The 288,358-nt window shown below is 44.1% G+C and overlaps 2 long non-coding RNA genes across 9 annotated transcripts; both read right to left on the bottom strand.

The window, feature by feature from the left end:
* Window positions 1–68,712: 68,712 nt before the first annotated feature.
* On the bottom strand, window positions 68,713–213,440 carry LOC128348802 (uncharacterized). Of its 8 annotated transcripts, none has more exons than XR_008318341.1 (5): window positions 213,261–213,440; window positions 207,360–207,406; window positions 184,677–184,814; window positions 135,763–135,814; window positions 126,341–126,446 (listed from the first exon to the last, which is right to left on the bottom strand). It is a non-coding gene; the product is annotated as an uncharacterized LOC128348802 (long non-coding RNA). The 8 variants fall into 8 exon arrangements; XR_008318340.1 differs by lacking the exons at window positions 126,341–126,446; window positions 135,763–135,814 and adding exons at window positions 130,054–130,187; window positions 154,957–155,053; XR_008318338.1 differs by lacking the exons at window positions 126,341–126,446; window positions 135,763–135,814 and adding exons at window positions 147,669–147,975; window positions 154,957–155,053.
* Window positions 213,441–224,617: 11,177 nt separating this feature from the next.
* Window positions 224,618–225,868, bottom strand: LOC128348803 (uncharacterized). The gene is made up of 2 exons (XR_008318344.1): window positions 225,743–225,868; window positions 224,618–224,707 (listed from the first exon to the last, which is right to left on the bottom strand). It is a non-coding gene; the product is annotated as an uncharacterized LOC128348803 (long non-coding RNA).
* Window positions 225,869–288,358: the final 62,490 nt, after the last annotated feature.

Genomic DNA, 288,358 nt, shown 5'->3' with positions numbered 1-288,358 from the left:
TTAGGGTGCGAGACATTTCATTTGCATTTTCCAAATCTGACAAAAACTCACTAGAACAGCTTTACCCATGCCTTTTGCTCTGCAAAGCTATGATTTCTACAGAGATAAAATGTAATGCATTTTCTATAAATGGATTCTAAATCACAAACAACTTTTTCACCTGAACAAGTGCTGCAGTACATAGGAGACAGACTCCAAGAGTCCCATCAATTCTGGGAGCTGAGGGATTGATGCTTGTCACCTTCAATGCCTCCTTAATTTTTACTACCTCCATAAATGGTTGCAAACTCCTATGTTCCTTTTAGTAGCACTATTCAAAAATGATGTACACCTCATTATTTGTCTTGGCTCCTGGAGAATAATTTGTTTTCATTCACTAGCAAGGTGAAGTCTCCATCCAGTTTTCAGGTCTACAAATGTTATCTCTTCATAGTCTGGGCCATAGCAGACATTCTACGTCAACGTTTGTTACTGATTTAAGATGGTCAAGGGAAGCCACCTTCCAAACTTCTTTCCTTTTCACATTCTACAGTACTAAGTATTTTACTGGAGTACTTTTGTGCTACATTTATACATTTAAAATATTTAATTCCCACTTCTCCAAAGCTAATCATCACTTCCAATTGAATAAAGCAATAGAAGTATGTACATCCATCATATGTGTGGTGCCTGGGCCCGTAGGAGAGCTGCCTCTGTGGCCACCCCTCTTCTTTGGAACACTCCCCCCCCAGATTTGTTCAGCCCCCTCCCTGGCTGCTTTTAAGGCCCTTCTAAAGACCCACCTGTTTCACCAGGCATTTGCCCTTTAATAATAATAATAATAATAATAATAATTATTATTATTATTATTAATGATAATGTGGCAGAAAAATACCAAAATAATCCCAGTGGTAATTGGCGCCCTGGGTGCAGTTCCAAAAGACCTTGAAGAGCACCTCAACACCATAGGGGCCACAGAAATCACCATCAGCCAATTACATAAGGCAACTTTACTGGGAACAGCCTATATTCTGTGACGATATCTATAACAATAGGAACAACATTGATAATAATATTCAGCCATCCCAGGTCCTTGAGAAGGACTCGATGTCTGGATAAAACAAACCAGTCAATAATACCTATCCTGTGTAAACAACAACAACAATAATATAATATAATAACTATTGTTGTTGTTCACTGCCTAGGGTCTTTGGAGGAGGCTGTATTTAAGAACATTTTAATAAATAAATAAATAAATATTCGTATTCACATAGGACAAATAAAAAAACCATGGATCAATCAGTCAATACAATAAGGTCATCAGAAAAAGCAACACAGGACCAAAATGCCTACCCAGCAGCCATGCTCTTCTGGAAGAAGAAGTTTTTATGAACTCCTCCCAAAACCACAATAACAGGCACCTCCAAGCTTTATGAGGACCAGGGATGCATTTCTGCTGTTCTTCTGGAGTGCAGGGAGAACTCCAAAAATAGTCACACTCTTGCACTATAGTCACACTTAAGAAGCATGGGGACTAGTGCGAGGGCTAGCACTGCATGCATACTGTTGTTAGAAGCACACACACAGTGTTAAGTCATTGCATTTTAATTTCAATTTTGTAAGTTGCCTTAAGACTTTGTGTGAAAGTTAGGGTAGGTGTTTCAATAAATAAATAAATAAATAAATACATGTTGCCACCTCCCTGCCTCTTCAAAGAGGCAGGTATCTGCTCTTTGCTCTAGCTGAAGCTTCTCAATCATCTTCAGGGACAACCCTGCATTAAGGATACTAAAGCTGTTAATCCTAGAAGTTACAAAGGTGTGGATCAGCATGACAAGACCCCTCTTCTACAGAAAGAGGATTCACATATCCAGCAGATGATGTTGATAAAAGGGACTCCTGATGACTGCCAGCATCAGGAGTAGTAAAGCAAAGTCCAGAAGCACACTCAGGTTCCTAACCTGCTCAGAAAGAGAAATTTCTGGCCCATGTATCACGAGGAGGACCAACCCCCCTCACAGAGCGTTAGGGTTGCCCACCAGATTGCCTATCTTCGCCAGTCTGTAGATTTCAATGCTATATACTTAGGTATACTGATTCATTCATTCATTCATTCATTCATTCATTCATTCATTTATCTATTTATTTGATTTCTATACCGACCTTCCAAAAATGGCTAAGAGAGGTTTACACAGAGAAATTATAAATAAATAAGATGGATCCCTGTCCTCTAAGGGCTCACAATCTAAAAAGAAGCATAAGATAGACACCAGCATCAGTCACTGGAAGTATTGTGCTGGGGCTGGATAGGGCCAGTTACTCTCCCCCTGCTAAATAAAGAGAATATTGGATTATTGGATTATTCAGTAGGCCAATGAATAATCCAAGGGGAAACATGTACATAACTCGACCTGTATCAATAGCAGTACAAATCTGTAAATAATATTTTAGCATCTGCAGGATTCCCTCGTTCCTCTGGTTACTATCATACAAAAACATCTCTGGGTCATTATTCATTTCTGTTTTGCTTCTGTGCTTTCCCCAGATTATGCCACCCTCACATTAACTTGATAAGCAAATGAACTCTTACTAGAGGCAGCTCAGCAGCCCACTATTTGCATGGCTGTTTCTGAGTTAAGCCACACAGCATGAATTTGCACCAAAGAGAATGTGCTATGTGCAAAGCACATCACATGAGACCACATTTTCTATTAGCATGTCCTTTTGCACACCTTACCTAAGATTTAGGACTAAGCTAACTTTTTTCATAGCGAAAGGGGGGAAGGGGTGGCAGGGAGGTATCCTGCTGCCCCAATTACTACTACAATTACTACTACAGAAGCAAAGTAAGTTTTTGTATCAGACATTTCTGTAAGGTAGAACTTTTTATTATAAGGAAGCAGGCAATCTATGTAAACCAACAAACATTTAGATTATTTTCAAGTCTTTTTCAAGGGGACCAGCTGTCTAGTGCTGGAACAATTCGGTTCCCAGTCAAACCCTAAAGGGATGAGCTTCACTATGGCTGCATTTGCATGTCCCCCCCGGTCCGAATTTGGACATTCAGGAGAGCTGCCTCTCTGTAGTCAGCGAGACTGCAGAGAGGTGGGGAATAGGGGTGTGCACGGAACCGCAAAACTGCGGTCCGGCACTGGGGTGGGGGGTTGCTTTAAGAGCGGGGGGAGGGTTTATTTACCCCTCCCGCCGCTTTCCCACTCTGGCGCCCATAATTTTAGTAGTAATTGGGGCAGCAGGATACCTCCCTGCTGCCCCTTCCCCCCTTTCACTATGAAAAGCTCCCAGGATTCCTCTGTGCGCGCGCACATTGTGCACGCACTTCACGTTTCTGTGACGTGTACGTGCAGAGGACTCCTGGGAGCTTTTCATAGTGAAAGGGGGGAAGGGGCAGCAGGGAGGTATCCTGCCGCCACAATTACTACCAAAATTACAGGTGCCAGAGCAGGAAAGCGATGGGAGGGGTAAGTAAACGCTCCCCCTGCTCTTTAAGCACCCCCCCCCGCAAACTGAACCACCCAGGTCCGGACCGGTCCGGAGGCCTTTAGAATGGTCCTTTGGTCCTTCCCCTAGTGGGGAAGCTGGCTGTGCAGGCTGCCCTTCTTGATAGGACTGCCCACACAGCCAATCAGGTTGTGGAACCCTCAACTCTGGTTCTAAGGCCAGAAGCCTGCAGTTTTGAATTTGGACGTGCCACAGGCTGCTGGGCACCTCAGCTCAATGTGACAAAATTTTATCTGACCCAAGTGTTCAGATTGGAGTCCCAGTCTTGAACCCTTGGTTTCGTTGCCTCACCTGACTGCGGTTCCCCGCATTCTGACATAACCTCTGCAGAACCACAGGTCTTTTCAACTGTGGTTCCACATTACATATGAATGTGGCCTACCTCTGTTGAAAGAGTTTTAGGAAGGGGCTTGACTGGAACTATGCTGGATTAATGTAGTAGAAAATGTAGCATTTACTATGGGCCTTGCGTTTTTGAGGCCTCCGCACACCTGGCTTGAACTGCCCTTCTTCTTTCTGCTCTCTACTACTTGTGCAGCCTCTCTCCTCACCGCCTGGTGCTGCCACCCATTCTCTCTTGAGTCTCGAGTTGGCCACTGCCCAGTTCCAGTTGGCTGCCTGCCTGCCCGCCTGTCGCCTATGTGCTTCTTCTTGTGGGGCTGAAAGGTACAGGCAACCCGCCCCGTGCACACTCCCTCCCTCCTATATTATTCAGTGACAATGACCGACACACACTTGCTTGTTGCCCATAGCCGCTCCGCGGGCCTTCTCTCTCTCACGCGTGGTGCCACGCTTCTGTGTATGCTTACGAAGTGTATCACTGACTGTCTACCCGCCACCACCCCCTGCCGCCACCATTTCCTGCAGGGTGTGCTGCCGCCTGTGTGCTGAACCGAACCCACTAACCAGCCCCCAAAACGAATCTGAAGAGCCGGGGCTGCCGCCGGGCGCGCCAAATATGCGTGGGGAGACTTAAAAAGCGTGCACTGCTGAGAAGTAGGCTCAGCCCTCCGACTCCTGCCACGGTGACTCCTGTCTGCTTGCAGATTATTGAACACAAAAGAGGGATGGGGGATGTTTTGCAAAGTTGTTTGCAAAGCAAAGGTCAATTTTGGGTTGTTATTATTAGTTGCCAACTTTTTTCTGCCCATTAGATGAGTGCTCTGCTTACCATGGGTCAAACCAGGATGCCTCACCCACTGTTTTACCTGCTCTCCCCCTGCCACTGTCTTATGTTTGCCAGGATTGTTTCATGGCACAAAAAGCATTGGCCTCAAGGCTGATACAACATTGTTGGTTTTGTTTGCTTGCAATGTCAAGGCATAAATAATGCTAACAATTTTATTCAATGATGGGGAAGTGTCTAAAAATGATATACTTTCAACCATAAACCATACAACCATAATTTATGTTTCAATATTAATGTGCATTTTTTAAAATTTGGGGCCCCTTCATAACATATGCTACAGTGCCCCCACTAGCTTAATCCGGCCCTGGACTGGAAGAGATCCTAACATAACCCCCAAAATAACACACCTATGGAAACTCTATAGCTTTGGCTCAGCCTGCAAGATGCAGCAATCTGTCTCCCACCTTCTTGCTGCACCTCAAATCAACATAATTTTTGTCCCTGTTGGGGGAAAAAAAACCCCTTAGATATAGATAAATGTGGCCATTTTCCTACCAGTCAGTGTGAGGTTTATTTTCAATGAGATTTTTCAATTGGGTTGAAATGCTTTTTCATTGTAAAGATGATCCAAAGCATTGAAACACAGTAGTGTTTGCTAGTACTGATGTGTCTCCCTCCATGTGTGAGGCCTGGGGCAACTGTACCCATTGTTCCCCATCCTGCAAAGGACCTTTTTCCTGCCTTGGCTGGAAAAACAGGAAAAACAGTTTTTAAAAAACAGATAAAAACTCTCCAGTCAATAAGACATGCTGCAAACCATGACCCAGGCTTTGAAAAGGGGTTGAGTAGTCCCTGACAAGGTTCAATAGAACCAGGCAGAGAGAACCTCCTTAGTTGTAGGCCTCAGGTAGCTGAGCAGTCTCTGAACAAGAGTCCAACTTGCCCCAGTAAACTGAAACTGTAAACTGAAACAGCTTTCTCCCTCTCCTCTGCCCTTCTCTTTCATGTGTGTACGTGTGTCTGTGTGTCCCCAGAATCTGGATTGCTGCAGCCCAACTCCTTCTGTCCAGAGGAACATTTGAAACTGACTTTTCTATCTGCCTAGGAGGAAGGGTCAGTGGCTACCTCATCATTTATCTGTTAAATAGGCACAGTTGGTGGGCATGATTTAAGCTCTCCAGAATCTCCTCTAACAAAAGTCAATACTCCATTATTTTTATTTACATCCGTATTCTCCTAGTAAAATTGCATTATTTTTATCATGCAATTATTTCTTGGTACTGACGATTTTAAAAACTAGTTGAGGAATGTCTCTAGGCCCCATAGAGAGGGTATTTACTGCATACTTAAGCCCCCTAATGAATGCAGATCCAACTGCTTTAAAATCTCAAACCCAGGAAAAGGACGACAATTTATATTTCACTATATAGTAAACCATAATCTCTCTTAATAACATAAAGTTCCTTTAAAATTATATAGTTTTATAGCTTGTTTTAATCTAGCTGTATAATACATTTTGAACTATTAAAACCCTTTATGCAGAGATTCATGGTATAAAAATGATTATATGCTTATATTCTGTTCTCAATTGGTAATGCCAACCAATCAGATCTAACCATATATCAAAAAGGAGGCCTCTCTGACATTTCAAATAAGATCCACAATAAGCACTACTTACAGCCATAAAGCAAGTTGTAAACCTATTGATAAAGGGATTATGTTGCGGGGAGGGCAGCTTTACAAGCATTCAACCTGCACACGACTTGCCTGTGGATGAAAGAATAGTTTGGTGAATTGTGATCACTGTAATCTGACCTCAGAATGCTATTTCAAGGGCTTGGAGCAAGGAATTGAACTAAAGTGGTGAAGTAAAGCAATCAACATAGTTCTCTAAAACAAGAACTGCCTCACTGGGCCAAACCAGCCCATTCCATTTATTTTATTTATTTATTGGTCAGTTTTTATATTGGCTTTCATAAGGCACCCCAAGGCGTTTTACAAAACTTTAAATATATTAAAACTCCATAAGGAACACATTTAAAACCTTAAAATCAGTTTTAAGGTTTTAAAAATCATTCTATCCAATACAGTATTCCTGCCTGCTAGGTGCAGTGCAGCTTTATTTATTTATTTAAAATATTTCTATACCGCCCAAAACTTGTCTCTCTGGGTGGTTTACAATTAAAATCATTTAAAACATTAAACCAATTAACAATTAAAATCATTTAAAAGATTAAAAACATTTAAAACCCAGTAATAAATTTATTTAAAACTATAAATCTAATTAAAAGCCTGGGTGAATAAATGTGTCTTCAGTGCCTTTTTAAAAGTTGCCAGAGATGGGGAGGCTCTTATTTCAGCAGGGAGTGCATTGCAAAGTCCAGGGGCTGAAACAGAGAAGTCTTGTTCCTGAGTAGCCACCAGATGAGTTGGCGGCAGCCGTAGGTGAACCTCTCCAGATGATCTTAGCAGGTGGTTGGGCTCATGGGGAAGAAAACATTCTCTTAAATACCCAGGGCCCAAACCATTTATTATTTATTTATTTGTTTGTTTACACAGTCAGACAGGTTTTATTGACTGGTTTGTTTTATCCAGACATCGAGTCCTTCCCAAGGACCTGGGATGCTAGAATTTTATTGTCAGTTGTTATAGATATCGTCGCAGAATATAGGCTGTTCCCAGTAAAGTTGCTTTTTGTAATTGGCTGATGGTGATTTCTGTGGCCCCTATGGTGTTGAGGTGCTCTTCAAGGTCTTTTGGAACTCCACCCAGGGCACCAATTACCACTGGGATTATTTTGGTCTTTTCCTGCCACAGCCTTTCAATTTTAATTTGTAGATCTTTATATTTTGTGTTTTTTTTCTATTTCTTTTTCTTCTATTCTGCTATCCCCTGGTATTGCTATGTCGATTAGTTTAACTTGTTTTTCGTTCTTCTCGACTACAGTTAGATCTGGTGTATTGTGTGGCAGATGTTTGTCTGTTTGTAGTCGGAAGTCCCATAATATTTTTGCATCTTCATTTTCTACAACTTTTTCAATTTTATGGTCCCACCAATTTTGGGCTACAGGTAGCATGTATTTTTTGCAGCTGTTCCAGTGTATCATCCCTGCTAGCTTGTCATGCCTTTGTTTGTAGTCGGTCTGTGCGATCTTTTTACAACAGCTGATTAGGTGGTCCACGGTTTCATCTGCTTCTTTACAAAGGCGGCACTTACTGTTTGTTGATGACTTTTCAACTTTTGCTCTTATTGCGTTTGTTCTTAGTGCCTGTTCTTGTGCAGCCAGTATTAAACCCTCTGTTTCTTTCTTCAAGTTGCCATTTTTAAACCATTGCCAGGTCTTGGTGATGTCTGATTTTCCACTTATATTGTGCAAATATTGACCATGCAGTGGCTTATTTTTCCATTGTTCTTCTCGGTTCTTGACTTGTTCTTTCTTGTAGGCCTGCTTTGTTTCATTGGTGTTGAACAGTTTCTTGTTATTGACCATTTGAAGTGCATCTTCTTCACTGTCCTTTATATATTCTTCAAGGCCTCCTTTCTCCTCCTCTACTGTTTGATGGACTTACTGCATTCCTCTTCCACCTGAGCTGCGAGGGAGGTATAGCCTATTCACTTCTCTCTCAGCCTAACCTACTTCACAGGGTTGTTGTGAAAGAGAAACTCAAGTACGTAGTATACCGCTCAGGGCTCTTGGAGGAAGAGCATGGCCCAGAGTCACCCAGCTAGTTTCATGGATGAATGGGGATTTGAACTCGGGTCTCCCCTGTCCTAGTCCAGCACTCTAACCACTACACCATGCTGGCCAGCACCTTGTTTTTTGCCTGGAAACTTATCAGCAGCCAGTGCAATTCCTTTAACACAGGAGTAATATGGTCTCTCCTAGATGACCCAGAGACCAACCTGGCTGCCACGTTCTGAACCAATTGCAGTTTCCGGACTACATACAAAGGCAGCCCCACATAGAGCGCATTGCAGTAATCCAGCCTAGAGGTTACCAGCAGATGTACCACTGTTTTGAGGTCGTTCATCTCAAGAAATGGACACAGCTGACGTATCAGCCAAAGCTGATAAAAAGCACCTCTGGCCACCAGCTCAACTTGGGATACCCGGGAGAGGTTTGGCTCCAGAAGCACCCCCAGACTGTGTACTTGTTCCTTCCAGGGAAGTGTGACCCCATCCAGAACCAGCAGATCAAAATAGTATCCCAAGTTTCAACCCCGCATAATAAGTACCTCCGTTTTATCTGGATTTAGCCTCAATTTATTATCCCTCATCCAGCCCATTACTGCCTCCAGGCAGGCATTTAGGAAAGTTATGCCTTCTCCTGATGAAGCTGACATGGATAAAAAGATTTGGGTGTCATCAGCATATTGATAACACCCTGCACCAAATCCCCTGATGATCTCTCCCAGCAGTTTCATGTAAATGTTAAACAACATTGGTGACAATATGGAGCTCTGAGGGACACCATACAAAAGTTCAGATTTGGAAGAACAACAGTCTCCAAGGGGCACCATCTGGAATCTGCCTGTGAAGTAGGAGCGGAACCACTGCAAAGCAGTGCCTCGCACCCCCAATCCCCTCAGACATTCCTGAAGGAAGCCACCGAGAGATCCAAAAGGACCAACAAAGTCACACTCCTTCTGTCAATTCCCAGTTGGAGATCATCCATCAGGCTGACCAAGGTGAGACCAGCTAGCTTAGTTAGTGACCAGATAAGTGGGTTTTGTAAGCCCCATAGCCATCCTCTCTTTTTCCTGACCTATACAAGGATAGCACATGCTCAACTCATGACCCACTGAGTTGACCACAGCCCACAAAACACATATGGCAGCTTGCCAGAAGCTTAACAACTCCCACCCATCTCCTATTTTGGAATTTGAAATTTCTTCAGGTTGGAAAAGTATGAACATGTCTGTCTCTGTATATGTTCAGTTTATAGGTCAGACAGTCCTCAATATGTTGGATGCCCTAAGGCTTCTCAAAAGAGGTGGTTACTCTCTCTCCTTTGATACATTATACCTTGAAGGTTACCTCTTACAGAAGTTCTTTGCTTCCCCAAGATTTTTAAAAATTATTTTTCTTCCGCAAGGTTCTTGTTCATCCTGTCTGTACCCTGTTGAATCAAAGGGCTTTGCAAGTTGCTTCCAGATAAGCTGTTTTATGTAAAATGTTGAGCAGGATAGCAGCCAGTGTGTTTGGCGACTGGCAGTAAAGACATTTAATCCAATTTACAAGAAACACCTGGGAGTAGCATGATAAGGAAAATAGGACTCTCAAAAGGGCTCCTTGATACAACCAATTTGGTTATCAGAGGCATAGAGAGATTTCATCCTTCAGCTATTATGTCTAATAAATTTATAGGCCTATCCTTGATTAATGTGCCTAATCCTTTTAAAAGTGTTCTAAGGAAGTGGACATCACTCATACATAAGGATTATGAATTTCATAACTTAATTATGTATTGTACAAAGTACTTATATCCGAGCTACTGTCACTCTGTTTCATTGGATGATGCTGTGTTTTGAAAAGTCTCTACTCTCCACATTTTTCATAATACTATGTGCCCTTCAGTTTATTTCCCCCCATACACTAAAATCAATAAGATCCATCTCCTCCACCTTCACAAAAGTTCTCAGGGTGGCTTGTCAGCTGAGACATCAACTTAAGATTTTTAGAATGTTTGTGAACAAAACAATAGGCATGCACACATGATCACAGTGTCATTCCAGTTGCTTCCCAGTCCACTCCGGTAACATTTGTATTGCATAACGCATTGGGGAAATCGAATAGTTCCTATTCCATAGAAATGTCTTCTGATGTTTAGGGAGAGCAATGTTCACGGCCACCCTGTCCACATATTTCTTTCATCTAACTATTACTAGAATGATGTTAAAAGTACTGTAGCTACAATGAAGCAATTGCTGTATCACTGTGGTGATGTGTGAATTGTGTCTTGGCCATGACCATTAGTTTCCTAAGCCTCTACCACTTAAAACATTTTGCAAATGTGTGGGCCATATTTTAAAATGGCTGAGAAACTGGTGGCAGTGCCACAGTGAAATCTAAGGAAACACTGCCTCACATGGTCACTCCATTGCCATCTCTCCATGCCACTAGCATTTAAAACTCGCTGAACAATCACAACTGTATTGTGGCATGGTAAAGCCTAAGCATTATGAGGGAGGTTGTGCAGGCAACATCAAGAGCTTTATAAAAATAAATAAATAAATAAAATCATTCAAGGTAGCAAGATATTGTCCACAAGTAGAATTGGAACCAACAACACTAGCCCAATTCAGACATTAAGTTGTACAAGTGTACAGGTGTCTGTACACTCATAAAAATGTTTGTGTGAATGACTGTATCTCTGTTCATTTCAAAAGTGAATCTGGATGCAGGCCCTTCAAATGCAAAAGAAGCGTACTTTTGTATCTGCATTCAGCATAGCATGTGAACTACCGTGCCCGTGTACAGATCTGTACCTGTGTAAACTGTGCACTTGTTGTACGAGTGTTGAACATAACATGTGAATTTGGCTATTATAGTACAACAGTTCCCAACCTGGGTACTCCAGATGTTGCTGAACTACAACTCCCATCATCATAGGCGGAACTGGGGGGGCAGCCAGGGCACCTGCCCTAGGCACCACTGAGGAGGGGGCGCCATGCCAGTTCCTGCCACCCCCACCCCATTGCCCACCTGCCCAGCCCCAGGGCCCCTCAGCCACCTGCCATCCTGCTTGCCATGCCTCACCTCTTGCTCCGGCCTAGAATCGGCGAGGCCTAGGATCTAAGCGGCCTGCAAACTGCAGAGTTCTTCTCTCCCCGCCTCTCAGCTGATCGGTGGGTGGGCAGGGCTTCCAGAGAGGCCTCCGAGTAGGCCTCCCTGAAGCCTGAACTCCGTAGGTTGCTCCCCAAGCAAGCCAGGAAGGAGGCAGTCAGAGTTCTCTCCAGCAGACCCTCTGCCCAGACCATCCAGCACAGCTTTTGCCAGGTAGACTGAATTCCTTTTTGTGGTTACCCCCACCCCACCCTGGGTATATAGGGATCTGTTTGCCATAGGGCTTTGATATGTGGGGGGAGACTGAGAAGTCTCTGAATATTTAATTTAAAACAGGTTGAAAAATTTGCTGGCTTTAAAAACAAAAACTATCTAAAAAGGCCTATAAGTGGCTTGTTTCATGGCAGAAAATTACCAAAACTTCTAGAACAAATATTTATTCATTCATTCATTCATTTATAAATGCACTTATGTTCAAGTTGTTTTGCAACCCAGAAGTTCTGAGTGAGAACTGTGAAGCATGTGTTATGCTTTTATTTTATTTTATTTTATTTTATTTTGTTTTGTTTTGTTTTATTTTTCTTGTGTGTGAACTGCTCCCCAATAACTCGCAGGGAATTCAGGGTCAATCTGGCCAACATGTGAATGTAGTACCTCCATTCCTGAGGAGATGTGTGTTAAAGGGCTTTAAAAGCCTTGTGTGAAAAACCTCCTGGAATCAAACTTGACTGAATTCTTCAGAATTCTGAGAAAACAAACAGGCTCGCCCTGCATGGTTGAAAGTCTCCTTTGCTAATCTGCAGCGAGGGTCCTGTTTTAATAATTAGCATTGCTAGTGTGTTTTAGGCATTAAAAAGTAGCACAAATATATAGTACTCATTGTATATCACTATATATTGTGAAGTGTGCATGTGTGTATTCAGTGAAATGTATTTCCAGGCAGCATACTTATTTCAAAATATCAGACTTAAATCCTTAGGGGCCTGGGGTGTGTGAGGCCCTGGACTTTGAGGGGCTGGGGGCCCATTTTAAAATCTCATCTTGGCCCATTCCAACCTTGCTATGCCCCTGGCGGTCACCACACATGGGTTTCTGCACAACACCTGCACAGAAGAAACTTCCATGTAGAAAATGTGTCTCTTGTAAATTGACCCTGAATTTTCCATCCATGACTGGGATATCTGAGAGAGAGTCAATAATAAAAGAACAGCACACTGCTTGTGACAGGAAGGGGCAAATTACAATGGTTTCTTAGTCTGGCAGGGGCTGGTTTTGGCCCTGGCAGAACTTGGCTGTCTGCTCCTGTTGCAAATTCCTCTGTTTACAGTGGCAAACTAATGTATCCTCCTCCCTCCTGGTGCCAAAGTAAGCACTAGTGTGGTGAATGCTCGTATACCCCATCATGAGCCAACAGTCATTACAAGACAAAGGATGGCAGGAATCATTCACTGGTTTATAGACGCCCCCCCCCCCCCGCCACCTTCTTCTTTCCCTATTTTGCTAGTGGCTATTTGGGCAGGTGATCCTCTAGGACAAAGTCATGTTTTTTTTAAAAAAAGCATGAGATGAGACAGAGAAAATGACACTTGGAATCCTCACATAACTCCTGACTGTTGTTCTAAGTCTTTTTACAGAGATGGCTCCTGTTTTCAGGTTTTGATCAACAACCATGTCTAGCTGGTACAGTGTTCCTTTCAACAGGGATTTCCAGATATTGTTGACTACAAGTCCCATCATTCCTGTTTGGACAGGGGCGCAATTTCAGTGCTTGCCCTAGGCGCTATTTTCCCTAGATATGCCTCTGCCCATCATCCCAGCTACAATCTGTTGTGACTGGGGATGATGGGAGCTGCAGTTCAGCAACATCTGGAGTACCACAGGTTGGGATCCCCTGTTATAGTGTTATGGAGTAACACTAGCACAAACCTTCCTTCTCCCTGAAGTCCTGACTCTGAATCTCACCCCTGCTTCTCTGTGTTACAAGCATATTCAATAAGAAGCCGGCTGCACTTTCATTCAGGCATACCACTATTATACATTCTGTGCTTAAATTATATCTGTGGTTCTTCATCATCACCATGGACCAGGAGTGCAGATCACCCCTAAGCATTTGAAGAGTTTCTCCCTCATTTTACCAAACTCCTCTATCAAACCTAATAATTCATATTTTCAATCTCTAAAACATATTCTCTCCCCCAGTAAAGTGTCTTTTCTTCTCCCCCTCTCCTTCAGAATTAAGAGTTGCTCTTCAAACTTTCCCTCTATTCATAAAAGACAGCACAATGAAGGGTGGAAGTTTCCTATTTGTGAATGTACTACTGTAGTAACTTAAGGTGTGTGTCGGGGTGTACCTCAAGTTTCCCACACATTCATTTGTACTAGCTGAAAATAAAACCATTGGTCTGAGTCACTGATTCCCTTAGAGGTGCAGGACTCAGGAACCAATGTAACAATTTTAGTGCAGACATTTATAAAGGACATTTTAGTATATGAATTAAGCAAAAGCAAAAGTAATAGATATCCCTACATTTTCTTACAAAATCTGCTGATAAGATTTTGTTAGATTCAGTGTATTGAGTGAATTGACATCATTATAACCCCAGCAAAAGTCAGAAAGATTTTGTAAAATGTACCCATTGACTTCTCTCGCAAAAGGCTACTTAGTAATAATTGATTTGTATCCAGTCTGCTTTGAAATTAATCTCTCATGACACATCATGAGTAAAACACTGATCTGTCACCGAGGTGAAAAGAAAATCTATTTAAAACAAGACATTGAATTCCTGATCAAGTGTCATCTTATTACTGGCTCATAACAATAGTATAATAGATTAAAAAATTCAAACATCCTGCAAACCTAATCTGAATATGTTAGAGAGAGTTCCAGTTCCAAAGTGACGAAGATGGGACCAAAGAGACAGAGGAATTATTCATATTGTTTAAAATGTGGTCAAAGGCAAAGGAAGATGAGCCATGAATGACCTTAACTGCCTCTCTCCCACCCATCTAGAGTAGAAATCACCTAAATTGTTAGTGTTGCAGGTAAGAGAATTATAACTTTAAAATAATGAAGAAGTGACGGCCTAGTCCTCACAAACTTCAGAAGAGATAAGCCTCTTTGGTGTTTTCCAGACTATGAGATTTGCAATGGGTGTGATGGAATTGCAAAGTGTGATGGAATAGTGCAACGGTTTAAAACTGAGAGTAAAGCATTAGTCAATGGTTTGTTGTAGGCTGGTGCCCATTAATATTTTCCATCCATTGCAATGTGTTTTCAAGGCAGGACTGTCTATATTCACCTTGAAACACATTTATCTGCCCTTTCTCCTGCTCCATTTTGACCAATGGAGTTGCAGTGTGTGTGTGTGTGTGTGTGTGTGTGTGTGTGTGTGTGTGATGTGATTTATTTATTTTTTGGTAACTTCTTGGCTGCCTTGTGCAAATCTGCCAGCAGGGGGAAGTGCTGTTCCAAAACAAAAATCTAACTTGTCTTGCATCATTCCAGTTTTGTGCAAGAAAACCCGAGGGGAAATTTTAAAAAGAAAAGAGAGGGAGTGGGGTTTATGAGGAGATCCTTTGGAGTGACAAAACAAGGGAACTATTTATTGGGAAGGGAGCAAAAGGGAATCCTGTGCTGAGCAAGGAAGAGAGAAAGACAGGAACTGGCATGCCTCCAGATAAATAAATAAATAAATGGGAGGGAGGAGGTGGAGGGGAGATGAACGCTCCTCCAGTGAGGGCTGTGGGGTTGTACAGAAGTAAATGAATCATGATTCAGTTCAATGAGCTTCCTTCTAAGTAAGTGACTGTTCTCGCTCCCTGCCCTTTGCCTTGTGGTTAGCAAGTGGGATTGTACAGAAGTAAATGATTTAGTTCAGTGGGCTTCCTCTTCATTAAAAAGTGCACGGGAAAGGGTTGGATTCAGAAACCTGCTCAGCTGCACTCCCCTCCCCTTCTGTGCTGACAAGCTCAAGTTATATTGGAAGCAAGCGGAGGATGAGGGAGGTGTAGGGTTGGGATCTGTGGGGAGGAAAGGAGGGGAAAGCCAAGATTTCTCCCTGCTTGTTTCTCTCCCCATTGTGAGGGGGCAGAAGAATCAAGCACAGGTGGGCATGGGGGACCCAAGAACTGTCCATACTGCAACACGCTGCAACGCATATACTCTGTTGCAAGCCTCCCTACCACGGAAAAATACAGCTACTTTCCTGCAACACGATTATCACATTATAGGGCCATAATGCATCATTAAAATTTGAAACAAGGCATCAGAAATATGAACAGCACCCTGCTGAAAACACAGTGCACGCGATGTCAAACCACTGGCAATATGAAGTGGCACTTATGGGACATGTGCCAGTGTGTAATCTAGAAAATGCCTTAATGGACTATACCACACTTTTAACTGTAGGTGGGGACTTCTAATTGTAGGTGAAGACTCCATCAGAAAAGCAACAATCCCTACAAAATATTCAAAATTTGGCAAGCTCAAAATCTGGCAAGATGCTAGGCAGATAAGGAGAGTTTACTAATGTAGTGTTGCATACAACCAGTATCCTCAGCCACAAAATGTGCATTGTTATTGTATGAGCATTAGGGGTGTGCAATTCAGATTTTTGGTGTTTCAATTCAGATCTGAATCGAAACACCCTTGATTTGCATTTGGATCCAAATCTGACCCATCCGAATGACCCCAGTTTCAATTCGGATACGAATTAATCCTAATCCGAATCTGAATTGATTCGGATTAAAAAACTGGGTCCTGGGGCCAAAAAAGTGGGGTGAGGTGGTAGTTCCTAATGGGTGGAGGCTACCACCCCAATTGCAGTGGTGTTGGGCAGAGGGCTGATTTTTGGTAAATTTTTGAAGTTTTAGTGTCTTTGGGGCAGATTTGGGGCATAAAGCGGGAGCTGGGGAAGAAGAGTGGGGTGAGGTGGTAGTGCCTAATGGGTAGAGGCTACCACCCCAATTGCAGAGGGATTGGGCAGAGGGCTGATATTTGGTGAATTGTTGAAGTTTACGCATCTTTAAGGTTTTTCCTCATAAGGTATAATGGAGGGTGTATCACTTCACGTTCGGGGGAAAGGGGTGGCCTAGAGTGGTGTGGTGTTGGTGGTAGTGCAAGGTAGGGGCAAGGAAGCTACCTGAATTTTTTCAAAGGATTTGGGCAGAGGGATGATTTTTGGTGAATTGTTGAAGTTTACGCGTCTTTTAAGGTTTTTCCTCACAATGTATAATGGAGGTTTCAGCAGCCCCATAAGTGCACTTGGGGGGTGCTGGGGTGGCCCAGAGTGAGTGGTGGTGTAGTGCACATAGGGTGCCAACCACCCCCATGGGTTTCTAACCCATGGGGTACAGGGTTCTGTTGTTTCTGAGGTGTTCTGAGTATGGATTCTATGATAGCAAATGAGATTTTCAATGAGACTCCATGAATCCACTCCCATTTGCTATCCAAGAATGCCACCAACACCACACCGCTCTAGGCCACCCCTTTCCCCCCGAACATGAAGCGATACACCCTCCATTATACCTTATGAGGAAAAACCTTAAAGACGCGTAAACTTCAAAAATTCACCAAAAATCAGCCCTCTGCCCAATCCCTCTGCAATTGGGGTGGTAGCCTACACCCATTAGGAACTACCACCCCACCCCACTTTTTTGGCCCTGGGACCTGAAATTAAAGTACATGTCAGATCAGACCTTTTTGCATTGAAGTCAATGGGAGGCAAAAAGGTGGGAAATTCAAATAGACGTCATTCTTCAAAAGGGAGGGGGAAGAAGAAGGAACTTATCGGCCACAAAATGGAGGGCCGAAACAACAGATAATTTGGAGCTGAAACGGGAGTGATTCGTTTCGCCTCCGAAACATTTCAGGGGGCTAGGAGGGTGATCCGTTTTGGGGCCGAATCACCCAAAATAGGCCCTAATGAGCATACAGTTAGCCCAGGCTATGGATCCCTAATGTGCTAACACCACCATGAGCAGGTAAAACAACCCAGTTTACTTCAGATATGCAATGTGTAATGCTGCATAGAGTAAATCTTTTGGCCTGCCCAGAAACACGTTTAATTCAGGCCTTTCAAGGAAACGAAAATGGTTTCAATAAGATGAGTGGGATTACACAGGAGTACTCCACACATCCCTTCTTGGAGCCTCTTCATTCCTGTTCAGCCCATTTGTTCTGCATTTTAAACTCCTGCTGCAGTGCAGAGAGTAGTCCACTCCTATGGATGTGAAGAAACAACATGAGGAAACTCTTTGATGCTTCTCCTTGGGAGGAATCCTGAAATTGTCTTTTGAGTTTCACGTTGGAAGAAATTTCAGTTCCAACCTTATGCTCATGATGGCCAAGCTATTAATGTTCTCAAGTTTTTCAATAGCTGCGAAGTAGGGCTTTGCAAATATTTGACTTGGAAGTGTTGAAAGTACTTCATTGCCCCTGGCCCCATGGGGAGGCGGCACTCCACAGCACTTAAAGGTAAAGATAAAGAGTGCTGTCGAGTCTGTATCAACTCCTGGTGACCACAGGGCTCTGTGATTCTCTTTGGTAGAATACAGGAGGGATTTACCATTGCCATCCCACATCCAGTATGAGATGATGCCTTTCAGCATCTTCCTATATCACAGCTGCCCGATATAGATGTTTCCCATAGTTTGGTTAACATACCAGTGGAGATTCGAACTGGCAACCTCTGGCTTGCTAATCAAGTCGTAAGTGCTTCTCTGTGCAGCACCAAGTAGGGCCCTTAAAGATTCAGAGCCATCAGTGAGTTCCAGGGACATCTAAGATGACATGTGGTAAGGTGCAGAGGGCATGCTGAGAAATTTAGTCCTTCTCAGCATTTTCCCCACAGAGCTCTACTAACTGCTCCCACAACTTGTGATGTAGCCATTACATTCAGCTGCTTTTTACAAAGCTGTTTCGGCCTGTAGTAACTGCCTTCTACAAACAGACTGTGATGACTTACAGCTGTGTCAGCCTATGGCAAAATAGTTTGTGTGGCTGCTGCTCCCTCACAGAATAAATTTGGTTTTTGGCATATCAGTGCAGACTGTCCTAGGTAATGGTGATCTGGCAGAAGCTGAATCTAATCCAATGCAGGTGTAATTATTTGTAATGTTTATTAATATTTATTTCACATTTTTAACAATGGAAAACATATACATCTCTGAAAAATGGTAAATGGTTCAGTCAAAACTCTATCATATATTCCTTCCCTCCATAATTCAGTTTCTCTCGGTTGCTACATTTATATGCACCTAAACCTCTATTATCAGTACATATAAATTGTTTTCTGTTCAGCCAGTTTGCCTGAGCTGTGTGTGCATTACATGCAGAGAAAGTTAACAAAGGCATCCACACTAACAAAAACATTTCTGGTTTGCTTTGCCTCCTGACAACTTTTAGTTTATGAGACAATTTCTCCGTGACCACAAGTTCCACACTTTCTCAATCCACAGCTCATAAGTGCGTAAAATGCCACCTTTTCAGAACTTTGATATAACAAGTTTGGCAGCTAAGAACAGACATGCCAGAAGATGCTCAGGCAATGTTTCTGTAGGAATTTTAAATTAAAAGAACTTTGATAAAGACAGCAACATTTCTCTGGGGCCCAATTCAGACATCACCACAAACTTCAGGTAAATGTAGCTGAGGTAGGTTTTTCTTATTGGTCCCATGTGCATGTAACAGGAAATCAGAGTTAAAGGAGCCTGAGGTTGACTTTCCTGTACGTCCAAATTCATGAAACTGCGTTCCTGTCAGAAAAGCAACCCAAGATTTCCCTTCCCAAACTCTAATTAGAAACCTCAGTTTGTAGTGAGTTTTGTTGCTCCTGCCTGAGGTTTGCACCCACCAGCATTACATCCAAAGGCTGGACAGCAGGCTGCACTGGCTGTAACCGGAGTTGAAGAAGGAAGCTAGTCCCTTTCTCCAGCTGTGATTGGCTGTTGGGGCTATCCTTCATGCCAGAAAGAAGCCCACACAGCCAGTTTCCCCTCCTCTCTGCAGTCTCCCTGACTGCAGTTCAGTTCCTGTCCATTTCATCTGAACATGGACAAGTAAGCACATGTGGGGGGGTGACCCTTGGTTCCGTGTTATGTGTTAATGGGGGTGGCAGTCTGAATGCATGAAGCTGCAGTTCCGTCACCCAACTGCAGCTCAATTTTTGCCTCCAAACCTGAATTTGAACCTTCAGTTTGTAGTGAGTTTTGCTGCTGAAACTGGAGGTTCCAAAGCACCATTGTGTTTACTGAATTCTGTGACCAATGTAACCTGGGATTTGTGAGAAAGCTCCTCCCACTATCATAAAGAGCTCAGAGGAGCTCAGTTACATCAATCCTAGAGCAGCTGCGTTTTTTGCTGGCTGTCTCTCAGAGCGAACACTCAATTTCTGCCATCACCTCACTCCTCCTCCTGCTGCTTGGCAACAGGGATGCTGCATCCCTAAAGTTCCTGCATTTAAAGGGACAACGCCAGATTGGAATAAGTCTGCTTTTTCCTGCTTTTTTTTGACCTGATATGTTCCTGAGCAAGAAAGGGCTGGGAGGAAAAGACAGAGACAGCAGCCAAGAGTTCTCAAACTTTTCAGTATTTATGTTAAGGAAACATTAGAACTGTCACTGGCATGCTGTCGGACTCCGAGGATGAGAAGGAGGCGGGCAGTGTGACAGTGGAGGAGGGAGTGCAGCTACCTCAAAGGTAAGAAGTTGCAGAGGCAAGGGGGGCCAAATCACCGGACGCTGAAAAGGAAACAGAGCCTGGTATGACAGCTCCTGTGGAGGAGGCGAAGCCGATCTCAGCTGTAGAGAGGCATCAGTCGAAGAGACAGGAGGAGATAAGGAGAAAAATGCACAGAATGGCTCAACTAACAAGGAGAGCTGCTGAGTCAGGGGCCATGATTGAGAGCTCATAGCTTCAGCCTATTTAAGACAACTTCACCTCAGCTGCATTGCTGGTAGCAACGTCGTGCTTTGGTGAGCTACCCAGCTGTGTCCCTGCTTGCTTTGACTCCGGACCGTTTGGACTCTGTGGAATTCGACTTGGACTTGGTTTGACTGACTGGATATTGTAATGACTCATACTGGCTGTGGTTTGGACATTGCTTACTGTTTGGCTCTGACAGCTCCTTTTGACCCTTTGCCTGCTGCACACTCTGTCTGCTGATATATAGCTCTTGATTCGCCTGACAGGTTTACGACAAGAATCTCCACACAAGCATACATACATTTCTGTACACACACAGTGGCTGCTCCTGTGCAAGCACAGAGGAGTTAGAGCAACAGCAGAGAAGCACAGGCAATAAGATGAGTTTTCTGCAGATCTCCTGGGAGCATTTGCTCCCACTCGAACAGCAGGAAAGACAGCTGTGGGGTGATGAATGAGTGCTCCACTTTTAAAATGCAAAAGACTCAGATGCTACACCTGGGCACAGTTTGAGTTCTATTGGAGCTAATGCAGGAACACAACCACATTAACCCCGCTTGTGGTCCCCTTGTTCTTTTTCAATTAATTAAAGACAGAAATCTTCCTTTGTGCGCATGATGTGTGTTTCTGTTAATGGCACTGATAAATTCACATTGGGGTGGGTGGGCATCGGGGGGTGCCTAGAAACTCAGGGGTTCTGTGGTTGTGGTCCTGGGCTGCCATTGGAAAAGCAAGGGTTCAGAGAGGTTTTGAGGACAAAGCCTGTCTTGCCTGCTCTCCTCGCTGCTATCGCCTCCACTCACCGCAGAAGCAGCAGATGTTGCCAAGGACATCATCGCCTGCTCACCTCCTCTTCACCACCACCAAGCAGCAGGTGGAGGCAGCAGCGAGGAGGGCAGGCATGTGCCCCACATCACCCACTTGGTGCCCAGCCTCTTGCCTGCTACCTGCAACCTACCTATCTTTTGCAACACGCCTATTGACAAGACAGTTCCAAACATTCTACCACACTTCAACATAATCAAGAAACAAAACCAGGGTGGTACTAAGCAGATAGAGACCAGCTATAAATGGGCTGGTAAATGGGATCAGAGTAGGAAATTCTCTGACCTCTATATAAGGCTTGCTCATGGACTGAAGAACTAAAGAACTCTGTTCCTCTAGCTATCTGCTACAAATAAGAAAAAATACTTATATGCTGCTTTTCAACAAAAGCACTCAAAACAAATTACACATAAAAATAAATGATAAACAAGACAGTTCCTTCTCCCTAAAGGGTTCACAATCTGGAGGACTGCTGTGCCAGGATTGGATAGAGACAGTTGCTATCCCTTTGCTAAATAAGAGAATCAACCCTTTGAAAGGTGCCTCCTTGCTCAGTTAGTGGGGATATCTATAGACCAACTTTGCCTTAACTTGACAGATGCTATGTGAAGTAAACGTCTGTTTTTCTGGATGTTTTAGATGTTGCCAAGGACACATGCATAAATGTTGTATTTTGAATACAGACAGCAGCCTTGAAGAGGGTTTTTATTTTCCCTTGTATCTTGTAAAGTAACTTGAATAGCTATTAATGGTAAAAGAATGTCGCCTATGCAACTTTCCCTTCTCTCCTCATTGCATTTCAGCTCATGCACACTGAGGGTTTCAGGACCACAGGAGAGGAGGGCTTTGAAACTCTCTTCATTCCCAATGGGGCGTACATGTTGCAAGACTCAACCAATTTCTTTTTGCTCCCCTGCTAGGAGCAGCTACAGAGGGACTGGGAACTAGGGACTTCTCTTTAGCCTTTCCTTGACTGAGCAGCTATAGTTTCAATGGCTCAGTGACAGCTCAGGAAAAGATAATAACTCTCTTGGGATGTCGTACCTAGTACCTAAATAGTAAGGCAATTACTGCATTCCAAGGGGGATTAGCAAAATAGAACTCACTTACAGTCAAGTGAAAATTCAGTCCAAGTGGACTGAGGTTTCACTGTGAAAGGAGTAGCTGTCCCAGAAATCACTCCTCCACAATGAAATTGAGCAAGAGTCTCATTTCATTAGGTTGCACTAATCTTCTGTGACAACTTAGACCTGCATTTTAAAAAGGTTTTGGGTTAAAAATGGCAATTCCAGTAGAATAAATTGCCTCCTTTGAATGTTTAAGAGCAAAAATTGCAATCTTAATGGATTTTGTGATTATACGCAAAAAAACACAGAAATCACAGTGCATCCCATTATTGGTGACCAAATCATACAGCTGCTTTCTTCACTTGTATCTGAGAGCTGGGATATATGCGTCGCATGGAGATTAAGTCAATTAATTCAAGTTCCTTCACTAGGGATACAAACTAAGCAATGCACATTAGTGATTTTCACATTTGGGAGCAAAAAGCACATGTTCACAGTTTTGAACAAGTGTCTCCCATGAAGCTGTACATTTCTGAATTGTGGAACTGCAGAAACAAAAGACAGTGATTCGTACTACTATTCTTAATAGTGATTTATTGAGCAATTTGTGCATTAAACAAATCACTCAGAATTGGGAAGGAGCGCAAAGCCCAGTCTTCTGAGAAAGTACTTCGTGAGATAGCAAACAAATTAGCATTCTGATGGTAAGCAACAATGTCATGTGGATTGTTCACCACTTTGAATGGGGAACTACAGTATGTGCATTTATGTGAAAATAAGAGCTAGGACTATAGGGACATAAGAAGCTGACGCATACTGAGTCTGTTTAGCATAGGTTCATCTGGCTCAGTATTATCTATATTGACTGGTTTTCAAATAACTATATTAAAATATGGAATACAGTGAGAACTGATTTGCAAAGATGGAGTAGAATGAATTTATCTTTAATGGAAAGAATTTCGGTTGTGAAGATGAATGTCTTACCTAAGATGTTATTTCTTTTCCAGACTATTCCTGTAATTAATATGTTAACTTGTTTCAAGCAATGGCAAAAGGATATACAGTAACTAAATTTGTTTGGCAAGGGAAAAGACCAAGAATTAAATTTAAGAATTTAACAGAAGCAAAAGAAAGAGGTGGTCCTACCCTGCCAGATCTAAGGTTGTATTTTGATGCTGTTTGTTTGACATGGTTGAAGGAATGGATAACATTAAGAAATCCTAGAATACTTGACCTGGAAGGATTTGACAGAAGGTCTGGCTGGCATTCATATTTGTGGTATGATAAAGTCAAAGTACATAAAGACTTTCTTAATCATTATGTAAGAAGGAGTCTGATGGGCGTATGGGTAAAATATCAAGAATGGTTGGAGTGTAAAACTCCATTTTGAGTATCCCCAATCGAGGCTTTGGCACGTAAAGAGATAAACATGCAATCTAAATGGGGTACTTATAGGGATCTGTTATGTTTTCAAGAGAAGGGCTGTAAATTAAAAAATGTGAGTGAAGTACAAAGTATGGTTAGTAATTGGTTTCAGTATCATCAGCTAAATGAAATTTATAAAAAAAGATCTTAAGGTTGGGTTTGTAGATCAGATTTTGAGATTTGAGAAGGAGCTGTGTGAAAACAATGAAAGATTAGTCTCTAAGATGTATAAGTTGTTGTTTTGGAGGAGACAAAAGATGAAGTGGTCAAAACAACAATGATAAAATGGGCTCAAGATGTAGGTCACAATATAGATATGGCTGCTTGGGGAAAATTATGGAAAACGGATTTAAGATTTACTGCATGTTATACCATAAAAGAAAATTATTATAAGACTAGTAACTTTAAGCCCGTTAAATTAACGGGCGCTAGTAGACCGTTATTGCTCCCCACATAGTCCCTGCTTTGCTCCCTCGTCGGACTGTCGTTTCGGGCCAGGGCGCTGGACGCATCTAAGCCGCTTTCCGTTTTCTGCTGTGAGGACTTGCCCGGCCAGTCTCTGCGGCCGGCCTCTTTAGGGCCGGTCATCTTTCCCCCCCACCCGCACCTTCCGCCCCAGTATCCAGGGCCGTCACCGCCTCACTGGCTGGGCCTCGGCCCCCGCCACCGCCGGCCTCCCCTTTCCGGGCCGGGCCGGGCCTGCCGCCACCGCCTGTGGCCTCCGCGGCCGGGCCAGGCCCTTCGCTGCCTCTGTCCTCCTGCCCCAGTCTCCGGCCGGGCTGCCGCCGGCCTCCGCGGCCGGGCCAGGCCCTTCGCTGCCGGCCTCCACAGCTGGGCCAGGACCTTCGCCGTCGGCCTCCGCGCCGCCGCCGGCCTCCGCTCCACCGCCGGCCTCCCCTTTCCGGGCTGGGCCGGCTGCCACCGCCTGTGGCCTCCGCGGCCGGGCCGGGCCCTTCGCTGCCTCTGTCCTCCTGCCCCAGTCTCTGGCCGGGCTGCCGCTGGCCTCCGCAGCCAGGCCGGGCCCTTCGCCGCTGGCCTCCGCACCGCCGGCGGCCTCCGCTCCGCCACTGGTCTCCCCGGCTGGGCCAGGGCCCCCCGCCACCACCGGCCTCCCCTTTTCGGCTTCTCCCTCTGCCTCGTCCCCTCGCCCGGCTTCTTCCGCTGCCTCCTCCCCCCGTCTGGTGGCGGCTCTGCCGCCGTCTCACCCGGCTTCTTCTGCTGCCTCCTCCTCCTGTCCGGTGGCCGCCGCCGCCTCAGCCAGCTTCCCCCGCCACCTCCGCCTTCTCCGGCCTTCCTCGCCGCCGCCTCCCGGCTGGGCCCACCGCCTCACCTGGCTTCCCCCGCCGCCTCCGCCTTCTCCAGCCTCCAACCAATCAGGCTCCAAGCCCAGCCGTGCGTGCCCAGATCACCGTTCTAAGACACGGACGTAGACACCAACTATTTTATTATATAGGATGATGTATAGGTGGGATTTGACACCGAAAAAAATTGCATTGATGTATAAAAATGTTTCAAACAAATGTTGGAAATGTGGATGAAGGAAGGGAAGGAAGATGAAGGAAATGAAGGAAATTTTCTCCATATGTGGTGGTCATGCAGGAGGGCAAAGGCCTTTGGGAATATGATATATAATGAACTGAAAAAAATTCTCACAATGACATTTTTCAAAAGGCCAGCGTCCTTTCTGCTGGGAATAATACAAGAAGAGCATCTACATGCAACCACAGTGGCTAGGACAGTTTATGTGCAAAAGTGGAAAGATGCTAAAATGCCCTAGAAAGAAGGCTGGTTGATAATTTTGGAATATGCTGAGATGGCAAAGCTTACAACATTTATAAGAGATGATAATTTCGAATGCTTTAAAGAAGATTGGGAACTTTTTTTGCTTTATTTAAAGAATTATTTTCCCAATATGGACTTTTCAGTAGGGTTTGAAATATAGTAATAGAAGCAGGTTGGGGTAGGTAAAAATTGAACAATATTAGCAATAGCACTTACTTTTATATGCCGCTCTATAGCCGGAGCTCTCTAAGCGGTTTACAATGATTTTAGCATATTGCCCCCAACATTCTGGGTATATTGAATGCAGTTTGAATATTTTGAATTATTATAGCAGTGGTCTATATGTATAGTTATTGTGAACCATGAAGATAGGTGAGCTGGAAGTCAACATTTATTTACATGTAGAGTTAGGAAATGAATGTAATTGAATGTAAAAGTTATTGTAAAATCTAATAAAAAATTTAAATACCAAAAAAAAAAAAAGAGTATTGTCTATATTGACTGCAATGGCTCTCCAGGGTTTCAGGCAGGGGTCTTTCCAAAAGATTTGCAAGCAAACCTAAAACATAAAATTTCATTTCCGTTCCTGCAAATATTATATATCCATCACTGCACATAACTATCCCAAACATGCAATTTCACTTTTCTGCAATTAAAAAAAATTGGTAGGGAAGGCTTTGCACATTTCTGTTGTCCACCTAGCAACTTATTCACATACAGCAACTCACCACCCTAATCAGCTATTTTCTCCATACTGGTGAAGTTTTCTTTTTTGTTATTTGAAGTGGATCAAGAAAGAAATTACCTGATTTGCATGGTGAGACGGTGAACATAAATAGCTGATTGTCCACACACCCAAAGCCACAAGGACAAGACACAGACAGAGTATTGGGTGAAAGGGCCACAACTTTATTAACCTGTCAATGAATTTAGAACTGGATTGATGTGGTGGAAAACTCCATCCTCTGCAGTGTGGTCCTAACTTAGGTCAGATTGTGTATGTTCTTCCCCAAGCGACACACACTGGCTCAAAGAAGGAATCAATGCAAGACTGTTTCCTCCTCATCTTTGCCAAACAAGGAAGGTCATGGCTACTTCTAGGGCTTCATCCCCCCGCCAAGCCATTGAAATTTGTGAAGCCCTGATATAGGTGAAATGGAAATCATAGCCCCTGAGATGCGAAGCCTCTAAGGACCAATTAACTACAGTATTCCAACATTTAAGTCCACTCAAGGGTGCTCACTGATACCAACCCATCTACTCTTGTGTTGCTGACCACACCACAAATGGCTTCCATGCATGCACAGAGGCCATATATTGCTGCCATCATTTCTGCAAGGATGGAGGGTTGCCTATGCTGGTCTTGTGGTATCAAGCATGACTTGTCCCCTTAGCTAAGCAGGATCAGCCCTGGTTGCATCTGAATGGGAGACTAGAAGTATGAGCACTATAAGATATTCCCCTCAGGGGATGGAGCCACTCTGGGAAGAGCAGAAGGTTCCAAGTTCCCTCCCTGGCATCTTCAAGATAGGGCTGAGATTCCTGCCTGCAACCTTGGAGAAGCCGCTGCCAATCTGTGAAAACAATACTGAGCTAGAGAGACCAACTCAGTATATGGCAGCTTCCTATGTTCCTTCCTTTGAGGGAGGAGCGCTGCAGACCTGCCAGGAAGCACCTTCCATTTGACTTTTAAAAGTGCCTCTCAGTCACTGTTCCTCCACCACCCTTTACAAAACCCTTTTTAAAAAACTTAAGAAGCACCAGATTCCCATTTGCCAGTGGCACCCTTTGGACTGGACTTCAGGTCTGAAGTCTGGTCCTCCACCACCCTGGGGCTCCCCAAATGGCCCAGTAGTGGCTGCGCTGCCAGCCTATGCTGTGCCACCACCGCTGGGCTCCCCTCAGCAGCCCGCTCACCCACCAATCATGCAGGCTTGCAGTCTGCCCAAGCAGCCTGCCCACCTGCCAGATCTCCTGTTGCGTGGTGGGAGGGCACTGAGGTCTGAGTGTGGCTGGCCCTGTGCCGCCTGCTCATACCTGCTGGGTCTGTGAAGTCCTGCATGAGCCACGCTAGGCAGCATGAGCAGAGGCTACTGCATGGGAGCTCCTCTGACTCTGAGCAACAGCACTAGCAGCTGCCTCTGAGAGACACACACATGCACACACACAGAGAAAGACTGAGAGAGAGAGAGAGAGAGAGAGAGAGAGAGAGAGAGCACGCTCCGCCAAGTGGTGACTACAGGCTTGAGTGGAGAGACAGATGCTAACAGTAATGCTAGGCAAGTGCCTGCAGTGAGCCAGCCAGCATGTGCCTCCCTTGCTTGTCACCGTGCGTGCGTGCGCGCGCACACACACACACACACACACACACTCTCTCTCAGACCAACGGAGAATCATCACCAGAGCAGTCTAGTCCAATCCAGTCCAGAGAACAGCAACAGGTAACAGTGAGTGAGTGAGAGTAGGGGGTAGTGCATCCAGCTATTTGAAGTGGCAGGATTTTCCATGCAAAATGTGGTATCTGTGGGTCAGTGGGAAGTATCCTATTCACAATTTCTTTTAAAAACACACAAAAAGGGGTGGGGTCCCCCCAAAAGTCTTTGGATACAAGACTTAAAATTACCTAGGTGCACCTCTGCCCTTTACAGATGCTCAAACCAGTGAACTGGTCTGAGGGAGAAGTGGATTTGGTCTGGTTTGATTGCAGACTAGACTCCTTTCTCAGGGGCTGTTCCGTTCCACAATCAAACTGGTCAAACTGACCCAGTCCAATCACGGACTGGTTCGGCACACTTCTACTGCCAAAATTACACACCATTACAATCCTGCAGGAATGTATTCCATATCATGAGGTCAGCTCTCATGTGCTCACTTTCCCACTGTCTGTGATGTGACTCCCGAATGCCAACCATGGTATCACAGAAGTGCTGCAAAAAGGCCTGACCTGGCGCTACTACCCTGCAGGCAAAATTAAGGTTCCCCAAAATTACTTGCAGGTCCCTAAGGGTGGTCTTCGCAGCAACCCCCATGGTCCTGATCCTGTCCTAGAGAGCACTCAGTTTCTCCTCTGGAAGATGGCTGAACTTAGTGACTGAATCTAATTCTGTGCCTAAGCATCTAAGACAAGTTGAAGGGCCCCTTGGCTAATAGGACCCCTAACTCCTGCATAAGCTGGATAAATTGGTCTAACCAGAAACAATGGTAACTGGACTGAGGACCAACAAAGAGGAAGTCATTAATAGAGTGTGCAGTGGAATTGTAACCTGCCTTACATCTCAGTGCCCATTCTAGAAACATGCGAAATGCTTCAAATGCAGCAGAGGAGATGTAACACCCCATGGACAGTGCTTTGTCCACATACAATTTCCCCTCAAGTGCAAAACCTAAAAGGTCGAAATCATTTGGGTGGACAGGTAGGATGTGGAAGGTGGATTCAATGTCACATTTAGCTCTCATTCCTGACTCTGCGTCCTCAGATGATACACACAGCATCATCAACAGAAATATAGTGCACAGTGCAAAGCTCTTCAGGAATCCCATTGTTTCCCACCCATTGTCCCATGGCTGCGAACAATCCTTGGGTTGTCTCCCACTGTCTTTATGTGAGGGTCCAGGCGTCGGCACAGATTCCCAAAGGGGGAGGAATCTCTGGATCAGATGGTGGTGGTGGCTCAGAAGCAGATGAAGCTGGCAAGCCCATCCTTCCTCATGGGGTCTACCACTCCAGAGTAACATCAGCCTTCTCCAGCCCTGCCACCCTGTCAGACAAAGGGGCTATTCTCACGATCGGGGAAAACCAGGCTACGAAAGCCTAGCCCGATTTTTCCTGATCGTGGGAACCACTGGGCTCGGCTGCCTGAAGCCTGCCACATTCTCCTGCTTCTACCAGTAAGAGCAGCCTGCTGTCCAGATAGAGTGGGAAGCGTCACTCCCAGCGAACAGCTCTAAGCTCACCCTCTGTTGTTGCTGCCACTACACAGGCAGGAAAGGATGCCCCCAGCAAGCCCCTGGAAGCTCACCCAGTGCTGTCACCATCTCCACATGAGCACTGGGTCACTGCTACCAGGCTAAATGGCCACTCTGGCTGGCATGGGAAGATGTGAGAGCACTCCCTTCCTGAAGCCAGAACGCAGTGACCTGAGCTAGGAGGTAGGCAGTGGACCAGCGGTTTAGGACCTCCCAGCCTGAGTAACCAATAGGGGCCCCTGCCTTGTGGTTTCAAGTGCGGAGGTGAAGCAAACAGCCACCCCTGAGTACAAAGCAGTGGGCTGGCAGAGACAGTTGTTGCAGAGATAGATGCTAATTAGAAATATTTAAAGTGGCTTCCATGTAGAGACCACAACATATCCACTGAACTCTAAAAGAACGACAGTATGGATTTATTTTTTTTAAATGCCTGTGCTGTCTTTCAGTATAAATACTCTCAGGGAGTTTATACAATACAAACAAATATAACAAAAGAGGGAGGGGGAGGCAACAGCAAAGGTAGTCGGTACTCCCAGGTTCTTAGGGCAGGGATCTGCTACCTATGGCTCTTTGAGTACACATATGTGGCTCTTTGTTAATATGACCCATAGGATGGTTTCAGATGATTGCCCAGAAATCTAGGTTCCTGTGAGTGTGTACTCCCAGCAGACCTGTCGTCAGAACCTGTCAAAGCTTGGTTCCTGAGCAGGGGTGTAGCACGCTAGTAGGTGGCCCAGGGACAGGCTGTTGCCATCATTGCCACCACATTTCTCTCCCCCTCCCACACTGCTGGCTTTTCTCGCCACCACCAGTGGTGGCATTTCTCCCACTTGCTGACGCCTTGTCCCTTCCTCCTGCCACTGCGAAGGCCGGGTACACAGGCATGCACTCAGAGGTGCTCTTTTTCCTGGTCTAAGGGGTGCTGGTCTGTGGCCTCACAGCCCACCGCTGTCTGTGGGAGCCTCCAAATGGTCTTGGGAGGGCCTCACCCAATCAGCCCCAGCGCCCGGATTCCCTGCCCATGCAGCATGTCTGCAAGAGCAAGAGCGAGAGGGAGCAGTGAGGCGATGGAAGGAGGAAGAGAAGCAAACCTCCCCTCTGCAGAAAAACAAACGTTTACAGTGCTGTGTACCAAGGAAGCTGCTTCCTCCCCGAAAGGCAGCTGAGACTGTTGGATCACTGCCAAGCTCTGTCCTGCTTGAGCTTGGGGGAGAAGGACAGTTTTCTCTGCCTGCTATTGCCCCGAGGCTGAACCAGGAGGTGGATGGGGATAGGAGACACCACAAGGAAGACAAGAAAAAGTAAAACAAAACAAAACAACAACCCCCCCCCCCGTTTTTCTTTTTTGCAAATTGTGGAGAGCTTAAGCACTTGGTCTTGGATTGCAATCTGCAAACTGTCTCTCACCTGTAGGCAAAGGAGGAAGGGGAAGAGTTTTGTGTGTGTGTGTGTGGGCATGGAGAATGAAACACGCTCGTGGAGGTCAGGTCTGTCTGTGTACGTTTCGTTTTTTGACCCAGTGTCTTCTCTCTGTGCTTGCAAAAGTCCTGCATTCTGCAAAAGTCCTGAAAAAGCAAAAGCAGGAGGGAAGCTGGGGTGTGGGGGTGGGGATGCCTTCCTTCCAAGCACTCATCTACTTTGAGGGAAAGAGTGCAAGGAGCGGGAAGTGTGAGGGAGCAAGCTAAGCAGGGCGCTTTCCAGGCTAGCTGCGGGAACAGCAGCAAAATTCCTCCGGGCAAGCCTCATTTGGGAAGGGGAAGCAGTCTCGCAGCAACTAACAACCCCCCAAAACAGCAACTTTTTCACGCCGGATGTACAATGCCCTTGCTCTACATCGCAGCTATTAAATTTGAAACAAGGTATTGGAAATGTGAATGACACCCTGCTGTCCCCATAAGGACTGGGGTGTCATGACGCAGGAAGTGTGGAAGCACACTTCCGAGATATGTCCTGACCCTTTTGTAGAGTCTAGTCTGGAAAGCGCCCAGCTCCAACTTCTTGCCTGCTTTTCTGAATGGTTGGTTGGAGGGTCTTCAAGTTGCATTAAAAAGCAACAAAAATTCCAAGCTCTCTGCCTCTTGAAAAAAACCCATTACCTTGGGGTTTTGTTTTGTTTTGTTACATCTTTATATTCTTGCAGATTCAGTTTAAAATTGGATCCTTTAGACACAGAGGGGGGAGTGGGTAAAGAATTGTGTGGGATGGGAATATGTTGTGTGTTGAAATGTTTCTGCAAATGCATATTTGCATGAATATACTTGTTTTATATTATTATATTCTTGTGAGTGCAATTGCTGTCTGTGTCCTCAAAAACGCACATGTGCCAAGTGTTGTGTGTGTGTGTGTGTGTGTGTGTGTTAGGGATGTGTGTGTTAGGGATGTGCACAGAACTGATGGGGGCCGGTTCGACAGCAGGCGGGGGGGGGGATAACTTTAAGAGTGGTGCTGGGTTTTCTAAAAGTCCATCAGGGCAGCAGTGTACCTGATGCACCTGCAAGTGCACAAATGAGTGCGTCAGGTGCATCAGCTACTTCTGGGTACATGCAGACAACGGGGCAAACAGGGTGGCAGTGGGGGAAATTCAGTGGAGGAGGGGTAAGTGCACCCTCCCCCACCCTTAAAGTTACCCCCCTGTCATCGAACCGGTTCGGAGGGCCATAAAGGGCCTTCGAACTCGCTCCATGCACATCCCTTGTGTGTGTAGGGGGATGATGCTTAGCTTGCAGCGGGGGGGGGGCTTCCAGCAGAGGGGGGCCCCTCCAAAGGCCTTTAGGTCCAGGCTCCAAAATTACCTAGATGCACTGCTGCATGCACTGGGAAGGAAAGCATGGCAGCCCCCTCACCCACCTCAGCGCACAAAAGCTTGCTTTGTGTCAGCTGGATGAAACATCCAGCCATTACAAAAGAAGCACTTTGTGAGCTGGAGAGGGCAAGGGGGCTGCAGCACTTCCCTTCCCAGTTTGTGGCTGCACACCCTGCCTCTGTGGTGGAGGAGGGGAAGGATTGAGAGAGGGGAGGAACAAGGTGATGAGTTGACAGGCCGGCAGTGTGGAGAGGGGAGAACTGCTGCCCTGGTTGCAGTCGCATCTGCGGCGGGGGGAAAGAAATACAGGCAATGCAGTGGGGTGTTGAGGGGCACCCTGGTGGATGAGAGGGCACCTTGGGGGCAAGAGGACACCTTGGTGGGCATCCCAGACCCCACAGCCCAGGGACATTTGGCCATTGTTCCTACACACCTGTTCCTGAAACTTCTACCCAAACTTTGCCCAACGTTCTCCACCCATTTGTAACCTATATTTGAAACTGAACAGAGAATGTCATGCAGAAGGCTTGGGAACCTTGGCAGGTTCAAGGACTTGGGACTTGGGACTTTGGCAGGTTCAGATGCCCCCCGGCCAGGAGCACATACTCCCCAGGAACAAAACTTGCCAGCAATCATTTGAACCCACCCGTAGTCAACAAAAACTCACCTTGACTTCTCCATAATTACATCAAGTCTTTTTACTTTATTTCCTATACATTTTAAATGCACTACTTTATATATACAGGGTGACAGTCAGGTTTCTCCACAGCTAGAAGCCAATCAGAGCTGCAGAAAGCACTGTGGAGGAAACACCAGGGGAGAAAACAAAAGAGAAGGAGGAAATAAGATTGCTTTAAGAAAGAGGCAGCTGGGAAATTTGCTGATAGCAAGGCCCTAGGCCTGGTTCTGTAATATCAGAAGTTTTAGAAATAAAATAGAGAAAATAAATAGGTTCAAGCATGGAAAGATAGAAAATAAACATTGAACATTTCAAAATGGTTGGAACTAAGAATGGAAGGACCTTGTCGCTGAACTTAAGAATTTGGGGAAGCAGAAAACTATTGTGGTGCTACAACACAAAGATTCTGAAACTAATGATCCAAACAACAAGACCGTTATATTTGACATTTGGAATTATCTACCAGACACATACAGTCAACTGAAGAAACATGCATTTGTGCTTAAAATTGACCTTTGTGAATATGACCTCTAGGGGTGGCAGTATTTTCTAAATAGCCTCTGGATGTGAACATAGTCTGCAAATGTTTGATCTTCAGCATTTGAAATCTAAAGGTTTTGCAGCAGTAGTTAGCATTTGACGCTATCAGATATGCAAGGAATATTTGGACAATATCTGACAGCAGACAGGAAGTAGCAATCAAATTTGACAATTGATTTGCAACAGAGTTTAGTCAGTGTTATATTAATTCAATGCAGCCAAATTTCAGTCTGATCTTCATTCTGGAATTTGAATGGCAGATTTTCAACTCAAAGGTATGCCTTAACACATTCACCTTTTGAAATTCTGTATGGGCAATTAAGCTTGGGGCTGTATTTTTGAAGGCAGTTCCATGTTTCTTTGTAATGTGTAGCTCTGCCCTAAGCTTCCTCACCTCCCAAATCTACTTTATTTGAACTGAAAAAGTCCAGTATTTATCAACTTGCAGGTTACCTTAATAGCAATCTGTGGGCCTTGAAAGGTTTCCAAATGCATGCTATGCACACTAAAATTACAAAATGCTGAACATCATAGATACAGACATCTGACTTTCAATAACCAGAGGCCCACTCACACATTATGTTCAACAATCGTTCAATGAGTGAACAGTGTACACAGGTATAGATTTACACACAGGTATAGTCATTCACATGTTATGTTGAATGGAGATACAGAAGTACACTTCCTATCTGGACCATGCATTTGAAGGACCTGTAACCAGGTTCATTTTTTTAAATGAACATAGGTACAGTCATTCACACAAACACATATATGAGTGTACCGACATCTGTACACTCATTTACAACATTAAAACAATTAAAAGCATTTAAAAACAACATAGAGTTGTCTGTCTGGCCCATAGCGGTGGAGCATTCAATGCCTTATTGTGTGGCGCTCCACGCTAGTAGATTGGCCCCCTGTTCAATTGTGGGATAGCTCTAAGCCCTTGCTTTTGAGGCGTAAGGGGGAGGGTTTGTAGATTACACCAGTGTTATTAGGATTTGGCGTATGGTTGAGGGCTGGGTTAGGGGCCAGCTGCAGATCCGGGATAGCAGGTCCCCTATTTCCCTTGGGATTTAAGCGCAACTTGTAGGCACTTTTCGGATGCTCTTTGGCTTACCGAGCTATGTTCAGCTCTTCAAAGGGTCTAAGAGATAGTTCATCCATTTAACTCTCATTTCTTTTTCAGATGTGGCCGGCTGCCTGGGATTGGTCCGTGTTTTGATCTGCGGGCACAGTTTTGTATTTGGTTTGCAGTGCCTCTGCTCAGGTTGAGTGGCTTGTACATTGTGGCATGGTGTGGTCCCGGCTGCAGCCTTTGCTGTTGCAGCACTTCAGATCTTGCCCATGCACGCAAGTATTGGTCATTCACCTGGGCGGTATTGACCTAGGATTGCTGAAGGGCAAGGCCCTTCTTTTGTTGGCAACTGCTGACTTTAGAGTCTTGTTCTCCTGTTGGTCCTGTTTAATCATCATATGGTCCTGTGTTATTCCTAAGCAGTGCTGGCATGGGACTGGTGACCCTCGTGCCATATACAGGGTGCATAGGGGAGTGGGAAGTGTGATGCATGGTGAGGGCGCTTGGTGGGTTGGCTGTCCCTCATGGTGACATTAGACATAGCGAGTTGCACTTATATAGGGTGGAGATTGTTCACCTTTTGGATAAGGGCAATGACATCTTTCTACAGGATCTGCAACAAGGTATTTGTGAGGTGGTTGGTAGGTTGTGGGGGAAAGGGGGATAAATTGAGATTTGCCCCCCTTTTGTGACAGGTGACTGTGGGTTTTGGAGGTTAAGATCTGAACTACTGTTCAGCTGGAGGCACCTTTAACATGATTCGTGGTCTCATGGAACAGCCCCCCAGGGCTTTTGTAGAATGCAGGACTTTTGCAAGCCCAGCTGCTTCGCCCAACAGTAAGGGAATGCTTGCCCTCTTAGGAGGCTGGCCTTACCCTTGAGGGGGTGGAGTTGCCCGCACTCTGGGTTATGTTATATTGTTATGCTTGTTGCAGATCCTAAGAAGTATTATTAATAAAGTAGCCCTAGTTTCATCCATACATGCTTGCCCTGTCTTCATTGGGGATCCGGATGCAAATGGCTTATGCATATATTAGCTGACAGTCAATACGATCATATGTACACATTCTTGTTGAGGATAGTGCCTGCTGAGCTTTGCTGAAGATCAGCAGTAAGCTGTATTCATACTGGGGGATTGCAGGTTTTTGCAGGAGTCTCCTGCCATCCTTCTGGTGCGAAAAGTCAAGCACCAGCTTTCTCATAACATCAGAGCTTTTGATTAATAATGCATGTAGTGTTCACCGACTGAGTAAATACTATATATGCAGGTGTGGTGTTTGCCCTTGTTTTATGCAGCATCGTTTCTGAATGATTGAGCTGGAACTTAAAATGAAAAATATTTTTGGAACTGATGATAGGACTCAAAGGAGAATGAGCTTTCACAGTGCAAATAGTGGGTGCCATCCAACCAAAGTGAACTACTTGCAAGGTCAATATTCAGTACTGTAGAAAAGTTTTAAGCATGAGTTCAACTGGACTTGGGGAGAATATGCCCCACAAATTCTCCAAAATTCCCCAGGGAGAGAATATTGGGGGTGGGGGCTGAGGAATTTCTACTGAGCTTTAGATATTCTCAAAAATTATCGTGAGTGTCTTTTTCTTCAACATGACAGCTGACTTTCCAAAAACAACATCTCCCTCCACACCCACCAGCATGATCCTCATGCTGGGGAAGGAAATGAAGAGAAAACAGTAGCAGTAAGGGGGTCAGAAACAATTGAGACCTTTTGCATTGTTGCTTGCTTTCTACAAAAGGGCAAGAGAATCACTCCACAAAACCAAGTTTATGGCTTTGTACATGCCCAGGAACTGTGGACATACTTCGATTCATATAAAGCAGATTGAGGTTTTACACTCAGCACATGTTCAGAGTGAACAGTATACATAGTCAGGGGTGTAACTATGATAGGGCAAGGGGAGACAGTTGTCTGGGGGCCCACTGCCTTGGGGGGGGGCCCGGAGGCAAGTCACATGACTGACTCCCCCAGCCGCGCACCCGCCTGAGCTTCCTTCAGTTGTATTCATCCTCCGAAATTGATGTGAGTGTTAAGACCTGGAGCTACCAGAACAGCATGTCTTTCTCTAGTACCATTAAATGACTTGCATCGTCCACAATTTACAAAACTTTTGAGCTGAACTTCAGTGGGGTGGGGGGGCCATTTTAAAATCTTGTCTCTGGGCCCACTCCAACCTTGCTACGCCCCTGTACATAGTTCAATAACAGGCCTCAATGAATGAAGGGAGAGATACAAGAGGGGCTGTTGGTGTACTGAATACCTGACTCTTCCCTTTGTATTGCAAAATAGCTTTCAGCTGATCAGGTGCCTTTAGAATCACAAATTAAAATTTTCTAGCCTACAAAAAGAAATTGTCAAGAGAATGGGGGCTTTCTTTCTGTGATTTTGAAAAAAATATGATTTTGTTCATTATTTATTTACTTATTTATTTAAACACATTTTTATAAACACAATTCCCTGGGTGGTTCACAATCCAAAAACATAATTAAAACATTAACACAATTAAAACAGTTTAACATAAGGATTAAAAACTATAAAATTTAAAATGTTATAATGATAAACTGAAAGCCTGACTAAACAGGTATGTTTTCAGGTCCTTCCTTAAAACATCCAGAGAAGGGGAGGCTCTGATTTTGTTAGGAAGTGTGTTCCAAAGTCCTGGGGCAACCCTAGAAAAAGCCCAGTTTCAAGTCGCCACCAATCGAGTTGGTGGCAACCACAACCGAACCTCCCCTGATGATCTTAATAAGTAGTGGGGTTCATGAAGAAGAAGGTGTTCTCTTAAAAACCTTGGACCCAAGATATTCAGGGCTTTATAGGTAATAACCAGCACTTTGCATTTCGCCTGTAAACTTATTTGCAGCCAGTGTTGTTCTTTTAAAATTGGTGTAATATGATCTCTTTGGGTAACTCTGGAAACCAACCTGGCTATGGCATTGTGTGCCAACCGCAGTTTCCAGACTACGTACAATGACAGCCCAATTTAGAGCTCATTTCAGTAAAGTGTTACCATCATATGCATCACTGTTTTAAGTTCATTTATCTCCAGACATGGTCATAGCTGGTGTATCAGCTCAGCTGAAGCTCATAGAAAGGCCTCCTGGCCACTGCCTCAGCCTGAGAGACTAGGGAGAGATTTGGGTCAAGTATCCCCAGACAATGAGACTGCTCTTTCTGGGACAGTGTAACTCCATCCAGAACAGGCAGATCTCTAAGCCACTTCCTAAGTTCCATCTTCCCACAATGAGTACTTCAGTCTTGCTTGGATTCAGCCTCAGTTTGTTCTCCCTCATCCAACACATTACCTCCCTCAGGCAAGCATTTAGGGAAGTTAAACTTGAGTTTGAAATTAAATACTGTAGATTCCATCAGCTTCTTATCCACCCTTTTTAAAAAATGGAAGTCTCAATTCATTGTGTTTCCCCCCTCCCCTTCGTATGTGCCTTAAGGTATTCTGGAGGTATGCTTGCTCTGTTAGCCATGCCCCCAAGGAGCCATCTATAGATATGTGAATTATTCTTGTGTGAAGAAACCTGTGAGGTGATAATAGCACTTAGCACTTACATTTTATATACCGCTTTATAGCCGGAGCTCTCTAAGCGGTTTACAATGATTTAGCATATTGCCCCCAACATTCTGGGTACTCATTTTACCGACCTCGGAAGGATGGAAGGCTGAGTCAACCTTGAGCCCCTGGTCAGGATCGAACTTGTAACCTTCTGGTTACAGGGCGGCAGTTTTACCACTGCGCCACCAGGGGTTCTTCTGTGATAACCTGTGAATTGGAGATTAATTCTCTTAAGCAACCTCCCCCAACCACCCAGTAAAGAATATTCAAAGAAACATTGGCTGGAGAATATTCTTGTCCATATCTAGGTTCAACTCTCTCCACTGGCACTGAATGGACTTCAAGCTCAGCTTTGACCAAGGTTCTGCCCTACACCATGTCAGGAAGTCTGAACCCTAGATGCGAAATTAAAGCTGTACTTCCCGTTTTTAACTTACTATAAAATGTAAGACCTTACTTTGATTGAGAATTTTGATATTCTAGAAAGACACTTTATGAAGCACTGTGACAGTGAGAACTTGTGCTTGACTGATGTATGTGAACTCCTATAAAAATTAGAAAGGTAACAATTGAAATGGAAAGGAATATATAGATATTGAAAGACAGCAAAACATTATGGGCTTCCAGCTAAACATTTAATCACATTCACCACTGAATTTGGACTGCTGAAAAGATGACATCAGAGGAGTCTGGCACAACAAGTAATCCTCTGTGTAGTGATGAGAGTAGACAACAGCAGCTTCAGATATTTAGTAGATCAAAATAAAATGTTAAGACCAACACCAGGAGGCGCTTCACACAACACACGTGAAGCACCAGGAGGGTTTGTGCGGGTATTCTTAGCCCACTCTCCCTGCACACGTGCAGCCTCCAAACCCTGGGCAGCTGGATTGGCCGCCCTCATGACTAGCGGCTCCATCACAGAGCCGGTGGGGGCTGCGGGCATCGGGGCCACGCGGCCCGCAGAAGTCCCAGGATGCCCTGTGCGAGCATGTGGGGCATTCTGGGGGGACCCCCAAGACCGGGAGGCTGCTTGTAGCCTCCCGGTCGGGGGTCTACTCATGTGTTGCTGCGCGCCGCAGTGGCACATGAGCAAAAAACCAAAGTTAATAGACTCTCGCTCTGTTAACCTTGTTTAAGGGGAGGGGGGATTAGGTGGGCTAGCTGCCTTGGTGGAACCACCGTGAGCCCGGTGGTTCCCACAATCAGTAGAAAGTGGGTTTAGGGAGCTTAAGTCCCTAAGCCCACTTTCTACTGATTGTGGGAATAGCTTCATATTCTTATTTGAGCATTTTGGAATGGGACTGTAGCTTATTGGTAGAGCAGTGGCTTTGCATGCAAAAGGCCCCGTGGTCAAACTCCAGCATTTTCAGGAAAGGCTGGCAAATGCTCCTATTGTCAAAATCTGGACAACCATGGCCAGAATCTTTATATATAATTCACTAAGACATACCCATGGCTAATACCATGTGTGACAGCTCTTGCAAGGTTTTGCGAGTTAGGGGAGGGGGAGAGGAAGGTGAGCAGCCAGCGAAAGGAAGCAGTGGTGCCGGGCGTTGAGAGAAAGTGCCGCCCGCCAAGAGGAAGCGAAGCAGAGGCCAGGCCCTGCAGCGAGGGGAAGTCCTGCCTGGCGAGAGGAAGCAGAGGCCAGACCTGCCGGCTGCCAAGAGGAAGTAGCGGCTGGGGCTGAGGGGGCGGGAGAACGGCTGAAGGGATGAGGGGGAGAGACAGGGAGAACTAGGGGTGCAGATGCTCTGCTCCAGGTCAGCTAGTGTTATCATAATCCTGCAAAGCATTCTACTTTATTCTCAAAAGTTTGCAAATAGGTGCTTAGAGTGTATTAAAAGTGGAAAAGTGACACAAGAGCAGTGGTGGAAGAAGAGCACTCTACTTGCATCACTGCAATGGCTTACATGAAGTGCAGCAAATTTCCGGAGACATAACACTGCACTCTGAGGCTGCTGCAGACTCCTAAGACAGCCCTAACGCTGTTCAGAAACAGCAGTTGCAAAGGCAGTGCTACCATAGTTCCCCCCTTTGCAATTAATGAGGGAAAATGTGGTAATGCTGCTTGCTTCTGAAGAGTGCTGGGGCTGTTTTAGGAGTCCTCACCAGTCCTGGGGTACAGCATTATATCCATGTGTCTCATGTGAGCCAGTAATTTTTGCAATAGCCCTGCAATGCTGTTCCTAATAATCAGCCAAGTTTCTGCTCCATTCAAACTGAAAATGTACTTCATATACTGTATTCCCCTCTCCAGAAGGAAAATAAATTAGCAATTCAAAGGATATAAATTGGGTTCAGTGTGCCAGGTGCACTGCAGATAACAATTAATGCCAACATGAACTAGTAACCTTTAAGAAGGCATTGTATCTTCCTCTTCCAGGTGGCTAAGTTATTTTTTTCAGTCTCATTTCGTGATATACCATCCCTTGCCCCACCATTTTCTTAATGAAGGTAAAGTAGAGATTTCAATCTAGACACAATTAATTATTAATATTTTATTGTCAGCTAGGATATTAATAATCAACAATAGATCGCCCAGTAACAACTTCTGAAGTTACAGATTCCCCTACAAGATTACCTGCCCCTCCAGACTATATGGCCAAATCAATGGCATCTATGGGAATGCTGCCATTATCTGCACACTATCCTTCCCATTCTGTTCTATGAAGGAGATTACTCCATTAACGTAATAGTGAATTCCCACATTCCCATGAAGTATTTTCATGACAGAAGAGTCTAAAGAAACTCTCACTTTCTACAGGCCTTGAAGAATATATACAAAACCAGATGATCCAATCTTAAGTAACGGTTTGTTGCTTGAGCAGAGACTTGTTTTTAAAATTTTGGCTTTAAAACACCATGGTTGACATCTCAATTAATGCTGCACGCAAGCTTCTAATAACAGCGCACACACAGCACTAGCCCCCACACTAGTCCCTGCATTTCTGAAACATGGTTGCTCTTGCTTAAGAGTGCAACTGTTTTCAGGGCTCTCTCCATGCTCTGGAAGCACTATGTTACAATGGAAACACATCCTTGACCCTCATTGTGCCTCTAGAGCATGGGTGCAAGAACATCTGTGCTTCAGAAGCATAGGAAACAACACTACTTGCACAATATTGTGTTAGCAGTATGTGCATCCATATTTAGGATGCCAGTCACTTTATTTTGTATAGGGCTACAACTTTTGATGGTTTAATCAGCAGAAAGATTTGTTAAGACACTCTTTGATGATAGGTCAATTTTAATGTGTGGGTCTGAGAGTGAAGGGCAAAGGTATTTATTTTTGAGGCTGTTCTTGGTGCTGAGAACTATTAGAGGTGATCTTTTCTTTCAACAAAGACTGATGGCTTTTGTGTAGTGCCTTTTATAGTGTATAATGCATGAAGTGCATTTTTAATCACATTATTTCTCAAAAAGGTTGTATAACATGATTTAATTGATTAATAGGGCTAAAAGGCAGGACAATCAATTAAAATGATTTGATTTTGGTGCTTGTATTTGTAGAATTCTTCTTTTTGGGGTTTATTTTTAATCTGGCCTTGTTTTCCTGAGCACTTGGTTCAATAAGCCACACAATCAATCAATCAGTCTTTATTACAATCAAAGACCAGCACAGGTATGAAACAGGAATAGAATAAAATAGATTATATAAAATAGTGTTACATGTATTACTGAGATTGAGATTGGTAAAACAATTAAAACTAAGATGAGAGGGATCTAAAAATACAAAATATTTAAGATATGCTACAAAGCGCAAACAGAGTAGCTAAAATACACATAGACTAAAAGAATGCATAAAACCCCTAATTAAAATAGTAAGGCGGGTAATTAAAACAGATAATAGGATTATAAAATCTGCTACATAAAATGAATAAAAAGTATAGGAAGGTCATCAAAGGTCTGATATTAAAAGTGATTGCATTATACGAGTAGTTAAAGTGCATATCTACTAAAAGAGCTAGAAAATACTGAAAATAAAGAAGGTAAAGTAATACTATTTCCGTTATAGTACCAGTGCAATATTATAGTTATAGTACCAGTATTATAAGTACATATATAACTATAAGATAAAAACAACTAAGGTAGTAGAATTAGTAAAAATATTTAAAAGGACATGTTAAAATAAATTGGTTAATAATTAACATCATGAGTTATGGATTGGCTGTCAGGGTCCGTTGGATCTTGCATGCTGCCGCACCGAATCTAGCAACATTATACGTGAAAGTTCGCTTTTCATCCGAGAGCAGCATCTTACTGTAGACATGAGTGGAGCGGCCAGAGTAGTTTCGAAGTAGAGGAAGTATGAGCCTCTTCTGACTATCTTTGTAAAACTGACAGCTCAAGAGAACGTGTTCAGTAGTTTCCGCCTCCCCAGGAGCACAGGGGCATAGCCTTTCTGTCAGAGGGATCTTCCTGTATTTTTCTTCCAAGACAATAGATGGAAGGGCATGACAGCGGGCGAGGGTGAAGGCCCTTCTGCGACTTGGTATCTCCAGCTGAGTCAGATATGTAGAGGGGGATACCGTGAACCTAGAGCTGTCCGGGGCCTGGTAGGCAGGAACCATACTTAGATCAACCTGACGTTCCATATCCAGGATCCTCTGTTTGATGGCTAATTTTGTTTTGTCACTGCCCATAGCAAGGAGGAGGGACGGAGAGAAGCCCAATAGTGCTATTTTATTATTGATTGCCCACTTCCATGAAGATTGAAAATTGTCCTGCAGTGTTAATGGAGCCAGACTCTGTGGACAGAGAGCTAGTTTAAGCCAGTGATTGAGAACAGTCAGCCAAACTTTAGCCTCAACTTTTATCATGGCAGTTTCCAGGTGCAGAGTGGCATTGGAGATACAGCTAGGCACCTGTAAGGCTGCTCTTAGGAATTTAGATTGGACACGTTCCAATATACTAAAGTTAGAGGGGGGACCTGGGTGGGTACCATAGAGTAATTGTGCCAGCAGCTTGGCTTCATACAGTCTGAGTGCTGCAGGGACATAATGGCCACCTCTAGTTCGAAGGAACCTCAAGATGGCAGCGGTGCTCCTCTGCACCGCCAAGGCAACATGTTCACAGTGGGCCTTTTGTGCACCGGAAGCCTGGAGGACCACCCCCAGGTATTTAAAACAGGTGATCTGTTCAATTCTGTGGCCATCAATACTCCAACAGTAGATCTTTGGTCTTCCGGTGAAGGCCATGATCTTAGATTTTTGGTAATTTATTTCAAGTTGTTCATCTTTGCAAAACGGTGACAAAACCACCAGTGCCCTTATGAGGCCTATAGGAGTCCTTGAGAGGATTGCAGCAGCATCTGCATAGAGTAAAATGGAAATGGATCTTTCAGCCAGCTTGGGAGGGTGGAAGTCAGAGTTGTTGAGATACCTCACCATATCATTGATGTAAAAATTAACAGAAATAGGGATACAGCCTTGTTTGACTCCCTTCTGAGTAGGTACAGGGTTCGTGAGGTGTCCTTGCGGGTTACATCTCACTCTGAGAGTTGTATCAGTGTGGAGGGCACGAATCAGAAAAAGCAGACATTGAGCTATTGTAGTGGATTCAAGCTTTCCCCATAGCTTAACTCGAGGAATGGAGTCAAAAGTGGCCTTGAAGTCTATGACGGCAGCATACAGGGAGGAAGAGCTATTAGAGGAATATGTTTTGATGAGATGTTGGAGCACCAGGCACTGGTCAGTTGTAGATCTGCTTTCCCTAAAGCCAGCTTGTTCGTCCGCCAGCACATTTTCTTGTTCTAGCCAGTCCTTAAATTTCCCAAGTAAGTGTCTGGCATACAGCTCGCTGATTGTGTTTAACTCTAACCCAACAGGAGTCACGCTATATATGCACAGATAAATGAATAACACACCATGACTGAATATATTGAAAGAGGAATGCTCAAGACATAAACTAATCACTCCCAATTCATTCATATATATATATATATATATATATATATATATATATATATATATATATATATAAAAATATAAAAGCTAAAGTAACATTCCCACTTGATGTAACAAAGTGCATAAAAATATAATTGAGAATGCTCAAACAGATGTATAGTTCAATTAGGCACTTGGGTGTAAACAGTTCTTATCTTGTAGTCCTGATAGTCAACGGATGGAGTTCAATGCCAGTAGAATACAATAGGGAGAAAACTTCTCATCATGATGTAATAGTGTATTCTCATTCTCTGTAAAGCATTCTCATTCTCAGTTTGTTCGAGGTGGAGATAATATAAGTAATCCAGCCATGCGCTTTAGGGACCAAACAATGTACAATATCCCAAACAATGTACAATATAAATAATGTACAGTATAACAAACAAGGTACCATATTATTACAGATTTTCCTCTAGACAGGGGGTAGAACTTACCCCTTGCGCTGCTCTTCCCCCTCCGGCGCTGTAGCGTTAAGCAAAGTTTTTGGGGCGGCAGCATTCCTCGCTGCCGCCCCTGCCCCCATCGTTGTTTGTAAAGCCGTCGTAAGAGCACTCTTAGAGCAGCACGCATGCCTGTTGCCGCTGTGCGCACGCGCTGCCTACGTCACACGCAGCCCCCCGCCCTTAAAGGGAGACACCCCCCTCGGTGCCGGTCCAGACCGGTCTGGACCATGCACATCACTAGTCTGAAGCTGAAATATTTCAGGGTTTTTTTGGGAGGAGTAAAAAAAATTCAACAAGTCTTAAAGGCCTGCTTTTAATCTTAAGGCGAAATAATGTATTTTGAGAGCATTTGTTGTGAATGATAACAGACAGCATGCCATTTGTTACCTCCTACAGATCCCTGAATCTAAAATTGATAATGAAGTCTGAAAAGGCTATCCAATCATAACTTTTCAAGTTATCATATGCCTATATAATATGCCAAAATCAATCTTGCCATCTATATTTTCATTGGTGCAGAACAGTAGACCAGTCCTCTAAAGCGAGCCATTGTGCTGAGTCCAGGGCAGAGACCTGGTTTGCCTGCCTCACGCAGTGGGTAGACCAATCCTCCAAGATGGGCTGATGCACTAAGTTTGGGGCAGGGGCTTGGTCTACCCACCAACCTCAAGCAGCAGACTAGCTCTCCTGGTAAAAGAACCCTCCAAAATGGCACTCAAAACACTTGAAATGTTTCAACCTGAACAAAAACCCATTTTGTTTCAAACTCGAAACAGGCTCTTTATTTTAAGGTAATTTTGTTTCAAGCTCAGAATACACAAATGGCCCATTTCAAACCTGAAACATTTTGCACATTCCTACTAAGGATGTGATCTGTGAGGCTGGATACATGACACCTGCTTGGGTAGAATTGTAACAAGAGGGAAGGTGGGAATTAAGGAGGCTTAAAACAGGAGTTTCCAGCCTTAGATCTCCAGAGGTCGTTGGACTACAACTCCTATCATCCCCAGCCACAATGGCCTGGCCATTCTAGGGACCCAAGGTTAAATACCCCTGTATTAAGAAGTGTTATCTGTTATGAATTTGTTCATAAAGTACATTCTACAGGCAAGAACTGAGCCCGTTCATTATAACAATGTCTTAAAACTTGAAGTTATGCAACCCAGTTAATAAATGTGCCACATTTAATGAGTGATTTAAGAATGATATAAGCAAAGAATGAAAGGAGAAAGTAAAAAAAGGAAAACTCATCCCACATATAGGCAACGCTCATGAGGTATTTTATGGATTAACAAGACGCAAAACATTTCTGATCAATACCAACTGAGACTGCATGCAATGAATAATGTATATTTCAGAGCAAAGGGGTTTTCAAAAAACTGAACTCTGGTAGAAATAGTCTGCTGGTGATCATGAGTTATTTACAAGCAATGCAATTCAAGAATAATGCGGGGTGGGGGGTGGGGAACAAGTCGGATGCATGCCCAAATCATAATAATTCTGTGGCAGAACAAATGAGCAAATTTGCTACTATAAAAACTTGCTTTTAAAAAATGGGATTTTCATAGCTAGAATGACAAAGAACCCAAACAAAACCCCAGCCTTACTGCTATATATGGAAAGCTTAAAAGTAGAGATAGTATAAGGGAAGTTGGTTTCATACTGAACCTAAATACGTATGCTCTGAGAGAGGAATGAAATCAAAGAGAAAAAAGAATATGGCATGTACATGAGGTTAAATGCCAACTACAGAACTGATAACTATCTGAAAGACAGCCCTGAATTTGCCATCAACTATTACCAACCTGCTAAGAGTAGCATAGCCTTCCCCTTCCATGGTCAAAAACCATCCGTTTGTTACTAAGTGAATGTTGTTAATTTGATATTTCTGTTATTACAGATTATACTAATATCCACATGGATTTTTCTGGCAATTGCGTTAAGGTTATCTGGTTTGAGGACACTGCAAGGTATTCCAGTCTATGCCTAGAACTATATGACCAGAGTGATCCATCCTCCGATAGATGTGCACTGCAAATACAATACAGGATCTTGAACATCAACCTAACCCTCAGGTATTACGAAGAAGTTCACCTTTCTTTATCGGAAGGTAGTCTGGACCTGTCCTATTTTAGAAATACAGAATAAGTCAATTATAAACAAAACACACTGGGAAAGATCCAGCCATAGTTAAGAATTCTGAATCACATCCATTTCAACAGGGTAGGATAGCATGCACACACCTCTGCCACTAAAGCCAATGGACCTAAAAAATGCATAACTTTGGCAGGCTCTTGTACATTGTATTTTAATTAGGGATGTGCGAACCGGTTCGAATTCAAACCAGCCCGGTTTGATGGTTTGAATTCGAACCAGACTGGGCTCTTTTCAAGCCCTCCTGGTCCGAATTCGAACCGAATCCAGACCGGTTCAATCTGAACTGGTTCGAACCAATTCGAACCGGTTCAGATGTGCCATAGGGCTCTATAGGGTCTCTATTGATTGAATTGTGTGTCCTCCATTTTGTAGCTCCTATTTTTCAACTTTTGCTCCTGGCCTCCATTGTGTGAGGCTATTTTTCAGGCATTGCATTGGCTGGGCTATTGGTCCTTTGATTGGCCAGAATGAGTCTTGTGCTCTGGTAGGCTGTTGGCTGTGCCACTGTTTGAGAGCTGGCATCCTGTTGGCCGGGGGGGGGGAGTGCAAAAGTGGAGGCTCCCAAAGGAGGGAGTTTCAAACCTATTTAAGCCAAGCCTCTTGCCTGGAAAATTCTCTTTGGCTGCAGTTGTGAGATTATCATCTCTGGACCTTGCTTCACTGGTGTCTGTTTGTGAGTCCCTTGACTGTGTGTCCTACCTCCTGCTCTTTCTTTTGTCCATTCTCTCTGCCCTGTGTCTGTCTCTGTTACTTACTTTGTTCTTTTCCCATAGTCTTGTTGTTCTGTTGTCCTCCTTTCCTCATCCATTTATTCTTTCATTCCTCCTTTATCATTTGGCCACTAGTTGGCCCTTCCCCCCACCCCCATCCATCTGCATTGGTTTCATTTAGTGCTGTTTTATTTGTGGTTTTTGTTCCTTGTTCAGCTTTTTTAAAAAAATATTGTTGTTCTTTCTTGCCTCTTGCCTCTAGTCTCTCCCTGTCCCTGCTGCCATCCCATCTCCTTGATCCATCCCATCCCTCCCAGGCCAGGCCAGTCCCTGGCTCGGGGCCTAGGCCCTGCAGCCCAGCCTGGTCTCCCTGCCCTGTGACCCTCACCCTCCTCCTCCTGTGTGCCACACATTTGCCCCTCTCTGCAACCCCCCCTCTGTTTTTCTTCTGCTCCCTGTGCCTGAGTTTTATTTCATTGACTTGATTATATATTATTTGGATTGATTCCTGATTATTGCTTTTTGTTGTTGCTGCTGCTGTTAATTTATATATTTATTGCTGTGTGGTTTAATTATTGATTTGTGTGCCCCTTCTGGACTGGGCTTGCTCTTGCTGCCCGCTTGCTCCCGCCCTCCCCCCTCCCCTCCAGATTCCCCACCCTCACTTTACCACCACCCACCTTCTGCTGCTTCTGCCTGCCCGAGCTTGGTTTTCTTTAGGATTTTGGGTTGCTGCTGTGCTGTTAACTTTTTTCAATTTTTGGTTTGCAAGAGTTCTTGGTGTGTTCTGTTGCTGTTGTTTGTGTGGTCCCCCCCATTGATTCTTGAACCCCACTTGATTTCTTTTGCTAGTTTGCACTGCTCAGTTATTTTCTTGGTTTTTTCTGGTTGTTGTGTTGCTTGCCTGCTTGCTTGTGCCCCTTTGGTCCTGATCCCCCACACCACACCACTCCTGCTCCTGCCCTCCCCCCTCGCCTCCAGATTCCCCACCCTCACTCAACCACCATCCACCCTCTGCTACTGCTGCCTGCCCGAGCTTGGTTTTCTTTAGGATTTGGGGTTGCTGCTGTGCTGTTAACATTTTTTCAATTTTTGGTTTGCAAGAGTTCTTGGTGTGTTCTGTTGCTGTTGTTTGTGTGGTCCCCCCCCCCATTGATTCTTGAACCCCACTTGTTTTTCTTTTGCTAGTTTGCACTGCTCAGTTATTTTCTTGTTTTTTTCTGGTTGTTGTCTTGTGTTGCTTCTTGCCTGCTTGTTGCTTGTGCTGATCCCCACCCCACCCCACACCACTCCTGATCCCCCCTCCACTTCCTCCCAACACCCCCCGCTGCATCACTACCCCCCACTCACCCCCTCTGTTTTCTTGGGCCTGCTGCCCCCTTCCTCCCAACACACTCCCATCCCCTTTACAGTAATACCACCAACACCCCCCCTGCTCTCGGTTCTTGGGCCTGCTGCTGCTGTCCCCCCCCTGAATCCCCCCTCCCTGCTGCATCACCCCCCCGTGCTGCTCTTTCTCTGTCTCTCTCTCTCCTTTCTCTCTTTCTCTGTTTCTCTGATTCTCTCTCTCTCTCTCTGAGTCTCCACTTCTTCACTCTCTCTGACTTTGCTCTCTCTCTTTCTCTGCTTCTCTCTCTCTGTCCTTTTTTCATTCATCCCTTCTTCCCCCAGCTGCAGCCACACAGTACCACCGATCTCAGCTGGTCCCTGCCATCGGTTTTTGGTTTTTCCCAAAGTATTTTATTTTATTTGTCTCTGCTTGGGGGTGAGTTGAGTCACACAAATAGTGTTGGCTCCTCATTTCTACCCCTCCAAACGTCCTTGACCCACCCTGGCTGCCTGTGCCCCGTGGCCGCCCTGTCTGTGTCCCAGCCCAGGGGTCACTGGTTGGCGCATCTGTGACCAGCAGTGTGCGGCAGGAGAAGGATCGGAAGAAGAGGGGTGAGTGTGCGTGTGCATGTGTGTGCACCTCTTGTTGTCCCCTTTCCCTAGTTGGCAGTTTTAAATAGGGACACCTGTATTTTGAAATGCATTTGGGTGTGGGGAGGGACACTTTGAGATGTACTCTACTGTTGTGTTGCTGAAGCAATTGTTGTTGCTGCTTTTCTTGCAGGTTGTTTCTTGTTTTAACAGGTTCCCCACCCCACCCCCCCAGGTCATTGTTGTTATGATATATATGATGTTTTATGTGTTTTGCTTGCTTGCTTTGGGTGGAGTGGGTGGGTTTTGTTAAAGTGCTATTTTAAAATAGGCAAGGTTGCTTGGTATGGTACCGCAGTATTACTTAAAATCCACCACCCCCTAACCCAATCCACACACTGTTCACTAAAGAAGGGTTTCATTTGATTTTCAGGTTCCACCCCAAGCTTTGACTGAGACCCTCCCCAGTAGGTGCTGTGTCCTCCCCCCATCTTCCATTTTCCCCATACTAAAAAGACTTGTGACCCCACAACTACTCCACCTAGTAACTGCCCATACCACCCACCCACCCAGGGGTCCACCCTTTTTCCAAATTTAAACACCCATCCCCATCCCCAGTTGGCTTCACACCTGACCCCAAGTTCAAAAGGTTCCCCTCCCCCTCACCTCAATTGGCTTCCCCCCCAGCAAAAAGTCTTCCCTTCCCCCCAATTGGCTTTTTTCCATCAAATTTCCCTCCCGCCTCCTAATTAATTGGCTTTTTTTGCCCCTTCCCCCCACTTCCAAATTATTTTTTTGCCCCTTTCCGGCCTTCCTCGTACAGTCTCCCACCTTTAGAAAAACTTTACCATGTCTGACCAACGCGAGCGGCGTGTTGTGGCCAGGCCTCACAGAAGGTTGGCAGGCAGAGGTGGGAGAGGCCGGGTGCGGGCTGTGCCTGCGGCAGCTGTGGCACAGAGAGGAGGGAGAGGACACGGGGAGCCTGAGGATACCCCGGTCCTCCCCATTGCACAATTCTTTGCCCCAGCTGAGGGGTTTGTCTGCAGACTCGATTTCCCCCAGCCTGCTGCCGGCAATCGCAGAGGCAGAGGCACTAGGGCTGTGGTGGGTCCCTCGGTGGCTCCAGGTGCTGCTGGGGCACCACCAGTGGTGGTAGAGGAGACTGCTGGTGCGGGAGAACAGGCAGAGGGCAGTGAGAATCTTACGGCTGGTAGCCATGCAGCCAGGTTCTCCCTCCCTCTTGGGGCCCTTCCCCCTATAGTTTCGCCGCTCAGTGGGCCCCCCCCCATGAAGCCCACCACTGTAGCTCAGAGTCTGAGGAAGGGTCTGCCGAAGTAGTGGGGGAGTGGCCTGCCTCTCCTCTGCCAGTGGAGCCAGGCCCTTCCTCTCGCACGGAGGGCGGAAGGGGTGGGTTGGGTGGCAGCAGTGGGCAGGCAGCGGCAGCTGCCCCCCAGGACTGCAGCCACCTAGCAAAAAGAGGCCTAAGACAGCGCCCAGGGTGCGGGAGGCCAAGGGCAGCGGTGTCTGGGAGCATTTCGAGATCCCTGAAAATGCCCCAAACCATGCCCTCTGTGTCCACTGCACGGTGCAGGTCAGCCGTGGCCATGGAATCGGCTGTCCACATGATGGAGCTGGCAATCATGTGGGCAGCCGATCCGGCCACCCAGGGCTCCCGCTTGCTTGTGTGCGGGGAGAGTGGGCTTAGCCCGCTCAACTTCACAAACCAGGTCTCACTGATCGTGAGACCCGGCTCCTTATGGGCCAAGTTGAAGACAGATCATCCTGGAGAGAATCTATCTATGTGGTCGCTAACAGTCAACACCGACTTGACGACACTTAATCAATCAATCAATCAAACAAACCATGAGGAGAGTCTCACAATCAGCAAAAAGCGGGCTAAGGGAGCCTAGCTTTTCACCTCCCCTCCGGGGGTCTCCTTGTGAGTAAGTGCAGCGTGGAGCTGCGCCACGGCTACTCACGATCTTGAAAACCAGGTTTGTGGAGCGCTTGTTCCGCAAACCTGGTTTTAGGGCAGGGGTACTTGAGCAGGTTACCCACTCTAGAACCACTGGGCTCACAGCCGAGCCCAGTGGTTCTCACGATTACAGAAAATCAAGCTAGCATAGGCTAGCCCGATTTTCTGCAATTGTGAGAATAGTCCCAAGGTCTCTTAGTGGTGCATTCATTGCTGATGTAATAGAGTTCATCTACGTAGCTGCTGGTTGTCCTCTTCTTCTCTTTACTTCAATTTTTTTCCAGCATTATGGACTTCTCAAGGGTTACGGCTGGAAAAATGGGGAGGAAGTCCCACCCCAGAGCTATCACTCAACCTTTCCTGTTGGGTGCTCTCATTTTTGTGAAGAGTTGGTTGGTTCTGAAACTGTGATGTCTGGCACTTTCATGAGCAGCAATTTGGATTGCCCGAGGCTGTTGCTCACAGTTATGGCGCTTTCCTCTTCACACAAACAGGTCCATAACTGTAAAAGCCTGGAAGGAGGGGGTGAGTGACAGCTCCAGGAAGGGACTTCCTCCTCACTTTCCCAGCTGTAACTGTGAGTTCCACTGTACTCTTTAGTGTGTGAATAGGGCTCAAGGTTTTGTCATATGCTGGGGATCACAGCCCTGATGGAACAGAAACAGTCCCTATGATGATCTGAGTGACTCAGATAGTCTTAACCTATTGTGACAGGCAGAAAAGAGTGCATCCAGAGCATGGCCCACCAGACAGGGCAAAGATGGGCTCCTGGATGCCACTGTTAAATGATGCTGGGACTGGGCTGGAAGACCCAATGAGATCTCACCAAGCACAACCAACCTTTCACGAGAGTACAGAGAACTCTTGCAAGACTGTCAACACTGCACAGAGCTGCTTAAAATGGACACAGGCAGCACTGAGGAGGAGAGGCTGAAGCTGCCGCTAAGGAAGCAGATGCGGGTGGCTGCAAACTCCCCCCTCATATCAAAGATATTTGGAGGAGCAGAAGAGTCGGCTAGATGGCAGAATCTGGCAAGTGGAGCCCTAGCATCTTGACATCAGCTTATAGTTGGGATAGATAAAAAGAGGTGAAAGCTTAGAGTGCATTATTCTACTCATTCAAAGCAGAACTATTCCATTACAAATATCTTCCCATAATATTTAGAGCAAGTGATTTGGTGGATATGATACCTGAAGTGGATATTGCTCCAGGAGCCTCCTGAAGCAAACTGCAGGTTTGTATGGCTGGTGTCCAGGAAGAAGGAACTGGCTCCACCCCTTACTTAGGGAAGCTTCTGCGTCTTAAAGGGGCCTTCTTGATGTCTTAGGTGCTGGCTTTGGTGGTGCTGGGAAACTTCTACTAAGTTTGGTAGGTCCTGATATGTTCTAAGGGGACTCCTCCAAGTTGGATGATGAAGGCAAGGCTATGGTCCTGAGTTGTAGGGGAGGTGCTGGCTTGAATCCCCCTGGTCCTCCTGGTGTGCAGGATACCAGTGGAATAGGGTTATCTGAGGCTTGGGTCATCAGTTCCTCCCACACTGTATTATCTATCCCATTCCCTGCAACTCTCCACTTCATCTTTCAGTGTGTGTGGGGGTGGGGGGAGGAGTGTCCAGGATCTGGGGTCATGATCCTGCAGTATCTCCTGCACTCTGCTATTCCACTGCTTCCCCTGCCCTCTCTCCTTCTTACTTCAGGGCTTCCGGGCAAAAAAGGAGGATGGGTGAAGGGGCTGACAGAGAAACATGGCAGAAGGAACGGTTCCATCCTCTCTGGGTGTCTCGGTGCTTTTAAAAGGAGCAGGAACCCACCTGCAGGTGAAGACCTGGCAGCTGTCACCACAGGAACCTGTCACCCTGTGAAGCCTCATGTACAAATGTCAGTGCAGAAGATGTCTCAGGAGCACAGATGAGTCACAGAACAGCTATTCACTTGTATAAAACCAAGGCGAAGCAGAGCCAACTTGGCTTGGATACACTGAATTTGCTAAGAAAGCTGCATGGCACAGTGCAGCACAACAGGGAACTCTTCCTCCTCTGGTTCTTAAGCTGCTCGCTGCAGGAATGTGCACAACGGCTGCTTTCGACAAATGTTCAGTCAAACGTAGCTTTACATGTTCCTTCCTAGAGGCACACTTTACTCCGATGGCCTTGCTGTGGGGCTTTTTGCCATAAATTCCTGCTGGTAATACAGTGTTTACTCCCAATTACATGAAATGGCCCTCTTGCAACATCTGTTATTCATCTTGCCCCACTGCAGTGTGACATGATAGCAGGGAACAAAATGAGTCTTAGCTAGCAACAATACTCATGTGGACCACAGGTTTGCATCCTGACCTCTCAAAGGGAGGGATGGGACTCCACTTAAATCGCTGAAGAAAGGAATATTTGCATTAACCAGCAGTCTGAGAGGAATACCATTCATTCATATTTTACATGTCATCTGACATTAAGCAGTCTCTGTGCAAGCCTGTACTGCGGTGACATGTCAGACTACAGCATGCTGACTTTTTCCATTACTTTTATTTCTTTTCCATTTATTTTATTTATTTTTCATTTATTCAGTATATTTATTCATTCATAAATATAGATGATGCTTTCCAGGATAGCATGAGCAAAGGGGGCGGGGGGGACATGTCCTTTCCCCTAAGGAGTTTACAATTTAAAATTTAACTATGGGGAAAGAACAGTGGGAAGGGAGAAAAAAGAAGAAAAAGGTATTAATATGAGCAAAATGCATATACTTAGTATTAAAATAGATGCTACTCTCGTACATGTTTGGAGCTAGCGTGCTTGTTTTTTTAATTCAGGAAACAGTAGCTGGATCAAGTCCCCTGGAAGATAGGTATCATTGTGTGATGGAGGGGAGGCTCTGTCCCCACTATGGTTCCCATCTAGACCCCTCCTGTGGTTGCTATTTGTTCTTGGGGGGAAAGCTCCTATGTACCCCAGTGGGAGCTCCCACTGGGCGAATCTCAGCTGCCCAGTGGGAGCCCCCAGGCAAATCTCAGCTGTGGAGAAGATTGGGGCCATAATGGGGGCAGAGGGTTTACCTCGCCCCCATGCTACTGTCCTGATTCATGGGGGAGCAATTCAGCTACTATTTGCTAAATTAAAAACAAGCACACTTGAAGCATGTGATTCAACCGAACAATATCTAATTTGGCCATCTGTGTTGGTTTTAAATAGCCTTCATCCCTCCCCCCACCAGACTGGAACTTAGCATGTGGGAGAGGGAGGGTTAACCCTTCCCCCACTGTCGTCTTGATTGACAAGCCCCTCTGCAATGACTATTTGCTCCAGGAAAGAAGCTGCCATTGACACCACTGATGGATTTCCTCCTAGGAATAACTGCACCCACAGAATCCCCAACCTAACTCAGGATCACAGGAGAGAGAATGGTTAACTCTCCTCCTCCATGCCATGGTCCAAATCAGGGAGCCCATGAGGTCATTCACATAATCAAAAACTGTGTTCTACCCGAGTTTGGGAACTGTGTGTGCTCCCAATTTTTGGTTGTGTGGAAGCAAGGTAGGAGGAAAACCTGAGAAGAAGTGATTGTGTGGAAGCAAGGTAGGAGGAAAAGCGACAAAGGTTGCACTTGTATATTTATGATATATATATATATATAGTATTTATCACTTACATATCTACAGCTCGCTATTTCGATCAGTGGTAGTAAAGAGTTTCCCTTTTCACTGAAAACTGAAGATAAAACAGCTTGAATACAGCCTTCAGCCAAATGAAAAGCAGTTCACATAGTTGAAAACTGGGTAGGACAACATCCTACACAGCTTTGGGAGTCATGCATGCTCCCAATTTTCAATCGTGTGTGAGCAAAACCCTCAGAAGTGTTGTTAAGAGAGCAGCTGGTTTGGGGGATTCCCAACAGTATCCCTATATGTGATTTGCAGGCTCACCATTTGCCTAACATGGGCTAACTCCCAAGCATAAGTCACTTAGCAGGCTGCATGGGAAGGTCAAGCCTAACACATGACTGAAAGAGGTACTATTCCCAATGCTCTCCTCTCTGTTCAAGCACAAATGAGCATGCTAAGTCGATCCGAGTTAAAAGAGAAGTTTTCCCCCTAAAGAAGTTGTTTTCACTCAGAAAACACCTCTTACATGAAACAAAGGATTAGCATTCTTGCTAACCACCACAGGAAGAACCAATAAGATTGCAGCAGGCTCATCCCTCTAACACAAGCCTTAACGGTTGGCATGAAGCACAGGAAAGTGCCCTCATTATTCCAAATTGGAACTTCTTTTCCAATCTTCTATCAGCAGGTCTTCTTGACACGAGATAATTTTTGAGTCTGCCTATTCAGTGTTTTTACATACAGGTTGCCTAGGCCCTTTCATTTCATTGTACCTTAAGATCTGCACACATTAGTCATATGTTCAGCAACTCGTATTCTTTTGTCCACCATGGATGTCACCCATATCAGGAAAGAGATGTGGTGGTCTACAGATAGCCCGAGGGCAGACCTCTTCCTATTTGTATCCCATCATACAGGATGTCTTTTCACCAGATTCACCTGCTGCATGTACTTGTGTCTTGACATCAGCTATTCCATCTGGCTGTGCCTGGGCCCTTGTGCCCATTCCACTTTCAGACTCTAGTCTGGACCTGACCCAGGCCCAATCTGGGCACCATGCTTGGCTGCATCAGATAACTGGTCTCCTGAGATCAGGCCACCTTTAGACTTTTACTGGTTTCCTTGCTCTCAAGTGGCATGCTTGCCTCCAGTCTTGCATCCCGTTTTCCTGCTTGTCCCTGGTCCCTTAGAACCTGCTGAGCAACAAGTATCTGACACACCATCAGAAGGAACCAGCCTATGCTCCAGACTCTTGTTCTCCCCTCCCTCCTTGCTCTCTTTAAAGTCTAAAGCTGTTTTCTAAAGGCCCATTTCTCTGGCCAGGCTGGAATTGATTTTAATTTGAATCTCAAGCTCAAATGCCTCTTGATGAGCCTCCATTTAGTCTTATTAGTCTTATTCATCTTACCAGCTAATATTGTATTGCTTATTAATCAGTTTTCCTTTCTGTAACCCTTATTAAAGGTGAAGTGTGCTGTTAAGTTGATTTCAACTCCTGGCACCCACAGAGCCCTGTGGTTTTCCTTGGTAGAATACAGGAAGGGTTTGCCATTGCCTCCCCCCGCACAGTATGAGATGATGCCTTTCAGCATCTTCCCATATCGCTGCTGCTCAATATAATACCAGCAGGGATTTGAACCAGCAACCTCCTGCTTGTTAGTCAAGCATTTCCCCGCTGCGAGCGAGCAAAACTGGGCTAAGGGAGCCCAGTTTTGCTTGCCCTTGAAAACCACTAGGCTTGCAGGCAAGGCTGGTGGCTCCATGGTGGCAAGCCCGCCTAAATATCCTCCCCCTTAAATGAGATGAAATGCAAATGAAATGAAATGCAAGTGCTCCATTTCTGCAATCGTGTGTCAGCCGTGGCTGCTCTCAACTGCAGTGGGCACACTCAGGGAGGGGATCGTAGGTATGCACCGTGCACTCATGTGGTGCATTTCTGGGGCTCCAGGGGGGTGCCACACAGGGGGGCTTCTCTTTGCCCAACCCCCGGAGCTGCCAAGCAAGCCGCGGCCAGGTGCAGGTGCACCAGAGCCAAGATGCTTCTTGTCTGGGCAGGCGATCCGCCCACCCAAGGAGGGGTAAGTGATTGTCTGCGGGAAGAGCAGGTCACACCTGCTCTCCCCACTGAACCCCTTTTGGCTCTTCACACTGATCATATGAAGAGCCTTTAAGTCTATTTTGACTCCAACTCTCTGTCATTGATTTCCAAAACCAAAGTTTTGCACAAATTTATTATTTAATGAACTGTTCACTCTAGATTTTCTGATTTCCCACATCAGTCCAAAAATTGGTCAGAAGTGCATAGCCAACACTCCAGAGCAGTTTCATTAACAATGTAAGACATTATTATTACCTCGGTATATTCACTTTCCTCTATTGGGGTATGGCCCGTATACCCAGTTGAAACAGTGAACTTATATCTAGGCCCTCCAGAAATATTTGTCTTATTAACCCACAGAAAAATGTCTAGACAGTTAATGATATAAAATCATTATATCATCATTATATCATTATCATGCTTGCCACTGTTCAAGATAAAAACAATCATTTCAGCTAGCGGAGGTAACCAGGCCTTGGAGAATTAGAGCAGAGCTATCTCTGTGTAACTGGCTACAACCCCCAATCTTGCTCAGGTATTCTTACATCCAATTTCCCACGACTAAAACCTTAGAACACATTACCCTTAACCTTTACTTGTTTTCTGGAACATTGATTAGTTATTCCCCAACCTTTTTTGATCACCTGCTATCATAAGTCAGCTAAGGAGCTAAGTACATCAATGTGTTTTTTGTTCTCTTTACCCACAGAAAACATTATTTCATGTAGATGAAATACCACTTTTGCAGTGGGTTATAGGCAGGCCTGTAACCAGCCTCAAAAATTTTTTTGTGGGGGATTGCACAAGTCAGGGGAGGCAGGTTATAAAATGTTCAGTGAAAACAGTCAGTGAGGCTGGGGAGAAAAGAGAAGTTGTTGGTGTGGCAGGTACACACCATGCCACCAGCTGGCTACGGGCCTGGTTATAAGTTTCCTGAACCCACCTAGTTCGACACTATCTATGGGACAACAGAAAGCCAAAGATTAAGCTAGAAGTTATGAACTTAGAATTTTTGTTAGAATATAAGCTTAACCAGAACCATGGAACTTGACCTTATGTGGCAAATGGAACTATAGATGGAGAAAAAAAGGACTCTGACCTTTTGCAGAGATCTGAAGTTATAGTTCAGAGGTTATACTGCTCTTTTAAAGTTCAATAGCTATGCTCAAGCCAAGCTAGTCTCTCCCCTTTGTGCTATTACTGATCTATTAATACTAATAATAATATGTTCAATGGATACTAAACATTTCCTCTGCTAATAGGTAGTACAGTAGGAGGAGGGGGAATGATCATGTGTGAGAGAGGGTAGTATGGTTTCATCTTACTCAGCTTTTGTACCCAGCATTTTTAAAAGGTAGGAGGAAAAGTTATCCTACTCAGCAACTCTCTAACACATGACCACTTGCCTCTCCTCCCACCTAGCTTCTTGCTCACATGAAAATTAGGAGTGTGCACAGCTCTTGAAACTGGGTAGGATGCTTGTCCTACCCATTTTTGATTGTGGGAACTGCTGAATTTTCAACCAGCGTTTGCTCTGAAATATTTTCAACTTTTTAATGCATTATCACTAGATCTTATATATCCACAAAAAGTCTTTACAGGAGAGGAGAGCTGGTCTTGTGGTAGCAAGCATGACTTGTCCCCTTAGCTAAGCAGGGTTGTCCTGGTTGCATATGAATGGGAGACTTGATGTGTGAGCACTGCAAGATATTCCCCTTAGGGGATGAAGTCGCTCTGGGAAGAGCAGAAGGTTTCAAGTTCCCTCCCTGGCTTCTCCAAGATAGGGCCGAGAGAGATTCCTGCCTGCAACCTTGGAGAAGCCGCTGCCAGTCTGTGAAGACAATACTGAGCTAGATAGACCACTGGTCTGACTCAGTATATGGCAGTTTCCTATGTTTCCTATGTTCCTATCAACATCCCCACATACTGGCTGACATGCAGACCAAGGCAGCACTAGCATTTCTCATGAAGTGCTGCTACAACTACACCAGAAACTACTGCAGCTCCATGCAGGGTAAGTGTTGTTCAACAATCTTCCCTGCCCTCAGACTTGCTCGTGCTCCCTGCGAGTCAGAAGTAGGTCCCTGAGGCCTGCACAGCCCTCAGGGACTCCTTTCCAGGACACAGGGAGAGCTTCTGTGAGCAGAGGAGATTGGGGAAAATCTCTCCTGCCACAGGTGACCATGCTGCATGGAATACAGCAGCAGCATCTGCATAGCCCCAGCACTTTGTTGGGAGTACTGGTGCTGCTTTAGTATGGATTTTAGCCATTATGCAGGAAAATAATTACCACATTCTGACAATATGTTGTGATTCTAACCTTATTGTGTTATATATATATATAGGCAGTTTGGGATTAGAGAATAGGGCTGGAGGCTTGTGTTAAATCTGTTACCTTAGTTGGGTAAAATAACTCACATCACTGAGGAAATGATGTGAATGTGTTTTCATCTACAATCAGGTTGTTCCCTTTCTTTTTCTAAAGGCATTATAAGAAGTTTACTCATTTTTAATGCCAAAGTGCAAAAGGAGCCTGTGAACTCTGGTGCTTCAAGCCATATGATTTAATCTAGCTTTTTAAAAAGGAAGATTAAAAATTCTCTTTTGATATAGGATGATATTTTATCTGGTAGATACCATTTCAATATAGCAAGAATGTCTGTATGTTTCTTTAGAGATTTGGCTTGAAATACAATACATCTATCCTCTTGATTGAAATGATTTAATAGCCGAATCAAACATTCACAGCACCAATCTGGTGCTGCAGTTCAATAATTCTTTTATATGGAAACTGTAATGTCTTCCCACTCAAATCCACTACTGTACTCAAAGCAGATTCAGATGATTTATGCACACATTATACATTGGTGTATAGAATGTGTCCTTTCCAAGTTGATTCCTGCTGGGTAAAAACCATACTCTCCTTTTAAATATTTAGATTTTTGGAACATGTTAGCTGGCTGAATAGAAATCTAGCCATGCTTTCACTGTACTCATTAGGGATGTGTGAGCCTGCTTGAAATTGAGCCAGTCTGGTTCAGAGGCTTGCCCTCGAGCTGAACCAGACCCGGTTCAGTTCAATCTTGAGCCGGGCAGGCTGGTTCAGAACTAGCTCAAAGCCCTACTGCCAAATGGGGATCTGGTGAGGCTCCCCTTTTACCTGTAAAGGGGTGGGGGGTTTCCCTAACCCTTCAGTAAAGTTAAAACTGAGTGCCCCTACTAACTTGGCAAAGAGGCACCTTTTAATGTTGTCGTCCTCTTTGTTTAGCGGGGGAGAGTAACTGGTCCTCTCCACCCCCAGCAAAGTGCCTCCAGTGACTGTTGCTGGGCTCTATCTTATGTTTCTTTTTAGATTGTGAACCCTTTGGGGACAGGGAGCCATCTTATTTATTTATTATTTCTCTGTGTAAACTACCCTGAGCCATTTTTGGAAGGGCAGTATAGAAATTGAATGAATGAATGAATGAATTATTATTATTATTTCTTGTTTACACATTCAGACAGGTGTTATTGACTGGTTTGTTTTATCCAGACATCGAGTCCTTCCCAAGGACCTGGGATGGCTGAATTTTATTGTCAATTGTTATAGATATCGTCGCAGAATATAGGCTGTTCCCAGTAAACCTATATTCTGCGATGATATCTATAACAATTGAAAATAAAATTATTATTATTATTATTATTAACAGCAACAACATTGATAATAAAATCCAGCCATCCCAGGTCCTTGGGAAGGACTCGGTGTCTGAATAAAACAAACCAGTCAATAACACCTGTCTGACTGTGTAAATAACAAACACAACAACAACAACAACAACAACAATACTTGCACGTTGGTCCAGTGGCAGTGTCTGTGTGTGGAGGCAGATCCCCTGACCCCACTGGCCTCTCCCAGGCCAGCAGTGGCCCATTTAAGGCCCATTTTGGGCCTTTTCACTGGCACGGAGGCCATTTTTTGTCTCCATGTATGCGGACAGTCAACTTCTGTTACCTGGGAGACTCTGAGGAAGACTAGTGGGTGACGGGGGAGCTGCCGCCCCTCCCCCCAGCAACCACCACTGGACTAATTTGTAAGTACTCAGTTCGAACTTTATGGAAGGGTTAGGGACCCCCCCCTTTACAGGTAAGGGGGGTTCCTTGCTGGATCCCTTTTTTGCTGGTAGGGCTTTGAGCCGGTTCTGAACCAGTTCAAACTCGAACCAAACTGGGGACCTGTCTTAAAGGTGCCAAAGCTGAGACAGCTGCTCCAGTTTGAATCCAGTTCAGATTCAAACCGGACCAAGCAAACCAGTTTTGTGCACACCCCTGCTCCTCATATTCCTTGCTTGGACACGATTGTACTCATTTATTTGAGAAACAGTGGTGGAACACAATTTTACCTGAAAAATATATTGCTAAAGAATGTACCATTTTGCATCAAACCATTTACTGGTGAGCCAACCACAGACACTTCTTACTGGGTTGCTGTATCTCAACTCTGCCAGTTTTTACATTCAGCCAATCAGGACTGTGTTGCTTTAGAAGGCAGATAGAGGGTGGCCTGTTTGAGTACTGCAACACATAAAATTCTGTCTGCACGCATAATGCTGGAATGTCAGGGGAAAGGGAAGAGTCTAGCCAGAGCCAAAGCATGGTGAGAGATGGGTATAATTTACTGGTATTGGTATCCAGCTGGGCTGCATGCTCATTACCTGAAGGGGGGAAAATGAGGCTCAGTTATAAAGCACTGTTTGAGAATATTTTGCAAACTTTTCCTGAATCTGTACAGGATACCAAATTTTGTGAGATTTCCTGGAGCTAATTGGAAGCAGTGAGAGCAGAACAAATAATGATCAAAACAGTGAACTGAGGTCGAAACTCTCCTCCAGAACACAGAGAGAGCACACTTGTACAGAAAACACTAGGACTTCAAAAACAATGCAGTGTTCTACTGTCTCATTTACTGCAAACAAGACAGGAAGAGAAGCAATTGTGCTTGTGCTGATTTCTGTCTGAAATTATTTCCTCTCACCTTGATGGCAATGACATGGATGCAATATTGCAGTTTGCTCTCACTCATGCCCTAAACTCTTGGACTTTGCTCCTCTCTTTTGTGGATTCCCCCCTCAGAGGGGAAACATTTGTGTGAAGACAAACTAATGCTGCATTCATTTCATTGCCATCAAAGTGAGAGGAAGTGACTTCTGACAGACATCAACATGAGCACAATTGCATCTCCATCTGTGTTCTTTGTAGTAGATGATGCTGTAGAACATATTCTCTCTTTGCAATTTTAAAGTGTCTAAATGCAATAGGTTTGTCCAACTTCCAGTTGTTGCTCTTTTCACACACAGATGGCTCATTCGAACAAAAGGTTATCAGATATTAGGGCTATGCACATGATTATCAAAATGAAGGCAAGAGACATGCAGCCCAGGTTTCCAGGCTTGTGAGAACCCATGCAAATCCCTCCAACTCGGCTTGCTCAAATGTGAGTAGCCAAGATCCTGCACCTTGTTCTGAACCGAGGTAGGATGAAATAGGAAACTAAGAAGCTGTACTCACAAGCAGCCTAACCCAGGCTAGGGTAGCCCAGATCCAGATCCTGGCACTCCCAATCCCGCCTAACCCTCCTTTTTGCCCCAGTCTTTAGCCAGGGCTAGGTTAGCCAGGGTTAAGGGTGCAAGTGTGCCCTTTACCCCAGTGCTGGGGTCATGTTTATGCTCAGGCTGCAAGCAGTACAAGCATACATTGAGCCGGGTGGCAAGAGCACTTGGCTGGGGGGAGGATGCACGGCACTCCTACATGGAGGGATTCTGGAGGACTTCCTCTTCTGGCTTCTTGTTCTGCCACTCATTGTGATGCACTCATGTGCCACGGCAAGCAGCAGAGTGAACTGGCAGGGAGGCAGGCAGGAGCCTGTCTCCCTGCCAGACCTCTCCACTCCAGCTTATTTGGTTGTGTGCATGACCTTTACGTGTGCTGACGGTACGGGTGCATTTGCTGTTTCTAGGAGTCCCTGGGAGTGAGTGGCTATGTTTATAATAGAAAGCGGTGGCTACGGGACTGCCATCTGTGAATGTGCCACTCTGCACAGCACACTCTATGAACCTTGCTACGGTTTGCATTTTAAAATATTTGTTAAAGTGTTATTTATATGTGTTTAAATGTTAATGTATAGAACGGGGTGTAAATGGTTATTGTAAGTCTGTGCAGGAGGTTGATTGATACTGGCAGCAGTAGTGAGACCCCTGCAGGAGGGACAAGGACATCCTGTTTGGAATGCTGGAGCAAGCAGAGCGTGAGAGAGGTGACAGTTAGCAATTGTTTGGTTGACTGGAGGACAGTTGGTCAGATGGTGAAGAGAGGAGAAGGTGTACTGGAGGCTTGGAGAAAACAGTTCTGAACATGGGAAATATCTCTGATGAAGAGAGAAGTGGGGCTTAGATGGAGGCCGTGATGAATCTGTTCTTCACTGGAAAGCCTACAGGGATCCTCAGTGTTGGGCCCCCAGATGTTCTTGGACTTCAACTCCCATAATCCCCAGGCCCAGTGGCCTATGGCTGGGGATTATGGGAGTTGAAGTCCAAGAACATCTGGGGGCCCAACGTTGAGGATCACTGCTGTAGAAGACCCGAAAGTCCCCTGGAGGGAAACAGAGCAGAAACTCTATAACCAAGCAAGACACCTGAACTCCAGAGTGTAGACTGACTGTTAACATATCTGCAAGCTATGACAACGCTTTGAAACCACTATGCTTTAACACCTCCTGCCCCTTCATGGCCAGAGCACAGCTGATGATGCAATGAGGCCTGCCAGTCTCCTGGCAGCACAAAGCATGATTGGAAGGTTTTGCCGATCCTCGGAGGACCTCCCTCCCCCCCCACCCGGTTTGTAGTTATGGAGACTGCAGCTGCCATGATCATCTGGATGTTGAGTTTGCAGACCCAAATCAACGGTCTGCTCCATTGTAGAAGACAGAGTATGAGTTCTTTATCCCCACCCCAATCACACCCATATGATTGTGTGAAAGGCCCTAGTATTTGATAGCTGAATGAAATTGTCTTATAAGATATGAGGACCATAGATTTAATATGACGGGAATAATTACCTGTCTTTGCTGACAGGAGAAACAGTAGTGCACTGAGCTAATGAAAACACAGATCATAGCTGCAGACAAGAATGTACCTGTAGCTTGTCATGCCCTACAAGGTCTTTCATCCTTTTCTTCCCCCAGTTCTGTTTCAGTGTAACAGAGCCAGTTTAGACTTGTATTTCCCCAACATCAGTCCCTCACCCCACCCCCAACATAGCATGATATACCACTTTTTAAAACAATGTAACTTTCAAATGCAGTTTGATAATGGCATGGGGCACAGTAGTATTTTATTTTATTTTATTTTATTTTATTTTATTTTATTTTATTTAAGAGTTGTATTTCCATTGGTCATGCCCAGGCCCTTGGACACACCTAAACTTCTTGGGTACAGGTTCTAGCCTGTGCACAGTCCAAGCCTATAACCCTATCTTCTTTCTGCTGATGTTGAGGCAATTACTAAACAGCATTAAAGAGTGAAAACAAAGAATTAGTGTTATTAAGGAAGTTACTTTTAACTCCTGTAAAGCATAACATATGGAGGGTAGAACTGCTCATTACAAGGAAAATGGGCTCCCAACCCTGTGTTTTTCTCATAAGAAATGTGTGGGTGTGGGGAGTCACAAGAAAGAATGAGAATATGGGAGGCAGAGATGCTTAAATTATTGTCATGCCCACCAATTATTTCCTGTAGAGTATCCCCAGCCCACTATTGGTTCCCCCCACCCCAGGGCTTTGAAACTGGAAGTAAATCCAACCAAAAGGAAAATCGCCAGAGACGGCATTTGCAGAGGGGGAAAGGGCAGCTGTGGGCAGGGTGCTAGGTCTCCCCTTCAGATATTCCTTCTGCTTCCACATTAATGTTGCCTCAGCAAATGTGGGTCTGAGAAACACAGTTTTGCTGAAATACTAGGGCAGTTCACTTGATCATAAGCAGAGTAGGAGAAGCAGTACCCAGCTGCTGAATGAGGGAGGAGGAAAAGTCCTCTGATTCAGCTGCTGTTTAGCACACAAGCACAGACAATGCCTCTGGCTTTGGCTTTAACTGATAGATGAATGGCAAATGAGAGTGCACACAGCTCCTGAATCAGGGTAGGAGCTTTCTCCCACCCTAATTATGATTGTGTGAACTGTCCTGCTGTGTAAATCCTCGCTGATAGCATCAGAAACCAGCATTTGAAGGCCAGCTGATAAAAATCATCAGAAACAAGAGCTAAAGTGTTTTCTACCATGGAAGACTGTGGTGGCAAGTTGCATGTTTGATTGTTCCCCTATCAACAATTCATGGAAAACTGTTATGTAAGGGAGTGCCTAAGAACCATTTCACTGAGCCCTGGAATGTGGAGAAACAGAGAAAATTCCCCAATATTTCTTCCTGTGAGGAACCCTGAAGTTATCTCTGAATTTTGGTTTTGCCTTAGGAAGAACCCTGACATCCTCTTTTGAATTTCACTTTAGAGAAATTTTGGGTACAGATTTTTAACATGGCCCTGCTCACCAATTCCGTCCTATATGTACAATCACATAAATAATGAAAGAAAATGTTCTGTTACAGAAATGATATAACTTTACAGCTTGCAGGCTTTGTTCATCTAGTTCCCCATTTGTATTTATAGCCAGCTGTGTTAGTATTGAATGTATGTATATTAATTATACACTAGCTTAACCCACACAGAGCATCTGCGTGCTAATACTTGATTGCTCTCTTCACCCACTGCCACAGCCCCCCTCACCTCAGAGTTTTCTCCACCATCACCTGAGCTGCACTCCTGCTCTTCCTCCTCCATCCCGGTGCCTCACCACTCCTGGTCACTCCTCCATCCCTTTACTCCATCCCCCTCACCCACTTGGTCATGGCTGCAGCGTTGCTGGCACCTATTGGCCAAGCTGCAGCCCCCTATCCCCAGAGAACTCCCCACCCTCAACCTCACTCTGCTCCTCCCCACAGGAGTGGCAGCAGCAGTGGTTGGCCAGGCCCTTCTTCACTGCTGCCACTGCCATGGCTGCTCATTCCCCTCAGGTCACTGACAGACTGAGGCCCATCCCTTGCCTGCCTGCCTCTCTCTGCCAATGGCCTCTGTAGCCCCAAACAGAAGCAGTGGTTGACTGGGCCCTTCCTTGCTGCCAGTAAGCGCCGCCATGGTCGCTCATTCCCCCAGCCCACTGACAGGCTCAGGCACACCCCTCACCCTTCCTTCTTTCTCTCTTCCCCTCCCTTCTTTTTCTCTCTTTCTCTTTCTCCTCCACTCACCCTTCCCCTCTGTATTTCTTCCCCTCCCCCGCTCTCTCTCAGACCCCTGCCTACTATCCTTTTATATAGATAGATTCCTCTCCTCTACAATCAAGAGCATCTTCCGACCAGTAACAGTTGCATTCCAACTGACCTTAACCATCCTCCCTATCAGGTGCTTCTGCTTGCAAACTTTTGCAAGAGCTGCCATGCACAGAATTAGCCATGGGTATGCCTTAGATAATTATATATATAGATGTTCACTGAGAAAAACCCTTTAGACATTCCTTCCTGTTCCCGGACTCTAGTGTCAGTCTTCTGTGCACCCTGGAGATCAGGGTGCACATCTACTCTACTCATCTACTCACATGTGTTCTGGGGTCTGTAAATCTTCAGAAGTGTTGGCTCTTCCCACTGGGCCTGGGATCTGATTATTATGATGCATGTCTCTGTCTCCTCCTGGCAGTCAGCTACTATACTCCTCCTGGCAATCAGCTACTGGTTAGCTCCTCCTGCCTGTCCATAGGAAATACCAAGAGGTTTTGTGTATACACTTTAGCTGTCATTTTATCAGAGCTTCAGTCTTCATTAAAGTAGTAAGAGTAGGAGTGAGAGCTTCACAGTGGTCTATCTCCCGGAACATATTTTTTCCTTTTCCTTTACAAGCAAAAGAGTGAGCAGTCCTTCAGCTTGGCCACTTGTTAGTCCTCCTAGAGACAGGATAATGTAGCTTTGGAGGGCAAATTTGTATTCAGGTTAAATTCAGTTGATGTAGTCAGGTTGGTGTGCACTAGGGATGTGCATGGAACCAGTCTGGCACTCCTTTTCTGGAGTGCTGAACCGGCTCCATGGACTGGTGTCTGAGCCGGCTTGAACATGGGGTGGGGAAGTTCCCTTAAGAGGCCCACCTGGCAGCCCCTGCCCCACCGCTCTTCCCTCGCCAGTGCTTTCCCCAAAAGCAGATGCACAGGACAGCAGCATCCCTTTCTGCGCCCCATTCTGCATTGCCATGCAAATGGCCCATATGCAGGTGCATTCCATGCACATGTGCATCGGCCACCTGCATGGCAATGCAGAACGGGGAACAAAGAGGGACGCTGCTTTCCCATACGCCCGCTTTTGGAGAGAGTACCAGCGGGGGAAGAGCAGCAGGGTGGAGGCTGGCAGGTGGACAGCACCTTCCCTGCCTCTTAAGGGAAACCCCCACCCTTCCAGGAGTGCATAGTTCCGTGCTCATTCCTAATGTGTATGAGATTTCAGTCTTTGGTTCCAACTGAAAAGAAATTAGGACTTTCCATTATTCTTCTTTCTTGATTGTAATGTAGACTATTTACTTAACATTCTGAGACATTTTAAAAAGTCATTCCCCCAGATTTGGCACCACCCCTTTCCCCAGTTTTCTCTGGGCCCCCAGAAAATTGGACAGCAGTGTACATCTTCCACCCCTGCCTCATTCTCCACCCTATGTGGAAGTAGTCTGATGTCAGAAAGTGACAGAAGGCATTCTTAGTAGAAATGGAAATTCTGTAGCAAGCAATTTGAGGCCTGTTCCTTTTTCCTGTAGCAAGCAATCGAGACCTGTTCCTTTTTCCGGCCCTTCTCCCAACCCTCTGACCCCAGGGAGCTCTGAGAACACTCCCTCGTGGATTAGGGTGCTGCTGCTGAATGCCAGGTCAGTCAATGCAAAAACCTCTCTCATCCACGATTTGATTGTGGATGAGTGTGCTGACCTGGTATGCGTGACGGAGACCTGGTTGGATGCGCTGGGCGGGGTCGGTCTCTCTCAGCTCTGCCCTCCAGGTTTCCAGATCGTGCAGCAGCCCCACCTCGAGGGTTGGGGAGGAGGCGTTGCAGTCATCTTTCGAGAGACCCTCCCCATTTCCAGGTGCCCGGTCAGGCAATCTCAGAATTTCGAGTGTTTGTCCTTGAGGGTGGGCCTCCGAGATAGGCTGGGGATTCTGCTGGTGTACCGACCACCCCGCTGCACTTCAGTCTCCCTACCTGAGCTGGCGGGGGTGGAATGTAGTAGAATGTTGCAAACTTCATCAACATCACTATACTTTGATTACAAATCAATCATTCCTGATGTGGCAAGTACTACACAGAATGCCACTTTTTATAGACATGAACCACTGAATGTATAAATTAAGTTTTAGTAATATTTTAAAAGTAAGCTAATGGCAAAAAAAAAGAAAAGAAAAGAAAAGAAAAAGAAAATAATGCTCCAAAGAACAATAATGAGAATTCTGATTAATTTGCCACAAAAGTATAGTGGTATGCATTTCTTTCTTACCAAGATGAAATTGAGCATATAAATTATTCAAGTTATTTTAGTTGACCCAGAATATGTCACTTGTAATGAATAGCAATGGGTAAGCAAGCTAGAGAAGCCACAGACCTCCATACAAAAGGGGCTGCAACAAGCAGATGATCATGTTTTGTGAAACATAGTTTAATCACAGATGTGCCAGAAAATAATCTGGCAATAGAAGCTACAATTTATAAAAGTCAGCCTATACATCTATTAGACATTCATACATAGAAATTGAGTTCATTTCAAGTTGTGAACTGACAAATGCAGATGGTGTTACAACTGCAGGCAAAAGAAAGATAAGGTGACAGAATCAGCAAACAGTTTAAAGTACAACCAAAATGACCCCACTTCACATTCGATAGGCTGCCTTCAGTTTCCCATTTTCTGATCCCATGCTTCTCTGCACCTCATTGCTTTGCCCCAGTATTGAGACCCAGTCCTTCACTTCATAACAGAGCAGAAGTACCCTTCCTTGGCTGACATTCTGCACAGCTTCCAGAAGGCATTGTTAGCAAGAGCTGTTGCGTGCTCTCTTAAAGTGTCCACTACTTAAGACAAAAAAGTCTGATAAAAAGTGTCCACCATAATGCAGCTGATAGCTTCAAACAACTCCAAAAAAAATGGGCCAAGAAGACACAGACTGTGAAAGAAATCATATTAAGGAATTTGCACCCATCCTTTGCAATCGTAATAATCTGTGCCATTCTTTTGATAAAACATCTTCAGTTCACTAATTGTTCTCTAGCCATTTTCAATCCACTGTGCTTCCTAAGAGCGTGTGCCATTTTTCTTGCCCTCTTGGCAATGCTCTGTTGCAACCATGCACTTGCTTTACAAATGGCCATCATTTGTATAATATTCTACAGTGCCACATGGCAACTGGAAATACTGTTCCACATTTTGCACAGCATTATGCAGGCAGGGCCAATCTGCCCATGCTATGGTGGGTTCCTAATGAAGCACCAGTGGTCTTGCACTTTTGTGTTAAATAAGATATGGACAAGAGCATAAATAATTAAAGTGGCACACCTACACTCTAGAAGGGCTACTTAGATCAGAAACACATTGCTTGACCATCAGGCATGCTACTTCAGGTATTCACACTCTTCCACAAAAGTGCAAGACTGCCAGTGCTTCGTTAGGAGCCTGCAGCAGCACAGGCAGATTCGTGCTGCCAGTACTATGCTATGCAACATGGGGGACATTGTTTGGCAAATTAAAGTCAACACGTATAAGGCTAAGATATGTTCACTCACAAAAGGAGAGGTCATATTGTTGCTTTTTGTGAAATGAGTCAGACCACAAACTGATTTGTGAGCTGTGTTTTCCATTTGATTGGCTGGCAAAGCCACCTCAGGATTCCGCTCTGCAGATGATAGAGATTGAAACTTGGTGGTTTCTAGCTTCTTCTATCTCAAATAGGGAAATAATTACAACACATTGATTAGCTATCCTAACTAAACAAAAAGTATCAAGTAGAATACCATGAGCTGATTCCCTATTTAAAGTACCTAATGAGGTCTTTGTGGCAAATTATTATTGAACTAGTTGTCCATGGACTATTTGAATGACACTATAAAAAGTAAATGCTGCTAATCTTGCTCTCATAAATTAAATACTGGGCACAATCTAGAGAAAGTTTGGTGTGCCTTGGTCTCATTCAGAGCAATGGGACTTGTGTGCCCGAGTCTAGATTCACACATAAACAAAGAGGCAGCATGTACTGCATCATTACCACTACAGTTTACAGGTGGAAGGGGCTACTTTTGAATGCTCCCCACAAAAAAGAAAAACTCCATATAAAAGAAAGGGGGGGGGGACTATCAGGAAGAATGGTTCTCGCTCAGCCTTTCCCAGTTTCACTGGTTTTCAGTTTGCAAGGCGTGTTTAGCAATGTGACCCCGCCCCCTCCTGCTTTTTGAAGTAGTGCAGTCAGTTTCCCACCTCATTCTGCTGCATGTATAGACCTGGCCTCACTGTATTTAAATCCTCTTGGAGTTTAAATTGACAAATCATTTTGTCAATCAGCAGCTGGTCTTTTGTGCCTCTGGTGTTCGGGCAATTTCCTTCTGTTCAACTGGAAGCTGCTTATTGGTTAATAGATGTTGCATTACTTCATCTGCTATTATTCCAGTTAATAATTTGAACATGGTTGGCAGGCAGGGTATCGGTCTATAATTACTTGGAACTGCACCTCTTGCTGGGTCTTTCATTACGAGGTAAGTTTTGCCAGTTATTAACCATTGTTCAATATCACCTCCTTGCAAAATGTTATTGAACTGTTTTGATAGTTGTTTATGAAGGCTTGTTAGATGTTTAAGACAGAAGCCATGCAGTTTATCATCGCCTGGTGCAGTCCAGTTTTTAATTTTCTTTGCTCTTTCACTTATTAATTCTGGTGTTATTATTAGATCTTGCATTTGTTGGTTACATTTTTTCGACCTCTTTTATCCAACCTGCTTTTTTATTATACTCTATTGGATTGTCCCATAATTTTTCCCAGAATTGCACTGTTTCTTCTTTATTTGGTGTTTCTAGGTTTCTTGCAGTTTCTCCTTCTATGCTTTGGTAGAAACGTCTCTGATTCGACTGGAATTGGAGATTCTGCCTGTATTGTGCAATTCTGGCTTCGTATCTGCTAATCTTCTTTGACACTGCTGTTATTTGCTGCTTTATTATTTCCAGGACTTCTCCAATTCTCCTTGAATCTAGGTGGTATTTTTGGATCAGATACTGTTTGGTGTTTTCATTCTTCAGCTTCTTGTCTTTCATATCTTTCAATTAACTAGCATCTGATCTAAGCCTGGAGATTTTATTTTCTAATCTAATCTTCCATTTAAGTGGTATACTACTTTCTTTTTTAGCTGGTCCACTGATCTTATATTCGAGCTCTTGTGTTGTTATTGTTGCTGTGCTGTACATTAGTTGGTTTGTTTCTTGCAAATTCTTGGTTGTTATTTCTGCAATTGCAGCATTTGTATCAACTGTTTTTAGAGCTGGAAGTCAAACTCTGATGTTTGTTTGGTTCATGTGCTCAGTTATTTTTTGCTTTGTTCTTGTTGCTTTTCTGTTAAATGGCATTCAGGTTTTTGAGATGAAAGCAAAGGGGAGGTTGCCTGGTTTTGAATTTGAAACCGTTTTGAATTTGGTTTTGAATTTTAATCCTCCACCTGCACCTGAGCAACTTCTTCAGTTGGTGGTGATTCTTCTTCCATATCTTGAGCCTGTGTTGCTCTTTGCAGTTCTTCCAGTTCAACTTCTGTGAATACTTTATTTCTTATTATGAATCTTCTCTGGTCTGCTAGCCTTTGTTCTGTTATTTCTGTATCTGGATTTTTCTCTTTCCAAATTTGGTGCATTCTTTTAAAATAACCTCTTCTGGTGGGACTAGACTTGTAATAGCAAATCATTATTTCCTTGTTAATGTTTTTTGTGTATTTTTTTTTCTGGTTAAGTGACGTTTCTTCCAATAGCCCTGCAGTCTCCAGCCCTGGTTGCTCAACTGAAGATCCTGAGTCCTGTAGCCCACTTGTCACCAGATGTCCAGGGACTCCAGCACCTGGCACAGTCCTTGTTGACCCGGGCAATGACTGATCCAGTAAAGATTCATTAAATTTATGTCTCACCATTTTGTTTATGGAGGAGGCACTCTGATGAGACCTGTCCAGTATGGTTGAACCTCTGGCATAGCTCTCATCTTCCTCAGAGCACACAAGCCCCACAACCATGCCAAAGTAGTGCCTCATTAGTAGATTATTATTATTTATTCAGTTTCTATACTGCCCTTCCAAAAATGAGAAATAATAAAAATAAGATGAATTTGTGTCATATGTGCATGTTGAGTGGCCTCTGATAGCAATCTGGCCACTGCATTCAGCACCATCTGTAGTTTCTGAATACTTTTCATGGGCAACCCCACATAGTGTGCATTGCAGTAAGCCAACTGTGACTTGACTAAGGCATGGGTAACAATGGCCAGATCTGCCACCTCAAGGAAGGGTCTGAACTGGTGCACTAGCCAAAGCTTTTCAAAATCACTTCTGTCCAAGTTGCCAGCTGGCCATCCAGGAGCAGTGCCAAGTCCAGAAGTCCAATATTATTTGAGTAATGGTTACTTAGAATAAAAATAATCCAGTTATAAAGATGATATTTCCTGGAACAGTTGCAGGAGAAACCTCTAAAATTGCACTCTGTAATGATAATTGAGTCATGATTCAGTACTGTCATCCTTGTCCAAAGAGAGTAGGTCTCTAAGTGGAGATCATCTATAATTCTTGTTTTACCCCACTAACCAGATTTAACTAGTTATCTAAGCATAAATGTGCAGTTATGTGAGGCTAGTCTCTGAAGTGCTTTTCTTTAGGATCAGATCGTTCTCTTTGTCTATACAGACACTTCCCATAATCCCACTTCAGCTTTTAAAAGTAGAAGCAAGCAGTGGAAGCCACAAAAGAAGATTCATATTTTCTTTACAAGGACAGCCCTATTTCAATAGAGGGAGCACATCTGTGCATACCAAGGAATAATTAAGCCATTGCAGATAGAATAATGTACCTGCATATTGAAGGTTCCATCCTAGAAGAGATGGTGTGGTCAGTATCCGTAAATGTTGGAACAATACAGTATACAAGAATCCTGAGCTAATGTCCCATTAGCAAGTACACACCATTCCTGCTAAACTGGAGCTGTGGTGTCTAACATCTGCAACACAGATGAGTTGTTGGAAGAATAATATTAAAAACTTGATTAGTGTCCAACAGAGAGCTTCCCAAAATTACAATTCTGATGGTATTTGACATTTATGAGGTTAAAAACGTATCTAGAAACGGATAACAATTCTTGCTGGAAATGTGGAGCTATTGATAAAAATATCTATGGTATATTTTGGGAGTGTTCAATAGTGAGCAGGGGTACAGATTCCCCCTTAAGCACCCCCCCCATTTTACCAAACTTATTCCCACCAAACCTTAGAACCCACATCTTCAGTCCCCAAAACATTATTTTTCCTGTCAAAATTGTCCTCTGCCCCCTCCAACTTTTAAGTGAGAAGTTGCTCCTCAAACCTACCCTTTGGCTGCAGCTCTGGTGGTGAGATACATGGCCTGTGGACTGTGTTTAGACTGTATTTGGATTTTACAGAAGATTGAGGAAATAGGTTTTCCTAGGGAACCCTTATTGGTACTGTTGAGATAGATTAAGGAAGTTGTTCTAGCAGATTGGAATGATCATTTTCAAGATGACAAAAATTAATCTGTATTATTGTTTAATGCAAGAAGGAATGTAAGGTGATGAACAGAACAGAGACATTTATTTATTTTCTCTTTTTCATGTAAACATTTTTTAGAAATCTAGACAGAGGGAATGTAGGAGCTGATTAACTTATATGGAACAATAGGAGCCAGGAAGGGAATGCAAGTTGATAGTTTGAGTGGAGTGGTGAAGCACCTTGAAATTAGGCTTACACAGCCTGTGGTCCACCAACCTGAACAGAGCCTATCAGCAGTAGCCAAACAAATACTTGACAATTCCCCACCCCATTTTTGCAGTCCCATGCAGGCAGCAAAACCAGAAGATTTCTTGATAACCTGGTAGGCTGCCATACCTGGCTTGTGGACTTTGTCTGGCTTGGTGGGCCACACACACTGTGCACACCTGCTCTAAGTACGAAGAAGAGGAATCAGAAGCCAAAGCAGAAGGGGATGTGCAAAGGCTTCTGGAGAGGAGTAAATGATCTGCTTCTACTTCTGTAGTTTTGGTACCCTGATATAATAAACTGTACCAATCTTTCATCATAGCCAGGAACCTTTGTTTTAAATTAGTCACTAGTATGAACCTGTATAGCCCCACATTTGTAGAAACATATTGACACAGGGGGAAATGCCAGAAACCAAACTATTTAATTATAGCCCAAAATACAGCCAATAACCTCCCACGTACATACTGTCCTGTCAAGTGTGCCCAGCAAGCTCTGACGTTAAGCTCTGACATTGCGAAAATGGCTGTTTGGAAAAGTGATGTCAAAATGCGAAGAGCAACCGAGCAGTCATTGACCCTCTAAATGCACCAAACTTAACAGGCATATGGAACTTCTCATTCACTTTTACTATTTCAGCAACAGTGAAATCCATTTGGAATGTGCCTTAGATGCAGCCAGGGTGATAAAGTAAGTGATAAAACCTTGGTCATCCTATTGAGAGGAAAATGAATATAGTTAAAGTAACCATATCATGGCTTTCACAGATGGCAAATGCACAACCTTCTGAACTGTAGAGAATAATACTTCCAGAAACTGAACAACAAGTGCTTGGTTAATAGTTTTGAAATGCCTCTAAGTGCCCAAGTCTCTACTGATGGTGAAATATCACACACTCATCGATTCAAGTTTGTACAAGTGGATGACCAACAAATGAGCCTCTCTCCCATATTGCTATAATCCTTACATACCTCCTGATGTTCCTGAATTTGTAGCATGTCAACATTGTTGCCACACAATCTATTTTCTAAACAGCAGTGATGGAATGCCAGAAAATCCCAGAAGTGACCTTTGTCCTAAGATATATGATGATATATACCTATTAAAACCCATTGAATGTATCAGTGGTGAGGGCTGCAATTAATGGGCAGTTCGTACAATACTTTTCTGGCTCATGTGATTAAAAGGCAGATATGCCAAGAGTAAGCCTTTCATGAAATCCTTCATGAATGTCCAGACATCCTCCCACAATGTTCCTTTACATAGACTTCAAGGGATGTGGAAAAATCATCTGAGAAAATTCTCCAATGCTTCCCGCTGGAAGGAATCCTGGAATTTTCTTTTCAATTGCACTTTGAGGACATTTTTGTTCCAACCCTAAGCTCCTAGCTGAGAGTAGATTTCAAACCAGGTCTCAAGTCCTGGCCCAACATTCTGTCCACTAAAAACCACACAAGCTAGGATTGACACAGGGGTTTTACCTATGACAAAATCTGCAACAATTTGGAAGAGGTCTCTTCAAATGACACACCTGAGGAATTTTAAGTAAGGCTAATGCTTTTGATAAGATTAGGTAAATTCCTCAAAAGTGTTTCACACATCTCCAACACTGACCATTCAAAATGCTAGATTCTTAAGATGTAAACAATTGTTTAACATAAAACATGACATAAATCTCAAGTGTGCTGGCTAATGTAGTATCACAGTCAAAAGTGCACCTTTCCCTCTTAAATCATGCAAATTTCATGAAACTCTTTTCTCAATGTGTATTTTATGTGCCTAAATTATGTGCATAATTTGCTTTCTTCAGTATGTGCATTCGCAGTGGATTTCCAAAGTGTTTCTTTGTACAAGCAATCATCATATTCCTGTTGCAGTGAGTATTGTCTCTTGAAAGCTTTGGCCCACATTTTTTTCTGTATGTGCGTATTTCCTCTCAGTGATGTGGTTCAGCACTGGGGTAATTTTTGGTCGTAGAAGTGTTTTCTAAAATAATTGCTAGAAAGTTGGAAGATTCAGCACAGATTTCTAAGGATGCCCTTCATCTGTGCATTAAAGCACCCTTGTATCAGTTCTGCCAGATCCTGCAGAGACAGAAGGAAGAGAAAGAAAATGAGACAAAATTCATGTTATCAGGAGAATCAAGCAGATGTCCCTGGACCTCCAAGGCACTTAGCTAGAACCTAGAGAGAGAAAGATAGATAGTGTCACAACCATTCAAATATTCCCAAAGCAGCAAGACATTTACTGCAAGCTTCACTGAAAGTTAAATAAATAAATCACAGTGAAATAGTACTGAAATGCCTCCTCAAGCTAGGAAAAAACATCTAGTACAATAAGAGATATATTTTTCCTGGACCTACCATGACAATTACCTTTGGAAAGCCTAGATGAGGTATTCATTTCCTAATCTCTCTCTCTTTAATTGCTATTGACTCGGGTTGACCTAAATACAGTGTATCTGATCCAGAAAGTAGGGATGTGCACAATACTGGTTTTCTCGGTTTGGTTTTGGCTCTTCTGGACTGGCCCCTGACTCAGTTTGGGTTTGGACCAGTTCAGACCGGCTCAAAGCCCTACCAGCAAAGGTGAATGCAGTGAGGATTCCTCTTTACTTTCTAATTCCTCTTTAATATCTAATTAAAAGCCTGGGTGAACAAATGCGTCTTGACTGCCCTTTTAAGAGTTGTAAGAGATGGGGAGGCTACTTGTAGAATCTACTACTTGTAGATTCTCAACATTATGAACGTCCTTTACATTTTATTTTTAAAATATATTTTATCTAACAGCACAATTCCAAGCATGTTTACTTCCAAGAAATTCCCATTATTCTCAAGGGACTTACTTCCTAGCAAATATGCATAGGATTGTGCTGTAAGTCAAGCGACTAAGGCATTCATTAAGAACTTGAATTTAGAATATAAGCATCTTGGGGCAGGAACTCATACTAACAGTATCAATCAGGCAACAGTCACTGCACAGAAATCTGTATGAACTATTGTAGCATAACTTGAGGACACAGGACAGAAAACAAGCACCTGTGGATATATACAAAGCTATAATTTTGCACACTCTTTGAAGCAAAAAATAGCAATTTTTTTCTTTGTAATCGTTGGTCCTACAGGATTCTTTTCAGAGCCAATGGTCAGCATGCTTGCTTGGATTTTACTGGTTTAGTGCAGAATGTAACATATTTTCCAAGGACAAGCATTCTGTGCTGAACAGTATTTCAATTATGTTCACTCTATAACGGCAATTGCTTCTTCTCAGGATGCTCAGAAAAGTGCAGGCCAGAAACGTCAAGTCAAAGAGAAATTGCAAAAGGGAATAATTTGATGGGGGAATAATTTGATACCCTACAGGATATCTGTCTCTGCAAATGCTGATGAGGGAACACAGCTAACTGTTACTGAAAGGAAGGTCACCTTCTTAGACCCTGCCGTGAATGACCATCGAAAGACATGATAGAATTGGTAAGAAAAAAAATCTTTTTGTCTAAAGAAGCCAAGTCAGAGCTGCCAAACATTTGGTGACTTTGGGAAATATTAACACAGCAACAGCCAAAGATACAAACTACAGTCTCCTTTACCATTATTTACTATAAAATCCTTCCCAAGTTTCAAGTGTCACACAATATCCCATTGACATTTTAAAAGCATATAGAGGCTGTTCACACAAGTAGACCTGCCTGGACTTGCACAGCCCTACCCAGGTAGGGTTACTCATGTGGAGTGCCGAGATCAGGACTGATCCCAGCGCTGTCTCGGTGGGTTGCCCAGAATTTTTCCCTGGGTGAGTGCACCCTTCTACCCAGGTACCTGCTTATATATCTGCTTGGGCCGCAGGCAGCCGGAGAAAAAACCAAGTGTCTAGAGCACCTGGCTTGCAGAGGAATACCCCACCACACTCTTTGCACAGTGCGTTGTGGGATTTCTAGAGGTCAGATGCATTTCCACAGCCTCCAGACCACCACACTTCTCCTAGCAGCACCACTCATGTGGGCGTATGAACAGCAATAGCAGGAAGCCTCCATGGATCATCTGGGAGGAAGATAAGATCATTCATGATCTCTCCCCCCACCCCCCGCATCCTCCCCGCCCCACACACAGTTCATGAGAATGACCTTAATGGCTGACTTCAAGCCTTCTGTTAGTGTGTCAGGAAGACATGCTGGCATGAAGGAGGGCATTCCTAGCTATGCTGGGGCTGCGCAGCCTCAGAAGTGCAGTAGGAGAGAGCAAATTTTGCTGATCCACTCTGGCTCCCTGAATGCCCCGTGTCCCCTGAAAACATGTCCCTGAGGGTTGTGTAGCCCTTAGGGACATATTTTTGGGTGACACAGGGCACTAACAGAGCCAGAGTGGATCATCAAAATTTACTTCCTGCTCCTGCATGCCTGAGGCTGTATGGTCAGAGTCATAGTGGAGAAGCTTTCCCTTGCACTAGCAAGTCTTCCTGATGCACTACTGGAAGGTTACTCTGGATGACAACTAGTATTTTTTATGCCACCTTTGTATGAGAAAAGGGAATTAAAGGTGTGAAAAGCAATTGGGAGGTTTGCTTACCTCTCTGAATGCTGGCACTTCTGCATGAAATGGGGGTGGAATCAATCCCTAAGAAGGTACACCATCAACTCTAAGAGAGGTCTCTCATGCCTGGAAGTTTTATCTGATTCTAACCTACAATAATATTTTTAGATGATTTTCCATTATTTCCTATGGACCACTATATTCTATTTCAACCCAACAATGGTACATTAAACAACTCACTCCAGGCCAGTACAATTATTAGATGCGTGATTCAGTAATCTCTTACATCAGATCAGAAACTTATCAAATCCAAAAAAATTGTGCACAGCCCTACTAATTACAGAGTCAGTGTACATGTCTCCAAATGTACATTTTGTCTCCACATGAGACAAAATTATTCCAAATTTCCTGGGATACATCATCACTTTCTCTTTTAAAACACATAATGTTTATGTGTTGCCAAAATCAGCAAATAATTTATCCACTGCTCCTTCTCATGAGATGTTTTTTGTTTTCCAATTTTGAAATATTTTACACTTTGCCAATATGCAACTCTACAAAGGCAATATGATAAAGTTTCTCCCCAAACTTTCCCCAAACATAATAATACTTTGCACTTCACATCCCATTATCTCAATAATTCTTAGAACATCCACTGAACTGCCAATTAGCATATCACATTTGCTCATTTGACCAGTGAAAGCAAAAGTCCTTTGCAGTTTTGGTGATAGCAACAGCTGATTTTCTAAAATGATGAACTCATGTTTCACTAAGAGCTTACTTTATTGCTCTTTGGGAAACTACAAAATAATGAACGCAGGCAGAACAATTGGCTGAGATGCCCCAGAATTCTGTTTTGCACAGCACTGAAGAGGTGGCTATAGGTGGTATCAATGAAAGCAAGGAGGCAGGAAATGGAAATGTGGGTGATGAGTGGATAATGGAATGGTAAATTTGTTTTCTCTGGAGAGAATATATAAATTGGATCAATTAAACCAAAAACAACAGATGTCAAATCAGGAGTAGGTAAGAGCTGCAATACATCATGTCTAATAGTGCTGCTTTATTACCTGTATCCCACCTGAGTTCTTTCATAAACCAGGAAAAACGGGGAGAGAATGGAGTTATCTGTGTTCCTGAGCACCGAGAATGAACAAAAAGCTATTATACATGGAGGGAAGGGGAGATAAGAAATACAGCAACCTTTACAAGGAATATTCTGGACAAAGTCTGACCCAAAACTCACATGGGATATATCTGTTTTTCACAGCAATTTAAATTTCCACTATATTCTGGTTTTTAACAACCACATTCTAAAAATGATAAAGGTAAAGTGTGCCGTCGAGTCGGTGTCGACTCATGGCACCCACAGAGCCCTGTGGTTTTCTTTGGTAGAATACAGGAGGGGTTTACCATTGCCTCCTCCCACGCAGTATGAGATGATGCCTTTCAGCATCTTCCCATATTGCTGCTGCCTGATATAAGGTGTTTCCCATAGTCTGAGAAGTCTATGGGAAACATACCAGTGGGGATTCAAACCAGCAGCCTCTGGCTTGCTAGTCAAGTCATTTCCCCGCTGTGCCATTAGGCATGTTTCTGTAGCACATTTCAGTTATTCAAAGAATGCAGAGCACATTCACTCAGTCATCCTCACAAGAGCCCTTAAAAGTGGGTGTAAGGGTCACCTTTGTATTCTCACCTTGCATGGTGACTTCAATAAGGGTCAGAGGTGAGTGGGTTCTGTAAGCACTCCTTCTCCAGTCTGGCTTGCTTCAGCAGCTTCTCCTTTTCCCAAGACAACTGTCTGCTGCACTTTTTCCTCAGGCTCTGCTTCCTTCTCTTCAAATACTCACCTGCCATCCTTGTAATCTTGCAAGAGCTCGCCCAGCTCTAGCTCTCCTGAGAGTTCTTCTGAGAAATTCCTCCCTACAGGCTGGGCTGTTGCCTTGGCAGCCTGTCCTGCCCAGTCAGGTATGCGCTGCCATGCTGTTGCAGCTCCTGGCTCCAGTGAAGCTGCATCTTGTTGGGGCTTGATGTGGATGGCAGGCACCTTTTCTTCTGAGAGGGCTGTAAAATGACTGGGCCCCATGCAGCACTGGAGATGGGCAAGCAAAGGGTTTCAGATCGTGGGCCAGGATCGTTATCTCCATATTGCAGATGGGGAGCTGAGGACAAAACTAATGGCTTCACCTAAGACCTCCTAGCAAATTCACACCTGAGGTGAAATTTGAACCACAGACTCATAATCTCAGGGTCAAACTAGACATGAGCCTAAAAGTCAGTCAGTCAGTCAGTCAGTCTCTCTCTCTCTCTCCACAAACAGTATTTGCAGGTGGCCCAATCTGCATTGGGATTATGGCATTGGGTGGGGTTTAACCCTTTTTTCCTGGACCACAGTCCTCATGAAAATGATCCCCCTCCCAATGCCATTTGCCCTGGCATGCTTCCTTCCCAGGGCAAATAGTGACATTGTAGGGGTATTCTCATCAGAACTCTGGCACAGGGGAAATGATTACCCCCCCCCCGCTTCACCCATGCTGTGGTCCCAATGCAAGTCAGTCCCCTCACAGCTGCTTAAAAAAAAATTGAAGTACAATCTTGTTTTTGCATGAAGCACGACAACACTAAGCTATTTACCAGCCCTCACCCCAGCATATCCTCTTTTTGTATGCCTAATTGTTGTAGGCAGAAACATCCTTCAAGCCAATTTGATGATCTAGTGCAATTTTTACAGTTGCCTGATTGCATTAGAGAACATACTAAATAATTATCTTAAATGCTCCAGGTGTGTGCATGATAAGGTCAGCTGAAACCACATAATGTTGTAAATGACAATATTTTTTCTAGATTACTGGTTGCTCTTCAGGCCAGTTCAGATTCTAAACCTGTGAAAGCAGATTTAACAATAACAATACTTTGGACAATGACCTTTGAATCCAATATAGAATTGCCCTTTACCTGTTGAGTTTTGGTTTGCTACTTTTTTATTATTTTTTATTAAACCTGCACTGACAAAGTTTCCCTCAGGTTTCTTCTTCAGTTATAAGGGCAAGAAAAAGGCTGAAACAACTAAAATTCCTGCAGGCAGTACATTATTTCCTCTAGTAAACTGCATCAACCTTTTTTTTCTTTTAAAAAAGCATCCAGCAGTAGAGCAACAAAAGATCCAATCCATTACGAATCAAGGCACAAGGTCCTTTTGTAAGCTCAAAAAATCGTAACACTCACATAACTGATAGAAGGTATTCATTCATCCAAAGATTAGATATGTGACTGGAGTGGGAAAACCTCTTTCAACTTGTACTAGTAAAGAGATCTGTTTGATTATAGATCTTGTTTTTGATCCATTCCATTGGTAAGCTGTAATTGGATGCTATAGATTTCTTATTTTTGCATCATAAATGTCTACATAGTGGCTGCCATGATGCACAGGGTTAAGAAACCATAATGTTGCATCTTGGGGCTGCTGTGGAATCCTAAGCAGCCCCAATGCTGCTAAGAACATGAAGTTGCACTAGCAGGGCTTCCACAGTTTCCCCCATTTGTGACAATAAAGAAAAGAGTGGAAGCCCTGCTAGAGCAACCACCTATTCTTAACAGCATTGCGGCTGCCTTAGAACTTCAGATGAAAAAAACCACGAAGCACCCAACCAGACAAGCAAAAGAAAAAAGAAAAAGAAAAAAGGAGACAAGGAGGTCATTCACACAATCAAAAACTGTGTTCTACCCAGGTTTGGGAGCTGGGTGTACTCCCAATTTTTGATTGTGTGGAAGCAAGGTTAGAGGAAAACATGGGTAGAAGTGATTGTGTGGAAGCAAGGTTAGAGGAAAACCTGGGTAGCTTTTTCTCCTACCTTGCTTCCACACAATCAAAAATTGGAAGTACACACAGCTCCCCAACCTGGGTAGAACACAGTTTTCGATTGTGTGAATGACCTCATAGTCTCATAGTGCGGTGAAGCATTTATTGAAGCCCAGCACATTTCAGCCTCAGAGGCCTTCCTCAGGGGCAATAATAAAGGCTACTTGCTCAAGGTCTCTTAGAAAGATTACAAAATTTTGCCCCTGAAGAAGGCCTCTGAAACTGAAACGTGTTGGGCTTCAGTACATGCTTCACAGTACCATGAGACACGAAGGCTCTCCACAGGAGCAGTGTGGAGAGCCTGCAGGGGGTTTGCATGGAAAATGGGCTTAACCCGCTCTCCTCGCACACAAGCAGGCAGCTGCCCTGGGTGGCCAGATCAGCCACCCACACGATTACTGGCTCCGTCATGGAGCCAGTTGGGGTGGTGGCGATTGGGAGCCTTCTGGACCCCAGAAGTCACAGTATGCCCAGTGTGAGTGTACGGGGCATGCTGGGGAGTCCCCCAACACTGGGAGGCTTGTTGTGGCCTCGTTGTTGGGGAACTACTCATGAATTGCCACAGTGTGGAGCCGCACCGTGGTGGCACACGATCTGGGAAATGTGGTTAGCGGAGCACACACTCCACTACCCTTGTATTAGAGTGGGGTGTATTTAAGGTGGCTTGCTGCTGGGAGCCGTGTGACTCCCGGAGGTACACATGCGCAGTGGAAACCTGGCTGGGCTCCCTTAGCTCAGTTTCCACCACGTGTGAGAATAGCTTCGTAGAGCCAGGTCTCACGATCGGTGAGACCCAGTTTGGTGAGCTGAGCGGGGAGAGCTAAGCCCACTCTCCCCGCTCACGATCAGGGAGGGAGCCCTGGGCATCTGGATTGGCCACCCACACGATTGCCTCTCCTCTGGGGGTCTCCTCATGAGTAGCCACGCTGTGGAGGCACGCCGCGGCTACTCATGATAAAAAACCGGGTTTGTGGAGCGCTCGCTCTGCAAACCCGGTTTTAGGGGAGGGGTATTTAGGCAGCTTAACCGCCTGGGAGCCACCGGGCTCACTTATGAGCCCAGTGGCTCCCACAATCAGCCAAAATCGGGCTAGGTTCCCCTAGCCTGATTTCGGCTGATCGTGGGAATAGCCCCTTTGTCTTCTTTTTTTGCTTACCTTAGAACTTCTCAGCAGACCTGGGGCTCAACATTAGGAACATAGGAAGCTGCCATATACTGGGGCTATTCTTACGATCACAAAAATCGGGCTAGGAAAATCCTAGCCCGATTTTTGTGATCGTAAGAACCACCGGGTTCACATCCGAGCCCGGTTTTTTCTGGAGCAGCTAACCTGCTCCTGTAGCCTGCCCCTTAGCCCAGGTTTGCGGAGCGAGCGCTCCGCAAACCTGGGCTATCTGTGCGAGAGTAGTTGCGGTGCGGCTCCATGCCGTGGCTACTCACGAGTAGACCCCTGGCCAGGAGGCTTAAAAGCAGTCTCCCGGCTCGGGGGTCTCCCCAGTATGCCCTGCGCACTTGTGCAGGGCATACTGGGGCTTCCGGGGGCTGCGCAGCCTCTGAGCTCCCCAGCCCTTGCCGGCTCCGTCTCGGAGTCGGGCATCATGTGCGTGGCCGATTTGGCCGCCCAGGGCTCTCTCCCCACTCACTTCCCAAAACCGGGTCTCACGGATCGTGAGACCCGGTCCACTGAGTCAGACCAATCTAGCTCAGTATTGTCTTCACAGAATGGCAGTGGCTTTTCCAGGTTTGCAGTCAGGAATCTCTCTCAGCCCTATCTTGGAGATGCCAGGGAGGGAACTTGAAACCTTCTGCTCTTCCCAGAGTGGCTCCATCTCCTGAGGGGAATATCTTACAGTGCTCACACTTCTAGTCTCCCATTCATATGCAACCATGGTGGACCCTGCTTAGCTACGTGGACAAGTCATGCTTGCTACCACAAGACCAGCTCTCCATACTTATGTCTCCATACTGCTGCACATTGTGTCAACTCTTGAGTTCAAAATAATTTATCTTTAGACCTTTTGCTGTTACTATTCACTACATCTGCCTTTTGCTCGTCTGTGGCTAAACTGATCGTGTGAAGAGCCTCAATGTCATAGTTCCTTCCAAGACAAAACATTCCAGAATTTTCAAGAGATGAAGTGAGCAAATTTTATCAGTGGAGTTCTGCATATCCTGAGTTTTCAGACACATGTTCAATTCATGCAAGAAATTGTGCCCAAGAGGGCCAGCTGGCACCCTGAATGTACTAAGCCAAATCTAGGGCTGAGCCAAAATGTCCTCCCATTTTTGTTGTCCTATTCCCAGACTCACCTCTCCCTCAAAACATTATGTCATGATACCTTGGAGTGAATTCTGGGAAATAAATGACAGACATCAGCCCAGTCACAGGAGGAGCACAATTACCAACACATGTGGCAAAAGAGGTCAAGGCAGTAAGCCAATTTGCATCCAGACCTTCCCTCCCTAACCTGCCCCTCAAATTTGAGCTGTAGCATGTAACCCCTGTAGTACGTAGAGTTTGCATGGTAGTTATACAGGGGTTTCTTGAGAGACAGGTTAATATGGAAAGGTCTCTTTGAAGGTAGAACACTTTAGAGTCACTACTGGGTGATGCTAATTTGGTAGTAAAAGAGGATAGGATGTCAGGCATTTGGGAAAAAAGGGATAGGATGTCAGGCTTATTCAATCACTCTATCACAAGCCAAGAAAAATACTTTCACCATCGATATATACATGGCATTTTACTTAAGAGTTGCCAACTTTTTATTTCAAAACTAGTGGTCACCTGGGTGGGGTCAGGAGAGATGGATCCATGGCAGAGCCTGGTGAATCCTGTTGGGAATTCTGTCTGGTAGGAGAATCCCTTTCTCATTATAGCAGAGTGCACAGAGGCACAACACAGCCGAATTTGGTTAGGCATGCATGTATGCTATGAGTAAAGTAACTTGGAGCCAGTTTATAGTTTCAAATCAATATATATGATATTTATTAGAGAACTCCATTCTAGACAGGAAAGTGAGGAGTTAGGATCTCTAATCTAGCTAGCTAGCTGGATGCAGATGGATTCTGCATCTCTGCACACATGGTGCAGGGGAGAGGAGCTTGCATGTTGCAAGGTAGAAGGAACAGGAAGAGAAAAGGGGAAGAGAGGAAGGAAGTGGCTGGAAGGAAGGAAGTGTCTCTAAGAGTAGTAATCTACACTCCAAAGGGATAGTGTCAGAGCAGCAGAGAGGGGATGACCAATGTCTTGACCCTCTAGCCCTCTGACTCACTAGTCTGTCCTCCACTGTCATTGAGACAAGAGACAGCGTATAGTCCTTCACTTCCAACAAATCCAAGGCAGAACATTAGGATTCTCATACCAGGGAGCTTGGCAGCAAGGCTCAGTTGCTGTACAGCGGTGAAGCTGGGGGAAATCTTCTAGATTAGGCTGAAGTAAGGGGGCATTGTATCATATCAGAAGTGGAGCCAGGGAGGAACCTCATGGATTATTGAGTCAGTGGGAAGAGCCTGGTACAACTGAATTTTATTGGTTTTTGAAACACCAGTAGTTATCTGACAGAACCAACTCTAAATCTCTGGACAATCAAGTACTTATAAATGGAACATTTTGGTTAGATTTCAGGGCTTTACTGTTCATACTTATGCCCTCTGAGATGCTTCAGGTTAAGAAGAGACAAAAAAAACCCAGCAACCCTGGAACTGCATTGCCTTTGACGACAACAAATTTCACTAGCAGCAGTTGCCTATTCAAGCAGAAGTCTCTCTAGGACAATTAATATCCTTTCTATTACCCGTGCAGTTGTATGAATATGTTTCGATGCTATTTTCTTTCCTCTGCCAGATTGTAAATTCTGAATACTTTGATGGATATCTCGTTCATTCATATATTATGATTAATCTACTGAGTGAATTAAAAATATTCCTTTTGCTTACAGGGGAATATCATTGTTTTTGAGAGCAATGAGGTGGAACTTCAAACTAAATTTAGAAAAGCCATCATCAACAGCTTCAACAATTTCATAATGAACACTTTGATAATCCAAATTCTATGATTAGCAGGTTTCCAAATCTAGTCTCCTGATCCACAGCACAATTGTTGTGGCCTCAGCACTAAGGCTGTGGCCTTAGTTGCAGAAGCCTTGTAGGGAGGAGGAGGCTTTAACATTTGCTTCCCAGAGACAGTGGCTGCCCAGTGGTGAGAGCCTGTGTGGTTGCTGTCTGCTGTTGTCAGCTTGTCAGCCTGTGTGCCCCCTAACATGTGGGGCTGTGGCTGCTGCCCTGTGGGTGAGTCTGTGCAGGATTGGGGCCAGAGGGAATGAGTCAGCAGTTCTTGAGGGTCAGCTGCCCAGATTAGCCATCTTTTGGGGTTTATAAAAGGGCTGCTGCCCTGTAGCGGTGGGCCTGCCACTGGCAGGGTCACCACCGAAGGAGTGATACCAAAGGGGGTCACCCCCCTGGGGGAGCCACCTCGGGAGGCAATGAGGGTGAGGGCCTGGTGGTATTTTTTGGCTTCTGTTGTTTTTGGATCCTGGGTGTTTCAGATGTGTCTCGGTTTGTCTGTGGAAGGGGAGACAGGGGGGTGTCCACTGACTCTAGGGTGGCTATTCCAATGGTGGCGGGGAATAGAAGAAGTAAAGTTGGCAGGTCAGCACGTCATTACAGGGGAAGGGAAGTCAGAAATCTATGAGCTGTTTCCCCTTCTGGCTGCCCTGCCAGCTCTTTGACCTTGGGGAGCAGTGCCAACCTCCCACAGACTCTCACCTTGCTCCTCTGTAATGCCAGGTCTGTCCAGAATAAGTTGGAAACCATCCATGATCTGATTCTGGGTGAAGGGCTAGACCTGGTATGTATCACAGAGACTTGGTTGGGAGAGGCTGGTGGCCCAGTCTGGTCCCACCTTCTTCCTCCAGGGTGCTCTGTTGAGGAGCAGGTGCAGGGATGTGGGTGGGGAGGTGGAGTGGCTGTGGTCTATAAGAATAACCTCTCCCTGACCTGTGGAAGTGTCTGACCATATTGAATGCGTGTACCTAAGTTTGGGGACCAGGGATAGACTGAGACTTCTGTTGGTGTACTGATCGCCCTGCTGCCCATTGGAGTCCCTACCTGAGCTGACGGACTTGGTCTCAGGTTTGGTGTTGGAGTCTCCCAGGCTTGTGGTGTTGGGGGACTTCAATGTACACTTTGGGGCCAATTTGTCTGAGGCGGCTCAGGAGTTCATAGTGGCCATGGCAACTATGGGCCTATCCCAAAGAGTCTTGGGACTGTTTGGGTCTTGGGACACATTGCAGGTCACGGTTGATCCTGTCTTTCACTCTGATCAGGTTGGTGTTCCGTGGTTGGGGACTCCTGTGATTTCCCCATTATCATGGATGGACCACCATCTGGTTAAGACTGGACTCAGTCACACCCCACCTTTGCAGGGGTGAGGGGCCCATTAGAATGGTCTGCCCAAAAAGGTTATTGGATCCAATAGGGTTCCAAGAAGCCTTGGAGGGATTTAGTGTTGGCTCTGCCAGTGATCCTATTGATGCCCTGGTGGAGAACTGGAACAGCAAGCTCACCAGGGCAGCAGACATGATTGCACCTAAGCATCCTCTTCGAACCACTTCAAAATTGGCCCCTTGGTATACGGAAGAACTAAAGGGGCTGAAGCAGCGAGGTAGATGACTGGAGCACAAGTGGAGGACGACTCAACTCAAATCCGACAGATTACAACATAGAGCACATTTGAAGATCTATGCTCTGGCAATATGGGCAGCAAAGAAGCAATTTTTTTCAGCCCGTATTGCATCCTCAAGTTCACATCTGGCGGAGTAGTTCAGGGTTGTGAGAGGGCTAGTGAGTGCCCCTCCTCCCTTGAATCAGCATTTGGGACCATCTATTACCCACTGTGACACGTTTAATGATTCTTCTGTGGATAAAATCTCTCATATTCGGGCCGACTTGGATTTAGACCCCACAATTACTGCAGTGTTTGAATTGGAGGTGTCCAGTGACTCCTCTTATGTGGTTAGGCTGGATCAGTTTCAGTTTGTGACTCATGAGGATGTGGACAAACTGCTTGGAATGATGCGGCCTACCACCTGTTCTCTTGACCCTTGTCCAACATGGCTAATACTATCTGGCAGGGAGGTTGTTGTAGAAGGCCTAGTAGGGAACATAAATGCTTCTCTGAGGGAGGGCAGGATGCCTCCTTGCCTTAAGGAGGCAATTATTAGACCACTTCTGAAGAAGCCCGCCCTGGATTCCTCGGAGTTGAACAACTAGGCTTGTCTCCAACCTTCCGTGGCTAGGCAGGGTAATTGAGAGAGTGGTGGCCTTCCAACTCCAGGCAGTCTTGGATGAAACTGATTATCTAGATCCATTTCAGACTGGCTTTCAGGTGGGCTATGGGTTGGAGACTGCCTTTGTAAGCCTGATGGATGATCTCCAATTGGGAATTGACAGAGGAAGTGGGACTCTGTTGGTTCTTTTGGACATCTCGGTGGCTTTCGATACTATCGGCCATAGTATCCTTCTGGAGCGTCTGAAGGGATTGGGGGTGGGAGGCACTGCTTTGCAGTGGTTCCATTCATACCTCTCGGGCAGATTCGAGATGGTGTCCCTTGGCCTAGAAAATCCATTAGAGAAGATCGGAAGACTCTTGGAAAAAATACAACAATTTGGCCAATTGGCTGGTTTTTATATAAATAAGACTAAAACGAAGGTGTTGACAAAAAATATGGATCAGAAATCTAAGGATAGATTTTTTGAAATAAGTGAACTGAAAGTGGAGAAGAAAATTAAATACTTGGGCGTCTGGTTGACAAACAAAAACGCTTTGTTGTTTTAAAATAATTATATTAAAATATGGAATACAGTAAAAACTGACTTACAAAGATGGTCTAGAATGAACTTACCTTTAATGGGAAGAATTTCAGTTGTGAAAATGAATGTTTTACCTAAAATGCTGTTTCCTTTCCAGACTATTCCTATAATTAATATGTTAACTTGTTTTAAGCAGTGGCAAAAGGACATAACCAAATTTGTTTGGCAAGGGAAAAGACCAAAAATTAATTTTAAAAATTTAACAGATGCTAAAGAAAGAGGTGGTCTTATCCTGCCAGATTTAAGGTTGTATTTTGATGCTGTTTGTTTGACGTGGTTAAAAGAATGGATAGCATTAAGAAATCCTAGAATACTTGATCTGGAAGGATTTGATAGAAGTTTCGGATGGCATTCATATTTGTGGTATGATAAAAGTAAAGTACATAAAGATTTCCTTAATCACTATGTAAGAAGAAGTCTAATGAAAGTGTGGGTAAAATATAAAAAATGGTTGGAACCTAAAACTCCGTTATGGCTATTCCCGATTGAAGCTTCAGCACGTAAAGAGATACATATGCAACCAGAATGGGGTACCATAGGGATTTGTTATGTTTCCAAGAAAAAGGCTGTAAATTAAAAAACCTAATTGAAGTACAAAATTTGGTTAGTAATTGGTTTCAGTATCATCAGTTAAATGAAGTTTATAAGAAGGATCTTAAAGTTGGATTTGAGGATCAAATGTCGAGATTTGAGAAGGAGCTGTGTGAAAATGATGAAAAATTAGTTTCTAAGATGTATAGGCTGTTGCTTTTGGAGGAGACAAGAGATCAAGTGGTTAAAACGACTATGATAAAATGGTCTCAAGATGTGGGTCATAATATAGATATGGCAGCTTGGGAAAAATTATGGAAAATGGATTTAAAGTTCACTGCATGTTATACTTTAAAAGAAAATTATTATAAGATGATGTACAAGTGGTATTTGACACCTAAAAAATTAGCACTAATGTATAAAAAATGTTTCAAACAAATGTTGGAAATGTGGACACTGTGAAGGAACTTTTTTCCATATGTGGTGGTCCTGTAGGAAGGCAAAGGCCTTTTGGGACATGATATATAATGAGTTAAAGAAAATTTTTAAAATGACATTTCCTAAGAGACCAGAATCCTTCCTGCTGGGAATAACGCAAGGAGAGCTTTCCACAAGAAATTTAACATTCTTTATGTATGCAACCACGGCGGCCAGAATAGTCTATGCGCAGAAATGGAAGGATAATGAATTGCCCTCAAAAGAACATTGGTTGATAAATTTTTTTGAATATGCTGAGATGGCAAAACTTACAGTACTGATAAGAGATTAAAACTTGGAATGTTTTAAAGAAGATTGGAAACCATTCTTATTATACCTAAAGAACTATTTTTCTAATATTGATTTTTCAACAGGGTTTGAAATTTAGTAATATTAGCAGGTTGAGTAGAGTAAAATCGAGTTTGTAAGATATAGGATATAGGTTTTGAATTACTATAGCAATGGTTGAATTGTATAGTTAGTGATTCGCGTGGATTGGTGAGCGGGAAGTCAACATTTGTTTAATTGGATGTAATGAGATTGTTAAGATATTGTAAAAATCAATAAAAATTTTAAAAGAAAAAAAAGAGATGGTGTCCCTTGGGGACTGTTGTTCTTCAAAAACTGAAATCAGTATGGTGTCCCTCAGGGCTCCCTATTGTCTCAGATGTTGTTTAACATCTACATGAAACTGCTGGGAGAGATCATCAGGAGATTTGATGCAGGGTGTTATCAGTATGCTAATGACACCCAAAACTTTTTCTCCATGTCAGCTTCATCAGGAGAAGGCATAACCTCCCTAAATGCCTGCCTGGGGGCAGTGATGGGCTGGATCAGAGGTAACAGGCTGAATCCAGATAAGACGGAGGTATTGTGCAGGGTCGGAACTTGAGAGGAACTCGATTTTGCTCTGCCTGTTCTGGATGGGGTCACACTTCCCCAGAAGGAACAGGTACACAGTCTGGGGATGCTTCTGGACACAAAACTGTCCGTGGTGTCCCAGGTTGAGGCAGTGGCCAGAGGTGCCTTTTATCAGCTTTGGCTGATACGCCAGCTGCATCCATTTCTTGAGATAAATTACCTCAGAACAGTAGTACGTCTGCTGGTCACCTCCAGACTTGACTACTGCAATGCACTCTGTGTGGGGCTGCATTTGTACTTAGTCCAGAAACTGCAGTTAGTCCAGAATGTGGCAGCCAGGTTGGTCTCTGGGTCATCTCAGAGAGAACATATCACTCCTATCTTAAAAGCTCTACACTGGCTGCCGATAAGTTTCCGGGCAAAGTACAAGGTTTTGGTTATAACGTATAAAGCTCTAAAGAGTTTGGGCCCTGGGTATTTAAGAGAATGGGGCTATTCTCACGATTGGGAAAAATCAGGCTAGGAAAGCCTAGCCCGATTTTCCCCAATTGTAAGAACCACCGGGCTCAGCTGCGAGCCCAGTGGTTCTCCAGCGGGTAACCCGCTTTGGTAGCCTGTCCCCTAGCCCGGGTTTGTGGAGCAAGCACTCCGCAAACCTGGGCTATCGGATCGTGAGTAGCTGTGGTGCAGCTCCGTGCCACGGCTACTCATGAGAAGACCCCCGGAGGGGAGGCGAAAAGACGCCTCCCGGCTCCGGGGGTCTCGCCAGCATGCCCTGCGCGCTCGCGATCGGCCCCCGCTCCCCCCAGCCTCCGCCAGCGCTGTCACGGTACCGGCAATCGTGTGGGCAGCCGATATGGCTGCCCAGGGCTCCTGCAGAGACCATTTGCAGAGAGAGTGGGTTTAGCCCACTCTCTCCGCAGTTTCGCCAAAAGAGGGTCTCATGGATCGTGAGACCCGCCTCAATGTCTTCTTTGCTATGAACCACACCACCCATTGAGATCATCTGGTGAGGTTCATCTGCACTTGCCACCGGCTTGTATGGTGGCTACTCAGGGATGGGCCTTCTCCATTGCTGCCCCAAGGCTTTGGAACACACTTCCTGCTGAAATAAGAGCCTTCCCATCTCATACAACTTTTTAAAAGGCAGTCAAGACACATTTGTTTACCCAGGCTTTTAATTAGATATTGTTTTAATTGTGTTTTAATAGTTTCAACTTTTTAAATTTTAATTGTTGAAATGCTTTAAACTTTTTATTGGTTGTTTGTACTGTCTTGTAAACTGCCCAGAGAACTTGCATTTTGGGCAGTATAAAAATGTGTTAAATAAATAAATAGCCACATTTGTTTAAGCCCCTTAAAGTAAAGCTGTAAAATTGTGCTTTTGAGTCAGTGTTGACTCTTGGTTGGCACAGTGTCGACTCTTGGTCGACAATGGCAATGGTAAACTTTGTGGTCACAAAGCCCTGTGGTTCTCTTTGGTAGAATACAGGAGGGGTTTACCATTGCCATCTCCCACGCAGTATGAGATGATGCCTTTCAGCATCTTCCTATATGTCTGCTGCCCAATATAGGTGTTTCCCATAGTCTGGAAAACATACCAGTGGGAATTCAAACCAGCAACCTCTTGCTCCCTAGGCAAGTTACTTCCCCTCTGCGCATAAACCCACTGAAATAAATGAAAATACATTCACTTAAATTTCAGCACTTTAATTTAGCTTGACTGTGAATCATGCCATTAGAACAGCAAACACTTCTTACAGAATTATGATGTACAAATTACTTGAAACATGACCTCCCTGGTGCAGAAGAACCTGCTTTTAAAATAGTATACTCTTGAGTCTGTGTTTTTGATAGAGATAAATAGGACCAATGCTGCATCTGATCCAGTTATTATGGATATCTTCCAAATCATCCTGCCCAAGGATGTGGAAAGCTACTTGGAAGTTTGAGACCAACCAATTGCATACTTGACCCCCACCCAACCTGAGTTATTAAGGTGGCCAGAGGTGAGCTAGATTCCTGAATCTCAGAGGTTCTTGGTGCATCTCTGAGGCAAGATGTGCCCCCCTTTATAGGATCCACCTTGGATCTGGCCATCTTGAATAGTAAAATATCATCCAGTTTCTAACTTATCTTCCTTGGGCCTGGTATTGCAGCACATAGTGAAGTCTAAACTCCATGTGGTTTCAGAAGATACTGATGATTTGGATCCTTTCTAGTTCAGCTTCTGGCCTGGTTTCAAGACTGAAACAGCCTTGGTCATCCTAGTGGATGACGTTTGCCAGGAGATCCAAGGGAAATTCAACCCTGTTGATTCTTCTACACCTTTGGAGAAGACTCCATAACAATTTACAGTGAAGTGGCTAGCTGAATTGGCATCAAGTGGATGTAAATTCACAATGGATTATGTGAATTTAAATCATATCAAATAATCATGACACAAGATAAAACATTTTAGAATTAAAATATTTGGTAGTTGACTAAGTTAGTAAAGTTAGCTGGACTAACTATAATTTCTCACCAATGTTTTATACACAAGAGAGTATTCACAGTGATTGTAATTCAGTGAAAGCTGTTCCTTTTGCAACACAGGTTGTTACTGGGTATTTTCTTTCATATCTGCCAGTAAGTGCTCTATTGCTGTACTTCAGGGCTCAATAAGTGGAGAAAAAAATCCCATCATGGACATTTGTTTAGTGTCTTCTGACAGCATATGGTGAAAACAAATATGATATACTGAGTGCTCTAGCAATATTAAACATTAGAGAAAATGCAAGGTCAACAAAATAATAACTGAATAACACGTTTCAAACTACAGATCAATTCAAACTACAGATCAGGGCTGGGCAAAAACTATACTTCTACATCCATGTTTATTTCTATGACTGTCAAGAAGTGCTACCCTTTTGGGGCATTTTTAAAAATACTTACTGTGAAAATATTTGTGTTGTTTTATCACTGTTCAGGGTCCTGCTGTTCCCCAGGTTGCTGAAGCTTCTTGATTCTATTTTTCTTCTTCTTTGACCTCACTGTTCTTGACCAGATTTGCCCTCATCACAGACTGTTTGGTTGTAGTGAGCCACATTTTTCTCTGTGACATCATAATGTTATGTCTGATGTGATGATGTCATATATATAACATCTATATGTTATAGATGTTAACATCTATAACATCAAAAAGAATGTATGTCCTGTGCAGCCCTACCATATAGTCATGTTAGAAATATGCAGACAGTTGTGTATACTGAAGATGGGTGCCTGTAATCACATTATTTGGCTAGTCAAACAGAATTATTAAGAGAAATTTAGCCTTGCAATTTATCAACATGCAATTCCAAATCAGTTTTGTACCTTTTATTCACCAGAACAAAGGGAAATTAAGCAGCTGCCTAGATGTATTGTTGTAGTACAGACCGATATAGAAAAATGGAAATAATGTTGACATAGAACTGAATTTTTCAGAAACCAAAATGCCAAAATAAGGAGTGCAGATTATTACTAAAAAAAAATTGTCCTTTTTTTGAAATTTAATGACATCATTTGAATTAGAGCACAGTGTTTCAGAAAGATGACTAGGTGTTATATAATCCACATAAACCAATAAAGCTAGCTGTCATGTAACAACAAATTCTGCTGGAAATTCACAAAAGAAATTGTTCCCTCTTCTCAACTTTGGTAGACCTATTTGTACGCACAAAAATATTGGATGGATATAAGATCACTGGCATTCGTATAGATCAGGCCTGCTCAATTTAGGCCCCCCCCAGCTGTTTTTGGACTACAACTCCCATAATCCCCAGCCATAGTGTCCAATAGACAGGGATTATGGGAACTGTAGGCCAACAGCTGCAGGAGGGCTGAAGTTGAGCAGCTCTGGTATAGATCTTGACCCATAGATTTGTTTATTTTTTGTAAGCCACTTCCAATGATCTTTATTTTCCCGCAACATTTTTTTTTTTGTGGGAGCGGAAAATGCATCTTCATGTCTTACACATTAGACTCACCAGACACGAGTGTGCATAGGGTTTATGTGCATACCCAAATAATGTGGTCAGTTCCTGTAGGAAGGCCCAGTGCACATGATTGCATGGGTATCCAGCGGACCTAGAGGACCTGCACAACTTCGGCCTTCCAGCCATTATTGGAGAGCAACTCCCATAATTCCTGACTACTGGCCACTGTGGCTGGAGATGATGAGAGTTGTAATCAACAACAGCTTATGGGCCAAAGTTGTACAGCCCTGATTCCTAGAGGCAGAACATGCATGCCTGATGGATAGGGTAGGAATGTGTAATCTTGCTCCCTTACTGTGTACAGGGGAAAAATGGTCCAAATCTGCTGTCCACTGTGAAGTTCTTCATTGTTTCTGACATTTCTTACATTTTCTGATTAGTCGATACAAAGTAACCCATTGGTTTGTTTATTTGTTTAAGATAGCTTTATACTGCTTTTCAAGTACAACTTCACAACCCGTTTTTTCATGACCAGTTTTCTCAGAATCATAACCTACAGAGAACTTGGTGAAAGAGGATGTGTTTGCTGAGCAATCCAACTACACTGCTTTGATGGACGTTTGATATTGGATTTCCAAAGAAAAAGCAGCCAAAACTATTTTATCTAACAATAGTACTGGGACACATCCATTTATTTAAAATGTATCATTAAACATGTCTCTTTTAGGAGTTGCTCGAAATGTGATTTTCTACTACAGTGCACTCCAAGTGTGTAATATGTGGTAGTGTAAACTTTATAAATGATTCAGAGACAAAACTGGAAAATGAACTTTCCGTGCTACTGTAGCATAGTGGCTATGGCTGCCACCCTATATACACTTACCTGGGACTAAGTCCAGTTGAATTCAATAGGTCTTGGCTCTTCAGATCTCACCTCTGTCATGAATACATTAAGGTGGCCTTAATCAAGCTACTGGCTGACATCAGAACGAAGTTATTCATGAGTCATCCAACTGAAATTAATGGGACAAGATAGTCATCATGACTAACTTGTCCCATTAATTTCAGTGGAACTACTTAAGTGTAATTTAGTGTGGCTATTGGCCACTTCAGCATCCTCAGATCTTCTGCAAAATGGGGATAATACTGTACTATTTTCAAGGTTGATGCAAGGACACATCGTCTCAGACATCACTGTATCAGCCCTGAAGTATTTGGGATACTCTAAAACACTATATAAATATCAATTTAATGATGGGCTATCAGTTAATGTCCTTGCAGAAAGAGAAGAGGGGGGCAAGGTTGGAGTTTTGGAGGGGAAGCAAACTACTCCTTCACCACCACAGCCAGCAGCAGAAGGGAGAATTCCATGAAAAGAAGAGGGTCTGTGGCTTGGATCATATTGACTGGAGCTACTGCTGTTCTGTTTGCAGGTCTGTAAGTGCCAATGAATACATCAGAGTGCCCCAGTAAAGGAGCCACATTCAGCACAGAAGGAAGAAGCAGCAAAAGCATGGTGGCCAAGGGTGTGCTCTGAAGCTTCTGTACTAGACATAGCCATGTACACTGCTTTGGGCTCTTTGGAGGAAGAAAGGAATAAAAATGCATAAATAAATAAATAGAATTTATTTGCTAAGATTACCTGTGTGCAATAGGCCCCATCCAGACATCATGCCAAATCAGAGGAAACATGCCAGAGGTTTGAGTTTGTGATCATCCAAAAGCGTGAAGCTGCCATTTTGACACCCAACGGTGGCTCCATTTTCACTACTAAAACTGAATTTGAACCCTTGGTTTGTGGTGATATTTCTGCTGAAACCTGAGCTTAGAAAGTGCCATTGTGTCATCTGAATTCTGCCGCTGCTATAACCTGGGTTTTGTGCACAAGTACATCCTGCTACTATGAAGAGGTCAGCTCAGAGCAGCCCAGAAATGTGTCAATTCTAGGAGACCACGTTTCTTGCTGGCTGCCTCTCACAGCTGCTGACCCACCCTCTGCTATCTCCTTTCTCCTTTTGCCGCTGCTTGACAACAGGGATGCCACATCCCTGGAGTTCATGCATTCAAAGGGACAGAACCACATTGGAGAAAGCCCTCTTTCCCCTGCATGTTTTGGACCTCGGGTATTCCTCAGCAAGAAAAGGATGGTAGAACAAGATGGAGACAGGGAGAGCCCCCCACCCCATCATTCCTCACTGTAGTGTTCTGTTATGTGCTCTGGGGTCTGGGTTAAAGATACTTCACAAATGTGCCAGTGTACCAAAGTTTCAGTGTGCTGTTCAACTGTGGTCAACGATATCAGCATGATATGCTGATGCATCCCTGTGTGGCTGAAATCTGGGGGGCAGGGCGACAAGTAGATATGTGAGGGGGCAGACAGAGACAGACCAGGAATGTCCTTTGGTGTTTCTTTAAAATAAAAGAAATAGGTTTAAAGAATCACAAGGACTGCCAAATCCCACCAAGCAAGTACTATTCCTTCAAACATTACTAAAAAGTGAGTCTATCTGCCAACGAAGAGTTGAGAAGGGAAGATAGTTTAAAGGAAACTTTGGTGGACAGCACCATATGTTGTGCCTGGCATGGCTGGACATTGTCTGCATTGTTACAGTGGATCTGGACAGCCATGTTCCCCACAAATGCTTACACCTATGTATGGCATGAGTGCTTTTCCGGGTGACAGTGCAGGATATGGGCTCATGCAACCAGAGTGCAGCCCTCCTGGATAAACCTCTAGAAGGTATAAGATTGACTGTGTGCACATCAAAAAACTAGAGGGTGTGAGCAATGCCCTCAGAAGGAACATTGCTGGACTAGTAGCAACTTGACACTGTAGCCCACACAGGGTGGAAGTGGCAATCTAAGGTTTCTAATTGTACAGTGGGATGTGTTTCCATCAAGAAAAATCAACCATGAATTGGATAACCCCAATGTGGAATGGTGTACACAATATGCCTCTTTCCCCTTCTGTTTCCATGGTTGAATGGGTGTTTGTGTGGAAAAAGCCAGTCCCCAAAAGGCAGAGTGCCTTTTGGTATCGCCAGGTGCAGTGTGGTGTCCATGTCAAGATTTGCCAATGTGCATGTGCAACAGCTCTTTTCAATGCCTCCCCCATTGAATTTCAATCTTGCTGGGGAATCCATTCTGGGGGAATGTGTGGACACACTGCCATTGTACTGACACCCAGGGCAAAAGTCATATTGGGCACACCTGGGAACATGTAGAGGGAAAGCTTTTGCAGTCTATCATTAACCTGTTAAAGGGGGGGGGGAGAGGGGCCCAAATCTCTTTTCCCAGGGGAGGCAGGAAGGGGTGCCCAATTGCGGAAGGCAGTCTATCTTTCCCCAGGGAGATTAAAAGAGGAACCCCACAAGGAGAGTGCAGGGATCCTCGTAGCCAGAAGTGAAATGCCATTCTTGCCAATGTAACAAGTGGCTTCCCCCTAGGGAGAGTCCACTTGCTGGCTGTAGCCTCACATCCAATGGCGGGGTATGGATTAGCACTGGAATCGCTACCAGGGGAGTTCCCACAACAACCTTTCAAAATGCAGTGATTGCAGACTACAAGCAGAACACACACACACACACACACACACACACACACACACACACACACCCTTGTCTCCAAGCTCGGATGCATAGAATGCAGGTAACTCCTGCTCAAAGGTGGCAGTTACAATGTCTTTGTCATGTGCCACTTTTCTGGGCAGGGAGCAGTTCCCAGAAACACCAACAGCAATTAATTTGCATCAGATCCTCCCTTGGGTCCTGAAGCAGCTGCATGGACACCACAAGGCATCAATTCTCAGGGGGCACTTCTTGCACACACACCCCAAAGTCAACAGCCCACCACCCACTCACCCCGATTCCTCAAGTACTGTTCAGCATCCCTCCCCCAAGGCCCCATAACAATTTGAATGTGTCCCTTGCCATCCTGTGGTCATCAATTATTGTGCTTGTGCTTGACCATCTGGTTTCATAGTTCTTGCAAGGGAAGTGTGAGTGGTGCGAGGAAAGGGTTAAAATGTCTTTGCCTGGACAAGGATGGGCGATCAATGTCAAGAAGGCACAACTGAACTGGCATGCCCCCTTTACCATTGTAGCCAATAGCTGCAGCTTCATTAGCGTGCTGCTGATGCCTTGGCAAAGTGTGGTGACACAGCCCCACGGAGCTTGCAGGGATCCAGACTAGGAAGAGGGAAGGATCCTTCTGTCCAGAAGCTGCAGGTTGCGAAAATGCAGTTAAACTATCATTTGTGGCATGATTCCCTGCTTCAAAGATTAACCATAGTTTCATCTACCCAAGGTTTGATGCTAAGTCCAAATGGGGCCATAGTCTGGAGGGGTACGGAACAAATTTCTCAAGTTTGCCTTACTCATAGTAAAACCAACCATGTTTGTACACCTGATGACTTTCTACATTTCTTGAAGCAACTCCATGGTTTAATTGCTATCAGTGGGGATGATATCAGGGCAAGCGGATGTGCCACAAGACCAACCAACCCCGCATGGAACACTTTGATTCCTACTTTGAGTCACTATCATTAGATGATGCATTTATCTTTTGTATGTATGTATGTACAGTATGTATATATCTATGTATCTATGTATTTGTTTATTTATAGAAACTGCTTTGGAAACTTTTGTTGAAGAGTGGTACATAAATATTTGTTGTTGCTGCGTTGCTGAACACTCACTTCATACAGTATAAAAGGCTGGTCTTATAAAGCAGAGGAGGCCAACCTGAGGCTCTCCAGCTGTTATACTGCAACTCCCATCATCCCCAGCCACAGATTGGCCACCCCGATGTAAGCCATAGCAATAACTGGAAATATGAGAGACAGTTCTGGAAAATGGAACCTCAAATTATCTATACAAAATATTACAATACAATCTCTAATTGAAATCACCATGGAAAAGCATGGTAAACCCACCCACTCCTGACCCATAAGGGGTTTAATTTCCTTTTGTTTTGGGAGGTTACCTATACAGATGCTTTAAAGTAGTTAGCAATTAAAATGATTAGTACAAGTTTCATGACCAGCTATCTTGAATGCTATTGATCTGAAAATTCATTTAGAACATTTACTAAAGTAATGCTATAACATTCAGAACTAAGAGAAGTGCAGCCCAATTCTAGATCTGATTACTGCATCCAAGGGACCTTCTCTTAGGTAAGCACACAAAGAACTGCGGACTTTGTATAGATTCCATTTCCCCCCTCCTACATATCAAATTGTCACTGTATATGGATACTGTAAAATGGAATCTCTTCTCTACTGAGATATAATTACATGGTTGCAAATATAATAGAGAATTCTGAGACAATGAGCCTTTGCTTTAAAGATGCTGTAGTGATCAGCCACCCCTCCAGCTAAAGAGTTAACTGGAAGTGAACCCTGTCTTGACTGACAGACTGGTGAACTCCAGGGCTCAGCCCAATCAGCACACCAGGTGGGTAGACCTAGAGAGCCATTGGGAGGAAGAAGGAGTTCTTTGTTAGAAGAAACTGGCTGGGGGTGCAGAGGAGGACATGTAGCCTCGAAGGCTGGCTGCAAATGGCTCTGCTGGTCCTTGAAAGCCAGGAGGACAGAAGGCTTGAATTCTCAACCAGAGTTTGGTGATTTCAAGACAAGGAAGTCAAGGCTTTGGCTTCAGGAAGTTAGTCTAGGGAAAAGTTTGTTTAGTCAGACTTTGCATTAGACTTTTGGTTTCTTTTGTGTGCTTTGTATATCTCTGATACTGTTCTATGATTGCTTACCTGTACTGTAAGTTTTTAAGTGTGTGTTTGCATTTTTCCTACATACCTGTTCTTTGCAAATGGGTAAACACAATTTTTATAGTGTGCTGCCCCAACATCATCCGGGGTGCTTCTAACTTGCTGAGCATTTTTACCTGTGACTAAAAGCTGAGAAAGCCTCAGATGGAAGCAGTCTGTAGCATTTGAATAAAACTGTTTTTCTTTTTGTTATTTTCTTTTACAAGCCTCTCAGAGTGGATTTTAACTCAGGAAAATGGGGGCTAAAAGGGGCTCTTACTCTGGTGCACACACACCTAAGGTGGTCCACAGCTATCTGTTTTCTCACCATGTGTAGGCTTGCACGTGGAAGGTGTTTATACTTTTCCAATAGCAAAAGAAAGAGAGTTTTCCCTGGCATTCCACCCCAAGCCCAGGGGAAGGTTCAAACTCTGTCTATAAGTGGGTGGCGGCAGCAGCCTTTAGAATCTACCAAAAATTACAGGAATGTTTTGGCAGAAGCCTTGCCAGAAAGCTCAGCAGGGATGATTCAGTATTTTTTTCCCCTTATGTGAGCTTGTTCTGAGACAAAGGCTTTAATGTGCTACAAATGCATGCCTCTCTAAATGTATATATTTGCACACATCTTTCTCTAGATAAAAAGGCACACTAAATTTGAACTATATTATTCATTATAATTCAAGCAATTTATCATTGCTCTGCAACTGTTGACTTGTGTGGGAAAGCACAAGTCATCTTATATTTATTCCTAGAAATGAAGTGTTGTTAAGTGATCCATACATGGGGGAGATTTCTCAACTGTGTGAGTGGTGATATTAAGATCAGAATTGTTTTTACCAATAAATAAATCCATGGCTGTTTTCCCTCTTGATGGTCTTGTCAACTTGTTCTGTTGGGCAGACTGATTAAAATATTGTATCAATTTTGGGAGTCTAGCTTGTGCCTTTGATTCTTGATACAGTCTTGTAGTTTGTTACAATATATAATGTTGTGAAAAAAATAGAATATGGATTGAGAGTGGTTCCTCTTTAAAAAAAAGGTTTTATGTTACCAAATTATTCTGTGTCTAGGAAGATTGTGAAGTTCATTGCTAAATAATGAAATAATTGCCTGAGGTGGGGCAGTATTTATTTTCTGTAACTGTAGTGATCAACCTCCCCGCCTTCTAAAGAGTTAATCGGACGTGAAAACCAAGGCTCAGCCAATCAGTACACCAGGCAGGTGGGACCTAGAGAGCTGTTGCCAGGAAGAAGGGAGTTCTTAGAGAAGTTAGGCTGGAGGTACACAGGAGGACATGTGGCCATGGAGGCTGGCTGCAGGAGAATAACTCTGCAGATCCTTCAAAGACAGGAGAGCAGGAAGCCTGAATTCTCATCAAGTGTTTGGTGAGTTCAAAACAAGGAGCCATGGCTTATGGCTTAGGGAAGTTTAGCATAGGGAAAAGTTTGTTTAGTCAGACTTTGTGTTAAGGACTGTTATATTTCTTTGTGTGTGCTTTTGTATATTCCTGATACAGTTCTATTATTGTTCACCTGTAACATAATTAAAAGGAGAAACACTAGCCTACACCCACCCTACCTAGAGTGTTGCAAAAAACTCCATAAACATTTAAGTGTGCCTAAGTCAACCTATTTTTGTAATCTACTAAGTATTCTCAACTGAAAGCTAGAAAGCCTCAGACGTAAGCAGTCTGCACTAATGGAATAAAACTGATTTTTTAGTTTTTTTCTTTTTACAAGCTCCGTCGATAGGTGGGGTGGTGGCGGCGGCAGAATTCTGAACCTAGTGATAATACAGGATATTTTTAGGAGATGCCTAGCCAGGCAGCTCAGCAGGGATGATTCAATATTTCTTTCCCTCATGTGATCTTGCTCTGAGACAAAGGCTTTAATCCACTACAATAACACTTGAGAGAAATGACAAAATGTGGATCTAGATTAACATGGACTTTAAATCACTTTACCTTCATGTTTTAACTCTCTCTAAAATACAGAAGAGCCTAGAAGCGCACAAATCTTATGTTCCTAGGGAGTAAAACAGGAATGTGTATTTTATTTTCGTTAATACAGTAACTTAGAACACATTACTGGAAAAAAAATATTTTTTGCATTAACTAAGATCAAATAGAAAACAAACAAAATTTAGCTTGTGTTTTGTTATGACTGGCTTCATGGCTCCCTGCCATGAATTTGGAATGCAGAATTCTTTAGCAATTTAAGCCAAAAGGGAAGGAGAGGAGAGAATCAGGAAAGCAAGAATTATGATGACTGGCATCTCTGCTGGCCAATTAGCATTGCAATGCAAACACATGAAGCAACACCTAAGAGTGTGCATGAACCGAGGTTTGAGCACTGGTTCAGTGCTGAACCAGTTCAGATGTGGTCTAAACCGGCTTGGCACCATGGGGAGGGGAGTGGGGAGTGGGAGCTTTAAGAAATAGGAAAGCAGGTCCTTACCTGCCCTTTGCTGCCCCATGCAGCTTCCTGCTGGTGTGGCGCTCATCCGAAGTACCCCTGCATGGTGCCAGCATACACATGGCATTCACGCAGGTGCCATTTGCATGTCTAGCATGGTGTTGCTGACCATGCAGATGGCACCTGTGCATATCCAGATGCCATGTGTGTGCTGTTGCTACTTGGGGGTATTTGGGTTGAGCGTCGCAAAAGCTAAAAGCTGCATGGGGCAGTGGAGAGCAGATAAGGACCTGCTCTCCTCTTTCTTAAAGCTCCTACTCCTCTCCCAATGGCTCCAAACCGCTGCTTGAACCTTGATTTGTGTATACCCTTAGCAACACTGTGACACACAGAGATAAAACCTGTCATAGGGCTGCCTTCAGTGCTGCGACAGCTTTGCAATACCCAGTCAGGCATTGTGAAAAGTATAAATACATGGGGTGTTCCTTTGAGCTCCTGTCTGCTGCTGATCCTGTGTGGAAAGTGCCTGGCACACACGCGTCCCCCCCCCCCCCCCCGGCAGTATCTGCTTCCCAAATAATATCCCCATTCCAAAGTAACTTGTAAAAATGTTTCTATCTGTATTTCAGAGACAAAGGTTTACCAACAGTTTCTACCTTCATTTTCAATTTCCCCCCATTGTGTGTGTATTCCGCTATCCTTTGGTGTTCCTAATTCTTTCACTTTCTTAGCAGTTTATGCTCCTGGTTAAATTTTCATTGCTAGGGGTTCCTGAGCTGCTTTGTGACTTGGGATGAGTGGCACACGACTAGTCTAGGGTGCACATTGCTACTCCTGCCCACACAACCTCTCTCTGTTACAATTTCTGTGCCCAAATGTTGTCTGAGCCCTGCCAGTCTCCCTATTTCTTTCTTCGCCTCTGCTCTTCTACTGCTTCTATAATCACCAGCCATGACCTGGTCTCTTTTTGCCCTAATATGTCTCCTCTAGAGCAGACACACAGAATGGAAGCCCTTCTGTATCATGTTGGGTTGCTGGACCTGTTGCTGAATCATAACCTGGACATTAAAAGGTGGCTGCAATCCTATGCATATTTACTGGAAAACTCCATTTAAAAATGACTTCAGAAAAAAATATGCATTGGATATGAACATTAAAGCAAAATATACTGTCATTTCTCTTTCAGAAACCCACACATGTAGGACAAAGTTTGCCCTCCCCAAAATGTACTTTGCCCCTTCTGTGCACCCCCATTTTTTCCAGTGCCATCCCTATTGTCAACTTGTCTGTCAATCTGTGTCCAGTTCTAACAGACTCTGCCAGTTGTCATCCTGTTATATTTGGGGGGTTGCTGCTCACATTCCTGTGTCTGCATCCATGATCCCTATCTTTTTTTGATAACAGACCACCCTGATGTATTTGCTAAAAATAGAAGACTTGGAATAGCTGGGTGCTTGCCTGCCAGCCAGCAACCCCCTTCTCCTTCTGAACTGCTTCTGTGTCCATATGTTTCTGTCTCATTTAGGCAGAAGAAACTGGTAGCAAATTGACCCCCACACAACATACTGCCTGTTTTAATATGAGAATATGCCCATATGCTCCTGTCAGTCTTGGTGAAAGAGAGAGAAACCAGCTAGTCATTGTGACCTCATCCTGATGCCTGCCTGAAAGAGAGAGGCTAGCCATTATGACCTCATGCTGATGTTGAAGGGGGTGGGGTGGAGAGAGGGGGAGAGAGAGAGAGAGAGAAACTGGCTTTCATGTGCACTTGTTGCTGATCAGTTTCACAAGAAAAAATGTGCTCTTTGTACCTCAGAGCAGATAGAATTTTCTAATTTTTCCTTACTCATCTTCTTAACTATGTTTCACTTTTCCTTAGACAGCACCTACTGTCCATCAGTACTTAGTAGGGCACTTTTATGACTGTCTTCTAACTTCTGGAGGCTGCCAGTGATAGAGTTTCCCTGTGCTTTGTCTGCCTGCCACTAATGCCCCTAATGAATGGGACATTACTGAAGTGTTAGCAGTCATCATTTGGGGATGATCAAGTATCAGAAAGCCAACTCGAAGAGGTTCATAGCCTCATTGCTTAGGTCTTATACTCTGCAGTTATAGATTTCATATCTCTGCATGTTTTATTAGCTACAGTTCTATAGATTGCTATTGCTTTTATGTTATTGTCAGTCTCCCAGGGGACGAGGTGGGCTCCTAGCCCTTCTTGAACTCCAGAATGACTGAGCAACCCCCAAAAGGTCACCTTCAGGAACAGCCAAGGGAGGAGGTTAGCTTGTCACCTGAGTCCTCCTCCTGGCTTGCTGCATTCAGCCAGTTCCCTCTCCTGAAGAACTCCTGGCTCCCATACGCAGAAGCAGCTCCTCCTCATCAGCTGCCTTGTCTTTAAATACCCCAGTGCAGAGCTGACAGGGCTCAAAGCCTACTTCCAGCCCCGCTTCCTTCCTGACCTTGCTTCCTGTTTCCTGCCACACCCAACCTAGCGGTCTCCCTAGAGCTGTTTCCTGCAGCTCTCCCTGCCTTGCCCTCCCAACCCCACCAAGATCCAACCAGCCTGGGCCCCTCTCATCCCTACTGCCCCCGAAAGGGAACAAAAGCCTAAGAGGAGGGATGCCACACCCCTCTCCAGACTCCACAGGGCCACCCAAGTGACCAGGTAACATGGCATCCTGACAGTTATTATGTCATATACCCATTTGTCTTGTTTTATGCTGGGCTAGGACCGTAATAAAGATGATTGATTGATTGATTGATGTGTAGTTATTCTCATAGAGAATTATTATTATTATTATTATTATTACATTTATATCCCGCTCTTCCTCCAAGGAACCCAGAGCGGTGTACTACATACTTGAGTTTCTCTTTCACAACAACCCTGTGAAGTAGGCTAGGCTGAGAGAGAAGTGACTGGCCCAGAGTCACCCAGCTAGTCTCATGGCTGAATGGGGATTTGAACTCGGGTCTCCCCGGTCCTAGTCCAGCACTCTAACCACTACACCATGCTGGCTCACCACATGCCTAGTGTGAGTGAGAGTCATCTGGTGAGGGGTTCCCCCCCCTAACCTTTGGCCCTTAAAAAGGAGAAGAACACCAGGGGCACACTAGAAGGCAACTTGAAAGAGATGCTGGAAGATAAGCTTTTATTCCACCTGTTCCTTTTATTCCATCAGAAATTTAATAGCTGTTTCCCCTTCCAACTGGCCTATCAACCCTTTGACCTTGGGGAGCAGTGCCAATCTCACACAGAGCCTCACCTTTGTAATGCCAGGTTGGTCCAAAACAAATCGGAGATCATCCATGATTTGATTTTGGATGAAGGAGCAGACCTGCTATGCATTCAGCTACAGTGTAGATCTGGTCAGGGGAGGCTAGTGGTCAGGGCCGGCTCTAGGGGATCTGGCGCCCAGATGCAACACTCTGTTGAGCGCCCTTAGTTATTGTGAAAAATAAAAATTCAAAATATAATTAGTGTGTATTCAAAATTTAATACACAAGGATTTAATGTAATTATGTAAATAACATTGTATATAATATAATTGTGTATTATTATTATTATTATTATTATTATTATTATTTTATTTTGCATTTATATCCCGCTCTTCCTCCAAGGAGCCCAGAGTGGTGTACTACATACTTAGGTTTCTCCTCACAACAACCCTGTGAAGTAGGTTAGGCTGAGAGAGAAGTGACTGGCCCAGAGTTACCCAGCAAGTATCATGGCTGAATGGGGATTTGAACTCAGATCTCCCCGGTCCTAGTCCAGCACTCTAACCACTACACCACGCTGGCTCTCATCTCAGTTTTTCACAATGAAAAACTATTTTTAAAACCCCCTCAAAAATCTAAACTAAAACATCACTTCCTGAAAGCCCCTGGAGAGCAATATTGTCCAGACTGATAAATAGGTTCTAGTGCACTGAATAAAGCTGTTGATAAAGCAAAGAGGCTGTAGGCTTGATAGGGACAATTCAGAAATATGACCCTCTCTAAACGCACTATGAAATAATGTTTGCCAGTGCCACCACCTACAATGTGTTCATCGGTCTCCAGGCTATAAAAGGGCAGTTGCTTAGCATTGGTCCAGCTAGAGTCGGTGGCTGCATTTGCACGTAATGCAGAACCATGAGTCCAATGGACCCACAATTCCGCTCCCCTCCATTCTCCTGTCCAAATTCGTATGTCACAGAGAACTCCCTCTCTGCAGTCAGTGCGACTGCAGAGACAAGGGGGAATTGGCTGCCTGGGCTTCATTCTTTACTGAAAGACAGCCTCAGCAGCCAATAGCAGCTAGAGGGAGGGAGGAGTTTCTTACCTCAACTATTCTATCTATCTATCTATCTATCTATCTATCTATCTATCTATCTATCTATCTATTTATTGTTACATTTATATACTGCCTTTCATTAAAAGACAACCCCAAGGCGGTTTACAAAAGTTAAAACATACAATAAAAAGACAATAAAAATATTAAGCTAAAAAATATAAAAACAAACCAAATTTAAAATCTATAAAAGACAAGCATAAAAACAATACAACAGACAACTATGGTTGGGAAACAGGCAGACTGTAGTGTTGCATTCAGATGAAAGGCTGGCACTGCAAAACTGGAGGTCCAGGTGGCAAAACTCACTACAAACTGAAGGTATAAAACAGATTCTGGGGAGGGAAACCTTGGGTCTCTTTTCTGTTGGAACTACAGTTGCCCACATTCTGATGTACACAAATTGAAACCAGAGGCCCTTTCACCTCCAGTTTAGTGTTACATGCGAATATGGCCAGTGGGCATTGACCAGTGCTGAGACAAATGTCTCCATGTCCATACTGTCTCCAATGTTTTTTAAAATATCTACATAAAACCATTGGGAGAGATCATCAGGAGATTTGGTGCAGGGTATTATCCATTTGCTGATCACACTCAGATCTGTGTCTTTATGTTAGCTTCATCAGGAACAGGCCTAAATGCCTATGTGGAAGCAGTGATGGGCTGGATGCAGGATAACAAACAGAGACTGAATCCAAATAAGATGGAAGTACTTATTTTGGAGGAGACAGTTTGATCTGCTGATTCTGGATGGGGTTACACTCCCTTCAGAAGGAACAGGTAAATAGCCTGGGAGTACTGCTGGATCCAAACCTCTCTCTGGTGTCTCAAGCTGAGGCAGTGGCCAGAATTGCTTTCTATCAGCTTCAGCTGATATGCCAGCTGCATCTATTTCATAAGATAAACTACCTTAAAACAGTAGTGCATATGTTTTAATGCCTCCGCACAACTATTGCAATGTGCTCTGCGTGGGGCTACCTTTGCATGTCGTCTGGAAACTGTAACTAGTGCAAAATGTGGCAGCCAAGTTGTTCTCTGGGTCATACTTCTTCTATGTTAAAAGAACGACACTGTCTAACAATAGATTTCCATGCAAAATACCAAGTGCTGGTCATAACCTATAAAGCCCTAAACAGCTTGGGCCCAGGGTATTTAAGAGAATATCTTCACTATGAGTCCTGTCACCCATTGAGATCATCTGAAAAGGTACATCTGTAGTTGCCACCAGCTCATTTGAAGCCTACTCAAGGATGGGCCTTCTCTTTTGCCACCCTGAGGCTTTGGAATGTGCTCCCAGATGAAATAAGAGCCTCCCAATCTCCAACGCTTTTGAAATGCCTCTCAAGATACATTTATTTACTCAAACATTTTGACTTGAATTGTGGTGTGAAACTATTTTAACATTTTAATTTATGTTTTAATTTGTATTATGTCTGTTGTAAGCCACCCCAAAACACGAGTTTGGTGTTGTATACAAATATACAAGCTAGCTAGCTAGTAAACAGCTAGTAAAAGCTAGTAAACTAGCTAGCTTGTTTCTTGTAAACAGAAGATATTGAAATTATTTACAAAATCCTTAAAAATCTTATTTAGGAAACAACCAGCAATGTTCTAGGACAGGACTGAAAGATTATAATGGTCCTATTGACTCTGATAAAAGTAGTCCTTTTATATGTGTTTGGCAGTCCTCACATGAAGGAGACCCTGAGGCTATTAACATGTGTGTGCAAAAACAGGCTAAGGGAGACCAGCCTGGTTTTGCACGCATGTGTAAACTGCTGGGATCGGGCCGATCCCAGCAGCACCATGGCGGCAAACCTGCCTATGAAGCCTCGCTTGAAAATGAGGTTATGAGAGTGTGTGCTCTCCTAACCCTGTTTCCTTGATCGTGTGTCAACCATGGGTGCTTGCAGCCATGACTGGCAGCCCCGGGGAATGGAGGGAGATCTCTATAATGCACTGCCCACTCACACAGTGCATTATTGGCGCTCTAAGGGGAGGGGAGGGGTGACACAGTGTGGCATGTCCCGGCACCCCAACCCTTGGAGCTACCAGCAAGAGCCAGTGCTCATCTGGCTGGCCAGGCGATCCGCCAACCCAAGGAAACCAGACTGCTCATGTGCGGGGAGGTGAGCACTTTTGGGCTTCCTCCCCACAAACCAGGTAGCCCTTTCTCACTAGTCATGAGAAAAGGCTCCCTGTCTCACTATTTGTAACTGGAAATGAATTTAATTTAATTTAAACAAATGTGAATACCACCCAAACTTCTGCATGGTCACCTTATATAACACTGTACTACAAGAACTTACATTTTATAAACAAAAGCTACCACTCATTATTGGAAGGTATAGCCATCTTCCAATATTTTATTTTTCTTTTCTTATTGTACTAGCTCATAAAGACAAGAACCAGAATAGTCTTAAAAAAATCACAGAAGTATGGCTAGCTGCCATCTTGACTAAAATTTACCTTCTAAAATGGGCCCCTCTGCCAATTAATCAGCTAAAGCTTTAGCTGAGTAATCTATCACTGACATCAAAACATGCAGCCCTGACTGGAACTGGAAGACATGGGTAAGGCAAAACCATACTACAAAAAGGAAACCACAAAATAAAAAGGAAGGTAGACATAAACAACATAAACTGCACCTGAGTTTGGGAAAGTGCTTGCTTATTCTGTGAGACTTTTAATGTTAACATTTCACCTACAGACAAGAAAGATTACACCAAAATAGTGCAATGGCACACACAGGAAAAACGTTGTGGGGAACTGGAGAGGTGAGTGAATATTTCTGTCAGTAGGATTAATCTATGTTCCAAAAGGTATGTCTCTTCCCTTTGAAGAATATTTACTGAACAATAACGTTGAGCACTTAAGCACAGCTATATGGCTATATATACTGAGGAGAAAATAGAATGGGGCAGGAGGGGAGAGACACACATGTCTGTTATTTACTTGATACTTTTTTGAAAGGCCTTCGTGGATATTTCAAGGAGGAGAGAAAAAAGCTCTTCCCCCAATGGTTTTGCTGTTGTACTTTATCTCATTGAAGCTAGTGAGAGCCACAGGGGACTGGGCCTCCTCATATCCGTACAATCCCACTCCTTCATCTGAGTAGTCTGGCCCTGCATTCGGTATCTTGGTCACACTAGAATACGACAAAGAGACAGAAACCAGGAATTGGCTTTAGATATAGAAAACCATCTGACCAATCTTTATCAGCTGGGCAATTGAGTGGTGAATGGGTCTGGGCAGGTGAGCAACCATGCCATTAAGACAAGCTTATCGAACGTTTCTGCAGCATCTCATTCCAAAGAAACGTGTGGTGCACCCAGGGGGTGCACCCAGCATTAGTGAATAAACAAATCATGAAACCAACTCTGAAATCTCTTCATATTGAGCAATCCTACACAAGATTTGGAAAACTAACAAATTAATTATATACTTAAGAAGTCCATAATCTTTATTTATTTTAACATATTTCTGTACTGCCCCAAACTTGTGTCTTTGGGTGGTATACAATTTAAACATTAAAATCAATTAAACAATTAAAACCATTTAAACATTAAACATTGAAATCATTTGAAACCCAACATTAAAATTATTAAAACTATAAATCTAATTAAAAGCCTGGGTGTATAAATACGTCTTCAGCACCTTTTTAAAAGTTGCCAGAGATGGGGAGGCTCTTATTTCAACACAGAGCACATTCCAAAACCCAGGGACAGCAACGGAGAAGGCCTGTCTCCAAACAGCTGCCGGACGAGCTGGTGGCAACCACAGGCAAACCTCTCCAAATCATTTTAATGGGTGATGGGGCTCGTGGGGAAGAAGACATTCTCTTAAATACTCAGGGCCCAAGCTGTTTAGGGCTTTATAGGTAATAAGCAGCACCTTGTATTTTGCTTGGAAACTGATGCCAGTGTAGTTCTTTCAACACAAGAGTAATATGGTCTCTCCTAGATGACCCAGAGACCAACCTGCTGCCACATTCTGTACCAACTACAGTTTCCGGACTACATACAAAGGCAAAGTATAAAAATAAATAAATAAATAAATAAAATAATCCTCACAGAAGATTTTTAGAAAATCCTTTTAACCTAACTTGCCATTCAGAGAGCCCTTAAGAATATGACGTCTTGTTCTGGTAGTTGTTCCAGTGCACAGGTATCCAAATTCATTTAGTACAACAGTGTTCACTTTGTGCTGGGCCTTTGGTGAGGGACTGAGGTCTGAGGGGAAGTTATATTTAAGATACTCCAGTCTGAGTTAATTTTTTTAAAAAATTTTTTTGCTTTTGTGTTAGCAGTTTGTGCCAGGCAGATTATAGGGATGTGTCTGGGCTCTCTGTCAAGGATGGAGCAGGGAGGGTGTTTGATGAGGTTGGGGTAGCTGTATCAGTAGTGGTAGGGAATAGAGGTTCGGGCATTGGCAGGCCAGCACGCTGTTACAGGTGAAGGGAGTCCAGTAATTTAATTATTTTTTTCCTTTCCAGCTGCCCTGTCACTCACAGGACATGGGATGTAGTTCCAACTCCCCACTGAACCTAACCATGCTCCTTTAATGCCAGGTCAGTTCAGAATAAGATCAAAATCATCAATGATTTGATTGTGGCTTGAACAAGGGAAACCTGGTTGGGAGAGGCTAGTGGCCCTGTGTGGGCTGAACCTATTCCCCCAGGGTACTCTGTTGTTGAGCAGGTTAGGGGAAGTGGGCAGGAGGGAGGGGTGGAGTGGCCCTGGTCCATAAAAATAACATCTCCCTTACCAGGATCCCTGTGAGAGAATTGACTTATATTGAGTGTGTGTACCTTAATGGGGACTCAGGATAGATTGGGGATTCTGTTGATGTACCACCCACCCCACTGCCTAACAGACTCTCTAACTGAGCTGATGGAACTGGGTCACTGATTTGGTCTTGGAGTTGCCCAGGAGTTTGGAGGTGGGTGATTTCAACATCCACTTCAGGACTGGCTTGTCTGGTGCTGCTCAGGAGTTCATAGCAGCCATGACAACTATGGAGCTATCCTGGTTAATCCTAGGACCTACAAAAGTTGCTGGTCACATGCTGGATTTGGTCTTTTCCTCTTATCAGTGGGGTGTTCCATGGGTGGACTCTTGTAGTTTCTTTTGTCCATTGTCGTGGATGGATCACTTCCTGGGTACAGTTGGATTCAAAGTCACATCTGAACCCTGTAGGGGTGGTAGACCTATTAGAATGGTCTTCACAAGAAGGCTGTTGAATCCAGTAGGATTCCAAAGGGCTTTCGAGGATTCCAACGGGCTTTTCAAAGCCCTCCAGGGTTGGGTTCTGTTGGTAATTATGTTGATGCTCTGGTGGATACTTGGAACAGGGAACATTCAAGGGCAATAGACACGTTTGCCCCTAAACATTCTCAAAACCCACTTCAAAGTTAGCTCCATGGTATACGGAAGATCTACGGGAGCTGGAGCAACAAGGTAGACAACTGGAGTGCAATCAGGCTCTGTACTAGAGGACTGGAAAGTAGCAAATATAATACCGATTTTCAAAAAGGGATCCAGGGGCGATCCGGGAAATTACAGGCCGGTTAGTTTAACATCCATTCCCGGCAAATTGATGGAAAGCATCCTCAAGGATAAAATTGTAAAGCACATAGAAAAACAGGCCCTGCTGGAAAAGAATCAGCATGGCTTCTGCAAAGGTTAATCTTGCCTCACAAACCTTTTGGAGTTCTTTGAGAATGTAAACAACTGTGTGGATAAAGGTGATCCAGTTGACATAGTATACCTGGACTTCCAAAAAACTTTCAACAAAGTTCTTCATCAAAGACTCCTGAGAAAACTTAGCAGTCATGGGATAAGAGGACAAGTAGATGTGTGGATTGCTAACTGGTTGAACGACAGGAAACAGGCGGTAGGTATAACTGGAGAGTTTTCACAATGGAGGGAACTAAAAAGTGGGGTCCCCCAGGGATCTGTACTGGGACCGGTGCTTTTTAATTTATTCATAAATGATCAAGAAGTAGGGATAAGCAGCAAGGTGGCCAAATTTGCAGATGATACCAAACTCTTTTGGGTAGTAAAATCCAAAACGGATTGTGAGGATCTCTCCAAATTGGGTGAGTGGGCAACAAAATGGCAAATGCGGTTCAATGTTGGCAAGTGTAAAGTGATGCACATTGGGACGAAAAACCCCAACTTCAAGTATATGTTGATGAGATCTGAGCTGTTGGTGACTGACCAGGAGAGGGATCTTGGGATCATGATGGACAGCTCATTGAAAGTGTTGACTCAACATGTGGTAGTTTTAAAAACGCCAGTTCCATGCTAGGAATAATTAGGAAGGGGATTGGAAATAAAACTGTTAATATTATAATGCCCTTATACAAAACTATGGTGTGGCCACACCTGGAGTACTGCATACAATTCTGGTCACCACATCTAAAGAAGGACATTGTAGAACTGGAAAAGGTGCAGAAGAGGGCAACCAAGATGATCAGTGGCCTAGAGCTCCTTTCTTATGAGGTAAGGCTACAACACCTGGGGCTCTTTAGTTTATAAAAAAGACCACTGTGCGGAGGCATGATATAGGTCTATAAAATCATGTAAGGTGTGGAGAAAGTGGATAGAGAGAAATTATTCTCCCTCTCGCATAACACTAAAACCAGGGATCATCCCATGAAATTGATTGCCAGGAAATTTAGGACCAACAAACAGAAGTACTTTTTCACAAAACACATAATCAACTTGTGGAATTCTCTGCCACAAGATGTGGAGACAGCCAACAACCTGGATGGCTTTAAGAAGGGTTTGGATAACTTCATGGAGGAGAGGTCTATCAACGGCTACTAGTTGGAGGGCTATAGGCCACCTCCAGCCTCAAAGGCAGGATGCCTCTGAGTACCAGTTGCAGGGGAGGAACAGCAGGAGAGAGGGCATGCCTTCAAATCCTGCCTATAGGCTTCCAGTGGCATCTGCTGGGCCACTGTGTGAAACAGGATGCTGGACTAGATGGGCCTTGGGCCTGATCCAGCAGTGCTGTTCTTAAGTTCTTAAACGGCGGAGGATTCATTTTGAATCTGATAAGACACAGCACAGAGCCCATCTAAAGGCATATACTGTGGAAATATATGCAGCAAGGAAGCGATTTCATTATGCACTTGTTGCGTCTGCAAGTTCTCCTGTAGCAGAGCTTTTCCAGATTGTTAGAGGTTTAACTCAAATCCCTTCTGTTTCAAATTTGATTCCGGAAACAATGTCTCACTGTGACACATTCAATCAGTTCTTTGCAGATAAAATATCTCACTTTCGAGCTGATCTTGAATCCAATATTCCTGCAGGTCCAGTTAGGGGTGTAATTAGATTGAATCAGTTTCAGTTTGTGATTCCTGAAGATGTGGACAAGCTGCTTGGAGCGGTACAGCTTACCACCTGTTATTGGGATCCTTGCCCAACATGGCTGACTTCGTCTTGCAGGGAGGTTGTTGGAGCTGGCCTGGTTGATATCATTAATACTTCACTGAGGCAGGGCAGGATGCCATCTTGTCTGAAGGAGGTGGTGGTTAGAACTTTTATGAAGCCCACTTTGGACCCTCTGGTGATGGATAATTATATGCCAGTGTCTAAGCTCCCATGGTTTGGTAAAATGATTGAGAGGGTGGTGACTAACCAGCTCCAAGCAGTCTTGGAGGAAACTGGTTATCTAGACCCATTTCAAACTGGCTTTAGAGCAGGCTATGGGGATGAGATGGCCTTGGTTGGCCTGATATATGTCCTACTCCAGGGAACTGACAGAAGGAGTGTGACTCTGCTATTTCTTTTGGATCTCTCAGTGGCTTTCGATACCATCAACCCTGGTATTCTTCTGGATCGCCTAAGGAAATTGGGGATAGGAGGCACTCTTTTACAGTGGTTCTGCTCCTGTCTTTCAGGTAGATTTCATATGGTGGTGCTTGGTGACAGTTGCTCTTCAAAGCAGGAACTATTATATGGAGTCTGCCAGGGCTCCATTCTGTCACCCATGCTTTTTAACATCTACATGAAACAGCTGGGTGAAGTCATCAGGGGATGTGATGCTGGGTATTGTCAATATGCTGATGACATGCAACTCTATTTCTCCTGGAGTTCTTTTTACCAGTTGTGACTGACAACTCCACCCATTTCTTGAGGAGAATGACTTGAAAACAGTGGTGCACCAGCTGGAAACCTTCATGTTGGAGTACTGCAATGTGCTCTATGTAGGGCTGCCTTTGTATGTAGTTCAGAAACTTCAGTTAGTTCAAAATGCGGCAGCTAAATTGGTCTCTGGGGTATCCCGGGGGAGAGATCACATTATGCCTGTTCTCAAACTGGCTGCGGATATTTATTTATTCAATTTTATTCAATTTTGAATATGTTTCTGGGCAAAGTAAAAACTGCTGGTTATTATATTTAAAGCCCTGAATGGCTGAGGTCCGAGTTACCTGAGGGAATGACTTACTCTACAAGTTCCCCACTGCTCACTGAGATCATCATGAAGGGCCTGTCTTCGGGTGCCACTTGTCCATTTGGTGGCAACCTGGGATAGGGCCTCCTCTGTTGTCACCCCTAGGTTATGGAACACACACCCTGTGTATATAAGAAGATTGTCTTTGTTGGAGGCCTTCAGGAGAGCCATAAAGATCCATCTTTTTAGCCTGGCTTTTAATGATATTTAGTTTTAAAGTTATCTAGTTTTAATTGTAATTTTAATCTGCTTTTAATTGTTAATTGATTTTAATTGTTTTTTATTTTATTTTAATGTAAACCACCCTGAGCCACCCTTGGAAGTGTGGTATATAAATCAAATCAAATCAATCAATCAATAAAGATTAATGGATGATGTACTGCAGTGCACACCATTTTGTGAGTGTTTTAACAAAATGTGCATGCAATTGTTCAAGAGTACTCGTGCACAAATGCAAAAATTGTGCAGATGCAGTTTATGAGATGTACAGCCATTATTTCCAATGGCTGTCGACTGCACAACTGCAGTGATGTAATTTTTGAATTTGCACAAGAGCACTCTTTCGCAACAACATGCATGTTTCATTAAAATGCACAGAGAACAGTACATAGTATGTCAGCCAGTAAGGTCCTTCACATGACCTCTTACCTGGGTAGTGGAGAGTGAGGGCAGGGAGGCAGATTTTCCTCCCTGCCTCCCTGCAGATAACTGGAGGTTTCTCAAACCTCCACTGCTTGTGCACTCACATGCGTGCAGGGCGGCGAGCAGCAGAGCACCTGCGGCAGAGCTCAAAGCCTCACTGGGTCCTCCACTCTATGTAGCTGCTTTCCCCCACCCCACAACTCACTGCTGAAAATGGTGGCGGGCAGGTAGGAAGGCCAATTACCCAAGGGTGATCATGCACACTATCACCTACCAAGGTAGAACATAGGAAGCTGCCATATACTGAGTCAGACCATTGGTCTATCTAGCTCAGTATTGTCTTCACAGACTGGCAGCAGCTTCTCCAAGGTTGCAGGCAGGAATCTCTCTCAGCCCTATCTTGGAGAAGCCAGGGAGGGAACTCGAAACCTTCTGCTCTTCCCAGAGCGGCTTCATCCCCTGAGGGGAATATCTTGCAGAGCTCACACATCAAGTCTCCCATTCATATGCAACCAGGGCAGACCCTGCTTAGCTATGGGGATAAGTCATGCTTGCTACCACAAGACCAGCTCTCCTCTCCCATAGAAACCATAGATTCATTTTACTTGGGTAAAGCCCTGGGTAGAATTGCTGGACAGCCAGGGCCGCAGGGCTTCTGGTGCTCCAGATGATACAAGCTGGCTGGGGTATCTCAGACAGCTTGTGTTTGAGAACAACCTTAGTGTATGTTATACCTTCAGAATCCTAAATGGAAGAGTACAAACTGAGGCATTCCAGCTGCTGCTGAGATCTTGAACATTTATTTTCACACATGGCCATTTCTCACCTGAAGTGCTTCCTTTTGACCTTGTAGCCTTAGGAAAGACAATCCAATAGCATCTGTTTCAAGTACTAAAAGGATGCATTTAAGTCATCAGTGACAACTGCTTGCTCAAGATTTATTGTTAATGACTCTGTCTTCTCTTAATCACTGACACTACACATTAAAAATAATCTTGGAATGAGTGATGGGTGGAAGCTGAAGATGCTGTCACAAGGTCATGTTCTGAAGTCACAAAATTACCCTCAATGCCATTTTTAAAAATCAGGTGAGGACCATGTCTGACAGTGCAATTGGCAAAAGAAGGATATAAGTAACTCTCAATATCTACCATAATTGTAGGGATATGAAAATGAGGTCTAACTGACATGTTTAAAAAGTGACAGATCACAGCTTTTTAATTTTTATTAAGCACATACGCTTTATATTCTATTTGGTACTTTGCAGACAAAAGAAATGGACATTACAAATGCAATGACTTGGAGGTCAGCCCTTCCTTGGCTCCCCATCAATGGCCTTTTGGGGTGTACTGAAGGGCTTCAAAAGCAGTTTTAAACCCTTTTAAGAAGAGCAGACCATGCCCCTCATGTTGAATCAGAAGCTCCTTTTGAAACGCTTTGCTGTTTCGTCAGTGACTCACTATGGGTGGCTTCACATGACCAGCAGCAGGTAAGGTTGGTGCAAACCATCAGTTCCTGGTATGCACGCATTCCTGACCTGCATTCTTCTGCCCTTTACTTATCTTGCAAACCCACCAATGTCAGGTTCATGAGTTGCTGTTCCCTCTAGGAACCCAACACCTGTAACCATGATTTGAAGTCAGGTGGTGGATGCTGGGTGGTGGAAGGAAGTGTGGCCTATCCACTTGACATTGGTGGGTTCACAAAGATGAAAGGGACAGAAGTACCAGCATGCACTTAGAGCATGCATTCTCCAGGTTTGGACCCACTTTACTTGCTGCCAGTCATTTGTTCATGTGGATGAGTGAGGGGGAGCTCAAGAAACACTAGTGAAATAGGACTATACAAGTGCCTAGCTGTGTGAACTTTTTCAATCACATCCCATATCAATGTGTGATTTTTTTCAATCACAACCCCTGCTAACTTGGCAAAGAGGCACCTTTTAACATGGTGATTCTCTTTATTTAGCAGGGGGAGAGTAACTGGCCCTATCCACCCCCAGCACAGTACCTCTGGTGACTGTTACTGGTGTCTATCTTGTGTTTCTTTTTAGATTGTGGGCCCTTTGGGGACAGGGAGCCATCTTCTTTATTTGTTATTTCTCTGTGTAAACCACCCTGAGCCATTTTTGGAAGGGCGGTATAGAAATTGATTGAATGAATGAATGAATGAATGAATATGTGGAACAATGTAAATAAGGTTATTTTCCAGCATTATGAGGGCTGTAAACTATCAAATAAAAGTGCAGTTCTGAACCTATCTTGGACTCACACCTTTGATTCTTATTCTTGAAGGTTACATTACAAGGGAAGATCTACAAACTTTATACTGCACAGACACACATTTCTCATGCCAGGAAGGACAGCTGAATAAGGGTGTGCATGAACCCAAAAATGTGGTTTGGTTTGAATTCAATTGAATTCAAACTGAACCCTATTGTTCCAAACCAGTTCAGTCAAACCAACTGGCTGGTCCATTTGATCGAACCCGTTTGGCGGTTCAGGCAGCCAATATACTTGTAAAGGATTTCCCTTTACAAGTACAGAGGTGGGGGATTCTGCTAAAGGTAAAGGATCAGTGGGTGGGAATGGTGAGAGAGGTAAAAAGCTCTTTAGAGACCGGGCCTCCGGCAAAAGCTCTAGTGGATAAAGAGCTCTAGCGCGCGTGCGCACGCGCCCAAGGTCCCAGTTGGGCCGGAGGCTTCGATAAGAGAGGAGCTCTGTTCGCGAGCTCCTCTCTAAATTCTTCTAACTTGGTGAGCACTCGTGGGGGGGTGGCGGGTGGGGGGGCGGCAGGGCGGCAGTAGCCCTTCCTTGTAGGCAGTAGCCTTTTTTCCCTCTAATTTGCTCGCGGGGGGGGGGGGGCGGCGGAAGCGGCGGCGGCTGGGGCGGCTGGTTTCCAGCGCCCCAATTTTACAGTAGATTACGGCCACTGGCGGGGGCAAAGAGGTGCGGGAGGGGTAAACAAGCCCCCCCTGCCCTTAAAGCAATACCCCCCCACCCAGACCCGGACCAACCAGGGCAGAACCGGTCCGGCAGTTCGGCCATTCTATAGAATGGCCGCCGGACCGGTTCGGACACACGCCTAATGAAGATATCTTTCTCTCTCTCTCTTTTGGTAACAGATTCATTAACTGCCATGAACATTAAAAAATAACATCTGTCAAAACAGAATTAAACATATCTATGTTGAATTAAACTATCCTAACACTTTAATCATGTTTACTGGTCATTGCAGAGCCTTACATTCCCATAATGTACAATGCCCCCTCACCCCAAAAAAATTTCAATACAGGGCTGTAGCACAGCTTGGAGCAAGTTTTTTTTTTTTTTTTAAATTTCTACATTTAAGAAGTCTACTGGGGGGAAACTGTGCATTCTTCATTTCCTGATAAAATAATTATTTATGCTGTGAATCACCTGCTATTGAAAGGCTTTGCAAATCATAAACACAACTTTTTAATGTGTCTCATGCATTATATGCACCGCTTACAAACTCATTTGATGGAAACTTTACTTACGCCTTTTAAGATTCAAGCATGCTAATGAGGGACCCCAGACGACTTCAGAAGAGTCCAATAAAGCAACAGTCTATTTGAGTAGGCATTTGATACAATTTTTCTTCGGAGCCAAGCAAATGCCTGCATTTAAATTACTCTCTAATGAGTTTGTGGATTTGTGCACCCTTCTGAACTGTACAGGGCTTCTGGGGTTTTTTTAATAGACCAGGTGTAAGTCATTATTGGCAGCAGAATGACTAGAGGTGCTTCTTTCATATTGGAGCCTTTTAGCACAGCTACTGCTTTTCGACAATTAACTGGAAGCAGAGTTAACAATGATTCTGCCAGGCACTTAATAGAGCACTTTTTTATCCAGCACTGTCCTTCCCCATGTCCAAGATCCTTCTAAAGTGTTTACTCAGAAGTGAGTTCCATTCAGCAAAGGTACTTTCCAGTGTTCTTTGTATACCTCCGCTTCGCAGGTTCAGCCTGTTTGATTGCTTCCCTGTTCAGCACAGGAAGGGGATTACTGCTGCTGAATAGCTTCTGATTTGTGACTTGAATAGCCTCAATGAATTGCCGTGTCTATTTTTCAATTGGGATATTTTAATTACTTATTTCTTCTCATTTTTAGCCTACTTTCCAGTAGGCTTATGAGAACATCCGGCTCTGTGTGTGTGCGCACGTGTGCATGCCCCCTATCAACTTGGCAATGCCTGGACCAATATGAACCATATCAGGTGCAGTTGTAGGGACACCTCAACAGCATAGTTTGTGATGATGTCATCCACCCCAATCCAAGGTGGCGGACGTCTGAACTTTTGAGGCGCAAGTGGGCTAACCTGTGAACCGCTTAACCGATTTAAACCAAATTTGCTACAGCTGTAGGGACACCTAGGGAAACCCTAATGGCATGGGGTGTGATGCTGTCATCCACTCCATTTCAAAATGGCAGCCACATGAATATCTGAGGTGCAAGCTGGTTAATTTGTGGACTGCCTAACCCATTTGAACCAAATTGTGTACAGTTTCAGAGAGTGACACACAGGGACACCTCAATGGCATAGTTTGTGATGATGTCATCCACATTGAATCAAGATGGCAAACGCATAAACATTTGAGACGCAAGTGTGCTAACTTGTGAACCACTTAACCAATTTGAACCAAATTAGCTACAGCTGTAGAGACACATAGGGACACCTCAATGGTGTAGTTTATGATGATATCATCTACCCCAGTCCAAGATGGTGGTCGCATGAACCTTTGAGGTGCAAGTACACTAATTTATGGATGGTCTAATTCATTTAAACCAAATATGGTACAGTTGCAGTGAGTGACACACAGGGACACCTCAATGGCATAGTTTGTGATGATGTCATCCACACCGATTCAAGCTGGCAGACACGTAATCTTTTGAAGTGCAGGCGGGCTAACTTGTGAACTGCTGAACCAATTTGAACCAATTTTGCTGCAGCTGTAGGGACACATAGGGACACCTCAATGGCCTAGTGTCTGATGATATCATCTACTTCAACCCAAGATCACAGATGTGTGAACGTTTAAGGCACAAGTGGGCTAATTTGTGGACTGTCTAACTCACACATGTCAAACACAAGGCCCGTGGGCCAAATCCGGCCCACCTGGCCATTTTATGTGGCCCGCAGTGACTGTGCCGCATCCAAGCACCTGACTGCCCTGCCTCAGTACCCATTTGCAGGCAGAAGGACCCAGTCCCAGAAAGCTAGGTAGGAGCAGGGTGCTCCACACAAGTGCCTGACTGCACTGCAGGCAGAAGGACCCAGTCCCAGTGTAAAAGCGAGGTTGGAGCAAGGTGCTCCACACAAGTGCCTGACTGCGCTGCAGGCAGAAGGACCCAGTCTCAAATAGTGAGCTAAGTTGCTTCTTCATATCCTTGCTTCTGCACACCCCTTCCCTGCCGAGACCCAGCACTAGGCACAACCGTGCCAGAGTCCCGATCCTGCACCTGCTGCCAGTAGCAACTACACAGGTATGGAGTCTCAGTGGGATCCTACAGTAGCAATGTCTCCAGACTCAGAGACACAGGCCTCCACCTCAGCATAGTCAGTGGCTCCATTCCCCTCACAAAGACAGGCCAAGACAGGCCAGGATAGGACAGGTACACCTACCTCAGAAAAAGCTGCTGTTTTGCGGGCTGCTACAGCACAAGACATAAAACCAGACATTGACTCACTGACCAGGGGAAAATGGTCTCAGACATCTGGCCAGAAAACAAATAGGTGAGCAATTTTAAAACCTAAGTTTCAAATATAGAATTATAGATAAATGTATTAAAAAACTGTTGGGTTTGTAATTTAACTGTTTTGCTTACAGTTTGTTTTGTGCTTGTTGTTATTTTCAGAACATGATTAATGCACGAGGATGGCGTGTGATATGGTGTCTCAGGATGAGGAAGGATCTATACTTCTACTAAGACTAAGTATCTTAATATAAAATTTGGCCCGCGACTTAGCCTGTGTTTTAGATTTTGGCCCCTTATGTGATTGAGTTTGACACCCCTGGTAACTGATTTGAACCAAATTAGGTACAGTTGTAGTGAGTGACACACAGGGACACCTCAGTGGTGTAGTTTGTGATGATGCCATCCACCCTGATTCAAGATGGCAGAACCATAAACTTTTGAGGTGCAAGTGAGCTAACTTGTGAACTGCTTAACTGATTTGAATCCAATTTGCTACAGCTGTAGGGACACATAGCAACACCTCAATGGTGAAGACTTGTGGACAGCTGTATGGACACAGAGGGATGCCCAAATGGCATGGTGTGTGATGATGTCATCCACTCCAATTCAAGATGGTGGCCACGTGAACATCTGGGGTGCAAGGGGGCTAATTTGTTGACAATCTAACCAATTTGAACCAAATTTGCTGCTGCTGTAGAGACACACAGGACACTTCAATGGCGTAGTCTGTGATGGTGTCATCCACCCCGATCCAAGATGGTGTACGTGTGAACTTTTGAGGTGTAAGTACACTAACTTGTGAACCACTTAACCAATTTAAATCAAATTTGCTACAGTTGTAGCGGGTGACACACAATGACACCTCAATGGTGTTGCTTGTAATGATGTCTTCCAGCCTGATCCAAGATGGTGGGTGCATGAACATTTGAGGTGCAAAAGATCTAACTTGTGGACCTCACTGAACCAAATTTAGTCCAGTTGTAGAGACAGTGAAAGGAAAATAGGCTGATTAGTTCTTACTAGAACAACTTGTTTAAACAGTGAAATAGTATACAGAATAGAATTACAGAAGTCCTGAAACCCTGAGTGGCTCAACATGAGCAATGGATTGCCTATGTAGCTCTGTTGCAGGAACTTTATTGAGCATTAGCTCATCCACTCCCCTTTTGCAGATTGCCCAGTTCTCTTCCTAGACATGTTGGGTGGTCCAAATTGGGCCCCTGTGCAACCCCCTACACTCTTAAAGAGGCAAACAGTCTGGACTTGCCTGCCCATAGGAGGGTCTAAGAATGAGACAGTGTTCATCATCACTGCAGCTAAAAGCCTTATAGGGAGACTAAGGAAGAAGAGCAACAGCAGCTTCTCACCCTACAAGGAACCAAACCTGGCACCTTGACAACCCTGAAGAGTTTACCCTATGGATACTTTAGCACTCCTGAGACCTCAGGGCAAGTCAGCCATGGCTTACCTTTCACTCATTTACATCCTGCACTTTTGACCTCCGTACTGACACCTGTTCAGTATGCTTGTTGGATAATCTCAAATCCCCAAAGTCAATATCCTTCACTAGTCCCCTCAACCAGATCCCCAGGTAATATGTAACTAGCCCAACACTTATTGTCCCCCACCTATTGTCCCCCAATGGGGATTAGAATCTTTGCTGTCACATAGATTCTACATAATGAGTCCCTATGTAGAACCTATGTGCCATCAAAGAATCCAACACTATTCACATCAGATAATCCAATGTGTTGGATTCTCTGATGGCACATAGATTCTACACAGGGATTCATTATGTAGAAAACATGGGCCAGAAAAATGAGTGAGAGGACTGGAGCTCAGCTAGGTGGCTGGGCAACAAGCAGCAGGGAGGGATAAGGGCCCACCACACATTCACTACACACACACACCACCACCACCACCACTATACCCAGCCTGGAAAATACTTAAATATTATATTTTTAAAAAATAGAGGGGGTGGATGGGAAAGCAGGAGTCAGTCAAACCTCTCTCTGTACCTCTCTCTAAACTTTGAATAATGCTCCTTGGAGCATCTCCCCTTCTTCCTCCGCCCTGGCCAATGGGGTGACAGATGTCCATGAGTGACACACTTCCAAAGCCACTCAAAGGGCCAGGTGTATCTGGCCAATTGTAATCTGTAGCACAGCCAATTACTCCTAGTGACATAAGTGACACAAAATGGATGACAGTCTCTTTCTTACACAAAATGGAGACTGAAGCCACTTGAGCCAATTAGGACCAGCTCTATTAAAACCAAGCTTGGTCCGGTTTGACTTAGAACCGGCTCTATTTTTTTATTTTAAAGTTTGGGGCTCTACCTAGAACCGTCAAGGCAGGGTGGCTCTTTCTAGAACTGATTCTATCTAGAACTGGTTCACACATCCCTACAACTCACACTACCCCACACATCCCTATAAAGAAATATTTTAATTGGATTTAAGTCTGTGGTTGTGACTTTCTTGGGAAACCGCCTGCTTTATAAACATGTTCAAAGGTCCTCCAAGTGGCATAAAAGCTCCCTACATAACAGATATTTCAAAGCAAATTATAAACAATTACATTTGTTCATCATTGACGGGCTTTGTGCTTGTCTCTTTAAGGTATTCAATTTCAAGCACTTCAGTAGTTTTCTTTAACTCAGGTCAAGTGTCAAATTAATTAAATTGTATTCACTGAATCCCTACTACAAATTCAATATTATTATTCCATTTTTTCCCCTCTGTTGAGGATCCTAATTTCTTACTTGTGCAATTTGCCCAAGCCATTATCTTGTATTGACATAGTTTGGCAAGCAATGCTATTCAAAATGTTTTATTACTTGAAAGTTTTCAATATAGTACATGCTACACTGGTTTTTATATTATTTGCTTGATCAAGGCCATACCTGTTTTTCCAATTATTTTGCTGCAAGGGTTGGTGTGATTAAACTGAAAATGTATACTATGTTCTTGCGTCTTCTTAGCTGCTAATATGCACATTCTCCCTCCCAATATCCTTCTAAAAGTCTAGAATCCAGTTCCCAAAGGAAACCTAAACTGAACCTTCATGTGGTAAGAAGCCTTCACTAATTGTAGCAGCTATTGCTTTTGACAGATATCCCAGCTGTCCATCAAGGTTCTCCTTCAAGCCTCCTATCAGCATTCCTGACCACTAATCTGCTCACTCAACCACTCTCCAGAAACACCTGATTTCTTATAACAGAGAAAAGGAACAAGAAAGGTGTATTTCTTCTGTCAAATTGCATGCTGGTTCATGAATACAGTAGCTGATAAAATAGATAATAACCATCTGTAGTTCCATCAGAGTTCAAGATCATTTTCATTATCTCTCGCTTTCTTTCTTATAAATGTACCATTGTTTCATACTGGATATCCATTTTCTTATACAGGAGGCCCGTAGCTATTGTGGGGTTACATTCTCTGCTACCACTGTGAATGCCAAAACATGATAATGGACACCTTGTGCCTATGGGAATGATAGGGTTAGGTTCCTCAGTACATGAAAAAATGCTAGAAATGGTGGGGAAAACAGCAGGGGCAGAAATGAGTCCCTGGAAATAAGTTATACATTGAACACTCCAGCTATCCAACTCCTCCATTATTGCCCACCCAAACTCCCCAAATCTCCAAATTCTGCCAATAAAATCTCCACATTCTGGAAATGAGAATCACAACATGGCTCCATGCTGCCTCTTGAAGTGCCTCCAAGATAGAGATGCCACTGGGTGTGTGAAATATGCACACAATAACCATGAATGGCTGAAGTTCACCACTGAGATAATGAAACCAAGGTAAAAAATATATTTTTATTTTTATTTTATTTTTAAGCCGAAAAATGTTGGCAACCCCCATATACATTCAGGGGGTGTTTGGTCTGGGGTTGTTCGGTTTGACCCCGAACCGTTGAATCAAACCAGTTCGACATCAGACTGGTTCAACATTGAGCTGATGTGTGTATGTGCTGCTGCTTCAGTCACAGACCTTCCATAGGTAGAAAAAGGAAAGCAAAGTCTCAGACAACAAACATTAAACAGATAAGTGAAAGCCACATTACAAAACACATATGCATGAACAACTCATCGTCATCACATCATCAGCATCAGCATGCAAGCATAATATTTCACATTGACATTCATCATTTTCATTTCAGCATCAATTCAAAATAGTCAATGAAAGCAATTCTTTCATATCAGCATGCATCTTCCAAAACCCTCCCCTATGCCTCCCCCCCCCACCAACCACAGCCTCTGTGGATGGGGGGTGGTGGTGGTGGTGGTGCTGGGCCATAGTGGCGCCAGGCCAGGATGTTCCATCACCCACCTCCGTCATTGGCCTCGTGGTGTCATGCATGGTTGAAATAAACACTATTCAACATTAACTGTGACAGTGTGCTCCCCTCGTGTGTGTGTGTGTAGTTTGACGTAAGCATGTGTGAGACATAGCATCTCAGAAACATTCCTGTGTCTGCACAAACAGCAGCAGCCTGCCTCTGTGATGGATGGTGTGCCGCTTCTGTCTTCTGGCCTTCAGGACCAGGCAAGCGGATGCTTCTGCAAGAGGGAGGGATCCACAGATGTATGCTGCTGAGAGTGACTACAACTCCCATTGTCCCTACTAATCTTGATAGCGGCCCACCATTGAAACAGTGGGAAATGGGAGTTGTAGTCTTTCTCAGCAACATCTGGGAGAACCCCTCGTTGATGCAGGGAGCACACACTTGTCCTAGCCCTGAGTGCCAGCACAGCAGCAGTGCCCCATCTCACCATTCTTGGGCTGGCAGTGTGGTGGTGCCTGCTGGATGTGTCAGCAGCTGTGACACATCTTGGTCGGAATGAGCTGCCATGGCATGGGAGGCACTGTGCAGCAGGGTGGCGCAAGTCACTCACCCTCCATGGCCAGCTCGGTAGTCCAGCAGGGGGGGTTGGCCTTCAAGAAGACCAGCTGTTTGACCAACTCAGCATCCAGATGTGAGTGTAGAGGGGTCACCATGTCCCCGGCCATGGAGAACAACCTCTCACTCAAGACACGGGTTGGTAGGCATGAAAGGAACCATACAGCAAGGGTTGCCAAGTCTGGCCAGATATGGCAGCGTGATGCCTAAAACTGGCATGGGTTCATCTCCTGGCCTTTCCCCGGCTCCTGCAGGTGCAGCAGAATAGACTGCTTCAGGGAGCAGCAGGCTCCTCCTGTCCCCTTGGCAAGATACCAATGAAGACCTCTGTGAACCACTGGCGGGCAGAACATGGAGGTAGCACTGGCCGCTCTGTTGGTACCACTGCCAGAGAAACTGCGCTGCTGGACAGGGAAGAATTGGTGGTGGTGGCAGCAGTGCTGCTGGGGGTGGAATGTGCACTGCCAGGCTGAACACCAGCCCCCTCCTCCTAGTCATCTAAAATCGGGGGCGGGGGGAATTAGATGGAATTCTCTTTTTCTCAAAAAAGAAAAAAAGAAAGAAAGAAAGAAAGAAAGAAAGAAAGAAAGAAAGAAAGAAAGAAAGAAAGAAAGAAAGAAATGCAGGAGAGAATCCACCCCAGGATGGCTCAACAGACTGGGTGGCACAAGGCAGGCTGGCAGCAAGGCAGAACAATGGCAACAAGGCAGAACAACAGGCAGCCATGCAGCAAAGCAAAAAGCAAAGCTCACTCTCTCTTCTCCCACGAGGCAGAAAGGAAGAATGGTGGGCTGCTGCCTCTTTAAATATCTTTGAAAACCCCTCCGTGAACTGGCCCCCACCCTTGCCCCTTCTTCGACCTTCCCCTGGCCAATAAGGAGTCATTTTTCACTTTCAGAGCCAAAAGAGCTAATCAGGAATGAGTAGACAATTCTCAGCAAATCAGCTCATGCTTTCCTATACCAATCTGAAGGCTGGAAAGGTGGGAAATTCAAATTGACGTCAAACACAAAATGGAGACTGACTCAGAGATCACCACAAAATGGAGGTCCGAAATAACAAAACTTTCAGAGCCGAAACAGGGACAATTTGTTTTGTTAACAAATTTTTCGGAAGGTGCAAACATGTGATTCGTTTTGTAAACAAACCACCTGAAACGGCCTGATTCAGGTACAGATTGTTCTGTTCCCAAAATGTTTCGCACATCCCTAGAGAACGGACTACATCAATTTTGTCAATCAATATAGCATATCATTTCCCCAAAGACAGAGGAGGAATACCATGTAAAATCCAGATTGTCTACCTATATGGAAGTCTTGAAGGAAGTGGCCAAAATGCTATAGGCAGCTGAAATGGATGTAGATTGGTTTTTGAATGCCTGGAAGCCTTTGACTGACCCTATTCATGGATGGTTTATGAATATTTGAAGTGGGGGGAAGCTGGCAGGCATTGAATATTTGAGAAAGGACTGCACTCTGATTGTCCAAATCACATTTTCATTGAACAGGGAGGAAGCCATCATGCTCTGGCAATGGACAGGATTGTCTTAAATAGCACCTAATCACATTCCTTGTGAAATCAATTGCAGAATTCTCAATGACTTGCAGAGAAGGAAGAGCAGACCTTCATATCCCTTGGAGCCAAAGATACTGCAGGGGAAAACTTTTGTTGAAGAAGTAATGGCAATTACAAACATTGGTTCTGACTGATATGTAAAATACACCTCTTGTCCATGGATGGGTGAATGCTTCTATTCTACCACTCTGTACTGGAATGCTGTAGGGTCTTGTCCAACTGCACACAATTATCAGTCCTGATACACACATTATCCCAGCAGTACAATGGCTGCAGTGGTGAGCAGGCACCTCACCATGGAGTTAGCTGTGTGAGTGAAGCTGTGACTGTGTTGTTTGGGCCAGTGCTAACCATGCTCAAGGAATGCGGCTAAAATAAACCCAAATCACATGGCTGGCACTTTATACACAAGGAGCTAAGAATGTGGCTTATGTTCCTAGTGGCAGTGATGTCATCAAATAAAGTGTGTCTCAGGGCTGATTCCATATGTTTGCAAAGTAATGGGGAATGCAAAAGCATTAGTGACACTGAGATGAACCTCCCTGCTTTAAATGCAAGATTTGAGGAGGTGGCGTGGGAGTCCCTCACGTAACACTGGAAGCAGAAAACTTTCTGTTCTATATACAAAATCGCACTTATTTATGCATCCCTTACTTCTTCATAACAGTGAATCAGTTCTCAGTGTTATTGGTGGTGGGGGGGGACCCTCTCTCCATATGGAAAGAAAGGATGGCTAACAGAGAAGTTCACCCTAGCTTTCTTCCTGATGTGCTGTTTTTGTTTGTGATTTCCATCTAAGTTTTATTTTTGAAAGGCAGGAGCATTCAAGCATGTGATTCCCCCATCCCACTGCAGTCAAAGGTTCCTAGAACGCTCCTGGAAAAGCTTTAGTTCTGCTGAATGTATAAACTGGCTCACCATCCTCATTCTTGTTGCATCACAGTGTTTATCAGTCTTCAGCTTCTTATGACAAGTATACAGTTTTGGATATGGTGACATTTGGGTCTCAATATCAAATTATTTTCCCCCCCGACTATCTTTCCATTTCTCGGGGGGAGGGGCAAATTGTAGAGTCTTCACTTTTAATTCACCACGAGTGCTTTTTATTACCTTCATGGGAACTGCTGGGAGACCTCAATTTCAATAATCAACTTCCAAATTAGTTCAAGAGATGCATTCATCTCACCACGGAATGAATCCTGGGATTTCCTTTTACCTTCTTTGGGATTCTTCTTCAAACAGATGGTTGTTCTTTTCTGCATCTCAAGAAGAGTAGCAATATGACTTTCAAGTCATTAGCCTAATTCTCAAGATGTTCTTACACTGCCAGTGCATTTCACTTTAAAGTGGGAATTCAAATAACACTGTGAAAATAATCTAAGAGCTATCTGTGAGTAAGTTCTGTTGAAATCAATGGGGCTTAAACCAATCCAAGTTTAATAATTATATTCCTTTGTTTGGAATGTGACAGCCATAGCTAACTTTTGCTAGAGCATGCTCCTCCTGGCTCAGACTTATTTTTAGGGATGTCAGCTAATTTAAGGATTTGTAGCTGATCACCTGTCTTTTGACCAGTGTACTGATTAATTGATTTTATTTAAATACGGCAATATAGTTTCATTTTGTGGATCTAAAACAATCTAAACAACCAAGTATAATAACGTATATTATATATTTTGAGCAATTGTTTGGTTGGTTGGTAGGTAGGTTTGTTGATTGGTTTGTGTAAAATAAAGTCAAACTTCATGATGACCTACAGATACCAAATACACAATCCTATCACTGAAATTAGCTGAATGTAGTATTTTTTTTACACCAGAATATACTGGGGGAATTTTTTTTTTTTAAATGTGTATTTTAAGAAGAAATTGTGAAGAAATTCATAATACTTCTCGGTTACCTACATATATCAAATTTCGCATGAACAATCCTGCCACTTAAATTAGCTGAATTAAATGCTTTTTACACTGGAATATGCTTGGAGAAAGGTTTAAATTTTTGTATTTTTAGAAGAAATTTTGAATATAATTATCATATTTTAACTGTTATTGTTTTCAACAGATTTTTAACACAACAATGAGGTCGATGATTCCAAAATGACATCATGCCAAAGAGAAGCAGCAGATCTTTCTCCAATTCAAATTTACTATGATTCAAATTTACCACATATGGTGATAATTCACCACATACGGTGATAAATGAATAATGAATAATGTTTGAATTTGAAATCCTACCAATGTCAAACCGTTCTTTTATTTCCTTTTGGCAAGCACATTTTAAAAACATTCTTATACAAGTGACTTATTCTTATACAAGTGACAAAACAAACTTATACAAGTGACACTGGAATAGCAGTTTTGCCCATTTGCAGGCCACCTCCCTGCATACCAATTAAGTTAGGAACAGAGGAAGCTGCCATATACGGAGTCAGACCATTGGTCCATCTAGCTCAGCATTGTCTACACAGACTGGCAGTGGCTTCTCCAAGGTTGCAGGCAGGCATCTCTCTCAGCCCCAACTTGGAGACGCCAGGGAGGGAACTCAGAACCTACTGTGGGGGTTAGTTTCAGTTATTTGTGGTTAATAGCCCCTCTCCCCACTTTTCAGATGGTGTGCAGGGAGCGTTAAAGAATCAGCACAAGAGGGGCAGGCTGCTCCATCAATTCTGGCCTCTTCTCCCCACACTTCTTAGCTGATGCACAGAGAAGTTTAAAGTTTAAATAGCCACTTTCCCCAGACTGGCTGTTTCATCCACTCTCAGAGAGTAGACCTAACACTCAGGAACCTAACTTTATTTTGGGGGTTATGCCAAGCACTCCAATATTGCAGTTACCACGAATGTTACCCCCCCCCCAAATTAGAGGACCTACTAGATTTCATTTCTTGAATTTTCCTAGAAGTATAATCTACGTAAAATGACTTTGCCTGGTTAACAATAGGGATGTGCGAAATGTTTCGGGTACAGAACGATCTGTACCTGAAACAGCCAATTGCAAGTGATTCGGCCCCGAAACGAATCACCCTCCTAGCTCCCCAAAATGTTTCGGAGCTGAAACGAATCACCCCTGTTTGGGCTCCGAATTATCTATTGTTTCGGCCCTCCATTCTGTGGCCGAGATAAGTGCCTTCTTCTTCCCCCTCCATTTTGAGCAATGACATCTATTTGAATTTCCCGTCTTTTTGCCTCCCATTGACTTCAATGCAAAAAGGTCCGATCTGACATCTACTTGAATTTCGGGTCCCAGGGCCAAAAGAGTGGGGTGGGATGGTAGTGCCTAATGGGTGGAGGCTACCACCTCAACTGCAGAGGGATTGGGCAGAGGGTTGATTTTTGGTAAATTTTTGAAGTTTTAGTGTCTTTGGGGCAGATTTGGGGCATAAAGTGGGATCTGGGGCAGAAGACATTAAAATTTCAAAAATTCACCAAAAATCAACCCTCTTCCCAATCCCTCTGCAATTGGGGTGATAGCCTCCACCCATTAGGCACTACCACCTCAACCCACTCTTTTGGCCCTGGGACCCAGTTTTTTAATTCAAATCGATTCGGATTTGGATTTGGATTAATTTGGATCTGAATCGAAACTGGGGTGATTTGGATGGGTCAGATTCGGACCCAAAAACAAATCAAGGGTGTTTCGATTCAGATCCAAATTGAAACACCGAAAATCCAAATTGCACACCCCTAGTTAACAACACATATCACCTTCTGGTAACTTATAATTCTTAACAAAAGCTTCCAATAATTGCTAGAAAAATGGTTTGGGCTCTGTTTCATTGCTATCATAATCATAATGACATACAAAAAGCAAAACATTTCCCACATCTCCAAACTAGTGTGCCCTTAACTTTCAGCTGCAGCAATGCCCCATCCTGCAGCCTCGTGATGGGGGATGGATCTTTGTCCCACCCCCTCAACAGAGAGTTGGAGGGAGTGCCCTGATTGGGCAGGGCTGGTGGGGAGGTGAGGCTTGCACATCATTGAGGATGTCCCTCCCCTCCCCTCCCCTCCCCAGTTGTGTTTAATGTGGCTTCCTCTCCATCCCATCCCTCAGGGCAGAGCGGGCTTTGCTGGTTATCTGAGTAGGAATTTTTGGCCCCTCAGCTGATTGGCCATGTTGGGGGGTCTTTTTGTCAATTCTGTTCTGTCTTTCCTAGTCTTAGTCAGTCATAGGTCACAACTGATCAGGTACTTTGCGGGCTGGGTGGAGGTGTAGACGGGTTTGAGATCAGTGAGCACCCTTGGGCAGTTTGAAAGGCTGGATTGGTCAATTGCTCCTTAGAGGCTCAGGGACTTGGATTCGCCATGACACCTGTTTCAGGGCTTCACAAACCTTAAAGGCCATGCGGCTTGGAGGGGGTGAAGCCCTAGAAGTTGCTCTGACCCTTTTGGTTGGCAATGATGGAGATGAAGCAGGTTTGCACTGCTTCTATCCTTGAGTCTGGGTGTGTTGCCCTTTCAAGGCATGGGTAAGGACATAAATGTCTGAATCTGGCCTTTGGCAGGCCCGCAGTGTTGGGGGTGGTGGAATTTATTCCACACTCAGTTCACTAATTTGATTATTTAATAATGTTGTGGCCCTTTTACCCAAATTGAAATGTGTCTATGTTTTCCTTGTGGCTGGGGTGTGGGGGCAATTACAATTTCCCTTATTGATTCAAACTGGCCTTCACCAATTCAAGAAGTAACTTTTTAGTTGAATGATATACCAATTCAAGCTTGCAGCCTTTTTTTTAAAAAAAAGGTTTGCTCTACACAATTAGAACAAATAAAATGACTTGACTAGCAAGCCAGAGGCTGCCAATTTGAATCCCCAGCTGGTATGTTTCCCAGACTATGAGAAACACCTATACTGGGCAGCAGTGATATAGGAAGATGCTGAAAGGCATCATCTTATAGTGCATGGGAGATGGCAATGGTAAACCCCTCCTGTATTCTACCAAAGACAACCACAGGGCTCTGTGGTCAACAGGAATTGAGACCAACTCAAGGGCACACTTTACTTTACCTGAATTAATTAATCTATTAAGGAATGAAGGTAATTATTAGATACATGCCCCAACTATACTGATTAACACTTTACGCTTTCCTAAGCAGCCAGAAATTCCAAGCTAGGTTAAAGAGGCCAGTTTCCTTTTAATGAGAGAATACGGAAGACTGAAATGGTGTTTTGTAACATCTATTCCTTTACAAATATACAGGGAGAACAGGTAGCAAACAGGTAACAAACTATTGTTCACTGTAATGTGAGACATTATACAAATAAGAGAACAGCTGCAATTTGCAAATGTATGGTGCACCCCTCTGAATATTAAATATATTGATGTGGACACATTTTATTTTGATATAACCAGCAATAATATAAGGAGTAGATCAAGTGCTTATTCACAAAACCTTTTGACACAAGTGAGCTGCTTGAAAATCCTGCACTGGCTTATTGGGCATAAATACTTGGGAGTTGCTATCCTGTTCCAGACTAGGCCCCATGGACTTGCAGAAATACATACGAGTTCATGAGAGATCAGGACCATGGTTAGACCACTGTGGAGCTGGTATCAGGGTCAGGCAACTCAGAGCAGCAAGCTTGGAATATTACTCCAGCAATAATTTGGAGCTAACTGTGGGCTTTAGTTATCTTGAAAGGCTGGTTTCTTAAGCTCCACTCCTCTGAGAAACATTTTTTTTTGGATTTAAAGGAACCATGCTCTATTACTCAGGTATAGGGTTCTTTCATGAAAGCTTCTGTGCCATTAACTGGTGCTTTTACTGAGAAATCTTTGAGGAATCTGAGGGAAGGCAGGTTGAATTGTCCCCAGACCCCAAAGAAGACAGCACACACACACACACACACACACACACACACACACACACACACACACACAGCTGGGTTGAACTAGGGCCACACTTTATTAACTGAATTTGGGGGGGGGGATGCAGTGAGAACCCCAAACTAGAGTGTGGGCAACTCCAACCCCTAACAAGGGCCTTCGGCCTCCTATCAAGCGCTATCAGCCCCACATACCGTTGGGTGAAGCAACCAGATCAGGAGGAGACCAGCAGCTTCAGCTGCCTAGCCTACTCCTTGCCACACAGTTTACTGAGCCAAGCAGGTGGCCACCCAGGTCATACCCACCTCAAACCACACAGCTCTGAGTGAATGAGCCAAATAGCCACCTAAAAGCAGTCAATTCCCAACCTTAGGGACTGTTCTATGGAACCACCTTTCACCCAGCAAAGGTGCCTCCAGTTGAACATCAATATACCTTACCTGGCCCTGCCCGCACTCACCTGCCAGTGTGGCCAACTACCTACCAGAAAACTCCCACCCCTAAATCATTTCAGTGAGGGGTAGGCAAAAAAGCCCTCCAACAAACGCCAATCAGGTTTGAAAGCAAAAAATTCCTACTCGGCCCACAAGTAACCAGCTGTTCTCACTGAATAAATGGGAGAGCAGGAGGGAGCCAAGATCTGGTCAAGTTGTGGTTGGGTGGGGAGGAGACGCACTGCACTAGCATGCAGCAGCACTCTCCTCCCTGATTGGCTGGCAGATTTGAGCTGCACAAGGCCAGGCAGAGGGGCAAACATCTGTCCTGCATCCTTGAGAGCTGGGTGCAAACCCTGCCTTGCCCCACATCTGGCTGTTGGGCAGAATGGCAAACCATTGGTATATAGAACCTCTTGCTCTGTGTGAAAGAATCCCTTATTAAGAGTTGTCTGATTACCCTCAGCTCATTTCAACCTGATTCTTTATTTGGACATATACCAAGTCAGAGGCAGAAGAGAGTTTAGGGTATTGTTCTCCCAGCAAAATGTATAATGTAAACAGCTTTTACCAGCATATCTACATCTTCACATCTTTCTTCAGTTTTTGTTTAGGTAGCATCGCTGAAGTGGAAAAGAAATGAAGCGTCATCAGCTTCTTGGTTCTTTTGAAACCGTTCATGAATACAAGAATAAATGCAGAATGCATAAGGCAAGAGAAAACGGAGACCAAAGAGTACAGATGCATTTCTTGTTAAACACAGCAATAATATTACTATGACACCCCATACTCTTGACTATTGCATTTCATGACTGCCAACTGATAAACTCTATAATTAAGAGCATTCAATTTTCTCAAGCAGGGATGTGAGGAAATATCATATTTTTGTCACTGAATAATGTAAATCAAGATACCCTGAGACTAAAACATATTCTGAGCTTCACTAAACAAAATTGATTCTCCTGTGATTTGTCCTTCAAAACCTATTTTTGAAAAAAAAAAAAGCATTCTTAAAATCATGCGGATATCTTTGTCTTTAGTGCTATTAGCACTTCTGCTTCCCCACACAAAAACCTGGAGTACTTCACAGAGTTGCTGCAATTGTTGAGCTCCTCCTGTGACAAGCAGGAAGGGAACTATTTGGTAATATACTCTTCAGACTTTCTACACTTCAAATATTACTCAGGAGTTCCTTTAGTCATTGCTTCCTACTATTATGTACTGGAGGGGGCTTTTGATATTACTTTTGTAATATGAATGTTGTTATTAGAGAAGAGAAATAAGTGCATCAGTCACAGGTGCCATATATGAATAAAACTACATAATATGCCAAGTTTGAAACCTGATACATACTGTATCTTCCTCCCCCATTCCCGGGGGAATCAAACAGTGTAGGACTTCTCTCTGTGTGTGTATGGACATACATACAGAGCTACTATATGCCAAATTAGGCTTAAGGAGAGCTGGCAGTTGCCTATGAATCCTACTGTCCCCATCTTCTGCCTGACTGGGAGGTTGCATTCTATGAGGTCATAATGTTGTAGCTGGCACCACCATTAAGCTTACCATTAGGTTCAACATTGTGTGTGAATTGAGAAATCACAGAAGCAGTTACTAGGCAATTCACCAAGATAGTCCTTAGTTAATACAAACAGAAGATGATGTTCTGGATGTGCTTCTGGGATATTCAAGTTCAGGCTAGAGCTGATGGCTCACATGATCAAAAGCTCCTGCATATTAAATAAATCCCTAAAATATATACAACTAAAGCAGGTTTCATATCTCATCTACTGTTCATAATGAGGCATCTTTGGTGTGAGGCAAAGAAACAATTTCTTCTCTTGCTGCATGTAACATGGAAGATGAGGGAGTATTCTGGTGTTTATTTGCAAGGCATGTGCTTTCTGTTTTTGCTTTGTATTGTTTTGGCTAGTGATGGGCAAACTCTGGCTCAATTCAGAATTAGATTCAGCAAACTAATCTATCCTCCACCCCTGCAATTTAAAAAAGAACTTAACTCAGAACGTGTTTGCTAATATCAGGAAAGGTACAGAATCTGGACACCTCTCACAACCTCCACCCATAAGCCTCTGTAGCCTGTTCTGTTGCTCATTTCCACTTATTTGGAATGGTGGAGACATGGACAAAGCCTCGCTGGAACAAAAAACTGAGGAAGTCTTCAAGCAAGCACTTCCTGTCCTGCTACTGTCATATAGGCAAGTGGAAGGAAGGGAAGCAGGCAAGGAAGGAGGCGTTCATTTGCAACTTGAATTACAATTCAAGCTAAAGTTCAAGCTAAAGAAGATCTCACAGTATTGTAAAGCTCACCTCAAATTAAAAGTCAGCATTACATGTCACTGAGATTAATATTCCTGACCAGAAAATTATGAACTCCAGCAACATATTTGGCTTTTTTGGACTGATTTGTGGGAGAAAATGGATGAATTATCCTGCCTTTGGGTTGTGGGGTGTGTTGTACTAGACAGACTTTGGGTTTCAACTTGGGGATCTTCCAGATGTCAATAAGAAGCTCCAGAACAATGCTGTTCAAAGTATGGTTTTATAGGGGTGCGCATGAACCATTAGATGGAGAACCAGTCTGCTACGAACTGGGCCGGTTCAACAGTTCCTTCAGGAAATGGACTGGCCTGTCGGAGATAGAGGCAGGCCGAACTGAGATAGAACTGGCTTGAACCAGTTTGACACTTCGAGTGCCAATTGTAAAGTTAGATAAAGGTATTGTAAAGTTGGGAATAGCATAAAGCTTAGGGTGGCCTTGGTGAGGGCAGACAAGTGCTGCCGGGATAGCAAGTGGCGAGAGGCACCTTTAGAACTAAGGGAGAAAATGCTGCTAGTGCTTACCAGTATGTATTGCGGTGGTGCTCTCCCCAGCAGCCCATGGCATGCAGCAGTGAACCGGAGGCATGGAGTCCCTGCTCCTACACATGCATGGAGGGCAGGGGAGTGAGAGCCTAGCCAGGAGCCAGGACCTGAGACTCCACACCACTGCCATGTGGGCTGCTGGGGAGAGCACTGCTGAAGTATGAACGGGTAAGCACGAGCAGTAACTTGATTATGCTTTTGGCTTAGAATGGGGAATTCACTTGGCTAGAGGGAGCAGTTTGTTTCCAGTCTCAAATTTGAGCAGGTTGGGTGTTTTTGAAAAGATGAGGAGGCAGAAATAGAGTACAGCAGTTTTATTAAGCGTAAATGAGGGTACAGAAGGCAAAAGTTTAGTTAAGCAAGGCAATAAATCCTAACTAATATTCTAAGCAGGAATATGGTGGGCAATCGTTTAGGTGAAGTCCTAAATAGAGATTGCTTGGCTTGGCCAGGAGACTTGACCAGAGCCTGGCTTAAGGCTTACCATGGAAAGTGCTTGAAAGTGGGGAGGTTGGAAACGGGTGTGTGTGTGAGGAGGATTAGAAGGGCAAGAGGTTAAGTTTACCTATCCTTCCCTGGTTCATTGGTTCGTTGTATGTTAGTTGGCTATACTCACAGGGAAAAGGCCGAAAAGAAGGGAAGAAAAGCGAGGAGCAAGGCTCCAATTCTCCAATACGAGAGTCTGTAGGATAGTGATCCAAGCAGATTCCAAACCATGTGCTTTGGCTACAGATAGATATACCTAGTAACATGCCCTGAGGCAGTTTCCAATCCATCTTACCCACCCTGAAGGTGGCAGATTCCATGAAAGACAAAGAAGTTCATTGCTACTTTGAGCTAATCTTGTGGAGTGGATCTTGCCCAACAAAGGCAAGGGTAAAGTTATGGAGATGCGTGGTGTGTGTTGAATAGAGCTGTGCTGCATTGACTGTCTAGAGCAGGGATCCTCAACGTTGGGCTCCCAGATGTTCTTGGACTTCAACTCCCATAATCCCCAGGCCCAGTGGCCTTTGGCTGGGGATTATGGGAGTTGAAGTCCAGGAACATCTGGGGGCCCAACACTGAGGATCCCTGGTCTAGAGAACTGGATGCCCCTAGGTGTACAAGATTACACAACCCCCGTTTGGCTCATTTCCCTGAGTGCTTGCCAGCTAAATTGTTAATATAGAACGGGTTGAGAAATGTACTGCTTATCTGTGTGCCTCTTGAGGAGTAAAGTAAAGTGTGCCGTCAAGTCAGTTTCGACTTCTGGCACCCACAGAGCCCTGTGGGTTTTTTTGGTAGAATACAGGAAGGGTTTACCATTGCCTCCTCCAGCACAGTATGAGAAGACGCCTTTCAGCATCTTCCTATATTGCTGCTGCTCAATATAGTACCAGCGAGGATTCGAACCGGCAACCTTCTGCTTGTTAGTAAAGCATTTCCCCGCTGAGCTATTCAGAGGCAGATTAATCTTTTTGCCACCCATAGGCAGCCAAATAGTTGCCCCCTCAGGGACAAGAGTAAGGGGGTTTGGTGGGGAGTGAAACTTGTTTTTTACCTTCAAAAATTCCTCTGTGTAGCAGCAGAGGCGCTGCCTGCCTCCTAAACCATTATGGGAGGTGAGGATTATATATAATTAAACCATTATCGGGCACTGGAGAATGGCGACGAAAGAGGTCCTCACTCAAGCCCAGCTTACTCACAAATGACACAGTGTGGGTGATTTCATGCGCAGAGGCCCAAAATCGCCCGCTCTGTGTCATTTGGGAATAAGCCAGGCTTGAGTGAGGACCTCTTTCGCCATCATCCTCCAGTGCCCGACCTCACCTCCTATGGTGGTTCAAGAGGTAGATGGAGCCTCTGCTGCTACACAGCAGCATTTTAAAAGGTTTTTTTGGGGGGAAAGAATTGTTTCCCTCCAAGATGCCACTCTCCAAGATCTGCCACCTATACTGCCTATGCAGTAATCCACCATTGGAGCCATTAGGTGGCTTGCTCCACTGTAATCTCTTGTGGAAGGGAGGGTTTCTTCCCTTGACCACTTTGCCTTTTTGAAATGGAGTCTGCTCGCTGGCTACCATCTTCTTTTGTGAAAGAGAGAGTGATGGGTGTGCCCCATTCAGTCTTCGTTATTCTGACCTTAGGGCATGTTGCCCTGCACTTTGCTCAAGCTGAACCACCAGCTGTGGGTCTTGCTAAACCCAAGCAGGTGAAAGGACCATGAGCCCATGAACGGCAGCATCTAAAATGCAGACTGTGATCCCACAGTCCTATATAGTTAGCACAATCACATAGAAGGGTGCTCTCTGGGATACCCCGAAATCTGGCTGTCTGGCAACAGGAGGGAGGCTGCAATAAATGTCCTTGCCCAAGCCAAGCTGGCAAAGTCCAAGCCTCATACCTTCTCCTCCAGTCCATTCCCTGTCGCCACCAGTGCTCCCTCCTTCTTTATAAGCCACCCAGGAACTCAGAGTCTCTCCTCTCATAGGAACATAGGAAACTGCCATATACTGAGTCAGACCATTGGTCTATCTAGCTCACTATTGTCTTCACAGACTGGCAGCGGCTTCTCCAAGGTTGCAGGCAGGAATCTCTCTCAGCCCTATCTTGGAGAAGCCAGGGAGGGAACTTGAAACCTTTTGCTCTGGCTTCATCCCCTGAAGGGAATATCTTGCAGTGCTCAGACATCAAGTCTCCCATTCATATGCAACCAGGGCAGACCCTGCTTAGCTATGGGGACAAGTCATGCTTGCTACCACAAGACCAGCTCTCCTCCCTTTATGAGCATAAAATTCATGAGAGGCTCCAAGCCAAGACTGATGTAATTAATGTCCACAGGTGGAAACTATCAGGCAATCAAAAAAGGAAGGCCAGAACATTAACTAAAGCAGCAAAGCATCAAAGCAACAGCTGAGCAGAGCCAGTCTTCTGGCAAGAAGGGAAGAAGACTGCAATAAATCTCCTGGTCTGAGCCAAGGAGAAACGCTGGCAAAGTCCAAGCCTCGTACCTTCTCCTCCAGTCCACTCTCTAAGATGGAATTCAGACTGAAATGGTCTGCGCACATTCCTACAGTTTTACTGTGTTTCCATACACACCAGGAAGCTTCTGAAATCCTCACCAGCATAAATCCATGTTCTGATTATATGCACAGATTTCTTCAGTGCCACCTGCTGGTCAGCTCTTGCTTTCCATGAAGATATGATTACTAGGTTTCTGGCAAACAGTGGTTCTTCATGGAAAACAAGAGCTGGCCAGCAGGTCATGCTAAGAAAATCACTCTGGGATCCTGCTGCGCACATGGTCAGAGCGTTCATGTGGGTGTAAAAATTTTCAGTATAGAGCAGTCCTATGGCTGCAAACCCATTCTCAGCCCAATGAAGGAGTTCCTGCATCCCTCCTCACCACAGCTCATGTGCATCATAAGAATGCCTCCACAGCAAAATTTAAATCTGAAGTCTTGATCTCACACCACCAGTCATCTCTTGGTAGAGGAACAAATAAACTGCAGGAACTGTTGTATTCTGAATTTGCTTCTGTAAAAATGGTGCTGATGTCCATGATAGTCACAGCTGAAAATCCATGTGAAAATAGATGGAGGAAATGACTATTTGTTCAAATAAGGTGACTCTGTACCAAATCTTTTAAAGATTGTGCAGTATATAATCTCAGATCTTATTAGCAATAGTTATACAGAAGATGTGTTCTCTATAAGGGCAATATTTGGACAAATGAATGAACTCAGCTTCATGTTGATATAGTAAAGTCAGGATATAAATGCAAATTAAATCTTGACATGTCTTCTGGTGATTTCCAGGATGATTTACTCCAGAAACCAGAGTCACTCCAGGCAGCTTCATCAAACACATTATTTGATATAAATTCAAATATTTTTAATGGAACATAGTATGTAAGGTTATGTAATTTGGCACCTGTTAGTTTGTTGTTGTTGTTTTAAAAAAAATAGTGATATTAAAATTAGAGGCATGAGATTCTTTGTGTAGAGAGTAAGAACACAGAGCCCTCACTTGTGGAGGACACAGGAAGCCATGAAGGAAGGGATGACTCAATCTAGAAAGGAAAAGGATTCCCAGGCTAGAAACCTACTTCCTGTTTTCCAACTCCTCTCCATGTCACTGTCACTCACCCCAGAACTCACTTTCTTCTCCCTTCTATTGATCTACACATTTGTCCTTAGCAGGCCAGCCTGCTCACTAGGCAAACTTAGTTTTTCTTAGGGTGCCAAGTGGGCAGGGGCAGTGATAGTCAGCCTGAACCCTTCGGTGGACCTTGAAGGTGGGTGCACTTTCTTGGCATGTGGGTGGGCATGCAGGTGGGCCAGTGGGCGCTCCTCATCACACTTCTTGCCACCCCCACCGCTTTTGTGGAAAGCTATAATGACGTTGCTGCCTCGCACGGCAATGTCATTAGAACTCACCGCAAAAGCTGTGGATGTGGAGGTGGTGGCAAGGAGGGCTGGTGGGCAGGTGAGTGATGGGGAACACCCACTTACTCACTCGCCCACCCTCCTCACTGCCACTGCATCCACCTGCCAACTTTGCAGTGAGCTCTAATGACATCATTATAGCTTGCTGCAGAAGCAGCGGATGGAGGCAGTGGCACAAAGAAAAGTTGCATGCTTCCCATCATACGCCCACCTTCCTGCCTGCCACCTCCACAGCATTCAACTGTGACTTTCACTGCTTTCGGTGGCTGGAGACAGTGGCTAGGAGGATAGGTGAGTGACAGGGAGTGTGCCCCCTCCCCCACAAAGTAGATAAGTGGGTGGGTGGCGGGGGCAGTGGAGGGCACCCAGGCAGGCTTCACCTGGGGTGCCCCTGAGCCTTGAGATGACCCTGCTCCTCATGTAGGAAAGAGGAGCAAGTTTCCTGTATTAGCCCATCCATTTCCTACCCAGAATTCTCCTTTCATCCTCAGCCACATATTCCCTCCTGGCTTCCAGTTCTCCACATGCTTCCCTTCTATTTGGGTATGTGGTGGGGTATAAGGGAATCTGGATTATGCTCAGAGGTTTTTATTTTAAATGTTACTCACCCTGATCAACTCTAGTCACACTTTAAATGCTTGTAGCATGGAGATTGGGATAAGGAAGGTACTCATTCCAATGTGTATCTCATTGAAAAGCTATGTGAATGGAGATAGCCCACACCAAAAGGGCAACATCATAATACAGAAATGTAGATAGGCAGCATCCACATGCAGATGTGCATCCCAATATTCCATTAGACACACATCCAATTGACATTTTCAGTCCTTAGCCAGCAAATGATATGAACATGGAAACCTGCTGATGTGCATATATTTCCTTAGCTGGCTAAGCAGGTCTAGAAAAGCTTGAAGCCAAAATGGAGCAACCTAATGGATCAAACATTTTACATTTGCACTTAACCCGCAATGAGTTTTTCTGGGCACAATTTAAAGTAACAATTTTGACTTTAAAATAAGGTTAGTACCAATGGTTTCTCTTCAAAGAAATCCAAAGTGTACATACGGTGGTGAACTTGACTTACGGTGGAGGTGTATGTGTGATATGCCGATATTGGTTATCTCAATGGTTGTGACAATGGTTGTCTCAAACTCACCAATATTGGCATATTCTGTCTGACTTTTGACTCTGGGCCTGACATCCATAACCAACTTCAATTCTTGGTTACAGATGTTGTGTCTGGAACTGAACACTGGGCTGAATATGCCAACATTGGCAGATACGGACAACACGGCAATGTCAGTCTTTTTCTTCTTTTTTTTAAACCATGTCGTCTGAACCTCACCCATTGGCTGGCACAATGAGTGAGGATTTTTTGTGGTGGCATCTGCCTAATGGAATGCTTCTCATAGAAGCTCAACATGCCCACTTAGTTATGGTCTTATAAAAACTAGTGAAGACCATTTATTTCAGCAAGACTATGGAAACTAATTGGTGTTTTGATATTTTCTCCATTTTTATTGGGAAATATGATGTAGGTTTTTATTATGATAGTGCTGCTCTGTTTTTTGTTGTACTCTGCAGAACAATATTGAAGGGATGTCTTATTGATTTTATGTCTTATAGGCCACCCTGAAAGCTTTTAACACCATGTTTGTGGGGAATACATTTCAAGAATAAGAAAAATGGATAAAATATACTTCCCATTGCTCATCTAAACAGTGGGAAGAAATCTGAAACAGAAGGAAAAAAGAGAAGAAGAAAAAACCTTCTGCAGTAATAATGAGCTGGCTCATCCAGGATGTTTATTACGTAGGATGAAAGCTGCAAAACATCCCAGATGTTCAGTGTTTCAGAGGGAGTCTCATGTTCACTTGTTCTGGGCAAGGGGTAATAGTAGCATATGAACTGCATCTTCAAACTCCAGATGCCTCCTGCTTGTGCATATTGCAAATCAGGAAAGTGTTCCCATTGGGACATGCAAACATATTTTGGATTTTTTAACAGGGGGGAAATACAGCATTGAGCAGGATCAGGCTCTAAATCTGTTCTGCGCCTACACTGCTGTTCAATTTCTGCTGGATCTGAAAATCCTAGAGGCTTCAGTGATGCCTGACTTGTAATTAATTCTATGGCTTCAGACATCTGGAGTTGATTTCTGTAGGAGCTCATCCATCACTTTTTAAGGGGGCGCGCGCGCGCGCACACACACACACACACACACACACAGAGAAAGATGCTTCTTCCTGACAGTCCACATCTTGACAAAAGTGGCTTGCTGGTGCAATGCTGGGAGTACAAAAACATTTCATCAGAGCCCCCACCCATCCCGAGAATGTTGATATGTATCTGGCTTGCTGAACTATCGGTAAAAAGGCAGACTATACTTTGACCCTCTTGATAAAGTGAACCATAAGTATTGCACACTGCTCTTACCTTAGTACTTATGGATTTGGCTCTCCTTAGCTGGCTCATGGCACATGTCCCAAGAAAGCCTGGAGCTGAAAATGGAAAGTCTAGTACAGAAGAAGTAACACTGGAGCCAAATGGAGCATTTGGGTGGCAATTTGTGTCAGCGTGAGAGGTAAAAATAAATCCGCCTCTGTGCTCTGCACTTGCAAGTTACATGCACGATGCTAGTGCATATGAATTAGGCCTAATGTAAAAGGTAAAGCATGCCGTCGAGTCAATGTTGACTCTTGGCGACCACAGAGCCCTGTGGTTGTCTTTGGTAGAATTCAGGAGGGGTTTACCATTGCCATCTCCCGTGCAGTATGAGATGATGACTTTCAGCATCTTCCTATATTGCTGCTGCCCAATATAGGTGTTTGGTAGCTCTGCATTAAAAGGGACCATATGGGAGGTGAATACTAGTATTTTAAGATAATCTTCACAAGCTGAGCTCTCTGGCCCCGCTGTACCTGATATCCATCTGGTGAAGATCAGGCACAGGGTTTTCTTCATAGTGGTGCTGTAGTTACGGAACTCTCCACACAGAGTTATTCACTACCCCTATTCTTGGCTGTTTTCAAAAGGCCACAAAGCTGTAGTTCTTCCATTAATCTTTTACCTCAATTCTGTATAGTTTTAAAACTGATTTTTCATGTTGCAAGTACCGTTGGTTTATGGTACTGTTGATTATGGTACTTTATGGCTGCTGGCTCCTCCTATGCCCCCACCCTGTCAAATGGTTATTTGTATTTAATATTTGCTTGTTTCAATTTTTTTTAATGAAAATTGTAAGTCACCTTGTGAGGTTTGTGGCCTGAAAGGCAGAATACAAAATCTTTTAAATAAGTAAACAAATATACAAACCTGGTGACCAGTTATGATGTGCAAGACATTTTGAATACTATTCATCTTTGGTATATAGTACAATATGTTAACTATTATATCAAATTTTATATAGCCCATGTTTAAACTTAGCTATTCCTCAAAAAGAAACACACAGATGTCTACTTCTTTAGATCTTTTACAGTAGCCTGCTGTCAGTCAAACCTGCAGTAAATCCAAGATTAAAGGCTTTGTGCTGAACACTCTAGGACTCCAAGTGTCTCTTTGGAGAAGTCTTGCTTAGAAGATAGACTCATCTTGCATATTCGTGTGGACAAAATTTTAACTTTTTCTACAAGATCTTGCTCCTGGTCAGTCACTCACAACTGAGACCCCTCGGTGTATATATTGGGGTTTTTTGCCCCAATATGCATCACTTTACACTTGCATACATTGAACCACATTTGCCATTTTGTTGCCCACTCACCCAGTTTGGAGAGATCCTTTTGGAGCTCCTCACAATCTGCTTTGGAACCCTAAATTGTTTGATGCCATCTGCAAATTTGGCCACTTTGCTGCTTACCCCAAATTCTAGATCATTTATGAATAAGTTAAAGAGCACTGGTCCCAATAAAGATCCCTGGGGGACCCCACTTCTTACTTCCCTCCATTGTGAAAACTGTCCATTTATTTCTACCCTCTGTTTCCTGTCCTTCAACCGTTACCAAAATCTACACATGAACCTGTCCTCTTATCCCATGACTGCTATGTTTACTCAAGAGCATTTGGTGGGGAACTTTGTCAAAATCTTTTTTGAAGCACAAGGATACTAAGTCAATTGGATCACTTTTATCAACAAGCCTGTTCACACTCTCAAAGAACTCCCAACAGGTTAGTGAGGCATGACTTGCCCTTGCAGAAGCCATGTGCCCTTCAAACTTCCCTCCACCTTTCTTGTTCTCTCTTCTCTTCATTCTTCTAAACTGTTCCCACCATACTTGCTCTTCCTACATCTCTCCCATATTTCCTGACTTCCAGCTTACTCCCTTCACTGTTTTATGCTCACACACATGCACACACTCTTGCCAACTCCACTCTGGCTCACTCTGCCATCCAGTTACAATAGATGGAAGGAGATATGGCATGAACCAAACAGGTGGCCCTGCTGCTATTTATCTTCCTTCCCCTTCTCTTCCTCTCCTTCACAGCAAACATGGACAATGAGTGTGCGCTGCCTCTGCATCACTACCTCTTTTCTCTCACCAGCCAAGCAGAAGCAGAAGAGGAACACAGCAATGGCACATGCTCAGTTTTGTGTGGAGGAGAGGAGGAACAAGAGGCCAGGCAAATCAAGGGGCTGGAAGTAGGCAAAATCTGTGGTAGATGGCGTATAGCAGTGACAAGTGAGTGAAGATTGGGAAGGTCCAATTTGCCACCCCCAGATCCAGTGCCACCCTAGGTATCTTGCTTCACCTCACTTCATGAACAATCTGGCTCTGTTCCAAGCATATTAAAATGTCACTCATAACTGCCAGCCCTGTTTCCAACTGTCTGGTGGAGTTTGCCCATCACTTTCCATAATATTAAATTTATTCATTTGAGACCTGAAATTGATTATACCCCAATAGTTCACCATCTATCCCCTTGTATTTAGAACAAAGCATATTTTGCCATCTGATTGGTAGCATAAAGGTTGCTCCTTTAAGTCCTGCAAGGTGTTTCATTTTAATAACAAGTCTTTTGTTCAGCCTGTTCAGTTAACTTACTGAAAACGGCATGATTTTAAATGAATATTACATGGATATTAATAGCAACCACACTCAAAGCCACTAGGTCAAATGGATGTTATTTAGGATAGAACAGTTTGTCACCAAGATAGAACACCTCATTAATCTATTTTTTTAAAAAATCAATTGATTTTAATTTTCTGGCATCTGTTTCAATTTTCTTCTCCTATTAGTAGTTCACATGTCCTGTCCAAGGGAAATGTGCTAAAAAGCAGGTTTTTGGCAACTTAAGGTTAACTGGTTGTAGAAATTTAACTTCTGTATAAACGGCTGCAGAAAAATTGAGTCCAAAGTAGTTTTGATTATTCATCTTAATACATACAAGGGCAAAGCCAAAAGTGCACTCTGTATTTCAGGAACTTCTTTGGCTGTCTCACCAAACACCCTTTTCTTTTGATGATTTTTTGGAGCAATCTTTCAAAAAAAAAAAAGAAGTTTGAATATTAATTACATTATCCTTTCTTGCTCTCTTTCAGTGGTCTTGTTCACTGCAACATAATAATCTAGCCAAATCTAATGGGGTACAAAGTGTCAGCATGTCATCCTGTTGACTCATCATTAACGCCAATTTTTGCAATTAGCAGAATAAAAACGGTGGGTTGTGTGAAAAGTAAACTGTACGGTCTTTTTTGTAAGTAGACCATATGGGCAGGTTGTACAATTAGCAGAATCAAACAGTAAAGCTTTTCCCAGATAGTATCACTTCAGGCTGGAGATGCAGAGTGAATGTTTGAATATCCCCCCATTAAATAACACATAAGAAAGTAGCATATGAGGGAGCATGATTTGCTTTCTCCTTCTTTTTTCTTTTTTCTTTTTGTTGTGCAAGAAGTTCTTCATTTTTGTATACACATGTAGGCAGTTTTTAGCAGGGAGCAGTAAAACCTTTAGTCCAGGTTTTAATGTTCAGTTCTGCCAGTTGTATAAACTGGCTCTTATATTCTACTCACACAAGAGTCTATGCAACCTATTATGCATAAACCCCACTGTTTTCAATAGGAAATTAGCAGGAACAAATGCTTGTTGAATTGTGCACATAATGGTGTTTTTTTATTTTTATTATTATTATTATTATTATTATTATTATTATTATTATTATTATTATTATTAAATGTGATAATGGTGCTATTACATTTGGACCAGAAGCATATAAATTAACATGGTCTGGCTGGACACAGAAGATAATAATTCCCCATGTTCCTGCCTGACAAAAAAAAAAATCATTTGAATTGACTCTGGTGTTTTGTAGCAGCTCAAAAAAAAGAAAAAAAGGAAAAGAAAGAAAGAAAAAGAAAAAGAAAAAAAGAAGGTGTTTCCCCACTCAATAGCAGATTGCCAAAACAGAAACAGTATTGCCTAGAAGACAAATCAAAACAAAAATGATAAAATAATTATACCATTAAGACAATGCAACAGGCAAAAAATAAAAGCCAGCATTCATCCTGCCCTCATCATTCTTTGGCCTTATATTTGGTTGAATGCTGAAGTACAAAGATTGAAAAACAAAGAGAAAAGCAATCAAGCAGCATCCAGATAACATGGATCTTTGTGTCAGATAGTGGCCTCTTTTGTTAGCACAAAGAGTTGGTACAATTTCATGTCATGGAGGACACAAAGACCCAAAGGCTGGCAAACAGGAGGAGTCTTAACAATGAGTGTGAGAAGAGCAGATGTCATGAATATACAGAGGATACATTACTCAGTATGGAAAGGAGATAACTTATGGTGTTGACACCTATGGAGGTGTCACTTCTAGGCTGCCAAGGTAACTCCAGGTATGAGCTGCACAGTGGAACACTTTATGGCCTGTTGTGATGCTGCAGCCTGCACCATTTGCATGGAACTCCATCCCCATCCCACACTATTACATGTTACATTGAATAGAATAACACTATATGAAACACAGTGGAAAGTGTCTGAAATTGGTGACCTTCTGCTGAGGAATGGAAACCCAGTCAAGTCAGGATTCATTGAACGTTGACTGACACAGATACAGATGAGCAAGCAAGCAAACAAACAGGGAATCTACAACTGTAGCTGCAAGGTTTGAAAGAATCTGGGTTTATTCAGACATCCTCAACCAAGGATGTATTGCTATTGACATCCTCAATAGAGAGGAGTACAGATCCTTTAGTTAAGTCAACCATGAACATAAGAACAGCCCTGCTAGATCAGGCACAGGGCCTATCTAGTCCAGCATCCTGTTTTACACAGTAGCCCACCAGATGCCTCTGGGAGACCCACAGACAATTGCTGAGGGGATGCCTTCTCTCCTACTATTACTCCCCTTCAACCTGTTATTTAGAGGCATCTTGCCTCTGAGGCTGGAGGTGGCCTATAGCCCTCAGACTAGTAACCATTGATAGACCAGTCCTCCATGAATTTATCTAAATCCCTCTTAAAGCCATCCAGGCTACTGGCTGTCTCCACATCTTGTGGCAGACAATTCCATAGGTTAATTATGTGTTGTGTACTTCTTTTTGTCAGTCCTATTTCTTAGCAACTAGTTTCATGGGATGACCCCTGGTTCTAGGGTTGTGCTGTATAGAGAGTTATGATGCATATAGTACATCATATGGAAACAGGAGACGCACCCACACCCACACATGTAGATATGAATCCAGATGCACATTTACAGGCAGTGAGTACTGTGAAAAAATTGAGCTATATCGGCCATAGCAAAATGGATACATGGAGACTCAGAGACTATTCCCATGCATAGCAGAAACCAGGCTAAGGGAACCCAGCCCGGTTTCTGCTGTGCGTGTGAACCGCCGGGAGCTGCACAGCACTCATCGGTGGTGTGGAGGTGAGTCCTCTTAGGTAGTCTACTGCTTAATCCAGGTTTTGGGTGCAAGTGTGCCCAAACCCCAGGTTCACTGATTGTGTGTCTGCCACAGCTGCTTGTGCGATGCATTATTTGGGCTCTAGGGACGCTCCCAGAGCTTCCAGGCGAGTTGCGGCTGGGTGTGGGAGCACCGGAGACAAGCCACCACTCGTCTGGGCAGGCAATACGCCCGCCCGGTGATGGGTGAGTGATCGTCTGTGGGGAGAGTGGGTCAAACCCACTCTCCCTGAAAACCACCTCTCCGCGCGTCACACTGCTCATGTGAAGTGCCTCTAAGTATAGGACAGGGTGAAATGGGGAACAAAAAAGAAAAATAGTCTATCTAGGAGGCTATTCACATGAGTGTGCAAAACCGGCTAAGGGAGCCCACCCCAGTTCTTCACGCTCATGTGAACCACTGGGATCGTGCCTGATGCCAATGACTACACGGCGGGAAACCCGCCAAAGTAGCCTCCTTTTAAAATGAAGTTAAGGGAGTGAGCTCTCTCTTAACTTCATTTTTTAAATCAAGTGACAGTCACGGCTGCTTGGGGGGGAAGCGAGGTCCCAGTAATGCACCATGCACTTGCATGATGCATTACTGAGGGTCCAGAGGCGGGCTGGGGTGATGCATGGCTGCTCATCCCAGCACCCCAACCCTGGGAGCTGCTGGGCAAGGGTGGGCATCTGGGTGGGCAATCCAGAGATAGTCTGCAGGGAAGGTACGTAAAACCCTCCTTCCCTGCAGACTGCCCTGGAGATCTTCTCACCAATCATGAGAAGAGCTCCTAAGTCTGTTATAATGCCTCAGACATGACTGTTCTAAGGAATATAGAAGGGACACAGAACTGTTACCAGTACATTCCAGAATTGCAGTATATGAATGGGAGATGGGGGAACGAGATGGATTGGAAGAGTAGCAATTTATGAGATTGTGAAAGTAACTGTGGTTGCAATTACGAAATCAAAAAAGGAAGAAAATAGACAAGGAGATGGATATCTTAGCAGATGGAGATAGCATGATGTAGAATGGCAGATAAGGATGTGGGAGGCCTGGGCTCAAATCTCTCTTCAGTCTTAAAGTTCATTGGGTGACCCTTGGGCCACTCACATTCCGTCTAGCCTATCTCATAGGGCTGTGGCAAAGGGGAATCTGAGCACATCTGCAGCAAAGTATTGATTGTACATGGCTTAGTGGAGAAAACTTATATTTATATTTACTTACTTACTTATCACATTTCTATGCCACCTGATGTGCACATCTCTAGGCAGTGTACAAAATTTAAAGTATTTAAAAGTCACAGGTTAAAATACATAATCAAAACAATAGAATAAAATAATTATTAAAAACAAGTTTTTAAAATTATTAAAAATTATTAAAAATTAATTCTAATTAAAAGCCTGTGAAAACAGGAGAGTCTTGAGGTTCTTCCTGAAAACAAACAGAGAAGGAGATACTCTTATTTCAGTAGGGAGCATATTCCAAAGCCCTGGGGCAGCCACAGAGAAAGCCCGGTCATGGGTCACTACCAAACAAGCTGGTGGCATCCCTAACCAGACCTCTCCAGAAGATTGTAACAGGTGGCAGGGTTTATGACAAAGGAGGCGCTCTCTTAAATAGCCTGGACCTAAGTCGTTAAGGGCTATATAGGTAAGAACCAGCATTTTGTATTTCACCCTGAAACATATTAGAAGCCAGTGCAGTTCTTTCAAAACCGGTGTTATGTGGTTCCTTCGTGTTGTCCCAGAGACCAATGTGGCTGCTGCATTCTGTACCAATTGTAGTTTCTGGACTGTGTACAAAGGCAGCCCCATGTAGAGCGCATTATAGTAGTCAGGCTTGGAAGTTACCAGCATATGTACCACTGTTTTAAAGTCATTTGCCTCTAGAAAAGGATGTAGATGATGTATCAACTGAAGCTGATGAAGAGCACTCCTGGCCACCGCCTCAACCTGAGAAACCAGAGAGAGCTTTGAGTCCAGGCGCACTCCCCAGCTACATACCCGATCTGTCAGGGGGGGTGTAACCCCAATCCAGAACAGGCAGATCTAAAGCATATCTCGGGTCCTGCCCCTGCCCCCCAGTCAGTACCTCCGTCTTATTTGGATTCAACTTCAGGTTGTTATCCCTCATTCAGCCCATTACTGCCTCCAGGCAGGCATTTAGGGAAGATATGCCATTTCCTGATGAGATCGTTATGGAGAAGTAGATCTGGGTATCATCAGAAAATTGATAACACCCAGCATTAAATCTCCTGATGATCTCTCCCAGTGGTTTCATGTAGGTGTTAAAGAGCACTGGAGACAGTATGGAGCCTTGTGGAACTCTACACTTCAGCTCTTGCTTAGCAAAACAACAGTCTCCAAGCTGCACCCTCTGGAATCTGCCAGAGAGCTAGAAGCGGAACCACTGTAAAACAGTGCCACCCAATCCCACTTCCCTCAGGCAGTCCAGAAAGATACTATGGCTCATGGTATCAAAGCCATAGAGAGATCCAAAATATAGAATGTACAAACAACAAAGAGTACAACAAAGAACTTTTATGGATTATGGCCCACCATCAGTTGTATGGTGTGTGTATGGAGGGAGAGAGAGAGAGAGAGAGAGAGAGAGAGAGAGAGAATGAATGGTGTTGCACAAAAGGGTTGTTGTGCAACAATTTAAAACAGTGTTTGCGTAGTTGGGCAGTGCCATTGATTCCAATGCACATATACAAGGCATATATTGGGTTAACTAAGACCACACTTTAGTACTATTTACATTAATTAATGTCACGGAGCAATCCAACATATTAATTTGGAGTGTGGACAACTCTTCCCTTAGCACAAAGCACCTCCTATGGAGAGCCACTTTAACACTGCAGGGCAAAACAACTGGGTCCGAAGGTTGCCAGCAGTCCTACAACCTCTGGCTTCTTCCAGACGACAGAATACTGTGCTGAGGGAGGTTTGCATGATTCACCACCCACCGAGCCACAAAACTCTAAGTGAGTGAGCCGAGCAAACTCCCCAAGGGGTTCCATAGAGTTCCCCTGCACCACCATGGTGCCTCTGGTTGAACATCATTAGCCAAACCTGCCTATCCCAGCCCACACTAACCTGCCTGTGTGACAGAGGCTAACCTAATAACGGCTGTCCCACCCCTAACTGCTTCCAAGCAAGCTCAGTGAGAAGTTGGTGAAAAAATCTCCACCAAAGGCCAATCAGATAGAGATAAAAATTCCTACTTGGCCCCATGAAAGGTGCCCAGCTTTCCCCCACTAAGTCAAGGGTGGTAGCCCAGAGCAGAGTGGGACCCAAATGTGTCCCACCTTCCCACTGGTTGAGCACAACTCTGCCTCCACACTGTGTTGGTGTCTCACCTAGGGGGGAAGTGACATTTAAGTTGTTGTGCAACTGTTCTGTTGTGCAACACCACTGTGGCTGCCTTTCCCATAATGCAGCAGCCCAGCAGCTCCCTAACGCCAGCATGACACTGGGTTGAATGTCAGACAGTGACAATTTGAAAGGCTGTTGTTGTTGTTGTTGTTAACAACTTCTAATTAGGTTTAAGTTAATTCACCCTGTAATGTGTTAGTAATGTACAATCCTGATTCAAACCTCTGTTGATACATAAAATGCCTTAATAAATTCTAATTCAGTTGTCTCATGCTGTCATTTCCCTTTGAAGTTCTTCTGCTGATGTATGGTATGTTGCAAATGGTTTAGAATGTTTAAAATATATTTATATAGCACTTTTCAACATAGCAAAGAAATAAGAAAGTTGTTCTCTGTCCCAAAGGGGTTCACAATCTTTAAAAAACAAACACATAAAAACACCAGACACAAAGGAGACACTGGCAAATGCTCTATTTTCCTACCAAAAATTGCCTGCATGCAGAAGGTTCCAAATTCCCTCCTTGGTATCTCCAAGATAGGTCTGATTCTGGCCTGCCACCTTGGAGAGGCTGCTGCTAATCTGCATAGACAATACTGAGCTAGATTGACAAATGGTCTGACTCAGTATATGGCAGCTGTGAGCCTATGGAAGTGCTCTTATGCCAGGACTTCGGGGCTGAAGTCCAGGGCCTCCACAGCCCCTGGTGGCCCCCAAATCCTCTTTAGTTTGTCCCAGGTGGTGTGGTTGCCTGGCCAAGCATGATGATGCTTAATATGCAGGCGAGGGGGGCCTCCAAAGACCTTTAGGTCCAGGCTCTAAAATTACCTAGGTGCACCTTCAGGGGGAATCCTATGCCCCCTGAGGCAGCAGGGTAAATCACTCCTTCAGAGGGGTGATTTTTTTTGTGGAAAAACAGGGCACAGGGTAAGAGTAAACCTCATCCTACCCACCAGCCCTTGTCCCAAACAGCTTCTCCACGTGGCTGTTTTTGACCAAAGATAGAAGCATCCACTTCTGGTTGGAAGAATGTCTCTATAGTCTGTGTTTGCATACACATGCTGTCTGACCCTGAGAGGGATCCACATGCACAGTCCTAGCTTCAGCCCACAGTTAGATTAGGACAAGAATTGTGACAGAAAACTACCAGTCCAAATGCTTGTTACAATAGTAAATAGCTAGTCATACTAACCTTCTTTTGAGCAGAAGTCAAAAGATATCTGGCAGTTCCATGGCCCCCATTTTGGAACACTCAGGCTTGCCAGGTGGCAAAGCATCTGTTCTGGAAGCTGGTGATGTCACAAACAACCATGAAAAGAGCCTCTGATGTTTCATATAAGATTTTATTCATGGAGACATGCATGTTTGCTTCAGGGCATTTATGTGAGACTCTTAATAGAGTTAACCTGATTTAGATTTTATTTTTTTAAAAGAAATGGAAGCTGTCATGCTTCCAATTTTTATGGACTATGATTGCTGAAGGTTCAATTGTCAGGTCGTATCAGAAGCTAGGAGTCAGCAGCCTCATTGAATGTTCCCTAATAGATTTCAAGGCAGGTATTAAAGAAGTAATGTATCCCTGTTTATGTCAAATATTCTACAATAAATACATCTCATGATAAAGGATTCCCTGACGGTAATTTTGTTTAATAATGTTCAAGATATCCTATTTGGATAAGGCTTCGTACTAGTCATCTTTTCAGCATGCATGAAGCTACCGATGACAGCTATTAAAATCCAGATGCTCTAACCATTTTTAAGAAGCAGCACTAATAGGACACAGGGGTACTATCTGGAGGTGCTCATGAACAATTGCCTTAAACCTTTTAGACCTTTATAAATACTCTAATTGGATTTGCACTCCCATAATACAATGGGCAGCCTAATCCTTTGGATCTTGTTCAGCTTCAGGTGTGCCAAAAGTGACTGGCATTGGTGTGGTCTGTTAATATTCCATTGCTGATCTAAGTACACAGTGTAATTGGAAGGGGAAGGAAACAGAGAAGGTAGGCCTGTCAGGAGGGTCTATGGTTGCCTTTAGGCTTAATTCATCATTAACTCTGCCTCATAATGCATCGATTGTGGTGCCTTCTTTCCCCAGTGGGTGGAACAAAGTGAGGAAGTAAGCCCATTCCCCCACCCCACGAACCTGCCTCTTGGAAGGAATATGTGAAACATCATGATAGGGAGGAAGGGTGACAGTGGGAGGGACTAACTTCACCTCTGCCACCAAGTAGAAGTCTTTTCATTTTTCTTTTGTAATGGCTGCCTTCACCAAACAGAACTCTGTTATCACAATCTCTGGACATTTTTAGGCCTCAGCTAAATTCATTTGAGTAGAACAGGAAGGCAAATACACATGGTGGGGGGGAGCAAAGTTCAGAGAGCACAGATAGTAAATATAGTTGAATGTTTACTAAAACAAGAAATAGCAACAATTAGGTTTATATTATGAGAAAAGTTCTAACACACCCTTTCAGATAAACAATAAGAGCAATAGGGTATCCAAATAACATAGGATAAATGCATCCAACCAAACCTAACTAGACTGGTTCCCAACTCTCTCTCTCTCTCTCTCTCTCTGTATGCATAAATATCTTTCGCAGTTAATTATTCATATATAGTTTTCCAATACACAATTTTTTTAAAAATCCAAGGGAAGAAAATACAAAAACATAAAGAAGAATTCTTAGAGGCTATTCATACACATGTGCAAAACCAGGCTGAGGGAGCCCAGCCCAGTTTTGCACCTTTGTGTGAATCTCCAGAAATGGGCCCGCTCCCAGAGGCACCATGGGGGCAATCCCACCTACAAAGCCTCCTCTCAAATCGGGGTTAGGAGAGCAACCATTCCAGCGGTAGCTGGAAGACTCAGGTAGGAGGGATCCCCATAATGCACCACACACTTGTGCGGTGCACTATTGGAGTTCAAGGGGTCAGGGTGATGCGGGGCAGTGAGTCCTGGCACCCTGAACCTCAGAGCTACCGGCAGCAACCGGTGCTCATCTGGGAGGGCGATCTGCCTGCCTAGAGGAAGTATATGGATCATCTGTGGGGAGGGAATCTCTTCAGGGTTCTCTCTCCACAAACCCTGTTGCCGTTTATCACTGCTCATGAGAAACTGCTCTTATTCCCTAATTTAACCAGGTTCTATGACCAATCAGCTTCTTCCAGTGCACAACACACAATTACTTCTTTCTTTCTCAACCTTTTGAAGTCATTCATATGACCTTTGGGAGCCCCAGGAAGGGAGAGGTGGGGAGGGGGAGACAGTAGAGCAACTACTTTCCCCCCAGATGATCTGGCATGGTCCTGGGTTGTGCAGCTCAGGCACCCACATGACTAGTGCTTTTGGGAGCCACACAAGGTTCTGGTGGATGGAGAAATGCATCCCAGCTTCCAGACACGCCACAATGCACTGCACAATGAGTGCAGTGCGTTGAGGGATCCTGCCATGAGTCAGGTGCTCTAGGCACCTGGCTCTGTGTCAGCTCTGTGTTTGTGTGCAGCCCAAGCATTCACACAACCCTATATCTGGGTAAAAGATTCCACACTTGCACCCTTCTACCCAGATACAGTAAATGGTCGGGTAAAAATCCTGGGCTACCTACAGTAGGAGAGCAGCGCCGGGATCGAGGACGATCCCGGCACTTCACAGAAGCCACCCTACCCAGGTCAAGCTGCTCAAGCATGGGTAGGGCTGCTCGTATGTGCAGCCTCCTCTTTGTCTTTCTTTTCTAGAAGCTCCCTTTTCAGCGACTTCTGTTCTGGTTCATTTAATATGTTTCTCTCTCTCCAAATTCTGCCTCCTCCCGTCCCAGTCTGACTACCCCTTCAAAGTTTTAGCCAATCAGGAGTGTAGTTTTGAGTTCCTATTCTTCTCCGTACCTTAAGGTTTCTGTTTCCTAATGCTAAATCCTAGATGACCCTTTTGTTTCCTGCAGTGGTCTGCACTAGAAAGGAGAAGGGGAGCAAAGCCATACATTTAGACAACCCCTTTAGGGTCATCTAGAGTCCACTAAACCTAAAAGAACTGGCTGACACTCTGCACAGCACCCCACTGTTCCAAGATCAAAGTGTGCATGCTGGTTCTGTGCAAATCCAAACCCTGTCCAAAGTGCTAGTGAGTGTGGAGAGGCTCTGTGACTTCTAAGAATGTCACAATCACTATAGTGATGATTTTCCCAATGGGGAAATCTCTAGCAGTGTAGATAAGGTATGGAGTTGCACAGAACCAACGTGCACACTTTGCTCTTGGACTGGCACAGTGCAGTGCAGAATGTCAGCCACTTACTCTACAAAGAACACATGCTCCCCACTTTATAGAATTTTAATATACTAAATAAAGCACAACTTACAACAAAATGGCTGAATCCATTTCATTTCTTCACATCCTTCTTCCCATCCATTAGGACTCACAAGTTGGTATGTACCTATCATATCTGTGCTATTTTCGCCACAAAAGATGAATGTAATGCTCACATTGGAACCTCCTACTCCTTTTTCACTAGAAAAGTTTCCTCAGCATATTAAATGTCAGACTTCATCCATTAATGCCTCCTTGTTTCCCCCCCCAAAACCTCCACTGAAATTCTACAGTTCTTCATTTTTAAGAAGAACATCTGGAAGTTTGCAGAAATATATACCAATGGTAAATGATACTATGGACTTAAGAAGACACCTTCATACCCATTTTGTATTTTTAACCCATCAGCAAATACTAGTTGTTTTTGTCCTCTGAATAATTAGAATTATCCTGCAAAGACCCAGTTCACTAACATGTCAAAGCAAAGAAAATTTATGTTTTGACCTCATCTCCCATCTATACTGTAGCTATTAAAATGTGTTCTAAGATCCTTTAAGTGACAGGTCATTAGATTTGACATGACTGACAGTTTTCCTTCCCCAAAATATACATTTCTATTTTAAGATAGTCTCCTTCTACGACCTTCTTGCTTACTACTTTTCCTAGCTATATTAGTCCCATCAAAAACCAGGAGGAAACAATTATTGTAGACTATACTTCTGAGGAGTTTTGCGGAAAACTCAAAAGAGTTTCAGTAACAGATACTATAGGGAAATGCTGCACATCCATATTTCCACCCATCAATAGACTCTGTTGCTGGGCTCAGTTTCACCTTCCTAGGCTCCTGAGCACAACCTGAAAAACATACATGGCTTGTCCTAGGGTCTTGATATTATGTTCCTCCTGTATGCCATAGTTATCAGCAGGGTCCTACAGCAAACCATTCTTTCCCCCCAATTACATTGCCTAACACATAGAAAATATAGACTGATTTATGTATAAATTTGCCAAGACCACTTGTTAGGAAAAGTCAACAAGACACAATTTCCCATTTCATGAAAACTTGTCCTATGGGAAGCAGTAATGAAGGCTGTAAGTATGTAGCATGAATATATACATGAAATAGTGATACATTTATAAAGATATCCAGTGTTCAGGGACAACACGCATCTCAGAGACAAGGCAGAGGTCTAGCATTCAATATACAGGACTATAATGCGAATAATTACCTTGCTGCCTCTATTACTGACAGCTCTTTTTAGCCCCCTCTCAGTGTTTGACAGAATAATAATTTAGAACAAAATTACTTTCACTGAAACAGAAAGTACTGAAGGCAAACAAGGAAAAGTCATGTTGTACTTCAAGACACTAGTAATAATAGGAAACAGCCTTAACACAGACATGTTCCTAATGTAAAAGAGATGTTATATTTAAATAAATACCATCTTTGAAAACACGGATAGAAAACCCAAGACTCTAAGAAAACATTATCTACAAGCATCCAAGGGAGGAAAAATCTAAAATCGGATTCCCTTCACATATTAAACATAAACCAATGAAAGGTTACATGAGAGGCATCATTGTGAAAGGAAACAGCAGGAATAGGAATACAGTTTGATCACTTTATTTTACCAGGAGAGAAGAAATCAGCATACACTAATTGCTAATTAGTATGGATTGGATTCACACATATCTTTAAACACTGAATGCAATTACTCTCCCTCAGCATGCTTCTTGACACTGACACACAGTACAAATGTATTAGCATATGGCACCAAGGCGGCAGCCACCTAATGGCACAGCAGGGAAATGACTTGATTAGCAAGCCAGAGGCTGCCGGTTTGAATCCCTGCTGGTATGTTTCCCAGACTATGGGAAAGACTTATATCGGGCAGCAGCAATATAGGAAGGTGCTGAAAGGCATCATCTCATACTATGAGGAGGCAATGGTAAACCCCTCCTGTAATCTACCAAAGACAACCGCAGGGCTCTGTGGGTGGCAGGAGTTGACACCAACTCAATGGCACACTTTACCTTTACCAAGGTGGCAGTGGTTTTTTTTTTTTCCATTGCAAGATAAAGATGGAGATCTGAATGCACCCTAAAATATAATCTATACATCATTTTAGAGGGATGGCTGCTTCTGGGAAGCCAAATTGCATGGACACATTATTTTATTATTATTATTTTACATTTATATCCCGCTTTTCCTCCAAGGAGCCCAGAGGGGTGTACTACATCCTTGAGTTTCTCTTTCACAACAACCCTGTGAAGTAGGCTAGGCTGAGAGAGAAGTGACTGGCCCAGAGTCACCCAGCTAGTATTATGGCTGAATGGGGATTTGAACTCTGGTTTGCTGGGTATAGCACCCCTCCTCCTGCACTCCAAATCATGTCTATCCCCCACTTTTTAGATGTTTGTCAGGGATTCAGAACTGTGGCTAAACACCCATATGACCTTCAGTGTATGTCTAAGAATTTAATTAGAATCCTTTATGAATTAGAATCCTATTCCACTCTGTGTTTTTCAGGAAAAACAAAGATTGGTAGAGAATGTATTTATTCTAATATGCATAAGGGCAATTATAAATCTTGGAACCACATAGTTATAAAAATAAGATTTTAATAAAGGTGTTAAGCCTATCAAATGAAAATTTAGGATGGAGCTAATGAGCTTGAAGGTATTTGGATCAAACTCTGGCTGTATATATATATATATGGGCAAACAATTATAATTGCTGGGTTCCCATACCAAATTCATCCCGGTCAGCCTGACTTAATTAAGAAGCAATGAGGAAAGAAAAGCATTTATGACTCCTGCTGCCATTTTGAGGAGAAAAAAGTTTAATGTGGGAAATGTGTTGAACATGAAGTAGGAGTGCATTGTGTGTAACTGATTATTCGTCCCACTGGAAGTCAAAATGATACGACACAGCATCTCTTATTATCTTAATGGGAGCTGACCTGCCATAAAGATGACACATTAAATTGAGTATGAGAGGTGACCTTCTTTTAACAAGAGCATTTCTTCAGAAATGATGCTTATGTCATTAACCAAGGCCAGTGTCAAGTAAGCAAATTAATGACTAGTCATCCTATTGGAATTGCTTTGTTGGAGCAGTAGTTTCTGATTATTAGGTGGCAGACTTAATTAGCTTGCAAAAATATTTAGTGATATTGTAGTTTGGAACAGCAAATTGAAGGGGAAATTTCACCACAGAAATTGTTAAAACAATATATGTCATTTGGAGCATGAAATAGACATGCATAATGAAACAACTAAAAAGCCAAACCCCAGTCTTGTACCACTGAAGTCATTCTGTGACAAGTGTGTTGCTGATAGAATTTGGGAAGAGAATGGTTGTTATCAGTTGCCAAGGGTTGTTGAACACCTCTCACCCCATGGTAAAATTGAAAGTACTACTTATGGTGTCCATTTAGTACAAAGGAGGCCTCCATTTTAGCTTTTTACAGCCACAGATGTCAAAGAGCAGACATTCACTGGGAGAGCATTCCAGAGCTGGAGGGTGGGGCAACAACAGAGAAGGCCCTGTCCCATGTGCATTACAGTTTAACCCACATGCCCATGCTAATATGCCATGGATGGCCAGCATATCAAGTTCATATTTGGTTAGTTCTTTCAGGCCAATTAAAGCTGTGAAGAGCCCATGAGAAAAAATGAGGTGGGCCAAATTAACAGTAGCCAATGGGGCTAACTCCACAGATATGACAAGTGACAAAAATACACATGATAACATGAGGTAGGCATCATGCAAGGAGATATCAATGGCAACCAGAATACTGGCTCTCCTTCTCCAAGACAAAGGATGCTAAGTCCCCACTCACATATGCAAGGGGTCATATGATGGCTGCTTAAACAAGAGCAGTTTGAAATTGGCTTTATTGTTAGTTTTGCTCAAGCACAAGATACAAGGCTTGTTCACATGAGCACCAACAGGGTGGGAGAAGTGTCCAGCCTGGGTAGGAGTGTGCTCCTGATTCTCAGTTATGTGCTTACAAACATCAAGGTAGGAGGCAGGGGAAATGAGCATGAGAGAAGCAGCAGCTGGGTGCGACAGCTTTTCCTCCTACAAAATCTGGGATGGAATCTGGGTACAGTGTACTTATTTCATTTCATTTCATTTCATTTCATTTATTTATTAGATTTATATACCGCCCTTCCAAAATGGCTCAGGGCAGTTCACAGCATGATTTTAAAAAATTAAAACAAATTAACAATTACAATCAAACTATTGAAACACAATAAAACCAATAAAACAGCTAAAAGCCCTGAAAATCAGGGCAACAATTTAAAACAGTTAATCATTTAACACGCTGGAAGGCCAGGCCAAACAGGTAGGTTTTAAGGGCTCTCCTGAAGGACGGCAGTGATCTCAAATTACGAATTTCTGCTGGGAGTGCATTCCACAGCTCAGGAGCAGCTACAGAGAAGGCCCGCCTCTGTGTCGCCACCAGACGAACCAGCACTTATCCAACTTAGTTGCCACTTCACACACAATCATTCTCCCCGCCTCCTATCTTAATGTTTGCAAGCACATGACCAACACTCAGGAGTACACATGGCTCTCCTATCCAGGCTGGGCACATCTCCTGCCAGCAGTTGTGGGAACAAGCCTAATATATAGCTTCAGGCTTTGATTAAGTCATTATAATGTAAATAATAGTATTCACCTATTGCTGTATATTTTCAGAAAGGTAGAGGTATAGCATTGGTGAAATAAAAGCATGGTCTATATTCTCCACCATGTCAGGAGGGCAAAGCAAGAGCTCCACCGTTGGAGGGAGTCGGGACACTAGCTGCTCTGAAGGCTTGCTGCATAGCCCAGCATACGGAGAGAGAGACGAGGAAGCAATGTTTGCTTCTCTACCCTCTCTGCAAAAGCCTTGTTCGCTGCCAGAATTATGTCCCTGAGGTTTACACTGCCCTCAGGGACAATGCTTAAAGAAAAATAATAATTAAAACCACCTCTTCATTCTGTTGCATACTTGAACATACCCCAACTATGCTGTTGATCTTTACTGAAAGAAGAATGGTTCGATCCTGTATTACACAGCTTGCGGCAAGGTTTTTTGGCCTACTTTATATACATTTCATACTAAACCAGATGAGGGAAACCTGACCTGACACCTCCTGGCTTATCAACTCAGGAGAGTAGCAGGGGGCTGTGGCAGGATCTCTTTTAAGAGCACCATGCAGTACTTCTTGAAGCTCAGTGATAGAAAGACTCCCCACTAGCTCACCTTTGAGAAGATGGTGCCCACACTTGGATATGGGTTTGATACATAAGCAGGGTTTTCACTGCAGATCAGGAATTCAGTAGAACTGTGATCTTATTTAAACCCAAGCTTTGTATCACCATTTTCATTCTTGGATCTGTGGACAAATCAGGCTCATTGTTTCTTTTAAGTGTCTATTTCTACTTGACAAATATTTCATTTAATATTTTGCAGTTTTCTCTTCTGTTTGTAATGAGTACTGCAGCAATGTTCATGTTACTGAACAAGTGAGTAACAAAAGGTAATGTTCCTGTCAAGTGCTCCATCCCAGTTGTTTCAACTTAAGCTGCTTTGAGATCATGGTTGCTCAACCTCCATCACTAGGCTCATTTCTAACATCTGGGAAGATAAATTTGAGTCCAAAGTTATTTACCTCATAGGCAATGTTAATAGGATTTTCCTTTCATTAGCGCAGCAGAAATAGCTGCTGCTGGGTGGTGTCAATTTATTTATGTATTGTTCAATTGTTATACCGCCTTTCATAAGGCATCCCATAGTAGTTTACAAAAGTTAAAATCTAATAGAACTCCATAAAAATCACATTTAAAACCTTGAAATCAGTGTAACAGTAAAAACCATACAACACCAAAAAAAACAACCACCATAAAAAACAAACAAACAAAAACAACAACAACAACAACAACAACAACAAAAACACCAGAAGCAGGAAAGTTGAGAAACCTGGCAGCCCCTAAGGGGTGAAAGCCTTAATAAATAAAAAGCCCTTTAGTTGCTTTTTAAAAGCAGCCACAGATGTCAAAGAGCAGACATTCACTGGGAGAGCATTCCAGAGCTGGAGGGCGGGGCAACAACAGAGAAGGCCCTGTCCCATGTGCATTACAGTTTAGCCCCTCTCAATGTCAGCACATGGAGCAAAATGAACTGCCTGCTCTCAAAGGTTTCTGCCCTCCCAACAAGGTCATCAGGGGGTCTTTGTTGGCACCATTTTGATATGATCCCCCATTTCTTATAAAAATCTGGTTTGTATGCACAGATTCACAGTCACATTACATTACAGTGGAATGAAGATGGACTATTCAGTAAACTAAGGGTGGGGGAACCAACATATTCCATGACCAGCAAAATGGGCTGTCAGGTGAACTGACAGAAGTGGAAACAGAAGAAAAGGAAGGCTAATAAAGCTCTCTCCATGCAAGTCAAACTGGCACTGTAAATGTCCAGTGAAGAGAAAGCTCTATAAAGCTATAAAGGAAAGCTCCTAGAAGGATGCTAAAATTCTACATTTAGCAGTCATGAATGCTGGCACCATTTTGATATGATCCCCCATTTCTTATAAAAATCTGGCTTGTATGCACAGATTCACAGACACTCAGGCCTTGACTGTGGCCCATTATTGCAGGATACAAGCTTATTATACCATTCGCTTTGAAGATGGCTGGCGAAAAGAAATCAGGAAAATGAGAGGGCTCCCCCCCCCTTTTTTTTTTTTTGCTTAGACAGCTTTGTTCAAAACACGGAACTATGGCAATATAGGCAATCCTGAATTTAAAAAAAATACTTGAAAATTAGTTATGAGATCTGTTCAAAGTAGAAAATAGCATTCTGTCAGAGCTGGAGGTCTAGCAGCAAGCTGGTAAGTTGATCCAAGCAGAAGGCAAGCGGGGACAAGCGGTCTGAGAGCGTCTCGGTCAGTTCTTACGCTTGCACATACTCATGTGCCAGATCAGATTCAGCAGCTTTATGGGTCCAGGGGAAGCTCTACAGGCCACTGGTGTCCCCTGATCTGTACTGAGTTGCTAGTCACACCACCGTCCTCTGGCCAGCCACAGCTGTGGCAGTGAAGAGCAGAAGAGAGCAGAGACCAGAAGCTTGCTTCCTCTGGCTAACTACTAGAGTGGCATGGTAGGTCAGAATGTGGGTCCTGCGGCCAGGGTCCCAGCCCAAGAGTGCTGTGGTAGTACAATACCAGGGAGAAATGGTGTACCTGCATTTCCTTGAGGAACAGCTCCTGTGTCTAGTTGTCAAACAACTTTTTTAAAAAAATCAAATGATTTTTAAAGAGCAGTTTGGGGACAGGTAGGGGAAGTAATGAAAGATAAATTCTGGGAATTGATTAGATTCACATCTAGAACATGTACATGCACCTTCTGGATGCACCAAACTAGACAATATAGCTATTGTATGATTCGAGCCTGGAGCTTGACTTTGCTAACATAAATAACACATGCTGGTGGGAGATCCAGATTGTGATTACAGTGGGGGCAAAGGGTTTATAGCCCCCCTGCTCCTATCACAGTCTCAATTTGGATTCATGGATTGGCCCCCTGCATGTGCTATTTACTTTAGAAAAATCATGCACACACATTCAGATCATGCCATAGGTATATCAACTAGTTTGAGCCTGCCATTCAAACAAAGTTACAGATGTGCTAACATTGTTATGCCCTTTTCTTCCTTTTTGTGCTTGGGGACCTTTGGAAAGGTCTTGCCCCTCTAATGGCTCACTAGGGGGTCTCTAGATAAACTGAATTAGATCCCTGGCTCCACTCAGGGATATCCTGGCTTTTATGGGGCCCAGGGCAAACACTGGTTTGTGACACCCCCCCCCCCCATGATGAATCACTAAGCATTTTTTAAAAGCTTATACCAATCAATCTGACTATGGTGGAACTTCCTCTCTTCCATCGGAACTTCCTCTCTTTCTGGCTGCAGCACACAAGACCCTTCTTAAGAGCAGGCTCTGGAACATAGGAACATAGGAAACTGCCATATACTGAGTCAGACCATTGGTCCATCTAGCTCAGTATTGTCTTCACAGACTGGCAGCGGCTTCTCCAAGGTTGCAGGCAGGAATCTCTCTCAGCCTTGTCTTGGAGAAGCCAGGGAGGGAACTTGGAACCTTCTGCTCTTCCCAGAGCGGCTCCATCCCCTGAGGGGAATATCTTGCAGTGCTCACAGATCAAGTCTCCCATTCATATGCAACCAGGGCAGACCCTGCTTAGCTATGGGGACAAGTTATGCTTGCTACCACAAGACCAGCTCTCCTCTCTCTGGTTTATCACCCCTTAGCCCTCCCCTCCTAAGATGGCCCTGGCTCCAGCTTTACCTCTGGGATTAGATCCACTCTAGAGGACCTAGTCAATCCATAGCTGCCACCAGCCTACTGGACTACTGGGCAGTAGGACCCTTATGAGGGAGGGATCTAATGAGGACACCAAATCACCTTTCTGCCAGCTTCTAACTCCCCTAGTGGGTTAGCGCTCACTTTTATAGAAGCTTGGTTGAGAGGGCCAATGTGGGGTGGGGTGAGGGAGATCAGACTTCCCTCAGATCAGAACATACCAGCTTTTCATGGTTAATGTTTACAGCCTATACTCCAGCTGTTTGAGCAGGGGCTGGAGAGATGCCTTTTGAGAGGTTCAATATAGCCAGAGTTAGAGATAGGAGATGGATTTTTTCAGCTGGCTGGTAAGAATCATTCCTTTCAGGGAACGGCTAATGCATCCTCTTTGTTGGGCATAGGAACTTTGTAGACCAGCACAGTCTGGTATTACCCTGCTTCCCCTATATTCAACTCATACATTTATAGGCAAATACATGGTACAAAAACACCCCAATACTTCAGGGCTCTCTCCTCCCAAGGAACTGACATTTCAGGCATCTAACTCTTCAGGGTGAGCAATGCAAAGCAGTATCAAAAGGACTGTTTCAAAGTCTGAGAAACTCTAAACAACTCCCTCCCTCCCTCCATTGCAATAAAGAATAATAGATTAAGAGAGTTACTCAGTCTTCATGCCCAAATTGAAGATATTATAATAAACTATTATTCCCTCCTACTGCCTTTCAAGTAATTAAAAGATAATCTCCCTACCATCCATTCGGCACACTTTTTCCCCCATAGAGAAAGAAGATTACAAACAGCAAAAGAGGGAGTAGAAAGACACTTCCTCCTGCTGTCTGAAACGGGAAGGTGTCTCCTGCTGGAGAGCAAGAGAGATGTAGCATTGTACATAACCTTGGGTGAAGGGCGAGAGACTGCGGAATCAATGGACGCTATCTGTGGCAGCCTGCCAATGATTCAGAAATGAACAATAATAGAAGATGGATGCACTATGTAAACCCTCATCACCAACAGGAGCCTGTTCCTAGACACAGATAAGATACTTGATGAATTAATGTTGGCAACCCTTCTATATCTAGCCTTTCCAACAAGGCTATTGAAAAATGAAACATCGATTGACTAGCAGCGGATTGGGGGTGTACGTACCAACTGTTCTGCTCCTCCCAACAGCCTAAGGAACGCTCAGTAGCGCCATTGTGGATACAACTGATGAGAGTATTTAAACTGCTTTAGTACTCTAATGTGTAGATGGAAGAGACTTTTATGGCTGAGCCTTATTGTTTTCTATATCTCAGGCTGCACTGTGCCACCGCAAATGATATATTTAGGAGTGTTGCAGTGAAATTGCAGAGGGCCAAATACAGTAAAATTGGCTGGGTTTCTTAAATGCAGATATTCAAAGCACAAACAGGAAATTTGTCCGCTTCATTATGTGGCACAGTGTCCATGATACTGGGCTCATTGCCAGCAAGTTATTTTATAGCCATGGCACTGCAAAATGCAACGGATGCCACTGTGCAGAGACCAGGCGTGGCTCCTGCAGCTATTTAATCAAACTGCCACCAGAGATTGAACTGGAACTTCACTGGGTAGAGGCTGGGGCCAAACTCACTGAGCAACCTAGGAGTGTGGGTGCTCAGAGCTGTTCTCAGGAACAGAATGGAACTGGATTGTGTCAAGATTGAAATGTATGACTGTCAGACTATTTATATTTATATAAATATGTATATTTATTTATATTATAAATGTTTATATTATATAACCCCTGCTAACTTGGCAAAGAGGCACCTTTTAACATGGTGATTCTCTTTATTTAGCAGGGGGAGAGTAACTGGCCCTGTCCACCCCCAGCACAGTACCTCCAGTGGCTGTTGCTGGTGTCTGTCGTATGTTTTATTTTGATTGTGAGCCCTTTGGGGACAGGGATCCATCTTATTTATTTATTATTTCTCTGTGTAAACTACCCTGAGCCATTTTTGGAAGGGCGGTATAGAAATCGAATAAAATAAAATAAAAAAAAATATTCATTCATTGCTATGTTTGTAAGGGTTTGAATTTATGTTTTGAATTATTATTATAGCAAGGGTAAATTTTATAGTTGATGATTCACGAAGAGATGTGTGCGGGAAGTCCACCTTTTTGTGTGTATTTGCAATGAATGATAATATTACTACTGTTAAAATTAATAAAAATTGAATTTGGGGAAAAAAATCATTCATTCATTCGATTTCTATACCACCCTTCCAAAAATGACTCAGAGCGGTTTACATTAAAACAAAACAATTAAAATCAATTAACAGTTTAAAATAGAAATTATAAAACACCACAAAACAATTAACAGTTAAAACATTCAAAACTGTTTAAAAACCCTGGAAAACCAGGTTACAACAGATTAAAAACATTTACAATTTAAAAACCCTGAAAGGCCAGGCCATACAGATAGGTTTGGGGGGCTCTCCTGAAGGCCAATAATTAATTCAGATTACGGATTTCTGCAGGGAGTGCATTCCACAGCCCAGGAGCAGCTATTGGGAAGGCCCGCCTCTGAGTCACCACCAGACGCACTGGTGGTAGCTGGAGACAGACCTCCTCAGTTGACCTTAATGTGCAGCAGAAGAATGAAGCCTCTGAGTTGACCAGAGCTAGTATAAAAAGTGGCAAACCTCTCCTGTTGCCTTTGCCTGATCAACAGATCAGTATCTTCTGCCTGTACATCTCAAGTCCTAATTCAAGTCCCAGTGAAAGACAACAGGGACTCTCATTTGGGAAACATCTATCTCAGATCTAGGCTGGGTATTATAACTATGCATCTCCTGAGGTCCTGCAGATTTATTTATATATGTGCCATATTATTGTTCTGAAATACCACAGTATACTATAAGATGAGGAAGATACATAGCAGCCGTATGTAACGACATATATTTATGTTCTATCCAAATTACTAAATTGGTTGACTTGTTTTGTTATGCTTTCTGGAATCAGCTTTGCATCCACACATTACAAAAGGCCCAGTCTTTTTGGCATCTGCTTGCAATTAATGGAGGTGCTTTAGTATTTATATCATCATCAGTGTTTTCCCCATTATGTTCAATTGGGCTAGTTGGATGGACGAAAGCACATGGGTCATAGACACATCAGCTCATATTCTCCAAAAGGGCCATTTTCCAAAGGAAGATGTCGAATGGAGCTATTTGGAAATGGCTCAGAAGTTCAAGTACATTCTAAAAAGGACATCTGTGTGGGAGAAGCAATCAGACTTGACAGCATTAACAAAAGCACACTGCATAACATAACTTGGGAGAATTACATTGTGTTAACAATATACACAAGTCAGCTATACCTATTGCTAAGCCTAGCAATTCCGCTAGAGAAAGAAATGAAACCAAGAGATGAATGTAATGCCATATTTAAATAATGGGACTGAATCAAATTAAGCTGGATATCAAGGGAAAAACTGCGATTTATTTTCAGAGGTTGAAGTGCTAAGCACTGGATCTGTTACTAAATGATGTTTGCAAAATAGCAGCCAAGACTCTTCTGGCACAGAGACAACATAAGCAAACCAGAGCCATGTCCACCCATCCCAGAAGTTTATTTTAGAAATGAATTCCATAAATTTTCAAAACAGTTGTACAGGATTTAGCCACACAAATCCATGAAAAGCAAATAAGTGGGGAAATTATCTGCCTCAAAAGCTTGCTATGGAGGCTGGTTTTATTTTGCTTTTGTTTTGTAAAGTATTTACATTTTCCATACAGGATTGCATTTTGACACCGCAGTAACCTAAAGAAATATGGTTTATTTGCTATCTCTAAAAATAGTGTCCCCCTGTTCTCCAGGTTTGTTTGCAATTATTTCACGGCACATGGCTTTCTGACATATTTGTGGATCTGGCTGGATAACTCATTCCTTAACTTACTAGATTACTTGCTAAGGGGATACTTAGCCTGAAGGATTTTTGTTCCACTCAATATGGATCATTCTGTTTGGGGGCTGTAGCCAAAGAGGAAGCTGCCCCCTGCAGGAATATTCCAGCCCCCCCCCCGGCTGAATTTTCAGCCCTCGTTTGGAAAATATGCCTCCAGCACTCGGTTGTATTATATCTAGTAATCTTTTCTGTGTTGTTGTTTGGAGTTTTGAACCAGTAGGGGTCCTGCAGAGAGTGTGGGGGGTGGCGTCCGAAGGAAAGGAGAGGGGAAGGAGAAGGAGAAACTAGAGTAGATGTTCTGAATAAAATCCTAGTTAAATCTACCTAATATTGCTCTGTGTTTATGAGAGAAGCAGTTATACAACCTTTGGCAATGAGATTTTGAACCAGCTATGCATGTGAGCCTGCAAACCTTATGAATGTTCCTGCATCTTCATTTCATCGCATTACAGGGCCTACATTCCTGGACTGTTGCAATCCATTATTGCTGCTGCTGATTGTTTCTCCAGTTTCCTGACCTGCAAAACCTCTGAAGGTACTTTTTCCTTATCAATCCTGAACTCTGAACTGGATGCCCACAGCAACATGGCTTAAATCCTACCACCACCTTTTTTTCTTGTCCGCCTGGGAGAACCTGCTCTACTGATATCTGGAAAATACCCCTAGACTCAGGTTTGCTTTAGTTGACATGAGCTACGCCATTTTAGATTGCTGATACAGAGCCACAGGCTCTGAGACTTGCCCTGACATGTCTTCCTACACGCTGGGGGGAACTGGCTAGGTGCTATTAGCGTTCCCATGTATTCCTTTCTCACACGCCTATGTTACTTTTGTATCCTGCACTCAGCAACAAACATGAAGTGATGGGCCATCCTGTTCCTTCCCTATGGTGGGAAAGAGGATTGTTTCTCTTTGATCAGAATAACGATGCATAGTTTTAGGAATGTAAAGTAGTAACAGTGTCAGCCTTTGGTTGATGTAGAAGCTTGCTATGGTGATGTATCACCCGACTTGTCTCCTGCCCTTTGATTCGCTGAAAGTGTGAAACTTGTTGCCATTTTGCATGTATGCGTAGAGCGGACTCCATTTTGGGTTGCTCTACCTTGCTGCATTTGATATGGAGCATCACCTTTCTTGTATTCTGCAGAATATAATAAAGTAAGTTAGATCTCCTCTTGGTGTAATCAATTGGCGTCGTTGCACCAGGTGCTTGAACCCTTTGCAGTTATCACTACCCTAGAAACAATGGAGGTCCTATTTCTTCAATTACTTCCTTACTATACAGACCCCGGATCTTACTCCAGCAAAGCAGAAAGCTATATTGCTTCACTCCCTAGGACCTGAAGGCCAGAGACTATATAATCATTTGTCCTTTCCTGCCAATTATTATGACGCTGCTCTTCAAGCCTTAGATTATCGTTTCAACCCTGCTTTGAATGTGATTGCTGAATGTTACAAGTTCTATTCTAGATCCCAAATGCCTGGTGAATCTATTGATCAGTATGTCACAGCACTGAGTGCCTTCAGTGTAGCCTGTGAGTTTGCCAACTTTACTGATGAAATTACCAGGGAACAGATTGTTACGAAAACAAACTGCTCCAAACTGCCTGAAGAACTGCTACTGGAAGGGAAATTTGCCTTAGATAAAGTTATAGAGGTGGCTAGGAGGGTGGGAAATGCTCTCCATTGTGCCAAATCACTCTCTTTGGTACCCCAAACCCCACCTCCTGTAATCCAGGCTGTTCTGTCTAAATCCTTCCAAACCCAATCTTCTCATATTGCAATGCCCCAGACAGTGGCAGCACAAGAAAGGAAGAGTTACCATTCTACCAGTGTAGAGACTCTGCCCACAAAGCCAATTTTGCTCACTCCTGCACAGAAGGTCACTCACAACAAGTGCAAAAAGGGGACACTTGGCTAAAGTTTGCAAGTCTGCAGTCCACTCCATTACTGATTCACTATATGATATGGAGGAGGCAGACTAACCATTTCCTGACAGTGTTTTAAGTGTGATGGAGTCAGAGCCGACTTCTCCACAATGTCATGTAAAACTTCATGGACATCAAGTGCAGATGATGGCTGATTCTGGTTTGCTGTACACCATCATTGCCCATATGCTTGACAAGAAACTCCTTGCTACATCAGATCTGCACCTGCAACCTTCAGACATCCGCCCATGGGGATACGGAGGTTCTCCTATTGCCAAAAATAGATACTTCACTGCTGTTCTACAAAGAAAGGGAAAGTGTATGTGTCACAATAAGGAGTCTTAATATTGGGCTGGAAATATCAGAAAGATCTACAGGTGAGTTAGACCCAAATAGCACGGAACCCATCTAACAGATGATGGAGCATCCATATGTTGATATGATTGCTGATTTCTCGGATGTTTTTGCCAATGCTCTTGGCACTGCCATACATTTCAAATATAAAATTCCGATGAAGGCAAATCAAATGCCTGTACAATGCAAAGTGAGGAGCATACCCATAGTATTGCGCCAAGCAGTTAAAGAGGAACTTTTAAGACTACAGCATGCTGATATCATAAATTCTGTTGATTCATCATAATGGGTCTCTCCCATTGTTCTTGTATCAAAATCAAACTGTACACTTTGGATATGCATAGATTTAAGAGATGTGAATTCCAACATGGATTGACATCCATTCCCCAATTCCAGTGAAATGCTGCTTACTCTGAAAAAAGCCTCAGTGTTCACAACTTTGGACTTGTCTTCAGCCTATCATCAAATTTTGCTGTTCAGAAGTTCTCAGAAATACACAGCCTTCATTAACCCAGAGGGTCTTTTTCAATTCAAAAGACTGCCATTTGGATTAGCCTCTGCAGCTTCGGTATTTCAAAGAATGATGCATGCAATTTTGGAGACAACAGATGGCATCACTTACTTTCAGGATGATATTTTAGTGCCTAGGGAGCAAGAGGTTGCTGGTTCAAATCCCTGCTGATACGTTTCCCAGACTATGGGAAACACCTATATCAGGCAGCAGCGATATAGGAAGATGCTGAAAGGCATAATCTCATAGGAGGAGAGCTAGCAAGCACAACTTGTTGCCTTAGCTAAGCAGGGTCTGCCCTGGTTGCATATGAATGGAAGACTAGAAGTGTGAGCACTGGAAGATATTCCCCTCAGGGGATGGAGCCGCTCTGGGTAGAGCAGAAGGTTCCAAGCTCCCTGGCTCCTCCAAGATAGGGCTGAGAGAGATTCCTGCCTGCAACTTAGGAGAAGCTGCTGCCAGATAGACAGTGGTCTGACTCAGTATATGCTGTCTATCTGGCAGCTTCCTATGTTCCTATGTTCCATGCTGTGCGGGAGATGGCAATAGTAAACCTCTCGTGTATTGTACCAAATACATGGCTCTGTGGTCGCCAGGAGTCAATACTGACTGGACAGCACAACTTTGACTTTAAAACTATTGAGGAGCATGATGCTAAACTGACTGAAGTCTTAAGAAAACTCTGACAACATGGACTTATTATTTCTGTAAAGAAATGTTAGTTTTGTACACACTCAGTGACATACGTGGGACACACAATATCTCAGAGAGGCATACATCCCAAAAGTGACTTGGTGAAAGCTATTCAGGAAGCACCAGAACCACACAACAAGGATGCTCCTTGTTAGGACTCTGTGTTACTCTAAATATGTTAGATGGTTTACCTCAAATGTTGCACCATTGCATCTTATTTTTAAAAAGAATGTAGCATTTCATTTAAGTGGGATGAATCCTGGAAGGCTAGTTTTCAGACTATCAAGTCAGCCATTGCTGAAAGCCCTTCTTCTTTTGACACCAACAGGCACACTATTGTAACCACTGATGCTTCTGAATATGGTTTGGGTGCTGTCTTGATGCAGCAAAAAGGGGTTGCCTTTGCTTCCAGATTGCTTACTGCATCGGATAAGATGTATTCTCTCATTGAAAAAGAAGAAGCTCCAGTATGTTTCTAGGTGGTGAGGCACTTCAGGATCTAATTGTGGGGCAGAAAATTTGTTTTACAGTCAGACCATATCTGCTTTATTTACTACTTGGGGATCAAGTTGAGAAGCCCGAAGAATAGGCAAATGGACCACCAGACTTATGGACTTTGATTTCCAGGTGGAATATCTTCCAGGTATTCAGAATACAACTACAGATTGTTTCTCTCAACTTCCCCTTTCAGGTCAAGAGGAGATCCCAGAAGATGAGGATGAAGGAGTAGTAATTGTGCAAATAGCTTCATCCACTCATGGAGTGATCATGTCTTCTGAATGAAAAGTGGCCCTCAGTGCTGATCAAGTGCTTATTGAACTTAACAACAAGAACAGCTCTGCTGGATCAGGCCCAAGGCCCATCTAGTCCAGCATCCTGTTTCACACAGTGGCCCACCAGAAGCCACTGGAAGCCTACAGGCAGAAGTTGAGGGCATCACCTCCCTCCTGCTGTTACTCCCCTGCAACTTAAACCTTACATAACTAATGGATAACCATGCAAAATTGTGCTACCCAAACATCTTCAACTATACATGCATGTATCGAGTGAGCTGCCCCTTCTCAATAAGCTGGTGCTGGGGACTGATAATTTGATGGTGCCAACCTCCTTAAAGCAAAAGTGATCAAAATTGCCCACGAAGGTCACCTGGGTGCTTTCCAGACAAGACCCTACAACGGGGTCAGGACGTACCTCAGAAGTCTACTTCCACACTTCCTGCATCGTGACACCGCAGTCCCTATGCGAACAGCAGAGTGCAGTTCACATTTCCAATGCTTGTTTCGAATTTAATCGCTGCGAAATAGAGCTAGGACGTTGTATATCTGACGTGAAAAAGTTGCTGTGTTTTTTGGGTTGTTAGTTGCTGTGAGACTGCTCCCCCTACTGTTTATGTTTTGAATGCGACTTGCCTGAACGGAGGCATTTTGCTGCTGATGCGCAGCTAGTCTGGAAAGCGCCCTGGGCATGAGCTTGACTATAAGGTGAATCAGAGACAGTTTTTGGTGGCCAGGTATGGACAAACACATTGAAAATGTAATCAGGTACTATATGGCAAATGTGTATGTGTCAAATCACAGAAGACTTTTACCACCCCCTTGACTCCAGAAGAGTATTGCAGTAGTCCTTGGGAAAAACTTGCTCTGGATATAATGGGGCCTTTTGATAACCAACCCACGAAACCAAGATTTGTTATAGTGGTAGTGGACTACTATTCCAGGTGGCTAGAAGTTTCATTTGCTGACAACATTACTACAAACAACGTGATCCAGTTCATAGCTGCAGTTTTTGCGGGAGGTCTGCCTAAAGAACTGGTGACTGACAATGGGACACTGCTTACTCATTTGAAATAGAGCAATACTTACATAACCATGGGATAAAACACAAGACTCTTTCTTTGTACCATCCTCAAGTGAATGGCTTAGTGAAAACAATGAAAAGATTAGTGAAATAGAGTTTACAACTGGCTACTACGCAACAACAACCCTGGAAAGAGGCAATCCATGAAACTCTATTTGCTTATTGAACTGCTCCTCATTCCACTACAGGAAAATCACCTTTTGAACTACTGAGAGGATGCAAAGCTACCACCAAACTTAGCGAATGGCAACAAGTAATAGGACTTTCCATTCCCTCTCACCCTGAGGATGTAGAGATTTGTGATCAAGTAAGGGAGAAGCAACAAAAATATAAATTGTATTTAGATCAGAAACGGGGTGTGAAATGGCAAATATTTCAATTGGGGGGCTTTGTTTGAGTATGGCTGCCTTATAAAGTGAGAATCCCCCTCCCCCTGGCCTCGTGCAGAGGGGAGGGAGTTTGTCCCAAGCCCTGCCCTGCACGAGGCCCAAGAAGCGGGCCGATCGGCCCCTTTAGTTTTGGGGGCGTGGTTTTGGCCGAGATCGGCCAATCCACACCCCAGGCTCCTCAGTTCGGCCTGGGCATTCCCCTCCCTCCCTTCCCTGGTGCAGAGCGGGTCTAGTGACTGGTCGCCCGAGGGGGCTGAGTAGGAATTTTTTGCTCCCAACACATTGGCCACGGTTGAGGGGTTTTTTTGCCTACTCCGTTCTGTACCCAGGTGTTTAGTTAGAGTTAGGCCGGCCACAATGGCAGTAACAGTGCGGGTCTGGGGGTAAGTTGAGGGATAGAACATCGGTGAGCACCCTTGGATATTTAAAGGTTGATTGGTCAATTGCTCCTTTGTGGCCTGTGCGGCACGGGGAGAATGGATTGCCATGAAACCTGCTTCAGGACTTCACCAACCTTTGGGCTGTGCTGTCCAGGGTGGGTGAAGACCTCGAAGTATCCAGATCCCCTCTCCTAAAGGGGGGGTTGGCTTTGAAGGAATTAGGCGGGGCGTACCTGCCTGTTTCCCGAGCCAGGGTGTGTCGCCCAGTAAGGCACTGGGTAGGATGTCAGAGTCCTAACCCGGGCCTAGTGGCCCGCACTGTTCTCTAAGGGTGATTAATCACCTGGCGTTCCAGTCTGCCATGTGTGTTGTTTCTGTTAATAAAGTTGTAGCCCTTTTTACCCATAATAAGTCTACGTGTCTTCTTGGGCTGGGTTCTGGGGACAAAGGGATGTTCCCAATACTCTGGACCAAAATAAATAATTGAAATCTAAGGAGATTCTGTCATATTGGATAAGGGAAAGAAATTGAAAGCATGAAATTGAAACGTACTTTCAAGAATGTATACTATAAAACAAGAAGAAATGGAACCTGGTCTGAAGAGGGGAACTGAACAGGAATTTGATCTTGCCTCCATTTTTGGCCTCAGGGATGAGGCTGGTGAAAGTGATGGATAATCCTCAGTATGGGGAGGGGGAATCACAAATAGCTCCTGTGGCAGAGAAGCCAAGACTTAGGAGAAGTGTGCATGACAGCAGACCACCTAAAAGACTTCAAGTCCTGGTCATTACATTTTAAATCAGTTCAGTTCTGGTTGTTATAAAGGGGAGAGATGTGTTGTATTCTATCTAGTAATCTTTTGCATTTTGTTGTTTGGAGGTTTATCCCAGCAGTGGGGATCCTGTAGAGATTCTGGGAATCAGAAAGAAAAGGGAGGAAAAGGAGAATGAAAAAACTGAATTGTTCTGAATATGCCAGCTGTGTCCGTTTCTTGAGATGAATGACCTCAAAACAATGGAAAATATGTTGGTAACCTCCAGACTTGACTTCTGTAATGTGCTCTATGTGGGGCTGCCTTTGTACATAGTCCAGAAACTTCAATTGGTACAGAATGCGGCAGCCAGGTTGTCCTATGGGTCATCTTGGAGAGACCATATCACTCCTTTGCTGATAGAGCTACACTGGCTGCCAATAGGTTTCTGGGCAAAATACAACATGCCAGTTATAACTTATAAAGCCCTAAATGGCTTGGGCCCTGGGTATTTAAGAGAATGTCTTCTTTGTTATGAGCCCCACCGCCTATTGAGGTCATCTGGAGAGGTCCATCTCCAACTGCCACCAGCTCGGCTGGTGGCCACACAGGGACAGGCCTTCTCAGTTGCTGCCCCAAGACTGGAATGCGCTCCATACTGAGATATGATCCTCCCCATCTCTGACAATTTTTTAAAAGTCTGGGAAACATACCAGCAGGGATTCGAACCAGCAGCCTCTTGCTCCCTAGGCAAGTTACTTCCCCACTGTGCTGTTATTATTTTGTGTTTAGGAGGGAAGCAATTATAAAACCCTCTTACTTGTGGAGATATTAAAAAAGTAGGCAGGCAGTATTCTGCCCACTTGCTCACTATGAAGAAATACAGTTACATAACTTTAAATGTGTCAAGTTACCTGTCATTATGTGCAGGCTTCTGCAATGCTTTCCTGCACCCTTAACCCTCTATTCACAAGCCTCCTGGCTAATGGCCTGCTCACATTTCAACCTTGTTCTTATTTCCATTCAGTTTGTGAGAGAGTGCACATGAAATTTAACTACCTGTGTATCTTCTGTGCCTCTCAAAGCATGAGGCAGAAGCCATTCAGCTACTGATCAGGCTCATCAACTAATCCCCTCTTTTGTGCTCTTCATGTCTGCTGATGAAGTAAGCTTCAACCCTGTACATCTAGTAGAATGACTGACTCCCCACTTCCCCGGTAAATACAATGAAAGGCCCAATCATATAGCAAAGTGGAAGAAAACTATTTTATCCAAAGCAGAAGAAAAGAGAGGCAGGAGAGCCTAGCAAAAATGCCATTGATCAAGAAGTTAGGAGCCTAGCTACATTTGAAAGTCATATGCTTGCTTTCTCCTTTTTTGGGGGGTGGTGGTGGTGGTCTTGTTGATGTGATTGCAAGCTTTAGAGGCAAGGACAATGCAACTTTTGCATTCTGTACAGTGGTGTTAGTTCATTATAAAAAGTTACCTACATTTGCAAAGCCCATAGGAATCCATTGTAGTGAATGGGTCACTGAGGCTATTCACACGAGCAGGCAAAACAGGGCTAAGGGAGCCCAGCCCAGTTTTGCACACTCGTGTGAACCATTGAGATCGCACCCGATCCTGGGGGCTACACAGCAGCAAACCCACCTGTGAAGCCTCCTGCTTAAACGAGGTTAAGAGAGCAAGTGCTCCCTTGACCTCATTTCTTTGATCATGTGTCTACCACAGCTGCTTGCAGCTGTGGCGGACACATGGGGGGGATCTCAGTAATGCACTGTGCACTTGTGTGGTGCATTATTAGGGCTCCAGTAGGTGAGGGGCCACACAGCAGCACTTCCTTGCACCCAATCCCTAGAGCTGCCGGGTGAGCTGTGGGCAAGCCGCAGGACGGAAGGGTAAGTGATTATCTGCGGAGAGGCTGAGCGAAACCTGCTCTCCCTGCAGACCTCGAAGGAGCTCTTCTCACCAATCATGAGAAGAGCCCCATTATCTAATTGACAATGGGGTTCCCTCTCAATATTATTATTTCTGTGTCCATCTTTGTTTCAAAGAAGTCCATATTTCTGCCTCCTTTGAAAATGAATTATATTTGTAAAAATACCTCAAAGCTATGTTGGGAGTCTTTGGGATAAGAGGACCTTTTTTACATATGTGTTAGGAACCTGCAAAAGCGGTGGACTTCTGGTAACACTTTCAAAGGTGCCTCTTTACCCAATTAACGGGGGTCCATACCTTACTATATTGCTTTATAGTACAAGAGGGAATGGCATCTTGATGTACTGGAAAAACTCATTCATCAAGTCCATCCATCAAAAGGATAGGCTAAGCTGCCCCTTCTGTGCAACATGATAGCCTTTATTACATTAGTTAACAATAACAACAGTTCTCTTAAAACTCTAGCATCAAATGTCTTTGGATAACTATACTAGTTCTATTTTTAAATCTTTGCTGATGTGGAAATGCTGATGAAACATTCTTTTTGATGGGAGCACATGACCTTGTTTGCTGCTGACCTTATTTTCATCTCTGTTGATTGATTGATTGATTAAGTGCCATCAAGTAGCTGTCAACTCTTAGCAACCACATAGATAGATTCTCTCCAGGATGATCTGTCTTCAACTTGGTCTTTAAGCTCTCTCAGTGGTGCATTCATTGTTGTAATCGTGTCCATCCACCTTGCTGTTGGCGGTCCTTTTCTTCTCTTTCTTTCAACTTTCCCCAGCATTATGGACTTCTCAAGGGAGCTGGGTCTTCGCATAATGTGTCCAGAGTATGATAGTTGGAGCCTGGTCATTTGTGCCTCAAGTGAAAATTCTGATCTGTTCTGTGATCCATTGGTTGTTTTTCCTGGCTGTCCATGGTATCCTCAAATGTCTTCTCCAGCACCAACATTCAAAAGTGTCAATGCTTTTTCTATCTTGCTTCTTCAAAGTCCAGCTTTCGCATCCATAGAGTGTCATGTGGAAAACCATTGTCTAAACGATTCTAATCTTTGTAGGTATAGACATATGACAACATCTAAACATCCTTTCCAAGGCCTTCATTGCAACCCTACCAAGTGCTAGTCTGTGGCATATTCCTTCACTGCTGGATTCTTTACTGTTGATGGTCAATCCTAAAAGGCAGAAGCTATCCACCATTTAAATGTCTTCATTATCAGTTCTGAGGCTGGTTGTTGTCCCCGTTGTCATTAGTTTAGTCTTTTTTACGTTTAGTCGTAGTCCCATTTTTTCAATGTGCTCCTGTTAGCACCACACTTCAAGGTGTCCCCCCTCCCCAGACAAATTAGTACTCATCAGGCAAGAGATTTTCTTCAGATACTGCAGTATAATCTATTTTGCACCTTTTATTCCTCCCTTAAAACAGATGCAAGAGTCTGCAGATGTTCCAGCTGCAAAGAAAATTATGTCATATACCTTGCAAGACTATTGGTCTATCCAGCTCAGTATTGTCTATACTGACTGGCAATAGCTTTTCAGGGTTTCAGAAAGAGATCTTTCTTAGATACAAGGGATTGAACCTGGGGCCTTCTGCATGCAAAGCATGTGCTCTGCCACTGAGCTATGTCTCCATCAATGCAGATAACACAGTCCACTAGGGATGTGCATGAAACGAATGTTGCATTTTGTTTTGAGCTTGAAACAAAACACAGATGGCTGAAATGTTTCATTGAAACAGTGGTCAAACCAGTTGTTTCGACAGAACAAACCTCAAAATGTTTTGAGTGCTTCAACCATAGGGAACCATGGGGAAACTCGAAACACCCCATTGTTCCCCATGGGTATCTCCTAAGGACACCAAAGTGGGTTGGGTGGTAGGGCATGATGGGCACTACCTACCACCCAACCCACAAAAGAAATGGGCATGTGAACGATTAACATTTTAAAAAGACCTTTTCTGCAAATCCCCAGAGGATCCTAAGGGGTTTTGGGGAAATGGTTAAAAACAGCAACACATCTTCAGAAATGCCAATAGAAGCCGAGGAAGGCATTACTGGCCAACAGGCCTGATCACAATATAAGGCAGTGACCTTTCATAACATTTGATGACACCTCGTCGATTGCTCACTGCAGTTTGTGTTTCCTGGCTGAAAGAGTCCAATACTCACTGCCCTTGAGAGCATCCAGTCTTCTCTCAACTATCTGCTTTTGGATTTATTTTTAATCTCTCTGTGTTGAACAAGCTCCTGGTGGCTCTTAAACTGAAAGCACATTTGTCTGCCGGTGATTTGTTACAAAAGATCAGAGTCTGGCAGCAGGTCACCATCACAGTACCAGCACAAGAAGCTTTGCTTAAATGTGCTAATAATTTACAAGGTGCATTGCTGGGGTGAGTAATGACTTCTTGCAACCTGCTGATTCCTTTTTTAGCTGTGCAATTAGTTCTCTGATGCTTTTTACAGTAAATGATGGGATCCCATTGAGCCCTTTGGAGGAGTTGGTAGAATATCTGGTTGGTTATGTATTGCTCTTCAGTGGCTTAATTTATGGGGAGTTTGAGGTCAGTGCCGTTTAGATACAATAAAAGGAACTAACAGAATTTCCCTGCTTGTTTTTCATTTGGAAACCTGTAGGAATCGATGCTAGTTTACCTGGGTTGCAAACCAGCTTTATTAAAACTAGAGCTTTTGCCAAAGTTCTAGTTTGGAATGCAGCTGATAATGCTCATCTGTATTAATAAACTAAGTGTTATTTTCCCCAAATGTTCTTCTGTTCAGAATGCAAGATAAGATTCTACATATGTGCAGTCACTGGTCAGACTAACCAGGCCACTTGGTAAGCGCATTTGCAGTAGGTCTTGAATAACAGTCCCTTTCTCGCAGTGGAACTCTTGTTGACTCTCTTATTGATCACCGTGAAGCTACATGAATAAAAAGCCAGCTGCTGTGTGCAGCACATGAGCAGAGCATCTTCAGTACTAAACCCATAGTCTCAATGAAACTCTTGGTGTCTGCTGTGAACTACTTGGTCAGATAACCCAACCAGTCTTGAAAGCGTTTTTCCTCTGAGTTAATTTCTAGATTGTTCCTTGCAAGCATTTCATGTGGCAGTTGTCCATCATCCAGATCTTAACCCCTCTCTTGTTCTTGGGTGTTTTTGTCTTAGCAGGAGTGGGGGCTGAATTTCCAAGACATGGACTGCTGCTGGAAGTCACAGTTACCGGCAATAATATGATACAGTGCATCGATGTGCGTGTATGATATTTACAAGCCACTTTTTCCCTGATGACCCCCTAGAAAGTTCATAAATACCAAGCCAATTCTGATCTGAGGAGACGAGAATTTGCCTACCACTAACTTCATCAGTGAAAGTTTGGCCTACATGAAGTTACCGTGTGTGCCTGCCATGGTAGGAGTTTGCTGCTGCTTAGATATGTGGACTGCTATTCCAACTTTTGTTTAGATTTATGAGATGCCAAATGTTTTAAGGATCAACACACACATTTCTGCAATTACATTATACCAATAACAGAGTTCAAAGGCTTTTCTTATTTGTTTGTTTGTTTAAAACTACACCATGCATTCTGTGGAGGATAAGAGTTCCCTCAATGAAGCCTTACATGGCTATAGTAGGATGCGGTCAGCTGGGGAATCCTTGGGCTGAGATAGCCTTCAGAAACTTCAGGCTTGAGGGTCAAACTGTAGTGACTCAGAGGATAGGAGAAAGTCACACATATCACAAAAGGGAAAATGGCTTGGAGGGCACGTTCCACACTCCTAGGAGAGCAGTTGAAATACTCTCATTGGGTACAAAATTAGGACAGTGTGATTTGAAGTTAATATCTCTGTACTATATGTCATGCATCCTAGTTAATGCATGTTTCCCCCCTTGATGTGGTCAAAGAATGGAGTCACAAGACTACTACTGATAACATCTGGACAACCAGTTCTGTTGGGCAGAGTCTGGCTTATGTGAGGTAGAGTCTGGTTGGAAAACAATCTCCTGGTGGCCATTTTCAAAAAGTGGCCACCAGGCCATTTGGTGTCAAAAAGGCACACAGCATATCTAAATATGAAGCAATACTTTCTGAAGGACAGGAACACTGGAAGCTTTGAAGGTATTTCATTCTCATCTGCCTAACTAATTCCCAAAGAGCATGCAACTAAGTAATGTTAGCTCCTCAGCTGGAAACTTGGAAGAGGAATTCCTGTTCATATTAGCTCATCATTAACCATTTAACCTATCTCTACCAATTTCCTTTATCTAGAGGTTATTCATGCCTTCGTCTCTTTCAAAACAATGGCATGTTATTTTTCATTTTTTGATTAATCAACTGTCTCTGTAAATCAATGTCTGTTGAAGGCTCTATGACCTTCACTGAAGGGTCCCCTTATTTGCAGATAGGGTTCATATCAACGCCTAAGCAGATTTGTCTTGTTGTTCTTGACAAGGAGTCATAATGCAAATTAGGATACAGGGAGTGCAGATCCAATTGAAATGCATCGCTAAACAGGAGAGCTTTCAAACTACTACAGACTTTTAAATTTATTTGAAGATGCAAATTAACAGAACTAACCATATGACCTGAAATTAAATATTGAACAGCAAGGGCGAGAAAACAGCCCCCTGAGGGATGCCACATGTTAATACATGATGTGAAGACCTCTCATCACCCATAGCTACTCTATAACCCAGCCTTGTAGGAAGCAACGCAGCCACACCAAGGCCATGCCTCTAATCCCAGCATCAGCTACGCCAGTGATTCTCAAACTTGGGTCCTCAGGTGTTATTGGACTTCAACTCCCATAATCCCCAACCAAAGGCCACTGAGGCTGGGGATTATGGGAGTTGAAGTCCAATAACACCTGAGGACCCAAGTTTGAGAATCCCTGAGCTACGCAGTAGATCAGAATATCATGGACCACAGTGTTGAGCACTGCTGTGAGATCTAACAACAGCAGCAGCGCCAACCCTCCCTTATCAAGCTGATCATAGAGATCGTCAGCCAGGGCGACAAGGACAGTTTCAACCCCACGCCCAGGCCGAAACCCAGACTGACAGGGATCGAGAACCGCTGCATCCTCCAAAAACGCCGGAAGTTGTACTGCTACCGCTCACTCTATCACTTTACCTAAAAAAAGGCAAATTCAATACCGGGCAGTAGTTAGCTGGCTCTGAGGCATCCAACAATGGCTTCTTCAAAAGTGGCCTAACCAATGCCTCCTTCAGCTCTCCTGGGAAAATCCCCATCTCCAGGGAAAGATTGATAATACTCCCAAGGGAGGAATATGCATCTTCTCTTCCAAACAGTTTTGTCCTCTGGGTCTACTGGAGCACTGATTAAACAGAAATAGAAGGCAAAAGGATCGATATATGACTGAATTGAACTCCTGCAAATATTTCTGTGGGTGGTGAAAATGGCAGGCTTTTGACACTCTCATGGGAGCCCCACAGAAGTTTATCAAAATCCTAGGGGTGAGGTGGGTGGCTTACCTCATGCCCCGGTGCAGTTTATTCTTGCTTTTAGTCTTGAAAAAAGCATTGCCTCCATGAGCCATACTTAGAAGAAGTGCTGTTTGTAGGCTGACCACTCAACTCCTGACCACTCAACTCCAGCTGCCAATATCCTTCCTGTAATGCAAAAGAAAAGGTTATGATATCACAAAGTAGCATCATGATGTCACAGCATTGTATCCTTTCTAGTGCATTCCAGGAAGGAAATGGTATCTGGGAGATGACAGGCAAACAGCACTTCTAAGTGTTGCTGTATGTGGAGGCAGCAGTACTTTCAAGTTCAAAAGCAAGTATATACCATGCTCTGGTGTTAACTAAACCTCCTGCCCCACCCTCACAATGTTTAAAAAATTAATAGCACCCATCAACAGTGGTGGGGCTGTCTATCTGCCAATGAACATTTTTAAAAGTCAGTATTCCAGCACAATGTTAGGGTCAAATACTCTCTCTCTCTCTCTTTCGCGTGCGCACGCACACACACACTGGGAGGGTGGTCATCCTGTGTAGGCCAGTACTTTGAATGTGGGCAGAGCTGTATGGCAGGGGCCAGGCAGCCCCCGATCCCTGCCGCCCCAACCGGCTCCATGATGGAGCCGGTAATCGTGTGGGCAGCCAATCGGCCGCCCAGAGACAGCTAGCCGATCATCTGCAGGGAGGGCTAAGTTAACCTGCTCTCTCCACAAACCTGCTGGAAGCTCTTCTTGCCGATCTTGAGAAGAGCTTTAGTGTTTCCTCTTGTTCTATTACTCTCTGATGACTCAGTAACTGCAAACCAAAACTGATAGAACCAGATGGAATAGAATACCCAGCTATTGCTCACTTCAAGTACAGAAATAAGACAGCCAAGCAGAAGCAGAAGTGTCCTCTCTCACCATCTCCATAACTCAGCTTGGATCAGGTATGTGGAGAAGTTTATCCAAAGTGAAAATTCTCTCTAATTATTAATGAAAGCAAAAATCTAGCTGACCAAACAGATACAGCTCTCTCAACTTCAACAGGTTAATAGACAATGGTTTCCCGCCCCCTACAATGATATATCCTTACAATTATCCAGAGATAATATGATATAAAAACTAGCTTCCACTTCAAAATGTGCTATTGCTAACTTCTCTTTTCGGGGGGGGGGGGATCAGGAAATTTGTTTCTCAGAGCATTCTTTGGCAGTCAGATAAAGCTGTGTTTCCTTCCCACTCACAGAAAAACAAAGTGAGAACTATTGAGATTTGATTTTGAAATGCCTTTATTTTTCTACACCATCCCTATCAATCAAACCAGCAATGAAAATGTTGGATGTACACTCAGTTGGTGTTTTATTGTCTTTTTAAACATGCTGAGCGTCACTTATTTCTTTCATTTAATTCTTCATAAGAAACAAGTTGCATTCACTGATATTTTAGCTAGTTCACTGTCAGCTGGCCATCACTCTTGGTTCTTTGGTGGGTAGATGTTTGTAAAGATTCAGATTGTTGTGATTGTATTATTGCAATACTTTAGTGCAGGGTTTCTTAACCTTGGGCCCCCAGATGTTGTTGGACTTCAACTCCTAGAATCCCCAGCCACAAAGGCCATGCCTGGGGATTCTGGGAGCTGTAGTCCAAGAACATCTGGGGGCCCAAGGTTAAGAAACTCTGCTTTAGTGTGTTCTTTATCTTGTGATCTTTACAACAATTCTACAAGGTAGGCCGGTACCATCATCTCTATATCGCAAATGGAGCAATGGGAGGAGGAGGAGGCTAAGAGAGAGTAGAATGCCTAAGGCCATTCAATGAGTTGGTGGTCGAGGCAGGATCTGAAGTGTGGTTTCCCAAATCATATCTCAGTCTCTTAAACTCTGGAGTACACCAGCTCTAAGATTTCTGTTGCTGTCTTGAGGCTCTGGAATGTGCTCCTTGCTGAAATAAGAGCCTCCCCATCTCTTACAATGGGGTTGAGGGGCCGTGCGGGCCCCGGAAGTTCCAGGATGCCCTGTGTGAGTGCGTGGGGCATCCTGGAGAGACCCCCAAGCCCGGAAAGCTGCTTGCATTCACTGATATTTTAGCTAGCTCACTGTCAGCTGGCCATCACTCTTGATTCTTTGGTGGGTGGGAGTTTGTATAGATTCAGATTATTGTGATTGTAATCACAAAGTTTCTCCTTGCAGCCTCCCAGTCGGGGTCTATTTGTGTGTCGCCACACAGATCCGTCTTGCAAACATTGCCCTTATTTAAATAACATGGCTTCAAATGGGAGCTTTGATATCACAAGTTTTTATTTATTTATTTATTTGACATATTTTTATACCACCCCAAACTTACATCTCTGGGCGGTTCACAACAAAATAAAAACTGAAAGTAAAACATTAGTTAAAACAAAAACAAAAAGTTTAATAGATTACAACAATTTAAAAATTTTAAAACAATATTTTAAAACAGCATTAAAACCATTAAAAAATATTAATTAAAAGCCTGGGTGAACAGATGTGTCTTTAAATACTTTTTAAAAGCTATCAGAGATGGGGAGGCTCTTATTTCACTAGGGAGAGCATTCCAAAGCCTCGGGGCAGCAATGGAGAAGGCCCGACCCTGAGTGGCCACCAGACCAGTGGGTGGCAAATGCAGATGGACCTCTCCAGATTATCTTAGTGGGCGGTGGGGTTCATGACGAAGAAGACGTTCCTTAAAGTTAAGGAACACAATGGTTTTCACCAAAAATTTAAGGACATTGCAAGGTTGTGTCTATAGTTGGTGTGATGTAAATCACCTACATTCTAAAGTGGTAGTCTCTGGACCTGGGCTTAGTAACTCAATGAGAATGAGGCCTTGATCTTTCTAAAAGGATCAGCACATGCAGGTAGAAAAGGGAGTGCTAAATCTCAAATACCATATTCAGTGAGGCTTCACTATTTAGTTAATTCTTTTTCCAAGCTCTCTGAGTCAGGAATCTTCAGCAAGCCTTGTTTAAACATTTACATATTTTAGAAAAATCCCCTGCTTGTGTTCTTGTTTTGTGAACATAATCGATTCCTGACATTCACATTTTATTCATAGGAAGGGACCTGTTCTCCTCTGAAGTGCCTTTTTCCTATGTTATCTTTTGATTTCATTTGAATGAAATCAATAATGACAGATATCATGGAGCTATTCTTCTCTCAGCTTCATAAAAATCAGCATGAAGAACTTGTAAACAACCCAAACTCTCTGAAATGAGTCTGGTTTTATCAGCATATGAAAGGCAGGCATCGCATGGGAGAGAGTAGAGGAAAATCAACTGTTGTGTTGCCAGGTGCCTTTCAGATTCAGGACCTTTATCCCATAATTAAAACTATCACTGTGGGATGGCTTTGTTCATTTGATGAGGAAGCCTTTCAAGATCTCAGGATGATTAATGCTCGATATGTCTTCCTCATCAGGTCTACTACTAACAATTCAGTGCACAGTATTTCCACAAGTTGAAATATTCAGAGGAGGAAGAAATATATGAACACATAAAGTTGCCTTATGCAATGTTGGACCAACAGTCCCTCTCACATAGTATTGACCAGTGCACTAAGAGTAGCTGCAACTGGGCTCTGAAGGATTTTACCATTCTCTAACAGAGATATTTTGGTTTGGGGTGGTATAAAAATATATTAAATAATAAATAACTAGCCAACCCTGCACAGAGCATCTGTGCGGTGCTTGGAGGCCAGCTGTTTCCCCCTCCCTCCTGCCCTGGTCTCTCCTCTCTTTCCCTTCCCTCCGGCCCATGCTCTCCAGCCCTCCTCCCCTCCCATTCCTCCACACACACAGAGCCGCAGCAGGCGGCCAAGAAGGGCCCCACCGCCGCCATTTTTACTCCCTCCCATCCGCCTGCTGCCCGCTGCCACCTTTCTCTCCCCCGCCTGCTGCCCGCTGCCGCCTTTCTTTCCCACCGCCCGCTGCCTGCCACCGCCTTTCTCTCCCCCACACGCTGCCGCCTTTCTCTCCCCCACACGCTGCCGCCTTTCTCTCCCCCTGCCCACCGCAGCCTTTCCCTCCCCGCCTGCTGCCTGCCACTGCCTTTCTCTCCCCCGCCCGCTTCCCACTGCCGCCTCTCTCCCCCGCCCGCTGCCCGCTGCCACCTTTCTCTCCCCCCACCTGCTGCCGCCTTTCTCTCCCCCTGCCTGCTGCCTTTCTCTCCCCCTGCCCGCCGCCCGCCGCCACCTTTCTCTCTTCCCTCCCGCTGCTGCCTTTCTCTCCTCCCTCCTCCACCCGCCAGCCGGCCAGTGGCCACTGCCGGCACTTTCTTCTCCCTCTCCTCCTCAGTCCTCACTGGGCATGCATGTCCCACTTACCCCCTCTGGCTCCAGGCCAGGGCCAGTCCTTCCCACTGCTTCCCACCTCCCAGCCCAGGCTGCAGCCAAGACGGCCCCTCCTCACAACAGCCAGGCACCTCCACCAACCAAACAGAGCTCAGCCAATCAGGCGCCTCCGCTGGCCAAACAGAGCTCAGCCAATCAGGTGCCTCCGCTGGCCAAACAGAGCTCAGCCAATCAGGCGCCTCCCTCGCCGGCACGCATTGCCTTGCCACATCTCCACGCTGGCTGGCTAAGAGAATTAATTATAAAGATGATGATGATGATGATAATAATAATAATAATAATAAGAAGAAGAAGAAGAAGAAGAAGAAGAAGAAGAAGAAATAGAAAAAATCACAAAATACAAAGATCTACAAATTGAAATTGAAGAAGAAGAAGAAGAAGAAATAGAAAAAATCACAAAATACAAAGATCTACAAATTGAAATTGAAGAAGAAGAAGAAGAAATAGGAAAAAATCACAAAATACAAAGATCTACAAATTGAAATTGAAGAAGAAGAAGAAGAAGAAGAAGAAGAAATAGAAAAAATCACAAAATACAAAGATCTACAAATTGAAATTGAAAGGCTGTGGCAGAAAAAGACCAAAATAATCCCAGTGGTCATTAGCGCCCTGGGTGCAGTTCCAAAAGACCTTGAAGAGCACCTCAACACCATAGGGGCCACAGAAATCACCATCAGCCAATTACAAAAAGCAGCTTTACTGGGAACAGCCTATATTCTGCGACGATATCTATAACAACAGCAACAGCATTGACAATAAAATTCTGGCATCCCAGGTCCTTGGGAAGGACTCGATGTCTGGATAAAACAAACCAGTCAATAACACCTGTCTGACTGTGTAAACAAGATAATAATAATAATAATATCTATAACAACAGCAACAACATTGAACATAAAATTCAGCCATCCCAGGTCCTTGGTAAGGACTCGATGTCTGGATAAAACAAACCAGTCAATAACACCTGTCTGACTGTGTAAATAAATAAATAAATAATATATTACACATTGCTGTCCAGGGAGTTATTCGCACTTGGCTTCAGGCTTTGGGTTAAATGTGGATTGAAGCCACTGTGAAGTACACTGGCAGCACTGAGGGAAGCAGACAGCGCCTCTCCCTGTTTGCTCTGGCATTTTCAAGAAAAGTAGCTTTAAAACAGCATTTTAAAAACCTGGACATACGTTGAGATAAGTTAGAATTCACATCACAAAGCCCGATGTGTGTGTGGAGTAGGTCCAAGGATCTTGACGGGAGTTTGGGGTAAGTTTGGCTGGTGTGTGAATGCACGCGCACTTTCCCGAATGAGATTCGGGGGATAAGCCCCAAGTGTAAAACCTCCAGGTGCTTCAGCAAAGAGGATTAAAACCTTGGGGAGCAGTGTTCCTCTAACATGGATTCCCAGATGTTGTTGTCGACAACTCCTAGCATCTCCAGCTGCAATAGCCTTTGCTTCAGGATTATGGGAGTTGTAGTCAACAACATCTGGGAATCCATGTTAGAGGGAACAATGCCTTGAAGTACAGCAACATTTCAGAATTCTACCTTTCAGTGTTCACATATCAGCTTCCTAACGGCAATTGTTGTATACTTTTCACTTAAAGATGCATAAATTCCAAGGAGGATAGAGGGCAATTTGCTTGACAATTCTCTCTTTCCCTCACTCCAGATTCAACTATGGTATAGAATACAATATTATAATTATGGCTTTACAACAATTTTTAAAAAGTCCTCAAAGCTGCTTACATGAAGGGGGGGGGAGATGGTTCCCTCTTCCCAAAGGGCTCACAATATGAAAAGAAACATAACATACTATACACCAACAATAGCTACTGCAGGGACACAGTGCTGGAGTTGAACAGGAAAAGTTGCTGTCTCACTGCCTCTTTCCCTACACATCTCAGTCCTGATTAGGACCTGCTCTAAATTCAGTTGTAGTGCCCCTGGAATACTGATGCTAGACTGTGACAATCTTCAGCCTTCAATGTATTATTTTATTTTATTTTATTTGATAGATAGATAGATAGATAGATAGATAGATAGATAGATAGATAGATAGATAGATAGATAAATAATGACTTCTCTGACTTAACATCGGACCATTCCTCATGTTGTACTTTTGCCCTGTTGCCTGGTATCTCCTAATTTTGCCTCTAAATTCTGTATCACATGAAAATGTCACTTGTGCCAAGTAGTTTAACTATTACCAGCAGATTCACTGTTTATTAATCTTATAGAGATTCACGTTGCATAGAAGACAAATTCTAAATCCTACGTAAGAGGAGCCCTGCTGGATCAGACCAAAAGCTTATTGTGTCCAACATCCTGCTTCCTACAGTGGCCCTCCAAAAGTATCTGGGAAACCCACAAGCAGGAGATGAAATCATATCCCTCTCCTGTTGGGACTCTGAACCTTGGGGTAGCATATAGGCACCACAACTAGTTGCCATTGATAAATTTGCCTTCCATAAACTTGTCTAATCCGTTCTTAAAGCTATCCAAGCTAGTGGCCATCACCGCATCCGGTGGCAGTAAATTCTATAGTTAAATTATACGAAGTAAGAAGAAGTGTTCTTTTGTCTGCCCTAAATCTCCTGCCAATCAGCTTTATTCTATGCCCCAGGTTTGTGTGTTGGAGGAGAGGGAGAAAAACTTCTCTCTAGTTACTTTCTCCATACCACACATAATCTTGTAACCCTCATTTATTCCCTTGGTCACCATTTTTCTAAACTAAAAAGGCTAATGTCGTAGCCTTTCCTTGTAAGGAAGGTATTCTAGAATACTGATCATTTTCGTTTCTCTCTTTTGTACCTTTTCTGGCTCTACAATGTCCTTTGCAAGATGTGATGGCCAGCACTGTATACAGTAGCTAACCTGATGAGCAGTGCAATGCTGACAGTGCCCATCAGCCAGCACTGCTCCACAAATGCCAAGCAACCACAACAGCATTCTGTACCATTGGGGTTGCCTGGCACCAGCTAATTGACAATGCTGGCATGTCAGCCAATATCCCACATGTGACAGCAGCTCAAATTTGAATAAGGGCATGATAAGATTAATAGTTTTATTTTCAATCCTTTTCATCATTATTTCTAGCATGGAATTTGCCTTTTCCACAACTACTGCCAACTGAGTTGGTGGTTTGATTTTGCTCTATGCTGGGATAACAAAGTTTGTATCAAACGCTTTCTCAGTCAGATCTTACAATTTAGACCTAATTTGATTGATTTACAGTTTTTTGTCAAAAAGCCAAGGAAACGACCTTCTGAAATTAGACTTTTACTTTCATTTGAACAGCTGTTAATTTCTGCAACCCTGATTCGTATGTGTGATTACTTAAATAGTCTGGAAATTTTCCCTCAGAGGGTTTTTTATAGGCTTGAGCCTGAAACGGCTCCACCACATTTTGGTGGCAGCAGGGGTATTTCCTTAAGGGCGGGGTAGGATGCACTCACCCCTCCCGCCGCATTTCCCCCGCCGGTGTTCCATTGTTTTAAAGCCCCTTGGGGTGGAAACGTTCCTCCCTGCTGCCCCGTTGCACTCATCGGCTGGAAATACCAGGTGTGCATGTGCCTGTTGCATGCACGTTTCGGGCTCAAACTAGTTTTTTATAACCCAGAAAATTGGGAGAATCCTGAGAATCAATCTTTGTTTTCTAAATGTGCCTCTAGGACATGCGAGAGAACACCCAAGCCTGTATTGCCTGAGAAATGAAGCCAAGCTCTGTCTACCAAGAATGATAAAGACCAAGCTGCTGACTTTAACCTTACTCTAAACAACTCTGGATCTAGCCAAATGGAAGTTATAACACAAATAGACTCTGAGATAGAAAATCTATTTGCTTCTGTGTGCAGCACTGCAAACTCCTTGCTTGTCAGCCAGTTGGCTCCAAGGCAGAGTGAAAGTGGTGATTCTGAGAAGGTGGAGAAATTAACACTCCCAGAACAGACGGCCACCCCTCCCCAGGAGGACCCTCCTCACACTTCTCCAGTATAGTATCAAGAAGAATCTGGCCTTTCACAACCGCAGATTGATTTTGCTGTTCACCATCACCCCAATATATCTTAACAGGTTGGTTACCAGCAGCTCAGACCCCATCTGTATATGTGTAAAGTTGAGATTCTTTGCCCCCAATTAGCATTACTTTACTGTTACTTAAACTGATCTGAATTTGCCTTTTTGTTGCCCAATTTGGAGAGATTCTTTCAGAGCTCTTCACAATCCATTTTGCTTTCACCACCCTGAATCATTTGGTATAATCTGCAAACATGGCCACCTCAATGCCTACCCCTAACTCCAGATCTTTTGTGACCAAGTTAAAAAGCACTGGTTCCAATACAGATTCAATTATGAACTTTTCCAGTTCTGAGAATTGTCAGTGTATTCCCACTCTCTGCTTCCTGTTCTTTAAGCAGTTACCAATCATAAAGGGCCTATCCTCTTATCTCATGACTCCTACATTTATTGAAGATGAGGGACTTTGTCAAAAGCTTTTTGAAAGTTCAAGTATAGTGTTGACTTTATCACCTCTATCCACATACTTGTAGACACTCTCAAAGAACTTCCCTTTGCAGGACCTACCTTTGAAGAAGCCGTGCTGACTCACCTTCAGCAAGGCCTGTTCTATATGCTTCATAATTTCATATTTAATTATGTTTTCCACCAATTTATCTGGGACAGATGTTAAGCTAACTGGCTTATAGTTTCCTGGATCTCCCTGGATCCCTTTTTAAAAAAATCAGCGTTATATTGGCTATCTTCCAAAGTTCTAGCACAGAGGCTGATTTTAGGAATAAGTTAAATATTTTTGTTAGAAGAGCAGCAATTTCAGAGCTGAGTTCTTTAAGAACTCTCATTAGATGCTATCAAGATGTCATGATCTATAATTTTTAATTTGTTGATACATCCTACAATATTATGTCTTCATCTTTGACTCGGTTCTTCAGACTCCTTCCTGGAGAAGATCAGTTCAGGCATGGGTATCCATCCTATATCTTCTGTAGTGAAGACAGATGCAAATAATTCATTCAGTTTCTCTGCAATCTCCATATCGTCCTTAAGAATCCCTTCCATTTTTTTGTCATTGGACCATTGTCTTGATCCAACCACCTCCCTGGCTGGTCACCCACTTCTCTAGACATTATTATTGCTCATGTTGATGTTTTCAGTCATACACACCTCAGATTCTTTTAAAATCCCTTTTTGTTAGCCTTATTGCTATTGCTAGAGTCTGTTTCTTTTTGTTTCTTCATTTGGGCAAGTTTTCCATCTAAGACATCCCTTTTTGTTAGCCTTATTGCTATTGCTAGAGTCTGTTTCTTTTTGTTTCTTCATTTGGGCAAGTTTTCCATCTAAGACTTTTCCATCTAAGACTATATTAAGAATGCTTCTTTATATAGTTTTCCTCTCTTCTTGTTTCCTTTTCAACTGAAAATCTTTACAGATCTGCCATTTTGCAATCAGGTAACTGAGTTCTACCCAAAGTCTCCAAGGCTTGCTTGTAAAGCAAATGAGATGCTTAGCAAAAGTGCTTGCTGTATCCATACTTTTTAAAATTTCAGTCCATTTTCATTTGTACAGTGCCACCATGCATAGCCCCATTTATCTGGCATGGCCATTTAAGTCGAGTCTTCCTCTAAGCTCAAAAGTAATTCCCAAAAACCTGAGGGGCCTTCTAGAGCCTTTCAGAGAACAGTGACTCACAAAGGCCTTCTGGTTGTGTTTTGACAGCTGGGAAATATATTGTATTTTGCTAATCTACAAGGTTAGCAAAATGCCCATGTTTGCTGAGAGATGATCACAAAAGAAAACCTGGAGATTCCACCATATTCAGTATCACATAGAAGCAATTAACCTTTTGACTAACTCTCTCTAGTATGAATGATTCAGGTATTGTGTTTTTTTAAAAAAACATGGCTGAAAAACAACAACATGGGATTTGTAGCTATCTTCAGAAATGAACAAGCACAGCTTTGCTTGATTGATCACTTATGATCAAAACAGGAGAAGGATTCAGCTTGCTGGGAATCTAAATTGCTTTTCAACTACGTGGTTCATTTCAACTCACTCATAAAAACCTTTCATAATTGTCTCCTTATGGATTTCTCCTCCCCCCAAGGGCAACCTCAATAGCCCTTGTCTGATGCTCCAAGATGCAGAAACTTATTGTAATTATTAGTTTTGCTATGCTTCACTTTACTGGAGGCTGCAGAAAATAACCTACGGTGCATTGATACTGGGAAACAGAATCTATACGCTATGCCTGCAGCATGCTTAATATCTTGTCAGCTGTTCAGCAAGGCAAACCAACGTGAGTAAAGGTGGCAGGGTTTGCATGCTACATACTCAAGATCAGACTACAGAACAGATACCCAGATCAATGACAAAGCCCCCCAAAACCTAGAATAATATTAGGCAACCTAATTCCTACACCAATTAAGACAGAGTGCATGAATGCAAGACAATTTAGTCCAACTGAAGCCAATCTAAGTATTTGAAACTGATTTATAGGCCAGGCTGTTGCTCCTTCCCCAAACATCATTAGTGACTGCATTTCTGCTCCAAGCTAAATCAATGGAACAGCACTTCACACATTATGCAGAAGCAGGGGAAGTAAATTGCACTACTACTATTTCTGTTGCAGGGGCACATGCACCAGGGAAGGTTGTACATCTCGTGCACTGATGCAGGTCGGGCTCACACATCTCACCAGCAGAGGACATGCACAAGTTTCTTCTTCACATATTACACTAGATATACAAAAACATGGAGCTCACTCTGCTGGTGCTAAGCCTCCTTGGAGCCACTGAAATATCTTCCCCAGTTCCTAGCCAAACATGCAGGCTCACCCTATAAAAGCAAAATCAGGGAAACTCGAAGGAAATCTAAACAACCGACGGTATAATCATAGGACTGAAAGTAACTAAACACTCCAGTAAATTTTTAAAAATGGGATGAGGTGCACAGCCAGCCAAGCACCACCTCCATCTGCACCCCACAGATTAACCTATGCAATTTCTTATCATAGGGTGGCATCATCTGAATAAGCAGGAACCCTGGAGAAAAAATGTGCACATGCAGCAAAAAAATATGGATCGGTAAGCCAAGCTACACATTTCAGGGGAAAGCAATGAACCCACATCAGAGAGACTGCCAAAATTTCTTCTCCAATCCAATTATGAAAACCAGATACGCCTTGAACATGAGTAAAACCCATGTACCAAGACATACCATAAGCCATTTGACTGGGTGCATCTTGATGCTAACAAATTTCCTGTCCCTAGTTGCTGCATCTGTAATGCCCCCAAACAGAGGTAGAACTGCCGAGGCCATGTAAGAGGAAAACCTCGGGCTGCAAGTATACCCCAGGGTGGCAAGTGCAAGAATCTTACCCCATGCTCTGCCCTAGGCATCACCCCACTTGCTTGCTGTAACTGCTACCACTTCCTCTATGCTGCCACTGTCACTGCCTCTAGGCCTTCCTCACCCTCACTAGCTAGGGATGATCTCAAGCCTGTTCGGCACTTCCTTTTTCAAGAACCAGCCCAGCTCAAACACCATCATATGAGCTGGCTTGATAGGTGGGTAGGGGTACATTTAAGATCCATGTAAGGAGCTCCTTACCTGCTTGCACCTACCCTGTTGCTTTCCCCCTACCAGTGCAGCCCTTCATGGCTGTTTTTAAAGGGAGTGCTGGTGGGGGGAAAGAGGCAGGGCAGGGCGGGGGGGGGATCAGGTAAGGAGTTCCTTACCTGTATCTTAAAAGTACCCCTCCCTGCCCTGCAAGGAAGTGCATGGACAGCTCATGCACATCCCTATCACTAGCCCAACCCCTGCATCCTTCACTGCTCTACCCCACCCCACTGGCTCAGATTTCCCCCTTGCTGCCAGATGCACCACCTCTGTTTGCTGCTTACTTCTTGCATGTCACAAGGCAATGGTTAGCACGCACCCAAGCACCAGCAGATGTGTGTGCTGGCCTGCCTTCTGTTAGGGTCAGCACTCTCGTGCTCTCTCCTGCTGTCTCTTCCCTCCAAACTTGTCCAGAGACAAAGCAGCCAAGTGTGGTGATTGAAGAGGAGAGATGGTAGAGGGAGGGGGGAACACCCAGGGGAGAGGTGGACACTGAGAGTTGGCATGAGTTTAGTGACAGAGAAGAGAGGCCAGTGTGTGAAGCTGCCAGTGCTTGGATGCACACTAACCACTGCCTCATGGTGTGCAGACAGCAAGCAGCAGTGCCTCTCCTCATCCAGCAATGAAGTGGAAGATGACAGGATCTGAATAAGAAAAGGATGCAGGGGTTGGTCCAGCAAGGAGACAGGATGGCATCAGTACTAGCTCCAGCCCAGCCGACCGTGTGGTGAGGTGGGCAGAATGGCTCCTTGCAACTTGCTGTTTGTGGTGAATGTCTATGAGCTGGCACTGCCCTCACAGGAAATGGGAAGGGTCTAAAGACCATATAGTGAGATGGGGAGGTATCATGAAACAATTAGGCTACAACTAAAACATAAATTCTTATATTTGTAATGTTTAGGAACCTGGGGATATTACTTTAATTCACCTATTTAAATAATAATAATAACCTCACACCTGAGAATAAATTTATCAGCAAGAACCCATGTATCAAAAGTGACTGTGCACAGAGAATGCTTATTTTCAATAACTGTTTAATAATTTAGCTCACTTAGCTTTTGTAATCATAACTTATTTTTGAAATCTGGAGTATTTAAAATTCTTGCCTTTGGAATGGTGCAAAAACATCCTCATGTGACAGAAGAAAATGCTTCACTACATCACTCTAGGGAAACATTGACATCCAAGGGAAATCAGTCTTTGATCCAGAGAATATATTGCTGTCATCATTCCTCCTCAAGATGTTCCAGGAGAACATATTTTAAAATGCATTGACTAAAAAATTATCCTGGCCTAATTGTGCCATGCAGCAATATTGTTCAAAATAGGGACTGAGAGAATATTTTTGCAAGTGACAAGTACATTATTACATTAACAATGGTTCCTTGCACACAGTCAGAATGCCAAGGGCTGATAATATCAGTCCTAGAACACCATGTCCCAATATTGCACGGTGATCAGTAATCCCTAAAAGGAATCCATGCTTTTTTACCTTAAGCATCAACGGACTTGAGATCAGGAGGAGGGAACTGAAAAAAGAGGAGGGAAAACCAGCAAAAAAGGACTGGGGAATTACTTCAGCTCTGAACTGTTGTTAACCTATGCCTCCTAGTATACTTGGTTGCCTATGACCACCCCTCAAACTGGTAGCACAAAGGCATGATCAGAAATCATAACCAAATCTGAGCAAAAGATGCACAACCTTCCCTTGTGCATGTGCCCCTGCAACAGAAATAGAAATAATGCAATTTACTTCCCCTACTCAATGATCCACAGTGATGGAATAAGGGATCCTTGGACTTCAAGGATCATTCGTTAGTCTTGTGCAGAAGGTTTATTGAACAGTGGACTGGGTGTGAGGGGGAAGGGGTAGTTACTTTCAACTTTCTCTCCTTCCTTCAAAAGCCCTTTCCACATGCATAAGTATGTCCCTGAGAGTCATACAGCCCTCAGGAACACATTCCTGCAAATGGAAAGAGCTTTGGGATCGAGGGAAGAGAGGTGAAAATTGCTCCCCACCAGCCCTCCACACCCAGCCTATTGTGCAAGAAACCTTCAGGGCAGGGATCATATGAGCCACAGCAGCTAAATCCAATAGCCTGTTTCAGAAATAACACTTAATCATGTATTTCTAATAATATTCTGAACAGCAGTGTAGTCTGTAATCTCCTGAGACAAACTGCTACTTGTAGGGGAATGTCATGGGGGGAGGTAAGTGGGCAAGGGGGAGGTAGGGAAAGGGGAACTGCAGATGTTAATAAAAACAAAAATATTTCAATAAAATGTTAACAAAAAAAAGGAGGGGTTTGTTTTTACAATGGTGCATGACACACCACCAGCAAAGGATTATCCTGCATTGTGCTATTATTTATAAACATTTTACTACTAAGGGAACTTTTGCACAGGGACAATTTCTTTTCTTCAGAGATTTCGAAGCCCCTATAAATTTGAGATCCTGACAAGTGCTTCATTTGTCTACTCGCAAATGTGGTTCTGCTAAGCTGAAAGCATTTTCACTAAGGCAGGTCAGGCAGAACCAATAGGTTGCCAGAAAGGGATGGAGCCATGCTGGAACCTGGACGGGCAATACTTACTGCTTCCCCCTCCCTTGTCTGTAGTTCATCACAAGGGTCACCAGTGCATAGACCAGGGGGACTCCTAGACTGAATCTTAGTTGATCCTGGCAGTAGGAATCTGCAGTGCACTAGTCCAATGTTAAGATTCTGTTCAAATTCAAATTGAAACTGGCCAATTTGATTTGAGTTGAAATTGAATTGGCCCAAAACAGGCTGCTTTGATTAAAATTTGATTCCATTCAAATGGATTAAACCTATTTTGGTGCCGTTTTCTTTAACCAATCAAGGCTCCAGAATGGTTTTTAAAGGGTACCAAAATGTTCCTAAGTTGTTGTTGAATCAATTCTAATTCAAATTTGAATTCAAATTGAATTTCCCCTATTAGGGGTGATTTGATTTGATTTTGAACCGATCTGAATTCAAATAGGTTTGCACATCTCCACCTGACAGTGCCTTGGATGGAGCATAGAAACAATTATTGCCTTAATTGCCTCCAAAACGTGCTAATTGATTCGCTACTACTTTTTTAGGCTTTTGTTTGCTTTTTGCAGTAAGGAGTGCAAATCCAACCATACTATTTACAAAAAAAAAATTACTTGTGTGCTACAGCAAACTTTTTTTTCTGTAGGGAGCAGGACACAGATAGTTGAGAGTCATTTTTTAATCAGCTCAGAATCAATGCATTTAATCAACCATAGTGGCAAATGCATAACATGTTTAACATTTTAATTTTGTCTTAACTCTCAAAATGGGAAGTGTTAAACCCTGGTCTATTTACATAATTGCCTAACAAAAAAGACTATGATACATGCTGTTTCACATGTGAGATCCTATCTTTCATTTTGAACATAGTGAAATCAGTTCAGGAAAAAATCATGTTTTCTCCTACTAGAAAAATGAGGTTTTGTGACTTCCATTAAAAGGGTCACCAGACTGCTGGCAATGTGTGCTGTAACAATAAGCATATAGGGTTTCTTGGACAAGGCACAGGATTTAATGAAACCAAGGTTTTTCATCTCCTTAGTAAGATATCAAGCCTATAAACACAGTGTAGAAGTTCCTTTCCATTAGCAAACTTTCATACAAGTTGATTGCTGAAAAGACACATATTGCTCAATTGGATCTCAGTGCCTAAGAATGTGTAATCGACATTAGAAGAAAAGAATAAAATACTATTACGCCTGAGAAATAGTAATTAAGAGCCAATAATTATTTAAATATGTGTTGCACCAAGCCTTCTAGGTTCCCATTCTTTGGTCCCAGGTGTGTACATGTACAGTGTTATGCACAACTATTCTTCAGCACAGCTGGGAAAACAGACAGGCTTTCTAGTGCCTTCAGGAGGTTAACAATCCACATGTCAACATACCCAAGAGCCAGTGTGCTACTTTCAGCAGTCCCTTCTCAGTTACACTGTCCTAGTTTGTACCCATTTGGCAAAAGGTATATGTGAGACTTGGAAAGGTTTGTGGCGCACATGTGCTATATATGTGAGAGAAGAAGTATGATCAGGGTGGTTGCTATGATAACTCACAGGACAGAAACATGTACGCCATTGATAATACATTAGGGAAGTGTGAGCCGTCTTGATTCAAGCCGTGGTTCGAATCAAGCCAACCCAGTTCAGCCAGACCGAGTTCGAATGGGACCGGCCCTGGTTTTAAGAACATGTTTGTGGGCCGGTTCGGGGGTATATACACTTTACAAGTGTAAAGGGGAATCTGGCGAGGATTTCCCTTTACAAGTACAGGGGGATTTCCTAACATAAGGTGGGTGAGCAAACAAAAGAGTCTTTACTACCTTTTAATTCCAGGCAGCAGTGAGTCTTTGGAAGCAGCAGAGAATCTCTGGAGGCAGTGGGAGGCAGCGGCAGGGCTCCTTCAAGCCCCCTGCCAGCCTCCCAAATCCAGTCCAATTTTAAACCAACGGTTTTCAAACTTTCCCTCAAAGGAACACCTGATCTGATCTGAAGAACACCTGAGCATCTTTTGAGGAACCTGACATATTGCAATGGATTCTGAGGCATGTTTTAGGGTACACATTGAGGCTATTCTGATGATCAGCCAAAATTGGGTTGGGGGAGCCTAGCCCGATTTTGGCTCCCAGGCGGTAAACCCGCCTAAGTACCCCTCCCCTTAAACCGGGTTTGCAGAGCAAGTGCTCTGCAAACCCGGTTTTCAAAATCATGAGTAGTTGCGATGTAGCTCCGCACCATGGCTACTCACGAGTAGACCCCCAGAGAGGAGACAAAAAGCCACCTCCCGGCTCCGGGGGTTTCTCCAGTATGCCTTGTGCAGGGCACACTGGAGCTTCTGGTGGCTGCGCGCCCCCTGAACTCCCCAGCCCCTGCCGACTCCGTCACGGAGCTGGCAGTCATGTGGGCAGCCGATCCAGCCACCCAGGGCTTCCACCCTGCTCATCTGTGGGGAAAATGGGCTTAGCCCGCTCTCCCCGCAAACCCGGCCAAAGCGGGTCTCGCAGATCGTGAGACCCGCCTCATTGACTCACATTCTGGACAGTGAGCCGTCAATTCAAGGGAGAGACGTGCTTGGGGCTCAGAATCTAAGCAACATGCCCTGACCAGATCTAGTGTGCCTCATTGTCATTTAAAGAGTGCAGAGAGTGCCACAGAACACAAATAACATTTCTCTACAACTGCACTCTGCAGGGGAAGGCTGGTAGTGAGGTGAGGAGAAGCTATATTTCAGGGATCTTTGTCCTGACCTGACAAGCTTCCAGCAAACCCCAGAGCTCTCTAGAACATGGTTTCTTAACCTTGGGCCCCCAAATGTTGATGGACTACAACTCCCAGAATCCCCAGCCATGTCCATTGTGGCTGGGGATTCTGGGAGTCGTAGGCCATCAACATCTGGGGGCCCAAAGTTAAGAAACCCTGCTCTAGAACATAATTTGAAAACTACTGTTGGAAATTATTTTGATTGGTCTGATTATGATGTTGGGGTTGCTAGCTCTTGAAATAAAAAGAAGCATGTATTTATGTATGCCTTAAGGACAGAGCACTCTTGGGTCAGGAACAGAACCCAGAGTAGGCCTGGGAATGAGGCCAAGAGGCAGAGTCCAGTGCAAAAACTGTCTATTCATTTAAACTATGCAGTTGTTTTTTAGGGGGGCTGGTCAGGAAGTGATTTCTGTCAATGAGCCCAAAGTCAAACACGTTGTTCTAGTAAGAACTAATCAGCCTACTTTCCTTTCACTGTCTCTACATCTGGACTAAATTTGATGCAAATTGAGGTCCACAAGTTAAATCTCTTGTGCTTCAAATGTTCATGTGTCCACCATCTTGGATCAGGGCAGATGTCATCATTACAAACTGCACCATAAGGTGCCCCTGTGTGTCACTCACTATAGCTGTTCCAAATTTGGTTCAAATCATTTAGACAGTCCTCAAGTTAGTGAACCTGTGCCTCAAAAGTTTATGCATCTGCCATCTTGTATCAAGGTGGATGACATCATCACAAATACACCATTGAGGTGTCCCTATGTGTCCCCACAACTGTACTCAATTTGGTTCATATTGGGTCAGGCATTGCAAAATTGATGGGGGAGGGCACATGGATGGAGACACACAGACACAGACACACACACCGCCGGGTGATCTCATAATCCTACTGGAAAGTAAGCTAAAAATACCCTCCCCACTTTAAAGGACTGTTTTTCTTCTGGTTGACCTGCAATGCTAAAAGGAGGCGATTGACAGCCAGATCTTACTTATGTGTCTAATACAAACCACAGCCCACTTGAATATTCAATCTGGCAGAAGAGATATAACCCAGAACAAACATTTCAGGTTCAAACTTTTATAAAATTAGCATTATACAGACCTTTGGCACCCTACAGAGGAACCTAGCCTAACTTGACCAGTGTTTGAGAGAATCCAGGAAGGAAACCGTTTACATCGCTGGGGCTAAAAGTAGCCTAGAGCAGGGATTCTCAGCATTGAGTCCCCAGATGTTATTGGACTTCAACTCCCATAATCCCCAACCAAAGGCCACTGGGGCTGGGGATTATGGGAGTTGAAGTCCAATAAAATCTGGGGACCCAATGTTGAGAATCCCTGGCCTAGGGGACCAGTTAGGGAGGATGAAACACAGGTGTGGCATCCTACCCCACATGAGACTCAGCAAGGGCTCCCCAAGGAAGCCTTCCTGCATATAAACTCTAAAGCACTCCTGAGACTTCTAAACCAAGGCAGCCATAGACTGTCCATTCTTGCAAGTACTTACATTCTTAACCTGATTACAGCCACTCAGTCTCCCTTCCCAGAAGTTCAAAACTTTAGAGTTAACAGACTAAATCCCTAAAAGCCACACTTTACTTCCAAGATGATCCCATCTTCTTGCCTAGCTGCCTTGAAACCCACTGTTTTTCCAATGAAGACCATTCCCATACATTTTTAAATGGAAAGTGCACTGGTTTGGTGTCTTTTTATCTCATAAAACTGGCCAGCCAAAAACCTCACAAACTGCACAGTCTTTGCGATCCATTCTGAAGACTGTGACTTCCTGCTTTTTCATAATCTCTGCACCCCATTTCTCCACCTAGAACTTGGCTTCTCTTCCCTTCACATTGGATGTGTAAATATAGAGAGACCCCCTCCTTCCCAACTCCCGGGAATTTTCTCTTCCTCCCCTCTGCCTGCTTTCCTTCCCTGGGTGTGTGAGAGTGTTTATGGTTTCACTGTATTTGGCCACTAGATTTTACATTTAGATCTTTCTTTTACCAGAGTAAGCAGGTCAACTTCTTCCCTTTTGTTAGAAAGGATAGCCCCTGTAAAGGCTCCCAATCCATTGATCAGCCAAAGAACCACGAGCTCATGAGAGGAAAGGTCCACTGCCAGGCTTCTTGGTATGAATTCCATTTCACGATGATATTCAACCAACTCTGGAACAGAGTGAATTCTAGCCAATTTTTTTCCATTCAAAGATACACGCAGGGTGTCCCTTCTGGTACAGATTACCCTAGCCACATATCTTTGCTTAGTCATTTTCATTAGGCCAAACTTGCAGAGCTTTGAAACAACCTTCCATTCTCCCATCAATGGTCCCTGGAGAGCTGGGAACTGCCACCTCCTTGGATTTCATTTCCTGATTTCCAGCTTTCCTCCATCATTTGCATAACCCAACCCCAAGAACGGCCCATCACATCAGAGCTGTTAGCCAGCTCTCCCTATTCAGGCAAAGAAGCTATTTCACTTCTGGTCCAATTCCTCCATCTAGTCTCTCTTCTGGTTTTAACCCCATTTCCTCCTCCTTTTCCTCTCTCTCCCCTGCCTTGCTAGGTCTCTGGGTTGGCCGGTGCCTCCATTTTTTATTCAGCTCTGCCTTTCTTCATCCCTGAACTCTTTCTCAGCTTCCCCCTCGCTCCTTTCTGGGTCTTTCACTGGTTCTTTGGAACAGCTCCTCCTTCCTTCATTACCTGAACTCATTCAGGTGCCTGCCTTCCCCCCCTCCCTTCCCCACACCCCGCAGTCTTCTGCCAGTTCTCCAGACTGACCTCATTCTCTCTCTCTTGCTCTTGCTCTCTTTTCCTGAACATTTCCCCTTCTCTACCTCCTCTCTCTTAGTTTGTTCTGGTACTGACTCCTTTCACTCACTCTTCCTGGTCCCTGCTGGATCTTTCCACTAACCTCTGCTCCTGAGCAAATCTCCCATTACTGCTTTTCTGCCTTCTTCTCTCTCAACAGTAAACACTCATTCACTAACTGTATAGCAGAGGTAAAGTATTTAGTCCAGACACATGGACACCTTGCATGTTCTGTGTAATGTGGGAATACTCACATGTTCTATAATAACCAAACCTCTACTTTGTATTCGATTAAAAATATTTTTGTTTGGAGTTTTAAACCTGTGCCTGTGACTTTCTCAGGAAACCACCTGTTTTATAACCTAGCTTACAAGATGTCGCATATTGTGGGTAGTGGAAAATTCCTTTCCTGACTCAGGCCAGATTACTGGATAATCTCCCTGACTGGTCTAAACCAGTTCTGCAGCACAAGGGAAGACTCTAGCACTGAGTCATCCCTTTCTTCTGCTTGGGAAGCAGACTGGCTGGCTTAAAAATCTTTAACTTTCCAAAACCCAGAAAAAGAAAGAAAGAATATTCTGGTAGGGTAAATCTCACTGCTACCAAGCCACCTCTATAGTAAGTCTTTCCCAATGAGGTTTGGGGTGACTACCAATCTCCATTTCGATTTGCTTCCCCTTGCCAGTAGGCAAGAATGAAACCTCTCTCTCCCTTGTGTTTGCCTGCATGTGGAGTTAATTCTGAACTGTTAATTTGGCCATACTATCTCTGAGCCATGTTCTGCACCAGAGAAATCCCCCTTGTACACACACACACACACCCCAGGATAATAACCAACCCGCTGAGGCTTATAAAGAGAACAGAGAAAATATTTTATTCAATTACTACAGACTGGTTCTGTCTGAGGCTTTTGGCTTTGTTTAGAAAAACTCCAAAAATAATTAGTTGGTTACAAGAATAATTCAAAAGTGCCTCGATTATGCTGGGATGGCACACTTTAGAAATCAAAATAAATTTCCTGATGCAAAGTCTTACTAAAACACTTTCTCCTTCTCTAAACTTCCAAGCCACCAGGCTTGGCTTCCTGTTTACTTGAATTCACCAAGCTCCTGATGAGAATCAAGTCTCCTGCAGATCTTCCACCCTGAGAGCTTATCCTGCAGCCTCCAACCTTGAGGCACCCAACCCCATGTTAGTCTGCACTCTCTGCCACAACTTCCTTTCTTGTTCCCAGAATTCCCACCCACCTATTGAACTGATTGGTCGAACCTTGGAGGTCACCAGCCTGTCAGTCAGAACAGGAATTTATTTCCTGTTAACTCTTTAGAGGGTCACAAGATCACTCAAGGGATAAAAAGCTCCCCTCATAACAAAGGACTAACAGTAAATAGAAACAAACTAAAATCCCCTTGTACAAAAGTTTTCTCTCTCCTTTCCAATTTGCCACAAAATTGCCACAGTGTTGCCCAGGTGACCGAACAAGTTGATGATCTCTGGACAGTCTGTGGTATGCTGCCCAATCCCGTTTCTCACTACCATTCTGTTCCATGACATGCAAGTCTTCTCATCCTTTTCCCCCAGCCTGCCTGCTCCTTGCCTCTATTGACAATACACAACTGCTTCCACTTGCCAATATCTCAATCCCCCTATTTCTTTTTCTTCATTCTCTTATCATCCCCTTTCTTCCTCTCACTCTTCAACTATGCTCTCTTCAATTACCATCCCCCAACATTCTCATCTCCCTAGCAATTGTTGCCAGGAGTGTCCTCCATTCTGTTGACCACTGCTTCCAGGAGCATCTGCCACATATACAAGAAGGCTGCATGCTCTTTATTACTTTTCTATGCTGCCTTTCCTCCAAGAATCTCATGGAGGTGTATATGATTCTCCCATTTTTCCCTCACAATAACCCTGTATTGTAGGTAAGGCCAAGAAATGGTGACGGGCCCAAGAGAGTTTCATGGCCAAGCTGGGATGCCATTCATTATGAGCTTTCTAGAGGTTACAACACAAATGAAAGAATGAACAAATGCATATACAAATTTCCACCCATGAAGGTCCTCTTTCTACCCTCTACCATCTAATGCAAAACCAACTTTCTTGGTTTCAAGAAAGTATCAAAATGTGTCTGGTGAGAAACTAATTCTGGCTGGATTTAAACCTAAACAGCTGTTTGGCTGGCATTCTGAAGGTTGTATTGTATCTACAATTTGGAAATGTGACTTGAAATTGCTTTCTTATGTTTCTGTTTCAGACTTCACACACAGTGAACAAAAGATGAGAAGAATACATTACTCTACATCTGTACACTTTTGCTTTTCTCCCCAACTAGGAAATTATCCTCTGCAGGAGTCCAAAGTTCTATGGACTATGCAAGATAATATGGGTTCTTTTCTTTAGAAACAAAACATTTTCCAGCAATTGTTTTTCACTTATAATGCTTAATGTAATAAACATGAAGTGGCATGTGCATATACCTTCAGAAACATCCCATCATTGTAGAACCACTGAACTAATATAGGAGACCTCAAGCTAAAAGAATGGTTATCTGAATGTTATTATTTTTCACAACTTAGATTTTTTATAAAAAATACTTACCTTCCCCCAGCTCCCAACTACATATCCCTGGACACAAATGATGCCACCTGCCAAGTTAAACAAACGAAAATCATGAAAGGAGAACATTGGATTCTTCAGTGTAAATTCAGCATTTAAAGTTTTCCTTGAACAGGTTTTGTGAACAAAGAAGATTGGCGGTGACAGGACGAGAGAAACTAGGAATTCTTCTCCAATTTGGATGTTGATTCAAACTGGGGGAGAATTCAGGAGCTTATAACACTTGCATCTCTTTTGAGGTGGTCGTTTATGTGCCCCATATTCTTTTCCAAATCTCTACCATGTATGCTGCAGAGGATTCTGGGACATGTCCTAGTGGATCTCAGAATTGCAACCCCAATGTATGTCCACATTACCCTGCAACTGCTTATTGCAAAGGAAGATCAGTTGTGGCAGGCAAGCTCTCATTTTCTCTTTTGTTGAGGAACCCCTGCTCAGTTACCAAGGAAGCTTGTTTGTAAGATAGTTTGAAAACCACTACTATTTGATTTCAAATTAACAAATATTTTTCAGCTTTTGACAGTTGGCATGAAATTGCATTTAAAGTTCAATAGTATTTTGAGAGCTAATGTATAAGTTGCATTGTTAAAAATCTTACAGCATTTGATAGAAAACAATGGTAATATTTGAGGGCTGACCACATCTGAAATTTCTTATTTGTAACCTCTTCAAATCAAAGCAGCAGAATCCAACAAGTCTAAAGCATTCAGATCTCAAATGCTGAGTTTAAAATTCCAAATTCAAAATAAGAATTCCTCTTGGAATTGTCTCATTTGAAAAATGAGTGGCAAAACTGGAAAATGCATCAAATTTTGAACATCTTCCAATTTTGTTTCACTTGGATCTATCTTTTTTGGAATATGAATATTAAACACCTGAGAGTTATATAAATAATCATTTATAATATAAATACCTACAAATTTCATCTTTGCACCCAGGAGGAACAATTAAGAACATAAGAAAAGGTGTGCTGGATCAGGCCCAAGGCCCATCTAGTCCAGCATCCTGCTTCACACAGTTGCCAACCAGATGCCTCTGGGAATCCCCCAGGCAAGAGCTGGGGGAATGCCCTCTCTCCTACTGCTACTCCCCTGTAACTGGTAGTTAAAGGTATTTTGCCTCTGAGGTGGCCTATAGACCTCAGACTAGTAGCCATTGATAGACCTGTCCTCCATGAATTTATATAAACCCCTCTTAATGCCATCAGACTGTTGGTTGTCACTACATCTTGTCACAGAGAATTTAGCTCTCGGTCCACTTTTGTCCATTTCATTGAAAGTTTGGTTAAATTCCATTTAGCAATTTCTGAGATTTTTTAAAAAGGTAAATAAACATGTTTGCAGTTTTTAATTCTTGAAACGATGGCTCGTTACTCTTGTACTGTCAATACTACTGTGACATTTGGCTTAAACTTATCTCCCCATATATTAGCTCATATTCAGGCTGTACTGATTCTTTTTATCTTAATTTCCTCTTGACATATCAGAATGACTTTAGATCCTATAATGTGACCAAGTTCTGCCTTATAACTAGCAAAATTTGTATAGAGTTTAGTAAGAACAAAACATTTTAGCTCTTGTATGTATGTTACGTCCACTTGTTGGCTATGCTGTTGCCATACGTAGTATAGAATACAATATGGTATGAGATTTAAAATAGTGATGAGCACGGACCGTTCCGAAGGCCATTCTAAAGGCCTCCGGACCGGTCCGGACATGGGCGGTTCGGGGTTCAGGTGATTCGGGGGGGGTCCTTTAAGAGCAGGGGGAAGGCTTACTTACCCCTCCTGCCGCTTTCCCCCTCCGGCGCCCATAGTTCTTTTAATAATTGGGGTGGCAGGATACCTCCCTGCCGCCCCTTCTTACATTTTGCTGCTGCTGCTGGCTATACTCTAAAAGGCTTCAATAAGCCTGTAGCGCACACGCACGTCGCGGAGACGTGAAGCGCGCATGTGGCGTGCGCGTGTGCTACAGGCTTATTGAAGCCTTTTGAAGTATAGCCAGCAGCAAAATGTAAGAAGGGGTGGCAGGGAGGTATCCTGCCACCCCAATTATTAAAAGAACTACGGGCGCCGGAGGGGGAAAGTGGCAGGAGGGGTAAGTAAGCCCTCTCCCCGCTCTTAAAGGAACCCCCCATCCCAGTGCCGGACCGCAGTTCCGCGGTTATGTGCATACCCCTAATTAAAAACCATTCTGTATTAGGCACATATTTTTCTGTCTTGCCACCTTCATACTCAGTATCATTCTGATACCAGAGTTGATTAATTTTAACATATAGTTTTATGTTCATAGTCTTAACTTTTAGCTTCTTCTACTAACTATATTATGTTTTAGGTAATTTTATAGAGATCCCCTATTACCTTGTAGGAGTAGATTATCTTAACTGTTCTTTTGTTTACTTTGTTGTTATGCTGGTCAAAGACTTAAGACTTGCTGTTTTTAATTCATGAATTACATCTACCTTCTCAAAAGAAACTAAGAGAATACAATGGGATAACAACCTGATTGTTGTTTATGGAAAGCTTGACCATTGATGCAAGCTATGCTTTGTAGGACTGACTCCAAAGTGCACTCAGCATTTTACTATGCGACTTCAGCGTAATTAGTATTTTAATGAAAACCTTGCCATAATCTTCTGCTGGATGCTAACAAGAGTGTGACTTAAAGGTGTGAAATTTTCCCAGTGTGTAAAATTGTTATATATCCAGGGGAAAATAGCACTAATAGCAGAAAACAGTAATTGACTGGTAAGGAAGCCAAATGTCAATTTGTCTAAATTGAAATCATAGTTAACACACTAATTAAATAAAAGCTGTAAATCCCCTGAAGATTTATGGACTCGATACACTTTAACTGGTCTCTTGATTCTTCTTCTTCTTCAAGGCACAGCTTTTAAACGTGTATTTTAAGAAAGGCTGGAGATTAAATGATGCCCTGGAAACTTGACTTTATATTTCAAAACCAGTGAAAGAATACTTTCTATTTAAAATATTTCCAAATAAACTATTAATAGTAATGGGTAATTAGAAATAAGAGCAAACCCTTTCTGCTTAATTTGAAATCAACTCTGTATTTACAAGTTTGCTCTGTAAATGCAGAGTGTTTGGAAAACAGCGCATCTATTTCTGAGAGTTCTCTCCCAGCTTGTAAAGTTAGTGTGACCCGAGTTCAAATTCCCCTCTCCACCATGGAGCTCATTGCTGACCCTGGGTTAGTCTCTTATCTCTCAGCATAAAATACCTCACAGGGTTGTTGTTAGGAGAAACATAACCATGTTCACTGCTCTGGGCTCCATGGAGGAAGAGTAGGAACTACATGTACAAATAAATAGCTTGGCAAAGGGATGACCAGCTTGGCCCCATTCATTACCCAGGGGAGGCACCAGCTTCAGAGTGCCTGCTTCCTCCCTCCTTGCCAGAAAAGGACTCTCTGTCTCTGCTCCAATTTCCAGGTGCCTAAAGACAGCAGAAACAATGGAAGCACCTTCTGGCTTCTACCACCAGTCAGAGGGCAAAGGGTTGGTGTGCATGTATTAACATTTGAGTTCTTTGTAAGCTGCCTTGAGGACCATTCAGTCAGAAGGCAGGATATACGAACAGAAGAGATTTATTTAAATAAAAAATGAACAGTGCCTCTCCCTCTGTCCCAGCTGCTACTGGGCTGCACAGCCCTTGCGGGGAATTTGTATCAGCTGAGAGGCAACAACAGATATGAAGGTGTGTAGGTATCTGTTGGCTTAAGTAGCTGCAGTACTTGGACCAGGGTGTGCTCTGTAGATTATGATTGCGTGTGCTCATGTAAACGCACATGCGCATTATGTAATCAATCATGTCTTAAATGAGTTGTGAAGGAACAGCAGCTGTGCTAAAACAGAAAAGGCAACCTCCAGCAGTGATAGAACCCAATCAATGCAGAGGAAAAACTAAAGTGCAAGCACAAATATTTGCATCATATAGAATTTATTTTGGCTATTTGGACTGTAGATGGAATGATGCTTTACACAAATATATAACTTGACAAACTCATTTGATTTATTCATTTTTTTAAAAGCAGATATCCCTTTTGAAATTGAATGCTAATGAATCCTCCCTAATGAATACTCCCATACAACCTAAATGTTTTATCCTGTTTATGACAGCAACGTCCATCAATGGGAATGTTGGAAATGAATTATTACAGAGCCTAAAAATTAGTATACATGTAACTAAGTTCAAATGAAGATAATTCATTTGAGAATATTTTTTGTAAACTTCTTTTGGCCAGATTTAAAATACAATTTAAAGTGTTAGAAACAGCAAGCAACTGAATGTTCCTTGGTATAAAGTCACACATGTCCTCTTCTCATGCAACAACTTGCAGAGGGGTTAGCAGTCCAAAATAAACAGAGGTCAATTCATTTGCCTTGTCTCCCTCACTTGTTCTCACAATCACAGCCCACTTTCCATTGCTTCAAAAATATCTCTAGCACTGTATCAAATAACTGGAACTCAACCAGTTTGCTGCCTCCTGCCTCGATTCACATTTACGCGAGTTATTGACCTGCTGTCACTGTACATTTTCTGAGTCTTGACAGATTTGCTGAATTGGTCTCAGAGTTTAAAAGACAACTAATTTAACATAGTGCTTCCCATACAGCAAGCTAACAACAAGAAAGTTGAAATGTGGCTGACCGAAAGAACTAAGGAGAAGGCAATTACCAGGTGTGGTGAATTCAAGGCACATTGCCCCTAGCTGTTTTCTAGACTGTCATGGAATGCCCACCCCCCCACCCCAAAATAATAAAAATCTCAAGTAGCTGCAGCATCTAACTGTCCAAGTTATTAAGTTTGCCTAATTAGAATTATTTTATTAAAGCATTTTTTAAAAACCAAATATTTAGGGGAGCCAAATTTCTAGGCATGAGCGACCTAAGTGTGAACGAATCCAGGACATAGGGCATAAACCGTCCTGAGCCATTTTTGGAAGGGCACTATACCAATCAATCAATCAATCAAACAAACAAACAAACAATAGGTTTATGATTAAAAAGTAAAATTGAATGTATTAGAGAGAACCAGTTCACATGGGATTAAAGGAAGAAAACTTTCAAAATGACAAAGAAGTATAAAAATATAAGATACCTCAGCCATCTTATATTTCCATTCACTGACTAAATGGTTACTTCCAATAAGGGTTTTCAAAACCTAATGTTGCTGTTTGTAAGGCAGTCTCTTTGTTTACCCCAATTCTCAAAGAGGGCGTAAAACACATGTCCTCTCAGCATACATTCGAGAAAAATTAAAAAGTAATCCTGTGTAAAAAAAATCTCCTAGGGAAAAAGAAGAGAACCATTCACAGCAAGGCAGGCTAGCTTGGCACCAAGTCCAACCAATTGTAAAATAATATGCAAGTGTATGCATGTCATATTTTATGCTAATATGGTGATGCCATGTTAATCCTTTGCATTAATTAAACCTGGGGGGGGCAAGACTTTTTTCTGGGTAAGGTAGTGGGCACGTAGTTGATCCTATGCACATTTACCCAGAAGTAAATCCCACTGAGTTCAATAGGTTTACTCTCAAATAAGCATGCAGACAATAGTATCCAACTCACACACAGAAACAGATACTTTTCTTTCTGTGCCTCCTTTCCTCAACAATCACAGTCTGAACATAGGAAAGTTGAACTGGAGCCCTAATCACACAATCCTGGAAAGATGGGGCCAGGGCCGCTGGGAGATAGAAAGGGGGCTGCCAGGAGGGTCAGGTATCCTAATGGCTCCAATCCAGGATCCCTAATCACACAATCCTGCCTTCCTTTAAGGCTTGTTCTCTCTCTCTTTTTAATCAGCCTCAAAGGCTCTAAGCACAACTGGTGTGCTGCTTTTTATGCCACCCTCACTCACCTTTGTTCCTTTTTCTTCCTTTCTTTTAAACTTGAAAAAGTGAAAACGCAGCAGCAGCAGCTACTTCCTCACCACACCACCAGAGTTTGGAGCTGAACACTGCAGCTACTGCTGCTCCCAGGAGCATGCCTTTTCCTCAGCTGCCACCAAAACCAAAGAGCTAGTGAGTGTGTGCAACTTCCAACTAACTGGTCCCCCTGCTGGAAGTTTTTCACACAGTGCTTTTAAAGCCCTTTAACTTGCATCTCCTCTGGAATGGAGGGGGTGCATCCACAAATTTACTCCAGATTTACTCCAAAGTCCCTGCAAGTTATCAGGGAGCAGTTCACACATAATTTGGGTTTTTCACTGTGTGTTAGAGTGTAGCCTGATTTATATCCTGGGTGAAAAAATTCCACTATTTGTGTCGGTTTTGGGGGACAACTTTGAGTTTGCAGTAAAGCCTCCTTGTAAACTCGTGGTAAAGCCTGCTATGTGTAAAATGTCCCTGCTGACACAAGATGATGACAACATTGTGGCTAACATAACAGCTTGTCAGGCAGTTCAGAGGCACTAAAGAATTTATTTGGAGTACATGTCTAGATGCTCCCCTTTTCTGGAGACAGCCCATGCACCACAACCTTGCACAGTGTTGAAATGAAGCCTAGAAGTTTGGGTTTTTTTTAAAAAAAAATAAATCTTAAGAACTTCAACTTATTTATTACTCAGCAACTGATTTGAACTAGGATAAAACAATGCTAAAGGAAGTTGTCAAAGGACGCATATTTTTACAGGGGTTATTCTACTGCAGTTGAACTTAGCAGAGAAACTCAATCTCAAATAAACCAATATGGCATTTCCAAAGAGAAGCAAATAATTCAACAGGAAGGTTTACAGTGCAAATATTATTTTCTTCTACAAGGTGGTCCCAAACTAACTATTTTTATTCTGTAGTTCAGAATATTGATGAATTGCCAACAGGCTGCAGAGATGGTGCTAACAAATTCTATGCATGGTAAAAAGTTGAGATGTGCAGAACCTTCTTGGAAAATGTTGTGACTCTGGGCTAAATGAATTTTTCTTTCCTTGAAATTCCTCGGATGTTTCTCATAAGCTGGAATGTTCAAATTTGTGTTGCTACTTCATAATCCAGTGACTATTCTGGTTGCAGATTTATCAGCTCAGTTCCAGCCAGCCAACAGGATATCCAGTGCTGAAGACAGACAGATGGCATACACAGCACAGCTTGAAACTATTCAGATGATCACCAGAAAGTGGGCTAAGGGAGCCTAGCCCACTTCCTGGTGATCGTCGGAACCACCGGGCTCACGGGCAAGCCTGATGGTTCCAAGGAGGTCAGACCACCTAATTCCCCTTCCCTTAAATGAGGTTAACGGAGCGAGCGCTTGCTTTTCTGCTTGTGTGCCACCATGCTGCATGGTGACACACAAGTAGACCCCTGACCAGGAGGCTACAAGTAGCCTCCCAGGCTTGGGGATTCCCCCATAATGCCCCACAAGGGCATCCTGTGGCTTCCGGGTGCTGGGCAGTCTGCGATCCCCACAGCCACCACTGGCTCAGGGACGGAGCCGGTAGTCATGTAGGCACCCGAATCAGTCACCCAGGGTTCCGCAGGCGAACATCTGCAGGGAGATCAGGCTAAGCCTGCTCTCCCCACAAACCACCTCGAGGTGCTTCACACAATTGTGTGAAGCGCCTCCTTGACTCATTCATGTTTTCTGTAGGCCTCAGATACCATGCATGGACCCACACCCTCTCAAAAATGGTTGCTATGCTAGTGAACAAAATTTTTGTTTCCCTTTAAATGATTGCTTGCATGTTGTGCTTCAAATGGAATATTTAAATTTGCTTCACAGTCTCACTTTAGGCAAAAATCCATTGCCATGCAGCTCAAGAACAAGAAGTCTCATGCTGTAAGCCAGCCTAGAATTACCTGCCACACGCTTACTTGTACCTCCAAGTGGCAGAGGGTGAGGATAACAGAGTGGTCAGAAGTTAAGGTATACAAAGTGAACAAGATTAGATTTGGAGCCCACCTTGATGCTCCAAGAGGACTACAACTTGAACTGGCACTTTGGGGGACCAGATCAATTCAACTGAACTCAGTTCAGAGCAGTCAATTTGATTTAGGGCCAAAGCTTTGGTATCGCCACCACCCTCACATCTCCTCCCTTATATTTACCTTACTTAGCTGAAAAAAAGGCAAGATGTTTTGGGAGTTTGTGATTATTTAGTGAAACACCAAGGAAGCTAACACTCCAGTTGCAGAGTACAGAATTTCAGGCCTGCTCAACTTCAGCCCTCCTGCAGATGTTGGCCTACAACTCCCATAATCCCTGGCTATTGGCCACAGTGGTTGGAGATTCTGGGAGTTGTAGTCCCAAAACAGCTGGGGGGCCTAAGTTGAGCAGGCCTGGTTTAGTTGTTGCAGCTATTTAAGTAACACGCATGGAGATCACTGTGGAGTCTAATTTTTTTAAAAACATTTATCTCCCGCTCTTCCTCTGAGGAGCTTATTTATACATGCTTATTTTTTATCCTCACAACAACCCTGTGAGGGAGGTTAGGCTGAGAGATGCATGACTGGCCCAGAGTCTGATTTATTGGTGAAATACATTTAAGATAGGAAAAGACCTATCCCATCTATCAGCTACATAATGAATAGGTAGGGAGAGAGAAAGATGTTCCCATCTTCTCTCTAGGAGGAAAGGAAGAGGACTGACTCACTACAGGAAGTACCTGAGGAGTCAAGGCAGAGGTCATAGAATAGAGGCAAGCAGAGACAGGTAAGGAGACCCTCACTAGCTACCTTTACTCCCAATGCCTCTGGTGGTCATTAGGATAGTTGGTGCAAAAGGTTGATGCACTGGTACCCCATCTCCAATACCCCTTCTCATCGCCTGTTGCACCGTCTCACGACTCCCATCTTCTCACAAAGCATCTGGAATCTGTCCCTGGGCAGTGGCTTAGTCAATCCATCTGCCACCATCTCTTCGGTTGGGCAGTACTCCAACTGCACTACCCCTTTTTCTTGCATTCACAGACTGTGGGCCGGGTCTCACGATCAGTGAGACCCGGTTTGGGGTGGTGAGCGGGGAGGGAGCCCTGGGCAGCTGGATCGGCCACCCACATGATTGCCGGCTCCGTGACGCAGCTGGTGGGGGTTGAGGTTAGTGGGGGCCAATTGGCCCCTGCAAGTTCCAGCATGCCTTGCGTGAGCGCGCAGGGCATGCTGGCGAGACCCCCAGAGCCAGGAGGCGGCTTTTCGCCTCGCCTTCGGGGGGGTCTCCGCGTGAGTAGCCGCGGCATGGAGCCGTGCCGTGTCTACTCACAATCAGAAAGCCCAGGTTTGCGGAACCCTCGCTCCACAAACCCGGGCTTTAGGGAGGGCTACTTGAGCGGGTTACCCGCTCATAAACCACCGGGCTCGCCTGCAAGCCCGGTCGTTTACACGATCAACAAAAATCGGGCTAGAATCTCCTAGCCCGATTTTTGTTGATCGTGAGAATAGCCCCTGTGTGTCATCACTGTAGACATGGTAACCAGGTTTCCCTCCTCTGGAGTTATCACTACCTTTCTGGGCTTTGGGCAGACAATTAGCATGCAAATACCCTGCTTTGTTACAGCTAAAACAATGCTTCTGTTTGCTGTAGAAGGCTGCAGAATCTATTTCTCCTTGTTTAAGGCTGAAATCTTGCAAGCATGCACTACAGTTTCCAATTCAAGTTTATCATGTGAAACTTCCAATGCCATTTTCACATGGTTATAACTCTGGGGCAGAGATCTCAGAATCAAGGCAATTAACACTTGGACATCCAAACTAGATCCATGTTTTTAAAGTAATCTGTGAATCTCCTGCATTCCACTTAGATGAGTTGAAAGATCGCCTCCTTCTTCCAGCTGCATTTTGCAAATCATTTGAATTAAAAAGACAGCAACGTTGGGGGAGACTCTGCCATACAACTTTTTGAGCTTTTTCAACACCTCTGAGGCAATTTTAGTCTCTTTGGAATGCACTGTTTTATTCATTTTATTTATTTATTTATTTACTTACTTACTTATTTATTAGAACATTTGTATACTGCCCAAAACTTACATCTCTGGGCAGTTTACAGCAGAATAAAAACAAAGTAAAACATTCGTTAAGACAAAAATGGGGGGAGGGGAAAAACACATTATGACAATTTAAATTTTTTTTAATAATATTTTAAAACAACATTAAAACCATTAAAACAACATTAATTAAAAGCCTGGGTGAAGCGATCTGTTTTTACAGACTTTTTAAAAGCCGTCAGAGATGGGGAGTCATCACATTTAGGAGAATCAAGCCATATGCTCTGTCATTCTGTGAATCTCATTAATTTTGGGCAGCCGCCCCATCTGTTGGTTGTGGTTCTGTGAGAGCTCCATTAATTCCTTTTGCCATCAGGATAGCTTCCATTTTCATAAACCATTGATTGTAATTCCTTCCATTCAGCTTAGAGAAGGCAGCACTGCTCACTTCCGGATCCATGGTGTCTTACTAACTAATTCAGCTGCACTTTAATAGGAAAACTCTGTTGCAGACTCTTGCTCGGCCCATAACCCTGTTGGGGTTTGTGATTATTTAGCAAAGCACCAAGGAAGCTACCACTCCAGTTACAGAGTGCAGCGTTTATTTGTTGCAGCCATTTAAGTAACATGCATGGAGATCACTGTAGAGTCTAAACTAAATTGATGTATTGGTGAGGTACATTTGAGATAGGAAAGACCTATCCTATCTATCAGCTACATAATGAGGCACTCCATATGAGCAGTGTGGGAGAGCTGGATGGGAGTAGGTGGGGAAACTGGGCTTGACCCGCTCTCCCTGCACACCAGCACTCAGCATGCCCTGGGTGGCTGGATCGGCCATCCGCACAATTACTGGCTCAGTCACAGAGCTGGTAGGGGTGGCAGGGATTGGGGCCACCCATCCCCCCAAAGTCCCAGCATGCCCCCTGCAAGTGCATGGGACTTGCTGGGGAGCCCCCCGGCCCTGGAAGGCATGTTGGAGCCTCATGGTTGGGGTCACCTCATGAGCCATGGCAACTCACAATTGAAAAAACAGGGTTAGTGGAATGCTTGCTCTGCTAACCTCATTTAAGGGTGGGGGCATTTAAGGAGGTTTTTTGGTGGGAGCTGCCTGGCTCCCATTGCAGCATATGACCTCCCAAACCTGGACTGGGCTCCCTTAGCCCGCTTTTGGGAGGTCATGAGAAGAGCCTCAATGAATAGGTATGGGGCGGTGGGGGAGAGAGAGAGAGAGAGAGAGATGTTTCCATCTTCTTTCTAGGAGAAACAGAAAAGGACTGACTCACTACAAGAAGTACCTCAGGAGTCAAAGCTGGGGTCATAGAGCAGAGGCAAGCTGGGACAGGTAAGGAGACCCTCACTAGCTTCCTCTGCTCTCAGTGCCCCTAGTGGTCATTAGAATAGTTGGTGCAAAAGGTCAATGCACTGGAACTCCATTTCCAACAGATGTTGGCAAGAGACCAGCAGCTGCAACGTGTGACTGCTCTTTCAAAAGTTCAGGAAAGGGGCTTTAAACAAACACCAAAAAAACCCTGCTGTCATAGGAAAGGCTCAGGATTTCTTGGGAACTGTAATCTTTTTCAATTTTTAACCATTTCAGAAGCCTCTGAAAAGACTTCAATTCCCAAGAAACTGTGCACCTTTCCAGGACTAAAGGTTTGGTTTTTTTTAATCAACCTTTTCCTATACTTTTGAAAGGTGACTACACATCACTACTGCTGCTCCCTCCCCATCGCTGCATGTAAACTCTTTTGTAGCCCAGTAAGGTAAGTGCATGGGAGGAGATGTGAGGGGAGGGCAGCGTGGGAGGAATTATAGAGGCTGAATTGATTCAAAATATATCTGGCCAGATCCAAGTTCAATTTGGTCCTGATTTCACTCAAAACAGATGGGTATTTGGTTCAGGCCAAATTGATTTGGACCTAGTTCAGCCAAAAAGGCTTGCACAGCCCTAGTCAGAACAGATAATTATATCTCCATGTGATTAAAGCCAGTGCCATGCTATACATTTTTTAAGCATGTATTTCATTTTTCACCCATTTTACATGTTATCCTTACAGTGTTATAGTACACAATAAAGAGGTTCCAGCTTTCACCATGAGACCTGCAAGGAGAAGAGGATGAATGTTTCAGAATGGAGTCTTGTGACTCCCTAGAATTCTAGTGAAGATCAGGACTTCACTGAGCTGCTGTGAGAGTCAGCACAGAACACATGTGGACATATGAGGCTTGTCTCTTCAGAAAAGATTGTCCTGCTTTTTTAACATGTTCAGCTTGAACAAGAATATTAACAGTAGACTACAGTTAGCTATACTCACATTTACGTTTAAATTCTAAACTTTTTAATGTCAGAGTCAGCTGGTGAACTACAATTATTTTCAACTTTATGAAGTATCCTACTTCTTACAATATAATACACAATTTTAAAATGGGCTTCAAAGTGAGTAACTCTCTAGGTAGGTTTTATAGAGCTTCTTTTATGGCTTTGTCACTGCTTGGGACAATTGTTATCAGTGGATAATTCCTCAAAATGTATGTCTATTTTGTTTTTTTCAGAATGTATTAAGCATACCTGGGGCTTTGAGGAGAATGCAATTTGTGACAATTGGGATTACAGTCATTATGCCAGAGAGAGAATCAGACACCTCTTAACAGGACTTCCTCCTCCATGAGCTAGAATACAGGTAAATCTTTGTTCAGACAACTGGAACTCATTTGCCACAGTAGGACATTTGTGTCCCCAAAGTCTTTCAGAACAGTCTATGGGAAATCTTATTTATATATTTAAAAAGTTTTTAGATTCTCATGAGTTTTTTATCTGGTGGTAAAAACTTCTAGGGTATTCCATAATGCAGAATAGGAGTTCAACTCAATACTACCTCACACAAGAGCAGCCACTCAAGACTATATGACACCCTATGAGAATATTTTCCTAATCAAGAATGGATAATATAAAATATACTTGGAAGTGACAATTGTGCACTTTTTATCCATGAAAAATATGTCTCAAGGTGCTGGATACACACGATCACCCTAGGGATGTGCCTGAACCAGTTCAACTTCTCTTTAGGGAAGCGCCAAACTGGCTTGGGCACCTGCATCTGAACTGCTTTGGTGGGGTGGGGATCAGATCTTTTAAAGAACCAGGTAAGCAGGTTCTTACCTGCTCCTCCACCGCCCCACTGCTTTTCTGGGTGTGGCACTCGCTTTCCAAAAGGCCGTGTGCAACTGCAGAGCTGCTCCAAGCAGCTTGAGCGCGCCATTGCCATGCACATGGCTGCCGCACATGCTTGGTGGCCATGCACATGCTGATGCTGCCTGCAGGCTGTTGGGAGCAGCTCTGCAGCTGCGTGTGGCCTTTTGGAAAGTGAGCACCACACCCAGAAAAACAGTGCCCTGCTTACCTTTTTTTTTTTTTTTTAAAGGAACTGATTCCCCGCCCCACCAAACCAGTTTAGATGTGGGTGCCCGAGTCAGGCATATCCCTAGATTGCACCCTTGCACTCTTGTTAATTAAGCCTGAATAACTGCTGCCTCTAGGGTGGGAAATAGCTCCTTCACTTCTTCTCTCTACTCTGGATGCACTTTAGGGATAGTTAATCTGCATTACCTTGAGTATTACCTTATGATTATTTCTGACCTTCTCTTCAGTGGAAGTAACTTCTTTGTGGCCAGACAAGCTGTTCTCTAAGTCACCCACACTCTAGGCACTGATCTGCAATATGAAGATAATAATAAGGGTTTCTGTAGGAATTACTGAGAAAATGGACTTGTTCTTACAATCCACGTGATCCATAATTAAAGGGCTAACTATGATCGCTGAGCCATGGGTGCTTCTGCCAGCTGTGATGTGAGAACCCATGCTTTACTGGCAATTGTAGTCTTGCCACCATGATTAATTAGGATTAAAATATGATTGGCAACTATGATCAGATCACAGATGCCAACAGTAGTCTAATCTTCGTTAACCAGTGGGAGTATGGTTGCAGGTAAAGTGTGGGTTCTCACATCATGCACACCCAGCTCAGTGATCATAGATAATCCTTTAACTACTTCATGAGAACAAGCCCACTATGTATTGCTTTCTTTGAACATTTATCATGTACTAGGTAAGTGTTGTTATGATGGTAAGATTATTTAAGATTTGAGCACAAAACTTTAAACAGCACAGACATTTTCGAGGTCCATGACACAAGTTGGGGTTTTTTTAAGTCAAAGCAGTTAGTTACAGTTTTTCCTCAGCAATTACTAGTTAGAGGGATAGTATCTTTGAATAGTATTTCTAACTGATCGCAAAAATTCAAATGATGAGCTTCTGGTTCTCAAGGAAGGAAGGAAGGAAGCCTCTCTCTCAGGAAGGTAACCCTCTCTCAAAAGTGACGAATTGTCTGTTACTGCTTATGGTTAAACAAAAGCAAGCAAATAAAGAATTGTTAGTTGTTTAAATAGTTAAGAGTTTCCAAACTTGTTTCATTTGGATTTTGGTGTTCTTGTTACATTAAGCTCAGAGGACTAGAAGGGGAAAACAAATCATGCTATAGCTGTATGCTTCCTGTTCGTAGTTGTGGGAAGTTGAATGCAACATTACAGGACCAAATCCAAATAGGGGCAATGAAACAACATATTTATTCTAATCACAGATCATGACCAGCTAGGGTTTTTTGAGTTTTATAGAACTCTTCCTCAGGCTCAATGCCTTGAAAAAAGAGGGGAAAGTGCAGGAAGTGGAGATATAAGGATATTTCTGGTCAGCAGCATGGTGGAAGCCCACATTGCAGTGTGCTACAATTTAAATATGAATGTTATCCATAAGGCTGAGCTGAAAGTACCCAGTGGGGTTGGGGGCAAAAGGAGGGAGAAATCAGCTTACCATTTGTTGGCTCCCCTCATTTTGCACCACCATCAGTTTTGCAGGAGCAATTTTTCTGATGGCCATTGGCCAGCAGCCACTGCCCACCCACCCCAGAATGCCCCTAGGATTGATGCAACATCATCATGTGAAGCGGCTTCACACAATGGCCCATAAGTCAATGCAAAGTAAGTAAACGGGAGCCAGAAGTTCACATGGTGTACACTTTCTGCTTGGGCATGTTGTCCAAACCTGCCAACATGTCCCATTATCAACTTCTGCCCGAGACTCTACCAAGAATCTTGGTAAAACTTCAAATCTAGATTTTAAAGTTAGATGGCGCCATTTTGGCTCAGCACTGATATTTCAATCTCTCACAATAAATTGTTCTCTTGGTATGGCTTTACCTGACAAATCAGAAAGGTGATTAGGGATATAATAAAGGTCCTTGATGACCTGGAATATCTCTTTAGCCTTGGGAATGCAACATCCAGAGTATGGAGAGATGACTGGAAATGGTGCCAGTTTCAATTTAGCCAGAGAGGCTTGGGAAGCTGAATTTAAGACAACTAGAAGCAGCCTTAGATGCAGTGAGGGTCCACACTGATCTGATGCACAATCAGCAGTTCCACTGTGCACTGCATATATACTTGTAAATAAACATGCATAACGAAGATGGTTAAGGATCTAGTTTTTACTCATTCAAAGGAACTAAACTTTGCAGCACTATTCCTAAACTTCTCACCACTTGGGGAAGTGTGGATTGCTTAGAATTCTAATGCACCACATGGAGGGCTAATTAGATTATATCGTGCCAACAACAGATGATCATGGGTTGCACTGAGGCATACTAGAACAAAGAAGTGCTATATGCTCTTCTTTATGCTGTTTAATGCCCTTTAAACATTAAATAGCCAACAGTTATTTAGATCTGTCTCTGACACTGATTAGAACACACAAGTCATTTTTAAGGGACCAGGATCAATTCACTTCAGAGAAACAACAATAAACATTTATGGTAATTTTTTAAAAACACTGGTTATTTTGAAATCCAGAGATTGGGGTGCAGGAAAAAAAGCACACTGGCAGTGCTAATCCCATAGCAACTCTGCACCTCTCTTCCTATAGTACATTGCCAATTTACATGGTGATAGAAATGCCCAGAAGTGAAAGAACTTTGTAGTGGTTATGATTCTAATTCCTTCTTGGTATTATTTTCTACTTTAAGACCAGACTTGATCTCAACATGCTGATGAAAATTAGCCCTGGGCTTTACTGTAGTTACTAAGGCAATAAATCAGCTACGGCTTGACGTTTCACCCTTCCCAGATGGCATTTCCATATATTTCTTTCACAGCCTCAAATACTATAGTGATAGAAAAACAAGCTAGTGGTAGACGTAATCTCTGTGTAATGTCAGTGCATAGCATGGGCTTCAGACTGAGCATAGTTTCATTAACATAAGCATGCTCTATTTTCCTTATCTTATATTAAATATCAGAGGAGAGGCAATAAGGGCATGCAGGTGACCAAAAAATGCGGGTGGGGTGGAGGGCTGGCAGGGGAAGCAGACTCCCTGATATGGGGTGCATTAAAAAAGCACACTGGCTGTGCTAATCCCATAGCAACTCTGCACCTCCCTTCCTATAGTGCAAGGCCAATTTACATGGTGACAGAAATGCCCAGAAGTGAAAGAGCTTTGTAGTGGTTTTGTTTACAGGCTCTGCCTCTTGCGCAGCATAGGAGCTGTGCTGCAGTGAGCAGCAGAGCAGGGATCCAGAGAGGAAGTCCTCTGGCATCATTCAATACACTGTACCAGGAGTGCAATGCATTGATGGATAATACTCCCTCAGCTCAGCCCTCTTGACACTCAGGGCTGTGTGTGACACACATGACCCGATTATGTCCTGATTCATGCTCTTAAGGGTGATCTTGCCCCACCCTGCCTTGAGGAAACAGGAGGCAGTAGGCGGGGTTAGAACCAGTAGGTGAGGAGGGGTGGAGCTTGCCCATCAATTCTTGCATCTCCCTGCTCTCCTCACCATTCACAACTTCAGGGCTGTCCCACCCCACCCCCTTACTTGCTCTTAAAGAGAGATTTTATTTTAGGAAGGTGTCTTTTGGGGATAGACATAGATATTCTTGCTGAGGTGGGAGACACCCCCAGAGAAAGATATTAGTGTACGCAAGTATGCAAAAGATAAATGGTTTAATCTGAATCATTTCAGGTTTGTTGTATTCCTTTTCTTTACTTTCATTTCCTCCCCCTTTCAGATTGTAGAAAAAGAGTTTGTTGTGTTAGTGAACAGCATAACATTTATTTAGAAGCCCCTGTATAATTATACCTATTTAATGGTTGGTTGTCTTAGTATTTTAGATGGTCAACTTTTGATAATCCTAATATGTTTTTATATTTGAGAAATATTCCTTAAATATGAGATTGAGCCCACACCAGTCTAGAACATGCAGTTTAATGGCATCATTAAAAGTCAAATAGAAAGGTTGCACCCAGCTGCTCCCTGCACCTTCTTCTGCTGCAGAGATCCTGGGCAAGAGAAAAAGGGGCATGGGGGGGGGGGAGAAATGGGATGGTCTGTGTTAATGTATTGCTAGAAAGCCCACACCCTTTAAATCCCTGCACCCCCTTCTGTTTGCAAAACAAAAAACAAAACCCTTAAGCTATATGCACAAATATATGGTGTATATATGTATAGATATATATAATTAATATAGAAATATAGAGCTATAGATTTAAAATCTTTTTGATATAATATTTTATAAATTGCTTTTACAGTTGCCTATGAGGAAGAGGACTTTCATGCTCGGAAGGCATCAGGCAGTGATTGAATAAATTATTCATTAATAATCATTCAGCATTCTTGGGAATTCCCCCTCTCCTCCCCCCCCCTTTGGCAGTGATCTTGCTCCGTCTAGTTTTGATGAAGCATGAGCCGCAGGTGGGGTGAGGAGGGGCAGTGCCTGCCCAGCCATTCTGGTACCTCCCTGCTCTCCTCACCATTCATGGCATCTGGGCTGTCCTCCCTCCCTCCCTGGGGACAGGGTGGGGTTCTGCTGGTCACCTTTTTACTGTCAGAGCAGGAATTTTTTGTTCCCCAGCAAATTGGCCAAGTTGGGTTTTCACTTTTGTTTTTGCCTAATTCACCCTGTTAATTCTAGTTAGTGTTAAGATACAAGAGGCAGACTAAATGCAAGCAGGGGAGAGATTTAAGGTAGGTTTTTGATGAGCATCCTTGGGGATGGTTAAAAGGGACGTACTCAATCTGCCCCAATGGCTTAGTGGTGTGAGGGCTAAGAGTTGGACTCCTACCACATTGGTGGCACTGCTCACCTCAAAAAGTGAACAGCTGCTGGGGGGTGACGCTTCTGAATGGCTTTGACCCCTTGAAGGGTTTGGCAAGGAGGAGCAGGGACCAGAGAGGCTCTGATCCTTTGCTCTGAGCCAGGGTGTGATCACCCAGGCAGGCTTTGAAGAGGATACTAGTGTCTGATCTCTGGCCTAAGTTAGTGTCTGCACTACCTGAGGAGTGGAGCACAGACCTGTAGCAATTCTTACAGCTACCTTGACTGGATAAAGTTGTGGCCCTTTCACCCCACATCTGGTGGGTTTTGTCATTTCTGCCGTGTTTTCATTGGTGTGGAGACAATTATGCTGCTTGCTGCCTGATTAGGCAGAGCGGCTGCTTTCCCTCCGTCCCCCTGCAAGAAGCACGGGATGCAGGTGAAGTCTGATTGGCTGTCCTGCACATGTGGCAGGGTGGAGTTTAGTCCCTCAGTCTGTCTCGGCGTTGTGAAGCCTCATTCCGCTTTTAGGAGGCAAACTGGATGGATGTGTTTTCAGCTGAGCGACCTTGGGGGGTTCCCACCCAAGCGGTAGGCATTTTCCCGGTCTCCAGAGGCAGCAGTGGGAGGGGTGGTGGTTTTGGACCCCCCCACACACACACGGTTTGGAGAAGGGCCCTCTGGTCGGGCTAGGGCAGCAGGGCGGGAGGCCAGGCTGTGCAGCAAACAGTGGGACGCGCCCGGTGGGCTCCTCCGGAGTCATCCAGCTTGCTCCTGGGGGCAGTTTTGGGGTGGTTGCTGCTTCTCCCACCCTCTCTCTGGGACTGTGTCAGGCCCTCATTGTCAGGTGGTCCCCACAGTGCGGGGTTGGGTGGTGTGGTTCCCACCTGGGCATTTAGCAAGCCAGCTGCAACAGGAGCCCTTGGGTCTGTTTATGTGTAGTGCCAGCACGATTTATCATGGGGCCCAAGAAGGCAAAAAGAAAATCTGGAAGGAAACCTGTGCAGCCACACAGGAGGCCTGCCCCTGGGTCTGATTAGTCTTCAGATGAAGATAATGATATGGGTACTATCAAGGCCCTTATAGCGTGCCTGGAAGCTTTGGAGAAGTAAAAGCAAAGGACGCCTGCGGGAAAGGATAAGGGAGGTTCTTCTGGGGTGCAAACCAGGCCTTCCAGGGCCATCCGGGGTTCTAAGAAGGCCAAACTGATGCAATCCTTATCTGATAGACTAGATGCACTTGAAACGGCAAGAATGGGGCCTGCAGTAGTGCTTGTCGATCAAAGGGTCCCAGGGCCCCTTCAAGGGATGGCCAGGCAGGGGTAGGTCTGGAGGTGACACCCCACAGGGCAGTAAATCTGCAAAAGGGCCCCAGCCTGATTAAGCTCCCTGCGCTGTCCCGCATTCTGCGGAAGTACCCCCTCAGGTCTCAAGCAGCCTATTTGTTATCAGGTTTCAGTTCAGGGTTTTGTATCCTTTGTTTAAGCCCCGGAGTTATTCAGCCCCAAATCTGAAGTCAGTCCTGGGCATGGAGGTGGTGGTTAAGAAAAAGATCAACAAGGAATTAGTGCAGGGGCGGGTTCTGGGCCCCTTCAGAGAGCCACCTATACCTAACCTGCATGTCTCCCCACTGCGGGTGGTGCCTAAAAAGGCTCCCGGGGAGTACAGGCTAATTCAACACCTTTCCTTTCCTCGGGGTGCTTCGGTGAATGATGGAATCCCAGCTGAGCTCTGTTCTGTCAGGTATACAACTTTCGATGCGGCCATCCGGGCTGTCTGCTCCTGTGGGCCTGATACGCTCTTAGCCAAATGTGACATAGCATCTGCATTTCGTCTGCTCCCCATTCACCCAGAGGACTTTAACCTCCTCTGCTTTGCCTTTCAGGGCCAATACTATATAGACTGAGCCTTGCCCATGGGCTGTTCAGTTTCCTGTGCTGCCTTCAAGGCCTTTAGCTCCATGTTACCCAGGCTTTTAACTGGTACTATTTTGATTGTTTTTAATGTTGTTTTAGAATATTGTTTTAAAATATTTAAATTGTTGTGTTTAAAATTTCTTGTTTTGTTTTTTAACTAATGTTTTAATGTTGTTTTTATCTTGTTATAAACCGCCCAGAGATGTAAGTTTTGGGTGGTATAAAAATATGTAAAATAAATAAATAATAAATAAAATGTTGGAGTGGGCGCATCAAGCCAGGGCAGGGCTGGTAATAATGGCTCACTGCTTGATGATTTCCTTTTTGTTGGAAGTGCAAGGACTGATCAGTGTAAGCATTTACTGGTGTCCTTTCAAGGTTTGGGTTTAGAACTTGTGGTGCCACAAGCGGGCGGCAAGACCGAAGGTCCTGCCCCAGTGCTTATGTTCCTTGGTATAGAGTTGGACATGCATTCGGGCATCTGCAGGCTGCCCAAGGCCAAACTAACCACCCTTAGGTCATTGCTGCAAGAATACACCCGGGCGCGTAAGGTCACACTACGCCAGATGCAACAGCTCATAGGTCAACTTAACTTTGCTTGTAGGGTGGTTTCACCCAGCCGCCCCTTTTTAAGAAGGCTGTGCAGTGCTACCATTGGGGTGAAGGCAGAGCACCATCATATTAGGATCACTGCTCCTATTCAGGAAGACCTGGATTTATGGGGGTCCTACATGGATGCCTATAATAGGGTGTCCTTTTGGAGGGACTCACTCGTGCTGGAAGCCGAGCTCCAAGTACAGTCCAATGCTGCAGGTAGGCTGGGCTAAGGAGTATATTTTAGGGGGTGTTGGTGCACTGAGAAGTGGCCACAAGCTTGGGTGTCAGCCGGCACCACCAGGGATTTAACATTCCTGGAGTTTTCCCCCATAGTAGTGGCTGTGCACAACTGGGCTGCTTCTTTTATGGATAAAATGGTGTTCTTTTGGTGTGACAACCAGGCCACGGTGCAGGTCATCAACCAGCAAACTTCTAGATCACCTAGGGTTATGGCCCTGGTTATGGCATTTGTACTAGCATGCCTTAACAATAACACCCTTTTTGTTGCATGCCATGTGCTGGGCATTCAGAATAGCTTGGCGGATGTGCTGTCTCATTTTCAAGTTCAGCGCTTTCGTCAGTTGGCACTGGAGGCTGAAGCATTGCCAGATGAGATGCCCGTGTGGCTATGGAACCTTGACGCCTAGAGGTGCATAAAGCTATCCTGACCTCGCTGGCCCCAAATACAAGGGCTGCTTACTCCAGGCAATACAGGGATTTCCAGAGATTTAGGGAGCAGGTAGGAGCCGGTCAAGATTGGCCCCCACCAGCAGAGCATCTCATGCAGTACTTGGTGCACCTGAAGAACAAGGCCTTGTCCTCCAGGGCCATGGTGGGTTACCTTGCAGCCATTGCCTTTTTTGCCAAGGTGCAGGGCCTCAGTGATACAATGGCTGACTTTAGGGTTAGGAAGATGCTAGAGGGTTGGTCGAGGGAACACCCGGCCCAGGCAGAAGTCCGCAGGCCCCTTACTCCCCCTGTAATTCAGGGTGCGATAGAACGACATGACACCATTTGCCATTCTCCCTATGAGGTGTCGCTTTTCCACCCAGTTACGCTTGTAATTTTCTTCGAGGCCTTTAGGACAGGGGAGCTATTCCCTAGGGGACGGGGAGGTTCCATCGCCAGGGTTGTTCAGTTTGGGGACATGACGTTAGGACCGGATTCAGTTTTGGATTGGCTTCCTGAGCTTATTGTGGTTTGGTCTGATATGCTTCAGCGCAGAGTTTGGCGGGGCACCAGGAGCCCAGGAAAAATTGAGAGGGCTCAGCAGAAAGTTAATGCCCACATGGCACATTTTGCCTCTGATCTGGGGGGTGGTTATATAGTTCATTCTGACATCGTTTACATGCCCCCCGGGTTGTTTAGGGGAGATGGAGTCCATCTGTCACCTAGGGGGGTGGCGTTAATTTTGAGGGACTTGGAGCATGGATTGGTAGCTGTGCTACATAGTTGGTGGGCGGCACGGGGTATTAAGCTAGGCTAACCCCCGCTGTGGCAGGTACAGTGCGGTTTGGGGATAACATATGAAGTTGGTGAGCAGCTGTAGGTAAGCGTTGGCTATAGCTCGGACAGATCAACTCCCTAGAGGCTGGGCAGGTCAGGGAGGTCTAGCCTGGACTGATCTACTCTGTCAGGCTAAACTCTCCGGAATGGCTGGGTGGCTACTGGTGGGGGGGGGTGCAGCTATGGCAGAGGCCTGGCATTAGGCCAGCTAAGATGGGCAGCTCCTGCTCTAGAGCACTGGGGCTGCCTTGAGCCCTGGTACAGTCACCCTAGGCCATAGGGGAGACATGCCCCTTGCGGGCATGCCTCTACATACCACACTGTATGGTTGGAGAGCCAATCCCTGCTTCTTAATTAAGTTCCTCTGAAGTTTAATTAAATTGTGGTCCTTGTTTACTCAAATACCTTTGTGTCTCGTGTCTTCTTGGGGTATGGGGCAATAATAATACTGACATAAGGATTTCAATAAGATAATGCTAGAGAACCACCACCACCTTGCTATTATAATCATTATCATTATTATTTTTATGATGATGATGATTCCCAGACGCACACATGCTGTTGTGCTGGCCTCATTCACACTTCTGAATGTAGGTGTGTTCTGCATTCATAGTTTTAGAAACATCAACTGACCATTAAGAAACCATGGCTGAATTCACACATAACGTGGTAGCGCAGATCCAATAGACCCACAGTCCTGCACTGCCTGTACCCCGCTCTCCTGTCTGAATTCTGAATCTCTACTGTCAGGAAGATTGCAGAGAGGCAGGGGAACTGGCTCTGCGGGCTTCCTACTTAACAGGACAGCCCACACAGCCAATCAGGCTGGAGTGAGGGAAGAGCTTTCTCCCTCAACTCCAGTCCCATGGGGCCAAAACTGCAGTGCCAGCATTTGGATGTAATGCAAGCACCACAAAACTGGTGTTTGGCAAGGGAAACCATAGGTCCCTTTTGCCCTTAAGTCCGGTTTGCCAAATTTGGATATGTGGCTTCAGAAACTGGAAGTGAAGGGACCTTTAGTTTCCTATTACATCCAATTCGGCCAATCACATGAAACAAAAGGCAGCATTTGGTCTCTGCATTCCACACAACACAATAGCTTTCCACTGCAATAGGTTAGTAAGTTCCTGCCTTCAGTCTACCGCATATGTGCATGCAATGACAATCTGAACTTAAGAGGATTGCAAGTGCCATATTTATGAGTATTTGAATATACATACCATGCTCCAAATGAAGAAACTTGCACTAGGGGAAAAATAAAAAACCTTATTTGCCATGTTGATTTCAAAACAAGATTGATTTTTGCAAGACTGCCTCAGTGCATGTAATTGGAAATTCTCTGGAGGTGAGAAGCAGAGAAAGCCTTGACTTGTGGAAATCAAATTTGAACAGAGCCCTCTAATTACAATACCGCACATTCAGTATATTTTCATAACAGCACACAATGTTCCTTAGTCTTCCACTGCCTCAAGCCCATTGTGTGATTTTACACTCCGCGGTGCTCTCCTCAGGCGGTAAAGGGGAAACAGAAGATAGTTAAGGCAGCATGGATGAGTCTAAAGCAAATTGCAACTTTGGTAGATGAATGTACTCTGCATGTGCCCCAGGCATCTGGTGCTGACATTTACCTTCTGCTCATCATTACAAACAATGAAAATAAAATTGTTCACAAAGAGCTGGGGAAAAATTGTCATTCATCCAGTAACTTTTAAGCAGAGGTGAAAACAACCTCCAGTTTCCATGTTGTGAGAGCAAACGTTTTTTCCTGAGTGACCAGGACATCTTTTAGAATCTGAAAATATGATAATGGTTTTGATTTTTTTTAAAGTGCATTTTTGCTCCTTATGATTGCAGATAATGGGCAGAACATCGAGAAGTTAGGCATACTTAAGACCCATCCAATCTGGATTTTTAAAAAAATCAATTGATTCATCAAATATGGTTAAACAATAGAGAAACATTGAGGCTTGGGGTCTATTAGTATAACAAAACAAACACAAAGAGCATTATGCTTATGAAGAAACTGCTGTCTTTTAGAAGACTCTAGAATCCAGTCCTTCCCAAAATCTTTACAAAACACCATGCCATAGAACAACCTGCTTTAAAACAACTTGTGAAAATGTTGGATAATTGTATGTAGGCATCTAAAGAGTAGGAATAGGGATAGAAAAAATGTGTTGGTTTAGACATTTAACCCAAGATCACAACAGTATCCAGCATTACCCCTACACTTTCTGATTTCCTTTCACATGGCTTTGAAAATTGTACTCCTGCTAAGATAAATTATTGCAGCAATGCAGAAGAGTTGAGAGTCCCCTAGCCAGTAACCAGCTCAGTCAACTGACTTTCTATTAGTTTATTTTTAATCAATTGTCATTAGGAAAACAAAATTAGAAAGCACAAGGCAACAAATCCAATGCAATGCAGTTTTCTTTAGGGACCTAATCATTTGAAACTCCACTGTAAATCATCTCATAGCTGAAAGATTACACACTATATCTTACCCAGTTGAACAGTAAGCTGTGTCAATAATACACAACTTTCTTTTTTAATGAAATGCTTGGACTTTTGACAGAGGGAGCAAAGGATGGGAGGTGGGTTTGAAGACTGTGTACAAAAGGCTTAACCCCCCCCCCAGCAAAATACGATGTGAATACAAGTCCTACCCACACAGAAACAGTATTATTAAAACAGAGTGAACAGCTTGCACTAGCTTTCCTCTTGTTTACAACCATTTACTCTGTTATTGATTGGTGTACATTGGATGAATTTTCCAACTAAGTTTGCAGACTACATTCTAGACCAGGGCTGCACAACTTTGGCCCCCTTACAAATGTTGGACTACAACTCCCATAAATACTTTAAAACAGTGTCTATATTAGGGATGTGGGAAACATTTCGGGTACAGAATGATCTGTACCTGAAACTGCCCGTTTCAGGTGATTCGTTGCCTAAACGAATCACCCTCTTGCCCTCCTGAAAGGTTTTGGAGCTGAAATGAATCACCCCCATTCCGGCTCCGAATAATTTGTAGTTTCAGCCCTCCATTTTGTGGCCAATAAAGTGCTTCTTCTTCCTCCTCCATTTTGAGTTCTGACCTCTATTTGTATTTCCCACCTTTTTGCCTCCCATTGACTTCAAAGCAAAAAGGTCCAATCTGATATCTACTTGAATTTTGGGTCCCAGGGCCAAAGGAGTGGGGTGGGGTGGTAGTGCCTAATGGGTGGAGGCTGCCATCCAACTTGCAGAGGGATTGGGCAAAGGGCTGATTTTTGGTGAATTGTTGAAGTTTACATGTCTTTAAGCTTTCCCCCCATAAGGTATAATGGAGGAGTATCACTTCACGTCGGGGGGAAAGGGGTGGCCTAGAGTGGTGTGGGGTTGGTGGTAGTGCCCATGGGGGGCAAGGGAGCTATGAGAATTTTTTCAAAGGATTTGGGCAGAGGGCTGGTTTTTGGTGATTTGTGGAAGTTTACGCATCTTTTTAAGGTTTTTCTCCATAGGGAATCATGGAGGTTTCAGCAGCCCCATAACTGCACCTGGGGAGTGATGGGGTGGCCCAGAGTGAGTGGCGGTTTTGTGCACAGAGGGTGCCAACCACCCCAAGGGGTTTCTAACCCATGGGGTACAGGGTTCTGTTGTTTCTGAGGTGTTCTGGGTGTAGATTCTCTGGTAGCAAATGAAAGTGGATTTATGGTTTGTATTGAAAATCTCAAATGAATTGTGGGTGTTTCGATTTGGATCCGAATTGCACCAAAAATCCGAATTGCACCAAAAATTTGGATCCGAATTGCACCATAATTTGGATCCAAATGGCACCAAAAATCCGAATTGCACAACCCTAGTATATATGCTGGTAACCTCCAGGCTTGACTACTGTAATGCACTTTATGTGGGGTTGCCTTTGTACATAGTCTGGAAACAATTGATACAGAATGGAGCAGCCAGACTGGTCTCTGGGACAACCCAAAAACATATATTTTAAATGAACTGCAGTGACTGCTGATATGTTTCTTAACATATCATATTTAAGGGAGCACTTTCTTTGTCATGAACCCTACCACCTATTAAGATCTGCTGGGGAAGTCTAGTTAGGGTTGCCACTGGCTCATTTGTTGGTGACTAGGGACTGGGCCTTTTCTGTGGCTACCTTAGAGCTTTGGAATACGCTCCCTGTAAAAATATGAAGAGAAAATATAGAGAGATGTAAAAATATGGCTCCCCACCTCTCCATCTCTGACTGCTTTTTAAAAAGATGTTTAGAATCCACTCTCATTTGTATATCAGTCATCGTCTAGAGACTTACCTAGTTTAATATAAAATCCTGACATTGCTCCTCTACATACTCTGTTAATGAGGTCCCCTTTTGCTTACATGAATTGGTTACTTTCTTGGCTGATGTATATATCTTGTGAGGATTCTGTAGGTACCAAGAAGAAAAATATTTTATTTGGATCATTCAAACTCACCTGCTGGGGTACATAAATCTGCTATACACTTTCATTAGAGAAAAGCCTCCTTCTAAATCATTGACAAAATAAAATTAAGTTGCTGCTCCAGCTTCCTGGATCTATGCACTTAAGAGAGAAACTATGCAGGACTACATTTTGTTTAGGTGGCATGGCCACAGTGGATTAATTTAATGGGCCACAGTTGATTAACTGGATTGTTAGAGTGATCTGTGGTTTTTTTTAGTTGCTATTCAGTAGCTGCATTCACAAGAGCCAGGACCCATTGTAAATATGTGTTTTTTTCAGCTGGCCCTCTAAACAACCTTAAAAGATGTTATCCGTAATTTATTATACAACAATGATAAAGTTTATTTATTAAGTTTGTATTTATTGTGAATTAATTAATTGGTGCTTCTCTCTATTATTTATCATTAATATAGCAATAGCACTTAGCAATAGCACTTACATTTATATACCGCTCTATAGCTGGAAGCTCTCTAAGCGGTTTACAATGATTTAGCATATTGCCCCCCAACATTCTGGGTACTCATTTTACCGACCTCGGAAGGATGGAAGGCTGAGTCAACCTTGAGCCCCTTGGTCAGGATCGAACTTGTAACCTTCTGGTTACAGGGCGGCAGTTTTACCACTGCGCCACCAGGGGCTCATATGCACTCTACCCTTTACAAAATGCTTAACACTTTATTTGTTTGTTGTTATAATGAGCTCAGGAAGCACATTAGACAGATAGTGGGGATTCTCACGATGGGCAAAAAGTGGGCTAAGGGAGCCTAGCCCACATTTTGCCGATCGTGTGCTGCAACTGGCGCCGTGTGGCTCGAGGCAGCAAACCTCAGTAATTCCCCTCCCTTTAGCTGAGGTTAATGGAGCAAGCACTCCATTAACCTCAGCGTTTTGATCGTGTATTGCTGTGGCGCAGCTCCGCACTGTGGCAACACACAAGGAGACCCCCGACTGGGAGGCTGCAAGCAGCTGTCCCCGCTCAGGGTTCTCTCCAGACTCGCATGGGGCATCCTGGAATTTCCGGGGGCCTCGCGGCCCCCAATCCCTGCAGCCTCCACTGGCTCCATGACGATCCGGCTGCCCAGGACTGCAATTGTAATCGTCTGCAGGGAGAGTGGGCTAAGCCCGTTCTCCCCGCAAACCCTTTTAAGGCGGGTCTCACTGATCATGAGACTCACCTCAGTAACTGCCTTAATTTTTGCTCCAGTGAGAACCAACATAAAAAGAATGAACTGAACGGGGATTTGAATCTGGATCTTCTGCATTCAGACCCCAAAGTTTACTCATTTGTATCTCAGTTGTCCCTCAAGGAGCTCAGATTGACATATATGAAATTATGTTCATGTTTCCTCTCAACAACCCTGTGAGGTAGATTAGGCAGGGAGAGATTGCCTGACATCTATACTAAGTTACTCATTATTACTATTCAGGAGTTACTCTAAAGGACCACTAAATTTCAATAATTCAGGAATAATTTAGTCTGGATGCTGTTGATGAGGGCCTATTTTTGGACTATGCTGGATTATGGAAGCTCATACTGAAAAGGAACACTCTGAAAGAAATGAAGGCAAATAAAGGGAAAATCTAACATTTTGCTGTATATGAGGAAAGACTCTAGAAGAAAGACCATACTTTGGCTCACTTTGCTTGGAGAAAGGGCTTCTGAGCAAGAGAGAGGCACAGCTTGGTACCATTTAGCTAAAGAGTGCTTGAAGATAAGGCAGCAAAGATAAGGCAGCAAAAGGTCTCAGCGTGTGTGAGAAGGAGACTGGAAGACCCATTTCACCCATGCCCTATAAAGTTGGTAAATGGTTCCTAGTACTGTATCAGTAATGAAGAAGAATTACAAGGCATGATGGTAGCAGTTAATTGTAGGGATGTGCATGCAACCAGTTCGTGGGCCCTTGATGGGCACCGAACCACTCCGAATGACCAGCAGTTCTGCCGGTTTGAAGGCAGAGGGGTTGACTTTAAGCATGGGGAAGGGTGCACTTACCCCTCCCTCTGCTTTCCTCCCACCAGTGCTCCATTTGCAAAGGGTCTGTCAGGGTGGCAGTGCACCTCCCTGCCACCCCGTTGCCTCCTCGGTCCCTACGTCACCGGAAGTACCAAACGTGTCGGCGCGTGCATGTTTCACACATGTGCCAAAGCATGCAGACTAACTGAAAATAACGGAACAAGGAATGAACAGAACAAGGACAGGCTGAAACACAAAAGGTTGAATAAGTCTTAAGTACGGACACTGTCTGCGATAGGCAACGTTGCTGACAGTAATCTGTCCCAGAAACAGCATCTGCTTAATATAGGGCTCAAGGTAACCGGCAGCCAATCAGGCTTTCCTGACTCAGCATTTCTATTTCCTTTCCTGTGAGATCTTGTGCCTGTGTGTCTCCCATTGAGCCTTTCTCTTGAGACATCTTCTTGAGATATCACAGGTGAAATTCCAGCTTCCTCCTGATCAGTCTCTTCAGCCCTCATCTCTGCCAGCTGTTCAGATTCCTCTGTCTGCTGCCATACCAGCTCAGCTTCAGAGTCTGTTCTCACAGCCAAATCCTGCTACTGTGCCTCTGGGCCTGTACTCCCAACCAAGTCCTCCTGCTCCTCATCTGACTTTTTTGACTCAGAGGTCTAGGCCATGACACAGACTCGCAGGCAAGCCTGGTGGCCTCCAGGCGGTTAACCCACCAAAGTAACCATCCCCTTAAACCGGGTTTGCAGAGTAAGCGCTCCGCAAACCCAGTTTTAAAAATCGTGAGTAGCCACGGCGCGGCTCCATGCTGTGGATACTCACGAGTAGACCCCCAGCTGGAGGCTGAAAAGCAGCCTCCCAGCTCTGGAGTCTCCCCAGTATGCCCTGTGCACTCACGCAGGGCATACTGGAGCTACCAAGGGACACGTGGCCCCTGAACTCCCCAGCCCCCACTGGCTCCATCACAAAGCTGGCAGTCGTGTGGGCGACCAATCCGGCCGCCCAGGGCTCCCACCCTGCTCGTCTGCAGGGAGACCGGGCTTAGCCCACTCTCCCCGCTTTCCTTTTCAAGCCGGGTCTCACTGATTATGAGACCTGGCTCACAAAACCCCTGTTAATAGTAGCTTCAAATGCCACACATTTTATGCATCTTTGAATGTTACAGTTTGCTTATGCTTATGTTTTGATATACCTTTTGCCATGCATTTGCAATTTTATGTATCCTTTGCTATACATTTACCATTCTATATGCCTTGAGTCTTTGAATAAAACTTTTAAGCTTTAAAAGGTGTGGTCATTGGGTTTTGGGTTTGATCATATGAAAAGCCTGCTGAGGCAAAACAGGACTGATTTTTCACATGCCAGCCAGTGACTGGCTGAAGGTGCCCTACAAAGTTTCATGTCTGAACAGGGATCCAAGCCTGGATTTCCTTCATGCGATGTGAACCCAGCACTCTATCCAGTGAAGATGTGAAGACTTTTTTTCAGTTCTCCAAATTGCTTAGAGGACTTTTCTTGTTGAAAAGTGATATACAAATATTTTAAATTATAATTATAATGCATGAATGGGCTATTACAGATAAATGACCACAGGGAGAGCTTTCATCTCACATCATCCTAGACAAAGGCCTGGTTCACACAATCGTTCAAATCTATGTTTAATGTGGGTAACTGACATTAGTGTGATTGTGTGAACTCATGTCAATGTGGGAATCTCAGATTCATCTTGGGCCATAAACCACCTTGTTGTGGGTTCACACAATCATGCTAATGATGGTCACCCATATTAAACCTAGATTTGAATGATTGTGTGAATCAGGCCAATGTGTGTTTCAACCGAGTCAGCTGACACATTCACCTGTGAAATAACACTAGTTCACATATGCAGATCTTTCTCCCTGTTGCACTCAGCATCATGGGAACTGCAGGGGTTGAAATGGCTATGTTTCCAGCCAAGATCAAGCTGCTATAAAACATGATGGGACTGTTTTGTCTTTAAAGAAGTAGGTTTCTCTTTATTAGCTCTTGATGGTGGAACAGCTTCTTCCTCTTTTCAATGGCATGCAAATTAAGTCAGAGAGTAACTCTGCATTAATCCCTCATGACCTACTCTATAAGGCCATTTTATTTTTAAAAGGGGGTGGGTCCCGAACACCCGTGGAGTCTTCCTCTGGAATTTATGAACTACCCTCCAGCACTGCTGACAGCCTGATACATGGGTCAGTTGCACATCAGTTTTTCTTGGTGAATTATTAAGCTATTAACTCTATAGCTTTCTCAGCTTTAAAAAGTGCACTTTTGCTGTGCACACGGAGGATGAATAGCCTCAATAAATTCCATTAGGCTGAGGAACAATAAGAATAGCAGAATGTTGACTTTAGGAAAATGAATGCAACCCAGGGATTCTCAGTGTTGCATTGCGATTAGCATGGTGCTCCCATTTCTTTAGGTGACTGGGTTTTGAAAGCTCTTCTCTCTCTGGAGGCCAATGTAATGAAATTTACTGTCTTAACTAGGGCTGCACTAAGTATTCCTTCGTTTCTGTATGTGCTCTGAGATAAGCATATTAGATCCAACATAACCAATAACAGGGGAAAAGATCTTACTCAAGATATGTATGTATTTCTTCTTTGAAACTCTTTGCTTCTCAAAGTAGTTCCCATGTTCCCTGCTTCTTTGTGTCATTTTCCTTCTTCTGTTCCCTCACTATCCTGGTCCTTCTTTTGAAAAGAAGGGAGTATTCCACCTGCCCTTTGTCATCTTGCCCTAGAAGGTGGTGAGAAGAGCACGTGGTAAGTGCTGAAGTATCGGGGCACCCCTGGCCATGGAACATCTGAATGGGGGAACACCTGGAAATGGCCCGTAAGGCCCGCTCCCAAGGTGCACATTCCCTTCCAGTAAGGTGGTAACGCTTTCCCCGCCCAAGTGCCACAAATCCAATATATCCCTGGTGTTTGACTCCATAGCTGTCTGCCTGTGTTACCCACTATATGGTCTTCCATCGTGGTGACCACACTGGTGGCTCTTAACTGGGTGTTGTTACAGTATATGTTACCAACCCAGGTATTTCTCCTCCACTCGCTATGTCAAAGCCTGGTGGCCCAGTGCAGTTAAGAGTTGAGCAGTTTTTACCATGATCGAACCGGAAGGTGTAATTGCAAAAGGGAAAGGTACCTAAATTCTTCCATGGCTACCACTTGGAATTTCCCCTAGTTGTAGTTGGGACACCGTATAGGGAATCATTTTTCCATTCAAAACAAGTTACTAACATATCCCCTGGCCACGTCCTCGGGGCCTCCGGTACCCAGGAATATTGGTCCAAGTACCAGGGGGAGTTGGTGATGTCAAGCAGAATCTTTGTCCCACCCAGGGAAGGAGAGGTGGTATATATGTGATGTTCAGGAGTCATATTGGCAGGCGGGGTAGAGGAACAATCAGAAACGCTTGGGCAGCATGCTTCTGCGCTTCCCCACAAACCCAGCAATTTGTTACCTTAAAAGCTGCACCTGTTCCTTCATCATAGTCAGATAGACGTTCTTACCCCATTCCCCCCTTTCTGGATAAGTCCGGATGGAGCGTGATCGTATAGTGGTTAGTACTCTGATTATTGGGCTCCATCCGCCCAGGAAGAAACCTCCCCATTGGGGTCAGGGGTACCCCGATACTTCAGTGCCAGCAGCTGACCCCCTGCTTTCCTGTGGCGCTCTCTCTTTGAAAGCAACCTTGCTGCAGCCCTCTGTTGGTGGCCGAGCTGCAGCTCCCAGAAGGAGGGCCAGGATTGCTGACTCAGCAGTTTCTGCTGGGTCTTTCATCATTTCCTGGACTGGCAGTATAAAACAGCACGCTGACTTGGGCGGCAAGCTCGACAACAGTGGGGCAACACTGAAGGGGGCCTCCCCTTTGGGAACCACAAGGGCAAGGGCTCTGCTGGTTGGGAGTAATTTTTTTGTTGTTGTTTTAATGATGTGCCTGAGTGAGGATGTGAATCTGGGGAGAGCTGGGTGTACTTCAATTAGAGTGATTACAGACAGGGGAAGGTATGGAGTGGGGTCTCACATCAGAAGAAGGGAAGAGTGGTTCAATATCTTATTCTTATCCCGTCTTCTGGTTGTTCCCATAATGGGAGGATTCCAGGCTGCTTTAACAGCCTGTCCTTTGGCCTGCTGGTGCTGCTGTTTAATTCCAGGTCAGTCCATAATGAGATCTCTATTATCCATGATTTAATTGTGGAGGAAGGGGCTGGCCTGGTTTGTATTACAGAGACCTGGGTGCAGGAGCTGGGAGAGATTAGTCTTTCCCAGCTGTGTCCACCTGGATCTTTAGTGTAGCATCAGCATGGGCTGGAGGGCCGGGGAGGGAGGGATCACTGTAATTTATAAATGCTCTATTTTCCTCTCTAAGCCCCCTGTCCAAGTGAGTGCTGGTTCAGAGTGTTTGTACCTGGTGTTAGGCTCTCTGGACAGAGTGGGGATTCTGCTGGTGTACTGCCCACCCTGCTGCCCAGCTTCTTGAGCTCGCAGAGGTGGACTTGAATTTGGTTTTGAGGACTCCCAGAATGATTGTTCTGGGTGACTTCAACATCCATGCTGAGGCTGCCTTGCTCAGGACTTCATGGCTACCATGACAACCATGGGCCTGTCCCAACATATTGGCCCAACACATGAATTGGGGCACACTCTGGATCTGGTGTTTTCGAATGGACAGGAGAATGGTGATTTGAAAGTGGGGGATATGTCATCTGCGTATGCCCTTGTCATGGTCAGATCACTTTCTTCTGAGATTTGGAGTCTTAGCTGCTATACGTCTCTGCAAGGGTGGGGGACCTATACAAATGGTCCACCACAAGAGACTGATGGATTCCAGGGGTGGAGTCTGGGGGATTTTCCAGCTGGTATGACAGGTGCTCCTGTTGAAGTTCTAGTTGCTCTCTGGAATGGAGAGGTGGCTCTGGCAGTTGACACAATCGCTCCCCAGTGCCCTCTCCCACAAAGCAGAGCCCATGCAGAATCTTGGTATACACCTGAGCTGAGGGCGACAAAGCAAGCTGGGAGATGGCTAGAACGTAAGTGAAGGAAAGCTTGGGGTGAGTCTGAACGAACTCAGGTTTGAGCTCAATATCAAGCCTACTCTGTGGGAGTGATCGAACAGAAGAAACACTTCTTTTCATCCAGCATTGCATCCTCTCAATGTTGTCCAGTGGGGCTTTTCTGGGTGGTGTGGGGCCTTTTGAAATCTGACCCTGGGCAAGGTGCATTAGAACCCTTGGTAGCATACTGTGACACATTTGCACAGCACAGCGTAAAGTCGTTCGCATTCGCCATGAGTTGTGCGCTATGGTTGATGAAGGATCATTGAGAGGTGCCCAGAGTAAAACCTGGCTTAGTTTTGCTAGAGGAGTTTCAATTATTGGTCCCCAAGGATGTGGACGAGGTGTTTAGTTGGGTTCGGCCAACCACGTGCATGCTTGACACTTGCCCTTCATGGTTTGTTAAATCTAGTAAGGAGGAGATTTTTAGATTGGTCCAGCAGGTTCTAAACGCCTCAGAGAGAGAGAGAGAGAGAGGGGGGGGGGAGAGAGAGAGAGAGAGGTCCCAGCTTCATTGAAGCAAGCTATTATTTGACCACTCTTAAAGAAACCCAGTCTGGACCCAGAGGATGTAAACAACTATAGGCCTTTTGACCAATATTCCTTTCCTGGGCAAGGTCCTTGAGTTTGTAGTGTCTGACCAGTTCCAAACACCCTTGGAGGAAACAGACAATTTAGATCCATTTTAATCAGGCTTCAGGCCCAGCTTTGGAACAGAAACTGCTTTGGTCATCCTGTGGAATGACCTATGCAGAGAGACAGACAGGGGCAGTGCAACCCTGTTGACTCTTGGGGATCTCTCAGCAGCTTTCAGTACCATTGACCATGGAATCCTTTTGGATAGACAGGCTGAGTTGGGTGTGGGAAGCACTGTTTGGAGGTGGTTCTACCTCGAGGCTCATTCCCAAAGGTGGTGCTGGGGGTCTACTTCTCAACCCCTTGCCAGTTATGCTTGGTTCCAAAAGGTTCCATTCTTTCCCCTATGCTGTTTTACATCTACATGAAACTACTGGGAGAGGTCATCAGGAGATTTGGCTTGAGGTGTCATCAATATGCAGATGACACTCCATTGTATCTCTCTTTTACATCAGATACCGTTGAAGCAGTGACTGTCCTGAATTGGTGCTTGGATACAGTAATGGTCTGGGTGAGGATGAATAAGCTGAGACTCAATCCAGACAACACAGAAGTACTGTTGGTCAGTGGTTCCTTTGCCCAGGTGAATGATGTTCAGCCTGTTCTAGATGGGGTTGCACTCCCCCGGAGGACCAGGTTTACAGTCTGGGGGTGCTCATTGATCTAGCACTGTCACTAGAGGTTCAAGTGGCCTCTGTGGCTCAGACAAGACAGGTTTTTTTAACCAGTTGTGGCTGATATGCCAACTGCAACCTTATGTGGACAGAGATAGCTTGTCCACAGTTACTCATGCTCTGGTAACCTTACTGCAATGTGTTGTACATGGGGCTGCCTTTGAAAATGATATTTGAAAACTGCTGCTGGCACAAAATAGGGCTGTAAGATTACCTGGGACTGGACATTTTGATTATATTATGCCAGTGCTTTGTCAGCTGTACTGGCTCCAACTCCATTCCCAGGCCCAATTCAAAATACTGGTTTTAACCTTTAAAGCCCTAACTGGCTTGGGACTGGGTTACCTCAGAGAATGCCTTGCCCCATATGTCCCAACCCGAATGTTTTTTCTGTGCACACAGCTGCACAAATAACTTGAAATCCATCTCCACTCACTCCCAAGCTAAACACACAGCATTCTTCAGTTCCCTGTGTCCTCTGCAGGGACACCACCTCTTCCTATCTGCTATTCAAGGAACTCACAGAGCACACACACCCGCCCAACCCTCCCTCAATAGCACAGGAGTTGATGAGCATGTGACATGAAAACTGTAAAGTCTCTGAAGAGATGATGGGCAACAACAGCCATTTCCTTTTCACTCAGTGAAGAAGATTTGAGCATTGGCAAGCAGCGCACCCAGCATTAGTGGTGTGAACGGAACCAGCTGGTCCGGTTTGATCTGGCACCCCCTCAACCCCCCCCTTTTTAGTCTGGGGTGGGATTCATGGGGGGTTCAATCTGGGGTTGGACTGAATGGGGGGGGGGAGTTCAGTTTGACCCCAAACAGTTGAACAAGATGGGTTTGATGTCGAACCTGTTTGCACATCCCTACCCAGCATGGCAGTACACACCACCATGGAAATATTCCTGGAAACATGGAGGAGGAAGTCAGAATGAGATTGATGCAGAGGCAGCGATAATGCAAATTCTCAGAAGCTTTGGGAGCATGGGGGCAGCTGCTGCCCGTGAGGAAGCTGCAAGGTTCGTGCTGTAATCACCACATGGAATAGATTGCTTGCACATTCAAGAGCTACCATAGCAAAGAAGTGTGCTAAGAGGTGCAGGCACAATCTTATCCTTGGTGCACTTTCTACAGGAGGACTTGCCCTCAGACAGGAGATGAGCACTGCCAAGACACACCACCTGGCAGCCCATGGATGGTATGTCACAGTGGGATGACCAGCAGTTCGTGGCCAGCTTCAGAATGTCCAGACAGACCTTTGAGTTCCTTGCAAGTGAAATGGAGTTGTTTCTCTGCCACCAGGACACCACCATGTGCCATGGCATGCCAGTGCGGAGGCGGCTGACCATCATGCTGTACAAGTTGAACTCTAGTGTGATCTATCTGACACTCAGCAACCTGTTTGTGGAAGTCACATTCATGGCATGTGAGATTTCCTGTGAAGTGATTCTCCTCGAGGACATGATTTGGGTGGGCAATCCCTAGAGTTCCTGGAGAAGGGTTTTCCAGGGTGTATTCTGGGGTGCATCGACAGAACACATGTTGAAATTTTGGTGCCCCCTGGCCACCATGACTAGTACTACAACCATAAGCACTACTACAGCATGACCCTGCAAATTCTGGTGGACTCTATAGGGCAGGGGTGGGGAACCTTGGCACTCCAGCTGTTGTTGAACTACAACTCCCATCATCATTGTGGCTGGGGATGATGGGAGTTGTAGTTCAACAACAGCTGGAGTGCCAAGGTTCCCCACCCCTGCTATAGGGTGTTTCATGGATGTATATGCAATGGTGTCCAGAAGAAGCCACAACACAATGATCTTCTGGATGTCCCCTCTTGCGGCAAAAATGAGGGCGGGGACTTTTGTTTCTACACATACTTTTGTTTCTACACATACACATACCCATCATTGTTAGCAGCACTGCAGCCAAACCTGTGATATTTGGAGAGCAGGGATAAAGCCTTTAGAAGTGGCTCATGAACCTCTACTGTGCACTTGGAACTTCATGGAGAGGACCTTCAACGTCTGCCACAGAAGTGAAAGAGTGACTGTGAAGTGGGATTTTGGAAGGCTGAAGTCTTGTTTGTAAGGTGTGAGGTCCACACCTTGCTGGATGTGGAGGAGGAGCTGGTTCCACAGGTCATAGTGGGCTGCTGCATGCCTCACAACATCTGTGAATCGAGGGGAGATGTCCTGCTGCCAGACCATCCAGATCTGCTAGTCTCTCAGGCAAATGAGAGCAGTGACTGTCAGATGCAGGAGCAAGGCAGAGGGGCAGCACCCACCACTGTTCCAGCAGAGAGGAGTCAGAGCAGCACCAGAGAAGGTGGGCAGTAAGAGCAGTTTTCTTAAGATATGCCTGGGAGCATTTTCCACCACCCCAGCAGCAAGGCAGACATGTGCATGGTGATGAAAGAGCACTCCACTTTTAAAGCACAAGAGACTCGGATACCACACCCGGGCACAGTGCTACTTCAATCAAAGCTACATCAGGAATACACCAGCAGTAACCCCACCTATGGCAACTTTCTTCTTGTTCAGTTAATTAAAAATATAGCATTTTGCCATACAAATGAAATGCCTGTCTCTGTTGATTGCTTCTATTCATTGCTACCCCAGCTAACTTGGCAAAAAGGCACCTTTTAATGTGGTGATTCTCTTTATTTAGCAGGGGGAGAGTAACTGGCCCTATCCACCCCCAGCACAGTACCTCCAGTGGCTGTTGCTGGTGTCTGTCTTATGTTTTATTTCGATTGTGAGCCCTTTAGGGACAGGGATCCATTTTGATTATCTTATTCTTTTGTTATTTCTCTGTGTGAACCACCCTGAGCCATTTTTAGAAGGGTGGTATAGAAATTGAATGAATGAATGAATGAATGAATGAATAATTTAATAGTGTGCCTTCTGTGCTGGCATGTGGTGGGAGGCTAGAAAGTCAGGTGTTCTGTGTTCTTTTCCCCATGCTGACATTTGAAAGGTAAGGGTTCTAAGGGGTTTGACAGGCAAAGCCTGACTTGCTCTGAAGAAAAGGGTGGTTGGTTTGTGGTGTGCATAGCACCAAAAGGGATTGAAGCATAGATTGCATGTGCACCTTGCAATGCACCGTTTAGCGCATTGCCTGGCATGCAGGACCTCTACTTAGAATTTTTATTGAAAATGTTATGACAGTTTCCAATTAAAGAAGGAAAAGAGGCACATATTCAAGGAACCCTTTAAGTGACCTACCACCCAATCTAGCACAGCTTCTCAGGAAGCTATTTTAGTAAAGGTATTGCCTCTGTTCTCTGATTGGCCAGCACTACATGGGATACCTTGCATGGCTGAACATCATCTGTATTTTTAAAGTGGATGTGGACAACAGTGTTTCCTCTAACTCTTAGCATCCGTGTGTGTAATGAGTGTTGTTCTAGGCAATAGCATCATGGCATTGTGTACGCTCATGCATTCAGAGTGCAGTCGTCCTGATTCAACCTCTGAAAGATCTAAAATTTACGGTTTGCACATCAAAAAGCTAGTGGGTGTGCACACATGCCCATGCCTGAGAGGGAACACTGATGGAGAGGTAACAAAGAACTGCTTTAGCCTCCGCAAATTGCAAGTGGGAATCTGTTTAAAAGCATTTTAAATGTACTAGTTGGCCCAGGCACAGAGCATCTCTGCCTCTAGTTCTCCCTCATTATTGGCCCCTCATTCTCAGCCCTCCCCCATCCTCTTCCCGCTTCCTCCCTCCAATGCTTTTTCTCTCTGGCCAGCCGCCTTTTCCAGCCACCCGCTGCTTTCTTCCCACCCGCCACTGCTGCTTTCTCTCTTCCCCTGCTGCTGCTTTCTCTCACTCCTGCCGCTTTCGCTTTCTCCCACCTCCCAGCCACTACAGCTGCTGCTGCTTTCTCTCCTGACCCTCCCACCTGCCTGCCCGCCCACCTGTTCTCTGGTCTGTCCGTTGACCTTATGTTCCCCACCTACATCACTTTCCTCTCCCCCTCCCCTCGCTCATAAACTCTTGAGAGAGCTGCCACACATGGGATTAAAGATGGCTACGTCTACGAGAATTAAAGATAGATAGATAGATAGAGTGGCCCCCCGTTTTTAGGAGTTTTCAAAGACTGGTGCAGTAGAATGCATTCCTGCAAAGGAAAATTAACCACGAATGGGATAGGCCTAATTTGGAGTGGTGCATGCAATTGCTTCCCTTCCTAACCCGCCCCGCCCGCAAACCAAACCTTTTGCCCCATTGTCAATCTAAAATATTCTTCTGTATGATCCCCACCACATGTTGAGGTCATCCCAAGAGGTCCATCTGGTGACAACTCAGAACCAGGCCTTCTCTGTAGCTGTTCCTCGGCTGTGTAATGCACTCCCAGCATAAATTTGTAGTTTGGGCTCATTGTTGGTCTTCAAGAGCCCTGAAAACTTATTTGTTTGGTCCAGCCTTCCAAAGTTTTTAAATTGTTCTTAATTTTTTTAAACTAATTTTAAACTGCTTTTAAATTTGTGTTTATATTGTTTTAAGCTGATGGTTTTAAATGGTTGGTCCCCCCCCCCTTTTTGATTGTTGAACACCGCCCAGAGCCATTGGATGGATAGGGCAGTATAGAAATGTAACAAACAAAGAAATAGTTGAATGGGTGCTTGTGTGGAAAATGGAGTCCCCAACAGGTGCAGTGTGGTGTTCCTGTTAAGGTGTGCTCATCTCTGTGCACAATAATTTTTTTTTTAAATGTCTGCTTAGTTAATTTGAGATCCTGCTGAGGAAGGCCCCATTCTGAATGTGCAGGTGTGCACATTGCCTTGAAACTGATGCCCAGAGGATAACTCATTCTGCACACAAATGAAAAAAGTAGAGGGAACATTTGTGCTGTCTGTCTTTAACAAGTAAAAGTGAGAAGAGAGGGGCCCAACCCTCTCTTTCCAGGGAAGGATGGAAATGGTTGTAGGCTCCCATCTAATGGTAGGGTATGGGTTTGCACTGTAATCACTACCAAGGGGAGTTTCCATGAGTGGCCTTTTAAATGCAGCAATCATAAACTACATGCAACAATCCCTCCTTCTCTTTAAGTTTGGATGCTTAAAACACAGCTCACTCCTCCTGACCAAAGTTGGCGATCACATGGCTTCACTAAGCGCTGCCTTTCCAGGCAGGTAACAGCTCCCAGAAACACCCGCCACATTTAATTTGCACGAGATCTGCCCTAGGCTCCGGGAGCTACTGCATGGATAAGGCACAGCATTGATTTTTCTGGCAGACTGCCTCTTCTTCCACCCATCCAGCCAATAACCCACCACCCCTCACCCCAATTTCTCAGTTGCTGTTCTGTGTCTGTCCCTCAAGGTTCCATTGCCATCTGGAAATGCCCCATGCCATCCTGGGGTGTCAATAAATGTACTTGTGTATGACGCTATAGCTTGGTGGTGCAAGTGGTGTAAGGAAATGGTTATGGAAATGTCTTTTGCCCTGCTGAAGGCAGGCAATCAATGTCAAAAAGGCACAATCGCACTGAGTATGCCCCCTCTAACATTGTAGCCAATAGTTGTAGCTTTACTGATGTGCTGACACCTTGCCCAGAGTCTGGGGACATGAGCGGTACAGAACTTGCTGGGATGCAGCCTGGGTGAGCCAGGAAGAGGGAGGGGTTCCTCTGCCCAGAAGCCGGAGGTTGGCAAACCACAGTTGATCAGTCATATTAACCACAGCTTCATCAACCTGAGGTTTGACACTACATCTGAATGGGGCCTTAGTCTCCATTGTCACACCTAGGCAACAACTGGACAGGAATCCATACACAAACTACATAGTTGTGCCAATGCCCGCATCAAACTTGCAAAGCAACAGTAACTTGAGTTCTTCTGTCAGATTCTAGGAAGGAAATATCTTCTGAAATTTGGGAATAGAAGATGCCAAATTGTTTCTCTTATCAACACACAATTTCCTTTTATTCTGCACCCAAATAGAATATCAGCATCAAATGGCTTTAGTTTGCTACTCAAAGATTGCCTCCCCCAAATCCTATATTACATTTCATACCTTCATTGCCTCCCATATATAAATCAGTTATCATCTGGAGAGACTTACCTAGATTAGTACAGATGACGACCTTGCATTGCCACTGTTCCTTAATGTCATGCACCTACACACATCTTTTTGATGAAGTCTTATTTTCCCACATGAATATTTTTCTTTATCCAAGAACATAACTTAGAACACCTCATGTGCAATGATTACTGAAGACACTGAAGTTTAGTTCTGCTCAAAGAGCCATGATTGGATATATCAAGTTTTCTACTTAAGAAATCAGTCTTGAAACTTCACCATTCACCAATTTATCCCACTGATAACTCACTTGTTAAAAGCAATCACTGGCACAGCTGAATGGGTGCCTGTCTACCTCATTTACTCTTTCAGTTAGCTACAAACTTTTTCATCTTCTGAACATTTTTGGAAATGTTCTAGAGGAGGTGCAGCAAGCTTGGCCTCACCAGATTTTTTAGTCCCTCTTGAGTATGATTCAGCAGCTGGAAGCCTCTGGGCCAGATGCACGTTAGTCATGGCACACGACCCACTCCCCTGCTCAGAGATGATAGGACAGCCTAACTGCATGTATAGCGTTCTCTCTACACTTTACTGTGATCCATGTAAATAAAAGGAAGTAACATCATGCTACAGTTTATGAAAGTGAGTAGCTGGTGGTAGTAGGGGCAAGTAAATTCATTGTTGTGAGTGTAGATTATCTTTCAATCACATCCCAGTAATGAGCTCTGGCAAGCTCCAGGTGCCCTAGGCAAACTGCCTTCCTGGGTCCTCTCCTATCTGAACCCTGAGATAGTTTTTCCTCCACCATCACATACATGCTGTGGGCACAGTTGTGGTCTCAGAGATCAGCAGTGGGTTCTTGTGAGGGCATAGGGCCCTCAGCAGCTAGCCAACAATATAAACCCCAATAGTAGAAATAGTGTTGGATTAGGACCAGGGAGACCCAAGCTCAAATCTCCATTCAGCCATGAAACTCACTGGGTGACTTTAGGCCACTCACTTCTCTCCCAGTCTAACCTACCTCACTGGATTATTGTGAGGATAAATATAATCATGTACACCACTCTGAGCTCCTTGGAGGAAGAGTAGGATATAGAACAGGCTCAAACTATCAAACTTCGGACACATTATGTGAAAACACAGCTCTCTTGAAAAGTCCGTAATGCTGGGGAAAGTTGAAGGAAAGAGAAGAAGAGGATGACCAGCAGCAAGGTGGATGGACTCGATTACGACAGCAATGAATGCACCACTGAGAGACCTAAAAGGATAAGCTGAAGACAGATCATCCTGGAGAGAATCCATCTATGTGGTTGCTAAGAGTTGACACCGACTTGATGGCACTTAATCAATCAATCTAGATATATAGGTAGATAGGTAGATGATTAGATTGGATTCAATAAAACAAATAACCCATGATGGAGAAGCTAATGAAAACAGTATTCCCTTGGAGCCTTAGTCCTTTCCTTCCCACAAAAAAACCCCTGTAAGATATAGTTAATAATACTGATCTACCATACAGGATATTTATTTAAAGTACTTTGAACACTTTCGGTTGACATATATTAGTTATACATAAATAATAAACATTGACTGACATCCTGACTAAATTACTCTATAGGAGTCCCATTGAAATAAAATCATAGCCCTTTAGAGTAACTTCTGAGAAGTACAACTGAGCAATTTAGTCTGAAAGTCATGCTGTTAGAAAGTGCCAGATAAATAAGAATAATTTTTATTGTTAGGCAAAATAAGCCAATACCAAATGCCTCAATATTTCACAGATGAAAAGAGGGCACTTTGGCATACGTCGAACACCCCTGTGCTTACACTGTCACATCCCACTCTTCGCTGCCTCAACTTCACTCCACAATTACACATTGCTGAAGTCTATTCTCCATTTGCTATATTGTTCTCCAATTGGCTGTCTTGCACTGATTTAAAACCCAAAGTTGTGCACTGCCCAGAGCCTTCGGGTGGGGCGGTTTATAAATGTAATAAATAAATTCAATCAATCAAAAGTCATTTGTTCTTTTTGCTACTCAGAGATATAATTGAAAAACATGCTGTTCCTATAGGTCAAAATGGCCAATCTGTTGCTAAAGGTATACTGCTAAATTTTCCTGAATTTATCACAAGCAGGGTGGAGGCATATGTTGATTTTTTTGGTATTATAAAAACACTTGTTTGATGTTGTTAACTCTCCAATAACTAAAGGACAGGCAGCCCAGTACTAGCATCCTGCAATTCTGACAACCGTTACACCAGCACCTGCATCAGTGTAATACAGTCGTAATCATATGCTCACCCAGCAAGACAATGCAAACTAAGACTGTTAAAGTTGCAAAACAGCTAGCAAAAGTAACATTACTGCCGTATCTCCAGCAACCACACAGTCACAGTGGCCAACAAACAATAGCTTTGAGACCATGATGGCTACTGCAAAGCCAGGATCCCACTCATCTCTACCATGCCTCCAACACCACACATATTTCCCTTTGTCCTGGGCACTTTCCAGATTAGCCGCTCAACAGTGGCAAAATGCTTCCCGTTCAGGCAAATTGCATTCAAAACAGAAATAGCAAAGGGCCCAGCAGGGGGAGCAGTCTCGCAAAAACTAACAACCCCCCAAACCAACTTTTTAATGCTGGATATACAACGTTATAGCACTATGTCACAGCGATTAAATTCGAAACAAGGTACTGGAAATATGAATGGCACCCTGCAGTCAGTGTAGTGACTGCAATGGCACAATACAGGATGTTGGAAACACACTTCAGAGATACGCTGTGACTCCGTTGCAGGGTCTAATCTGGAAAGCACCCTGGTGGTGTCCCAGCAGTAGTAGTTTACAATGGTTTTAGCAATAGCAATAGCAATAGCACTTACATTTATATACCGCTCTATAGCCGGAGCTCTCTAAGCGGTTTACAATGATTTTAGCATATTGCCCCCAACATTGTGGGTACTCATTTTACCGACCCCAGAAGGATGGAAGGCTGAGTCAACCTTGAGCCCCTGGTCAGGATCGAACTTGTAACCTTCTGGTTACAGGGCGGCAGTTTTGCAACTGTGCCACCAGGGGCTCTTTATTCCAGGTTTTCCTGGAATAAAGTTAAGTTGAACCTCCCCTGCCATTTCTGCTGTTATTTTTGTGGCCGGTGAAATGAGGGGAGGACTCAAAACGCATCAGAATTCTGAGAATAGGGTGAGGGGCTTACCTAAGGTGGTGCAAAGTGCATTGCATGCTTTTAAACCTGAAAAGGCTGCCATTTCTGTGAGTATGTGGAAGCACTGCTTGCCTTCTGACCGCCATTTTCCTTCCCGGAATGCACTTGGGAAGGATGCAACATGATGATATTGGGGTGGGGGTGAGGAGTGAAGAAGCTGGCTGGGGTTGTTGTTCTTGGTGTTATTTACCTCACAAGTCTAGAGCCACAGAAACTGTCCTGGAGCAGTTGCAATGTTCCCATGGGATTAAAGTCCTGAGCTTGCTCGGTCCTCGTCGCCTTTCTCCTTTGGAAGTCATGGGATGCAAGGAAGGCATCTGGGGTAATTCTTCTTGTTGCTCTTTTCCTTTCTAAGCCTGGAACCAAGAAGGCTGTTCTGATGCAGCTATGGCCTTCCTGTGAACCCAAGTCCCTGAGCTCAGGGCACTGGAGAGGCAAGCAGGACTCTAATGTACACACTGAGGCCGCCTTGTCTGGTGCAGCTCAGAACTTCATGCCCTCCATGATGACCATGGGCTCATCTAAACTGATTTCACATGTGGCAGGCCATATGCTCAACTTGGACTTTGGGTCAGTGGTCGGCAGTGGTGCTCCATACCATTACTCCTACTACCACGTTGAATATGTATATACTGCTTTTCAACAAAAAGCACCCAAGTGGTTTATATAGATATAAACCACTTGGTTTATATCTATATAGATAGATTATATAGATATAAAACAAACAAACAAATTGGCTCCTTGTCCCCAAAGGGCTCGCAATCTAAAAAATCTGTCAGTGACAGATCAGTATCTGGTGAAGACTGGACTGAGAGTGGACCCAATACATCTCTGCAGGGGTGGGGGGCATATTAGCATGGTCTGCCCTTGGAGGCTTATGTATCCTAATGGGAGTTTCCTGCTGAGCAAGTGGATGATCCTTTTGATGCTCTGGTCTCCCTCTGGTATGAGGTGATTAACACAGTCATGCCTAGGCGTCCTCTCCCATCTTGCTGAGCCCAAGTGACTGCCTGGTACACAGGTGAATTGCTGACAATGAAGCAGGTTGGTAGATGGCTTGAACGTTGTTTGCAGAAACTCAGAATGAATGTAACAGAACACAGGCTAGAGTCTATATTAGGACCTATTCTATGGCAGTGATAGCAAGAAATCCTACTTTTCCACCACCAACATGTCTGCTCAGTGTTGTCCAGTGGAGCTTTTTGAGTGTTTCAGGGCCTCCTAGGTGAAGGCACCAAAGACCATCAAACAGAACCCTCAGCAGCCCACTGTGATCAATTTGCACTACATTTTGTGGATAAAATTGCTTACATCTGTTCTGACTTGGATGCTAAGGTTTTTGCAGCACCAGAACTGGATGTTGCCAGTACACTGTCTGGTCTTGTTATATTGGATGGTTTTCAGATTGTGTTGCCATTCATGGTTGGTGAAGGCTTCTAGGGAGGGACTGGGTCCATGGGTGGCGGTGGGTGGTGAATACCTCTCTAAAGCAGAGGGTGGTGCCCCCACAGCTGAAGGAGGCCCCGCCTTTAAAAAGCCCGCATTGGACCCAGATGATTTAAATAACTTTTGGCCAGGTTCTAACCTCCCCTTCTTGGGCAAGGTGTTGGAGAGCATAGTGGCACATCAGTTCCAGGCAGCCCTGGATGAATCTGATTACTGCGATCGTTTCCAGTCTGGCTTCCGGCCTGGATACAGGACAGAAACTGCCTTGGATGCCCTGGTGGATGACCTATGCCAGGAGATAGACAGAGGGAGTGTGGCTCTGTAGATTCTCCTGGACCTCTCAGAGACTTTCAATACTATCTATCCTTATAAAATGGGTGATAATAACCATGTCCCCAAGTCACAACCCTGAGAGACGGCCCAGAAGGATATTATTATGGTATCCTTCTGGGCTGTCTCTCAGGGTTGGAAATTGGGGGCATGGTTATATGGTGGCTCTGCTTCTGCTGAGAGGATTGTACTCAGAAGGTAGTGCTGGAGGATGCCTGCTCCACCCCTTTGTTTTTGGCCTAACAGGTGCCGCAGGGATCTATTCTACCCCCTATACTGTTTAACATCTGCATGAAACTTCTGGAAGAGGTCATCCATGGGTGTGGGCTGCAGTGCCATCAATGTGCTGATGACACTCAGGTTCACCTATCTTTTGTCAGCAGAAACCAGGGAGGCAATGGATGCTCAGAACTGAGGGTTGGCACTCCAGATAAGGAATAATTTTTCAAACCCAATGAGGGCTTTTTGAATTGAACTGGTTTGCACACCACTAGTAACATCCAGATTGGACTACTGCAATGTGCTCTATGTGGGGCTGCCCTTGAAGATGGTTTGGAAGCTTTAGCTGACCCAGAACGTTACTGCAAGGATGCCCGTGGGCACAAGTTGCTTTGTGAGTGTCTCACCCATCCTGCAGCAGCTTTATTGGTTACCAGTCCACTCCTGGGATAGATTCAAGATGCTGGTCTTGACCTTTAAAGCCCTACACGGCTTGGGGCTGGAGTACCTGTCGGACTGCATTGGTCCATATGAACTTGCCAGGGCCCTCCGCTCAGCATCTCCAGCCCTGCTCATGGCCCCACCACTAACAAAGATCTAGTAGGCATGGACTAGAGACAGGGCCTTTTCAGTTGTGGCCCCTCAACTTTGGAATGCCCTCCCCAAAGAGCTTCACCATGCTCCTACCCTCCGTGTTTTAAAAAGACAATTGAAAACACTTATTTTTAAGGAGGCTTCTTAATGTTAATAAGCAGCAGATTGCTTATCTGGTAGGGTTTTTTTTCTAGGTTTTTTTAATTTCTCCATTTTTAGCTTTTTATTAATAACTTTTAATTTGATACTTTACAAATTTGTCAATTTAAATGTGGCTTTTAACTTGTTTAACTTTTTTAATCTTTTAATTTACATTGTATCTATTTTGTTGATGTTATGAGCCTTCCCAAGTAGTAGTGTACTGGAGGGGTGGGGTAAAATATTTTAAATAATAATAAATATAATAAAAGCAGGGGGCAGATAGGATCAGGGTCTAGGCAAGATGGATGTCATGGGGAAGAACAGCAAGAAAACCCAGCTAGCCTCCTTGCCTGCTCTATGCCTTCATTCCGTACTTTTTTGGGGGGGGGGGGAGAAAGTGAGTTGAATCTGGATGGTCATTGCTTCACCAAGGTACACTGCATACCTGAATTCCTTTCTTCTCCACTCTAAGGTATGCAGCATATCTTTTTAGCTGCCATTTGGCTGAAGTACTCAAGTACTCATTAAGGGTGTGCACATCCTTAATGCTCATCAAGTGTGTCTGGTTGCTGTCCCTGAGGCATTCTAGTGCAAGCAAGAAAAGGTTTATTAAGTGGCCCATTGAGACCCCACACAATTTTCAGGTTATCCTTAAGAAAGAAACTTTGAAAACCACACACAATAAATAGTGGTTTCATAACATCTGTGGTTGAATACTCCCTTACAAAAACAGTGCATGCATTTTTTAATTTAGTCTTGGTAAAATGAATCAAAATCTTATTTGTATGATTCCAAGCTTAATGTACTCATCATTGGAAAGCTTGTGCTGTCAAGTCAGTGTCGACTCCTGGCAACCACAGAGCCCTGTGGTTTTCTTGGTAGAATTCAGGAGTGGTTTACCATTGCCTTCTCCTGCGCAGCATGAGATGATGCCTTTCAGCACCTTCCTATATAGCTGCTGCCCAATATAGGAGTTTCCCATAGTCTGGAAACATACCAGCAAGGATTTGAACCAACAGCCTCCTGCTCCCTAGGTAGGTTGTTTCCCTGCTGTGCCATTAGGTGGCTAAATCTTCATTAGATGATCTGAAACACTGAGGCTCCTGTCCTGTTATAGTGAAGCACAACTGGTCAAATACAACAGCTAGTGGGCCTAGATAGGGATGTACTTCCTCTTTTGGTGCTTCTGCATCAAAAGATCACCCAGTCAATGCAATGGTAATTGGAGGAGCATCACAGCGCAATGTGGATGGATATCCAGTTGTGCATCTGCACTCACATTGGCTGGATACTTCCACAAGTGGGTCTTCTTTTTCAGATCCAGCAGATGATTTTCAAAAAGTAAAGAAGTACATCTCTGTGTACATAGAACAATAAATCACACTTGCTCACAAAATATGCTATAAACAAAAGATATTTCTTTATATTAATAGCATGCATCAATGTTTCCTCTCTTCCTTTGTGAACTCCAGAGCCTGTGCCTTCTGAGAGATCCTGCTCACCTTTCATCCACAAAACATTTCAAGCTCCATTTCCTCCAAAATGCTGATAACTACCATTACCTGAACTAATTGAGAATCATTATCTGCTGCTCTAACTAAAGGCCTCCTGTGCTCTCTAAACCTCCTTTAATGTCTCAATGAGAAACAGCACACAGGGGATGCAATTGATGAGTAGAAGGAACTGACAGCTAAAAATACAGATGACACTCAAGGGAGATTATTTAATTCATCATTACAGAACAGTATGACTGGGCCTTTATAGCATTGTCTTCTAAATATATGGAAACGAGAGAGAGAGAGAGAGAGAGAGAGTAAGTATCCCTTCACTCAAAAAGTCACAGGTATTACAGTTGCATATTTATACATGATGCTGCTGAGACTCTTTGCACATAACATTTCTAGAGGTGCCCCTAACAGTGTAAAGCGTCAGTGCAATATGTGCTTGTAAACACAGTGATTGTATAGGTACACTCCTCATGAAGCCATATTTGGCTGCAGCTCCCTGGCAAGAACTAAACATTATGATATACATGTAGCTGCTGCTGAAAATGGTATCTTTGCATCTAATTGACCTTTCCCCTCTAAGATCTGGTAACAATGATCCATGCCCTGCACCACAACATTGTGCCTTCATCTCCACATCTCTGGCTGCCACTGGCTGGGAGTGGAGAAATGCACAGTGATATGACATCAGGAGATCAGTTAATTGTAACAGACATTATATAGGGTAAGCAGGAACTAGGCATGCAATTATCGGCCTTGGCAGGGGCCACATATATCTCATACTCTCTAATTCTTTCCAGCCGCAATTAAAAGGGCCAACTCTTTACTCTATCTATCTATTTATCAATCAATCAATCATCTTTATTACGGTCAAAGACCAGCACAAGATATAGTACAGATACAATGAAATAAAACTCATTAAAATTATTATAAACCAGATAGATACACCTAAAATGCTGTGAATCCATGGCTATAATTAGTCTATAAAATAATAACTATAATTATGATTATCATGGATCTGTCTGTCTATCTATCTATCTATCCATCCATCCATCCATCTGATTTCTATGCCACCTTTCACAAAACATATCCCAAGGTGGTTTGCAAACATTAAAATATAATAAAATCCATAAAAATCACACTAAAATCAATTAAAAACAATTCACACCCTAAACAATATAACAGAAAGCAGCAGCCATAAAATGCTAAGACATGGCAGCAGGAGCACAGAGACAAGCAACCCCTAAAGTGAGGAGATTAACTCGGGCAGCAGGTGCAGGGGAGATGATAGATGTTGCCACCCTGCCCCCAACTGCTGTGGCCATCATTCCACATGTCCACCATTGCCCCTCCTCTCTCCTCCCCACCACCCACCCCTTCTCTGCTGGCCACCTCTGGCTGTTGACCCCACATTCTCAGCAACATCCTGGCAGCATGGTGCACCCTCCACCGTTGGCCTTCCTCATATGAGTCCTGCATAAGGCATAATTGGCATGCATTGCTATTGTGGGGGTGGAAGAGTGGCAAGCATGTCACCACAGAGGTGGGGAAGGGCAACAGGGCAGGTATAGGGGGAAGGAGGCAGGGCCTCACTATACTGCCTTAAGTGCCAGGGATGGGACCTTGGGCTGGGCCTGCCGGTTAAATATACACTTTGAGGCAACCCTGAGTTAATGTCTTCATAATGAGGCACTTCACACGATTACTGCGAAGTGCCTCGATAAGGTCTGTGGGAAGAGAGGGCTTAGCCCGCTGTCCCCACAGACCATCATGCCTGGCCAGATTGGCTGCCCACATGACTGCCGGCTCTGTCACGGAGCCAGTGGGGGCTGTGGGGATCGGGGACTGCCCTGCCCCTGGAAGTTCCAGGAGGCCCTACCCAAGCATGGGGGCATTCTGAGGAGACCCCCGAGCCCAGGAGGCTGCTTGAGTGGGTGTAGCAGATCCAGAAGGCTTAGCAAGGACCGTAACAAAAATTTCTCCAAAATTTGAAGAAGATTATCAGGGTTCCTGAAAAATTTCCTCAGGTGGTTTCTCTGTATCCTCAGCACCATCTCACAATCGGCTCATTCACTATAAGGTTCAGTGGGCTCCTCCTGGATACATTCATGAATTTCTAAAATTACTCAAGAGTATATTTTAAGGGCATTTGTTGTGGTTAATTTTTTACACCTCAAACTAGCTGGAGATAGAAGTGCTATTGTAGAATAATCTCTCCCTTGCCCTCCCTAAGTTAAGCTCCTGCCTTAACCCTTGCATTAGTATTAATTATGGTGCTGAAGTTTAGAACTAGAGGGTTGGAAACAAATTCCCCCAGTTCTGTTCATAACCTCACTCTGGGCCAGTTCACACATACAATTTAACTGCAGTTAACACTAATTGGTGTTAAAATTCCAAACTGCAATTCACGCCACAGACATACAACTAACTGTGGCCAGCAAAACTCCAGTTTCAGGACATCCCGACAAGCTCCAAAACCCGGCTGTTTGCAAGGAGTCATGACATCAGCAAAGTGGCTGTGATTGGCCACAGTCTCAAAGGGGGCATGTCCTTTGTGCTCCCCAGCTTCCTTGGGCGGATGACAGCTCAACCCTCTCCTCACTCTACTCCTAGCTATGTGCAATGGAGCAGTCCAAGGCAGGGAGAGAGAGCTGTAGCTTTTACTTAAGAGGAAGCCCATTGAACTGAATCATTTACTTCTGAGTAATCCCAGCAAGCCTGCAAACCGTTCTCAAAATTCAGAAAAACAGCTACAATTTCATGACACACATTAATGTATTAAGCCTGAAATGTCAAGAGATGACCCAAGATAGGCTGTGACTGTGGGAAGGGAGGCGGGGTTGGGGAGTGTGGCCACCCGGGCCATGATATAGTAGCTATTTTTTCTGAGTTTCAAGAATAGTTTGCAGGCTTTCTGGGATTACTCAGAAGTAAAAAAATTAGTTCAATTGGTTTCCTCTTAAGTAAGAGTGCATAGGATTGCAGTTGTAGAAGTATGACTTGCTTTTAGAGGTGTGTGTGTACACAACAGATATAGAAAGAATTATTTTACTTTATTGAGAAGCAAACGACTTTTACAGCATCTTGCAGCAGGAAGTAGTAGGAAGTCTGTGTCTCTTTAAATTTCATGGCGCACGTCGCTATTGCTAGACAGAACAGGGAAGAGAAGGAAGGATGTGGCGGGTAGGGCTGAATCTCCAAGAGGTGATAGCTGTCGAACAGAGAAACTTAACTCCAGTAAGGGACAAGTCTGCCTTCAGGAATAAAGCTGTGGCAGCAAAACCGCAATTATCGGCAGTGAACCGTTGAGAAAACCTTAGATCCCAATTGGAGTTTCTTGGGGCAACTGGAAGAAACTTTTGAGGCTTAACAGGGGTTTGTGCGTTCTAGCTTTAACTGCAGTTAGTGTACGTGTGAACCAGCTCTAACCGTTATGAGCAGAACCCAAGCTCCCTCCAGTCTTTGGGCTTAGCTTAGTACTATAACACTCTCTGCTGCTTCACCCTTCCTTTCCCTATCCAACTATATTCCTTTTCGGTATTCACTGCTGCTACTACTACTGTAACATTTATAATGTTGTGCTAGATGCTGTATGTATGCAGGATCCATCCTGGTTCTATGCCATCAGCGTATGAATAAGCCAATTAATGATATTGATTAGACAGATTATACCAGGAAAATAAGCATTTTATGTTTAAAGGAATCAACAGAGAAAGGGTCAATCAAAACCAGCCTCAGATTAAACCAGAATGGAAATCAGAAGATAAAATAAATGCTTAGACTTTACTACCTCCAAATGAAGAAGAAAAAAATCCAGCCGCATTTTCAAACAGAGAATGGTATGATTTCTGCCTAAATACTGAGAAGGAACTGGATTGCTCATTAAAATGGCAGTGGCACTAGAGGGACAACTGGAAAAAAACCTAGTCTTGGATTCAGGTAAATACAGTATGTTGCTTGTTCAATGTCACAAGTCATAAGGTTGCACTGGTGGAACAATATTGTGCCAAGTCATATGCATATATTCTTGTGCAACAAATCATAGCATCACACCTCAAAGGTGGTAAACAATCTTTCAGAACAATGATAACATGAGAAAAGTGTTGAGAAAACACAAGCAGGATGTTTTCTCTAGAGCCAGCATGGTGTAGTGGTTAGAGTGTGGGACTAGAACTAATGAGACCCAAGTTCAAATCCCACTCAGTCATGAAACTCACTGTGTGACTCTGGGCCAGTCATCTGTCTCTCAGCCTAACCTGTCTCATGGGTAGTTGTGAGGATAAACATAGCCATATACACTGTGTTGAGCAACTTGGAGGAAGAGCGGGATATAGATGCAAATGAATGAATGCATAAATAAAATAAAATAAAATAAAATAAAATAAAATAAAATATGCACTTTCACACAGGCAAGATTACCCAGGAATAGCCCTGGGCAGCAACCAGTTTATCCAGAGGGCAACTCTGACAAAATCTAGGTTCCCATCCCTCCAAACTGGTCTGCTGTTAAATTCTGTTGTTACATAAACTGCTAATTTATATCCCTCTGGAGTTGGCCATTTGGGCCCTGAAGGCAGAGAGAAACAAATTCTCCCCTGAGCTGCTGATCCTTAGTTTCCAGTGACATCAGAGGGAATTGCTGTGTATATAGAATCATTCCATCACAAAGGCTGAACTCAGGTTCCAGTCTCCCGTCACTCCATGCAAAGATGTCATACATGTCAGCTCCTATCTAGCCATCAGACTCAGTATTTTACAGAAAGAGCTCACAGCTTTTGCCCTTCTTATATCGATATAGATTTATACTGACAGCTAGAAATGCCTTACCATGTGTTCAGAGCCAGTGAAACCCATCGTATCCCACTTGCTCTGGCATTTGAAAATCGTGTTTTTCTCTCTCTCCTTTTGAACAGTCAGTGGTATCTATTGCTTTGACACTGAAATACAAATCAAGAAATTCAGACACACTCAAGTGAAATGCATGGAGCATCAATACTGTAACTGGTCCCAGGATGGGACCAAGGGGTAATAATCCTTTGCTGCCATCAAATCAGATGAAGCAGGAAAGAAAGCACCCCATTATCCTTTCTCCATTGTACTTGGAAAGGAGGTCAGTGAAGTGATGCAATTGGACACATCAAGAGGTATCGTTTGCACTTGATTTTTATTCTCTAAAGCTACCTCTCTGCCATACCCTCCATTTGAACTCGTATAATAGGTCCAATTTTCTCTGTACGCACACTAGTTACCGGTACTGTTAACTTTGATAGTGATATTTCAGCATTTAGGCCTCAGTCATAGCTACAGTGAGGAGGTGGTTGTGGGGAAACAAGGGAAAAAATGTCAGTGCTGTGCCAGATCCGAGCAAAGTCCTTGTGACTTCAGACCTGAGATGAACATATTTGCATCAAACAGGAGCCAAAATATGTTGTTTACATGTATGTATGTATTCTAAAAAATGGCACTTAACTCTGGTTTTTAAAGGCCTTTTGAATGAATTCTGTGTCTTTACACCTTCATAATAACCTCATGTTAATCTCAGTTACAATACCAAATGAGCAGGGGCAGAGCTACCAGTGTTCCAAAGTATCCTTGGAACAAGAGCCGCACTGCCCCTGGGGGCCACCTCACATGGCTTCCGCCTCTGGCTGACCAGCTGCTGTTGCCTGCCACTGCCATTCACCTGCCCTCCCCCTTCTCCTCTTCTGCTATCCACAAACCTGTTCTGCCACTGCCGCCGCCTCCACTGCCACTTTCCAGCCCTTCCTGCTTCCAGTTCCCACATCAAAAGCAGAAAGGTTTAGCAAAAGGCAGTGGTGGCAGCTTCAGGTGGGTAGGTGGCAGGAGCGACTGCGATGGTGACCGGCCAGAGTGGGGACCAATATAAAGGGGCAAATGCAGCCCCACCCCTCTCCTCTAGCTACACTATTGCAAGTGAGGGAGAGAAACAACTCACTGATAGCCCAAAGAACTAAAGGACAACATATTTTACTCCAGTATTAACACAATCCACTTCTATATAATTGTGTCCATTAAATGCTCTTTCATAAGTGGTGATGCAGAAAATATCACATACATAAGAAAAGAAAATGTTTTGAATCAAAGGCCGGACATGCAACTCAAGAATTGTCCAGGACTTCAACTGCGAAGGATCATTCTTATGGGTCAAGAATGAGATTTATCCTAGAATACTACCTAGGAGTGTGAATAGGAATACATAAAATTGTTTCAGATAATTGGCCCATCTAGTTTAATATTTCTACTCTGGCAACAGCTCTCTAGGGTCCCAGTCAGAGATCTATCCATGCCCTGCTACCTGAGATAGTAGGTAGCAGGGTAGCTTTTCAAGTGGGGATGCCACGGGCTTAACTCTGGACCTTCTTCGTGCACAGCATGTGCTCTGCCACGGAACAATGTCCTCTTCCTCCCTTTGTTCAGACCTAAGCATTATCTTCAGAGCCAGTGTGGTGTAGTGGTTAGAGTGCTGGACTAGGACCGGGGAGACTTGAGTTCAAATCGTCATTCAGCCATAAAACTAGCTGGGTGACTCTGGGCCAGTCACTTCTCTCTCAGCCTAACCTACTTCACAGGGTTGTTGTGAAAGAGAAACTCAAGCGTGTAGTACACCGCTCTGGGCTCCTTGGAGGAAGAGCGGGATAAAAATGTAAATAAATAAATAAATAAATAAATAAATAAATAAATAATAGCATGCCCTCTTAGTCCTTGCTGCCCTTACTGTTGGCAGATAGTAAGTAGCTTCTGGATTGTCCAGGCCTGGTGTGAATGCCTGGTCAACAAAGCAGTAGTTGGCATTCTGACCAAGGAAGCGCTTGTGCTATGTGAGAAGCAGTGGCACTCCCGATGACCTCCGGACTTACTGGAGTCTTGTAAAGGGTGGTAGTGATGGTGGTGGAGCAATTTTGACAACCTCTCTTCCCCCATAAATATTCTGTGTCACACAAAAATATGTTCCTGTGGGCTGTGTGACCCTCAAGGACATATTCTCATGTGGTACAGAATGCTTCTGGGGGAAGGGGAAGTTGTCACTATTCTTCCCCACGTGATTGCCACTACCAAGTCAGTCAATTGAAGCCACTGGGAGTGCTGCTGCTTTTCAGGCAATGCAGCATTCCTTTAATCTGGATGTCAGCCAGTATCTTTGTCTGCTGCACTTCCATCTCCAAGTCCAGTCCCAACTCCGTAGACAGGAAAAATTCCAAACTAGAAACTCCTGAGCCTAGTTCTGGATTTGGGCCCAGCTTCCAACAGCCCCTAGCCTGAACCTGACCAAAATGCAAAAGAAAGCAACTGCCAGTGTGGAGACAGATTCCCTTCACAGCCACTTCATTGTGAATCTGCCTCACAACACAACCCAGTGGTTGACTGGAGACCTTGACAAGCTGATTTTCTGGAACATTAAAAATTACTTATTCTCTTGTAAAGGGTAGATGTTTTGAATCCCATTGCTGCCAGAGATGACATGTTTACGAATATATGCAAAACTGTCATAAATGAAGCTGCCACCTTTGCATTACATAACTGCACTCCGCCATTATCCTTTCCTTGTCTTTGGTGTAGCTGGCTTTGGGGAGGCAGTTGATTTTTTGTTCAAAGATATTTTAATGAAAAAGCCAAAGCTTGAAATTGTGCTCAATCATGGGAAGCAAAGTATATCTATCATCAGTGTCAGGTAATGGGATGCTGGACTTGACAAGCAACAGGCCTCAGACATCCTGTGACAGAGTGCATAAATACAGGGCATGATTGCTATGAGTCTTAAAAATGAATACTTACCCATGTCTTTACAAAATGGGGATGTTCTTGGGAAATGGATGTTTCACAGGACTGTATACATTTCACTGAAATCATAAAAGCCATAAGGACTGTGAAGAAAATAAAACCTTAACTATTATATACTGAGACACAGCAGAGCTTGCTGTTCAAGTGGGAGTGGAAGAGGTGCTTTGGGTTGTGTTCTTCTCTTGCATCTGTGAACCGGGTTTTAGAGTCAGGTGGTAAGTAACTAGCCCTCTGACTCTCTAAAGAGTGGGGGGAATTAAAGACCAAGTTCCTGCCCCACGCCACCATTTGTCCAAGCCTCTCTCTTTCTTTCCTCTCCTTTTTATGTAGGCATTCTCTCAGAAGATCACAAGTGGAGTTTGCAAGTGCAACACTCACTATTCAGGGCTCTGTACCTTCTCAATAGATGGAGATTGTATTTGAGATCAAGCCCCTTTTGAATGGTGCTAAATTTACTTGTAACCAGTACTAGAGGGACCTTCTCTCTTCAACCTGCCTTTGAAGAACATTGGTTTTCTTCTTACTCCCCCCTGCCCGCCCCCGCCTAGTCTTATTAATTTGATCTTTTCACTTAGAAGGCCAAGAGATTAAAAAGGGAAAGATGGAAGCAGGAGTCAAGGAGGGTAAAGGTTGCAGAGATGATAGAAAAGTAGCTGGTGAGTTCTTTTTTAAACTGTGTCATCTATAAAATAAATTGTCACTGCTAATCTGACATACCTGTTCCTTATCCTGATCTAGCAGTCTAGTTTCAAAAAATTGATATGTTTTTTTTAAAAAAATATTGACAGTTTTGTAAGCTTAAGCTTAGGCTGTCCTATTTTTTTCCTAAAGTTTATCTGAATATACAGATTATAATACAGGTTAAAAGTAATCATTCTTTCTTATGGGGTAAAGGGAAGCGACTTGTTGCAGTATGGTAAACGAAGAGCTGTAATTTAGTTCTAAGGCATGTACTTTGCATCCTGGCATCTCTTGTTATAAAGAATCTTAGGTAGCATCATTGCAAATGACCTTTGCATAAAACTGTGTGAAACTGTTGCCAACCAGAATAAAGAGCAGATGGTCTGATGCAGTACAAGAAGTTTTATGTACTCTGTGCGCAAATATACATACCCATACCAAAACATACCACATCTACTACTGAAAAGTGCTGAGGGTCTTGAGGTGGGGTTCTGGCAACAGGGCTCAGGCACTTTAACTCTTTTCTCCAACAAGACAGTTTGCAGGAAAAAAAGCACCTAACCTAAGCTTTGCTTCCTCAATGCTTCTCTGACAGTGGTAAATTGCAGCCACACAGCCCAGGAGGAATCATGTGCCCTGAGGAGCCAATAGGATCCCTGCTAGCCCTATATAAGAACTTCTCAGTTTGGCTCCTCAATCTAAACGTCTCCTTTCAAGCAGCAGGTCTCAGAGAGACACTATCACCTTCTTGTCCAACTGCCCAACTGTTATGCAACCCGGACAACAGCCCATCCTGGACTATGCCATATACCTCTAGCCCTCAGCTTCCCTACCACGGCTTTTGAAACCTGACCACCTGTCCTTGAGCACACCATAGGCATCTGGCCCTCAGATCCTTAACTGCCTGTTCCAGAAGCTGATCACCAGCTTGCCTTTGACCATGTCCTTCACCCCTGGACCTTTAGATCCTCATTTGTCCATGCTGGAATCTAATTGCTCATCTGTTTGACCATACTGTTTGGCTCAGACCATGCTCAGAGGTGGATTTAGCCACGGACCTCGGGGACCAGGTCCAGGGCCTCCTGGGGGGCCTCAGAATGATTGGGGGCCTCCCAGAGCCCCATTGCCCCACCTGCTGCTCCGCACCAATATTTGCCATCTGGGGGTGGGGAGTGAGCGGTGAGCAGAGCAGGCCTCCCCACTAGTGGCGGTGGCCTGTCCAGTAGGCATGTCTGCACAGTGTGAATAGGGAACGTCACATGCCAGTGACATCAAGGCATGCAGAGTTCCTATTCACACTGTGTAGGCCAGCCCACCAGACAGGCCGCTGCCACAAGGGGTGGGGGAGCCTGCTCCGGTCACCACTCACCCCCCCCCCACTGCCTGGCGGTGAAGATGGCAAATATTGGCATGGAGCAGCGGCGTGGTGGCAGGGTAGCAGCAGGTGGGGTAAGGGGGCTCTGTGATGCCCCCCGTTCATTCTGAGGCCCCCCAGGAGGTCACAGACCTGGTTCCAGAGGTCCGTGGCTAAATCCACCTCTGAGCATGGTCAGTTGGGTTGATATTGGGAGAAATATTGGGAGCAATATCAATGTTGCCCCATCCCCCACATAACAGGCTCTGGCCCCAGCCACCTGACTCATTGCATCCAGACATGAGAGAAACCAACCAGGATGGGGTGGCAACAGGCAAGTGAGACAATGCCTCACAGGAAGGGGGAGGGGCCCTGCACTTGTCACCCCTTGGTGCAGTCACCACCTGAGGCCATTGTCTCGCTTTGCCTCATCATAGAGCCACCCCTAGTTACAATTATGATGTATTGTTACATGCTCCCCACTGCCCTGAGCAGTGAACTGCAAAAGTGCTACCGGGGCTGTTGTTCCTTTGGAGGATAGATCACAGAATGCTTTGTAAGATTTGTTTTTTTCAGTATTATATTTGGCTTATTTACAAATACACAAGTTGTTGAGCTGGTGGAGGCAAGCAGCATGAGCCCTCCTACAAGTGAAGAATAGATTACATCAGATTCCCAGGGAGAGGCTTTGCAGTCTATAAGGTGCTTCTCTCCCCCAGTTGCTCAGTTCAGTACGATCCTCTCTGTTGCTGCTTTTGTTCCTTCATACACACATCATCAGCAGGAGTGGGGAGAAGAAGTCACCTTACAGTGGCTTTTCATGTTCAGAACATTCAGACTGATCACTGCAGATTTCTCAAACATTAATATCTGCCCCTATTTGGAGACGTCTCCTGGCCTAATAGTCAGTGATCTGCCTAACAAAATGATAACCATACTTTGTAACAGTATAAATCATGGCTTTTCTCTTTAAAATACATATGAGTGTGTTTTAAGGGAAATTTCATTATTTATATGTCCCTGTGCCAGTTATAACTAGTTAAATACATGTTTCGTATTTAAGTTATCTGTATAAAATATATTGGAAGAGGATCTGCAGAGGGAAATTGCCTGCCGCTTCAGGGGCATTTTTGCAAAGGACAGTGGGTATTGCTTGGACATTGCTTGAAAGGAGGTAGCCATCATGACAAAACATGCCATCTGCTCCTCCAGGCTTATACTAGTGGGGCAAAGTCATGGTGCCACTGCAATAACGCTTTGAACCCTGAAGTTTGTAAATGTGCTTTTTGGAGATATCCTCCTCTAATCCTGATATGTTGAACTGCTTGGCTAACAAGTAGAGTCAAGGAAACTATAGAGGGGAAGGAGACTTCATTCAGAAATTGGAAGGCCTTCCCAAATGAAGAGAACAGAAAAGAACACAGACTCTGGCAAAAGAAATGCAAGGAGACAATAAGGGAGGTGGAAAGAGAGTTCGGGGACCATTTAGCTAACAGCATCAAGAGGAATAACCAAAACTTCTTTAAATACATCAGAAGCAGGAAACCTGCCAGGGAGACGGTTGGTCCATTAGATGATGAGGGAGTGAAAGGGGTTATTAAGGAGGATATGGAGATTGCAGATGCATGAGGCAACATGAGGCTGCTAAATTAGTTATTTGCATCTGTCTTCATGGCAGAGTATACTGAGTGTATACCTCTGCTAGAACCAAGCTTCTTGTGGACAGAGGCTAAAGAATTGAGTCAGATAGAGGTGCCTAAAGATGACATTCTAAAAATTTAAATTAACAAATTGTCAGGGCTAGATGGCATCCACCCAAGAGTCCTTAAAGAACTCAAATGTGAAATTTCCAACCTCCTTGCAAAAATATGTGGCAAAAAGCGTGGATGGTCACCAGCATGGATAGCTTTAAGAAGAGCTTAGATAAATTCATGGAGGACAAGTATATCAATGAATACTAGTCTGAAGGCTATAGACTACCTCCAACCTAGGAGGCAAGAAGCCTTTAAATACCAGTTGCAAGGGCGTAGCAGTAGGAGAGAGGGCATGCCCTCAGCTCTTGCCTGTGAGCTTCCCAGAGGTGTCTGATGGGCCCTTGTGTGAAACAGGATGCTGGATTAGATAGATAGATAAACTTTATTGTGGTCTTTGACCAGTACAGTGGATTAGGTAGGCTTTGGGCCTGATCCAGCCGGGCTATTCTTATGTTCTTATGCACCCCTGGGGGCCAGATCCTCTCATACCCTCAGTTTCCTGTCTCCTCTGCAAGCTTCCTGATAACATTTTTCCCTGGGCATTTTGTTATGTTCCTAAGTTGAAATGTTCACACCAGCCGAGCCACTCCATGTTAGAGATTTCACCTTCACAAGCACAACCTAGAGGTAACCATGCTGATTCCCTCTACTAGTCTCTAAATCAAGTCTCTGACATTTAATAACAGCTTACAGGCAAGCTCTGTGCTGCTGACCTGCTTCAATCTGATCTGTTTCCTTGCCAGCAGCTTCAGTAGAGAGAGTGGTTCAGTTGTTGGGCCTTGAGCTGAAGGATTCTTTGCTAATCCTTTCCAGCCCAATGGGTTCACACCTCAAAATTATAGCAACAATATGTCATCTCTCCATGTCAGTAGATGTGCAAGTCTAAATGGTCCCCTTGGGCACTTGGCAAACTCTTCCCTTCCACAAAGGGCAGATATCTGCAGAAAAATGGATAAGCTGAAGGAAAACTGCAGCATGCTAAATGATATAGCATAGCCTGGGTAGATATAACCTCATCACTGTTTGCATATTTTTGCAACAGAGGTGAATATAACCATCTATGGAAGAGGATGAATTCCAATAGGTGAGATGAAGCAACTGTCATGTGGAGGGTAGACTCGATAATGCCTTTGGAGCATTAAGGCAATATGTTTGGATAGAACATCTGTGCTGAAGCATCTGTTTGTAATACTGGACTTCTGTTTAAATAAGAAAGTTGAGAGTGAACAGGAGGATGGTTTGCAGTGCCAAACATACAGATTACTTGATGGTTGATGTGCAGTAAACATTCCTGACAGATTGCCTAAAGAAAGATCTTAGGTTTCAAATATAATTTGGTTTCATTTATGAAGATTTCCTGAGAAATTCTGCTAATCTTTTCAGCACTATTTTGGCTTCTTTTCACCTCTCTCTGGTGTTTTGCTGACAGAAAACCTTCAAATTTGCCTTGAATTGATAAATCTAGTGACAAGTAGAGAGGTGCAGAACCCCAATAACTTTCGCTTGCCTCACTGAAACTTTTGGTGTCCCTCAACAAGTCCTTGAAGTTTTGCACACCCAGGTCCCAATAATGACAAGACACTTATAATGTGGAAGAACTAGAGCCATTTTATTAATTCAATTTACAAATAACCTGCAACAAGGAACATATTAAATAGAGTGGGGGTAACACACATGTGGGTCAGCTTCATAAGGAAGACTGCCCAGAACAGGGCGAAGGACTGGGTGTTGATTCAGCCCGGCTCCAGATCTGGACATCATCACAACCGTGAGGTTTTATCCCCACTGAGGGGAGGCCAGCCTGCCCCACCCTACCCAGGCAGCAAAACACTGAGTGGTGGGCCCAGCCAGCCTCCAAGTAGGGGCAGATCCCAGCCCAAGGGCCACAAAACCTGCAAGGGCTGTTCCTCAGCCTCCCACTCACCTTAATCGGTCCTCCGGTCAAACACCAATAGGAGACAACCTACCCCAACCCACACTCACCTGCAAAGTGACCAGACATCCTAGACAATGAAGCCCTTCCAGGAGAATCAGTGAGAAGTAGGCGAAAAAAGCCACCCACAAAGCCAATCGGGTGTAACCCCAAACATTCCTACTTGGCCCCCAAAAGGTGACCAAATAAGCCTCACTGAAATGGGATGGGTGGGTGGGTGCCTTGCCCTAGAGCAACTGAGAATTAGCAAAGGGAGCCGACTTCTTATGCAGCCACTCCCCTGCTCCAATTGGCTGGCCACCATCATGTGCTGAGGGAGCAAAATGGCTGCCCCCATGCCTGTTGATGGGGCTGGGTAGAAAACTCCACCCACTGCTTTATCATGAAGTGCAGCAGCAGGGAGAGGTTTTTGCTTCAAGATGCTTTGAAATTTCAAGTTTGCTTTGAAATTCACTTTATGAAAGCTTGTGGTGGCAACTTTCAGTCTACACCATATGTTGACTCTCACATATTGTAATGCTTGTTTACTTTTAACTCAGATGATTCCATGACAAGTGCCTATGCTCCCATCTTGAAGCTGTACTGGTTAACTAGAGGTACAATAGCATTCCTATACATGTCAGGTACTTTTCCCAGGATAGTCTTACATCAAAAGAGGAATGCAGCTATACAGGTGAAACTCGGAAAATTAGAATATCATGCAAAAGTCCATTAATTTCAGTAATGCAAATTAAAAGGTGAAACTGATATATGAGACAGACGCATTACATGCAAAGCGAGATAAGTCAAGCCTTAATTTGTTATAATTGTGATGATCATGACGTACAGCTCATGAAAACCCCAAATCCACAATCCCAGAAAATTAGAATATTACATGGAACCAAGAAGACAAGGATTGTAGAATAGAACAATATCGGACCTCTGAAAAGTATACAGTGTACTGGGCTTGATTGGCCAGCAAACTCGCCTGACCTGACCCCATAGAGAATCTATGGGGCATTGCCAAGAGAAGGATGAGAGACATGAGACCAAACAATGCAGAATTGCTGAAGGCCGCTAATGAAGCATCCTGGTCTTCCATAACACCTCATCAGTGCCACATGCTGATAGCATCCATGCCACGCCGCATTGAGGCAGTAATTGCTGTAAAAGGGGCCCAAACCAAGTACTGAATACATATGCATGCTTATACTTTTCATCAGTATAAGCATCAGGCCCATCAGTCACTCTCCCACCAGGGGCGTAACTACCATTAGGCAAGGGGAGGCAGTCGTCTTGGGGCCCCACTGCCTCAAGGCCCCCCCAGAGACACATCACATGACTCCCCACCCGCCCATGTTGCACCCCTTATGAATTATGTTGAGTCTCTTGGAGATCGGCAGGAGCTGAGAGTACAAAAACTAGATTCAATGTGAACTAGATATTCACCGTATTCATAATGGGGATGTGAGTGAGAGTCCACTATATATTGTGAAGTGTGTTTGTGTGTGTGTGTGTATCAGCGAGGGGCCCATTTTAAAATCTTGTCTCTGGGCCCCCTCCAACCTTGCTACGCCCCTGTCTCCCACCCACAATCTTCATGCTTATGGCAGAAGAGGTGAGTGCTGTAAGCATGAATGAGGCCATTTCTGTGATCAGCAGGTATACACTCCTCAAGTATGTGAGAGGACTGGCCACTCAGGTACATACCTGAAATATTGGCTGGCCTAATATTCCTCCTCCATTTTCACTGGGGAAAGAATGATGAAAATGACATATGGCCTTGGCCACTTTGGAGGGGAGGCATAAAAGTGATGAAATAATTTTGGAGCTGGGGAGCAGCTTGCTTATGACAGCATGGCATTTTTCTGTCTTTTTAAACTGAAAAATGCCACCATATTTGTGAGAGCCACAAATGAGAGCCAGGGTGGTGTAGTGGTTAGAGTGCTGGACTAGGACCGGGACTAGGACCTGGGTTCAAATCCGCATTCAGCCATGAGACTTGCTGGGTGACTCTGGGCCAGTCACTTCTCTCTCAGCCTAACCCACTTCACAGGGTTGTTGTGAGGAGAAACTTAAGTATGTAGTACACCGCTCTGGGAAGAGCAGGATATAAAATGTAAATAAATAAATGATAGTGGCATTTCAAGCACAGTTCCTCTTCATGGTGACTGCCAGCTACCATTTTCTGTCTCAGAATGCACTAGGGAATTACACTTTGCCAATGCATTTTGGGAAATAAAATGCCAGCCAGCAGTTGCTGTGAAGAGCAGTACTCAAAATGTGCTGCCACTGCTGTCTACAGAGACTGTGACAGTTTAAAGAGAAAGGGGAAAAACGATCCCACTATCACTGGTAAGTCCCTTCCTGAATCCCAGGGGCGTAACTATAATAGGGCAAGGGGAGACAGTTGTCTTGGGGCCCACTGCCTTGGGGGGGGGGCCTCCAGAGGCAAGTCACATGACTGACTCCCCCAGCCGCACACCCACCCGGGCTTCCTTCAGTTGTATTCATCCTCCAAAACTGATGTGAGTGTTAAGACCTGGAGCTACCAGAACAGCATGTCTTTCTCTAGTACCATTAAATGACTGGCATCGTCCACAATTTACAAAACCAAAATTTAGGATGATGTTCTATTGTGGCACATAAAGATTTCTTTACTTCATGAGCTGAGCTGCAGTGAGCGGGGGGGCATTATAATATCTTGTCTTTGGGCCCACTCCAACCTTGCTACGCCCCTGCTGAATCCTGAAACTGTTCTGGATGTTGATATGATAGCTGCATCCATTACTTGATCTCAAAATTGTGGTGCACTCCCTGGTAACTTCATGGCTTGACTACAGCAATGCACTGTACTTGGAGCTGCCTTTGTATGTTGTCTGGAAACTTCAGTTAGTTCAAAATGCAGCAGACAGAGTAGATTAAATGCAGCAGATTAGATTAGCTCCAGAGTTTCTCAGAGAGACCATATTATGCCTGTTTTAAAACAGCTGCACTGGTTGCCAATATGTTTCCGGGCAAAATACAAAGTGCTGCCTTTAAAGCCCTAAACAGCTTAGGACCATGTTACCTGTGAGAGTGCCTTCTTCAATATGATTCCCACCAGAAATTACGGTCATCAGGAGACATCCGTCTCTGGCTGCTGCCAGCTCACCTGGCAGTGATTTGGGATGGGCCTTCTCTGTAGCTGCTCCTGGGCTCAGGAATGGGCTCCCTATGGATATTAGAGATGTAAGAGTTGTAGCAGCCTTAAAAGAGCCCTAAAAACATATCTTTTTTGCCTTTAATGAGTACTGAAATGGTTTTAAACTGGTTTTAACGGGTTGTTTTTCATCTGTCTTTATATTTCTGCGATATTTGAGAAGGCTCACCTAGAGCCATCTGGGTGAGGCAGTATAAAAATCAAATAAATAAATAAATAAAAATATTTATGTGGACCCCCCCATAAAAGTATCAGATTTCCCCCCACCCTCTACTGAAAGCTACCCAGTACAGCAAATATGCTGAGAGTTGTGGGGGCAATGTTTTCTTTTTTAAAAAAAACTAAGTGCTAATCTGAATTGAAGCGCTTCTTTAGCCTATTCTAACTCAGAGTTTTTGTGAGGCTAAACTCCTGCTTTAAGCTCATTGAAGGAAGGGCAGGAAAGAAATGTAACAGATCAATACTAAGAACCCAAATGGACTTCACTGCTGTCGTACTCAAGCAACAAAGAATATTTACTGAAGACCAACTGCTGTTCTCACAAAGTAGCATGCATTTCTTCTTCACTAGATTAAACTGACAGAAATTCTTATCTCGAAATAAATGTATTATTTACTGCCTGTGGTTTTGTCATCTTTCCTTCCTCATTCACCATTATTGCTGAGGCATGATAAAACAAAGGAGGAGGAAGAGAAAGGTGAGGGTCCACAATGCATTAGAATGGTATTTATGAACCAATGAGTATAAATTGTTCCAGAGATTCACACAGTTTTCAGTATGTCTATTCAATAACTCTCCACAGAGTAATCCCGTTCATTATTTGCAGGAAGACATATTGCTGGTTTTTGCTTTCCCCTTAAAATTGTTTTATGCTGCAGAGCACTACCACAAATCCATGGGATATAAAAACATAACTTTAAAATGTACATATACACAAGGTATTTCTTATTTTTAGGTGATCTCTGCTTGGGGGAGTTCTAGAGAGCGCTCTGGCCACCTACTCTATGAAGCATGGAGCGCAAAATAGATGAATCCTACTCTTCTTAATACCACAACAGGAGTAGGCTATGAAGCACATTACTTACTTCAGTGGGCCTATTACTGTATGCCTCATTACATCTGAAGACTGAACTAGCGTTCTGAATGCTCTGGCAACAGTGGGAACACTCACTTCTATGCCAATGCATTATTACTGGTCATCATAAATAAACGGCTTCCCCAATTTTCCAATATAGATTCAGCCACCTGTGTATGAAGGAGAGAAATACAAATAGGAGAATGGAAACAGCAAAAGACTATTTGCAAAATGACTTCATGTTCCAAATGAGAGCCTCTGCCCTCACCTCAGGTAGCTTCCAAGTGGCCCTTGCATTGGCACATAACTCAAACTATGGCAATACCCGAAAGTTTGCAACCGTTTTGGGGACCCTGTCTTGAGGCTGCAGTAGGAAGGCTTCATTAAAATAAAGACGTGTCTCCCAGACCAATGGATGTCTACTTAGTACATTGTACTTATGGTTCAATTCAATTTATGACTGTTTATGACTAAGTGTCAATAATTTTTGAGAGAGTTTTCATTTCCTTTGGTAGACACCTACTACTTTTGTAGACACCTACTACTTTTGACCACACCTCTGGTCCAACAGCTTTTGCAGGTTTTGAATCAGCAAAAAATCTTCAACACCTTAGCCTGATGTAGACATTATCTAGCTGCTCGCTGCCCGAATTGGCTGTGCGGTTTGTTTGCCCCAGCCCCCTGACTAGAAGCACGAGGCTTCCAGGGAGCCCATTGGCTTCTGGGCCCATGCAGGGGTGGGGCTTCAGCATCACTCCCTGCATCAGCGCCTGGCTCCTCAGTTCACTCTTAGCAGGCACCCTCCCTCCCTCCCTTCCCTGGGGTACAGTCTGGGCTTGGCTGGTTGCCTTTCGGGGCCGGGCAGGAATTTTTGGGGTGCTCTCCTGATTGTCCTGAGGTTCGCATCCTTTTTTGCCTGCCTCTGACTGTACCTTGTTTAGTTAGCTAGTTGAGGTTCCTTTTACCAGTCACAATTTGGCAGATACAGTGCGGTGGGGAATAATATATGAAGTTGGTGAGCACCATCAGGTAAGCGTTTGGCTATAGATCGGGCAGGTCAACTCCCTAGATGCTGTGTGGCTCAGGGAACTCTGGCCTGGCCCAATCTGCTCCCCAGATATGCTTTGTGTCTGCTGGGGGGTGCTGCTATGGCAGAGGCCTGACCTTAGGTCGGCTAAGATGGGCAGCTTATGCTTTAGAGCATTGGGGCTGTCTGGAGCCAAGGTGCGTCACCTGTTTGCGTTAGGCAAGGCATGCCCTGGGTGTGCATGCCTTTAGCTTCCACACTGTAGGGGTGGACAGCCAGTCCCAGTTTTCTTTAATGCTATGTTTTGAATTCATTAATAAAATTGTGACCCCCTTTTCCACCATACAAGAGTGTCTTGTGTTTTCTTGGGGTATGTGAGCAATACATGTCTGTGTGAATGACTGTCCCTCTGTTAATTTTAAAACTGGACCTGGATACAGGTCGCAGAAATGCATGGTACAGATAAGAAGTGTACTTCTGTACCTACTGCATTCAACATAACTTATGAATGACTGTACCTGTGTACAGATCTATACCTGTGTACACTGTACACTCGTCATACAAGTGTTGAACATAATGTGTGAATTCACCTCTAGTCACCAGAGGTGAAGGTGGGATGAGTGTATACTCCAGAAGTAGCAATTCTAGCTTCAAACTGCTTTCAACTCTTTGAAAAAACCTGTCTCCCTAAACTGCATTCCAGGGGCGTAGCTATAATTGGGCGAACCAGTTCAAAGAACCCGAGCCGTGCCCAATCAGGAGCTGCCATTCTGGACCTGACACGCCCCCTGCGTCTGACGTCAGACGTGGGGGCGGTAGTTTAGCTCCTGAAGGGGTCGCGTGGCCCCTTCGGGAGCTAAGACTGGTGCTGCATTCGCAACGCAGCCCAGAAGCGGCTCTTCCCTGCAGGGAAGAGCCGCTCCTGGGCTGCGCTGCGAACGCAGCACCAGCCTTTGTCTAACTGCTGAGGGGGCTGCGCGGCCCTTTCAGCAGTTAAGCTGCTTCTCCCGAACGGAGCCTCAAGGCTCTGTTCAGGAGCCAGACCACGCCCCCCTGCATCTGACGTCAGACGTGGAGGGGGGTTATCCCCTGTGTCCCCCGGTCCACCGGTGGGCTAGCTATGCCCCTGCTTCATTCAGTTTCTTTTGTCACACAGGCAGGGCCAGACTGGGGGCACTGAGAGAGCAGTGGAATGTATGTGAGGTGGGCCCCAAGGTTTGAGCAGAATAGGTAATTAATGGTGGGAGTTGGGGCACAGGGGCGCTGGGCGGGTAGAGCACACCAGGAATATGCCCTGTTGCCCTGTGGGCCAATCCGAGCCTGCACACAGGTCACTTTCAGGCTGTGATCCTATAAACACACACAGACAGATCCATGGAAGAAAGTCTCATTGAATGAAGTGGGACTTTCTTTTGTTCAAGTATGCATGGGATTGGACTGCAAGGTTGCCCCTTGCACAGATTTACTAGGTAGTAAATTTTATAGAACGTACAAGTAAACCTATTTAGGATCAGGGTGTAAAGAGATTTAAAGCTAATTTTCTCATTTAAACCCATCACTACATATGAAGAATGCTAAGATATTATTTTATTATTTGAAATATTGTTTAATTCAGTCTGACTTCATATTCAATTTTAATGTAGTAAAATCACAAGGTAATTTCCCCCATCATTACCCCTTTCTTCTGAATATGTACACAGCCACCAAGTTCTGATATCTGGTGTTTTAACACATCCAGAATTCTCCAGGATGTGATAAATAATCAGACCTTTTCATGCAGGAACATAGATGAAATGTTCACTATGTGGAAGTGCATTAACCTTGAAACCTTATGCATGGAAATCCTGTCTATCAATGAACAATGGGTCCTCTCCTATGCAGCATAGACATGTAAAAGATTCTTAAGAGGCCATGTTAAGATGTTGGCTGGGGTAATGAAGCTACTACTGGTTTGGTGTAGTGAGTCTGGCATGCCATGGACTGAATGTGAATTGAACTAGGACCCCAACATACATTTAAAATAATGAATAACATATCTGTTTTACTAACTCAAAGTATTCAAGCCTAATCTAACATTTCCTCAATGATACTCAAAGATAGAATTTTATTATTATTATTATTATTATTATTATTATTAAAACTTTTATACTGCCCTTCCAAAAGGCTCAGGGCGGTTTACATTAAAACACCTTAAAATCAGTTAATAATTAAAATAAAAATTATAAAACATAACAATAATTAACAATTAAAAACATCATAAAACTACAATTAAACAATCAAACAATTTAAAAACAAATTTTTAAAAAGCTGAGAAAGCCTGGCTGAAGAGATGTGTTTTCAGGTGTTTTCTGAAAATTGCAAGAGATGGGGAGGATCGTATCTCAGCAGGGAGTGCATTCCACAATCTCGGGGCAGCAGCTGAAAAGGCTCGTCTCTGTGTAGCCACCAAACGAGTTGGTGGCAACTGGAGACGGACCTCCTCAAGTGACCTCAGTGGCCGGTGGGGCTCATAGCGAAGAAGACGCTCTCTTAGATACCTGGGGCCTAAGCCGTTTAGGGCTTTATAAGTAATAACTAGCACTTTGTATTTTGCCCGGAAACCTACTGGCAGCCAGTGTAACTCCATCAACAAATGAGTAATGTGGTCTCTCCGAGATGACCCAGAGACCAACCTGGCTGCCGCATTCTGGACCAACTGAAGTTTCCGGACTACGTACAAAGGAAGCCCCACGTAGAGCGCATTACAGAAGTCCAGTCTGGAGGTTACCAACAAATGTACCACTGTTTTGAGGTCACTGATCTCGAGAAATGGGCGCAGCTGGCGTATCAGCCGAAGCTGATAGAAGGCACTCCTGGCCACCGCCTCAGCCAGAGAAACCAAGGAGAGACGTTGATCCAGAAGTACTCCCAGACTGCGAACCTGTTCCTTTTGGGGAAGTGTGACCCCGTCTAGAACAGGCAGATCTCTAGAGTTCTGACCCCGCACAATAAGTACCTCCGTCTTATCTGGATTCAGCTTCAGTTTATTCTCCCTCATCCAGCCCATTACTGCTTCCAGGCAGGCATTTAGGGAGGATATGCCAACTCCTGAAGAAGTTGACATGGAGAAGTAGATCTGGGTGTCATCAGCATACTGGTAACACCCAGCTCCAAATCCCCTGATGATCTCTCCCAGCGGTTTCATGTAGATGTTAAAAAGCATTGGAGAGAGTATGGAGCCTTGAGGAACACCATACCTAAGCTCAGATTTTGAAGAGCAACAATCTCCAATTGACACCATCTGGAATCTGTCCGAGAGGTAGGAGCGGAACCACTGAAAAACAATGCCTCCCACCCCCAACCCCCTCAGACGTTCCAGAAGGATACTATGGTCGATAGTATCGAAAGCCGCCGAGAGATCCAAGAGGACCAACAGAGTCACACTTCCTCTGTCCATTGCCAATTGGAGAACATCCATCAGGCCGACCAAGGCAGTCTCCACCCCATAGGCCGCCCGAAAACCAGTTTGAAATGGGTCTAGATAATCAGTTTCCTCCAAGACTGCCTGGAGCTGAGAGGCCACCACCCTCTCAATTACCTTGCCCAACCATGGGAGATTGGAAACCGGCCTATAATTGCTCAACTCTGAGGGATCTAACGCAGGCTTCTTTAGAAGAGGTCTAATAATTGCCTCCTTAAGACAAGGAGGCATCCTGCCCTCCCTCAGAGAAGCATTTATGATTTCTACCAGGCCGCCTACAACAGCCTCCCTGCTAGATAGAACAAGCCATGTTGGACAAGGGTCAAGAGGACAAGTGGTAGGCCTCACCGCTCCAAGCAGCTTGTCCACATCCTCAGGAGTCACAAACTGAAATTGATCCAGCCGAATCATATAAGAGGGGTTGTCGGACACCTCCAGTTCAGACATCAGATTAATTGTGGAGTCTCCATCTAGGTCGGCCCGAATCCGAGAGATTTTGTCTGCGAAAAATTCATTAAACACACCACAGCGGGTAACTGATGCTTCCAAATTCTGGTTCAAGGGAGAGGGAGCAGATACTAGTCCCCTGACAACCCTGAACAACTCCGCTGGACGTGAACTCGCAGAGGCAATACGGGCAGAAAAGAACCGCTTCTTTGCCGCACGTATCGCCTGAGCATAGATCTTTAAATGTGCTCTATGTCGTAATCTGTCGGATTCGAGTCGAGTTTTTCTCCACTTGCGCTCCAGTCGCCTACCTTGCCGCTTCAGCCCCCGTAGATCTTCCGTATACCAAGGGGCCAATTTTGAAGCAGGTCGGAGGGGACGCTTAGGAGCAATCGTGTCTACTGCCCTGGTAAGCAAGTTGTTCCAGTTTTCAACCAGGGCATCAACAGGATCACCTGCAGAGCCAACATTAAATCCCTCCAAGGATCCTTGGAATCCTACCGGATCCAGTAACCTCTTCCGGTGGACCATTCTAATAGGCCCCTCGCCCCTGCGGAGGTGGGAAGTGGTTGTAAGTCCAACCTTAACCAGATGGTGGTCCGTCCATGACAACGGGGAGATCGAAGGAGTCCCCACCCACGGAGCACCACCCTGATCAGAATAAAAGACCAAATCAAGCGTGTGACCTGCAATATGCGTCGATCCAGAGACCGCTTGGGATAGGCCCATAGTCGTCATGGCCGCTATGAACTCCTGAGCTGCCCCAGACAAATTGGTCCCAAAATGAACATTGAAGTCCCCCAGCACCAAAAGTCTGGGAGACTCCAACGCAAGTTCCGCGACCAAGTCCGTGAGCTCAGTAAGGGATTCCGTTGGGCAGCGGGGCGATCGGTACACCAACAGAAGTCCCAATCTATCCCTGGTCCCCAAACTCAAGTACACACATTCGATATGGTCCGATACCCTAACAGGGACCCTGGTAAGGGAGATGTTATCCTTATAGGCCACAGCCATTCCACCTCCCCGCCCACGTCCCCTCACCTGCTCCTCTACAGAATATCCTGGTGGGAGAAGCTGGGACCAAACTGGACCACTAGCCTCCCCCAACCAAGTCTCAGTAATACACATCAGGTCGGCCCCTTCATCCATGATCAAATCATGGATGAGTTCTGATTTATTTTGGACCGACCTGGCATTGCAGAGAAGCAAGGTAAGGTTATGTGGGATGTTGGCAGTGCTCCCCAAGATCAAAGAGCTGGCAGGAGAGCCTGAAAGGGGGACAGCTATTAGATTTCTGACCACCCTTCCCCCGGAACAGCCTGCGGACCTGCCAGCGTTACTTCTTCTATTCCCCACCACCACAGGAATAGCAGCCCCACCTTCAACGAAGGCATTCCCTGGCTCCCCATCTCCAGACAAACCCACACACATTACAACTTCAGCCCAACCTCAGCACAACCTAAAACTGATTGAACAGAAGCCTCCCTCTATACAAATGGTTGGACAAAGTGTCCAGCCCTCACCCTCGTTTCTCACCCGAAGTGGCTCCCCCAAAGGGGCAACCCCCTTTGGTGTCGCCCCTTCGGTGGCGACCCCGCCGGTGGTGGGCCCGCCGCCACTGGCAGTCTTCCTATATAGGCTGAGCAGTAAGCTCAGCAGGTGGAACCAGGAAAAAAACTGCCCACTCACCCTTACAACCCCAGTCCTGCAAAGCCTCTCCACAAGCAGTCCTGGGAGAAGCAGATGGCAACCCAGGAGGGCAGAAGAGAAGAGGTAAACACCCCAGTCTCTCACCCTGGGGGAGATGGAATCCTCTTCTCCTCTTCTCCAGCAGGCTTCTGGGGGCTTTGGCTACTGGCAGTCTTCCTATATAGGCTGAGCAGTAAGCTCAGCAGGTGGAACCAGGAAAAAAACTGCCCACTCACCCTTACAACCCCAGTCCTGCAAAGCCTCTCCACAAGCAGTCCTGGGAGAAGCAGATGGCAACCCAGGAGGGCAGAAGAGAAGAGGCAAACACCCCAGTCTCTCACCCTGGGGGAGATGGAATCCTCTTCTCCTCTTCTCCAGCAGGCTTCTGGGAGTATATTGACTAGAATTAATCCTCAGTACAGAAAGAGTTCATTCTCTATCGACGTTGTATCAGTTTTGACAAAACTTCATCGACTGGCCCCAGAGCACATGATAACAAACCCTGAGTGCATGTACCTCACCAACCACATCAGAGTGTCTTTCCCTAGTTCTGGGGCAGGCACAGTTTGTTCAAACCACTCCTCCACGCATGCTGTAGAGAAGTGGTTCAGATGAACGATCTCCCCATATAAACAGGAAAAGGCAACATCATAGCCGCATTTGCATGTATCACATGTAATGTTCAATGGACCCGTGGTTCTGCTCCTCCCCCCACTCTCCTGTCAGCATTCACACATAATGGACAGGAGGCTCTCTGCAGTCGGGAAGACTGCAGAGAGGAGAGGGAACTGGGTGTGTGGCTTCCTTCTTGACTGAAGGAAAGCCCTGGCAGCCAATTGCAGCTGGAGTGAGAGAGAAGCTTCCTCCGTCAATCCAGTTTCAGCAGTGTGGGACTGCAGTACAGCATTCTCGGGTAATGCTGGAAGCACAAAACCACAGGTAGGGGCGGCAAAACCCATTACAAACTGAAGGTTCAAATTGCAGTCTCGAGAGGGCAACCTTGGGTCACTTTGGGGTCTAAACTGCGGTTTCATGCATTCAGACATACACAAACTTCAAACTGAGGCCCCTTCTCATTACGTGTGAATGGGACAATTGTGTTGGGAAAGGGGAGGAATGTTAATGCTTACAGTGCACACACACCCTTATTGTGTGTGCTGGAGCTGGTGGACAAGCTACTGTCTGAACCAGCCCAGAAAGTGCCAAGTTGCATAACAGATCGATACAATCATAAACCCACTACTGTTGACATTGGTCCTTTGTTTGTATGACAGTAGCTGTCATTTTTAACTTGCCTGTTGCAACAATGACATGTGTGAGCAGTAATCCACATTTCAATAGCTGATATCTGTACTAAATAATTAAACTTGCCTTGATCTTTAGGCTATGAGAATTTGCTTGAGCATTTTTATCCCCAAATCTGTTTCAGCCTCATTGTTCTTAAGGTAATATAACAGTGGATCCAAGTTGGCTGCCTTCATTACAGAAATAACTTGGTGCTCTTTCTTGATTAACAAGATTGTCCTCTGCTTATTTATCTGCCACTAGCCATTTAACCAACGTTTCTTAGGCTGTGGATTGGTTCTCACAATCAGGCAATGTTAGTTATGCTGCCCAAAGTCGGGAGGTGGAGGAGTGCATACTCCTGTGAAAGTCAGTCTAACTGTTCTTGTGCTGGCTCCAGTGTTGTCTAGGTGCTGTACCCTGCTGACATTCAACCACAATTGACACCATACATCAGATCTGAGACTGCTGTTCATGGCTGAATGTTGGCTGGGTGTGGCACCCAGTTGAAATCAGAGCCAGCACACGGTCACTTTAACTAGCTTTCATGCATCCACCTCCCAACTTTCAGCAGTATAACTAACATTGCCTGATCATGAGAACACGCCCTATGTTTGTATGATTTGTGTACACAGCAAATTTGCCTGTTGATATTTGCTCCTTCCTTTGCACATCTTTCTATGTGCATGTCTGGAGAGGGTGTGCTTGTGTATCACATGCTACTAGATCACACCTTGTCATTTTCACCCCTGCCTTCATTATCTGGTGAGAAATGGATCTATCACTAGAACTTTTAAATAGTGTGTAATGATTCAGTGCTTCAGAATGTTCCATCCCTGTGCATAAGTGTCATGTGACTAGTGCTGAATAAGTGCATCAGTGTCAACACTACCTCCTTTCCCTGTTCTCATATGTCCCAGCACTTTTTCAGTACAGGGGAACTCCTCTCTGGGTTCCTTCTGCATTACACAGCTGTGAAATAGCTATTGCATGAGCAATGCCATTGCCAATTATTAAAACCATTGCAACAGAAAACACTGAGAGGTAAATTCCCTCTGAGAAGGCAGAATGCCTAGTATCAGCCAATAAATAAACCACAATGACTTTCATTGTTATGCTAGTTTAGTGCTCTGTGGGGAGGTAAAGTCCACTATAATTCAAGGAAATAGAGTATTAAAAATAACTATTTGTATAGAAAATTGATGCCCTGGGTGTATTTGCACAATAACATATCTTGCAAAGCTTAGATCTCAATGGATCTAGTTTTTCATCCCAAATTACAGAGCTGAAACATCCATAACGTTTGGTGTTCATCCCAAGCCTTTACAAAATCAATACACAACTAGATTATAATTTCTTTCCTCCTTTTGTTCGCTATATATCAGCAAGCATCTTTAAAATTGTGCTTGATGGGTATTCATTTCAGGTTTTTACACAAACAGAAAAAACATGGTAACAAAGTATAGGTGTACTGTGTGGATTAGGCTGAGAAAACAGACTAGTATATAACGGGCAGCAGAAGTATGGCATGATGTTCTATTCCAAGCCATGGCTACAGGAGCAGCTAGGCAATTAAGACCAATCAGCCTTTTGATATGTGTCTAGCCATACAATCTTAGAAATGTCTTCTTGGAAGCAAGTTCCCTTGAGTTCATTGGGCCACACAGATAAGACTGAATGAAGTCAGCAGGGGTGACTCCCAAGTCAAAAAGCAAAGGATTGGCCTACAAGGCCACATTCTCATGTTCTTAACAATATCGTTGCCACCAAACCCCTTCAGCATGGTGGCCCCTGGGGCCTATAGGAAATGATTGTAATCTGATAACTATGATATGAACAATGTGATTTGCAGGTTGCAGCTGAGATGGGGCTCCATGATGCAGAAGGTAGCAAGCATACTACACTGCCACACATGGGCATAGCTAGGGGAGAGGGGGCCCGTGTTCATCCCTCTCTTGCGCCCCCCCAGGTGAGGGAGATAATGAAGAAAATAGGGAGGGGTGGAGCTGGAGGGCCCTCTGGAGCTGGGGGCCCATGTCTTTGAACCCTTTGCTCAATTATAGCTACACCCCTGCTGCCACAATAATGAAAAAATCAAGCCTAAGCTATATCAAATCAAATTCTTTTATTGAGGTCTTAAACCAGCATAAAACATAAACTTATACATTACAGTGCAATATATATTGTAACTGAGAATTTTAAAAAGAACCATAAAAACAAATTTACAAGCAATATTATTTATTTGAGATTAGCAATTAGCAAATGTTTTGACTGTGGCCCACCTTATTCTTAATACAGCTGCACAAAATTTAGCAACCTGATGAGTAATATGAGGATTTGAATCCGATAATAAAAATTCAACCATTTGGTAGAGAGCAGAATCCCCAAACCCACTCAGCAACGATGTAAGAAAAGTTGGCCTAACATTGTTATATAATTCACAGCAAAGAATCACATGCTCTAGCATTTCTACGTAGTTAGCATCAAAGGGACAGAGTCGTAGATGGTATGCAAGTTTTTTATATCTACCCTCCACCAAAGCAGAAGGCAGGGCATTAAATCATGCCAAAGAAAACACTCTACGATGATGAGGGAGATGCAGATGGAAGAGATAGGCTGCAGGGGTTACTAGGTAACTCACACACTCATGTAAGGGTAGTAGAGGGGCTGTGGCTAAGTCCACTTGATGCTCAACATCAAGTATACACTGGGGCTATTCTGACGACCACAAAAATCCAAGAAAGCCTAGCCCGATTTTTGCGGGTCGTCAGAACCACCCACCCCTTAGCCCAGGTTTGCGGAGTGAGTGCTCCGCAAACCCAGACTATCTGCTTGTGAGTAGCCGCAGCATGGCTCTGCGCTGCTGCTACTTGTGTGTAGACCCCAGGCTGGGAGGCTTAAAAGCAGCCTCCCAGCTCGGGGGTCTCCCCAGTATCACGCAGGGCATACTGGGGCTTCCAGGGGCTGCATGGCCCCCGAGCTCCCCAGCCCCCGCTGGCTCCGTCTCGGAGCCGGAAATCATGTGAGCAGCCAATCCGGCCGCCCAGGGCTCCCTCCCCGCTTGTGAGCAGCTTAGCCTGCTCTTCCCGCTCACTTCCCCAAACCAGGTCTCATGGATCGTGAGACCTGGTCCACTGTCTAAGTAATGACTCAGCCCTCTCCAACCCCATAGATAGGAGCTACATAGCTGAAAATCCTAGCAAAGAGAGCTTCGATTGAATTGCACTTTTCCAAGAGGAATGGAAGTCATCAGCAAGTATCAGGGGTGCAAGACAAACTGGGGAAAGGGGGAGCTTATGCCAATGAGTTAGCATAGCTAACCAGAATTTAGCGGAAACACTCACCAGGCAAGCCTCTAAGCATAAGGTTGCATTAGAAACACAGTGTGGGACCTGAAAGATAGCCCTCAGAAATTCTGACTGTATTCTCTCTAAAATAACAATATTTGGAGGCAGACCTAATTGAGCTCCATAAAGAATCTGGGCCAAAGACTTGGCCTCAAATAACTTAATTGAGGCTGGAATAAATAGGCCTCCCCTAGTAAAATGAAATTTCAGAAGGGCAGCAATGCTCTTATGTGTGTTACAAGCAACCATGTCTCCTGCTACCCTAGCATGAATACCAACCCCTAGATATTTAAATACAGATATCTGTTCAATGACATTACCTTGGATTGACCAAGTAAAGTTCTTAGGCCTTTTAGCAAAGACCATTACATTTGTTTTACTATATATTTTTTTCTAAATTATCCTTCAGACAAAACTCTGCAAACAAATTTAAAGCGCTCTTATGCCCTATTGGCAACCTTGAAAATAAAACCACATCGTCAGCATATAAAAGGATGGACATATATTTGCCAATTTTGGAGGATGAAACTTTGGGTGCCTAAGCCATATGCAGGGCTACTACACAGAAAAGAGGGCAGCTCTGCTGTACCTTTAAGAGATGCACAGAAGAGGGAATTCCAGAAGGTGTTGCTTTTCTTTCCCTAGCATGACAAACTGCACCAGCTGAAATAGAATAGGCTGAAATACAGTGAAGCTTTGATACAATCACTTCTGTCATCTGAGTCTGAATAGTTCTGCTTTATGGTAGATCAGAAACTTTATAGATAATAAGGTAGGTATGTCACCATTTGGTCAACTTCTTTGCAGTAAGAATCATAATGGCCATGAATGGGAATCAGAGGTCACTGCAGCCTAAGGATTCTTTAATGAAGCTGAGCTTAGCACCTCTGACATTACCCTCTAGGATGCTACCACAAGATTTGCTCCAATGTAACTTTTCAGGACCTTTCCCCTCTACGACTTTTTCTTCAGAGATTAGGCCATTAATAAAGTCTTCAACTAAAAATACTCTTCTCTTTGTTGTTGACCTGCATGCTGTGAGGTTTCTTGTGGGCAGAGAAGTCCATTGAGAGAGAGAGAGAGAGAGAGAGAGAGAGAGAGAGAGAGAGAGAGAGAGAGAGAGAGAGAGAGAGATTTTCATTTTAGTTCTTTCCAAATGATGGCCCGATGGATTTATTATTCATTTGTGGAACTTGACTTAATTTCTAAGATATCTGAATCAGTGCAAGCTTTCAGATCTTTGTCCAGTGAAAAACAGTTACTTAGAAAAGAAAGTTTAAAAATTCATAGAGGTGTTTCGTATGAGCAGTGTGAAGTGCTGAGAGGAGCTTTGCTTGCGGGGAGAGCAGGTGTGACCTGCTTTACCCACAGATGATCACTCACCCATCGCTGGGAGGGCAGATCGCCCGCCAAGATGAGCGGTGGCTTGACTCTGGTGGTCCCAAGCCCGGCCATGGCTCACCTGGCAGCTCCAGGGCTTGGGCGCAGGGAACCGCCGCCAAGCGGCACTCTGCCCCTGGAATCCCAGTAATGCAATGCGTGAGTTCGCAGTGCATTTCTGGGATCCCCCCTCCCCCTCAAGTATATCCGCTGCCGCTGCAAGAAGCCATGGCACACACCGCCAGAAAAATGAGTTTAACTGAGCGCTCGCTCCATTAACCCCATTTAAGAGGGTGGCTAAATAGAATGTCACCACGGTGCCACTGGGTTCACCCTCGAGCCCACTGGATCTTATGAGCAAGCAAAACCGGGCTGGGATCCCTTAGCCTGGTTATACTCACTCATGAGAATGGCCTCAAAGTATCTATCTAGAGACACTAGTATAGTATAGTATAGTATAGTATAGTATAGTATAGTATAGTATAGTATAGTATAGAGAGCCAGCGTGGTGTAGTGGTTAGAGTGCTGGACTAGGACCGGGGAGACCTGAATTCAAATCCCTGTTCAGCCATGAGACTAGCTGGGTGACTCTGGGCCAGTCACTTCTCTCTCAGCCTAACCCACCTCACAGGGTTGTTGTGAGGAGAAACTTAAGCATGTAGTACACTGCTCTGAGATGATAATAATAATAATAATAATAATAATAATAATAATAATGATATAGTATAGTATCTCTCTTCTTCCCTAAATTTGAACTATTTATGAAATAATGACTGTCAGTTGGCAAGACTGGTATTTATTTATTTATTTTATTTTATTTATTCATACTACACTCCTGCTCAGGGCAGCTCATAACAATAAAATAGATACAATATACAATATAAGTAATGAAATTAACCAAATTAAGTAAACAAGTTAGAAGTCAGGTTAAAAACCCCAATCAGTATTAAATTTCAAACAAATTAAACAAATTAAAAGTTATTTTAACAGCTAAAATTGAGAATTATAAAAACTAAAAACTAAAGAACCTACCAGATATAAATAAACCTGGAGCCAGCTCTGTATTTAAATAAGTATATGGTGGTGCATTGTGTTAGAGGACTGGAGAATATCTTTATAATTAATCCTTGAAAACATGCCTGTGGGGATGTATCCTGGCACCGGAAAAGCCCGCTGGAAGACGGGAGTCTGGGAGAAGAGGCTGACTTGGGGGGGAGAGAAGGGGAGTCTGGGAGAAGGGGCTGAAGTGGGGGGGAGAGTCAAACTAGGGGCACAGATGCTATGCATCCAGTCAGCTAGTTTATAGAAATATCTCATTGTCAGACTTGAGGTCTTCTACTTCCCCATTTCTACAGCTGTATATACAGCTATATGCACATAAAGTAGTTCGTATCTTATCAAACATGTTATCTGTTGAAAAATACTGCAGAAGTAGGCAATTGCTTCGCTTTTGTTTTCCAAGATGGCAATTTTACACTGGGTCAAGACTCAGAAATCCTATCAATTGCTAACAAAGCATCATTCACTGATAGGTTTCTCTCCATTTGTAAAATCCTCAGACAATTCAAGAGGAGGTGGTGCTTCTCAAGAAAGGCTGACAAGCTAAAAATAAACAAAAATGAAGGCAGCAATGACTGGCATATTTATACTCAAAATATACTCAAATGATTATGCAATAACTTTCACATGCAAATATACATTATTTAAATGATTTAAGGAGGATTATAATAAGCAGCTTAATAACTGTCTATGCCTGAACTGAACCTTTTCATTCACTCAAGAATCTTATCACAAATGATTCTGGAAGTAATTCTTTAGGACTTTATGAGCAATTGTCAATAACTCTTTATTAAACTCTCCAAAATTTATGAGGAAATCAGTCCTTTAAATTTTTGAATCAGGTGTTAAAACAATATATAGTTATACCTTCAAATTACTTTATTATTTAAGCTTATAAAATAATATATTACATAATTTGAGATAGTATTCCTTAATAAATTTGAAACCCTGGAGAGTGTTATGTAGTCCATACTATTAAATATATATTTTGAATCACTGCTTCTTCCTTAAAACCTTTGTTTAGGGACTAGACTGGATTATTTATAGGATTGCATATGAAAATCAGATTATG

The sequence above is a fragment of the Hemicordylus capensis genome, chromosome 3, assembly GCF_027244095.1.
Source record: "Hemicordylus capensis ecotype Gifberg chromosome 3, rHemCap1.1.pri, whole genome shotgun sequence".
In the NCBI taxonomy this organism is placed as follows: domain Eukaryota; kingdom Metazoa; phylum Chordata; class Lepidosauria; order Squamata; family Cordylidae; genus Hemicordylus; species Hemicordylus capensis.
Note: the sequence above shows the minus strand (reverse complement) of the source record. Positions and strands in the feature narration are given on the sequence as shown.